The following is a 233,220-nucleotide window of genomic DNA, read 5'->3' on the forward strand; positions in this document are numbered from 1 at the left end:
TACTTTTGAGTCACAAGTCTATCTGTGAAGACCTAAAATATTCTGCATATGCAGTACTGAAAGAACGTACACCAGTTCCCAAATACTTCTTTACTGGTTTTCAAATACAAGGACTTTTTAATATAAGGCATTTCAAAAACCTTCACCCAAGATCCATGTTATTTTAGGTTTGGATGCCTGGAAAATGTCTAATGGCAAAAAGCTGCTAGGAATCAGTAACAGTTCCAAATGGATTTTATGTTTTGTCATAATGACATCTAGGTACATTTGGAACAAAGAATTATTACATTTATGCATGAGCTACCTCGTTTCTGCAGTTTTAAGCCTACAGTGGAAGCGCATATGCTTTTAAGGACCCTCTATTTTGTTCCAGCAGCTCACAGGAGAGCCCTAAATAGGGCCCATCTAAGTCACTGCACATCCCTGGGCCAGCACTTCTCAAACTTTCATGTGCTCACAAATCATCTGGGGACCCTGTTAAAATGCAGATTATAGTCCATCAGTGTTCTCTGTGCTGCTGTTTCAGAGAAGCCACTGCAGCTATTGATAGGCCAAGGCTGTCTCCCATCAGGCAAGCCCTGAAACTAGAAACTGGAAAAAATAATGGGGCCAGCCTGAGATTCTGCATTTCCAGCAGGCTCCCAGGTGCCGCTGCTGCTGCCACTGTCCATAAACACACTTTGAGTGGCATGGCCCTAACGCTATGACCAACCCAGAGTCAGCCCAGACTCTCACCTGCCTGCCTGTCCCCTTGACCATGTCTCCCCCACTCATCAAGTCATGCACCCTCTTGCCACCATTTTTCCTCCAGAGCGAATATAGGTGTGTGTACGACTGTGTCCCCCAAAAAGGCAACTCTCGTCTCTTGGGATTCATTGATTCTCCTTTCATTCTCATTGGCTTACAGACCATACTTTGTTACGAAGCCAATTAAGATCTCTGCTGTGATTGGCTCATTGCTATTTCCTAGTTGTTCGTGTTGATATTGGTGTGTTTTAACTGTAATCTCTTTGAGAGTAAGGACAACGTAGCAGATAATCTCCACAGCAACCGATATTTTTCCAGTAAATAAGTCAGGTGTTGTTACTTCCCATTTTGCTGGTATATAAACTGTCTGGATGAAAAAAAAAATCTATGCATCCTGGAAATTAGTGTAATTAATACAGTATATAAATGAGAGAATTATACAGACTTATTAATCATCAAATATTTATTTCACAAAAATGGTAGGTGCCATTTATTGTGCATTTATTAAGAGCCAGACACTAGGCTAAGTGCCTTGTTTACAGTATTTCATTTACTTGTCACAAAGACTCCAGGAGGGGAGACTCCAAAGCCCAGACTCAACCATCACACGGTGCTGCCTCATAAAGTGTGCTTCTCATTAAGTGCCTACTATGCACCAAACTCGGTTCAAATCTGGCAGAAGATTACAGAACCAGGCACCTGCCTCCCCTAGCCCCACTGTCCAGGCAGTAGCAGGCACAAATAATGAGGCTGCAATATAACAAGGATAATAACGTAGGTCAATGCAACATGCCACGAGAGGAAAGACACAGTCATCTGGGAATATCAGGAAAGGCCTAAGAACTAACATTTAAATGAAATCTTAAAAAACCATGGGAGAGACCCGAGCAGAAAAAGGAAGAAGAACACAAAAAGTGATGAGAATACACCTGCAAACCATGAGGATTTCAAAGATCATGGTGAGACTATGGAGCTCCAGAAGCCTGGCACGGCTGGAACCAACATTACACATGGCAACATTAGAGGTTCCAGCTGTGGACGTGGGGATGGCTAAGCAAGGGAGAAGTGGCCTCAGAATCACCGGGGAAGCTTTCTCAAACTCCACACCCCCCAGGAATGTGTCATATCTCCCTTCCCCATCACCCAAAAGCTTCCCAGAATCTCTTGGAGAAAAGAATTGGGGCATAGAGAGTTCGACAAGCTTCCTTGATGATTCAGATACAGCTAACATGAGTTAGCTGAACATCAGTTAACATGAGTTAACAGCTGAAGAGGTACAATGAGCTCAGACTCTGGGGCTTTATCCTCTAGGCAGTGGAGGCAAGAGAGCTTTATAAACAGGGAAATGACAGAATCTGATCTATTTTTAAAAGATACACAGTATGGATTGGAATGAAGAAAAACTGGAGACGGGAACAGGAGGCTACAGAATAGCAATAATAAAGATAATAATAGCTCATACTTATTGATGTCTCAGGCACAGTTCTAATTTAATAGTGTAATCAACAGATTTGAAAGCCTGATCTGAAGCAATGACAGGAGGAATGGAGAGAAGGAACTGATTCCAGGGAGATCTCTAATTGGGCAGGATATGTGCCTAGTATTTAAGAGACTAGTATTTTGCCACCGGGTATCAGCCTGCAGTCTCGGGCTGTCCTAACCCTTGTCTCTTTCCTTCTCATCACTTTATCATAAAATAGACACTTTAGGCATGTCCTGATATGCGTAAGTTTAGAGACAGGGAAATTCTCCAGGGTCAGAGAAGTTTTAGTTTAGTTAAAACTACAAGCCAGGTGCTGTGGCTCATGCCTGTAATCCCAGCATTCTTGGAGGCCAAGGAAGGCAGATTGCTTAAGCTCAGTTCAAGACCAGCCTGGGCAACATGGCAAAACCCTTTCTCCATAAAAAATACAAAAATTAGCCAGGCATGAGGATGTGTGCCTGTGGTTCCAGCTACTCGAGAGGCTGAGGTGAGAGGATAACTTGAGCTGAGGTGGTCGAGGCTGCAGTGAGCCATGATCGCACCACTGCACTCTAGCCTGAGCAACAGCGCAAAACCCAGTCGGAAAAAAAAAAAATCCACGTAAGTTTTAAAAAAAGGTGAAAAAATTGTCCGGAGTCAGCAGCAGTTTGACTGCTATGGCCTTGGCCATAAAATGGTGCAGGAGTAAGAGGTTCTTCTGCTTTCACAGCCAAGAGCCTCATATATTTCTGTTTGCTGAGTGTAGGCAGTAGAAGGCTGAGGTCCCCTATGCTGCTATCTCAGAGAGGCCAATGCACCTACTGACAGGCCAAAGCTACCTCTCAGCAGGGCAGCCCTGGAAATAGAAAATAGTATGACTTAGGGTTGAATTGAGTAAAAGAGTAACTGACAACAATAAGTTCAGGGAGAATCAAAACGCTTCTATAATGCTAATGCTCGTTGTTCCCTACCAATCAATGGATTTCTGTACAAATTCATTCATCACTCACTTATTGAGTGGCTGCTGTGTGACAGGCAAAACATTCATGGCTGGTACAAGGAAATACAGAAAAAAAAATTAAGGAAAAGAAAACGAAACTGTGAAAGGTACTAAGTTTCATTGCCCCAAGACATCTATTATTAGGGTCTTAAATTTTCTCAGACTGCTAGACAGACTTCACAGTAAAGGCAAAGCAGAGAAAACAAGGGACATCAAGGTCACACCTTGACTGCTCACCAAAAAGCACGTGTCCCTGACTATGGACCATTCTGTTAGTCGAGATGAAGTAGGTTACACTGTAGGAACAGAAGACATATCTCACTTGTTAAAATAACAGCAGTTTATGTCTATCTAGCACTGCCTGTCTATAAAGAATTGGCTGGGGCTTTCTGGACCCAGGTTGACAAGAGGATGTAACTGTGGCAGAAGGAAAGGAGATCCCTGGAGAAGTTTTTTTTTTTTTTTTTAGTTATTTATTTGTGGCAAATAAACATTCCATCCCACAAGTGATACACATCACTTCCAATCACAACATATTGTCCAGAACTGGTTAGGTGGCCCCACTCAAATATACAAAGCCAGGAAGTACACCTACCATGCACCAGAATATATGATGAAGCATTACCTATGACAACCACAGACAGTTGGCAGAGCTGGCTGTATCTTATATAGTACATTCTACATATGTACTCGGAGGTAGAATGGAAATAATCCCAAAGATCAAGCTCGTGCATCAGCCTTGATCAGACAAGCTAACATATTTATTGTCAACAGAAAAACTAAAATTGTTGCTGAATTCTGGTCCTGGAGCAATGGTGTGCTATTGGAAGACGCAGTGATAAAGAAGAGGGATGGTTCTGTAATAACACACGAAAATGGGCTTAAAGTGATTAAAAAGTAACACCCCAGAGCTACTCCTTACCTACTGCTGTCAGGAGGCTCTTTAATGGTATTACACAGGAAGAGTTATGGGATTTTCACAAATGGGAAGATCCATTAAGCTCTATTCTAACCAAGAACAATACAGATTTAATTCTCTCTCTCTCTTTCTCTCTCTCTCTCTCCCCCTTTCTCTCTCTCTCTCTCTCTCTCTCACACACACACACACACACACACACACACCATACTCACAGCTCACAAAAGTCAACTTCCCCAAAGTAATTTTCTGACCTCAGGAGAAAACAAACACAAAATACTCCGTTAGAAAGACAGAGAATTACTAGCATTTTTCAAAGCCATCAGAAAGAACTGAAATCTGTTACAGAAGTCTCTTGACATTGAGAAACACTAAAACATAGTATAAGGGTTGTGATGCAGCATCCCCTGATTGATCAGGCTTCTGAAGACAAAGGCATCATGTACACCCAGTTAGGACCAAAACTATTCCCCAAATCACAATGGCTAAAGATAATTGAGCTCTGATTCCATACTGAAGAAGAACTACAGCCTAATCTCAGAATGAATTGCCCATCCTTTACCATCTATGCTAAATACTTATGTACATATATTTAGAATTTCTAATTGCCCCAGCCTAGATAGGTAGTGACTCTTGAAGTATACATCTTTGCCTGCTTTGTTATATATTTTAGCTTGTTTTGTCTCCCTCACAACAACCTGTGAAGTAGCTGTTATCTTAGTTTACAGATTAAAATTCTGAACTTTGGGGAAGTTGCGTAGCTTGCTCAAAGTCCAACATCTCAAAGGACTAGATCCCAGGGAGATGCCCTTCACTTTCCATTCCCTCAGGCTTCCTGTTTTGAGGAGAACCAGTCTATTGTAAAGGAGAAAGTTCATAATGATTATTCATCTTTAGACCTGGGTGTAAATCTAGCTCCAAGTCTTCGAGTTGCAGTTTCCTCAACTAAAAAACAGAGATAAGCTTCTCATCATATGGCTTTTATGAGGAATAAATATGATTACATATTTGGCTTAGGACAGGCCTGGTACATGGTAATTGCTCAATAACTGTTGACTATCATCATCATCATCATCTAGGTTCTATATCCTATAAAGACAGGAGGCATTTAACTGTAGCAAAGCTTACACTCAACCCCTTAATTAGTTTTGTTTTATATTTCTCTAAAGTCTTAGTGGACAGTAAGGTGCCAGGGCAGGATGACTGAGGAAGAAACCCTGCTCTTTCAGGAGCAATTTTGAGGTCCTTATGCTGGGCCCCTAGCATCATCACCATAACTAAAATTTGATATCTTAATGCATAAACGGCAGTATTCCAAGCCCTTTCTATATACTAATTCATTTAATCATCACTCACAATAACCCTATGTGACAGATTATACTAATATCTCTATTTTACAAAGAAGGAAGTTGAGGCCAAGAGATTTTAAATCACTTGCCTGACTCCACAGACCTGGAAAGTGGTAAATATTTAAACCCAAGAAGGTTGACTTTTAAAGCCTGTGCTCTACCCACTAAGCTACGTTGTGCCTTTGTGTGATACTAATTAGGTATATAGTCATATTTGAGGCAATAACAATACAGGATGTCTTATATGTGTAAAAGAGAAGACTAAACCTCTCAAATCATTGCTGCACAATGCACTGAAGTACAGAAAGCATCAGTTGTGAGAACAGCAGAAATGGTCAAGAAGTCAATAGAGCAGAGCCCCAAACAATGACCCTGAGAAAGCATGCCAGGGACACAAGTTGATATGCAACCAGAAGGAAGGGAGCTCCTTTGTTTAAAGAAAGTAAATAGACCAGGAACAACCCTAAGAGGCAGGGTCCACCCACACAGGAACAGACTTAGGGGGACCAGGTACAGTGCTCACTGGTGATGGCGCTAGTGCTCACTGGTCCCATCGGCACTGCTAAGACAAAGTGCAGACAGTCACTCTCAGGAGCATCACTTCTGGGTCACATCAGTGAAGAGGCTGAAAACCGACTCCTGACTTGGCCTCTGATTTCTTGTTTGGGTTTGGCAAGCTGACAGCCTTCTTTGTATGTATTAGAGTAGGTCAGTAAGGATGAACCCAATGTTCATATTCCCAGGCAGATTCAGGTCAGAAAGAAAGAATGAAAGTGACCATGATCATCACTTTCAGTCATGTCACACTGGGCGTGGCAGGGCTATGGATGCACTTTGTGAACCACCCCCTTGGGTGTTGAGTGTGCTGGTGCTGACTTCACGGCATTTGATATTGAGGATGTCTACCATTCAATAAACTTAAAACAGAAAGAAACTGATGTCAACTCCTTCCTCCACCTCAGAGGAATGCTCCCAAGTACCTCCAGTCTTATCATATTCTCTAGTTCTAGACCGCTTTGCAAAGATGACTGGAAGTCCTTGGCTATAAATTTCAAATCCTAAAAGAGCTTTTGCCATGAGACAGATGGAAAAATGCATTTTTGGCAAGATTTTAACCCACTCAAATGTAGTGATTTTTCTCCAAATTGAATCTTAGAATTTCAAGCTGCATTTAGTGCTGGCAAAATGCAACTTCCTGGTTCAGGATATCTAATAATGCTAATAGTTACTGAGTGAGATGTGGGCAAATGAGACTAATATATAGACATAACTTCCCTTGAAATAATCTCAGAAGTGAAAGCCCAAGGGAAAACAGGCTCATAATGAGGCAAAATGGATTTTTGCTAAACACAAAAATAGTACAGGACATATTGTGAAACCCCAAAGGACAGCTTTACTGCCTCTATCGATCAATGGTTTGCCCTTTCTATTCTCCCTTTCCAAAGGATCTCCAGAGCAGAATGAAGGGATAGATGTGCAAGTACAGTGATGGGTGAAGGTGAGGAATGGGAGGAGGAAGCCACCCGGAGAGCAGGATGACCCCACTCACAGGAGCCTTCACGAAGTCTTTTCTCTAACAGCAGGGCTCTCTGTTTAAGAGTTAAGAACAGCTCCTCTGCACTGGAATGGAACACCGTCATGTGTTCTTATAAAGCAGAGAAATGCCAAAAAAGGATTCATATTCCATCATCAATTCCCCTTCTCTTCGAAGGGGTGAATTTCTCATACTCGAGTATTTTACAGCTTCTAGCTTCTCTGAGACTAATAATGAACTAAATGACCAACATTTAGTTCATTATTTTTCCCACCCATCTATGTTTTGGGGTGCATTGTTTGAAACCCCTCAAATCCAATTCCCAAGGCCCCTAACCTCCCACTCCCCATAGCATTCTCAGACTAATAGCCACAAAGGGCATGTGTGAATAAATACACAAGATCACCTTGGGTATTATACCTCTTGAACACTGCCCCTTGCTAGATGTACATCTTGGGAAAATAACCTCAGAGACTTGAGCTGCTCCAAGCAACCTGGCACAAACATTGAGGTTTGAAACGAGACTAAGAAATACCCCAGACTCTGTAAGTATTATTAAATGTTATAAGCACCCCTGCTAGAGAACAAGTATAGAAAGGAATATGAGCCTACAAATATTCCAGAGGTAGACAAACCATGTATGTATATCACGTATATTTTAAAACAAAAAAATAGTACACTGGTTTTAGGTCAAAAGGCAGATGAACTAAAAGAAAATACACTCCTTCAGCAGCAATTCCTGCCACTGGATTACTCAAGACAGCTCCAGTTTGGATAATGAAAGATTATGCTTCTCCTTGGCTAACTTGAATCCTGCTGAAAACATGGAAATATCAATAATTACCCAAAAGATCGGCTCTCTTTTTGCTTCCCAAGAAAAAATTTAAAAAAAAAAAACAACTAAATAATATTGACCTTTGGTTCATAAAAGTAGAATTACTGGTTTTATTATTACTTTTCTTGGATATTTCTAGAATCCGGATTCCTTCCCCTGACTCTTTTAAAAATTCATCCCCCCTTCTTCGACCTGGAGCAGCTAGAAAGAGAAGACACCATGTGCCACTGGAGAGCGGGGAGAATTCCAGAGCTTTGTCTTCCATATGTGAAGCCAACACATCTGGTCATTCTCAGAAAATCATCTTATTTGAGTTGCTGGCCCAGCTTCTGCACAGGCTTTGGTGCTGGATTAGCTGTCCCTTTCAGAAATTAGCTAAATGGCTTGCCTAAGAAGTCGGGGGTTGAGTTTATTTTGAAATAGAAAAAACAACAGAAAAGTTCACTGGTCTACACATTTCTTCTTCTTCTTTTTATGTGGGTTACAAACACATTTTCTAATGAAATGATACATTTATTCTCCCAATAAACATTTCCTAATTCACATATTCAACATAATCTATTTATTAATATTGAAAGCCTACTAGATGTCAGCCATGGATGTTCATGCTAGGGACATGGACATGAACAAAGATGAAGATCTAGGCCTGTGGAAGTTTATGGGTTTAGGTGACACTCGTAGTATTAGCTATTATCTAACACCTCTCTTATGTCGCTTAATACATTGAAAATATAAAATACTGTAGGTAGAACAGAGAGAAAAGATTAGTTCTACAAGGGAGAAAACAGACTTTAGACAGAAGCTTGTGCCCAAAGCAGAACTTGAAATGTGACTCTACTGCTCTATTTTCAGTATGGGTACCCTTATATATTATATTATGGGCCCTATATATTGATGTGATGTCAGGGTGTTCCCTGGGTCTCTTCCCATCATCAACCTGTCCCTAAATAATCAAGTCTGCTCTCCTGATTTCAGTTCCCATTACAAATTCCACACTTCATCTGAGACCATTCTCTTGAATGAGAGAATCCTTTTCATGTTAGCCTTCACCTTGATGGCTCACAGGTCCCTTGAGTGCAATATGACCAACATTTAGTGCATTATATTTCACGTCCATCTATGTTTTGGATGCATTGCTTGAAACCCCTCAAATCCAATTCTCAAGTCACTTAATCCCCAACTCCCCATAGCATTCTCAGACTAATAGCCACAAAAAGCATGTGTGGATAAACACACAAGATCACCTTGGGCAATTTACCTCTTGAACACTGCCCCTTGCTAGATGTCCATCTTAGGAAAATAACTCTCTTTCTCAGTTGGTTCATATGTAGCATGGAAATAATCATATGCCTATCCCCTGAGGTTGTTTTGGGGATTGAGTTAATACATGCAAAATGCTTGGAACAGGGCCTAGTATCAATGGTAAAAATGAATGTTAACTACTATTATTATTCCAGCAACTCAGAATCTATGTCCCACTTACCACATTCTTCCACTCAGAACACCCATATATTGAACTTTTCCATGCATTTTCCAATGTGCCTCACACTATTCTAAGTTCTAGAGATACAGCAGTGAACCAATCAAAGACCTTGTGGTGCTTATATTTTAAAAGAGGAGAGACAGATAATAAAAATAAACAAATGCGTAATATAACATTAGATGGTATCAAAAGGTATAAAGACAAAAAACATGGTTTTGTAATAGTGACAGAGAAGGAGAGGTAAATTTTTATATGACAATTGGGGATGAGTAAGGAAGCTGTTAAAGAAGGAACTTTTGAGTTAAGACCTGAATGATGCAATCCAAACGTAAAAAGATCCGAAGAAGGGAGTCTCAACCTTGGCACTACTGACACTTTGGACCAGAGAGTTCTTTGTTGTGAGGGACCATCCTGTGCATTGTAGGATGTTTATCAGCAGCCTGACCTCTAACCACTAGATGCCAGTAGTGTCCCGGGAGTTATGACGAAATCTCCCTCACTGAATAGCAACACTAAAATGATAATTTAAGTGACAAAGACTGTTATCATTCTCGTCTCACTTCTTTTTTTTTTTTTTTTTTTTTTTTGAGACGGAGTCTCGCTCTGTCGCCCAGGCTGGAGTGCAGTGGCGCAATCTCGGCTCACTGCAAGCTCCGCCTCCCGGGTTCACCCCATTCTCCTGCCTCAGCCTCTCCGGGTAGCTGGGACTACAGGCGCCCGGCTAATTTTTTGTATTTTTAGTAGAGACGGGGTTTCACCGTGTTAGTCAGGATGGTCTCCATCTCCTGACCTCGTGGTCCGCCCGCCTCGGCCTCCCAAAGTGCTGGGATTACAGGAGTGAGCCACCGCGCCCAGCCGCGCCCGGCTAATTTTTTTTTTGTATTTTTAGTAGAGGTGGGGTTTCACCATGGTCTCGTAGAGACGGGGTTTCACCGTGGTCTCGATCTCCTGACCTCGCGATCCACCCACCTCGGCCTCCCAAAGTGCTGGGATTACAAGCGTGAGCCACCGCGCCCGGCCTCATCTCACTTCTTGACCCAACTGATCATGTTATATTTCTGGGTTACCAACTTGCTTTTCATTTCCTAATCAGCCAAGTCATTTCCCATGGCCATACCTTTGCTTATGCTGGCCTCTTGACCTTTGTAGAAGACCCTTCCCATCCCTCTTCAACTGAACAATTCCCCATCATCCTTTCATCAATTCAACTCAAAGTGCCATCAATTCAAAGTGTCTCATTGTCTAATTCATTTGTATTCAATGCCTATAACACACAGTAGGTGCTTGACACATACTCGGTGCTTAATAAATATTTATTGAATGAATTAACTACTTTGCCCTCAGGATTTTACAATTGTTTAGAGGCCACAAAATATATACACCTATAACTCTCAAATAATACTAAAGGTGACAAGTGATGTACATTCAATAACAACAAAGTGTTTATTTGAGTTCAGAATCAGGAAAAAATACTCTTCAATGAGTACTTTTCTTACGTTATACACGTAAAGACTGTTGCCGTCGAATTGTGACTCACCCTCCCCCAATACAGTCCTATAGTCATAGACCATGGTCATAATTTCACTAGTGATTAATAAAGCCCTTGCAGACCAGATGTGAGGATATTTGGTAGGTCACACTGATCATCACTCCTGCTGGAAAACCAATCTGCAGATACCAGTGGATTATTTCAATGATAAGAGTCCTACGAATGTAGAGAATGCAAACTGTATCTGAGTGAGGCCAATGCTAAAAGGTACCTTCCCATGCCTTTCTTACCCAGTCTTTAATATGTCACATCTGTTTTATTCCTATGCATGTGTGTCCCAGGCCTTCTTTGCCACAGCAGGGGCTGACATCAGACACTATGTACTAGTACGAATTTATCACTCATCCACAACCAGTGTCCATGCTCACACCTTATCAGTTGCTCCAGATTTTGAATATTCTTATTGGCTTCACCATTACTTGGCTACACACTATCAAATGACATTGTCTTACAGCATGAGAATCATATAGAAACCGTTTATTCCATTTGGTTACAAAGATGAGCTAACTGGGAATATTTTGAGAAGATGGCAGGCTACCAAGCTAAAAACCTTCTAAGACAAAATTGAAGAAAATATACCCAACCCAAAAGCAAACAAGCAAATCAGAGATTTAGCATTGCTCTGAAGTTGGTCCAAACTGCTCATCATGTGATTCCATTCCATAATAATTCTCTAAGTCAAAAGTTCAATAAGCATAAACTAATACTTAGGAGTCCAGAAACGTGTCATCAACCATACAAGTGCACTCCTCAGATGGCTCAAGTGGGCCATTAAGCTTTGTGTATCTGTACATTCATGAACTGAGCTCCTGTGACACCGTTTTTTGCACATATTCCCATCTCCCACAATTTTTTTTGTTTTGTTTTTTGAGACGGAGTTTTGCTACTTTTGCCCAGGCTGGAGTGCATGGCGCAATCTCAGCTCACTGCAAACTCCGCCTCCCAGGTTCAAGCCTCCCAAGTAGCTGGGATTCTCCTACCTCAGCCTCCCAAGTAGCTGGGATTATAGGCATGCGCCACCAGGCCCGGCTAATTTTTTGCGTTTTTGGTAGTGACGGGGTTTCACCATGTTGGTCAGCTGGTCTCGAACTCCAGACCTCAGGTGATCCACCTGACTCAGCCTCCCAAAGTGCTGGGATTACAGGCGTGAGCCACCACGCCTGGCCCTCCCACCATTTTTTGCCCGTATTTCCAACTCCCACCAGATTCTTACTCCATCTATGGATCAAAAACTCAGGGAAAACTCAGCATAAGTGTATTACACACAAATCAATACACAGATAACTTCTATTTCCATGTATGTTGATAGTTCATAAGACCATTAGAAACAACGTTAAACTTTAAAATAATGTTTTTCCCCTCAAATGACCTAAGCAACAGAAAAATCATTATCAAATAAAGCTTCTACAGAAAGCCCTCCCAACTGCACAGAAGTGGAAATTTCCATTTTACAGGTGATGATCCTAAGGCTCTTCGACAGATTAAGTGCTTTAGCCATGGTCAAAAGCATGATCAAAGGCTGAAACAAGACTTGCATATTTAAACTCCAGCTTAACTGGGAACCTGGTGCTCCACTCTCTGCTTGATGCTACCTCTTAATATAGCTATTGAGTACAGCCCACATTTAAACACCTACTCACAGACGTTACACCAGATAACACTCCTCAACGAAGCTGTGTTCCCAGACCCACAGCTTTGTACCCACACAGAAAATCCAAGAACTTCAGACTACAAGGGTTTTTTTATTTTTTTATTTTTTTTTTTTTTTGAGACAGAGTCTCGCTCTGTCACCCAGGCTGGAGTGCAGTGGCGCCATCTCAGCTCACTGCAAGCTCCACCTCCCAGGTTCATGCCACTCTCCTGCCTCATCCTCCTGAGTAGCTGGGACTACAGGCACCCGCCACCACGCCCGGCTAATTTTTTGTATTTTTAGTAGAGACAAGGTTTCACTGTGTTAGCCAGGATGGTCTTGATCTCCTGACCTTGTGATCCACCCGTCTCGGCCTCCCAAAGTGCTGGGATTACAGGCATGAGCCACCGCACCCGGCCAGACTACAAGGGATCTTAAATGATCATATGGCCCAGCCTACTCATTTAGCAAATGATCATGGTTCTCTTCTGCACAGCCCAGCACAACTCCCCATCCCCAAGAAGGTGAGATCCAAACTCATTGTATGGCAAGCACTCTTCATCATCTGACCTAGTCCACTGCCAGCCCCACAGCCTGCCAGTTCATCCTGCACATGCATGCTAGTGTCAACAAACAACTCGCCTTTTCTAGAATACACCATGTTTTTTCAAACCTCCATTACTATTCCTTGTCCCCCTACAGAATCAGTCTTCAACAACTAGTTCAAATGTCACTACCGCTGTAGGGCATTCTCTGACCCTCTCAGAGAGCATCGTTGCCCCTTCCTTCATCATCCCATGACACTTTCTGCATGCCTTCGACATAGTGCATTTCTCATCATGTGTAAGTCTATGTTATTTATATGTCCACCTTCTTCCACCAGAAGGTGAGTTCTGTGAGGACAGGGACTGCATTTTATTCATTTCGCTCATCCTTGCATCTAGGCTAGCACTCAGTGTGCTCCTTAAAAAGAAAAAATGAGATAAAGAGAAAAAAGATGAAGGATGCTAAAGTCAGAGAAATTAAGAGATTTGCTCAAGATCACCCAAACGAATCTCACAGGAGGAGGCCCCAATCAGCACACTTTGTCAGACAGACCAGGAGACATAAAGCCACTTAACTACCTACTGAACATTCCACATCCACCCACGGCCCTCCATTTTCTCTCCATTAGAACATAGTTTCTGACAACTGTGGCAGACAACTCTGCCACAGCTCTGGCAGAGACCCTTGCAGATGAAAATGATTGTGAGAGCGCTGCACCTTGCAGAAGCAGAGAAGCGCAGCTGGTGGGGGCACTCAGGTGAACAGTTTAATGCATAAGAGGCTCTTCCATGTAGAACAGGTGGGCAAATGCTGGGGGGAGATGGATGGGCTCTCTTGTTTCAACAGTTGCTACAGTAACCCCTCTTCCACCACCAAACCCCAACCTCATCACCTTCTAGCATACCAATCCCAAGGACAGTGTCTCTGGGGACTGTGGGTCTTCCTGGCTCTCTCTCCAGTGTCTGGGAAAATCCCGTGTCTGATCATGGCCTCTCCTGCTTCCAAGTAAATCCAGCCAGAAAAGCCAGCCAAGAAATTAGCCAGCTGGCAGCAACTCTGGAGGTGGGGCTGTGTGAGACCAGACCAGCCTCCCAGCAAGACGCAAGGGCCTCCCCCAGCCAGGCATCAGGCCTTGCTGAAGGGTGAGGAGTCTCCAGTCGGCCCCTCACCAACCTCCTCTGAAAACGTCAGAGCAACCCTCCCCTCCTCCCCTGGGGCCCAGCCCTAGAAGGAGAGAGCAGCTCCTCCCCAGCTGCCGCCAATTTGCACCTCATTAGCAACAGCCTCTCCCCGATGACGGTCCCTCAGAAATCCCAGACTGAGCACCTCGCTGGTGCTAAATGAACTCTGGGTGTTTGAGGAGAATGACATCTGAGCTGCTAGGAGAATGACAAGTCTCAGGGCTTCCCAGAAAACTGGGAGAACGCAGGCTACAGAGAAGAGCGTTGTTCCTGGAAGAAACCAATGGCTCCGGGTCAGTAGTTACTGACAATCAAAGGGGTATTTTGAAAGGAGTTGATGGCTGCAAGGTAAATGATGAGCTGAATGAATGCAACTTAATTGCTGCAGAATGCCACGGAAGTCACAGGGGGTGCCTCCTCTACTTGGAATGCTTGAAAAAAAGATGCAAAATTACCAATTCGCCCCTGGTCGCAGACAGATAATTGGGAAAGATGAAATATCTAAAAAACTCTTAAAAGTCCTTTGGAAGTAAGAGGAACTAAGAACAACATTGTTTAAAAATTCTGAAGAAATACACGAATACGTTAACTTTTCTATTGTTGTAAAGCAAAACAGAATAAGCAACTTCCAGGTCACTAATGGTGAGCTGGACACATACTTTTAGCCCAGCTCTCTCCAGAAACTCCCACTAAGATCAAAGTCAAGGAAATAAAAGACATACATCAGAAAAAAAAAAAAAAAAGAAAGAAAACAGGAGATGACAATAAAAGAGACAGATGACAACCTCTTTGGAAGCTGCGAAGTGAGCTGAATGCAGGCAGAGTAGAGAAATCTGGAAATTAAATGTGTTAAGGAGGAAGCAGCAAACAAAAAGAGGTGGGTTCACCCCACAGAGTTCCAGAAAAGCTCAGGAACTGGAGGCATCAGGTACTGCTGAAGGTGAGGGTGTGAGGAGGAGCCAAAAACAGGAAGAATCCTTTCTAGACAGTAATTAGACCCCCATTCTGAGGACCTCTGACTACTCCCATGTGCCACACACAGCTATGGGACTGGAGATTTAGTTTCTAAAAAAGCTACACCAGAGAGAACTAGAAAATACAACCACAGCTGGGTTTGAATGTGAGACCCTCTACTAAAAGCAGAGAGAGCAAATGAAAGTCTATCCACTGAATAATAGTAATTCAGCCTCAGGGCACGGTGGCTGACACCTGTAATCCCAGCACTTTGGGAGGCTGAGGAGGTTGGATCACCTGAGGTCAGGAGTTCGAGACCAGCCTGGCCAACATGGCGAAACCCTGTCTCTACTAAAAATACAAAAATTAGTCAGGCGTGGTGGCACATGCCTGTAATCCCAGCTACTCGGGAGGCTGAGGCAGGAGAATCACTTGAACCCAGGAGGTGAAGGTTGCAGTGAGCCGAGATCACTCCCCTGCACTCCAGCCTGGGGGACAGAGCAAGACTCTGTCTCCAAAATAATAATAATACTTATTATTATTCAGCCTCAGAAAAAAGACGTAAAACTCTTAAGGAAAGTGGAGGATTCTTCTCTGAGAAAACTAAACAGAAAATGCTAACGTTTAGGGTTTTTTCAATAAAACAAACCAGGACCCCACAGTGAAGCATAAGTCACAGACATGCACACCGAGCTTCCATTCAGCCTTTTGGGGCCTCTCTCTTAATTATTACTGGATCATCAGACATTTGAATAGCCTCCAACGTAAAAAGAAGCTATCAGCATGAAGAGAAGAAAATTTTTGAAGAAAACAGAGTTAATGTAGGGTGAATACAACATCCAAAAATTATTATTAATACCCTCAATGAATAAAAGAAGATATTAAAGCTATGTAATGAAAATAAAACAAAAAGGAACCTCAGAAAACAAGAAAGAGCTCATAGAAATAAAAAGTATGATCACAAAAAATTTAAAAATCCAGTGAAAGGATGGCAAACAAATGAGGAAATCTCCCAGAAAGAAGAATAAAAGGTAAAGGAGAACTTTAACGGAAAAAAAAAAAAAATCAGAGGAATCGTTCAGTAGATACATTACCTATTTAATATAAATTCCAGGAAAAAAGCAACTGGTAAATTGGGGAGGAGGAAAATATTCTCCCCCAACCCAAAAAAATAATACCAGAAAATTTCTTGGCATTAAGAGTTTTTAGAACGAAGAGATCTGAAAAGGTCCCAAAACCCATGAATATATGTACCTATATAAAGTACACCAGTTTTGAAATTCCTAAACAATATATATAAAGGGAAAAATGTTAAAAATAAACCAGAAAGAAAGAAAAAGATGTAAAGTTATTGAGAATTAGAATGGAATTTTTCTCAGCTGTGACTCTGTAAGCACAGCAGCAACAGAGAAATGCCTTCACAATTCTGAGGTAAAATTATTTCCCATCTAGAACTCCATAACCTGAAAAACTCTCAGTCAAGTGTGAAGGTAAAATGTATATATATTCTCAGCCATAAAAGGACTCTAAATATCTAACTCCCATGTACCCTCTGCAAAGAAGCTCCTGCGGATGTTTCACATCCTGAAAAACTTTTTCAACTTGGTCATCTAAAAATAGGAAGAGAGTTCCTGGGGAAAAAACCTCATTGAGGAGGCTGGTGTTGTTCTTCTCCTTCTTAAAATTGTTTGTTCCATCAAACAAGGCATAAGTCAGAAAAGGAGGTGCTTAAGAAATCTGGAAGTCAGAGGATCCGCCTGAGGAAAATGGCAGAAGGATGTCAAGGTATTGGAGAAGAACGGAAGCTGTGTAAAAACCAGTTCAGACAGGGCAAGATGATGGAAGGAACCAGAAGGGCTGTCTAGAAGAAAAACCATGAAACTGACTCATTATTTGATACGATTAAATGCAATAAAACATTTATTGTCCTATTAAGAACTTTGTGGAAGAATCATGAGTAAGTCCATATGAAAATAAGTTTTAAAATAAGACTAATAATACAAGAAAGAAAAGGTTTTCATAGCACACTGGGTGACTCGGCTATGGATAAGATTTACAAAGTCATGATAATATAAGCATTTATTAATGATTTAAATAAAATTGTTAAATGAGTGTATCGGAAGGATGGAAGAAGAGACACATAAGGGTGAGATAAAAAGAGAACTACTAAATCCTCACCTCAGAAGGGACAGTTAAGAAATATTACCAAACAGCACTCAGTGGCCAGTAGCATGTGATATATAAATACAAACGCAGAATCCAGAAGAAACAGTTAATATATCATAACAACACTGAAGAAATGAGAGTACGGGAGAGACCTTGAAAATGGAACTATTGACCAGGTGCGGCGGCTCACACCTATAATCCCAGCACTTTGGGAGGCCGAGGCAGGTGGATAACCTGAGGTCAGGAGTTCGAGACCAGCCTGACCAACATGGAGAAACCCCGTCTCTACTAAAAATACAAAATTAGCTGGGCATGGTGGCACATGCCTGTAATCCCAACTACTTGGGAGGCTGAGGCAGGAGAATCGCTTGAACCTGGGAGACAGAGGTTGCAGTGAGCCAAGACTGTGCCACTGCACTCCAGCCTGGGGGACAGAGTGAGACTCCATCTCAAAAAAAAAAAAAAAAAGAAAAAAAGAAAATGGAACTATTGGGTTTTATTTAAAGCCCTGTCGTTCTTTTTTACTTTTAAGTTCAGGGGTACATGTGCAGGTATGTTACACAGGCGGTTTGTTGTACAGATTATTTTCTCACCCAGGTATTAACCCTAGTGCCCACTATTTTTCCTGATCCTCTCCCTCCTCCCCGCCTCCACCCTCCAAAAGGCCCCAGTGTGTGCTATTCCCCTCTATATGTCCATGTGTTTTCATCATTTAGCTCCCAGTTATAAGTGAGAACATGCAGTATTTGGTTTTCTGTTCCTGTGTTAGTTTGCTAAGGATAATGGCCTCCAGCTTCATCCATATGCCTGCAAAGAACATGCTCTCATCCCTTTTTATGGCTGCATAGTACTCCATGGTATATATGCACCACATTTTCTTTATCCAGTCTATCATTTATGGAGATTTAGGTTGATTCCATGTCTTTGCTATTGTGAACAGTGCTTCAGTGAACATATGCATGCATGTGTCTTCATAATAGAATGATTTCTATTTCTCTAAGTATATGCCCAGTAATGGGATTGCTGGATTCAATGGTATTTCTTTGAGGAATTGCCACACTGACTTCCACAATAAAGCTCTGTAGTTCTAACTATGAGCTATGCCTTAAGTCTTGCTTATATATTACTTTGGTTAAATAAATATATATTTAACAATGAAACCCAAAAGCTGGCCAACCCTCAAATAACTGCATTTGCACATCTCCAAAACAATCTGTACCATTTTTAAACCTAGGCTCCAGAGCTGGTGTTAAGAAATTTCATTACCCTAAGAAGTTTGTAATGTCTTCACATTATCCCATGGCAGATGGCATACATGTGATGAAGCATGGTGGTGGTGACAGCAATATCTTACATGGCTATAAGGCTATAAAATTTACAATGTGCACACATTATTCCAATCAGCACCAACAGCCATGCTGGGAAATAGGTATCATTAGCCTCATTTTTCAGATGAGGACACTGGGGCTCAGAGAATGAGACCTATCTGAAGATTAGCAAGTGACATGAACAACGCCCATTTACACAGGCATGCACCCAACACACATACACACACACACATTTACACACACACACATTTACACACACACACACACGCACATACACACTCACACGCACATACACACACACACATACACACACACACTCAGTGGTAGGCAGTAGTATTTTCTAACATGGATGGACAGTGACACATTAACAGACTTGTTTTCTGAATTTGTTTATGTCTTTGTCAGTCTAGGGCAGTGAAAAGTAAACCTTTTCGAATGAAGGCTATCAAGAAAGAAAATTGTGGGACACGATTTTTTTCAGTTAAAACTGCCTCTATTAAGTAACAAGAAAAAAATACGAAGTTTTACATCTTTGAATTTAGTATTATTGACTAGAATTATGACCTTGCTTAGTAGTCTCCACATTATTAACAACTGGATTTAGTTGAAAAATCAAGTTTTTAACTTCTTAATCATGAAGTCCGTTTGTAGACTGTATCTCCAAGTCAGGCAGGTCATGTGGGCCTGTGGGCCCAAGACTGTTCATCACTCTGGGTGGCCTTAAACCAAGACTCTATTTTTTCCTGCCTGTTAATAATACTTTGATCTCAAAGTTGCTCTCTTTTCTATGTTTCTCTATTTTCCATGTATATGAGAAAAAAGATGATTTCTCCAAAATGCAGAGTGTGAGCCAGCTCTCAGGCATTGCAATGCATGTACAGAATGCAGAGAATAAGCCGGCCATTGTCCTCATCCTTCTGGAACAGGCCTGAAAGCCAGCAGTCAGAATTGGTCACACTGACTTTCCTCCACAATGTTGCACTCCATTTACTGAAGATTATGTCTGAAAAGAGTGTGTGGTTTGCGGCTAAAGGCAAATCTTTCTTAGCTGCAAAATTATCTGTATTTCTATTAACTGGTCCAGCCAATCTCTATTCATGTAACACTGTTAGACAGTAACACAGGCCTCTGACAGTGAACAATGTTTAAGCTGCTTGACTACTATTTTCTAATAAATTCAGAACACACATTTCTCCTATTACTTTGTTCAATGATTTCTAGGTATTGGAATCTGGGGGAAAAAACCTATCCACTTCATTTTTGTTTTTTAAAGTCCAATGATGTGATTTGGCAGGGGGAGGGGGGCGGCAGGGGCAGGCAAGTTTATCCAAACAGTTTAGAGGGAAAGTGCCTAGCTCAGAGGCAAGCCACGTTCCAGCATTTTCTGTGTATTTACCTGTATAGAACTTAGGACAATGTTATTTTGCTAAAGTAATAATGAATGGCATCAAATCTGAACATCATTTATTATATTCCTTTATGTAAAAATGAGTTTCACGTTCAAACTCTGTGGACATCTCAAATTCTCCTTACTCAATCTTTCACAAATCTGGAGACTAGAAATCTAGTCTCAACCTGAGACTAGAAACTCACCCTACTTCCTATTATTCCTAAGGCATGAGAAAAGCCTGGTTCTCAGCGACCATGGCCCCTGCAGAGAGAACAGGGGTCCCCCTTCCTTCTTCATGTGCTAGAGGAGGAAGAAAAGTTATTGTCCATACTGGAGTGTCTGGAGGCAGGGCAGGGTGGAGGTGTCACTTGCACAGGAATGACCTGCAGCTATAACAGCCACTCTGGATGCAGGGTAACCAGCAATGGCTTCAGAGAGAACAAGGACCTCCCCACAGCTGAGTACAGAGCATCACTTATAGGCTCAAAAACCTCCAATGGCTCCCTATTAACTACAAAATCCAAATTCTTCTGATGGCATTCAAAGTCCTCCATAATGAGCATTTAACTAACCTTCCCTGCCTTATCTTCCACTCTATCCTTATGCACAACCCAAACTACTTCATCACCATTCACATTGCTGCACAAATACGTCATACATTTCTACCACTGTGTCCTTTCTCATACAATTCCTGCTGCCTGGAACACTTTCCATACTCTCCCTCCTTGTGTCCCCATCTCCTCCTATTGAAATCCTACCAACCCTTTAAAGTCAGTGCTCCAAGAAAACTTCTCCCAAACAGAACTAACCTCTCCCACTTTTGTGTTCCTATCACCCAGATCCAGATACAATCATGTGCATCACGCTATGCCTGCTGCTTTACCTTTGTTCAAGTTGCTGATGTCTAAGAAGCACGGAATAGATATAACTTCTAGTAAAGGTCATTTATGTGTGGAATTCTAGGTTAGTGGAACCTGTTAAAGCCTTTCATTCCTTCAAATGTTCAAATGATCTACTTTGAGAGCTTTTCAGGAGAGATTAGAAGCAAATGGACTGTGTTCTAAAATTCTGTTTCTAGTTTGCCATTTAGAACCCTGAGTATGTTTTCTCCATTCAATCAATGACATGAACAAGTCCTTTAATTCCTCTCTCCACCTGGTTATCTTCTCTTCCTCCTTCAAGGCACATTTAACCATCACTTGCTGCAGATCCTCCACTCTCCACTCAGACACAAGTGCCCTCTCTCAGGGCTCCCCCATCCTGCCCGCTGACTGCCTGCTATCTTTGTATTTATCACCCTGTAGACAGGTCAATGTCTTGCTTCTCTCTATCACCAAGCCATAAATTCTTGATAACAGAGATTCTTATTTCTCTTTTATTTCTAACAGTTCACATAGCATTTGGCACATAGTGGACTTTTTTTTTATTTCTTTCTCCAATAAGTTATAAGCAACTTGAAACAACTTTAAGGTAAAAATCATGTATTATTCAATTTTGATTCCTCACCAAGGGCTTGAAATAGTGTCTTGCACATATAACAAATTAGTATTCCATATCTATTCTTACAACATAGGTAAGTTTTTATTGAGAGGACTCCTCATGCTATAAAACAGGTGAGAAAACCCCAATGTTCTCCCAGTGATGCTTTTTTTTTAAGTACTTTTTGCCAGCTTTCAATACCAAGACTTCAAAGAAAGCACTCAGTGCGTGGAAGAGCCTCAGAGACCATTGAGATGCATGTATTTCATTTCTCATCTTCTAAAGCTTCTCTCCTTTTTCATTTCTCATCATCCTCACGAATTATCTCAGTCCCTTCAGCAGAGAATGCACATTACTTGAGTTATTTTTAGAACACCCTTGTGTGCAATATTGGCAGTTCAAAGCACCAGATAGAATCCACACAAACACACACAGATTCTCCTGGGGCTTTTGCTCTGTCCTTGAAGCTCTTTTCACAGCTTCCTAAGGTCTCTCCCCTAGGAATCAGGGGAGCCACAGTAAAAGTATAAGTCCATGCATTTACTTCTATGCCTCCCTAGTGAATTTACAATAAATATTTATTGAACATGATGGGAACTGATGTTAAGAATATAAGGGCATAAAAAACAATTTCTGTGACACAGACATAACCTGAAGCTACATATCCACATTCTAAGTTCATATCCTTCATCCTGAATGATGCTCTTACCCAAATTTTAGGAATTAATTGCTGGAGAAGCAATAATGCTCTTCCCATAACCTTTATTCTACCTCCAAGTGCAGCTACCACAAGCTGAACTATTTTAGATGGCAAAACAGCCAGGCCGCCCAAAAGCTATAGAACACATTCTCTTACATCTAATGCTCAATATGTCTGGCAAAGCAGAGGAAGATGCAGTTTGCAAAGGAAAGAGAAGACAAACTCTCTGTCTTTACCCTTATCTTCAGTCACCACTGTGGTGAGGAGAGGAACACAGGAGAGGCAGGATGATGCGGAACACCAAAGAGGACTCTCCCCACATTTCCTGTCTACAGTTCTCTCTCCTTCCTAGTTATGCCCTGAAAGTACAACTTCTTAACTGGGGGAACTAGACTTCGTAATTCAAGAACTTCATCATTCAAGGTTATCATTCAAGGATGGCTGTCTAGAGGCTTCTGTAATTTTGATAAATTAGTATCTTGACCCTAATCCCACAACGCTGTGCTATTTAACAGAACTTTCCACAATGACAAAAATGTTCTGTGTCTGTGCTGTCCAGCACAGCAGCTACTAGCTACATATGGCCCTTATTTACTCAATGTGTGATTAGTGTGAAGGAGGAACCAGATTTCAAATTTAGTTAACTTAATTAGTTTTGGTAGGTCCACGGGATTAGTGCCCACTGTATTGAATGGCATAGCCTTTGTACTTAAAATAGTAAAATGCTGTTCTCTGGATAAAATAAGTAATTTTCTTGGCCACCAAATATAGTTTTAGCCAAAGTCCATGTGGATTTCTTCATTGGCTCTGTGTCAACTCACTGAAAGAAAGTTCGCCAAAACCTCTCAAATAGCTTAAGCCAGTTTTTGGAAGAGTTGGTCACAGGCATTTCTCCACTAGCAGCAGGGTCAAAAGGAGGACGATGCAGGCATAAGTCTGAAAAATAGAGATAATAGTAAATAGAACTTAAGAGAGAGCTCGCCCCTTCCTATTTAGGAAAAATGAGAGAAAGAGAGGGAAGGAGGGACAGATGGATGGACAGAGGAAGGGATGAATGTGGAACATTCTAGAAGGGCTTGGCATCTGAAATAAGTAGGAAACAAGCCAAGTAAACACTTAGCCAAGCTAAAATGGCCAGTCTTAAGTGAAATGGCTGCAACATAAGCAAAACTTTGGAAATATTATCAGCAATTTGTTAAACCGGCAGTCTGGATGTTCAAGTTTTGGACTTTTGGAATGAGTTTCACAGCAATTGGTCCACACCCATACTAATCCATATCCACAACCAACAGCCACAGCAAGCTAATGAAGTCCCCAAAGCTATGCCTATGGTATGTAGGTGTATCCTGCACCAGAGGATCCAAAGGAGGAGCAGATGGGGACAGAAACCCAGCCTCAGTGCCCCCCACCACAGGAGAGGTCCTAGCTGGAGCTGACTGTGCTCTGGAGTGCAAGAGAACTTTTGTAAATTCATGCATCCCAGACTTGAAACCTGTTTCTAATTTGAACAAAGGCACCATATGTGCTAATGGTGACCTTGGTTGAACCACATTTTTAATTTAGTGCTGCATTTTTATGAAGAAAGCCATGGATAACCCAGTATGCTGTCAAATTAGAAAGAGCCAGAAAAGTGAAGTTGATTGAAAACCACTTTTGGATAAGGGATAGAATGAAAGTGGAGATGGTGCAGTCTAAAGAAACAAGAGCTAAAGAGGCATGTGGTATTTGACTTCAAATATTCGAAGACCTGTTATACAGAAAAGGAAAGGGTATTATCCTGAATGTCCTCCAGAAGTACAATGTAATATTAAGTAGGTAAAAAAATTAAGGAGTGAGTTTCAGACTCAACACGAAGACAGCAGAATGTAATGGGAAAAAATAGGGGCTTTGGGTGACTTAGAACTGAGTCTGAATCCAATTAATTGACTCCATCAATTAATAGCCCTTTGACTTAAATTATTTCCCCTCTGTGAGACACAGTTTTCTCATCTGTACAATAGTGATTACTCAGAGTTGTTGTGAGAATTAAACAAGAAAATGACAAAAAGGAGGCAACAAAGTTCCTAACACATACTAAGTATTCACTAAATGATAATATATTCATTTTTCCTATAACAAAAACTCTCTAACAATTAGAATTGACCAATGGTGTAACTATCCCCCTAATGTATCCAAGAGCTCTCTGGCACTGAGGACATTCACAAGCAGAGGCTGGTGGGCCATTTGCCAATGACATTTTATCTGTTAGACCTTTTGTAAACCACCTAGTTAACTTAACCAAAAAGGAATTTTATCGGGAAGATGTTGGATAGTTCACAATGAATAGAAAGACTGATGATCTGTATTAGTCTGTTTTCATGCTGCTGATAAAACATACCCAGGACTGGGAAGAAAAACAGGTTTACTGGACTTACAGTTCCAAGTGATTGGGGATGCCTCACAATCATGGCAGAAGGCAAGGAGGAACTAGTCACAACTTACATGGATGGTAGCAGGCAAAAAGAGAGCTTGTGTAGGGAAACTCCCCCTTATAAGACCATCAGATCTCGTGAGACTTATTTACTATTATGAGAAAAGCATAGGAAAGACCCGTCCCATAATTCAATTACCTCCCATGGGCTCATTCCACAACATGTGGGAGTTATGAGAGTACAATTCAAGATGAGATCTGGATGGGGACACAGAGCCAAACGATATCATTCCACCACTGGCCCCTGCCAAATCTCATGTCCTCACATTTCAAAACCAACTGTGCCTTCCCAAGAGTCCCTCCAAAGTCCGAACTCATTTCAGCATTAACTCAAAAGTCCACAGTCCAAAGTCTCATCTGAAACAAAGCAAGTCCCTTCTGCCTATGAGCCTGTAAAATCAAAAGTAAGCTAGTTACCTCCTAGGTACAATGGGGATACAGACGTTGGGTAAATACAGCCATTCCAAATGGGAGAGACTGGCCAAAACAGAGGGGCAACAGGCCCCATGCAAGTCTGAAATTCAACTGGGCAGTCAAATCTTAAAGCTCAAAATGATCACCTTTGACTCCATGTCTCACATTCAGGTCATGCTGATACAAGAGATGGGTTCCCATGGTCTTGGGCAGCTCTACCCTTGTGGCTTCACAGGGTATAGCCCCCCTCCTGGCTACTTCCACAGGCTGGCATCGAGTGTCTGTGGCTTTTCCAGGTGCACGGTGCAAGCTGTCAGTGGAACTACCATTCTGGGATCTGGAGGACAGTGGCCCTCTTCTCACAGCTCCACTAGGTGGTGCCCCAGGAGGGACTCTGTTTGGGGGCTCTAACCTCACATTTCCCTTCTGCACTGCCCTAGCAGAGGTTCTCCACAAGGGCCCTGCCCCTGTAGTGAACTTCTGCCTGGGCATCCAGCCATTTCCGTATGTCCTCCGAAATCAAGGTGGAGGTTCCCAAACTTCAATTCTTGACTTCCATGCACCTGCAGGCTCAACAGCATGTGGAAGTTTCCAAGGCTTAAGGCTTGAACCCTCTGAAGCAATAACTCGAGCTATACCTTGGCCCCTTTTGGCCGTGGCTGGAGTGGCTGGGACACAAGGCACCAAGTCCATAGGCTGCACAGAGCAAGAGGTCCCTGGGCTCAGCCCATGAAACCATTTTTTCCTCCTAGGCCTCTGGGCCTGTGATGGGAGGGACAGCCATAAAGACCTCTGACAAGCCCTGGAGACATTTTCACCATTGTCTTGGTGATTAACATTCAGCTCTTCATTACTTATGCAAATTTCTACAGCCAGCTTGAATAATGGGATTTTCTTTTCCATTGCATTGTCAGGCTGCAAATTTTCTGACCTTTTATGCTCAGCTTCCCCTATAAAACTGAATGCCTTTAACAGCATCCAAGTTACCTCTTGATTGCTTTGCTGCTTACAAATTTCTTTTACCAGATACCATAAATCATCTCTCTCAAGTTCAAAGTTCCACAAATCTCTAGGGCAGGGGCAAAATGCCACCAGTCTTTGCTAAAACAAAGCAAGAGTCACCTTTGCTCCAGTTTCCAACAAGTTCCTCATCTCCACCTCAGCCTGGATCTTATTGTTCATATCACTATCAGTATTTTTGTCAAAGCCATTCAACAAGTCTCTAGGAAGTTCCAAACTTTCCCACATTTTCCTGTCTTCTCTGAGCCCTCCAAACTGTTTCAACCTCTGCCTGTTACCCAGTTCCAAAGTTGCTTCCACATTTTCAGGTATCTTTTCAGCAGCACCCCACTCCTGGTACAAATTTACTGTATTAGCCTGTTTTCATGCTGCTGATAAAGACATACCCGAGGCCGGGCGCGGTGGCTCATGCTTGTAATCCCAGCACTTTGGGAGGCCGAGGCGGGCGGATCACGAGGTCGGGAGATCGAGACCACAGTGAAACCCCGTCTCTACTAAAAAATACAAAAAAAAAAATTAGCCGGGCGTGGTGGCGGGCGCCTGTAGTCCCAGCTACTCGGAGAGGCTGAGGCAGGAGAATGGCATGAACCCAGGAGGCGGAGCTTGCAGTGAGCCGAGATTGCGCCACTGCACTCCAGCCTGGGCGACAGAGCGAGACTCCGTCTCAAAAAAAAAAAAAAAGACATACCCGAGACTGGGTAATTTACAGAAGAAAGAGGTTTATTAGACTTACAGTTCCCCATGGCTGGGGAGACCTCACAATCATGGTGAAGTCAAGGAGGAACAAATCACGTCTTACGTGGACGGCAGCAGGCAAAGAGATGGCTTGTGCAGGGAAACTCACCCTGACAAAACCATCAGATCTCATGAGACTTATTCACTATCATGAGATCATCAGGGGAAAGATGCATCCTCACACTTCAATTACCTCCCACTGGGTCCCTCCTACAACACATGGGAATTATGACAGTACAATTCAAGATGAGATTTGGGTGGGGACACAAAGCCAAACCATATCACAACCCATGCTTGGAATAAAGACAGGAACCAGAGCATCAGGAATTGTCCTACCAGGGCACTGCCAGTGGATATGAGCAAATTGGCAATCCCTTTGACAATCCTTTAAGAGTCCAAGTCCAAGAGAGTCTGGTCATCCAAGCTCAAGTCATACACTTGCCCTAAGGTGCTATCAGGGTGGTGAGAGGAAGCCCCCCTACAACAGCTTCCAAAGGCCTCATTGGTTACCATGGTGGAGAGCCAGGCACCTTGATGTACAGCCCCCCAAGGCTACACACAAGAGGACAAAGGTCATTCCTAAAAGGAAAAACAGGGTTTTGGATGCATATAGGAATATAGCGCAGAATAATGCTTAAGTGCACTAGACAGGGGGTTCTCAAATTCAAACCCTGGCTCCACCGTTGGCTGATGGTGAGGCCCTGACATATTATTTCATTATCCTGTGCCTCAGTTTCCTTTTCTGTAAAGCTATGTATAGTAAAAGCATCTACCTTATAAAGTTGTGATAAGAATTAACTGAAACCATATATGTAAAGCACTTCACAGTTCTTGGCAAGTAGGACCTCATATTAATGTTGAAGGTATATCATCAAGCACCTCCCAGATACGCTTTTTCTGAGAGACTCTTAGGATCTTGCACTTCTATGGGTTTTAGGCCAGGCCAGGAAGTCAATGTTTTAGATCTCTCCTCCCCAGCCTTTCTTGTCTTGATTTCACCATCTATATATTGGGTTCGTATAACACAGGTGCTTTTGCTAAAGCTGTTTTGAGTCATTGTAAAAGTGCATGATGAAACATATACAAGAGACATTAATTGTTCGAGAGATGCTAAAACCAACCATACTAATGAACCCAGCACCGCAGTGGGAATAACCATTCACCATTTGTGAATTCATCCGTGTATTACTTCTTCTGAGTCTGAATTTTAGTTCCTGGAAAAGGTACTTTGCCTTAAATGGAAGGGCAACTTACTGGAAATTAAAGACAAGCTTCCAAGCATACCAGCTGCTCCTGGAAAGGGGCATTTTCTCTCAAATATCTTGAGTAGTGAAATGGTGAGGAGCAGTATTATGCAGCACACTCTTAGAAAACAACAAAGTTTGCTCCCTTAACAACTCCATGAAGCAATTCTCTGAAGAAAATACATTTGTATAGATACACATAAGTTCCACAATAGTTTGGCAAATTACAACAGAGATGGCAGAAATGCCTTAAAAGGCAGGGCCAAGGGCTTCCAGGCTTCCACACACAGATCAATCCACCTACAAAATTAATAGTGATAGTGCAATCAAAAAATATAGCACCTGACAGCTTTATATATTGACATCGCCCCTTCACACACATACCCATTGGGACATTAAGTATACGTCCTCCTCTGCACTCAGATCCTTCTGATAAACTGAGCTCCATGAATTATGCTTGTCTTGTACCGTATTTTCTATCTTCATTTTGAAGAGCTTTCAGCTGCCAGCAAAAGCTCAATACAATGAAATCCTGGCACCATCCAACCCCTTGGCTGCAACAACAAAATTTTGTTCTATACCATATTATTTCAATACCCTTAGAATTCTAAATTACCCAGAGTATTCCATTGAGATGGTACTGGTGAATGTCAAATATAGCCTCAAAACGTACCTGTTTGTCAGCAGTATTTTCTGGAGACTTCCAAATCCTTCAAACTGCGGGTAGCCTGAACCTGCTGCCCCTGTGAACCGCGTGTGGCTCACGGAAGTCTGGTTATTAGGTAATCAGCTATACTGAATTTTCTCCATATGTTCAACAAATATGTTGAGGTGGCTATTTCTTCCCCTAAAAATCACTGAGCCACAGAAGCATATGCTTTCTGGAGACCTGAAGTGCAATTGCTATAAAAATGAAATACTATTCTTGGAATACCTATGCCATTACTTGAACTGGGTCTCCTTTACAATGAAATGGCTGCTGCTTAGCAACTAATGCAAAGAAAGAGCCTGACTCTATCTCTACCTTTTTTTTTTCCTTTTTCCCCAGTAAGAGGAGTGTTAAACATATACCATCACACTTGCAGCTTCATGTTTTCATGTGTACAGGAAGGGTAATGACAATGGCAATGAGGTCATCCTCGTCGTCAATGCAATATGGATTTAGAATGCCAGCTAGTGATTGATTCCAACTTTGTCCATTGTGATTAACCAGTGAGATTAATTCAAGTAAGTAAAATTAATGAGAGGGAAATGGTGCTATCTTTCCATAGATTCATGTGTGGAAACAGCATCCTGCAGTGAAAAGAGTATGAGACTTCAGATCCGAAAACCAACCTGAACCTGGCAATGTCCCTTATGGCACGTGGCCTTGGGAAAGTTGCTTAGCTACTGTGACTGTTTCCTTAAATGTACAATGGCTATGAAAACAATACGGGGTTGCCTAAGATTGTTTTGTGAGTAAAGTTAGATTAATTATGTGAAAGGAGTTTATAAATGGTAAGCTGTGAAAGCACCACACACATTTTTATTATTATTAAGGACCTAAATTTAGTCAGTATAACAGTTTAAGAAATCTCCAGAAATTTGTCTTTAAAAAAAATCCCTTAGACTTTGTTATAAGTAATTCAATGCTGGCTCATAGAAAGCTTCTGTTTTAATCTTTAAATAGCTTGGGCACTTATTTTTGAAGTAGAGGTTTATTTTCCTAAGAAATTCTGAAAGTTTTCTTCAAATGAGAAAGAATGACTCAGGTTTTCAAAATGTTCCTTTGGAACTTTCTAGGTGTTTCTAACTGCACTCGTGAACATACTTATGAATTCTGAAAGATGTTGTTATGGAAAAACTCATATTGCAAAGACTTGCAGCTCAAACAGGTCCTCGAGCTAAAGGTAAAAGATTAGACTCTTCTAAGAATATCTTTTGTAAAAATCAAATGGGGCTGACTACGCCATTTCAGACATGTAAAGTGCACAGAAGTTAACCCTAGCTTCTTCACTGGACCCCAATCCATGGTACCATCACCTTCCTTCAAGTTCCACTGTGATTACAACAAATCACAAGGTCTTGTACTGTAGAATTTAAAAGGAGCAGTACCAGTCTATAATCCCTGCAATCATTTCTTGGCCCCAGGAAACTGGATTTATTCCCGTCTTGTGCAATGGAAAATTCATATAGTTTTTACAAAAAAACACCATGGAAAGCTCAATCTTGGCCTCCCTACAATTGACAGTAGCACATGATTATTCACAGAGCTAAGTTTTATGCTTAGACATAAAAAGAATGTTCATCCACTCAGCCAATCAACCTTTGTCAAGGCCTTTCTCTATGTCTTGTGTGAGGTCTGGCTGGGCCCATGAAGATGAAACACATGGGTCTCTCTCCTCAAGACAGTTCGGTCTAATAAACCACTAGATTGTGAAAATATGGCTATTTGCACACAGAGAGGGTAATGGGAAAGGGTGAAAAGAGGACAAGAAAAGCTGCAATCGGGAAGTAATAAGCAATATGCAAATATGGGCACAGATCTTAACTCTGCCACTCAGCTATGTGACTTGCAGGCAAGCTGCTTAAACTCTAAGCCTCAATGTCCTTCTCTGTAAAATGGAAATAATAATAGTCCCTACTTAATTGACAGTCCAGTGAAATCCCAAATGTAAAATATTTAGCAGCTCTTGACACAGTGTAAGCATTTGGCAAAATCAGTAACTTATAATGATTAATATTCATAGGTAGGGAGGTAAGTTAATCATTGCAGTCAGTATTCGAACCAAGAAAAGCTTTTTCCTTCTCTGAGCTGCACTTACAAAAAGCTTGGAAGTGCATGGATTGCCTTTGCTGCCTCTGGGAATGGCCTTCAGAGGCCACTGGGAAGGACAAGAGGAGTGATGTCTGTGGCTTCCTGGGATACTGTGAGAAAAGGCAGGGTGGGCTGGTGTTTATGTCCTCCCAAAAGTCACATGTTGAAATTATCACCCCCAATGTGATGGTTCTAGAAGGTGGGGCCACTGGGGGTGATTCAGTCACGAGGGTGGGGCGCTAATGAATGGGATGAGTGCCCCTCTAGAAAGAGGCCCCCAGGAGCCTCACTACCTCCACCCTGTGAGGACACCATGAGAAGAGAGCTGTCTGCAGCCCCAAAGAGGGTCCTCCCCAGAACCTGACCATGTTGGTGCCCTGATCTCAGACTTCCAACCTCCAGAACGATGAGAAAGAAATGTCTGTTGTTTAGAAGCCGCCCAGTCTATGGGACTTTTTTACAGCAGCCCAAGCTGATGAAGACGGCCATGAAAACCAAGGCACCCCGAGGTTGTGCGCTGTCAGGGAAGCCCATGCTTGGCGGCTTCCTATGTAACTTCAGATGCTGAGGACGGTGCTTCAATTGCAGAGGAAAAGAAACATGCCACACCTTAGTCTTTGCATTGAGAGGGGGCCAATTTAAAAGGGAGAAACTTTTTTTTTTTTTTAGATGGAGTCTCACTCTGTCGCCAGGCTGGAGTGCAGTGGCTTGATCTCGGCTCACTGCAACCTCTGCCTCCCGGGTTCAAGCAATTCCCCTGCCTCAGCCTCCCAAGTAGCTGGGACTACAAGTGTGCACCACCATGGTCACCCAGCTAATTTTTCTCGTATTTTAGTAAAGACGGGGTTTCGCCATGTTGGCCAGGATGGTCTTGATCTCCTGACCTTGTGATCTGCCCGCCTCAGTCTCCCAAAGTGCTGAGATTACAGGCTCTTCCTTCAAAACTCTTAAAGAGAATGCTTTCAGTCTGAAAGAGATCATCTCAAACTCTGACACATCCATAAGGACAATGATGAGATCTCAGGCCTTTCAGCCTGAGGAATGTTCCAGAAGTTTGTCTCTAAATGATACATGGAGCCCTTTCTGACCGCTTCCACATAAGCTTATGTAAAGCTCTTTTTATCTTTCAACAAATTGCTTTCAAGTTTTTTTTTAAAAAAAAGCAAAAATGTATTTTCCTTACAAGCCTGACATCTTTCTCATGTACAAAGGAATGACACATTTTTAAAATGTACTTTGGTCCTTTCAAGGAATCTATTTTCTGGCTATTTCCTGAAAGACTACATGATACACAAAAGCAGTCCAACTGTCTTATCTTTGCCTTTTTTAAGGGAAAAAAAAATGAATTCACCTCCTCAACATTCATTTCACAGTCCTGAGCAGTTTTATTTGTCCAACAAATATTTAATAACCATCTACATCTTTTAAAATATATTCTGCTGTTTGGCCTGGTTCAAATAACTGATGGAACATCCCAGAAGGCTGCACCTTCCATTTCTGAAATAATCCAGGGCAGGTAGCATCTGCGAAGCTTCTTTCTGTGATTGCCAGGGCATGCCAGCCGGCCATTGTCTGTATGTACAAAGCAGACATCATCAAGACAGGCCAGAAGAGAAATAACCTCTGTCCTGGAATCACAGGGGACAACTCTATTTCTAGTACCTCGGTCTTTATCAGCTTATCCATTCCTGACACTGTGAAGCTCTGAGACCCCTCTCACCCAACCCTCCACGGCTGGCTTCCTGCTCTCAGATGACCAGCTGGGAGTTTGGGTTGCTGCTACCTGATTCCTCTGCACACTGACTGTGTCTGTCTCCTCCGACCTCTGCCTTCTGTCTGCTCCAATTTCCAAAGCACTAAGAAGCAGCTTTCTCCCCTTCACATCCCCTCGTAACAATGAGTTGTGTTTTAATAAGTTATGAAAGCAAAAGCACATATTCTATACTTTAAAGAATGCCAAAACCTGTCAGTTAAATTTCTTAAGTCTATGTCTATCTCATTTTCATATTACCTGAATAATTTTATCACCAGCTGCTGACATTTGATGATGTTCTGTATTTTGAAGAATAATATACAAATCTGTTCCTTAACTGGACTTAAGTATAGATAATACCACTTTAACAAACACACATATAGCATGTACTTTGTGACTCATTTAAATGTCAAATAATTCTACAGGATGAGTACTACTATCATTACCGTTTTTGTAGATAGGGAAATTAAGACACAGAGAGGTTAAGTAATTTGTGCAGGCACACAGCAGGCAGAGGTGGAGCTTTGGACCCAGGTAGCAGGGCTCTTCACCACTACTCTCCTCTACCGCTCAAGTAATTGAAAGTTAAGAAAAATGAAATTTAATTGTGGTTTAAATCTTACTGTTTTGAATGTTGTTCCCAACATCAAACAAAAGCCAGGCTATAAATATTACAGCTTAAACCAGAATTGGTTCTTTTATCAGAACATTATTTATGAGTCTGGAAATCTAAAGGCAAATTTCCATTTCAGCAAAACTCAGGTTGGATGCAAGAATGACAGAAGCCCCTTTTAGAAAGCTGTTGCCTTTAAAAAAAAAAAAAATGCTGTTTGCTTTATTTCAAAGGCTCACAAAACTCAGGGCTGGAAGGAAAGAATATTAACATTCATATGCAAAGATCTTTCTTCCCACCTCTACCCAATCACAGCCCCCTCCTTCAGCTAATACGCACACACAAGATGATTTAATTTTCTCTAAAGTAACCCAAGCAGTGCTCATCCCTCCTCTCCCTAAACACTGTGGGTGTCAGGACACTCGTGAGCCATTCTTCAAGTGCTCTGTATGGTACATGAATAAAAAGTAGCTGGTGCTTTTCTGAAGATTTTATTAAGTGGGTTAAAAACAAAGCAAAAGCTTAGAGTCACTAAGCGGACTAATGCATTCTTCCTAAAATAACTTTTTCACCAAAGTCAATCAGACGAGCTGGAAGGAAAGAGGGAGTGAAGTAATACAGAACAGAGGTGGCTGGAGTGACCTCCGGCTGGCTGGACAATGGTCAGGACTCCAGGAATGCTGGGTAGCCCTTTTTCTGCATTTTTACATTTTAATCACTGAAGGAAAAGTCAACAGAAATTTCCCTGAGGAGAAAATCAATGCTGCCCCTTGGAAAGGGATGAGACAGACAGAAAGAGAACCGGAGAGCTAATTAGTGCTACTCAGAAGGCAAATTAAGGCCTTTTCTTTGACAAGCTGCAAATAGCTGGTTAAGTAAGAGTTTCTGCCACCCCTCTCCAGCCTCCAACAGCTGCCTAAATGGCTGATGCAGGTACGCAAACAGGAAGCTGTAAACAGTAACACAGTCCTGGGCTGCTGGACAAAGTGTAAATAAGAAAAAGGCAGAGGTTCCTTTAGTAGAAAAGAAACTCGCAATTGAGATGAACCAAGAATGAATAACAGTAGTAATTTATTTTAAAATGCCAATGAAATGTATTTATTCAATAAATACTTATCCAACACCTACCAAGCAAGAAGAATCAGAGTCATCGATTCAAATGATCAGGTGCAAGTTCTGTCTTCAAAGGAGCTAACAACTTAGTTTGGGGAATGGTAATAAGTACACAAGTTAACTCTGTGCAGGACACTATGCCATGTCCTTTAAATAAAGTAACTCATTTAATCTTCCTAACAAACCTGTAAGTTAGGTATTACTACTATCTCATTTTAGAAACACATTGGCTGAGCCTCCAAAGAGTTACATAGCTTGTCTGAGATTAGCAGAAAGATGCCAAGTTCAAACCCTAGTCTAAGTCCCAGACCAGAAAATGACACTTCAGTCCTAACGAAGTTATTTGAAAGTGCCATGTGAGGACAGGGGAGGACCAGCCACCCATCACCCCAAGTGGACGCTTTTGAGCTCATGCCAATCGAGGAGTTTTCCTGGTGAACAAGCCAGCAATGAGTTGTGGAAGCATTATGGGCAAACAGACTTAGCTTGGTATTTTTATTTCTCCAATTATCTGCACTGTTTGTTGTGCCTCGAAATAGGTTTCAGTCAGTTCCAACAGTTAGAAATTAGCCCATTTTTATAGGTATTTTGAGCAAATTAAATTTTAATGAAGAAAAGTTTTATGGCTTAGATTTCATTTTACTTCTGACCTTTCTTTCAAAGTTATCCACTGTAAGAAAAGCTCACATGCCATCATTTATTTGCAGTAACTACTGTCCCAATACTACAGTTACAGGGCCTTAGGAAAAAGAATTAGTCTCCACAGGATCAGTGTTACCAATGCATACTCATGGAAGAAAGCAAATGTCACAGCCCAATGTGTAGGCAATAATTCTTCCAGATGCTTCTGGTCTCACAGTGCACTCAACTTCAAGGATACCTTGAGGTTGTGTAGGGAACACGTTCTCAGATCCCAGGCCAGACGAACATACGGGGTGTAGACAGCCTGGGCTCTCACTGGGAACCCTCATTTCCTCAGATTAGAAAGTGCAGTGTTGGAAAGAGCTAGCTCTAATCTAATTTAATTTGGCCCCATGAGGCAATGCTATTGTTTGTTGCCACAGCAGAATTGAACACCAGCAAAGACCTCTCTTCAACTTCCCTATCCCTGGATTCCACAGGACCCAATAGTGTCAATCTCCCAGGTAAAAATCAAGCCTCTAAAAGATCACTTAGAGCAGAATAAGTACTCTGGACAGTGGTTGAATTGAAATCTTGCCCAGTGTGTATCCTGAGGAAGTAACAGTCAGTACGTAATTACTGAGAAAGGAATTAAATTAGAACCAAGATCTTAATCTGATCCTAAAGCCTTTAAAAATCTAACAGATGTGCAAAACACGGATAAAAACAAAATAAAATGGATTTACAAAACAGGATGCTACATACTGATATTCAGGAGAAGAAAAGTTCCCCCATACACTATTGATTACAATGCAAGGAAGACCAATATCCATTTTATCCTACGTGGCTTCCGACTCCTCAAATATCTTTCTTGTAATAACACAACCTTACTTTGTGGGACAAAACACACACAAAAATTACATTCTAATCATCAACCTATAAAGAATAATAGATCATTTTTTTACATGGTTGCCCAAACTAAGGCGTTTAATACTCCTTGCTCCTGTTTCTATCTCATACCAAAAACTTCCTTTAAGAAAGGTTTAGTATTACCAGCATGGCTTATGAGTAGAGAAACTAAATCATAGGCATCAACATCTCATAAGTAATCGTCTGCCCAGACCTACTGACAAGCAAAATTGTACTTTATCACTCATTCTGTGCTGCCCAAAGAGGTACCGATGGGCCAGCTCTTCATTGGACCTACGTTCGCCTACACAACCCTGTGTAAATTTTTTTTAAAGGCATATAAACCTCTAACATGGATATCTTCATAGCAGGTGCATGTAGGTGGTTTTGTTCTCAGAAGCAAAACTGCTATATTTGCAATCATGAATTTATATTCATTTATATTTCTGAGATAGTAGAAGAGTTCCCTAAAATTATATAGGCAAAGGGCCACAATCCAAAAAAAGGTATGCAATAATATATAATAATAATAATATGTAATGACCTGTCGTGTATTACAGATGAGGGGGAAGATAACTCACACTGCGCACACGCATGCACAACACACATATGCACACATGGAGAGAGAGCTCAAACCTAAAATAAACGTTTAGGGAAGCAGCGGGATGCGGTCTAAAGAGAAAGTCCTTTGGAGTCATCTGTGTTTTAAATGCTGCCTCCTGCCCAAGCTCTATGCCTCAAGTTCATTTTCAATAAAATGGAAATAGTCATAGTCACATCACAGGACTGTCACGAAGATTAATTAAGACAGAATATACAATAAGGCTTAGCCCAGTGCCTGTTGCATAGAAGACAGTAAACATCAGCTACCTTCTCCTTCCCCTCCCTTATCTGTTTCTGAAGTCTTTTTTTTATTGTACTGACTTATATGGGAATTCTTAAGCAGTTTAAAAAAAAACAGTTCCTACACATTATATAGTCATTTACACATATGTATCTGTTGCAGCACCATAATTTGCAAAGAAAAACGAAGTAGTAATTTTAAAAGAAAAGTACCAGCTCACTGGCACTGCCTTTTCAAACCTTCAGCTTTACAGTCGACAGAGACTATTTGCTCTAGGGGTGCAGATTCTGAAATAAAGGAAAAAATTCTCATGGGAAAAATGGTTCTCAAAAAAAGCCAACAAAGAATAGATAATGAGGGGAAATCTAGAGTATAGAAAGGAGTTTATTTTACTTAACAAAGTAAAAGTCAAGCAAAATGAATAATCTGCCTCCAGAAATGGTTATTTAAAGGCTTTTTGTAAAGGGCTCTGGTTCCTAAAAAGACAGGAGTCACTGCATATGCCCACCCACTCCTCATTTATTTTTAAACCCTAGCTTATATGTTCCTTAGCAACAGAAGGAGCAGATGAGACCCCCCTACACACACACACACACACACACACACACACACACACACACACCCTCTCTCCCAAAGCCCCCTTCTTTTTGCCTGTCAAGTTTCATTCCAAAAATATCCATGTTCTTCAAAAGATATTTTTTGCCTACCTGCAAATCTCCACTCCTCCACCTCAAATGATCCCCCTTACACAAGCAGCCATGCTCCATACCCTAACTGAGTCCTTTCACTCAGACTCCATTCTGTGAGGTCTTCCTGCCTCCTCTCCATAAGCTCCCACCAGACACTGTCCTCAGGTGCCCCCAGAAGGGAGGTGGTGTGGTCCTCACCGAGGAGCCGACCCTTAGCTCCTGACCAACCTGCTCTTTTTTTACACAGCCTTCATCCATCCCACAGTAAAACAGCCAGCCCAGCTGCAGGAGTCCAGCACCAATGGCTGCCATGATGAGTGGGCAGGCCATTCACCATGACTCCAAAACAAATAAGCAACAGTGATCAAAATGGAGACACTTTCCTGTCACCCAGGGGCAAACATGCTCAGATGGAAGCACCTCCTTTTCACCATCTTTCCTCTGACTTTGAGACTCACTGGCCTGGTTTGGATGGGGAGGGTTTATGAGTTCAAAGAGAAATTGTTTAGTCTTGGGGGCAAAATAGGGTGGCAATCCCCATATATTAGTCTGCATAAACATCGCCTGAGGAGCATGTTAAAAATTCTCACCCACAGACAGTTTGATTCTGTAAGTCTAGAGTGGTGAGCACTTTTAACCAGCCACCTGAGGTGACACTGATGCAGGAATTGGAGACTGTAAAGCCTTATTTAAAAGGAAATGATGTTCATGAAGTAGAATCCACCTCTATGTAAGGATTGCAAAGCAGACGCAATGTTATTATTCTTCTATAGAATCATGCTGCGTCTATGTCCATGTCTATGCTTGTGTGTGTACACACTTACACGTGCATGTGTGAGCATGCAACTCAGAAAGCCAAAACCCCACACAACATACATTTTGAAAAACGAGGCTCAGAGAATGACCCCCGCCAAGAGGCAAGCTGAAATGATTTCCCTTGCAAACTCTGGCTTTGTCTTCCTACCCAGTGAGGACTCTGATGAATACCAATAAGCCAGGAGCAGCCTACACTGTGCTTCATGTAATCACCACCCCCTTCCAACTCACAGCTCCTAAATTAGGCTGAATGTAGTCCCTGTTCCCCCAGGGGACAGACAGGCCATCATAACTAGGAAGTAGAACTGCCAGTCAGTTCTACCTCCCTAGAGCTACCCCCTCCCCACCATCTATTTTGAGAAACCAAAGTATAAAAAGAAAGATCCATTTGGACCTGATCTGTGTGAGTAACTAAGAGAACAGCTCAGGTGGGGAACTCCCTCAGCGCAGCGAACAAAATGCATGCGAGGAACGCAGAAGCAGCAACCTCACCAGGAAGGCGTTTTAGGAGTTAGCAGAAGTCAACACTTAGACACAGAGCACATGCCCTAGTGACTGTGGCCTCCAGGCCAGGCGATGTCTGTGGGGATCCCAATGATTCACACACCTGCCCCCATAAATAAAACACACCCTCCCAAACCCACACACCTCTGTCATCTGCGTTTGCTTACATAACAGCACATGGTGTGACAGGCTTAATACTTTCTACGGGTTTTGGGAAGGGAACACTAACTCAGAAAGAGTAGGGTTATAAGAATGTTTTCACTGACCCCTTTTCCAGAAACCCTCTGAGCTCCAGCAAGTGTACATCTTTGTAAGCCTATGCTTGCATATCACCTCGACCTTTAACATCGACAAGCAGTAGGGTTAGTATCAACAACTCTTCAAACCTGTCAATATCTTTATTCTTGCCTGCGGAAGGGAGTGGGGAGAGAGACCTTAATAAATCCTAATTCCTCGTTGTTGGATTCTAATACAATGTGGAGGTATCTTTTATCCTAATTTAAAGGCCATTGATCCCACACTGTCCTTGTCTTACACATACACTCATCCTCAGGTGCAAATATGGCCCCAACTCTCACCTTCACCCCTAGCTTGCCAGCGGGCTCCCCACATCCTCCTCCAGCCAGGAGAGAGGCAAGGAGCACGCAGGCATGGAACCCCCATAACCAATGGCGCATCTACAGACATAAACCCACTCTTCCTTCATGGGGGATTTCGAGGCAGGTCCAACTTCCATAAGGTTTTCTCTCCAGTATAGTGCTATCCTTTTCTGCCTGTCGGAGTGATCTCAGCTGTCAAGTTAGTGCCAAAGGTTCATCCAGCGAAATCTGGAAGGTGGGGGAAGGGTGGTTGAAGATGACACCTGCTTAGGGGCAACTTTGACGACTTCTCTTAAGAAAACTAAGCGTCACTGAGTCTGCAACCCTTTCTCTCTCTCTCTCTCTCTCTTTCACACACACACACACACACACACACACACACACACACACAAACCCACACACAGAGAGACAAAATTTCTGTTGTTCTGACCTTAGGGACCCAGTGCTTCTCTCCTGCCACAGGGGAAAGCAGGCGTTGCTGCCCTCCAGCCTGGAATGATAGGATGGGGAGAAGACAGACATCCCCGGGAGGAGAGGGGGAAAGGGGGAAGGAGAGGCGTGGAAATAGAGAGGTGCCCAACTCCGCGGAAGCGCCCCTTGCTGGGGGAAGAGTGGGTCTCCCGCCGCGGCGCACCTGTCTCGGCTGCCGGCTCCCCGCGCCTACCTGTACGAGACCTGCTTCCGGAAAGTTAAGTTCCTCAGCTTCTCCTCCAGCGCCTCGTCCTTCTCCTTCTGGCCGGCGGCCGCGGGCTCGTCCAGGGCAGCGGCCCCCGCCGCCGCGGCTGCCCCTGCGCCCCGCGGGTCCGCGCCGCCCTCGGCGCCCAGGCAGCAGCTCCCGGCGCCGCTTCCGCTGCTGCTGCTGCCGCCCGTCGCCGCTTTCTCCTCTCCCGCCGAGGAGCTGGGGTTCATGGCGCCCGCTCCGGCTGCCGCGGAGGGAGCGCAGGCGGCGCGGCTGCAGAGGCCGGGCGGGCTGGCGGCGCTGGCGGCGGCGGCGGCGGCTGCAGGAGCGCGGGCAGGTCCGCGCGCCGCTGGCAGGGGCAGCAAATGGCAGCCCCTTCCCGCAGCATCCATCCGCGGCTGCACCGCACCGGGGCATTGTGGGAAACTCCGCTCACTCCCCCGCCCCGGCCAATCAGAGGCCGCCGCTCCCCGCCTCCCGCGCCCTCCCGCTCCGGCCCGCGCCCTCCAGCCCCGCTGGCCTCTTCCTAAATCCCGAGCGAAAGCCCAAGCTGAACCTAAACTCTGCCCGGAGGCGACGGGCTGCAGCGGAGGGGGAGGGAGAGGAGGACAGGCTGCGCCCCCGGGCTGGGGACGCCAGGGCAGGGACAGCGAGCATCCGTAAGGAGAGCGTCCGGGGAACTCGAGTGGCCGCGCCCTGGGTCCTGCACCGCTAGGCTGGGACCAGGACCGGCGGGCGCCAACCTTGGTCCTGAGCCCAGCTGCCGACGCTGGGTCAGCACCCTCTCCACCGCCGCCCTCCAGTGAGCAGACCTGGGGCCAGGCAGCAGACCCTGGGCGCGGGAAGGTAGCGGGAGCTGCATTTAGGGGAGGCGGGAGGTAGCAGGAGCGCCGCCGGTAGGAACCTTGGAGTGAATTCGTCTGCGGGTGCCAAGTCGAAGCGCCGACCTCCTGTCTCAGGACTGGGGCCGGGACCCCTGCGTCCCCGAACTGCGTCCCCGCCTTGCTCCTCGCCCGGTGCCTTCCTTAGGCGCAGCAGACCCTCGCTAAACAGCGGTTAATTCGATGGAATCGCATCACAGGGCCCTCGGTGAAGCAGAAAGGCGGAGGAAATCCAGGGGGCAGAAGTGAGGGCCGGAGCGCCTGGCGCCGCTGCGTTGTTCGGATAAGGAGAAGAGGCATCCCGGAAGGGGCTTCAAACCACTTAGGACGGACTGCTGAAACGAATCCAAGCTTTTGGTGTCTGCAGAATTTAACTGTCTGCCTCAACCCCAGTTTTTGTTTCTAAGATTATCGAAAACTGTGCGGTTTGAGTGATGTGCTACAAAGTGTTTAAAACAGATTGTTTCCCAAATTAGGGGTTTCCACACAAGAAATCGCTGCTGTCGGCAAACACAGGAACTATCTGTGGTTAAGACAAGGTGGTGTTCGTAACCAAACTATAAACCTACGTGTACGTGGTGGTAAGAGAACCAGACCAATGAACAGTTTCAGGTTGGCGTGGTGTGCCCGTGAACAAAGAATTGTAATACTGGCAAAAATCTAAATTGCTTTCTTTCCCTTTATTTTCTCATCACTAAAATTAGGAAAATGAACAGATATGTCAAATCTTTTCTAACACCCATGTTCTGTAATTCTCCTCGTATGTACCTTATAATAAGACAAAGGTAAAGACATTTCCGTGTGCAGCGAGGAAAAGTATTAATAAAAATTAAAACAGCTAGCAAGTACGAAGCCCTCCTTTTTATACGGTAAGTGCTGTATAAGCACTTACCTCATCCACCTCTATGTTTTCACAGCACCTCTCAAGGGTTTGGACGCGTGCGAGTGCGAGTACAAACTGGCAAAGCCAGGAGTCAAGCTAGGCTGCTCAGTGGCCTTTGTGCTTCACCCCGGTTTAATGCACCCGTCTTCAGAAGGGACATCGTGTATTAGGTGCTTCAACACAAGATCCATGAATATCTCGTACATCCCTAAAATCAAGCAAATGTCATCTGAACCCAATTACTGAGACAGCCCCCTCACTACTCCCACTTACTTTCAGCCGTATCTTCCCCAATCCAATCTCAAGTGTGGGCCCCAAGATACTTCTGCTTTTTCACGCCTCCACTTAAAAATCTTTTGATGTCATATTGCCATTAGGGTAAAGTTCAAACAACTCAACTGATTTTGAGGGCTACATTGGTGGGTGGTGGAGTACTGCCCACTTTCCCTTCATACTGTCATGACAGTGAGGTTCTGAACTGTTCTTTGTGCAAACCCCACACGCTCTCTGCTCTCTCCATTCCCATTTTTGCACGTGTGAGTCTGCTGTCCCCTCTTCTTTGCTTCTCCTATTCCTAAGATTTGCCAAGCCAACTACTCTACACCTCCATCGGATTTTAGTTTACATGTCTCTCCCCATGTTTCTCCCCACTAGAAGCCTCCATTGATGATCCCTTGCTAGACTGTGATGGACGTACCTCCCATAGCTCCCATTGCACCATTGTACTAAACTTGGACCACTGCAACTGTCATGTGTCTATTTATCCCACATGTATATAAAGGCTATATGTTATCACTATATCTTCAGTAATAATAAACAGGTAACATAATTGCATAAGTGTGTATATCATAGACCATCATGAAGTGTTTATTGACTGAGAAAAGAAATATACATCGTTGTGAACATAATGAAAAGACGTCATTTTTCAGAACAAACAGTTTGATAATAGATGGTATTGATGAGGGGGGTATGAAAACAAATGCTTCCTCAAATTGTTGATGTATTTTAACTAGTAAAATCTCTCTGATGGTAAATTTTACAGTATCTACCCATTTTTGAAATGCATGACCTAATTAATCAAGCAATTTCACTTCTAAAAATTCTTCCTCTGATATGCTTGTAGGTATAGACAAAGAATTTAAGAGTGAAAACAACCAAAATTGTTATTCATCCAAACAATGGAATTCTCTGGAACTGTCAAGATACATAAGGCAAGTTAATATTCAGTAACATAAAACAATCTCAAATATATAATGTTAACAAAAAAAGAAAAACAATGCTCAGAGTATTTAGTAGTATGCTATCATTTATGGAGAAAAGATCTATAGAGATATAATATTTCTGGAAAGATACATAAGAAAATGGTCACAGTGAAGCGGAGTTGAATGGCTCTAGCTAGAGTCTTGAGGTTTTGCCTGATTCAATAAGTACATACCAACAGAATGTCTCCCAGCCTATCAGAAAAGCCAGCTGGACCTGTCACGTGTGTATTTGTATGTTTAAATAGTGTATTAATGGGTTGCTGATCAGATGAATATTGGGTTTTTTAAAAAACAGCCATTGAACTTTAACTCTAACTTAAGACAGAGCGACATTTGGGAAGCACAAATAATTCCAGCAAAAGACAAATGAATTCTGTTGTGGGGTGGCCTCCTGAGAAGTTACTTAAAATATTAGTCATTCTCTTAGACAATTTATTTTCCTTTCTATTTTTCAATGATCGCCAAGTAACCTTGTAATTATTCATCCTGCTTCTTAGTTTCCTTGACACTAAAAAGTGGATTCCTTGAAAATGGGTCAAAAGCATTCTAATCACAAAAATAAATTGACATTCTGCTTTGAAACTGCATTGCATGTGATTTTGAGTAACATAAGTACATAACCAAGAAAAAGAGCATCTCTGGGTATATTGAAACATCAGTGTCTGGACCTGGAAATATAATCTCAGACCTCAGATGGACAATATTTCCATGACTGGGCCCAAAGCCGTGCCCCATTTGGTGAGCTTCTTAATTCACCTTTCTATTATTAATTACTGTTCAACCTAAAACAGGTATCATCCTAGTCTTAAATATCAAACTTGAGTCTCCTAACTGTTAAGCTTGATAAAAGGGCTTCAATGTGAAGTTTGAAAGAAAGAAGAAAAAAAATTTAAGTCTAGATAAGACTGCAAGACCAGATAATAATGAGAACACTATATTTAACATTTTAAAATGTATGTAGTTTTCAGGAATTTCAGGAATTTCCCAGAAATAACACAAAATCATGTTTTTTTAAAAAGCAAGTGACACATTTAAATATGCATATGCACACATTGGAGACCTCAGTTATGTACAAAACCAGGGAAAGATAACAGAGCTTTTGGAAATGTTGTCACTGAGGAACAAAAGAAAAAGAAGTTTCCAGGATTAAGCTTGCATGTATCATGTTGCACAGAAATGATAACTGAGCTCCCTTGTCAAAGCCTGCAAGGCCCTACTTGGTCTCTCCTGTGCCTCCTCCATCCCTGCAGTCCCTCACCTTCTCACTCAGCTCTCCTAACATCCCATTTCTCATACATGCTGTATTAGTCCATTTTCACACTGCTATAAAGAACTCTCCAAGATGGGGTAATTTACAAAGGAAAGAGACTTAATTGACTTATAGTTCCGCATGGCTGGGGAACCCTTAGGAAACTTACAATCGTGGCGGAAGGTGATGGGAAAGCAAAGACCTTCTTCACATGGCCGTAGGAGAGAGAAAGCAGAGAGTGAAGGGGGAAGAGCCCCTCATAAAACCATCAGATCTCAGGAGAACTCACTCACTATCATGAAAACAGCATGGGGAACCACCTCCATGATCTAATCACCTCCCACCAGGTCCCTCCCTCGACATATGGGGATTACAGTTCGAGATGAGATTTGGGTGGGGACACAGAGCCAAACCATATCACATGCTAAGCTTATTCCTGCCTGCCCATAAAGCTCTACCTCAAAGGTTCCCAAACTTTCTCAGTTCACACCACCCTTACTGAATGTCTCAGTAATTATTTTTCCTGGCACTTGTAGGCTGAGATTTATGAAGACGAACCTAACACTTATGTTTATTAAGTATTCAGGTGCTAACAATTCAATAAACATTTACTTCTTGACAACATTAGTAGCTATTTGAAAAAAACATAAATTGAAAGAAAAAATGTTTGTACTTCATTTGTAAGCAGCCACAATCACTTACCAATGGGATAGTAATGGGCATGACACAACCTCTCAAATCTTAGTATCATATTAGACACCACCACCTTCATTTCCTGTTCCACACTAATTTTCATGTGGTATTGCTCCTTAATACCACATGAAATTGCAACCACCAAAACCCAGCTTTGCAAACATAATGATGTCACTGAAAGAATGTAGTGTAATCTAGTGTTGAAAGTGTCAACTACATTGAGTCAGTAGTATGCATGGTGTCTAACAAATGTCAAGTATCTCTGAGTTTCTTTCAAAATTTTAATATATCCTGTGATGCCCCTGTGAATGTACTGCAGAAACCTGAGCACCTCCATGAACCTAAGCACAGTTCCTGAACTATGGTTCATATTTTTGCATTGTGTTAGTTTTTGTCCGAGTTTCCTAGAAAACAGATCCTGAGGCAAAACTTACAAGCCAAGACTTTATGTGAAGTTGTAATTCCAGGACTCAAGAATGAAGGAAAAAGAGAATCAAAGCTGAAAAGGAGGGGAAAGTAAATTCAAGGCGGTGAGTTATGAATGACTACAGCATCACAAAACAACATACCTGCTTTCTTGGTCACCAGCACTTCTTCCAGACAGGACCTACGTCATTATATCCAGAAACATTCTGTCCACAGGAGAGAGTGGAGATTCTCTGTCAATGTCTTCCTGTCTCCTGTTGAAACTGGTTGAAGTTTGTCCCTTAGAGAAGTAATTAATCCACTCTCACCTCCAGGTTCTGTTACTGGCTCTTTATGGCAACTGCTAGGCAACCCAGATGCCCCAGTGATTGGAGGAACCTCTGAGGATTCACTGATTGCACCTGAGCACCAAACTTGTGAGTCTCCTTCTAATGCAATCTCAGTGGAATCCAGTCACTGGGGGAGGCTGAGGTCACTGGCACAGTTGGGATATGAGGCACTGGCAATGGCAACGGTGGCTTGGGCTGGCCATTGAGCAAGCAAAGACACAAGGGTGTGAGAGAATAGATGGAGGCCAGACATTCTGGGGACATAAGTTGTGTCTTATATACTCCGATTCTTCTTATCATTCAGGTCTTACTTCTCATGTTATCTCATCAGAGAAGCCTCTCGCTCCCTAAACTGCCCTTCTCAGCCATTAGCTGACATATAACTGTGTCTGTGTTAAACTGTTCCTGTATTAAACCTAGAGTCGAAGATTGTCAGACTTATATCATGGCCATAAAAAATATGAAGCTACAGTGGGAGCTTGCTGAATTAGTATGGAGAAAAATATTTTAGGTTCTATTGATAGGAATTGATTTCAACAGGCAGTGTCTAAGCTAGATTTAACTAAAAATAGAACTATTATATTGCTAGGAGGGAAGAGGTCTTTAGATTACCCAGTCCAGCCCCCTCTCATGCATGGTGCTCCCACAGCATCTCTTCATGTGATTTTTTTTTAGACTTAAACAATTGAAGTTACAGAAGAGTCACTACTTTCTAAGACAACCTAGTCATTTTCAACAGGCTCTGTCATAAAGTGCATTCCATTTTTTTATCATTATTCCTCATTCAAACTGCTGGCGTACCAAAAAACACATATGTAATTTACAATGATTCTGTATTTGAGCAGCTGGTTTGTGGGGGGCAAACTGAGGAATTAGCTTGCATTCCTGCTAAATTTCCTCTTGCTGTGTTCTGACTCTCACTCTCTCATGCAAAAGTCTTCGGGATCCAGAGTCTGTTGCTCATTGCATTCACTATTTTTCTTGGTTATTTATCAAGAGCAGGCCTGATCTGCAGCAAACTCAATGAAGTCACCAATAAATTTCCTCCCAAAAAGGATAAGGTTGGCATCAGAATGTGCAATGCACTCCTAGAAACCTTAATTCATTCTGACAGTCATTTGTTTTACAGGCAGTTAGTAAATGTCTACTTGTAATTGTAATATACTGTTCAAGGTACCAGTAATTCAGTGAGGAAAAACTAAAGACCCTGCTCTTTTGGTGCTAAACATTCCAATGTTCCACTAATTAATAACTTTTGTGTATAGTTATTAAAATCCATATTAAAACATTCAGCTGGACTCTCATTGAATCTGCATTCCTGTATTTATGCGCAAAGTTTGGTTGGCAAACTATGCCTAATATTCTTTTTATTGCATTTCCCTAAGGTATCAAACAAGAAATGCTATCAAGGAAAATGATGCTAATCTAATATGACTTTTTAATTAATCCATTTAGATTTGCAGGGAACATATATTTGCTGTTTCAGCATATTACAAACACTTTTTGAGCCCCTTCTGTATGAACATTCTGCTAATGCTAAGGATTCAAAGATGGATATAATTAGATAACTTCCCTGAAAGAGATTACCATTTAATTGTAATAAATGAAAACCATTTTCTTTCGTCTTCACTTCTTTTTACGTAGAGTAATGAAAGTCAAGTGGCAAACACCTTGACCTTTTAACTTAAAAACCATTCACATTCCCTTTCTCCATCTTCCTAGAATATAGAGATGTACAAGATGAAATGCTTTCTTTTCCACTGCCCTTAAGTGAAGTAAGTGTGACTATGTGACCTGGTTCTGAACAAGGAGATCAAAGCCAACATAATCAAATGGAGCTTCTTCTGGAGATGTGTTTCATTAGTACAGAAAAATAATATGCCCTCTCAGTCCTTTGCCCTTTTCCTTCTTCATGCTTAGAGAGGAGCTCAATGCCCACAAGTATAATAACCATCTTGCAACCATGAAGATGAAAACCATTCACTAAGCATGGAAGAGTCAGAAAATGTAACAGGCCTTAGTCCTTGATGACTTCTTTGAGCAGTTGCCAGCCGACTACAGTCCACCTACTGCTAGACTTTTTATTACGTAAGGAAATTAAACTCTGATCTGTATAAGCCACTGTTGAGTGGATTTATTTTTTTCTTTACTTGCAGCCAAATGCATTCTTATAACATGGCACAAATAAATTCAGAAAAATATTTAATATATTGATGGAAATATTCATAATAATCTATATAAAATAAGATATTTGGACTACATTGTCCCTAAAATTATACTTTTATGGATAATTTCCAAACTTAACTATAAAATTAGCAATATTACTCTTTAATCAGATAATCTCACTTCTAGAAATGAATCTTAAGAAAGAAAACCCAAATAAAGAAGATTCCGAGTAAAGAAAGATATTTGTTATAGAATTGTTTATAATGTTAAATAAAAGAAAGTCACTTAACTGGTCAACAATAGGAAAATAATTAAGTAAATTTTTCAATGTCCAGTGAAGGAACCTTATGCAGACCTCCAAAATAATAGTTATGGGTCTGAGTAGAAATAATACAAATTGCTGATGATGTGCTAAATGAAAACACTAGGATATAAAATTAAGTGATACCATCCTTGAAACTATATAGAATATGAATAAACAAAAGGAACACAAAACAGGAAATGAGTTGACTTTAAAGATAACTCTTAATTTTTAAATTATTTATAGTGTTACACTTGTAAGACATTTTAAATGATAAATATTATTTTATTAAATACTGTATTCTTTTAAAATATATCTTCTCTTGTGCCTCTACCAGGGACAGAGGTATTATAAACCTATGGTTTAGAACACTGGAAAAAATCTAAACAGAGCTGTAGATTTAAACAAACGACATAAAACATTTTAATTCAGTATATAGATGTAAAATTGGGAACGCTCATAAAGATTAGAATGGTTCCACTCAAGAATGAACATGAAATGTAAAGTTAAATAAGGTAAAGAAATTTGGTTATGGTTTTGTTTTCCTTGAGTGTCATGGACAATGAAGTTATTTTAGTAATTAAGGTTGTCTTTTGCACAAATAAAACTGGCAATAATAAGATGTCAGAGCCAGAGCTGTAAGGGATGCTGGAGATTATCTGTCATCACCTTTCACTCACAAATGAAGAAACAGACCTTGAGAAGATAAATGACTCACCCAAGGTCACATAAGTAGTCAGTGGAGAAGGAGCAATAAAGTTCAGGTCTTTTTCAATGTTATTCATCCCCCAGAATAAACACTCATTAAATAAGCATTCATTAAGTAGCTAGCTATTCTATGCTAGCTGTATTTGGACACTGTGGATATATGGGACACTGTGTTTGGCACTCTACACAAAGATAAGTTGGGGACATATCCTACCCTTAAAGGATCAGGGTTTTGTGGGGTGAACATTAGGGTAATAATTATAAGACACATTGATATAAGTACTTGCATTCTGCTAAGTTCCAAGTGCCTTGGGGCATGACCTTGAAGGACATAACATTTGGTGTCTGAGAAGTCTCAGGAAAGAAATGACTTTTGCCTTACCTCTAAAGGTTTGAGTGAAATTTTACCACCCAGAAAGAGCACATTGCAAAAGCACAGAAAAATGAAAAACTCGGGTGTTCTATAGAATGTGGAATACATTGATATGGCACAAATTTGGAATGGGAGTAGGTGGCAAGGAAGAAGGGGAGGTAGATAAGGCTACAGCGGGGCAAGTTACAGACACTTGGAGAGATTCTTCTATTCTGAGGATCTTGAACTTTGTGGACTAGGAAGATAAAATACATGGATTATTCCTAGGCAGGAAAAATGGTATAATCATATAAGTTTCAGAAATGTATCAAGATGTGGAGGACAAAGCTGGACAGGAAGAAGCAGGAAGACAAGTTATGAGGCTATTGAGGTAGTCTGTGCGAGATATACTAAGGACCTGATATAAGGAAGTGACAGTGGGCTAGGAAAGGGAATAAATATTTGAAAGATATTTCTGAGGTATAACTTCTAAAATTTTAACAAATTGGTTGTAAATAGGGAAATGGTGGAACAAGAGTTAAATCCAACCATCCTGAAGTAGTTTAATCAATAAGTAGCTCTAGAAATTTTAGGCAAATTTAAATAACACAAAAACCCTAATAGAATTTAATTTGTTCCTATCTGTATGTCATAAAGTGATGCTCAAAACTTCCATAACTAGCACATCAAATCTCTTGGTAATCAAATGCAAGTTTTACAACGGAGATCTTGAATTAAGAATATATATCACACTCACCAAGACTGAATCAGGAACACATAGAAATATGAATCAGATCTATAACTAGTAATGAGACTGAATTATTAATCAACTGTCAAACAAAGGAAAGCCCAGGACCAAATGGGTTTCACTGGTGGATTCTGCTAAACATTTAAAGAAGAATTAACACTAATTATCCTCAGACTCTTCCGGAAAATTAAAGAGTTCCAAACTCATTCTATAAGGCCAGCATTAATCTTATACCAAACCCAGACAAAAACACTTCAAGAAAACTATAAATTAATATCCCTGATGAATATTGACACAAAATCCTCAACAAAATGCTACCAAACAGAATTCAACAGCATATTAAAAAGATTCTACACAATGACTATGTGAGATTTATTTCTGGAATGCAAGGATGATTCAACACATGAAAATCAATCAATGTAATATATCACATTAACAAATCAATCAATGTAGTATATCACATTAACAAAATGAAGGGGAAAAAAAACTTGGTCGTCTCAACTGATATAAAAAAGAACCTGACAAAATTCAACAACCTTGAATAATACAATAAAATAACTCAATAAACTAAGGATAGATGGAAACTACCCTAACATAATAAAAGCCATATATGAAAAATTCACAGCTCACATCATACTCAATGGTGAAAGACTGAAAGCTCTTCCTCTAATATCAGAAACAAAACAATGATGCCCACTTTTGCCATTTCTATTCAACACAGTCCTAGAAGCTCAAGCCAGCGATATTAGGGAAGAAAAATCAGTAAAAGGCTACACACTGAAAGAAAGAGGTAAATTATCTCTGTCTGCAGACATAATCTTAAGTGTAGAACGCTTTGAAGATTTCACCAATTATTTTTTTAAAAAACTACTAGAACTAACAAATTCAGCAAAGCTGCAGGATACAAACTCAACACGAGAAAATCAGGTGTGTTTCTATACACTAACAATGAACAATCCAAAAAAATAATAATAAGCCAATTCCATTTACAGTAGCATCAAAAAGAATAAAATACTTAGGAGTAACTTAACCAAGGTGGTCAAAAAATTGTATATTGAAAACTACAAAACAATGTTTAAGGAAATAAAAGAAGACACAAATAAATGGAAATATATTCTTGTTTATTAGTTAAAAGACTTAATATTGTTAAGATGTCAATACTACCCAAAGCAATCTACAGATTTATGCAATTCCTATCAAAATATCGGTGGCATTTTTTGCAGAAATAGAAAAATCCATTTTCAGATTCATCTGAAATCACAGGGGACCCTGAATAGCCAAAACAATCTTCAAAAAAAAGAACAAAGATGGAGGTTTTACATTTCCTGATTTCAAAACTTATTAAAATGCTATATTAATCAAAACTATGTGGTACTGGCATAAAGACATGCATATAGACCAATGGAATAGAATAAGAGAGCTCAGAAATTAGCTCTCATACCTAGGGTCAAATGATTTTCGGCAAGAGTGTCAAGACTGTTCAATGGGGAAACAGTGTCTCCTCAACAAATGATGCTGGGAAAATTGGACATCCATACGCAAAAGAATGAATTTGGACCTCTATCTTACACCATATACAAAAATTAAGTCAAAATGGATCAAAGATCTAAACTGAAGACCTAAAACTATACAATGCTTACCAGAAAATATAGAGGAAAACTGTATGATATTGAATTTGGCAAAAATTTCCTGGACATGACACCAAAAACACAGGCAAGAAAAGTAGACAAATTGAAATATATCAAAATTTAAAACTTTTGTGCATCAGAGGACACAAGCAACAGAGTAAAAAGGCAAACTATGGAATTAAAGAGAATATTTGTAAATACATATGATAAGGAATTAATATCCAGAATATATTAAGAACTCCTACAACTGAACAACAAAAAAAACCCTGATTTAAAAATGGAAAAAAATCTGAACAGACATTTCTCAAGTGATATATAAATGGATATAAATGGCCAACAAGCATATGAAAAGATATTCAACATTGTTAATCATTAGAGAAATGCAAATCAAAACCAACAATGAGATATCACTCACACCCATTAGAATGAAGAAGAAAGAAAAAAAAGATGGAGGGAAGGAAGGAAGCAAGGAAGGAAGAAAAAAAAAGAAAGAAAGAAGGAAAGAAAGAAAGGCAAAGAAGAGTTGATAAAGATAAGGAGAAATTGGAACTTCAGTGCACGGTTGGGAATGTAAAATGGTGCAGACACAAGGAAAAGAGTGTGGCAGTTTCTATATGATCCGACAATTCCACTGTTGCATATATATGCAAAATAATTGAAGGCAAGATTTCAAAGAGATAGTTACATACTCATATTCATAGCAGCACTATTCACAAAAGCCAAGAGGTAAAACCAACCCAAGTGTCGGTTAATGGATGAACAGATAAGCAAAATGCGATCTATTCATACAATGCAATATTAATTGGCCTACAAAGGAAGAAAACTCTGACACATTCTACAACTTGGATGAATTTTGAAAATATTATGCTAAGTGAAATAAGCCAGTCACAAAGAGACAAATACTGTATGATTCCACTTAGATATCTAGGGTTGTCAGATTCTTAGAAATGGAAAGTGGAATGGTGATTGCCAGGCACCAGGGAAAGGTGAAACAAACAGTTGTTATTTAATGGGTACAGAGTTTCTGTTTTGCAAATGAAAAAGTTCTGGAGATTGGTTGTACAGCAATGTGCATATACTTAATACTCCTGAATTATATAATTAGAAATTGTTACAATGGTAAATTTTATATATTTTCTTAACCACAATAGAATTTTTGAAAAAAGAATACTAGTGGTGGAAAACCTCTGAAAGAAGGGTAAAAGACTATGTTATGGGCAACAATGAAAATAAATTTACGCTGAGGCCACAAATTATTGAAATTCATCTCTGACTTTAAGTCTCAGACCATGCGCAAGGAAAATAAATTCTCTTAAGAAGATAGGCCCAAATGACTAAGAGTCATGTAGAAGCAATTTGCAAAGCAAGGAAAGAAATAATTGCTTGATGGAGTCATCTACACTGCGATGCCAATCCCTGCACCACTTTTCGTTGGAGCTTGCCCTCCCCTCTTCATTAATCAAAGGTAATACAGAATTACAGGATGGAATTACTTGCCAAAGAGTTTTCCATTTTCTGTCCCTGAGATGATGCTGATTGGAGTGAGAAAAGTTTTCTGAGGACAAATGCTCATGCTCTTAGGACCAGAGTTTGCTTGTAGCAAAAGCAGAATGCTTAGAGGTGTGCTTTTGTTATTATTATTCTCAGTGGCTCTGGTGAGCCCAGTGCAATCAGCCATACTCATCCAGGCCAATTCACCATTAGGAAGCCCCACATGAAAACATTTACATTTCCCATTTTGTTTCAAGCGAGTCAGGTCTTTAACTGGATTGTGGTAATTGAAACTTCCTGTTACAACACTGCTTCTGCTGCCCAAAGGACTCAAAAGCAGCTCTTGTTACATTTATTTGAACTTTTATTTCATTCATACTTTATACCTCTGGTTCTCAATCTTCAGTCCTATAGCGAACTCTAGAAAAGGAAAAAGAAATTCTTACAGACTCTCAGAGATTCATTTAAATTCTTTTTTTGTTTTGTTTTGTTTATTTTATTTATTTATTTTTTTTTTTGAGACAGAGTCTCGCTCTGTTGCCCAGGCTGGAGTGCAGTGGCACGATCTCGGCTCACTGCAAGCTCCCCCTCCCGGGTTCACGCCATTCTCCTGCCTCAGCCTGCCGAGTAGCTGGGACTACAGGTGCCCGCCACCACGCCCGGCTAATTTTTTGCATTTTTAGTAGCGACGGGGTTTCACTGTGTTAGCCAGGATGGTCTCGATCTCCTGACCTCATGATCTGCCCGCCTCGGCCTCCCAAAGTGCTGGGATTACAGGCGTGAGCCACCGTGCCCAGCCCATTTAAATTCTTTTAATGATAATTTTAATCAAGTATGTTTTACAAAAATAAGCCTAAAAGTCACAATGCTAATTATATAATAATGAAAACCAAATAATATTCAAATACAATGTGAGTATATAACCCAAACACTCAAAATCCTAATATTAATGTTGTATAATAGTGTTGTTTTTCCTTGAATTGTATCACCACCTTCACCTGTTTGCACCAGAGCAGGTTCTTTTTAGATAGGTGCTGTGAGAACACTCAGTTGTCCAGTCATATTTCTATGCTGCAATTACAGTGGAGCCTCTGCTCACACAGGCTGTCATGATGCCATTTGGCCTTTCTTAGCACAAAGGCAGAATTTACATAATAATTCCATTTCTATCCTTTAGTCATTAGCCCACAGTCACAAAACAGTGCTATTTGGTGATCAGTGCAAATGGGGCCCCTGAAATCAGAGAGCAATTTTTATCGAAGGAATAGTCTAAGTGATACAGAATACATCTCTACTGTATTAATTTTTAAATGACCATATAAATTAAAACAAAAATTTTAATTTTGAAGAGAAATAGCAGAGGTTCTTGGGATTGGTTGAGGAACACTACTCTATACCACGCTGCCCTTACTATCTATTTAATACTTAAATACAGCATTTCATTATTTTCTATTCGTCTCTGCCAGTTAGAGTGTCAGCTCCTTGAGAGCAAGAAGCCTTATGGTTCTATTGCTTCCCCGACAGCACCCAATAACGCTCTGCCCAGGATAGTAAATTATCAGTAATCAATTGATTGCTTGCTTCAGAGGTTGCTGAATTCAATGACTGATTAAGGCTTCCTGAGTGTTAATACTTCGGAGTCTGTACCAGTCAGTTCATTGGTTTAGAGAAGACATTATTATCGTAGATTACAGAAAATGGGTTCAGGCCAAATATGAGCCATTTTGAGACATGAAGGGAGGTTCTCCCGGCTCACCACAAGTAGTGCTGCATTTGCCTGCCACCTGCATTCAGATCATAACCCCTGAGCACTCACACCTCCTACTGGAGCCCTGAGCTAGAGAATGGAGATGGCCAGGTGTGGTGGTGCACGCCTATAATCCCAGCTTCTGGGGAGGCTGAGGCATGAGAATCACTTGAACCTGGGAGGCAGAGGTTGCAGTGAGCTGAGATTGCGCCATTGCACTCCAGCCGGAGTGACAGAGTGAGACTCCATCTCAAAATAAATAAATTAAATTAAATTAAATTAAATTAAATTAAATTAAATTTTAAAAATTAGAATAAAACAAAGCAAATACAGGAAAACCTAAACCAAACGTGCCGTAGTCAACGACCTGTCTCAGAAGGACTTGGTCGTGGAAAGGATGCTGATGAGAATTTAGAGCCCTGGCTGCTCTATTTTCATCAACAAGAAGTTGTGTGGCTTCAAGCAGGTCATCTAACTTTTCTAATATTTAGTTCTTTTATTTATAAAATGAAAGTTGAAAGAGAGGTTCTCCAAGATTCTTTCTTGCTCCAAGAATCTAATAAATATGAATGAGGGAACTGGAGACTAGAGGCCGACTCCACCTTATCGTGTATTTTGTTGCCCTAAACATCCTGGGAGAGGCCCTTACTACTAAACTGCTCCGTTTTTTCCTCCTGAGAAACAAACAAAAGTCTCTCTCTCTTTCTCTATGTTCTCCCTCCTTCTCTTATTCCTCCCTTTTCTCTCCAGGTTGTGACTACCAAAAAGGAAGAAAGGCAATGGTATCAGGAGCACTTTCACAGGGAGTAACAACAGGACTTCTTAAAGATACCATTGCGTTCCCCTGCTCTCAGGAATAGATATGGATCCTTCTGATGCTTTTCCATCACAGAAAGTAAATTCACGAGTGTGCTTGCCAATCTGAACATTGAACTACTTCCAAATGATTGCTTCATCAAAGCTAATGGATAACTGTAGTCTGACAGTCAAGAGCTCATTGATGTATTTCCTGCTCCATCACTCAATAAACATTAAATAACAATAACAGAAAAGACACTATTAAAATAGCTCTGTCTGAATTCGTTGAGAGGGAAGAAAGTAGGAAGGAAGAGGAGGGAAGACATTACGCAGAAAGTTGTAACTCACATAAAAGGAGATGTGTTTGTTCCTCACAGCACTGGAGCTGCCAAAATGACTTCGCGTTTTGCTTCGTATCTGTGAATGCTGACTGAGTTTTGAATGCTACTCTGACATTTGCTGATGTGGAAGCCTCTGACCTCTTGTAGGAACATGTAATCACGTGGAACACAGTGGCTTCCCTGAGCTGCTCAAATCATTATTACTTTTTTAAAAAGGATATGGAGAGATTTAAGAGAGTTCAGAGACAAGTAATGAAGAGTACTGAAAAAAATTAAAATGGGGAAAAGGAAAGGAATGAGAGACATTTTTTGAGTTTGAAAAGAAAAAAGCTAATGGCTGACTTAATTACTATCTTATGGGAATGTCAGTAGATGTGTTATGGGACAAAGCAAAAGAAAATAAACTTTCTGCATCCTCTAAGAAATTTTTTAATTCAGAATTTCTTTTGATTCCAGAAACTCTAATTTGTTCTTCAAGCAAACATCTTTTCTTGATCCCCAATTACATTTTAAATAACACTGTGTTCAGTTCTTTCATTAGTTCTGCTTCCATAGAAAGCACCTAATCTGATTGTTTCACCTGAGCTCCCCTTTTCTAATATCTCTGCCTCCTAATATAGCTTGTGATGTTTCTTTGCCTGCGTGGGCCAACCAGCCTGTGATATCCAAAGTACCAGTGCAGTCAGACTGTTGGGCTTCCCAGGCAGATGTGGATAGTCAAGAAGTGAAGGTAAGGAAGGTGTCATTCCTCTCTTCAGTGGGTCTGCAGCAAAAAGTCTGGTCAAGAGGGGAGACCTCCAAATATCCCTCTGCTGCTAAGAATTCCTGCCAGATTAAGCACAGACAAGCAGCCTCTCTTCCAGTTGGCAAAGCTCTTCAGCCTTGCTCTGAAAAGGTCCACTAGCTCAGCTAGCTGATTGCTGAAGGCACCCACACAGATGGTGGTGTTTGTCTCAGGGCCTTGACTAAAACGCATGCCTCCTTTGCAGCTTTCAGTACCAGGATCATCCTTTCTGGTGTGGCTATCTGGACTGTCCACCAAGTTCCTAGTCTGGGTATCATCTTATATTAACTGTCCACCAAGTTCCAAGGTTTGGCCACAGTTATTTCAGTGGTCCAGTGGCTCATGCAAAAAGTAGAAAAACTGGGGGGCCTAAAATCTGTGCTCAACTTGTGAGGTCCCCAAATCATTCAGGGCATTAATTGAAACTAACATCAGAAAAAAAAATCATAATTGGTTTTGAGGAATTCTTGGAACCTCTAGTGAATTCACTGGTTTCTCTCTCATTCTCTGTTCCACCCACAATTTTACTGACCCATTTTTATTTCCTGGTACTTGTCTTCTGCCACATACCTGTCTATTCAACTAACCATTTTTACATGTCAAAAAAATCCACAAATTCATTTCCTCCTTCCTACCTGCCTAATTTTTTTTGCACATGCATATCCATTAAGCTGGACGGGAATGCTTACATGAGTCAAAATGTGAGTGAATGTCTCAGCAGAAGCATGTCATAAATACTGATGCCTGAACTTTACCCCAGAATAAATTATTTAGAATCTTTTGGAATGGGGCCCAGGCATCAACGTTTTGGTAAAAACATTCCGGATAATTCTAACGTATAGCCAGGTCTGAAAACCTTTGATATGAAAGCTTGTTGGTTTCTTCTGGCCCCAACACTCTGGGCATTAGTCATGAAGTGTTGGGTACCTCACAAAATAGCACTGGGCCTGGCTCAGTGGCTCATGCCTGTAATCCCAGCACTTTAGGAGGCCAAAACAGGTGGATCACTTGAGGTCAGGAGTTCGAGATCAGCCTGGCGAACATGTTGAAACCTCACCTCTATAAAAAATGCAAAAATTAGCCAAGCATGGCGGTGTGCTCCTGTAGTCCTAGCTACTAGGGAGGCTGAGATGGGAGAATCACTTGAACCCAGGAGGCGGAGGTTACAGTGAGCCGTGATCGTGTCTCTGCACTCCAGCCTGGGTGATAGAGTGAGACTCTGTCTCAAAAAAATAAAAATAAATAAATAATTGAACAAATAATAAAGTAGCATGGTTCCCCAAGGCCCTTGCAGTATAAATAATGGGTGTTAAAGTAGTTTCTAGAGGGGAGAGATTTCTGTGCAGTGGGTTGGGTCATTTGTAAAAGTTTTGTGGTATTAGTGGGATTCATAGAAAGTTTTAAATTATAGGTAAATCCATGAAGAATTTCTATCTAGAAATCTTACACACACAATAATAATTATAACTAACACTTATGTCATGAATACTATGTGCCAATTATTAATATATTACTTATATTCACTTACTCTAAACTCACAATAACCCTGTAAAGTAGGTATCATTTTTATTACTATTTTACACATGAAGGAACTGAAGCAGAGAAATGATAAGACTTTCCTAAGATCATAAAGGTAGTACATTGCAAAGTCAGAATTTTGAGCTTTAGGCATCTGGCTCCAGGATCTGTGCTTTAAAAACTCTAGAATAGTAGTATGTCTCTAGGTCAGAATTCCACTGTGGAACCACTTCATTCATCTATGATTCCTTACACTGATCTAAACATTTTCTCTTTTCCATCTCTATCTATGACTTCTACTCTTGCTTTTGAAGTCAAATCTGTTCCTTCTAAAGAAGGACTCTTATATATCTAGGATTTTAGAATGTTAGGGTTAGAAAAGGCTTCATAAATCAACCAGCATTACCTCTCCCTTTTAGGAGTGTTTCCAGTTTACTCAGCCTCCTTATGATTGTGTCTAGTCTGCTGTGATACAGGTTGCAGTCTCTGGAATAAGATGCTGAATTTGAGTCTGGGGTATAAAAAGTTGATTGAGGATTCAAATCTATGGAAGGAAAGAGAAAGAAGCAAGATTTGGCAGAGAGTCAGACTGAAATAGAGTCCTAACAAACCTTGGCCAATCCAGTAGAGACATCTGAAGTGAAGATTTCCTAGCAGACACCTTGTTCTGCACAGGGAAGAAACAGTCAGGATCTTTATATCCTCTCATTGCTCAGAAACAGGATATTAGCTTTTCCAGTGACCTTTAGAAAGGCAACTTGTGTCTTCTAAAGAAGATCCTGAAGGAACTGACAGCCTGTCAGTTGACCGACTGTACTCCTTGCAGTTCAATAGATTTAAAGCAATAGCTCCCAGGGAAACAAATATGAAAGTTAAGAGATATTACTGATAGAATGAGGTCTGTAATAAGAACAATCAGAGTTATATAAGTGTAACAGAAGGAAAGGTAAAGAGTCATATTAGAAAAGAGAATGGCAGAGGACTTCCAAAATTGATGAAATATACCAATCCTCAGATTAAGGAAATGCAATGAATCTCAAGTTTGATAGGTTAATGAACACATCATTGAGTCCATTATTAGACAAAGAAAAGATTATAAGGAAGCCAGAGAAAATGCCAGATTAACTTCAGATAATCAAGAACTAGAAAAACTGACTTTTCAACAGCAAAATTGAAACCCTGAAGGCAATGCAATCAAAGCATTGAGTGAGAATACCTGTCAACTTACAGTTGTATACCCAGCAAAACTATCTTTTACGAACTGGGAAGAATAAAAGACAATTATAGACAAATTAAGGCTTAGAACAAGACCCTCACATAGCCCTTTTCCTATATAACACTTGGCACATATTTTAAAAATTCTCCTGCTGCCTCCTGATCTATAAGTAGCTTATTTGCCTGCAAGTTTAACATTTTTCCTGCCTTATCACCTTTTGAAATCTGTGAGGCAGCCAGCTAGCTGAGAAGACTTTGACATTTTCCGTACCCTGGGTAATGCAACTGTACATTTTATTTTGGCTTTCAGTGTCACAACAATATTGTCCATTATGATTTTTTAAAAATTCAGTCTTCATCTCATGAATCCACAAATACAGGCACTTTTAAAACTTTTTTTTCTGTAGCTTCATCACTCACTATAGATGATATTTTAACACTTTCCAGAGTGGCCTCACAAGTAGATTGGCATTTCCTGTACCTTTTTCTGGATGTATCATACTCTTGATTCATTAGCATTGAACTCATGGCCAGCAGCATGCTAACTCATGCCTGAGGGAAGCTTCTCTAACAGATGTATTTTCTCCATAAGGTACACTGTAGCCATTTTGCACTTAGAAACACTAGACAACACTTCAGCACTATGCCTGGAAACCATCTGAAATAACAAAATCTCCAACAAAAGGCACAAAATTGGGGAAAATGTGGCAACTAAATAAACTATGAAAAGGATATTTGCTTACAATTATAAGAGCTAAAACAAAAAGCCAAGGTATCACCTTGTTTAACCTCAGCTGGGAACATGCGTGTCAGGCAACTCAATTTTTTTTGCCACTCTGTTCATGCCCATGAGTTTCAATGATGGCACTGCCAGTATTGATTTTAGGGTTATAAATATGTTTTAATGACTATACGAGATCACAAATAAGGTATCTGTGAATAATGAGGGTCAACTGTACAACTAAAATATTGCACAGAAATTGCATGAAAATGGGAGAGCTGCTCAGTATTAAAGCATTCTAAGACCCTTAAGCTATTCAGGGAGAGGAGATATACTGATTAATTCTAGATGTTTAAGTAGAATATGCATTAAAATGATAAAAATCATGTTTTTCAAAAGAACAGAAAGAGTGGGTTTTACTTTAAATAAAAATGACAACCACCAGATGTCATTTTATGCCCATCAAACTGGCAAGAATTAAAATCCAACAACAAACATTGGTGTGCGTTTTAGGAAATAGGAACCCATATTGCTGGTGAAAGTGTAAATGGATACAACCATTTTGATAAGAGTTTGTCAACACCTAAGAAAGTTCATTATGTGCATTTTAAAATGTGGTACGCAGAACAGGATGAAATACCACATATGGGAATCGATTAATTCAAGGTGGGGCCACATTCTTGCTTCCAATGACTTGAGACAGATTCTAACTTTGCTGTCACTTGAGGGCAGTCACATTCCAACATGTCAACACAAACTTCCAGATACATTACCAAGCCAGAGCTTCCTCAATCTGTTATTGGGAAGGTAAGGTTTTGGACCTAAATATAGAGATTCCCCACACTCTGCGTCTATCTGCTACCACCCACTTTACCCCCAGTTTTGGCTGCATAGCTGCTGTAATCAGGCATCCAGGAAAGGATGAGGGAATGTGAGATGTGCCAGGGAGTCCTAATGGAAGGGCTCTTTCTGCCATGTTATCATTTCTCCCATTTACCCCAGGATATGTTCAGCTTCTCATCCATTTTTGATCCCAGCTTGAAAATTGTTTTTTAAAATTTTAACAAAAGTTTTAGCTCTTAATTGTTAGTAACATTTGCTCTTTTAGACATGCAGAGCTACTTTACTCTCATTTGTGCAAAAACTCAGTTACCTCTAGAGCAATGAAAACAGCATCCAAGACTACTGCTGGCTTAGTAATGTCCAAGGGAGATGGAGTTTGAGCAGGGGATACTCACTCACTGCTTGTCCTTGGTGTTCCACATTGATTACATCAACTAGGAAATGGTAAAAGCCAGTGTTGAATCATCTTGAAAATTCTTGGAGATTCTTTAATGGAGGCAATCAAAATAGAACAGAGTTTAGGCCACCAGAGACAAAAGAGAGCAAAAGTGAAGTATGGGACAAAGATAGGATTAAATAAATTATATGCTGAATGATTAGACTGACTCCCCCTTGCTCCATTGCTCACTGTGATCCCAGAATACCTGCAACTTCCCCAGTTAAGACATGAAACATTCTCCTCTTGAAAAACTAAATGGCTCCAGGTACTCATATACTACCCTTTGAGAACCCTAAAAAAAGTTAACTTATCATCCTATCCCCTTACAGAGAGTTCAATCAGTTCATTAATACTTTTTTTTTTTTTGAGAATTTTGAGCCTTTTTATTGTGACCATCAGAAAGACATAAATTTTACACTGTGACCCAGAACACCACTCACACATACACATACAGGACTGAAATGAAAGTTACATGAAACAGTATTAACCTCTTTTAGATGCATTCTGGTATTTCTATTTACTCTGTGTAATTCCAGGCCATCCCATCCCATCCCATTCCATCTCATTTCATTTTGTTTCTCTTTTTCAAATTGTTGTTCAAACATACTAAATTGATTTCTCAACCTTTTGACCCTCAATTTAAAAAATACTAAGCTAAAAGAATAAAAAAATCCACTTACCCTGACACAAATTTAAGACAATTAGTCATTGTGCATCATTAATGTTATTTGATACATGTGAATGGACAGCAATATCCATCTATCCAGATCTTTGAGGAAGGCTGATAATACAAAATAAAGAGACCAAAACAAACAAGCAAATAGGGAAATAAAATTAAAACAAAGCAGGAATCGGCAGGTGCGGTGGCTCACGCCTGTAGTCTCGGCACTTTGGGAGGCCGAGGCGGGAGGATCACTAAGTCAGGAGATAGTGATCATCCTGGCTAACATGGTGAAACCCCATCTCTACTAAAAATACAAAACAATTATCCAGGCGTGGTGGCGGGGGCCTGTAGTCCCAGCTACTTGGGAGGCTGAGGTGGGAGAATGGCATGAACCTGAGAGGCGAAGCTTGTAGTGAGCCGAGATCATACCACTGCACTCCAGCCCAGTTGACAGAGCAAGACTCTGTCTCAAAAAAAAAAAAAAAAAAACAAAACAACAACAACAAAAAAACAAAGCAGGAATCAGAAAAGTCTTAATATATCATAATTAATACACTTAGGTAAAAGACATTGCTTCTAAAATTCAGAACAGAGGGCTAGAAACAGGAAAAACTGTAGAAAGAAAAAAGCCTTGAAATTAAAAACAAATGAAGAACAAAATTTTAATTAAAAAACTGGAAGTTAAAGTAGAAGAAATTATAATCTAAAAAAGAAAAAGAATAGATAGAAAATCAGGAGAAAATATAAGAAATATAAGGGCTCAATTCAGTCATTCTAAAAATAAGGAAAGGAAATTAATCAAAGAAATTATTCGAAAATGTTCCCAGAAAAGACACAAGTCTTCAGAATGAGAGATCCAACACAGCAAACGAAAAAGACCCTCCAGAAGGCAGATCATCATTTTGCAACAACAGAAACAGAGAAAAAAATAATAAGAAACAAGGATCAAAATAGCATTGTACTTCTCCATGACAGCATTGCAAGATAGAAAATTAAAGGGCAATTCCTTTAAAATTCTGAAGAAAGATTTTTCTCAGCCAAATATGCTAGACCCAGCCAAACTATCAACTATGTAAGAAAGAATAAGATATTATGAGCCTTGCAAAAATCAAGTAATTTACCACCAATGAAGCTTTTTGTAGACAGCTAATATAGAATGTACTCCAGCTAAACAAGGGAAGCAACCAAGAAAAGACAAGACATGTGATCCAGGACACAGGGACTCCAACAGAGCAAAATGGGAAAGGGTTTCCCCACTACCATTGTGAAGGGGAATCCTAGAATTAACAGTTGTAAAATCAGACTACAAAGCAAATGGATTAAACCAGGTGATTAGAGGCCTCTTGGAGGAGTTTCTGCCTCAAAAAGAAAAGAAAAAAAAAGAATGTTGATTATCTAATTCATTTAACTATCAAGAACATATAATAATAAGCACTAAAACTTTTGACATAGCTGGTATATATTTACTATATTATTTATATAATATAATAAATATATAAGTGAGTTTTCAAAAATAATCATTTCTATATATTAAATATGAGCCATATACACACTAACCAAATGGAAAAATGAGGCAACTATTAATCCCAGGGAAGATGCAAATTTATACAAGGGAGGCAACTTAATTCTAGTAAAATAATACATCGCTCAGCAGAAAACAACATTTATGTCATTATATTAATGTAAACACACTATTGGGAAAATGAGGACAGAGAAATGTGTGTGTGGGGGGGGGGGGTCAAATTTTTATGTACCATGATAAGAAGCTAATAGTAATGTCTAAAATTGATATATCAACTGTTAGCAGCATAAACACATTACTTAGAAATATAGAGATTAATGTGAAAAGAAATTGAAATTGGTTACTTCCAAGCAGTAGGACTTGTGGATGGAAAAGAGATAAAACAATGTACCTCTATTTTTCAATAAGAGCTTTTTAATTCTCTAATATTTTAAGCTATGTACAATGTCACCACAATAATGTTTTTCATTTAGTTGTATTACAGGAAAATTTTGTCACTGGTCCCAATAGCATTGTTTCTACTCAGTATTTTCCCTGATTATTCCGTAAATGGCACTCTCTAATGCTGACTATCTCTACAGCATCTGTCCTAATTCACCATACATCCCCCAGTCAAGTCTTGCCCCTGGAGTGCGGTTGCATGAAATTATTTGTGCAATAGCAAAAATACCATCTAAACTGTATTTTCTGTGTTCAGTTACTATCTCAACCCATGATAAAAAGCTGTATCAACCACTGAAAGCTGAATTTAAACAATAAATAACCAAAGAAAGTAAACACTATGGGGATTGAGGATCCCTTTCCTGTCCCAGAGATCTCTAAATACTGTGTGGGTTGCTTTACATTTAGAATTTTCCTTTTCAAGGAGATACTGTCTTTGAACTAGCCCAGGCACATAGAAGCTCTCATGTACCCATTAGGAAGCTGAACTTGCCATCTGTTTTGCAGTGATACTGGGGAGGACATTAGTTATAAACTGGCAGCCTCAATTCCCAAATTCTTTTCACTTAAGAAACATTAAACATTTTGAAACAGACTTCTCAGAGAACAGTACAACAGCCTCTCTGGCAGCTTTTATGGTATTCCTCAATGGATATTTTTGTCCCTCCATCTAAAAACAACAGCATAGAGGGAGGAGGAGAACACATGGGCTCCTCATGGGGCCAGAACTCGTCTTTAAAATTGCCAAACTATCTAGCAACAGCTGTGACCAATGGAACACAACATCAACTTGTGCAACCTGCTCAGCCCCGTCAAATGATGAGGGATCACGTGGAATCAGACTCTCAAGACGGTGACGTGGACTAGTTTGCAGGAAATGACTGAGATGAACCACTTTCCTTCTTCTTCCCTCTCTGTAGAGACAGACACCTTCGGGTGCATCTCAAATCCGGGGTTACAACTCAGTCCTGAGGATGCTAAGAAAAAAGAGCATGGCACTGGCACCTTGCAAAGTAGGTTCACTTTATGGATAAATGAAACTCCATGGGAAGGTCATGGATGACTTGCACAGCGAGTGTTCCCTGCCCAGATGAGGCATGGCTAATGGAAATGGCACAAGGATGGAAGTCAGGACAGCTGATTCCCGATCTGCTCTGCACTCGTTCACTGTGTGACCTAATGTGGAGCCAGTCACATCTCTATGGCCTCTATTTCTCAGCTGAGCAACAGGGACAGCAGTGACTGCTCCACCCTCCCCATGGAAGATCAGCCAGTCCAGCAGAGAACATGTAGACAGACTTGCTGTAAGGCACAAGGTCCTAGACAAGTGACATCATTAGGATTTTTTTAGTATACTTGTGTTTCTCTTTTCAGCATGTTTATAATAAAAAAAGGAAACAGCAACCCTGAATTCCCGGTGTTATATAATAAATTATAATAATTTATATAAAATAATATAGCATTCAGACAATACAAATGTTGCTGTAGATTAATACTGATTCTCATAGAATGATTTTATGATACACTGTTTGGTGGAGAAAAATAAGTCATAAAACCAATGGGTCCAAAACGATTTTGTTTTTATAAAAAAACTAAATATGTAAATACTCATTTATATTCATATTCACATTTTTATTGGGAGTCTGGAAATACGCACCAATGTATACATGTGAGTTATCTATGGGTGAAGGAATTGTTTTATGCATATGCATGTAGTTTATCTATTTGATGTCATTTTTGAGATTAATGAATATTCATCTTTGAGAATAGGAAGACCAGACCGGACCACAAACTTCAATTTTTCTTTCAGGCAGTGAGAAGAGAGGTCTCCAACGTGCAGATTACCCCACACCTCATAGCTGAGCTGCCTTCCTCCTCAGGCCTCTGAGGGTGAAACTAACTGTCCTCCCCACCTCTTAGTTCCATCACTGACACAGGATCCTTGCTTTTATTCCTTCTCGCTGCTCCCCAAAATTTAGCCACCACCTAAACAAGAGGCAGTGAATTCAGATGACAGAAGGACCAGGGAAGTACCATGAATGAGTGAAGCAGCTTGGGTGTGGGGAAAATGTGGCCACCAGAAATGACAGTGCCATCCTGGGGGCCGACACCTTTCAGCTCTTGAAGTTGCTGTGTCTCTCAGTCTTTCAAGAGAAGATGGAAATCTGGAGTTTTATGAAAATCCTTTGAATGTGGAAAAGTTAACCTATACTTTTTAAATGACCTACAACCTTGTGGAATGTAGTTCGAAGAATGTGGACTTGGTGTCAACCCAGGACTCAACCTCTCATCTGCAGCTGATTTGTTGGATGGTCTTGAGTAAGTTTCTTACTCTTTTTGAACTCCGGTTTCCTCAACTGTAAAAGGTGGTATGTGTATCCCCACAATGATTTTGGAGGAACTAAATATCATAGATAATTCATGAAAACTGGCCTGGTGCAGTGGCTCATGCCTATAATCCCAACACTTCGGCAGGCTGAGGTGGGAAGATCACTTGAACCCAGGAGTTCGAGGTAATTCATGAGAACTTCCTGGTACATGGTAGGCACTCAGTAAGTGTCTCCTTTTCCAGGCCAGCAAGTTAATGGTATAACTAGCGCAAGAACCCATACACCTCTATCTTCTGAGTCCCACTTGTTTCTTCCCCCCACTGTATCCAGGGGTTCCCTTGCCTCTATGGCACTCATTCTCAGAGATATCTAGTATGACTTAACTTGGAACCTGAGCATAGGACTAGGGTTTTAGACAATGCTTTCTCTTCCCATGAACAAGCCACACTACTCCCTAGAGATCTCACTTTTCCTCTCCAGAACAAAAGTGGCAACCAGTGTGCAAAGAGATAATAGATCTGTAGTCCCTCCAACTAAATCACAGCAGGCCCATCTGTGAAACCCCAGATGCCCATGAGTCTGGGATCAGCCTCTCATGTGATATTCATTGTAAAATGTAGGTTTTATGGTATGATTATTCGGGTATGGTGAGGCCAGCAGATTTTTATGGTACGATTATTTGGGGATGGTGAGGTCATCGAAAAGAAAAGACAGCTTGTTACTCACAGTCCCCAAGAGGAGAGGGGATGTCATGCAAGACCACCTGGAGAAGCACCAGGGCGGCTCAAGAAGCAGGAGGAATGAAGGGGAAATGTGAGCAAGGGCTTTTATTGTGGTTTATGCAGGAAAAGACAGGCAACACAGGGTACACAGGTTTTGGATTGGCTAGTTTGAATAATTTCAGTAGGCTGCGGGGTTACAGACTGTCTCTAGTTGTCTGGTACCTGGCCCTAGGGTACCTCAGGCAGGGGGAGAGTGGCCCAGAGTATGAGAGGCCACAGAGGAGGTGGCTGGGCTATGGGCTACAGGTCAGTTTGTATATGAAAGGCATGCTCCTAAGCTAGGAATGGGCTAGCCCTGGCATGGGCGGTCCCTCCAGGGTCAGCAAGGCCCTAGATGTCAAAGCATTAGAAATTCAGGGCTGGGCGCAGTGGCTCACGCCTGTAATCCCAGCACTTTAGGAGGCCGAGGTGGGTGGATCACGAGGTCAGGAGATCAAGACCACAGTGAAACCCCGTCTCTACTAAAAATACAAAAAATTAGCAGGGCGTGGTGGTGGGCGCCTGTAATCCCAGCTACTCGGGAGGCTGAGGCAGGAGAATGGCGTGAACCCGGGAGGTGGAGCTTGCAGTGAGCCGAGATTGCGCCACTGCGCTCCAGCCTGGGCGACAGAGCGAGACTCCATCTCAAAAAAAAAAAAAAAGAAATTCAGAAAATGGAAAGGCATGATTAATACAGAACATTCTCAAATCAGTGAGTATTTGCCCTCTCCACACACCACTGAAAAGACATCAGCATATTGGGGGCATGAGGGCTTCAGAAATAGGCTCCCCATAAAAGAAAGAGTGGGGAATGATAATCAAAGCCTCTGAAGGGAAAGTCCCCCTTGTGTAACAACAGAAGGTCAAGGTGCTCTGAAGAGGACAAGATAGAGCAGATTAATGTACCCTCAAGGCCAGGGCAGGGTTGGGCATGCTGCTAAGGAAAAAAAACACAAAACAAACAAAAAAATCCCATGTTTTGTTTTTTTTTTCCAAGTAAGCACAGTCCCTGGCCTTAGTCTCTAACAAACATCCCAAGTCAGTCTGAGACTAAACGAAGCCCCCACTCTCTGAGTGAAGAAAGCTACCTTTGGATTCAGACATTGAAATGGAATGAAGATTACTCTGCTTGAGTGCATTGACCTTTATCAACCATTTCATCAGAATTTCTGGAGCTTGAATCTGTTAGCCATCCTCTGCAACTGTTCGTAGGAAGAAGGATCATTCCTTTCTGGCTCAAGTCCAAAGGATCTTTCTCAAGCAACCAGAGCTGGGGAAAGCAAAATCAAATCCACAGACATTTAAAATCTAGTTAGGGAATAGTTAGAGGAGACAACAAAAATAACAGTCATGCTGCAGAAGTCTCTAGAGGATACTGTTTTTCTTCCCGTGGCTGCCTGAAAAAACAATTACATTCTCAATATTCCTCCAACTAAGGCTTGGATTCAGTCCTATATAACATACCGATTGCTGGTTTGAGGCTCTTCTTTCAGGCCAAGTAGATATCCAGGAAAGAATGGTTCGGCACACATACACAAACCCATGCTCATAAAAAAAAACATGCTTTTCAAATTAGTACCAAGATTGTAAAGACTGGTCAACATCTTACTATTTAAGAAAAAATATTTATTTGCAAGAAATGGAAATACAAAAGCATAACAATTTCAATTTTTTTTTTCCCAAACTAAGTACAAGTGTCCTACAAAGCTTTTTTTTTTTTTTTTTTTTTGGTATTTACTTAGCTATGATAAAGAATAAAAAGTCATTTAAAAAACGCGATAGAACAGATGACAGACTCACAACGTATTTAGATTTAAACACTGCTGGTCTACGTAACCTGTTATAAAAGAGAGCAAAACCTAACTGTCAGCATAGACATTAAAGCTCACCGTTGATTATAGCCCAGGGTCTGCTAAGCATTGTTTAAAAAGGGTCACTCACAGTTTTGTCAAAGAGTGCTGGTGTTCTCTATGAACTCATAAAGTGTTTTATCTGAAAAGGCGATTTTCTAAGTAGTGTAAGCCATGGGTACATGGTGCAAAAAGTTCATGTTCTCACTCAGCTGGTGAGCAAAGGATGGGAGCAGAGAACAGAGCTAAAACCCCTGGTTTTCCTTTCCCCAGATGTAAAGCCTGCTAGCTGGAACTCACAGAAGATTGGAACAAAAAGATAGGAGATGGACACCTGGGGGACTGCTCCAGCCCGAAGGGAAGCGATGAGCATCGCACAGCAGGGCCATTGCAGGGGACAGATGCTGTAATTCCTGCCCAGAGAACTTGAAAGCTTACAGTGTGCTCACGGGAAGGAATCGGCTCAGCTAGTCCAGAAATTGTTGCATTTCCCATATTACTTATTTCTTTATTCATCCTGTGATAAAGAGTAACCCTTGTTTTCTGTATCTATAAAACTGAAAGACTTAAAACTTACTTAGCACAGCACCCAACACCCTAGTAAATGCTCAAGAAATATTATTCCCCTTCCTTCTAGAAACCAAGGCTAAATAAAACATTCCTGAATTTTATGTTGTCCAAAATAACAAAACAAAACAACACCTAGTTTTTTCCTGTGGTAAGTGCTGACCCTTTGACCACAAAGGCATGGAACATTAATCTTCAAATGGGCCAGTTTCCTCTGCACTGAGAAATGTTCCGCTATGGGGATTTATAATACCTTTAATCCTGGCTGGTTGTTTTTTTGATGTGATTGCACTCCTGCAAACTGGGATCTTCCTAATGGACATAACCCTATTTCTTTTCTCCTGATGTGCAAATCTGATAGTGGCTTTTAGAAAACCACTTTTGAGCCTTTAGAAAAAAATTCTGTCCCCCACATCCACCTCAATCTAATAATAAAAGAATATATACAAAATCTCCCAGTGACGAGGGATTCCTCAGTCATCCTGAATTTATATATAAGGCACATTTAAGGCACAAATGAGCATGTAAGGGAGGAATGTGCGTGTGTGTGTGTGTGTGTGTGTGTGTGTGTGTGTGTGTGTCAGAGAAAGAAGGGAGAAAGAAGTATAAGCATTTGGGTCTTTTGAATAACTACTATTAATGTTTCCTCAATCCCTTCTATTCCCCAATATTCCCTAGGGCCTCAGGCAACACTCTTCCTTATGAAACTGAAAAGTCTTAGGAGTAACTGAATGAATGAGTGAACGAACGAAACATCTAAGTCTTGTCTCCGGATCCTTCACAGCCCTCACGTCACCACCACCTACTCTCCTGTAACTGCCCTCCCAGCAGGGCCTATCCCAGCATGTGTCTATGGATAGTCTCAGCTGAAGGTGGCCAAATAAAATGACTCTCAAGAGGCACTACCTGCCCATGGCTTCACAGGTCCAGCCAGCCCAGCAAGCAGAAGTGCTGGTGTCTTTAACCCAGGTTTCTTAAGGACTGGCTTCAACAGAACCAACTGTAGTGACTTGGGGCAGACGACGGGGAGGATGAAGGTCTTCTAGTGCATCTCTGCCCTCTCCGTGTTGGCAAGGTCGGCATGAATGGGCCATTATTCAACTGGGGGTGGGATGTCTCCATTTCTGGACTGTGCTCAAATTCACACCTCGTGTGACATGTGTGCAAAGGAGCTGGCCTGGAGAGGCCTCTGATTCTGCCTCGACGCTTTGGCTGGGTCTGAGGACATGGGAGGGAGGAGCCATAAAATGCTGGAGAACAATTTTAATAAAACACTTATGAAAAAATGCTGGACACTGACTCACTGCCAGAACAAAGAAGAGCCAATTCAACATCCCAACTTTATGGGCACGTAAGAGTCACAAGCTGAACCGAGAGATTTAGGAAGAAAAAAAAAAAACATGGTAATTGTAAGGGGTCTGTGAATAAGTTGAACTAAAAGCCGCTTTCACAATCTACAAATTAGGCCTCCAAATCAAAATCATTTATATTAACCAAAAGGTTATCTAATTTTGCCCATATTGGTGTCAAATCTCATCCCCACTCCCTGCCAAAAAAGAGCAACCTAGTTCAGCTGTCGGATTTTTATATAACACTCTCTTTATGTGAGCTAGACTCCAGAGTCCTCACACTTCACAGAAATTCTTTCTTAAAACTGGCAGTGCAGCCTTTCATTTACAATATCCCTTTTTAAGTGCAAAGTCGAGAGCTGTGAAAAGAACCACAGTGGGGGGTCTGGGTTACTCAGGTCTTATCCAGTGAAAAATTAGTTCTCTGAATCTTTGCGAAACATCTCCTTCACTGGTGCAATCTAAGAAAGGGAAATGGGAAATCTGTTTACATGATGAAAAATATAATTAAGAGATTGACTCTTTATGGCTTATGGCCGCTCTGACAGACTCGTATTTCTCAAAACTTACATTCAGAAGACAATGTCTGCCACTATTTGAAATCTTTAGAGCTAACCATAAGTTAATGACTAGTCTAAGAGGCCACTTGGTGGGGAAAACAAATCCACTGATATTCTGGTCTTAATCCCTGAACAGAAAATGTGCACATATCCATTAATTATTTGGAACCAATCTAGTGCTATACAACTCTTCTGTGTCCTCTTGACCCCATTTTGTCCTCCTAAAGGGACAACTGTTAGTTCCTTTAACCCACTCAAGCAAGGAGTGGAGGGCAGAGGTTTATCTAAAAGAGCAGTGATGTTGGTTCTTGGAGCCCCCTTAAAAGGGCCATCTGAGCTCATCTGAGCTCTCTGCCTAATGTCCCATTTTCTACATAGATTCCGTTTTGGAAGGACAGTTTCCCAGAGAAAGAGTCCTGCTGTTTGGAGGTCTAGAGAGAGTGATGTCAAGCAAGGGGAGTAAGGGAGAAAATAAAATCCTCAAAGCACTAAGGACGGGGGCTAGAAGTTTCCTTTATCTTCTCCCTCCTCATTTAGAAGAGCACGTTTTCTACTCTACATCTGGGAGCCTTGAAAACCCAGTCTGGTTCAGTTGCAGCAGGTACATGGGCTGGCTCATTCTCTCACTTCTGCCCTTAAATTTGAAACCTTTCCTTCCTCATTGCCCAAATGCTACTTGAGTAAATCTTACCTTTTGCCTTCTTTGGGCCCTACAGGCTGCCTATGCCTGATAATGACCTGACAGTTTAAAAGAGAGGGATGGGTCAGTGGAGGCCCATGGTTACCAGACACCAGCCAGGCCCAACAGGATCTGGGCTGCAGACAGTGGAGCAGAGGGAAGCAGAAGCAGAACCTGCTAGCAACCCTCCTCCTGCACAGCCCAGACAGTCTCCGCCCTGGCTAATGTGAGGGACAACAAGAACCCTCCAGACAACAGGGCTGCCAGGACTATGGGGGCCGGATCCAGCTTCCACTCACAGTGAGAAGATGAACTTGGCCGCTTTCCAGGCTGGAACCGTCTCCAGCATAGCAAAGAGAGGGGAATCACTCACAGGGAGCCCCAAATGGGCCTAGACAGACAAGGCAGGGACCGGCTTATGAGGTATGACGACAAATGTTAATAACATCCAATCCTGTACCTGATATGGAATGGAAGCCAGGGTGTGGGCTTAATCCCTCTAAGTACAGGCTCCAATAACAATGCAGATGATGTGTGTGGCGGTGGGGGGGGAGAGAAGGAGAGACAGAGAGAGAGAGAGAGAAATAGAGAGAGAGAGAGAGAGAGAGAGAAAGAGAGAGAGAGAGAGAAGCCAAAACCAAAAGCATTTCAGCTGCTAATAAAAATAAAATACAAACTCTATGCATATTTCCTACACAAAATCTTTCCCAAGCTCGGAAAAAACACTTGAGGGTTTTCTACATTACACAATAAAAAGGCAATTTCCACTTCTTATTTATATGAAAGAGGAAAGATTTTTTTAAACTACAAAAGTTACTTTTAACCATAAAAAAAAAAACTAAAAAACTAAAAGTAGGTTGGGGGTTAGGTTGTATCTCTTTGGGCGAGCTGCAAAGTAGCCAAACCTGACTATCAAAGGTGAGAATGTGGATACACAAATGTCACCTACCCCACTGAGCTTTGTTGAGGCAGGGGACGAGGAGGACAAAGTGGAAGTGTGGAGGGAGGAGGGGGCCAGGCAGGTGTGGAAAGCCAGCAAGGTTGTCTGAAATGTCTGTTGTCAGGAACAGGGCTTCCCTTCTCTGTCATGAAAACAGGATAGAAAAAGCTTGTGGCCAGGGAGCCCCGGGCCTGAGTGAGGCATTGTGCCATCTCTCGCTCTGAGCTCATCCTAGAGGCGGACACATACATGCTCAAGGGAACTTCTTTTTCAATGGTAATTATTCCAGTTAAAAGAAAAAACAAAGGAAAGGAAACAACATTGTCTGGAAAGACAGGGGATCCTAGAGCCTAGGGTGCCCTCCTAGCTCTGAAGGCTTGCAGAAAACTCGGCTAGCTTGAAAGGAGGCATTGATCTCTTCAGTGTGGTTGCTAGCAGGAAGCCTCGGCAAGCTAATAAATACTATTTACAAGTGGGGAGGAGAAGCCGGGGAGGCAGAACTATGGATGTGTGGGGAACCAGGTTGTGGGAGGTCCTAAAAGCGACAAGATGGGGCAGGTTTGCCTGGAGTAGAAAAGCCTGATCCCCTCAGGCATTGCACTTGCGGCCTGAGAATATGAACGAGAGCCCTCGCCTGCCAGTGCTGGTGCAGGAGACGAGACGATCCAGCGAGGGCTCCCGGGGGCAGAGTGGGCGGAGGGCTGCTGTCGGGGTGTTCACACCAGAGACCCCAGTGCGAGCAAGGGAGGACATGGGTCAGTGCTTTGCCAAATACCAACAGGCATCATGGCATTTTTGTGGCCAGAGTCTGGGGTCTTGACTGAACAAGAGCCATCTCGTCTCCAAAGTGGGGGGTTACACTTCACAGGTGCATATTAGGCAGTATCTTTTTGGCACTATTGGTGGAAACAAGCCTGCTTGTCCCACCTCCAACCCCTAAAATAATTTCCTATGGCAGTAAGAGAAAGGAAGGGAGGGATGCAGGCTCCCTTCTGCACAGGAGGAACATGGACCAGGGGGAGATGCTCTCTCACTGCAGGGAAGTCCCAGGCTGGCCTCCCATCTGAAGCCACTAATGCTTGCCCATGTCTTCATGAAGATCCAGTGGCAAAGAGGAAAAGCTGATGACAAAGGTGGTTTGGGGATGTAAAAGTAGAGTTAAGGGAAAGGCAGGGGGTGCAGGCAGCCTCTTTAGAAAGTGGTGTTCACTCTTCTGTCGAGTTCTACAACTTTTAGTGTTTCATTCCCCTCCAGTTTGGTGCTGACCCTGTGAAGGCATTAAAAGGAAAAAGAAGTATTAGTCACCAGCTGTTAGCTACAATTCTCATGCTTTGTAGCGTGATACAGTCATTCAGGGGTTGCAACTTGGTGAGACGGCCTGGGCATGTTTCTTGTCTTTTTCTCTCCTGGTAGCAATTCTCTGTTTCCAAAGTCCCCTGCTACCAGCCTCTCCACTAGTCCACATTCTTACCTTTATCTACACCCAAGGCATCTCAACCCTACTAAGGATAATCATGGTGGCTTGATATTGATCTGTCATGAGATGCACTAAATTATTCTATTTACTCAGGATGTTTAGCCCTATGCTAAACTCAGGCAAGGAGAAAATAAAATGATAAGAGCTGATCCTTGGCCTAGAAGAGCTAATAATCCAGATAAAGATTTTTAACAATGAGCTAATTTGAAATAATAATAAATCCATAACAGAAAATAAATACATTATTAAACTGTGTAACAACCTGGAAAATCTCTAGGCATTCAGAGGAGGGCTAGGAGGCTTTGTTATCTAGGAGATATCACAGAAAAAATGGGATTTGAAGGGGGCCCTGAACAGCTTAGCTGAGAGGAGATAAACTGTCCAGAGCCAAGTCAGCAGGCAGCTGGGTCTTCTAGAGATCCCAGCGGTGACTACATTGGGAAGTTTCTCTATGACGGGAATAATAATGATGCCTTACCACCTGGGACAGTTAAAAGGATTTGTATGATACTGTTTCAGTGGTCCTCATCCAAAAATCTAAAATCTAAAATGCTCCAAAATCTAGAAATGTTTGAGCATTGACATGACGCTCAAAGGAAATGCTCACTGAAGCATTTTGGATTTTTGGATTAGGGATGCTTAACTGTTAAGTATAATGCAAATATTCCAACATCGGAAATCTATAACACTTCTGGTCCCAGGCATTTCAGATAAGGGATACTCAACCTGCCTCACATCTGTAAAGTGCTTAAAATAGTAAGTGCTAGTAAATGTTAAATATGTATGTATGATGTACACACATAAAAGTACTTCATTATAAACCTTCCCCTGCAGAATTAGGGGATGAAAGCTGAAGAATCTGAAACAAAATCTTTCCCATTTACATCGGAATGGCCTCATTTCTGGGAGGCACAGGAGCAGAGTTCAGCTAAATCACCAACCATGTCACACGTAACCAGGAGTATGCATGCAGGCCCAGGGACCTCCCCTATCGCAGTAACAATACCTTGCAGTCACATAAGCCTTTATGCTTACAAAGGGATTTTTCCCAGAAACTGAGAAACAACTCATGTAGAATTGGAGCCAAACAGAGGTTGTTTTCAATATGGAAATGCGTGCCCAGTGCCTCTTAAATCGTACCCCTCAACATACATCTACAAGTATAAAACTATAATATGTATAGTTTTAATTAACACGTGTATTTACATATAAATCATAAACATATATTGACATATAGCACAATATATATCTACTCCCCAGTTGAAGCCATAGAACATGTCTTAAAGTTGGATTTGCACAGTAAACACACTGTGGTTTCCTGGGCTGTGCATTCACTCATGTGGCTTGGAAGGGAGGATGGAGACAGTGGGGGAAGGGCTTGAATCCCTTCCCCCACTTCTTGGTGCCACCACACCAGCTCTCCGCTGATGCAGCAGACATATGGGAGCTCATGCTGGCTTTTTTCCCCATATCTGCTCAGGGCAACTGTTGGCCAGCAACAGACTCTCTGCAGTCCCAGGTCCTGGAAATAGGTCCTGAGAGAGCTGAGGGACTGAACCAGGCCTGTGGAGAGTCTCAACCTCACATCCCAGGTTGCTGACTCATAACCCACCATCAGTGCACTAGAGGAGTTGGCTCTGTGTCTCTATGACTCACAGGTGCTGCTGCAGCTCCAAAAGCACTGACTTCTCCAGGCTGGTCTCATTCGAGATAATGAAATGGGGAAGATCCACATCCGGCCTGGACTCCAGCCCTGACACCCTGAGCAGGGAGGAACCTCTATCCCAGCCCCCCAGCTCCCCAGCCGAGCCCGGGCTGGACGGCTCCTCTGGGGGAGAATGTTCCTCGTAGATCAGCAGGTTTCTGGATCTCACTGAGGACAGAGCAGAATAACAAGGTGTTAGCAAAAGACCACAGGGGTCCAACACATCCCCTCACTCCAGGTGCTCAGCGCTGGTAGCAGATGACAATGTGTGAGTTCTCGTTGCCCAGAACCATGGGTGCCAACAGGATTTGGCTTTCTATAAAGACTTTAGAGCTTCGGAGTTTGTGCATTGAAAAATTATACCAATTATACAGGGCTGGAAGAACAATAGAAAAGCAAATAAACACAAGGCAAACTACCACCCCCACTGCTTTGAAAATATAAAACTCCCCCCCTTACCACCCATAAGCATCTAGGGAAAATGATTCATGGAGAATGGGAGTGGAATATTTGGAGATGTCCAGACCCAGATAAAAGAAGCAGCATTCCCAGTGAGTAGGTCTGGCAGGGGGATGAGGTACAGGGCATTTCATTTAGAAAGTGAAGAGAAGACACAAAGCCAAAGCCATAAATCAAAGGATAGAGACAATCTCCTTTGTTTTATAGGACAGTCACACAGCTAGATGGCTCTGTAGCAATTTTCCATGACATAGAAACTATGCTTCTAATTAAATTTAGAGAGACAGTTCCTTGGGGGGAAAAATTCTCAACAGGCCACTGAAATTATTTAATTGGAATGCTAGCACTTCTGTCATACCTGGCAGAGATACACCTGCCTGGTGAAGACCACAGATGTTTCAAAATGACAAAATTTTCCCTATCCCAAATCCAATACAGTAGTCCTCCCTTGTCCATGGGGAATACGTTTCAAGACCCCCAGTGGATGGCTGAAACCGAAGATAGAACTGAACCCTATATATATGGTATAAGGTATATATGTATAGGAAAAACCATATAGGGTTTATATATGGGCATATAGCATGTAGGGTTCATATGCCTTTTACTATACATATGTACTTATGATAAAGTTTGATTTAGAAATTAGGCCCAGTAAGAAATAAACAATAATAATAAAATAGAACAATTCTAACCATATCTTCTAATAAAAGTCACATGAATGTGGCCTCTCTCAAAATTTCTTATGGTGGTGTACTCAGCTATTTTCAGATAACTGCAGGTATTTTCATTGACTGCGGGTAATGTTTCTTATAGCGTATTCAGCTATTTTAAGGTAACTGCAGGTATTTTTATTGGCTACAGGTAGCGTTTCTTATTATAGTGTATTCAGCTATTTTAAGGTAACTGCAGGTATGTGCACTGGCTACAGGTAACTGAAACCTTAGAATGCAAAACCTCAGAAAAGGGGGACTGCTGTACCGCCTAACCCCACGCTCATTCCTATAGGTGTAGGTGTGAATTTGTGTGTGTATTCCTTACTTACCATCCCCTTATTTCTAGGTGAGAACACCATACGCTTCTTATCTGACACCTGAGTCCCCATATTCTTCTCTAGATCTTGGGCATAAGGTTTTGGAAGGCAAGCTGATTCTTTTTGTTTGTTTGTTTGAGATGGAGTCTTGCTCTGTCGCCCAGGCTGGGGTGCAGTGGCACAATCTCGGCTCACCGCAGCCTCCTCCTCCCGGGTTCACGCCACTCTCCTGCCTCAGCCTCCCAAGTAGCTGGGACTATAGGTGCAGGCACCACCATGCCCAGCTAATTTTTGTATTTTTAGTAGAGATGGGGTTTCAGCATATTGGCCAGGCTGGTCTTGACCTCCTCACCTTGCTGATTCTTTTTTTTTTTTTTGTCTAGATGGAGTCTCGCTCTGTTGTCCAGGCTGGAGTGCAGTGGTGCAATCTTGGCTCACTGCAAGCTCCACCTCCCAGGTTCACACCATTCTCCTGCCTCAGCCTCCCCAGTAGCTGGGACTACAGGTGCCTGCCACCACGCCTGGCTAATTTTTTTGTGTTTTTTAGTAGCGACGGGGTTTCATCATGTTAGCCAGGATAGTCTCAATCTCCTGACCTCGTGATCTGCCCACCTCGGCCTCCCAAAGTGCTGGGGTTACAGGCGTGAGCCACCGCACCTGGCCCTGACCTTGCTGTTTATTTAATTTCACTTTACAAGCCCTTACTATATACATTACATTACTCATACAATTCCACTCAGTGAAGGCAGAAACACAGCAGTTCTCTAAAAACATCACAGAAAGCGACAGACTCTTTCCCTCATCTACTTCCCTCTCCCTTATCAGAACTCAAAAATTAGATGTCAGAATGGATCAGGGAACGCAGTCCAGAACAGCAGTTTGCAAACTGTGCTCTGTCAAGCTCTGGAGAATTCCCAGTGACGCCTCAGTCCAGTGGATGAGGGAACCCAGGGGAACCCCCACTTACCTCTTCAAAGGGAGAAGCTCCACTTTTACCACTTTTTAAACACTGGACTTTCACAGAAGATTCCTTTTGGAAGGCTGAGAAACCCAGCTCTAGGGAAATCAAACAAGACCCTGCCCAAGTTGCCACGTGCTGTCTTACCCACGGAGGCTGTGTAGGGCTCCTGCAGGGAATGCTGGCTGGGCAGAGCCATCTTGGTGGCAGAAGGATAGGGCCCGTAGCCTTGAAAGAAGCTGCCGAATGCAACGGCAAAGCACAGCACCACAACCTGTGGGAGAGAAAGAGGGGAGAGAGAACATGAGGGGCTGTGGACTCCGGGCTCTGGACAGCACAGCTTTAAACCCAGGGACACAGACTCTCCTCTTCAGGCCAGTGGACTGCACCCACGGGTCACATCACCAGGGTGCCTCACCGAGGAACAGCCTCAGAGTGGAGTTCCTCCACGTGGTTTCTCCTACAGCACGGCACTGGGCCTTGGCAAGCGGAGGGAGAGGGGAGACAGGGCCCAGGCCAGGGTTGGTCACTGTGCTACCCTGCTGGGAAGCTCACCATGAGGCAGGTGCCAGTCTGCGTGCCAGCTAACTTGCAGGTTCGAGAAACCTTGCCCATCACCAAAGTCTGAAGCTTCTGGAGTTGCTGAAGGAGAGTCCTGCCAATGATAACAACAGCCGTGAGGGGAGTCTGACAGAGAAGAGATGCTTCTTGATCTCTCCATGTGACCCAGGAAGGTCGCCGTGCCTTTGTGCCTGCATTTCAACAGAGCCCCAAGGGACAGTTTCCTCTGGAAGAAGAAACAAACACCAGTACCTCCCAGCACTATCGTCACAGAGCTCACTGGGGCTCAGAATCAGCCTTCACACTTGAAAGTCCTGTTCTTGCACTGCCCTGACTTAGAGGTAGCTGCCTCCACATTACCCCTGACAGGCTATGGCTTGTTTCTCGGCGATTGAGAACAAAGGAAAAGGAACACTGATTGGATGGTAGCTAAAGTCACAATGGTTGTGTCTTTCCTAAATTCCTATGCTGAAACCCAGTCCTCTATGTGATGGTATTAGGATGCAGCACCTTTGGGAGATGATTAAGTCATAAATGGAGCCCTCATTGGTGGGATTCGTGCCCTTATAAGGAGCTGAAAAGACTAGAGTGCTTCCCTTCCACTATGAGAGGACACAGCAAGAAGCTGCTTTCTGTGAACCAGAAAGCAGGCCCTCGCCCAACACTGACTCTCCCAACACTTTTATCTTGGACTTCCCAGCCTCCAGAACTGTAAAAGATCAATTTCTGTTGTTTATAAGTGACCCCTTTTTTGACATTTTGTTATAGCAACCTGAACAGACTAAGAAAATGTTGATTAAAAGAAGAACTCATTTAACCAAGAGATGAGGAACACTGACAAAAACATAAAAAAAAGGGACAAAGGCAAAGAGAAGGAAAAATAAAAATTGACCAGTAGAGAACAACAGAAGGAGTGGCCAGAGGTGGGGGGCTGTGACTGGAAATGCCAACACAGAGTAACAGGCATTCACAGGCAGGTTAGAAGAGAGAGAGAAAGAAAGAAGGAGAGGAAAAGCAAGAACGGCTCTGTTTAAGGCAGAGAGGCAAACAGCCACCTGCAGCTCAAGCCTCTGGTTCTTAAAGGCTCACAGCACCTCCAGAGTCAGAAACGAAGCCAACATATGAAAGAACAAAGATGCCTGCTCAACTGGACCCTCACGCCCAGAGTCAGAGGTCTTTAAAACCATCCTTTGAAACAGATTCTCCAGGAAAAAGACAAGAGAGCAAGAGCAGAAAAAAAAAAGGAGACATTTTATCCCTAAAATTGGACAACAGTGCCTCTCCTTACAAGGCAAAGTTTGAGGGATAAGAACAGTCTTATATACTCTGCTCTGTGTGACATCAGCACACAGAAAGAGCAGATGGTAAAATTCTTTGCAAATTCTGAACACTGCAAGGCGTAGAAAAGGATCTGACAACACACCCTCCTGAGTTAGAGCACCCGGGAAGAGTTCCCTGTGAGTGGTGTAAAGAGTTGAAGCTCCTCCTCATCCTCATCCCCCACCCCCAAACCCAGTGCATATGGCAAAGTGGAAAGATTTTATGAGCAGATGCTTTCTCTTGGGTCTCAAGGATTCTCAGAAAATGTGTGCTGTGATGTAACAATGTTAGACAGCCACATAAGTTCACTGGAAAACATCATCAAATCATTTGTTCACAGAATGCTGTGGGCTTTCGCAGATAACTTGCTTCTCATCACAGTCTACCCCCAAATAGCATTCAGGTGCTAGAAAGACAAGCAGATTTTTCCTGGGCTTACACTTCGCCCCCAGCTAGTACCAGTGAAACAAGTTCTCCCAATTTAAGCAAATTAAGGACAGGTTGGCCACAAGAATGGTTTTGCTTTCAGCAGTTTAAATGGCTAGGAGTGGTGGGTGAATTGGAGCAGCCCTCAGCACACGGAGTAGATGCTTTCTGGACTCAAAACTCCTTTGTGGGCCAGGCGCGGTGGCTCATGCCTGTAATCCCAACACTTTGGGAGGCCGGGGTGGCCAGATCATGAGGTCAGGAGTTCGAGACCAGCCTGGCCAACATAGTGAAACTCCCCCCATCTCTACTAGACATACAAAAAATTAACTGGGCACGGTGGCGGGCGTCTGTAATCCCAGTTACTCGGGAGGCTGAGGCAGGAGAATCGCTTGAACCCAGGAGGCAGAGATTGTAGTGAGCTGGGATTGCACCATTGCACTCCAGCCCAAGCAACAGTGCGAGACTCCATCTCAAAAAAAAAAAAAACTTCTATGCAGTTCCATCTACATGACATTTTCCCCAGGTATAGTGATTTTAATTTAAGCAACACAAAATCATTCATTCTATTAGTTAATATCACTAATTTAAGTTCTATTTAATGTGAAGATCTTTTTTTGTACTTAATCGTACATTTTTGTTTGTTTCTGGTTATATAGAAGTATGATTGAATGTAGTTTAGACCTGGTTTATATTTAAATGTATTCAGGTACAATTTTTGTTTATTTTTCTTTTTTTTTTCTGGAGATAAAGTCTTGCTCTGTCGCACAGGCTGGAGTGCAGTGGTGTGATCACAGCTCACTGCAGCCTCAACCTCCTGGGCTTGAGCAATCCTCCTGCCTCAGCCTCCTGAGTAGCTAGGAGGGAATACAAGTGTGAGTCATCATGCCCAGCTAAGTTTTCTTTATGTTTTGTAGAGACAGGGTCTCTCACTTTGTTGCCCAGCTCGTCTGGAACTTCTGAGCTCAAAGGATCCTCTCACCTCTGCCTCCCAAAGTGCTGGAATTAAAGGCATGAGCCACTTGCACCCAGCACCATTTTCTTTAAAAGCATTTTGTATGTTTACTTAATGCTGAGAAATACTCAACAGTATAATGACTTTAAATTCTACTTAAAGAAAGTTTGCAACTAAATGGTTCTATGATGCAGCGCCTTTCCTTCCTCATGAAACTTTTTCTCTGTTCTGCCAGGACTTCCCCAGAAAATTCCCTTCCTACCCAACAGCACAGCTGCCTTTTCCTTCTGCACAGCCACTTCCTGAGTGTGCATTCATTCTCACAGCGAGATTTCACTGGCCGTAGCATATATTTGACTGTCTACCACCTGTAATGCCAGCCCCAGAGCCCTTGCTGGGTTCTCCCTGCTGAGATTTCTTCAAGTCCTTGGGCAAATTTACAGGTAAGCCCACAGATAAGACCACATGGCTCAAACCCTTTCCTCTTATTGCCAACCGCTCTCTATGGTAGGAATGGGTCTCTCCTTCCTGCTAAGTTATGAAAAGTGGTCTCCTGTTCCCCTGGCCTGCTCAAGAGCTACTTCTGTAAGTGACGACTCCCACTTTTCCTGGGCACCTCAGTTTTCCACTGGGCACTCCTGCAGCCTGTAAGCTGGTGGCCGCAAGGTGCTGAAGTTTAGCTATGCTCTGGGCATGAGGGGGTAACGTTTCTCCATCCAGGCTTCAGTTAGTACCTTTCCAGATGGTACCAAAGCATGTTACTTTTGCTCCAAAGTCTTAAGCTGTTTTGAAAGGGGAATGACCACTTCCATTTTTTACCAACAATCCCTATTGACCAGCAGCCAGCCCGTACTTCCTCCCTGCCCATCCCCTACCCCTTGCCTGGTCCTTAGAGCATGAATAGCTTAAAAAAAAAAAAAAAATCCACACAATACTTGGAATCAGTCCTCCCTTCCAATTTCTGGTTGAGATCTCTGGGCCCTGTACCCCTTTCCCTAGGATGAACAGTTTCCTAGGAGGCTCCCCAGTGCCTCCTGAAAACAGACTTTCAGCAGGCCAGATATACCTAAAGCCCACTGAAAGAATATCTTAGGCTCAAATTGGAATCCCCCTTTCCCCAGTTACAGGTGTAAAGTGCTACAAGTTGGGAAGAAGGACCCTTTAAGAAGGGCTGGAGAGAGCAGGGAGGGCTGGTGTTTCCTGACTGCACAGCACTTTGCTTGGCATTCACGGACACATCCTTTCCCAACTCAAGATGACTATATTCTGAATCCACTGCAAATGAAAATGGTTGTTTAATAGTCCCTGATTTCTAACAGTTTATAAGCTAACTCTTTAAGATGAGCAAACATGTAGTTTAAAACACACATTTTTAGTTTGAAATGTTGGTGGAAAGCGCGACAGTGACTAATAATATGCTGTTTGCCATTGCTTCTCCTACTGGTGCTGGAGAAAGTAAACGGAACTGATGGTAGAAATGACAACATGTGCAAGGCCCCATCAATCAGCAACACTGAGGCATTTCACGCAGTCATCCCCAGAATCCAAACAGACTTCTATGATCCAATAAAGTTCGGGAAATTCATACACATCCATACAACAGAAACACTCCTTTTCATCATAAAAAAAGAAAATGAACAATGACAGAGTACTGAGTGCCTACTACTTGAGTTCCAAGAACTACATACACTAAAATACTATGCAATCATCTCAAAGTCATGTAGCTAATAAGTAGAGGACCTAAGATGTAAACCAAAACCTATCTGACCCCATAGCTTGTGTACATTCCAACATGGTACAGCATGGTACCCTAATCAATAACCTACTAAAATTAATAATAAAGCATGTCTTAGTTAAGTAGATTTTTCTTAACTCCAGTAACATTAATATTATATTGACACCAGCCCAACTGAGATATGTCCGCCATTAAATATGAAAATATTACTATTAAAAGAGACTAAACCATAGATGGAAGAGCCACAATAAAACCCATTCCGATGGCAAGGAGATGCATACTAACAAAATTTCAGTAACAGTGACACAAAAACCATCAGGGCAAATAAATATTGTGTGGTATTTTCTCTGGATACATCAAAGATAAAATGCAGATAATAGATAAAAGAATCAAGGGTACTCCTTGCCTAGTTAAGGTGTCAAGAAGTCAAGCCTGGGCTTTATTTAGAAAAATGGAAAATATAAAACGTGTCCCTCTGTGAAATACCAAAAAAGCTGATGAGATGGCTTTAGAATTGCTAAGCTGATGCATATATATCAGGAGGATTGGCTCTGAAGGCAAAGACACCTGAGTTTCAATCAGAGGACGACTGCTATGTACCTTTAATCAAGTTAAGTTCTGAGTTTAGGCAGCTACTCAGATGAATTCCCTTGACCACATCAGCTAATGGAATAATGAGACAATGCTCCCTCCCAGGGTAACTCTCGGTTTGCTGAAGCAAATACATCTTTGAAGAGTGCCTGCTGTCTCTTTTCACTGATGACAGATGAGGCCAGTCCTTTTTACGGGAAAGCCTGTGACCTCATAACTGATATGTTGGTTTGAGATGATGTGGCACTTTCTCTGATGTCACTGATGACAGATGAGGCCAGTCCTTTTTGTGGGAAAGCCTGTGACCTCATAACTGATACATTGGTTTGAGATGATGTGGCACTTTCTCTGATGTCACTGAGACAGATGTCACTGCCTGCAGCAATGGGAGGTTGGATGACAGCCCCCACCCTACTTGTGTGAAGGGCTGGGTGGAGAAAAGGCAGCCAGCAGATGAAATGGAAAAGTTATTTTTAAACTGCAGCTATAAAAAGTCAACCGCAGGACAGATCCAATGGTGCCTATGAAGCTCAGTATAAACTTCCTCTTTATTATTGTATTTTAAATCATCAGCGATCATGGCTAATTATGGTCTTAATGAATTCTTGGGCTTCCGGGAACAAAATCTTAATTTAGAGAAAGGAATACTCTTAGCATACGTTTATCTGGGCCAACAGATTTTTCACAATTTGTTAAATTGGAGTGTCCAACACTTGATTGAAAATGTGGATTTTGTCCTGTGGTGAGATGTAAAAATAAACTCAGTGGCTATCCTCATGCAGTTCCTTGCAAAAGAGCAGTGGAAAGCAGCTGCCAGCCTTGCCCAAAATAAACCATCACCCTGTATCTTGGGAGGCATATCAAAGGAAATTGGGCAAAACATTCAAAAGAATCCAAGAGTGGGAGACACAATCTTACAATAACTGGGAAATGCATCAACAGTCTCATGTTTTCTTTGTCTTTGGTTTAATTTTGCTTTTTGTGTGTGTTTCCTTATTTACAAAAGAAAGAATGAGAACAGTCATACAGTTATTGAATGTTGGACTTTGAACATTCAGGAACCTAATTTCCCACTGGAGTCAGAAACCAGGACCAGGAAAACAAAAGTGGTGGTTCCCAATTATTTGGTGTGTTGGGAGCTTCAACTTAGGCCCTCTCTGTAGACATACTTTCTTTTTTTTTTTTTTGAGACAGAGTTTCGCTCTTGTTGCCCAGGCTGGAGTGCAGTGGTGTGATCCCGGCTCACTGCAACCTCCGCCTCCCAGGTTCAAGCAATTCTCCTGCCTCAGTCTCCCGAGTAGCTGGGATTACAGGCATGTGCCACCACGCCTGGCTAATTTTTTTTGTATTTTTAGTAGAGATGGGGTTTCACCATGTTGGTCAGGCTGGTCTTGAACTCCTGACCTCAGGTGATCCACCCGCCTCGGCCTCCCAAAGTGCTGGGATTACCGGCGTGAGCCACCGCGCCCAGCCAGACATACTTTCATCAAATCTTATAACACATCTTAGAAATGGAACTCTCCAGGAAGTGGTGTGTGTGCACATATGTATGTGTGTAAACTATTCCCTGGGTAAATCAGCCTCCTTCAGAGATGAAGGAACTTTTTCACAGCCTTATGGAAGCACCTAGAGCAGTCATTTCCAAATTCCAAATCATGAACCATTTGTAGGTTTGTGAAATCAATTGGGTTGTGACTGGTATATGTTTTTAATGAAATGGAATCAAATAGAATACACAACATCAGAGGGCATTGTAAACCGTAAAGAACTATCGATTTGTGAAGCATTCATATTAGTGAGATGTATGATGTATACGTACAAGTTCATGTGGTATGTCTGGTGTGCCATTTATACTGCATAAAATGTAAAATAATTGTACAATCAAAAAAGCATCAGTGTTACTTATCTAGTGAACACAATTAAAAAAAAAAAAAGAAAAAAGAAAAGAAAACTTGGCCAGGCACAGTAGCTCATGCCTGTAATCCCAGTACTTTGGGAGGCTGATGTGAGCAGATCACTTGAGATCAGGAGTTCGAGACCAGCTGGCCAACATGGCAAAACCCTGTCTCTACTAAAATATAAAAATTAGCCAGGTGTGGTGGTGTGTGCCTGTAATCCCAGCTACCTGGGAGTCTGAGGAACAAGAATTGCCTGAATCCGGAAGGCAGAGGTTGCAGTGGGCCAAGATCACACCACTGCACTCCAGCCTGGGTGACAGAGTGAGACTCCATCTCAATAAAACAAAACTCAAGTGACGATCAGGTGGCCTCATGATGGAAGAGATGAGTATCCATGTCCTTCTGAGGCAAAATCCCCCTGAATCCCTTCCCACCCCACCTGAGTCACATCTAGAGTTAGTGCCTGGGAGGTTCTGCGGTGAGGAGCGGGTGTCCAACAGCTGAAATCTCTACCTCAAAGTCCTGGGATCGAGGGCAGGGAGGTGGTGGGATACAATGTTAATAATTGTAAGTTCTACACATTTCATAAGGATATTTAAGGAAAATCATGAACAATCTCAAAGACATTTAAATACTAAAGTGTGTCATACACAAAAGACAACCACATCAGCTCAAACTCCTAAACCTTGACTAAATACCTATATGTTTATGGCCTTTTACTTAAGTTCTGAAGGTTGTTCATGGGGCTCTGGCCTAAATGAAAAAAAAAAAAAAGCGTATAATTTTCTCCTTTTTCTTCTTGTGTTAATTGTTACATTACAAGAGCCTTCTTCATTTTGTAGGAACCAGAGGGCATTTCTGAAATGCTCTATTACCTACTGGCCCAGGAACAAAAACTGAGGCTGTGGAATTTTGAACTTTACACTAAATTACACTAAAATGCCTTTCTAATCTCTCTGGGGAACTTAGTTTAGTACCCAATAATCCTTTGAAGTTCGAAATATTTCCACATGAAAAGAAAGTTCATACTCTTCATGCAACCAGAAGTTAGAGATAATGGAGAAATGAAAAGTGACTTAAAACCAAGGTAAACGTGTACAGTAGAGTAACTTGGGTCATTTATCAGTCCTCAAATAGCTTCTTTGTGTGCAGCTGGGAGTGGGTTCAGCCAGTTATTGTCAGTCTAAGAGAGAAGAGATGAACCCACACACAGAAAACCGCAATAGTGTGTAGGGAACAAATACACAAAATTAGTGCAAACAGACACAGCTGTGTGGGCTAAACAAACAGACCAGGAGAGCCAGAATCCAGTCAAAACCCAGTAGACTTGGCTGGAAAGACCTTTAGTAGGAATCATATAGAGATTTTCAAGAACAAGAAAAGTAGAGTTAGAGAGAAAGACTATAGCTAAGAGGGAGATCAAAGAGAAAGATTAAGGAATTCCTATTTCTGATATCAATAGAGGCAAGCATGTCCCTTACTTCTGTGAGGTCTGAGGAAAGTGTACAAATGAAGTCCACATGCCACACATCTTAAGGTTTCTCCAAACCAAGCAGCCCAACACCTGCTCCTTCCGACTTCCTCTATGGCCAGGTTTGAACTAGAATTCTTGGACTTCCAGGGCTGCTTGCCAAAACGTGGTAGTATAAGCAGAATTACTCCAGGCCTCAGCCTGCTCCACACCGTTGGAGAGAGGCAGTCTCTTGGGTCTTCTTGTGTTCCTACACATTCTGCTGTGGATGCCAAGATGGAAAGGCTCTCACTGCTCTTTTATGATGGGCCACCTCTCAAGGTTGTTATGAAGCTGGTAACCTGGACAGATGAGGTAATGTCTCTCCCTGGGCAAGAAGCAGGCTTACTGATTGCTTGCTATAAAAGCAGTGGATTCTCCAAGCTCAGGCTTCCTTAGCTGTGACACAATCCCCACTGAGAGCACAGCATCCACTCAGATCTGTCCTGGCACCTGGGGGCAAGGAGAACTGATACATATATGCTGCTGCTCACACTGCCTGCTGAGCAATAGAATCCTTTGTCTCTGACCCAGGAATCTCATATCTTCTATAAATAAGGCTAAATTGAATCCCAGACCTGATATATTGTGAAGGATGTCATGCACACACCAGCCCTGGTTCAAACTCCACATGCAGCCCTCACAAAGAGCTGTCTCTGTCTACCCCATTGGCTTCAGGGGTGCCCACTGGTCACCAGGTTTGCCCTTCAGAGAACAGATTTGGAGTAGAAGTCCACATAGGCCCTGCAAATGAGCTAAGACCTTTGGACAGGGAATTTCAGGATCCTAGGTACCGGGGTAAGTTCTAGAGGGCTAGGGGGAGAGCTCCAGATGGACACATCTCCTTGGTCCTGCCATCTACACATCCCGTGGAGGGGGACATGGCTAAAGGAGAGCCAGCACAGGGCCCTCTAAAACACTGAGTCCAAATCAAGGGCCCTGTGTCCGGGTCTAAAGTCGGCTCTTGCTGGGGCAAGCTCCCTGAAGGAGCAAGAGGCACAGCAGCAAGAGAAACCAAAGTAAGGAGCAGATCAAAAATTAAGTGACCAAGTTCTCGTCCCCATTCTACCTCTAAATGTTTAGATGACTTTAACCCCACCAGGCCTGTTTCTCCTTCTGTAAAATAAGGTGATTAGCAGTTCAATACAATGATATCTAAGGTGTATCTCAAGTCTAAGCTCCTACGATTCTACAAATCCATGCTCAAGGAGAAAGGCTGTAGCTCGCAGCCCCTAAAGAAGCCTGAGAACAAAATAAGTAATAAATGGAGCAAACTGAGCCACAAATGCCTACAACTAATGGGCCGGGCAGGGTATGTGTATCACTCGTGCAGAAGAAAACTATACCAGTGGGAAAAAATGACAAGATTTCTCAGGGATGAGACCAGGGTGGGGCCATCCAGAGAGCTTGCAGCTTAGAGAGGTGCATTCACTTAGAAAAGCCGGAAGGATTTGCTAGCAGCCACACACGGGCACTGCTCAGACACCGGCAAGTGAAAATGTATTTCTTGATGGAGCACAGGAAGAAGGGCCCCCTGGGGAACCATCTCACTCCCATCTTACACATTTCCTGATAGCATGCAATTAGCGGATCACCTCAGCAAAGGAAGTGTGAAGGTGCTTTCACACCACTTCAGCTCTGCTCCCAGAGGCTCCCAGAGAAAAACTGAAGAAAGATGAAGAGGACTTCCTCATCTCCTCTCCCGGCCCTGTGCTCTTCCACTTTCCATAGCTCAGATAAAATATCTTTTCATCTAGAAATCAGTAATAGGTTAGATGGCTGCTGCTGAGTCCAGTACAAAAAAAAAAAAAAAAAAAAGAAAGAAAACCATACTCAGGATTGACTCACAATCCCAGCATAAATTTTCATCTGGGTAGATGGGAAAGTCTCCTGTGGGGTATTGTATAGGAGCAGAAAAAAGTAAAGAGGTACCATTTTCTTTCATTTGGTCAATGATGAAACAGCCACTCCCCTCCCTGCCATGCCATGCATACGAACAATGGCCCCCAAGGCCTCTCCACCCCCCATTTCTGGTGACCCAGGATCCTGTTCACTTATCAAAGTTGTTCTACTTCCATCCAGCTGCCTCTGAAGGATGATAAAATGAGAAGCATCAACAGGAACACACACACAGGTGTGCATTCCCCAGCCCAGGCCTGCACACCGCTCAAACACTGGTCACCTGCATGGGGTGATGTGAGTAAAGGGTCCCAACGTCTTCCCTTGCCCAGCACCCCAGTCACCAGCTCCCCACACTGGCTCTAGGGCAGGGCATTGCCAATGCTTACATCAGTCATTTTGGTTACTGTGGTGTTCTCTGAGTACCACAGAGGCCCTTGGCAGAAAACAAAGAGAAAGGGGGAAGAGCAGTTAGAGGAACTCTAGGTCCATTCCCCCTGTTTGAGCGAAGCAGCGCTGCTTTTATCTATTTCCCTCTCAAGCCAAAGTACACGAAAAGCTACTGGTTTTGTTTGTTTTGAGATGGAGTTTTCCTCTTGTTGCCCAGGCTAGAGTGCAATGGCGTGATCTCGGCTTACTGTAACCTCCGCCTCCCAGGTTCAAGTGATTCTCCCGCCTCAGCCTCTTGAGTAGCTGGGATTACAGGTACACACCACCACGCCCAGCTAATTTTGTATTTTTAGTACATACGGGGTTTCTCTATGTTGATCGGGCTGGTCTTGAACTCCCAACCTCAGGTGATTCACCAGCCACGGCCTCCCAAAATGCTGGGATTACAGGCGTGAGCCACCGCACCAGGTCTTAAAAGCTACTGGTCTTAAATATCATGACCTTAGGAGGTCTCCGCTACAATTATCTGTGGGAAGATCACAGATGAATCCATTGCCAGCCATTACTACCATAAAAGTGTTGTCCATGAGGAGAGGTGAGTCTTGAAGAAGGAGAAGAAATGGGAGAAGAAGGCACACACAGCCACTGCGCTCCTGAGACTCGAGGGAAGGCACAGAGTACAGGGAAGGAGGCCAAGGGGAAGAGGAACATCAGCAAACTTGTCCTGCTTTGTAAGTAAAATAAGCCAGACAAAGACAAATACGTATGGTATCACTTACATCTAAAGAAAAATTTAAGTCAAACTCACAGAAACAAGAGAATAGAAAGGTGGTCACCGGCTGCTGAGAGTGGGAGAACTGGTCAAAGAATATAAACTTTCAGTCATAAGGTACATACATTCTGAGGATCTACTGTACAGCATGGTGACTGTAATTAAAAATGCCATATTATATACCAGAAATGTGCTAAGAGAGTAGCTCCTAAGCATTGGCCCCAAAAAGAAAAAGAGAAAAGAAGGTAATTACGTGGAGTGATGGGTGTGTTAATTAGCCTGATTGTGATAAACATTTCACAATATACACATACATCAAATCGTTACACTGTATACTGTAAAAATATGCAATTTTGTCAATTATACCTTAATAACGCTGACAACAAAACACAGAAACAAAAAACTTTCCCCGCTTTAACAGGTGGCTAAGCTAGCCCTGGTCACATTCAGTAACAGCAGACTGTCAGGGAAGGCTCAGATCCCAATAGCATGAAGTAGATTATTATTATTATTATTTGAGACGGAGTCTCACTCTGTCACCCAGGCTGGAGTGCAATGGCACAATCTCGGCTCACTGCAACCTCTGCCTCCTGGGTTCAAGCGATTCTCCTGCCTCAGCCTCTCGAGTAGCTGGGATTACAGGCGTCTGCCACCACGCCCAGATAATTTGTGTATTTTTAGTAGAGATGGGGTTTCACCATGCTGGTCAGGTGATCTCTGACCAACAGGTGACCCACCCGCCTCGGCCTCCCAAAGTGCTAGGATTACAGTCATGAGCCACTGCGCCTGATCAAGTAGATTATTTTTAATGGTGAGTCAAAGATCCTGTAGAAATGTATGAGAATATGTCCAGAGTTTTGTTATGTGGAAATAGTTCTTAACAAAGAAGTATGCACAATATAAATACGTACACGTAAGATATTCCAAAACATAAAGATACCTCTGAGTGAAAGGATTCTTTTTTTTCCCTAAACTATTTTAAAAGGAGCACATATTATGTATGCATCTTCCTTAAGTCTGAAACATATGATAAACAAGTAAAACTATATCAAACTAAAAAGTTTCTGCACAACAACAACAACAAAAATTAACAAAATGAAAAGGCAGCCCACGGATTGGGAGAAAACGTTTGCAAACCATATAAACCATGAGGGGTTAATATTAAATATATATAAGGAACTCATACAACTCAATAGCAAAAAAAAAAAAAAAAAATTTTAAAAATGGGCAAAGAACCTGAATAGACATATAGACATGTCTCTAAAGAAAACATAAAGATGGTCAACTGGTATATGAATAGGTGCTCGCTGACACTAGTCACCAGAGAAACGTAAATCAAAACCCTACGTGATATCACTTCATATCTGTTAGTACGATCATTATAAAAAAGACAAGGCGTGAAAAGTGTTGGCAAGGCTGTGGAGAAAAGGGAACCCTTCCACACTGTTGGTGGGAATGTAAATTAGTAAAACCATTATGTAAAACAGTGTAGAGGTTCCTCAAAATACTAAAAATAGAACTAGCATATAACCCAGCAATCCCTCTGCTGGTATATACCCAAAGACAATGAAATCGGCATCTCGTAGAGTTACGTGTGCACCCATGTTCCTTAATGATGAAGAGTCTTGTTTTAGAAAAATATTCTGCTAATAACTGGAGGAGAAATGATAGAATTCTATAAGGCTACTTTCAAACCCCTAATGTATTGATCTCTCTAGCCAATAAGTATACATTGTGGAGAACCAAATAACCAATTTTTATGTTCCTTCTGATGGAGACATGTCATGGAACCTATGAAGAATTCTTACCAAAAACCGAAACCAAACAAAGTAGAGTGTGTAGTGGGCGAAGGACTGTGCTAACGGACACCACAAGGACATTACAGGTAAACTAAGACCACGAAAGACTCTATAGGACAACTGACTCGGCCTTTACTAAATAACAGCAAAGACATGCAAGAGAACTTACAGACAAAAAGATATGTAATGGACATATCAAACAGTTTGATCACATGGACCTTATTTGGATATCTGATTCAAACAAGCAAATAAAAATAAAAATGTGGAGGGAGGGAGGGAGGAAGGAAGGGAGGGAGGGAGGGACGAAGGAAAGAAGGAAAGGAAGGAAGGAAGGAAGGAAGGAAGGAAGGAAGGAAGGAAGGGAGGAAGGGAGGAAGGAAGGAAGGAAGAAGCACCACAGTCCACCTGCAGAGGAGAGGAGAGACTTCCCAGGCAAGGTAGTGTGGTCGGTCCTTCTCCCTCACACACCCCGACTTCACCCCAGCGCATCCCTGCTGTGCCTCTGCTGCCCCCATGTGGCCGAGGGAAGGCCTGACACTGAGCCTGTAGAGGACGAAACCTTAACACAAACTCCAAGGAGGTCTTTGCTCTTCCCTTTTTCGCCAATTCTTGGCCAGGATTTGTCCCACCCACCCATGAACATGGGGCTGCTGCGGAAGCAAGTGCCAGGATGGGTGCCGGGAACGCCTATCTGCTCAGGATGCTAAAAACATGGATGCAGATGCTGGCTGGGGGAGCAGGATCCAGAGAACCAGAGCCGCCTCAGGCAATCCCCCCAGCGGAGAGGAAGTGGAGATAAAAACAGAGGAAGCCCCAGGAAACTAAGGGCCAAAGGCAAGCAGTGAAACCAGCTCCCTTGCCTCATGAGATCAAGGTAATGCCACGCTAAGTTGGTGGCGCTTCCCCGCTTTGGGCAGTCTGTCTTACAGAGCACTTGCGGTGAACTGCCCCTGACTGCTATCTGAGCACACATTCCCAGAAATGCAGAGAAAATTTCAGGGGGATCCCACTGACGGTAGTTTTAGCTTATGTCTCTATTAGCTGGCTTTTTGAGCAACAAACCATGAAGAATCAGGAAATGGGAATTAAATTCATTTGTTATTATCAAATAACATGCAAAGAGATTTAAACTGATCCCTTAATATTTGCACAATTGTTATTGGGCATTAACGCTGACCCTTAATCTGATTTCATTTTTGTTTACTCAGTAAGTCCATTTTTCTCTGCTTAATTTGTTGGATCTCCAACACTCAGGGTGACAGGACTCTCTGACTAAGAAATAATTGTCACAGCACAGGTACATATCATGTGTGCACATGAACACATATATTCTGGATGAAATTCCCCAAAAGCCAGTTTCTTAACCCTGAACTTTCACCCCTTTCTCTTGCATATGACCCAGGCATAAACCTCCATATACTCCTCCCATATCGAGGCTCCAGAGCCAGACCGCCTGGGTTCAAATGCAGCTTTAGCACGTACTGTGTGACCTTGGACAAATCACCTAAACTTTCCGAGTTTCAGTTACCTCCCCATATAGTGAGGATGATAGTAATGGCACCTCATAGGGCTAAATGAGTTCACAGCTGTGAAGTGCTTAAAATAGCACTTGGCACAGCAAGTGCTACAGGAATTTATCAACTTGGTACTGTTATAATTTTTGTGAAATGGGTTTGAAATGCAATTAACTAATAAACTAGCTAATTTTAAAAAACTAATTTAAAAAACAATGATTTTCAGCCGGGCACAGCGCCTCAGACCTGTAATCCCAGCATTTTGGGAGGCCAAGTGGGGGGCGGATCATGAGGTCAGGAGATTGAGACCATCCTGGCCAACATGGTGAAACCCCATCTCTACTAAAAAAAAATACAAAAATTAGCCGGGCGTGGTGGCGCGTGCCTGTAGTCCCAGCTGCTCGGGAGGCTGAGGCAGGAGAATCACTTGAACCCGGGAGGCAGAGCTTGCAGTGAGCCGATATCATGCCACTGCACTCCAGCCTGGGTGACAGAGCAAGACTCCGTCTCAAAAAAAAAGAAAGAAAAAAATACCAATGATTTTCTCTTTTTTTAAACTAGTAAGTATTATTTGCTACTAAAATTAGATTATAATGAAGTGGCCAGTGCCTCCTTGTTCACCTCTAAATTGTGATGTCATTTTCAGGAGAATCAGGCTTGTTGATCTTATTCTCCTCCAAGCCTCTTTTTTAACCCTCTAGTCATAGTCCTTGTCATGATCAGCTTCTTCTTCAATCCTATATCATTTAGGAAAAGTAAAGCATAGGCAGGTATGTGTACATGTATGTGCATATGAGTGTGTACATATGTGTATTGTGGATGTGAACATGACAGCATGTGTGCATATGTGTTTGTATGTGTGCAAGAGTAGCACGTGTGCATGCGTGTGTGCATATGTGTGTGTGTAGCAGGAGCGGGTGGGTGGAGTTTGGCCATGCTGAGCATCTCAGCACAACTGCACTTTCACTGTGACCTCCTCCACTTTTCTGCCATCCCTGGTTCTGGATTCTATCCTCTTCCTTCCCCACCTTCCACTGGCAGCGCAATCAGCTCTCAGTCCAGTGACACTTACCTATTAGTGTTCTCTAGAACCTCTACCTTCTTCCGAAGCTCCAAGTTCTCAGTTGAACAAGACTCCACTCTACAAAGGAAGGAGAAAGAAGAAAATTATTACCCATAGAGCAAACACTAAGCTAGGAGTTAGGGTGGAGGTAGGTGGGGATGAGGAAAAGGAGGGTTGGGGGGATCTGCCACTCCATGGAAGTGTGGGAAAGTATGGAAAGAAGGATGAAGACACTTAAGAAAAAAAAAAAAAAATAGGCAGGGCACGGTGGCTCACGCCTGTAATCTCAGCACTCTGGGAGGCTGAAGCGAGCGGATCACAAGGTCAGGAGATAGAGACCATCCTGGCCCACATGGTGAAACCCTGTCTCTACTAAAAATACAAAAATTAGCTGGGCGTGGTAGCACGTGCCTGTAATCCCAGCTACTCGGGAGGCTGAGGCAGGAGAATCACTTGAACCCAGGAGTCGGACGTTGCAGTGAGCCAAGATCACCACTGCACTCCAGCCTGGTGACAGAGCAAGATCTGTCTCAAAAAAAGAAAAAAAGAAAAATAGAAGGATCTGAGGCCGGGCGTAGTGGCTCATGTCTATAATCCCAGTACTTTTGGAGGCTGAGGCAGGCAGATCACTTGAGGTCAGGAGCTCAAGACTAGCCTGGCCAACATGGTGAAACCCCATCTCTACTAAAAATGCAAAAATTAGGTGGGCATGGTGGTGTGTGCCTGTAATCCAAGCTACTTGGGAGGCTGAGACAGAAGAATCACTTGAACCTGGGAGGCAGAGGTTGCAGTGAGCCAAGATCATGCCACAGCACCCCAGCCTGGGCCACAGAGCGAGACTCTGTCTCCAAAAAAAAAAAAAAAAGAGGGAGCTGAGTGACGAGTGCCTGAATAATGAAAGATGAATAGGGACAGTACAAAATATGACCCTCTTTTAGGGTGTTACAACCCTCTTTCCTCTCACCTCCTCCCTAGTGTTCTCAATACCCATCATACTTCTCCCTCTATACTACAGTAATCTGGATACTCCCGGCTACACTCTTACCAGGACTGATAAGAAGTGAAGAGACTTAAACAAACAGGACGAGAGCCCAGGACTAGGAATCCCGGTGCTGGGGCATGCATGCCCAAAAGAGACAGTAAAGAGATTTTCATAGAAACATCTTGACCCTGAATGCCCGTAGAAAATGGTGGGACAGCATGGGACTACAGTCTTCCCACGGTATTCAGGGGGGATTAGTTCCAGAACTCCCCACAGATACCAAAATCTCCAGATGCTCGAGTTCCTGATAAGAAATGGTGTAGTATTTGTATATAACCTTTATATATCCTCCAGTATATGTTAATCATCTCTAGGTTACTCATAATACCAAATGCAATGTAAATACTCTGTAAATATGTGTTACCTTGTATTTACAGTTGTATTATTTTTTATTGTTATAGTTTTTTTTTATTGAGTTGTTTGGTTTTGGTTTTTTGAGACACAGTCTCACTCTATCATCAAGGCTAGAGTGCAGTGGCACAATCACAGCTCACTGCAGCCTCAACTTCCTGGGCTCAAGTGATTCTCCCCTCTCAGCCTCCTGAGTAGCTGGGACCACAGATGTGCACCACCATGCCTGGCTAATTTTTTTTTATTTTTAGGGGGTCTGGCTATGTTGCCCAGGCTGACCTTGAACTCCTCAGCTCCAGCAATCCTCTCACCTTGGCCTCCCAAAGCACTGGGATTACAAGAGTGAGCCATGACACCCAGCCTATTGAGGTTTTTTTCTGAATATTTTAGACCCACAGTTGGTTGAATCTGAGGACGCTGAATCCCCAGATATGGAGAGCCGACTATACTTAATGCTGCATTACCAGTACTTAAGTCAGGTGATAGAAGCACTAAACTTTCAATAGTAACTTTGAGAAACAGCCAGGAACCACCAGCCATTCCTTTCCCCAGATCCACATGAAGTTCATTTCTGGGTCTGGGGCCTCATGCCCATCTTAAAAATATCTTGGTTTGTTAGCTAAAGAACTAACTTCTAGGGCTAAGACAAAACTGTATTTAATTCATCTTTTTCTAACAGCCCGCCTGATATTACAGACTTTTCAAAAGAACAAAGATTGTCTTCAAGTGTTTTTGCAAAAAAAAAAAAAAAAAAACATGAATTGTAGTGTCTGGAAAATAAAGGCCGCCAACCTGACATCTTTCTTTCCCTGTGTGCCCTCTCTAGAGCATGAGGGAGTGTGGCCAATGGGGGCTGATTAAGTAGCACTGCTCCTTTTGGCTAAAACAGGGCTTCTCCTGCTAGAAGTTCCAGGAATGTGCAGGAATGTTAATATTTGTATGTGTTTGAAAGGAAGTCTCTGAGGACTCCGGGGTCCTTGGCTGGCAGTGGTATGATTCAAACGCCTACTAAGGTACTTTTACTTCTTTCCTGCTTTATTATAGACGTCTCCTCCAAATAACCACTAGGTGGCAGGCAAACCACAGCTGATAAACCACCGGGTTTCCAAGGTGGCCAGAAAGAGGAATTGAACTGCTTCTCCCCGATTCTCCGCACACCCACATTTCTCTGTGCATACTGCCCGATGAACACAACAGTTTGCCAGCAGGCTTACTTTTTCTCCAGGCTGTCCATGTATTCTTTCTTCTTTCTCCTACTTTCCTGGGCAGAAATCTGAGAGAGAGGGGTGGGAGGAGAATGATTAATTTCCAGCTCTGTAAGTAAACCAGTTAAGACGGGAGGTGGTTAGCGTAGAAGTCACCAAAGCCCTGCTCACTTCTGCAAGCTGCTTGCCATTTGTTTAAGCTGCTGGTTCATCAACTAGTCTGTCCTCCCGGGTTTCCAGCTGCCAAACTCACACCTACTCTCCTACAAACCAGGCCACCAGTAAAATGGACACTGAGTGGCCAGGAGTGGTGGCTCACGCCTGTAATCCCAACACTTTGGGAGGCTGAGGTGGGCGGATCACTTGAGGTCAGGAGTTCGAGACCAGCCTGGCCAACATGGTGAAACCCCGTCTCCATTAAAAATACAAAAAAATGGCCGGGTGCAGTGGCTCACGCCTGTAATCCCAGCACTTTGGGAGGCCAAGGCTGGTAGATCACCTGAGGTCAGGAGTTCAAGACCAGCCTGGGCAACATGGTAAAACCCCGTCTCTACTAAAAATACAAAAATTAGCTGGGCACAGTGGTGTGTGCTTGTAATCCCAGCTACTAGGGAGGCTGAGGCAAGAGAATCACTTGAGCCCGGGAGGCAGAGGTTGCAGTGAGCTGAGATTGTGCCATTGCACTCCAGCCTAGGTGACAGAGAGAGACTCCATCTCAAAGTAAAAAACAAAAACCAAAAAAATTAGCCGGGCATGGTGGCGCACATCTGTGGTTCCAGCTGCTTGGGAGGCTGGGGTAGGAGAATCACTTGAACCTGGGAGGCAGAGGTTGCAGTGAGCCGAGATCATGCCACTACACTCCAGCCTGGGTGACAGAGTGAGACTCTATATCAAAAAAAAGCAAAAGAAAAAAACGGACACTGAGTGAAGAGCCAGGCCAGACCATGTGGCTCACAAACCATCAGTGTGGTCTCAGATAAATGAGTTTAACTCCTGGACCTCTGCTGGCTGAACTACATCTATAAAATAAGACAGCTGGCTTGGTCATACATCAACTTGCTGCTGGTTCCGCACATGGATAGAGTGACACTAAGCTCTTGTCTTCCTTCCCTCTTTGCCCCCTCCCTCCTGGCAGGCCTGTGCCTCATCCATCCTCCTGGTTTTCATCAGGCCTGCTCAGCACTGAGGGGCCCAGGGGTAGGAGACTACTGAGTCCAAATATAGACCAGCAAACTGCAGAAGTTTTGTAATCACAAAACCCTACCAAGAAAAAAAAATTAACCAAGCATTCGCAATGTATTTGTACCTTATATATATAAAATACATATATATGCTGTATTTTATATAGATACATATAGTACATATATATGTCTACCAGAGGAAACTACTGTATATATCGTACACCCAAAATTTAAAAGGCTGAGTTTAAAAAAAAACAAAAAAAAAACAAAAAAAAAACTAGATGGAAATTCTAATAGCTTCCTCCCACCCCTGAAATGTATCATCGTGGGCACCAAGGAGGTAGATACTGATCTGGGAGTCTGCTGGCCTCAAGAGGGATGGGATGGGCTGGAGGAAGAGAGGGGCACGTGGTGAGGGTGCTTCTCCCAGGGCTTAGGGAAGGGAAGGGCTGGGCCTTGGTCTCCACCATGGGATCGGGTAGTGCTGGCCATTGGGAAGGCAGGGAAGGGAATGCTGACTCGATTCTGCTCGTGTCTCTGCTCTAGAAGTGCCTAGGTTTGAAGGGCTCACCTTATTCTTGATCTTCCTCCGAATTTTCTTCAGGGCCTTCTCCTCTGATTTTGACAGGGGCAATTTGGTGGGGATGGGATAGCCCTCGGCGATCAGGGTCCTCTTCTCCTCCTCTGTCAGGACCAGAGGGCCTGATCCCTGCAGTTTCTGTGCAGACCAAGGAGCAGAAAAGGGTCAAAGAAAAAGAACTGGGACCACTGAAGAATCACCTCCCGATGGGGTGATGAGAATCTGTTACAATGTCTTACAGAAGGCTCTGACACAAGGATGCCCCATCTGCTTTGGGTGATAGATGGGTATTTTGAAGGGCATGGGAAGATGGGGAAGACACCCCCATGTGAGTGTTATAACCTAGGGATTATAATTCAAGGGAAAGAATACAGAAGCCTCCACCCATTATTTCCCGGGAAGCACCCCACTTGCTAAAACATGAAAAGAAAAAGCAGAGGAGTCATTTCCCACATCCCTAGAGATTTCCTGGCCTTGGAGTGATGAAGGATTCATTCGCAGCCCTGCTTTGTGCAAGAGTTCTGTTGTTCTCCTTCTGAAAATGCAATTTTATAAGGTGCTCTCTACACACCAGGAGTCACTTCTCTCCTCCACTTTTAGCTAAGGGTGCAGAGCACCCAGGGACACACCTGCAGACTCTTTCCACAGAAGCCTCTGGCTTCAGCAGTCTCAGAACGTCCATCAGCAATGAAGACAAGAATAGCAGCCCATCTCATGGAACCCACAGTAGAATGGCATGTTTATAATTAATCAAACAGAGTCCCTATTGCATTTTAGCTCCATACTAAATGCCATGAAGGACTCAAAACAAACCCTATCTCTCAAGTAGCTTGCGATCAAGACTGTGAGACTGAATTGATACCCATGAAAGGATAAGAGTAATTAAATGCTAAACTGTAATCTTAGGTGATATGGTTTGGCTCTGTGTCCCCACCCAAATCTCATTTTATAGCTCCCATAATTCCCACATGTTGTGGGAGGGACCCAGTGGGAGATGACTGAATTATGGAGTGAGTCTTTCCTGTGCTGCTCTTGTGAGAGTGAATGAATCTCACAAGATCTGATGGTTTTAAAAAACAGGAGTTGCACTGCACAAGCTCTCTCTTTGCCTGCTGCCATCCATGTAAGACATGACTTGCTCCTCCTTGCCTTCCACCATGATTGTGAGGCTTCCCTAGCCACATGGAACTGTAAGTCCAATTAAACCTCTTTCTCTTGTAAATTGCCCAATCTTGGGTATGTCTTTATCAGCAGCATGAAAATGGACTAATACATTAACTAAAGGTGTACTAAAAATTTGAAGTAAGAGAACACTGCTATGAGTTGTGTGATCAGGAAACATTTAGGGCAGGAGATGAGATTTGAATCAGGCCTCCTGAAAGAAAGGGGATGATTTACATAAGAGAGAGGAGTGCATTCTAAGCAAAAGGCAGTATTTTGAAAAGTCACTGAAGAAGCCATTCTGCCTAGTGTGGGTAAGGAGTTCTTGAAGCAGCGGAGGGCTGGATACCTGATAATGGGTAAAGGTGTCCGGGCTTGGTGCCAACAGGTAATAGGGAAACACAACATAGTTGTTGGGCAAGCATCTGACATGGGGAAGAGTTCCTCCATAAACATATAGAATGGACAGATCATAGTAGTACACACAGGTATATAGGATACAAGCTATTCTAGTAATCCAAGGAGTGAAGTCAGGTTCAAGTTGAAAAGGTGAAGAAAGAGTGGAAGGGTGAATTCCCTTGTCCTCAGTAACAGTGAAATATAAGAATGTGGTTACAGATCCAGAACTTTCAGGGACAGAATCAACACAAATTTTCAAAGTTATGTTAATTAATGGATGGATGGTACTTACAGAATTTTAAAACATCTCATTTCATTTAAATTTTCTAGTTGTGATATTGTAAATTCAAAATAGCTGATTATAATTTTTATAATTTCATAGAAATCAATTCACTCCTAGAACAATAAGAAGTTAATGATCTATTCTTCTTTATTATGGTGTCCTCATGTACGTGAGGGATGAACAAGGGGTCTTGATGTCTGATCTGAGTTTCTGGGTTAAGAGTCATACGACACACAGAAAAGGCTTAAACTGTTTTTGACCTTTAAGCATCAAAGAAATTAATCTCAGAGTAATTTTTAAGTTCACAAAAATTGCTTATTTAAAATATAAAAGGTATTTCCTATGACATAGGTCACAAGGACCATTAAATTAATGCAAATATTTATGATAGAACTTTGAGGAGAAAAACCCCAAATTTTTATTCCTCATGCCTATAGCTCTGTAAAATAAACATATGAATGAAAACTGGAAGTGTGCATGTGAAAAGGAAGAGAATTGTGGTAGTAAAAGGTGAGATGTGCGGGCAGTTCTTAGAAAGTGTTCTTTCGGGTTGACATCACTCTGCTTTCGCCATTAAACAGAAACTTCTTGACAAAAGTAAAAACCAAACAGCCTTGAGTGGTCCTGCTCTGGATACAGCCCCATGGGAATGAATGGAGAGGGTTCCCTTTGGTCCAGTAATGCCCGCTGCATACTTACATGAGGAGCCGTGAGGAGAGGGGAGCTGGAGAGGGCGGAGGGGGCCCGGGGTGCAGCTCTGGAGGGGCTGTGGGTCTGAGGCAGGCCGAAGGGGTGCAGGCGTGGGTTGGGACTCAGGCTGCCCTCTGAGTCACTGCCGTGACTGCTCGGGGGGGTGGGCGGCAAATGCAGGTGGTCCACTGGGGCTGCAAAAAAGGAAGCACATCTCATCCATCCCAGAGCCACAAATGAGGACACAACTGATTTGTGGCAGAGCGAACTAAAGTGCGAGGGGCCTCCATGAGCTGACCCGGACAGACCTCCAAGGTGCAGAGGGTGGATACGGGAGTCCTCCTTTTGTATGAAAAAGGAGAGAAAGAGGATATAGACCCACATTTGCTTACACTGACAAAAAGAAACACTGGAAGTGTATACAAGAAACCAATAAACGTGTGACCAGGGACCAGGCAAGGTGGCTCATGGCTGTAATCTCAGCATTTTGAGAGGCTGAGGTGGGCAGATCACCTGAGGTCAGGAGTTTGTGACCAGCCTGACCAACATGGCGAAACCCTGTCTCTACTAAAAATACAAAATTAGCCTGGTGTGGTGGCACATGCCTATAATCCCAGCTACTCAGGAGGCTGAGGCAGGAGAATCACTTGAACCCGAGAGGCAGAGATTGCAGTGAGCCGAGATCATGCTAAAATACAAAAAAAAATTAGCCGGGTGTGGTGGCGCACGCCTGTAGTCCCAGCTACTTGGGAGGCTGAGGCAGGAGAATTGTTTGAACCCAGGAGGCGGAGGTTGCAGTGAGCCAAGATCACACCACTGCCCTCCAGCCTGGGTGACAGAGCGAGAATCCATCTCGAAAAGCCGGAGTGGCTGCTTTGAGAAAAGCCGGTTTATTTCTGGAGCAATGTGCGTGGTCATGCCCATAGGCAAGACGCCAGGCATTCTTCATTCAGAAAACATGAAATCCATCTTCAGATACGGGAGTGAGCACGGGAAAAATAAGTGAGAGTGCAGTGGGGGGACTTTCTCCTCCAAAGTCTCCTTTGCCCTTCCTCAGGGAAGCACGACACCCTCTCTGCCAGGGCCTATGGAGCCTTGGTTAGCATCCATCAGGCATCTCCAGGGCAGCAGAGATGGGCTTCTGAAGGAGGAATCCAACCAGGCTTCAACGTGAATGAAAGCACTCTTGGGTCTCACTGTTCTTTCTAAACAGTGCACATTTCTGTTGTACCAGCCACTGCTACTGAGCCAAGGGAGGTAACTGCAGGTAAACACTTAACTCCTGGAGCCCCCAGGACAATGGAGTCCTCTGTATGGCAGCCCACGGTGGGCATGGCCCACACAGCTGGTTCTGCTCGGCCAGAGAACTAACTGCTGAAGGCCATGGGAAGCCTCAGCACATCACCTCCTCGTCCCTTCTTCCAATGGAGACCACCCAACATGCTATGGATGGGAAGGGCCCTCCTGAGACACAACAACTGACCCAAAAAAGATGACCTTACCCATAGCTGCCTGATATGGTTTGGCTTTGTCCCCACCCAAATCTCATCTTGAATTGTAGCTCCCATAATTCCCACATGTGGTGGGAGGGACCCAGTGGGAGATCACTGAATCATGGTTTCCCCCATACAGTTTCCCCCATACTGTTCTTGTGGTAGTGAATAAGCCTCATGAGATCTGATGGTTTTATAAGGGAAACCCCTTTTTGCTTGGTTCTCCTTTTCTCTCTTGCCTGCCGCCTTGTAAAATGTGCCTTTCGCTTTCCGCCATGATTGTGAGGCCTCCCTATCCACGTGGAACTGTGAGTCCATTAAACCTCTTTTTCTTCATAAATTGCCCAGTCTCGGGTACTTTATCAGCAGCATGAAAACAGACTAATACACTGCCCTCAGAGAGGATGAGCAGCAATCAGCATCTCTCTCCTGCAGGAATACCTGAATAGCCGAGGCCACAACAGGCAATGCCCCCTCAGCCAACCCTGGTCCCCCTGGCCCTGGCATACTTTTTTTCTTCTCTCTCTCTCATTGTGATTCCCTCTCTCCCATCCTTTCTTTCTCTTTCTGCCACATACAGCTTTTCTCTAGATGTTTCCTCTTTCCCTTTTTCTCTGCCAGTCTTGCCAAAGAGGTCCCTGGGCTTTTTAGTCTCTGTGGGCACTCTTAAAGCTAAAGAATATGCTGAAATAATCCTAGTTGCACTATTCCCACTACTCCTGCCACAGGTGCAGGCAGCCCAGGAAGAGAAAATATGCAGGTGCTTGGCTAAGAGGGAGGAGTCCTAAGGTTTCTCGAAAGCCATGAATATTATGGCACTTCATGGTTTAAAAAAATAAATAAATAAACGGGAAGCAGACGAACCTAATAGGGGCTCTGTGCTGTTACATTCCCAAGAACCAGCCTGGAGTACCTAGAGCCACCCTGTCCCTTTCACTTGGTAGGGGCCAAATTATTCTAATACTGTTCTCCCGTCCAAGCAGAGGGCAGCCCACAAAAGACAGAAAGAGAATGACAAGAAAAGCAAGTGAAGCAAGTAAAATCTTGTCCTTCCTACCTATTAAGAGCTACAGAGCTGGCCAGAGGCGCCTCAGGATCAGATTTCTAAATATCATTTGAAATGCCGCTTTTGGGTTACTGCAAGGTCTGGGGGACAACAAGCTACTTTGCGTAGAAACTGATGCAGTCAAGGATATTGAATTTCCTTATCTCAGTTTATCCAGGATAATGAGGAAGGGCTGTCCTTAACTTCATTCTTGAAACACTTCTCCTCCAATAACCCTGGATTCAGAAGCCACTATGGGATTCATTGTTATGGTGATGACACTTCTGAACCACATCACAGCATAAATTAAAAGAGTAAGATTTATTTGATAGTAATAACTGGTGTTATACAAATGAAAGCAATTACTTTGAAGCAGTATATAAAGCTGAAAGGCACTACTGTCTGTCACTCAGTGCAAAGACATAGTGTCTCAATATGGATTCTACCCAGTATTATTAACTTTAAAAATGTAATCCTTTCTTTATTGATAATAAAGGCAAATAAAGGGCCAACCCTGATTACATTGTTACAAACCAAATCCTGAGTTAGTTTCTAATGGAATGAAGATAGATGATATTTTCATGAGAAGTGCTCATATGTAAACATCCTCACATTTATATACCGTAGCAAATATACCTTTTCGGTGACAACTGTATAAGCCAATTTCTTATTGTTGACCACAGTAATGAACTGTACTTTGAAATTTGTACTGAAAGTACGAATGGGACTGGGTGAGGTGGCACATGCCTTTAATCCTAACACTTTGGGAGGCCACAATTGGAGGATCACTTGAGCTCAGGAGTTTCAGACCAGCCTGGGCAACATGGTGAAACCCTATCTCTACAAAAAATACACGATTTAGCTGGGCATGGTGGTGCATGCCTGTAGTCCCTGCTACTTGGGAGGCTGAGGTGGGAGAATCGCTTGAACACATGAGGTTGAGGTTGCCATGAGCCATGATGGCACTACTACACTCCAGCCTGAGCAACAGAGTAAGACCCTGTTTCACACACAAAAAATAAATAAATAAAAAGTATGAATGAAAAGGGAAGTGATGGCATGACTGAAAGCACAGAAGTGAGAAGAGCAGGATGTATGCAGGAGAATCTGCACATGCAAGGCAGAGAGAGCTTCATTAGACCTTATGAGGCTCAGGGGTCTGCATCCAGGATTCCTAACTATGGGCTTCACAGGAGAACAAAGAGGGAGAAACTCAGAAAGAAACTGACATAGAGAAAGATAAATATAGAAATATAACAACCTGGGCCAGGCGAGGTGGCTTATGCTTGTAATCCCAGGACTTCAGGAGGCTAAAGCGGGCGGATTGCCTAAGGCTGGGAGTTCAAGACTAGCCTGACCAATGTGGTGAAACCTCATCTCTACTAAAAATACCAAAATCAGCTGGGTGTGGTGGCGCACGCCTGTAATCCCAACTTCTCAGGAGGCTGAGGCACAAGAATCGCTTGAACCTGGGAGGCAGAGGTTGCAGTGAGCCAAGATGGTGCCACTGCACTCCAGCGTGGTAACAGAGTGAGACTCTGTCTCAAGAAACAAAACAAAACTATTACCACCTCAAGCATGTGTTAATTCTAAATGGATGGATGCCAAGAAGCCCAAAAATATGCACAATTGTGAACCATGAACATGACCAAATAGAGAGGGGGCTCCTTGCAATAGTTGTCATCCAAAGTCAATGTTTACAAACAATGAATTGGCCACATAATTAACTGTGAATTTACTTCACAAAGAGTTGAAACTAGAGTTGTTTGAAATAAGCAAGGTGCCTTTGTAGATGGTTGTTGATTTGCGGGGCTATGTAGGGTTCACACCTGGATGAATAAAGGCTGCAGTTCTCTTGTTCGATAGTGTTTGTGGTAGCAGTCCATAAAAGTTTTGAAAAATATCACCCTGGCTAGAAGTAAAAGTATGGTAACACTTAGCTGAAACTTAATCATGTGCATACATGGGAAAATAATATTTAGCTTGCAAAATTTTTATTTGGAAGCAAAATTTTTATTTTTTAAGAACAGAGCTATTTCATAAAGCCAGCTACATCTGTGGTACAAACTCATCCCAGCTCTCTCACCATATTCCCTCTCTGTAGACTCAGAGACCATATGCATAACCCAAAGGGACACAGGGAGGGCAGACAGACCTTCTTTAGGAGAGAAGTTTAGAAACTGATCCACTTCATGAGGCTCCAGCTTAATTTTAGGAATAATGGTCTGGCACGAGGAATCAACCTGGAGGAAGAATTTCAAACACAATTTTTAAAAACCAATCACAGCCTTGAAGACACACGCAGGAGAGCTATTTGTCACCTGTGTCTTCCTCTCGGGACAGCCTTGCCTATCCTGGAGAATAGCTGAGTGTAGGCAGCTTCCCTGACAGGGAGTCATTTTAGTTCTTAACCTTTTTCTCATCGCCAAACTTGGCATTACAGCTGACAGGACCCTCCAAACTTACTTGAGACCACCCTGGGTAACACAATGAGACACCATCTCCCCCAAAAATACAAAAATTAGCAAGTTGTGATGGCGTGCACCTAAGTAGTCCCAGCTACTTGGGAGGCTGAGGCAGGAGAATCACTTGAGCCCAGGAATTTGAGGCTGCAGCGAGCTGTGATCATACCATTGCACTCCAGCCTAGGTAACAGAGTGAGACCCTATCTCAAAAAAAAAAAAAAAAGAAAAAAGAAAAAGAAAAAGAAAAAACGCTCAGAACTCTAAAGTTGAAAGCCAAAGGCTCAAGCCCAAGACTGTATCAATATTCTTTTCTATGTTTTTATAGTACTATAAAGGCATTTTATTACAAAATATTCTGGTACTTTTTTTGTGTGGCATCATTCTGCTAACTTTATTCTTAATACACAGTTTGGGTAAAGTAAGAACCAAACAATGCTTCCACTCCCCCTATCCTCACGCCACTTTGGGGGCTTTAAAAAGCAACTTATATTGGTAAGGATTCCCAAGACTGCAGAATTTACTTGTAGAGCGTAACTGTACATTTGATCGCTGAAAGAAAATAAGAGGCCTTCTAAGAGGTGGTGACCTTAGCAGAATGAGGAGGGGCCAGGGGGTCTCTTATCCCAGTTCAGCCTCACACCAGCCTGGGAGTTTTCCCTGCCTGCAACGTAAAGCAGCCTGTAAATTACATATAGCCACAATGCACTTAAATTGAGTCAATCACCATGGAAAATGGGAACTAAATTTTAAAGAGTCACAGGCCTCCCCCAGCTTACCCTGGGGTAGGGACTGTGCACCAAGCCACATCCTTTCTCTTATATATAACTTTATTAATATTAATAATTAATGTTATAATACAATTAATATAATTATTAATAATTAATATTAACGATGTTATTAAGGCTTCCTAATGACTGATGGTATCTAATCATGAAATGCCTGGTAGGGAAAGGAGAAAAGTTATCTGGCCCATACACAGGAGCAAGGCCATGCCTCTGAGCTTTGCTAGTTACATACTTTACAATAAGTCAACTAGACCGGACGTGTGGCTCACACCTGTAATCCCAACACTTTGGGAGGCTGAGGTGGGCAGATCACTTGAGGTCAGGAGTTCGAGACCAGCGTGGCCAACATGGTAAAACCCCATCTCTACTAAAAATACAAAAATTAGCCAGGCATGGTGGCTGGCGCCTGCAATCCCAGCTACCCGGGAGGCTGAGGCACAAGAATCACTGAACCTGGGAGGCAGGGGTTGCAGTGAGCTGAGATCAAAAGGAATCCTAGCACACTTGCAGAGGCCTCCGTCTACAACCCTTCACATCACACAGATGGACTGACAAGGGAGTATGCAGTGACACTTTAATGAGTCTACTGATTCTGTGTTACCTTATTCCGAACAGGTAGACGCTATATATTTTTTCTTTGCTTCTTTTTTTTTGAGACGGAGTCTTGCTCTGTCACCCAAGCTGGAGAGCAGTGGCTCCTCTCAGCTCTCTGCAGCTTCCGCCTCCCAAAGTGCTGGGATTATAGGTGTGAGCCACCATGCCCAGCTGCAGATAGACACTCTATCCTGCTCACAAGAAATCTGACTTAAGGAATGTTAATGAAGTTGTTGCTTATAACCTGAGGCTTTGAACTTAAGGGAAGCTAAGACAGGCTTCCAACACTTGCAAGAAGATGTACAAATACGATGCTGGTCCATGGCCAGACACTGGAAATATCCAGAAAGAAGGTAGAGTAGAATTAAATTATACTTGCGGTAGGCATGGAATCTAGTAAGGAAAAAAATCCTGATTTCTTATGCTTTCCACAGGTAACACAATAATAGGTGTTATTATTACTATTACTATTATTATAATGTTATTAATATTGTTAATATTATTCATATTATCAATACGTGAGACATTCCTGACTTGAGTAAGGACAACTCAGCATCTCACTAGGAAAGTGAAATATTATACAGGAGTTCACATTCCCAGTAGCCATGCACTGTAAGCCATGGATTATGTCACCACCTCAGTCACTCCCTTTCCACTGCTTAAAAACCAGTGCCATAGAGAATTTTTTGTTACCATAGATATTTTCTGTGTTTTTTATTTTTTAACAGTAATCAAAGAGAGAATGAAATCAGCTTAGTTACTAATTTTTTCCAAACAATGGCTTTAAAGGAAGTTGGCACCAAATCAACATAGCCTTATTAAATGTATACATATGTATATACACACATAAAAAGTTGCATGTCCTTAAATGTACACAGCCACTAACTCCAAAAAGATTAAACACCTTATTGGAGAATGAGGATCTATCTGTATCTTTTAATCCAACCTGTTTACACAGAAGAAAATTGAGCATACCCCAGTACTCATTTCCAGAGGAGGTTCCTCCTTTTCAAACGGGGTGGAGATGGCTGTGATGGTCAGAGTGACAGATGGAACGAGTCCTGGGGGTGGTTCGTCTGTAATTGGCTCTGTCTTGATGGTTGTTGAAGGGAAGTCTGCAGACAGGTACCATTTCTCACTTTCCACCTCATCTGCAGGAAAAAGACAAGCACACATGTGAACTTGTTCAGAGCATCAGGCATAAGCAAAACAAGCAACCACTGGTCTTTCTCCCCAAAAAAGCTCAGTGAAGGATGATTGAAAGTGGAATAACAGAAAATGAAATATGTGAGAGAAAAGATTGATAGATATGAACAGCAAAGAAAGAATCTATACTTGTATTCGCTTGCATGTGAGTATGCCTCAAGAAACTCTGGAAGGAATCCATAGAAAAGAAAGAAACTTGGCTTCCTGAGAAAGGCAGGAAGAAACCTGGGTTGATGGGGAATAGAATAGGAGGGAGGATTTTGAATATGTAATGAGCTACTCTTTTTGGTTGTCAAGTCATGTAAATGTGTTATCTATACAAAAACAGAAGGCCGGGCACGGTGGCTCATGCCTGTAATCCCAGCACTTTGGGAGGCCGAGGCGGGCGGATCACAAAGTCAGGAGATCGAGACCATCCTGGCTAACACAGTGAAACCCCCTCTCTAACAAAAATACAAAAACAATAGCTGGGCGTGGTGGCGGATGCCTGTAGTCCCAGCTACTCAGGAGGCTGAGGCAGGAGAATGGCGTGAACCCGGGAGGCGGAGCTTGCAGTGAGCCGAGATCGCGCCACTGCACTCTAGCCTGGGTGACAGAGCAAGACTCCATCTCAAAAAAAAAAAAACAAAAAAAACAGATAAATAAGCACATTTAAAAACATGAAAGAAAGAAGCAGCCAGGCACAGTGGCTCATGCAAGTAATCCCAGCACTTTGGGATGCCGAGGCAAGAGAATTGCTTGAGCCCATGAGTTTAACACCAGCCTGGGCTACAATGCAAGACTCTGTCTCTACAAAAAAAAAAATTTTTAACTAGATAGGTGCGGTGGTGAGCATCTGTGGTCCCAGCTACTTGGGAGGCTGAGGCAGGAGGATTGCTTAAACCAGGAAGTCAAGGCTTCAGTGAGCTGTGATCACGTCATTGTACTCCAGAGCCTGGGCAACAGAGTGAGACCCTGTCAAGAAAGAGAGAGAAAGGGAAGGGAGGGGGAGCGGGAGCGAGAGAGAGCAAGAGTGAGAGTGACAGTGAGAGCGAGAGCTAGAGAGAGAGAGAAGCAAGCAAATGGTTGGTAACCAATGGGAAAAGATGAGAGAACATGGTGAGTAGGTCTCTCTCCTTCTCTCCAAAGGAAAGTTATTTGGTTTTTTGATATTTTTTTCTTCTCACTCCATTTTTTTGTTTGTTTTTGTTCTCTTCTGTTTTCACTGTGATCCCATCTAGGCCTTAAACCTAACTTAGACTTCCAGAGACTCTGCTCAGCCCTTTGGGAGACTTTGGTTTGTAATAACCATCTGCCCTTTGCTGAAATGGACTAAATACTCTTCCTGAGAAAACGGCTGCATCTTGGTGAGTCTGGGTCTTGTCTTGTCTTTCCTGATTATCACCAGGCCTGGTGATAGCTAACAACCGAGAGACAAGACAGAGTGCCTCTGCCACTTAATGCACATTCTTCTCAGAGCCTAAGAGAATAAGAATTTGTATTTCTTAACAAGTTACTTTGGAGCTAGCGCCTCAGCACTGCCTGGAAAAGCAGGGAGGAGGGAAGGAAAGGAAAAGACCAGAGGGCTGGAAACAGACAAGACAAAGCAAGCCAAAGGCCACATTCCTTAGCTGATACCAGTTTTACTAAAATGAGGCTAAAATAAAGCAAACACATGCTCCTTTGCTTTCTCAAAATGCTTACACACATACAGCACATTTCACATACTCAGTGACCCATTACTGTCAGGAGAGCAAAGTCATTCACATTATAAATTTATTTTATATTCAAGAATGTGACTCCAGTTTTCTTATGAAAAGGTACAATCATTTAGAACCACTAAGAAGAAGGGAAGGGCAGACACAGAAACTAAGAACTAAAAATCTACAATTATTAAAATTATGTTTCATAAGCAACTTCTTTAAAGCACAAAAAAAGGTTCATATTTGAGGAAAATAATTTCCCCCCTAAATCCAGTTTATAATTGATGAATTATCCCAGCCTCAATTTATTTCCCAAGGTGAAATAAAGACAGGACGGGCAGGCCTTCTGGTGGTGGAAGATGTTTTGCTTTCAGAGTGGGGCTGCTGAGTGCTATGGTGTGACGGGGATTTCCATCCTTCATGGGGTGTAGGCCACATCCTGGTGGAAGGGGAGGGCGGGGGAACAAAGGGCCCTCTGATGGCGGCCAGAGGAGGGAGACCACTCTGTACTGGACTCAGACTGTGCCCCAGCTCAGCCCAGAGATGAAGCAACCGGACCACCAGCCAAAAGATTCCATTGACTCTCCCCAAAGGAGCTTAGGAGCTAGAAGACACTGTCTGCTGCAAAGAATACCCACTTAGGACAGTCAGGGAAGGGCTGGAGAGACAGAGACAGCATAGATCCCATTTTTTCCATTCAGCAATGACATGGTGATGCTTTTGCTTTTTGTTTTGTTTTGTTTTGTTTTGAGAAATTCTTGCTCTGTCACCCAGGCTAGAGGGCAGTGGCGCCATCTCGGCTCGCTGCAAACTCCGCCTCCCGGATTCAAGCGACTCTCCTGTCAGCCTTCCGAGTAGCTGGAATTACAGGAGCACGCCATGACGCCCAGCTAATTTTTGTATTTTTAGTAGAGACGGGGTTTTGCCATGTTGGCCAGGCTGGTCTTGAACTCCTGACCTCAGGTGATCGGCCTCCCAAAGTGCCGGGATTACAGGCGTGAGCCACCATGCACAGCCATGCTTTTGCTTTTTGAAGTCAACACTTAAAGCCTGCCCACACTGAGCAATATTTATCCCTGGCAGAGGCTGGAAGAAAGAAGGTAAGATGAAATACAGCCTCAGTACAGGCTGAAATGGACGGTAAGGAGGCATCCCTGAGAAAAAAGTCGCACACAATTACCAGGAAATTGTGAGATAAGGCCAGATCCCTTGACTGTGCAGTGAAGGCAACTGTGATGAAACTTAATTCACAAGGCGAACAAAAGAAGACGCAAAAGTAAAGAAAAAAAAGTGAATGCAAAAAGTTATAAGACAAAATGAAGATGGGTGATAGAATCAGTTCTTCCAATCTAGCGAGGCCATTCTCAAAGTGTGCACATTCGTAAAACAAGTCAAGACCATTTATATTCTTAATGCCCAGTGTCCTATAGCCCTCTTTACAAACGTACAGATATCATCAGTGCTGCCTCAGGGAATGGAAACCACAGGGCAAGCGATGGTACTTGAACTATAAAAGGAAACCTTCTCTCTCAAGGACAAATGTAGATTTCCAAGAGAGAAGCCCAAGGAAGCAGCCTCTCCTCCCCTGAGCTTTTTTGAGGACAAACAACTGGCGTTGCTTTCATGCTTCCACTCCAATACAGCAATTTAGTCCTTGATCCTGAAAGATGCTTCGGAGTTATAAAGAGATTTAAGGCCATCAAGCTCAAAGATATCTTTTTTTTTTTTTTTTTGAGATGGAGTCTTGTTCCGTCACCCAGGCTGGAGTGCAGTGGCACAATCTTGGCTCACTGCAAACTCCACCTCCTGGATTCAAGCGATTCTCCTGCCTCAGCCTCCCAAGTAGCTGAGAGTACAGGCGTGTGCCACCAAACCTGGCTAAGTTTTGTATTTTCAGTAGAGATGGGGTTTCACCATGTTGGCTATGCTGGTCTCGAACTCCTGACCTCAGGTGACCCATCCACCTCGGCCTCCCAAAGTGCTGGAATTACAGGTGTAAGCCACCACGCCCAGCCTATCATTTCTGGATGAGGAAAATGACACCTGGGCCTAGGTCACATGGCAAATTAGTGGCAGAACCCAGATCTCTGCACTCTGGCCAGTAATCTTCCCATTAACAAGAAAACTTTCTATATGGATAAAGATTATGCATAAATAATGCTCACTAGGGCATTGTTTATGATGACAAAACACTGAAAATCACCAAAACATTAAAAAGCAAGAGAAAGGTTAAGTCAATTATGGTGCATCCATACAATGGAATATTTATGCAGACATTAATATTACATGTATACAGCCTTTTTAATTACAAAGAAAACACTTATAATGAAATATTAAGACAAAAACTCTAGATATAAATTTATATACTATTAAAGAAGAAAGTTATAGAAAAGAATCAAAAGAAATACGCCAAATAGTAAGTGTCTCTGGATAATCGTTCAGAACATGCATGACTTTTTCTTTAAATTTTATAGTACTTCTAGATTTCCAATCTTGGGACACTATTGTCTTTGGATGAATACACAGGGACATGGCCTGCTCCACTTCATGGCTTAGGATGGTAATTATTGGGTAGAGGTTGTAACTGCCCATGGGGCCATTTAGAAGCCCTTGACTCAGTAAGAGTCAATGAGTCCCTTATTATGTAAATAAGTTGCATTCCTGGCTCCAGGTCTTCCTCCTCCCTCCATCCATGTCTTTTGCCTTAGAATTTTGCAGTGACCTCCCACCGTGGGCTGATCCCCACCCACAGCTTGGACCTGTGGCTTGATGTACCACTGGTATGTGAGCTTTTTAATACAAGCGGAGTTTTGGAATGTGCTTGCAGGATGGAACTAATGTTGCTGTAGTTTTGCCATCAGCGTGAGAAGAATGAGCTAGGATAATCTAGTGATCTCAGAAGGATGACAGCCACATAGAACAGTCACCCCCAGAGGAGCTTAGTCAAGACCAGCCAACTATCAGCTGACCTTTAGAGATGCCAGTGAATCTAGCTGAAACTAGCAGAACCGCTCTGCTGACCCCCACACAGAAACAGACAGGTGGATTATGATAATAAATGACTGAGTGACTGAGTTTGGGGGTGGTCTGTTATGCCGCAACAGAGCTAGCTGATACAATATAGCCGAATGTATGAAAAATAAACCCATTAGAATCTATTACAATGAAATTACTAAATTCATTTCCAAAAGAATTCCTCTAAACCATCAACTATGGATCATATCAATAAATGTTTGTAGATTGGCTGATCAGACCTACTAGTTACATCATAAAATATGAAATGACTTCACATGAAGAAAGTCAGCCAGTAAGTAGTTTGGTGAGAACAGCATTCCAGTGGTAGCTGAAATGAAAGAAAACAGCTTTCATTCTGAACTACTGGAGGTTGGCTTGTACTCTCTTACTCAATGGAAATAAATATCAAATCACAGAAAACAAAATGACAAACGTAATCTATGAAGTGAGGGTTAAGGAAGGACAGAGTAGAGGAGAAGGAGCAGAATGTGTATCATAATGTGTCTCCATGTCCTTATTTTTGTAGTTTTACTTTATTGGCAAAAAGATCAGTAGGGCCACCCTGGCTTAGAACTGGAATTATCCTTGGATGTCTTAGTTATTGGCTAAACTACAAACATAAGAGTCAGTAGACACTCCACACCCTCTAATTTCTAAAACTTGAAGCTGAGATACCGAGTGGAAAAAATAAAAATGTTCTTTCTGCATTGTGTTTATACGTCTTTTAAGTGTCATTTCAGACGAAAAACATCCCTGGTAAAGTTTAGCAGTCCACAGTGTGGAGAGTAAGAAGAACAAACTCTGTATCAGCTGATTTAAACAGCTTCCTGTCAAAGGTCAAACTGGCACATTTCCTCAGCTTCACCACTTAGCTATCAGCAAGAAAATAAAAACAAACCACTGATCGTGGTGAGAAGCAAGTCCTTTACATCCAAAGACAAAATGGAGCAGCCATGAGCAATGGGGCTAGATGCCAAGTTATCAAATCATCAAGATAGGCAAATCATCAAAGAGACTGAAAAAAACATGAACTCAAAGCCAAGGTAATAGCAACATCAAAATGCAGATCTTCCATCATTTCCATATGTGCCACGTAGACAAGTGCATTGAATGGATACTGATTCCTAGGAAAGAAAAAAAAAAAAACCCTAAATTGGGAGTTGGCATTATCTTGATAGATAATGAAAGGAAAATAAACATTCACGACCCCAATCCACTATGCCAAAGGGAAAAATCAAGCTGAAAGCTGAGTCATCCAAGAAACTGCCTTTCCTTTTATTCCTAAGCACAGTTATATATGAAAGACCTCCACAGGTAGGCACTCTATGTTCACCTTTTTCTTTTCTTTTCTTTTCTTGCTCTGTCACTGCGGCCTTGACCGCCCAAGCCCAAGCAATCCTGCCGCCTCAGCCTCCCAAGAAGTTGGGACTACAGGCATGCATCACCCCACCCAGCTAATTTTTTTTTTTTTTTTTTTTTCGGTAGAGATGAGGTCTCACTGTGTTGCTGCCCAGGCTGGTCTCAAACTCCTGGGCTCCAGTAATCCTCCTGCCTCAGCGACCCGAAGTGCTGGAATCACAGTCATGAGCACCCAGCTCAACATTCATCTTATCTTATGAAAAGTGTTGATTTACTGAGCACGGGATGAATGCATAATGGACTATTCCCCTACCTGCTCCTTTTCTCTCTTGCAACATATGGATTACCATACCCTCCCTCTTTTCCATTCAGCCACTTTTCCTTTAAATACTGAAGTCCTCAAAGTCATCTTTGAAGACAGGCACAGACCACAGATTTTTTTCTGTGATTCTGTGTTTATTTGTTCTGGCTATGTCTTTAACCTTGGCAAAATAAACTCCTAAATTGATTGAGACCTGTATCAGATACTTTTTGGTTTACAATATATATATATACACACACACTATATGTATATACATGTGAACATAGAGAGAATGGGCATTTATTCTTAAAGAGAAATCAGATGACGTACTACCACTTACATGAGAAAAACACATACGCAGTTGGTCCTTGAACAACACAGGTTTGAACCATGCGGGTCCACTCACAAGCAGATTTTTTTCAAATAAACATGGATTGAAAATACAGTGTTCATAGGATGCAAAACCCAAGTACGGGGAGGGCTGACCATACATCCATTTACTATTTATGTAACATATCCAAAGTGAAAAGAAAATTTTATAAATTAAATAAATATGCCTCGTCTAAATCCTTTAGCATTTCATTTGTTTGCCCTTTGAAATTTTTCAAAGGAGTTGGCAAATCCTGACCAATTTTTTTTTATGTAAAAATCTCTTAAAGGAAAAACATAATGGCTGGGCTCTGGAAGCTGGGGAAAGGGGCAAGAATTCAGTTAAATGTGTCAGAATCATATTAAACTACAGCCCACTACATGCTCCAATGGAAGTTAGAGGCCTATCTCCCCCTGGCCCTGTTCCTGAGTAACTTAACCCTGAAATAACTTTCAGTATTGAACGGCATGAAGAGGTGGTGATAATAGTAAAAACAGAAGATATTTACTACATCTTTTTTCTTCAGTGAAGAAGTTATGACTCTCATGTATGAATATCCAAAGCAACTGTAACCGCTGGATTAATGGGAACATTGCTTTCTTACACTAATCTAGCACTGCAATGGCTAGGCAGAGAAGTCATTATTTTACTTTTTTCAAAAAAATAAAAAGGGGAAACATCATTATTGTTTTTATCTGTTTAGAAAAAAGTAAAAGGTAACACCAAAAAAGCGGAGGAATAGCAAAATAGCGTGTATTACAAACCCAAGCTTCAGATGGAAGAGGTCAACTGTTCCTCTGCCTGTCCTCCCCAGTCACTGTCAGGTTCTCTCTTTGGCCGTGCATGACGGAGGACCCGGTGACTCTCTCAGTAGATACACACACCTTCCTCTTCTACCCCTGAGTCTCGCTACTCTACGATGATTCACTGATGTTCTTGTCATCAGCTCACACTACATGTGATGAAGACACCACAATGCACCTCATTTCTGTGATTTTCAAGTCTCACTTCTATGGACCATGTCAACATCAAGATCTCTTCAACACTGCAAAGCAAAAACCTAAGTCATCTCTGACTCACCTCTGCCCCTTCCTCAGCATATTCGATCCTGTGCTTTTCCTGCTGCAGGTTTCATCAAATCATTTCAAAACCCATTTTTTCTTTGCCATCATGTTATATACCTTTCCACTTCCCCCTGGATAACTATATCTGTGCACACCTTCCCTGTTCTCACATGGCAGCCATGAGATCTTCTGTGTTTCGTCTAAGCTCCAAAAAACGTCATCCTATGTTTCTCAGTCCCTGCTTCCCATCAGGCAGAGATAAAACCCTAGTCCTTGCCCTCCTCCCGGCTATCCCACTTAACCCCATGTGACTTTGCTCCAGCAATATCTGCTCACCTTTACCTCACAGACTACTGTGTTCATTCCCACCTGAGAACACAGCTCCATAAATTTAAGGTATCCATAGTGAACCAGCCTACCCAGCCATCCCTTGCCACCGAGAGCCCTACTAAATTCATCAGGAGGAAGATCATTCTTATCCATGCTCCTGGCCCACCCTCTGTAGACCTGGGACAGCCATAGTTACGGTGCTCTGTTCCACCCTTGACTACATTTGTGATGCAAAGGTAGTATTAGACCACTTCTGTATTAGCCTATTTTATGCTAAGGTCTGTTGATAGTCTATATAATCTTTAGCTCTGTTCTTGTATCACCTTAGAGGATAGGGGCCATGTCTGGTTCTCTCTGAACAGCCCTCATCCAGCATTACAATTTCTTCTCTAGGAAGAACACCAAAATTAAAGGACAATGCAAATGCATACGTAGCATCCCAACTGAATTACACAAAGGAACATGACTGAAATATAGTAACTCATAAAGACAACCTCCATGTGGTGAGGTACAAGACTTGGTCATTCAAATATAAGCTTTTGTTTCTCAAAGCATAAAAGTATCACAAATATTTTGCTGGGATGCTTCTGCTTTTCTCTCTTAACCTCATTACATGTTTTTTTTCTTTCTCCTTCTTCCTTTTTTTTTTTTTTTTTGGTGTTTTCTTGTTGTTGTTGCCTTTTTTGTAGAACAGAAAACCCTGCTTAGCATCTGGTTCACAGCCTTAATCACAGGGAGAAATGGCTGAGCTGGATGTAGGATGTCTTTCTGATGGTTTTGAAGGCTGCACCTACATTTCTAGGGTTGGCTCCTGTGGTTGCTGGGCCACGTGAAGTTCCTTAGCTCTAGTGTTTCAGAAGTCTACAAAGTCCCCCTGAGACAGATGATTCCTGTGGAATCTTAGAACAGTTATTTTTAACTTTTTTTGGTCACAAACTCTTTTGAGAATCTAAGAAATGATCTAATAACTCTCAAAAAATTAACAAATGTAGATAGCCCACATTTTTGTATACAGTTTTAGGGGTCCACTGTCCATCTGAAGTCCGTGATAGAATGATAGGATAAGAACATCTGCATGTGCCCTTTTGAGTTACCCTGGGGTTCAGGTGGAGGATGGAGGGAGGAAGGGAAAGTTAGGAGGAAAAGGGCAAAGGAGGAAGAGGGAAAAAGAAGAGTTCTAGTGGGAAGGAGAAGGAGAGAGGGGAAGCAGGAGGCAGAGGGAGAAAAAATAAGAAAAACTCTAATAAATTAGGAGGGAGCTTCCACTTAACTGTGTGTCATTACTCTTTTTCCAGACTTAGAAGCAACCGCAGAAAAACTGCATTTAATGTAAGTACAATTGGACAGGGAGAGCTGAATCACTGGCTTTCCCAGGTATAATGAAACACTAATTTCCCATCCATCACTGAACACAAGGACTCCTAGTTTTGCTTAAGCTATTATCACCATGGAGCAGATAAAGAATATAAAATGTAATGTATATAGCTGTCTATACATGCTACATATTTATGTGTTGCCTAAAAATAACCATCCTTCTCCATCAGGGTGGTTATCTGCTCTAACAGAGCACTTGGATTTGGAAGGAATACTTGTGGATTGATTGCCCCACCCTACAGATCGCCACCTTAAGGCGGATGCAAACTGGGGTTCACATGAATAAAATAATTCTGTTCCCAAACATCTGCCCATCCACACAACTCAGAAAAATAGATCCAGACAAAGCTTTGCTGAACAAGTTCCCCATCCACTCACCCACACTGCCTCACTCTGATTTCACACATCTTAAATGACTAGTATCCCGTGTTTGTTGTCTCAGAAAAGTGCTTTTGCTGGCCTAGGAAAGTGACTTTTACTCAGATAAGACACTGATACTTCAAAAAAGCTGAACTGTGGATCTGAAACCCTTTGTAAAATATATCTGACCCACTGTACCTGTTCTCAGCAAATTACCAGCATGGCCTGTCACAGCCTAAGAGCTATAAATAGAACAAAGCCCCAGCTGGGGGAACTGAATGGTGAATGCTTTGGCCTCACAATTAAAGGGCATCTCATGCCATGTAGAATGGCGATCATTAAAAAGTCTGGAAACAACAGATGCTGGTGAGGATGCAGAGAAACAGGAACACTTTTACACTGTTGGTGGGAGTGTAAATTAGTTCAACCATTGTGGAAGACAGAGTGGCAATTCCTTAAGGATCTAGAACCAGAAATACCATTTGACTCAGCAATCCCATTACTGGGTATATACCCAAAGGATTATAAATCATTCTACTATAAAGACACATGCACATGTATGTTTACTGCAGCACTATTCACAATAGCAAAGACTTGGAACCAACCCAAATGCCCACCAATGATAGACTGGATTAAGGAAATGTAACACATATACACCATGGAATACTATACAGCCATAAAAAAATAATGAGTTCACGTCCTTTGCGGGGACACGGATGACGCTGGAAACTACCATCCTCAGCAAACTAACACATGAACAGAAAAGGACCCGCATGTTCTCACTCATAAGTGGGAGTTGAACAATGAGAACACATGGACACAGGGAGGGGAACATCACACATCAGGGCTTGTCAGGGGGTGAGGGGCAAGGGGAGGGACAGCGTTAGGACAAATCCCTAAATTATGGGTTGACAGGTGCAGCCACCTTCAAAAGATGCTGCCATATGTACAGTGGTATAAGAACAAGAGGTGAACACTAACATCAAGAAGGTCAAGTTAGTGAGTATTCCTCACCAGGTCATCCTCCTGTAAAGAAGAAGGCATATGCTGGACTGGGAATAGGAAATTGAGTTTTTAAAATTTAAAGTACTAAAATAGCTGGCTATCCCTCTAGGAAAACAAAACATAGAAAATTAAATTTAAAGCTGGGCATGGTGGCTCATGCCTATAATCCTAGCACTTGGGGAGGCTGTGGAGGAAAGACCACTTCAGCCCAGGAGTTCAAAACCAGCCTGGGCAACATAGTAAGATCCCCATTTCTACAAAAAAATAAAAATAAAAAAATTAGCCAGGTATGGTGGCACATGCCTGTAGTCCCAGCCACTTGGGAGGCTGAGGCTGAATGACTACATGAGAGCCCAGGAGGTCAAGGCTACAGTGAGCTGAGACCATACCACTGCACTCTAGCCTGGATGACACAGTGAGACCCTGTCTAAAAAAGAAAGAAGGAAAGAAGGAAGTGAAGAAGGAAGGAAAGGGAGGAAGGAGAGAAAATAAAGAAAGAAGGAAGGAAGGGAGGGAATGGAAAGGAAAGAAGAGGAGAGGAGAGGACAGGACAGGACAGGACAGGAAAGGACAGGAAAGAGGAAGGAAGGAAGGAAGGAAGGAAGGAAGGAAGGAAGGAAGGAAGGAAGGGGGGGAGGGGAAGGGAGGCAGGGAGGGAGTGACAGGGAGGGAAGGAGGAAGGGAGAGAGAAAGAAGAAAGAAAAGAAAGAGAGAAGGAAGGAAGGAGGAAGGAAGGGAGGGAAAGGAAGGGAGGGAAGGGAAGGAGGAAGGGAGAGAGAAAAGGAAGAAGAAAGAAAAGAAAAGAAAATTACACTTAAAAGATATATATGCCTTGGAGAGTTTGGAACAAGATACAGCTTTTACCAATTAAGGGCTGCAGAGTAATGGTCAAAACATCTTAACATCCCCAAGGCCAGAAAAACTAGACCTTCAACAAATACCACACTCATGGCACTGATGACGGGCATGAAAGGGTAATCAACAAGAAAGTCTAGGAATGTCCACTAAGATCTGGGGTGGGGGACATGAGGTCAATAGAACATGATGGAATTGGGTTAAGAGGAAGCCCAAGAAGCTTCTATAGAGGAATGGTTCTTTCTCAGAAAAAAAAAAAAAAAAAAAAATGGCATGACCTCTTGAAACAATGGACTTACTGTACTGGCAGGAATGACCAGCCAGATAGGCTGGCCTGATTTGCAAAAGGCTGCTCTGCTGCTGAAGCCACAGGGTGAAAGAGAGTAATGACCATCCTTCAGTTATAGCAAGTTCCCAGAGAAATGGGTCCTGCGCCTCTTTGCTTTTCCCCACAGCCCAAGCACAAGGCCTTACACACTGTGGGTATCTCACTAACGAAGGTGCTGACACCCTCTTTAATGTAATACACACTCCACACCCTCAAGAGCTCAGAACCAAAGGCACTAAGGTCCAGGTCTTCCTCCTCCTCTGAGTTTACCGTCATTGAAGCTGTCACTGGTGGTAATGTGGGTGAAGGGCGACTGGGCCCGAGGCTCCTCGCACAGGGAGTAGCTGTGCTCAGCCTGGATGAGAGGCGCCGGGGACGTCGGGGAAGGTTCCACCTCCATTGACACACTCTTCTCTGAGAGGAAAGGGTCATTCAGGAGCTGACCCAAGACGTTCTGGGAAAACTCATCCAGAAGTTCTGAGAAGTGCTACAAGAAACAAAGGAGGAAGAACTCAGTTTCTCTTAACCATGATGTGATAGTTACCCTACGCACATACCAAATACCTCATCCACTGCTTGATATGAAGTCCCTTCTTCACACACAATGTCCAGTTAGCTCGTGCTGTGTAGCAAACCACCCCAATGTTTAGTGGCTGAAGGTAACCATAATATTAATATATTACTTCTCACTCCTCAGTGGATTGGGCTGGGTGGGTGAGCTGATTTCATCTGGGTTCCCTGACACAGCACATTAGTGGGAAGGCTGGCTAGGAGTGCGCTGGGTTGGGACCCCTGGACACCTGGGCCTCTTTCTGAAAAGGAAAGATCAGGCTGGGCTTCCTCCCATGATGGCAGAAATCTTCCATGAGGGAGAAGAACCAAAGCTGAGTGGCCCCAGACATCACATACCATTACACCCTCCACATTCTTTTGGTCAAGGCAAAGGACAAGGTCAGCTCACACCCGTGGGGCAGGAAAACAGACTCCACTGCTTGATGAGAGGAAGGGCAGAGTCACAATGCAGACGAGTGTGGATGGTGCGGGGGCATGATTCACTGGGGGTCCTTGCTGTCGTGGCCTACCACATTTTGCATTGATAATATCAGTATGTTTAAATAAGCGATCCTCTATTTCTATAGCATAAAGGTGCAGTTTACACTAACATCCCATGCTCAAAAACAATAGAGGTGGCTTCTCTCTAGTCTCCCCATGGGCTGGACTTTGTTCCTCTCTGGTTTTTCCTTAATATGCTCCCACCCTTCATCTCTATTACCATGAATTTTCCAGCCCCCGCCACGTTTGGACATAATATAGGACTAGCCCATATAAATTCCCTGGGATTCCCATATCCCCTGTCACACTGTCCCACTCTAAAGGAGCTGCAGCTCCGTCCACTCTCCCTTTTTTTTCTTTTTTTTTAGACGGAGTCTGGCTGTCGCCCAGGCTGGAATGCAGTGGCGCGATCTCGGCTCACTGTAGGCTCCACCCCCCGGGGTTCACGCCATTCTCCTGCCTCAGCCTCCCAAGTAGCTGGGACTACAGGCACCCGCCACCTCGCCCGGCTAATTTTTTGTATTTTTAATAGAGACGGGGTTTCACCGTGTTAGCCAGGATGGTCTCGATCTCCTGACCTCGTGATCTGCCCGCCTCGGCCTCCCAAAGTGCTGGGATTACAGGCGTGAGCCACCGCACCCAGCCCACTCTCCCTCCTCCATAGGTCTATATTCATGGTATGAGGATGTTCGGAGCAGGGTTTCTCAACCTGGCACTAATAACATTTTGGACTGGATAATTCTTTGTGAAGGGCAGGGGTGGGGCACTGTTTTGTGCATTGTAGGATATTTAACAGCATTCCCGGCCTCCACCTACTAGATGCCGGTAGCACTCCCCTAGTTGTGAAAACAAAAATATTTCCAGACACTGCCCAGATGTCTGTAGGTGAAAAAGTCACCCCTGGTTTAGAATCACTGCTATTGATTATATTAGAAATAATAATAATAATATAAAATAGGGCCAGGCACGGTGGCTCATGCCTATAATCCCAGCACCTTGGGAGGCCAAGGTGGGCGGATCACAAGGTCAGGAGTTTGAGACCAGCCTGGCCAACATAGTGAAACCCTGTCTCTACTAAATATACAAAAAAAAAAAAAAATTAGCTGGGTGTGGTGGCAGGCGCCTATAATCCCAGCTACTGGGGAGGCTGAGGCAGGAGAATTGCTTGAACCCAGGAGGTGCAGCTTGCAGTGAGCCAAGATCGAGCCACTGCACTCCAGCCAAGGCAACAGTGCGAGACTCCATCTCAAAATTAATTAATTAATTAATTAAAATAAAATAATTTTTTTTTTTGAGACGGAGTCCCGCTCTGTCACCCAGGCTGGAGTGCAATGGCGCGATCTCCACTGCAAGCTCCGCCTCCCAGGTTCATGCCATTCTCCTGTCTCAGCTTCCTGAGTAGCTGGGACTACAGGCACCCACCACCATGCCTGGCTAATTTTTTTTTTGTATTTTTAGTACAGACAGGCTTTCACCATGTTAGCCAGGATGGTCTCAATCTCCTGACCTTGTGATCTGCCTGTCTTGGCCTCCCAAAGTGCTGGGATTACAGGCGTGAGCTACCGTGCCTGGCCAATAAAATGAAATTTTAAAGCCCACTTTGGCACCAGCTATTAGAGATTTCTGCCTTCTTAACATTCTCTGAATCATAGACCAATGGGTGTCATCCTTACCGATTAAACTTTAGGGACACTTCTAGTATAGAAAGGAAGTTAAGAAAGCAGACACAGCAATAAGAGAATGATTGCAAATAATGAGGCTTGGGGTAGGCAATACAATTCTTGGGATTCACACGGACACCTAAGTCTCACCACTAAACTGAAGTGTCAATGAAGGCGTTATGAAAATGAACACCAGAAGGGAAGGTGGGAGATGTCCCTAGAGCTGGAGCTCTAAGATCAGGGTAGTTGTAGAACAGGATGCTTCCTTTAATAAAGAAGAAAAGCGAACAGCAGAGAGGAAGCCTCTGCAGGCTTGGTCCCTAAAGAGTTAGAACGGTGAAATTCACTGACATCACAAACACGGGACACAGCATTTCATCAGGACAGAATGCAGGGAAGCTACAGAACTTGGGCATATCCGAACAGGCATGATTGTCTACGAGCACAAGAGAGAGGGTCAGGGAGAGAGCTCTCTGAGTACAAATACGTTTCAAACTGGAAGGTCCTTAGGAGTATTTAAGGCCACATGCCAACTGCCTGCATCACAATTACCAGGGAAGTTTGGGTTAGTCATTTCATAATGAAATATTTTAAGTATTCAGAAAGATTATACATATCATGAACAATTATGTAGTCATTCCTTTAAAAAAAAAACAACAAAAAACTGGGCTGGGCAAGGTGGCTCATTGAGCCCAGGAATTCTAAACCAGCCTGGGCAACACAGTGAGATGCAGTCTCTACAAAAAATACAAAAATTAGCCAGGCATGGTAGTGCACGCCTGTAGTCCTAGCTACTCAGGAGGGTGAGGCAGGAGGACTCCTTGAGCCCAGGAGGTCAAGACTATAGTGAACCATGATTGTACCACTGCACTCCTGCCCAGGCGATGGAGTGAGAACCTGTCTTTAAAGAAAAGGCCAAGCGCGGTGGCTCACGCCTATAATCCCAGCACTTTGGGAGGCTGAGATGGGTGGATCATGAGGTCAGGAGATCGAGACCATCCTGGCTAACATGGTGAAACCCTATCTCTGCTAAAATACAAAAAATTAGCCAGGTGTGGTGGCAGGCGCCTGTAGTCCCAGCTACTCAGGAGGCTGAGGCAGCAGAATGGGGTGAACCTGGGAGGCGGAGCTTGCAGTGAGCCAGGATCACGCCACTGCACTCCAGCTTGGGTGACGGAGCGAGACTCCGTCTCAAAAAAAAAAAAAAAAAAATTGGCCAGGCTTGCTTGGTGGCTCATGTCTGTAATCCCAGAACTTTGGGAGGCTGAGGAAGGCAGATCACTTGAGGTCAGGAGTTCGAGGCTGGCCTGGCCAACATGGTGAAACTCCATTTCTACTAAAAATACAAAACTTAGCTGGGGATGGTGGTGCACACCTATAGTCCAAGCTACTCAGGAGGCTGAGGCAGGAGAATCACTAGAACCTAGAAGGCAGAGGTTGCAGTGAGCCAAGATCATGCTACTGCACTCCAGCCTGGGTAAGAGTGAGACTCTGTCTTAAAAATAAATAAATAAATAAATACAATTAAAAAAATTTAAATACAAAATTTAAAAATCTTATTTTTACATGGTTGCTGCTGTAATCTTTTTTTGCTTTTACTTTCTTTTCCTCAAGAAATAAAACATGAAGGACTGTTAAAGCTCCCATCCATTCCCTTCATCTCTCTCAAAGTTAACCATTAGCCAGACTTAGTGTTTATCTTTCCCATCCAGGTCTTTATCCTTTTACTACATATGCATGTATCCATTACACATAGGATTCTTTAAAATGTTAAGTAAATGGTACCATATCTCACATATCCTCTGCAATTTTCTTTTATCAAAAAAATTTTTTTAGGTTTATTCATGTTTATACATGTAGCCCTATTTCATTGATTTAAACATCTGAATCCTATTCCATTGTATTTCTCCATTTCCTCTTGAGGAACTCTTACATTTTTATTGTATGTAATATTGTAAAAAATATTCCTTAACATGAAGGGAACTTTAAAAAACACAGAAGTTTTGTTTTCAGAATGTGGTTTAAAGGCATAAATAAATAAAAACATACAAGTTTGATGATCCACCCTCACAGACTTTGACCTAGTAGGTTAAACACATCTGTATTAAAACTACCACTTAGGCCAGGTGCGGTGGCTCACACCTGTGATCCCCACACTTTGGGAGGCAGAGGTAGGCAAATGGCTTGAGCCTAGGAGTTCAAGGCCAGCCTGGGCAACATGGCAAGACCCCATCTCTACAAAAAATAAACAACAACAACAACAACACACGACCAGTCCTTCTATGCTCACCTCAGTTTCTCAATCACTGGCTTCATTTCCACTCAACAGTCCTCTCCCTACGCCACTTTATAGTTAAGTCCCTAGAAACTTACAAAGCTCCTAGAAGTTCAAATATGCCCAAGGTAAGAGGAAGATTCAAGGATTTTGCAGCTACTGTGTGTTAAACTTCAGACAGACACTGGGGATACAAAATAATAAGTAAGAAACTAGAAAATGCCCATGCCCTACCAGAGTTTACCACTTAGGTCAGTGCTCAAAGTTTTATGTGCAGATAAATTACCTGGGGCTCCTAAGCCATCGCTTCTGATTCACAGGTCTAAGCAGGCCAGAGATTCTGCATTTTTAATCAGCACCCAGGTAATGCTGTGACTCCACAGACCACACTCTGGGCAGCAAGGAGCAGAACAGTGGCAAGGCTAAGATTAGAACCAGACTTCCTGATTATACAATAATCTAAGTCAGCATCTGATTGCCTAAGTAGCTCCCCAAGGACAAATCTCCTGGTTGCCTGATGGTGATTATTCTGCAACTGTTTGACAGAAATCCTTTCAAGACAAAACTAAGGTAACAAAAAGAGAAAATAAATAACAGAATGTAACATGCAAATGCAAGAGGTAAACCCACAGTCCCTGCATTTCCAAGCCACAGTTTTGTTCCCTGAACTACAACGTCAAGTTCCGATCTGCTGTGCTGGCCACCAAAGCTCTGGAATCCCATTCTATCCCGAGGCAAGGCTGTCTTTGATTGGCCAGGCTTTCCCATGGAAGTTGCCCAGGTTGGCGCGCTCTGCTGACACTCTGTTTTCTTTCTTCTGAGCAGCACTAATGAATGTTTTCATGAACATCCCCTGGATAACCAATAATAAACATTCTCTAACTCTGCTAACTTTCCCTGAACTCCCCCTACTTTGGATTATGCAGTAATTCTCATGTTACAAACCATTTAGCACTAATGATAGACAGTTTTGAAGCATTCACAGTTGTTATCAAGTGTGTTATCATAATCTCCCCTCTAGAAAAGGATCCTCCTCAGAAGTCTAACTGTGCCTAAACACCCACCCACACCCAGGAATTTAGCAAAGTGGTGAGCTCTCAGTAGGTTCAGGGAGATCCTTGTGATGGAAAAGAAACCGGTTCCAACCAGATGCTATGACTCAGCCCAGCAAATTAGCTCCAGCTGGGTCTCCGTGGCAGCGGTGGGCTCCAAGACTGAGCAGACAGGTCAACATCCCATTGCTGGTGCCGGGATCGGGCCAGAGTGGGCCCATCTTTAATGCCAGCCAGTTGGAGAGGGGCCTTATGGTCCCGAAGGCCAAAAACCAGAGAAAGGAGCAAAGTGAGCCTCAAAGAGGAAGCCTTTCTGGATCCTGCAAACGCTTTAGCAAAGTACTACCCCTGTGAACCCAAGGGTTATAGGATTTTAGTTTAATTCCTTCAAAGGCAATGGCATAACAACATTTTACCATTCTGTCTAATATTTGAATCAAACTTTATTTGTAATTTCATAGCCTTTTCCTCACTCAATACTCATGACGATCCTGTCAACTGGCTTTTAGTCCATTGTCCAAGATCTCTGTCCTCTACTGAGAGACCTTGAACTAGGGTACTCATGCCAAATTGACTGAATTTTTTCCTTATTGTTTCTCCTAGGAAACAGATATTTGAGCCTCGCAATACAACCGTATGGAGAGGTTCTAACAAGAGTAAAACCATGATGGTGATGATCATGGATGATGATGTCAGGATTAGGTGCTAGACTTGTCTGATGGACTAAGTACTTGACATATTCGATTTTCAGAAAATGAAAACATGTCCCCATTTACAGATGAGAAAACTGGGGCTCAGGATAATTAGCTATTTTGCCTTGAGACGCACAGCTGATGAAAGGTAAAACTGACATTCCATCCCATGTTCAGCCAGTTCCAAATCCCAGGCACTTTCTACTACAGCATGCTGCCTCATTTGCGTCAGCCTCTAAAGCTAGATAAAGATAGGCTCACAGACGGTCATCTGCTATGAACACATGGTCTCCTGCACTAAACCTGTAGAAACATGCCAAGAGTTTGTTAGAAGGAGAGGCCCCTGGTATCACTTGCTGTGATACATCAGCAATAAGGATGGAGATGGTTATTCGGCCTTAATGCATGTTTCTGCCAAAGGGTTCAAGCAACATCACAGAATCTCTGAGTTGGAAGAAATATCCTAACAGGATCGAACCCCCGCCTCACAATATAAATGTTCTTCACCCAGCTCAGAGAATACACATGGCAACTTCCCTTAAAAATTTGTGTCAAGTTTTATCTCCTCCATTTGTGTCAGGTTTTATCTCCCCATTATCTAAATATTCTGCATTAAACATCCTCTAACTATCCCATAGAGTTTTGTCTCCCTTTATTCTTATAAACACAACACCTTCGTTCCAATCCTAATAGTCACAGTATGGCACTGTGGCAATATAGCTTTGGAGTCAGTCAGCCCTAAATTTGCATCCTGGCTGTGCAAGCCTGAGCCAGATATTTCCATACTCCAAACCTCGGTTTATGAGGTTAACAATAATGCCAGTAAAGTGAAATTAACAATAGTTCCAGCCTTGTGTCATGAGAATTAAACTAAATAATGCATGTAATACACCTAACACTCCACTGCATAGCAATCTTTTAAAAAGCTCTTTTAAAAAACTAACATAATTAAAATAATAAAATGTTAGCATTTTCTACTTGCACACCAGCTTCTCACATTGTTCTTCCTAGAATATGCTTTCATTTTCATCTTTACCAATCAGGAAACTACCTAAGACGGAACAAATGTACTTCTTTTAGAAAGTCATCCCTAGACAGATACACCTTGAATTGATCTTTCATTTCCCTAAACAAGTAACGCCCTTTAAGTATCTCTTAATTTGACACATTTTTCCTTTTCTTTGATGTTCCTTTCATTGCCAAGTTACTTAAATATCTTATCACTAGGCCTTCCAAACTCTACGGCCCAGATGTAAACCGTTTACCCACCCCTCTCTCTGGACCTAGCCCAGATCAGAGATCATAGATCGTAGATAGTTGCTGCATTCAACAACTATCTCATTTGCATCTACTATCATTCTATAACATCCTAACGAAATAGAAGATAAATCCAAATTAGGGCTAGATCTCCCAACAGTTATAAATAAGTGCCTTCGAACATTTAAAATGTATATCCAAATTTACAAATCAGATAAATTAGGAGAAATTTTTATCCTTATAAGAATTACTTATTTTATAAAAAATTACCTTGGCTCTGAAGCATTTACGCTTTGAGTTTTCAGGTCACTAATGAACTGCCAAAGTAGCTTGCAAGGAAGGAGTGGTTTATGATCTGGGCCACCTCCTGCTACTAACAACTGCCCTAAGATCGGAGGTCACGAGGGTGAGGAAAGGGGAACAAAGTGGAAGGAAAAGGAAGGATTCATAATTCTTTAGTTCAAACAACTGGCTGCATAAAGCTACCAACTTGTCTTCTGTACAGTACTCTCCACTGAGGTTCGCCCACTCAACAAATACAGTGGGAGCATGGGCAGAAAGATGAATAAAGGTCAGTCTTATAAAGACAGGATTGTCCCAAGGTGCAAAATCAGTTAGCCAGAATGTATGTCCTGTGCCCCACTGTCCAGAGAACTTGTAGAGCGTGTTCTAAAGCAGTTTTGCCATCCCATAGTCAGCCCAACAGGCCTCTTTTGTGCACAGGATAACAGAAGAGCGCTGCATCGGACCAGTTAGGGACAGGAGTTCTAGTCCCAGCCTTGCACTTCAATGGTGGTCAGTCTGCCTCTTCTAGACTCAGTTACCTTACCTGTAAACCTCTGTGTGTGTGTGTGTGTGTGTGTGTGCGCGTGTGAGTGTCAGCGTTATGTGTACTGGGGATGGGGGTGGGCCTTAAACCTGATCAGTAGTTTGTCACCTTTTTTTAACTCTTGGACCCTTTTGGGAATCTAATGAATGCTCCTGCCTGAGAATCTAATGCTCCTTTTGGGAATCTAATGACAGTCCTGCCTGAGAAATGCTCACAGCCACATACACACAAACACAGCCCAGCATTTCAGGAGGCTGACCCGCCCCTGAAGTCTGTCTGCAGACGGCAGGGGGATTCCATGGATCCCGGGTTAAACCCTGCCAGCAGAGAAAGTAGTAATAACACAGGGATATTTATAAGTCATTGCTAACAACCTATTCAGCTCTACTACCCTATCATTTTCTAAAATGTTGCAGGCAACATAAAATGGAGCTACGAAGGTTTTTCAACTTGGGAAAAGGAGGACAGAGAACACTCTCTTTCTGCCTCACGGGTTTGTTTAGATTTGCCCCTGTAATGCCAGCCCATGGGCAGTGAAGCAGGTGGGCAAGGCAGGTAATAGGATTCAGAAAGCAGAACCTGGGCTGGCAGCAAGAGGCCCAAGGCCTGCCTGGGTCCATCTGAGCTCCCCAAGCATCCAATTCCCAGCCCTGCCCTCTGGGAAACAGGGATGCTTTGCAGCCAGTCTCTGGCTGAAAAGATAGTTCTCCCGCAGGCAGGAAAAGAAGCCTTTGTACTTAAAAATCGTGGCTAGGAGCCTTACCTAGAGCACAGAATGCCTCCCAAAGACTGGAGCCATAGAAGTAGGGAGTGTGGCAGGAGCAAGCCAATCCTCTCCATAAATGATTCAGAGGACACACCTCAAATTCACATTAGAAACCAAGGCCTCCTTCCAGCAAAACATAGTTGGACCGTATTGCTCAGGCAGGGGGGAGCTGCCCTGGGCTCCTGGCATCCCCTAGGCCACCCTCTCTCCTCCCCTTGCAGAGAGAGAAGGGACCTGCCTTCAAAACCAGTGCACTTTGAGTGGCTCTCACACAAGTACCCTGCACACAACACACAGAAAAGAGCCAGATGCCAACCAGGAGGAAAAAGGTGACTTTGTCAAAGTCCCAAGAAAAAAAATGGCTCACAAATCAAACCCCATTACAGTGAAATTTCAAGGATACCCAATTCTTTTCTAGTACAAAAATGTAGGTACATTACATATTTAATTTTTAAAAAATGGGGGCTGAGCTTGGAACTCTATTACACCAGAGGTTTGGAGGTTTGTGGTGGGGGTTATTTTGGGGAGGGTGTTTTGTTCTGAAATGATATTTGCTTTACTGAAATTTCACTAGCAGTAACAAAAGCTGTGTTTTAAAGAGCCTTATTACCAAAAACAAAATAAAAATAAATAAATAAATATATATACACCTTGCTTGGTGGTATCCAGATGAACCTTTTTTTTTGTAAATGAAGTATGTGAAATAGATTAAGCAATAAAGGCATTGAGAGATGATATTTAAAGGAAACCTACTATAAATCCATTGGTAGGGCATATTCAATATTTTGTAAAAGGACTCACCCTGGGAGAAGGAGGAATAAACAGGTGGACCACAGACGATTTTTAGGGCAGTGGAATTCTGACATGGATACTATAATGGTGGAGACACGTCTTTACACATTTGTCCAAATCTATAGAATGTACAAGAGTGAACCCTAATGTGAACTATGGACTTTGAGTGATAACAATGTATCAATGTATCTACCATCATGTCTACCAATATGATGGTAGATGTTGACAATGGGGGAGGCTATGAATGTGTGGGGCAGAGGGCATATGGGAAATCTTTGTAACTTCTGTTCGATTTTGCTCTGAACCTCAAACTGCTCTCAGAAATGGGCTTTTTGTTTGTTTGTTTTTTGAGACAGAGTCTCGCTCTGTCGCCCAGGCTGGGATACAGTGGCGCGCGCTCAGCTCACTGCAACCTCCACCTCCCGGGTTCAAGCGATTCTCTTGCCTCAGCCTCCTGAGTAGCTGGGATTACAGGTTCCCGCCACCACACCCGGCTAATTTTTGTATTTTTAGTAGAGACGGGGTTTCACCATGTTGGTCAGGCTGGTCTCAAACTCCTGACCTTGTGATCCGCCCACCTCGGCCACCCAAAGTGCTGGGATTACAGGTGTGAGCCACTGCGCCCAGCCAGAAATGGTTTATTTTTTAAAACTAATTCCTAATGTATATATTAAGTAAAAATGAATTTTTACATATGATATTTGCTTCAAGGGTCATGCACCATACTAATTCCTTTCAAACTACATAATTTTTCATTATTAAAACAAGTAATGATCCACTTTCCCAAATGCATGCCAATCCTGAATGGCCTATAGCAGTTATTAGAATTTGATGTGGAAAAAAAATCCACTGTTTCATTTTAAGAGCATCTGCCCACATTACAAATAAATCAATTAATGAGATGAAGGGAGAAATACCCCACAGGTGGCTCCTGATAACAAAGGAGAGCTGCGAGATTCAGAATTAGCTAGCACACAAAAATTCAATCTGCCTACTTCTTGGCTTATTTACACATATAGCTGCAAATACTCCCAAAATGCACTTCTTCATTCTTTCTGAACCCAAATTAGCCTGTAGCCTAGTAGGGCCTGTCCTTCCATGGCCCAAGAATATCCAACAAGTACCAAAAGGAATAAAAATAATGTGAAGAAAATTTAATAATAATAGCACCTTCCATGTTCAATGCATAGTATTTACATATGACAAAACACTTGCACACCATGACTGTATCTGATCCTCACAAGACGGAGAATTATCCCGAGGGTGGAGACAGTGGGGCAGCCTGGAGTAGGGCAGGACCCTTTTTTGCTCCCCCTTTCCCAGGCACATTCGGCATAGTCCCTGCTGCCTCTCAATCACTAACACAGAGAACTTGGAGCTCAGATTTCTAATTGTTCCCCAAAAATGCTTTTTGAATTGTAACTTGGGCCTGAGAGAAGGGCAATCTCCTCATGTCAATGGAGGAAATCCTCAGGATCCTTTTAGAGCAGACAGAGCTGTTCCAGAAATACCCATATCAGGTAGAGAAGTCCTCTGATATGCTTCAAGAAACTCAAACCATTCCCGAGTCCTCTTGCCCCTTCCTTCTGCCACAACAGACAGCTGAATCTCACCAACAAGTGAAAGACCATCAAAGCCATGATCAAGTCAACTGTTCAAGGCTGAGGCAGTACAGAACCTGTGATTCTGTTCTCGTCATCCGTAGTGGGGAAGCCACAGAGACTGGGATGCTGAGAGCAGCTGCCATCAGGACCACCAATTCTTCCCTCTCCCTTTTCTCCACTTCTATCCCCGAGTCTAGACTCTACCCCGGCAATATTGGACGGCAGTGCTGGAGGCCCAGCAGGGCTTTTTGCCTCATCTATCCCACATGCCAAGGCCAAAAAATGTTTGCTTTTAACCCTCCCACACTTAAGAGCCTCCTGCATAACTCAATCTATGTCCAAATTCCCCACAGTGAGAGTTAAAGTAGATTTAAATTTCTTACTACCCAGTTAAATTCTCTAGATACTCTTCCTAATTGGTGTTGTTGATATCCCTCCTTCTGTCCCTTATCCTTCAATTTGCAGTTTTCAACCCTTTTACATGCTCATTATATATGAAAATTTGGAGGGTTTTTTGGTCAGACTGTTCTAATGAGGTCTCTTGCCCTCTCTGCAGTCATAAGCTTCTCCTCTCTGGTATCTTCCACTCTCTTAAACAGAAGGCATCCCCATTCCCTCTCCCATAGTACACACTTTCCATCTCCAACATTTCAGTCTCTACCTCACCAGGGGACACCCAGGGCATTCCCTCATATCCTTCAGTGAAGGCACAAGCTAAGGTATTTATTATTCCTACACTCTTGCATCTTACCCTAAAAGAATACAATCTGGTACTTTGCCATTCATTCCAGAAAAAATTTGGATTACAGCAGGCTCCAAATCACAGACTAGTGAAGCTTGAGAAAACACTGGATGTCATCTGGCCTGACCTGGTCACTCTAATTTGAGAAAACTGAGGTCCAAAATGGCACATGAAATCAAAGAGTTGAGAACTGAAATCTATACTACAGACTCTTTAACAAGAGAAACGGTGACCGGACATAAAGATCACCAAATGGGTGACTGAAAAGGGTTCCACAGACGACCCCCACAGAATTCTCTGAACAGAACGTGCATGTTGCAATGGAACAATTCCGTCTCCAAGTCAAGATCCAATGCCAAAAACATCAGGTATGAAACACTAACGGGCGATGAAGTTTGTGGGAAAAAATGAACGGTATGCATGCTTCCTAGAAACCTATGCTTTATTTATGAGCCAAATATGTCATAAGCATTACTGAGATAATCTCATCCCTAGAGGGCCACACTGGGGAAAAGGGAAAGTGCTTGAGAGGTACAAAGTACTGTTTGTGTTGTTTAAATGCTCAGGCATGACTCTGCCAGGAGGTACCCCTCCACCCCAAGATAAGAGCTAAGGGTATCCCGCAGGTCAGCAAATGGGAGACCAGGAAGGTTCTGGCTTCTAGCCACTTTGGCTCCTGCTCTGTGAGACCTCACATGTATGCCCCACCTCTCTGGAATGACACGTGTTGAGACATACCAAGGGATCTTAGCCTTTGGAACCCTTGTGTTATACACTGGACTCATGAGACAGAAGGCATATAGTCTACATCAGCTCTGTAGATCCTAGCAATAACCTTGGGTCAAATCACTCGTTCTCTCTACACCACTAGAAAATGAGAAATCCAATCTGCCTTTCAAAACTGTAGTGAAGATAAAAATGAATTCATCGATACAAGTCTAATCCAGATACAAGATGGTGCTATGGTAAGTGAAAACTGGCTAAGAAAACCATGTGCAGGCTATGAACACGAAAGTGACTTCCCAGACATCCACAGAGTTCTTATCTCCATCGTGGCCAGCCAGTTAGCAACCGCAGTTACTGGGAGCGCAGCAGCCATTGGCTGTCCGCTCCTGCATGTTCCTTCCTCTCATGAACCTCAACCAGCTGAGGCAATGAACCCTCTTCTATCTCTAAGTGCTACCAGAATCCAAGAGCTTTGAGGCCTGCTCAGGACAGACTATCCTGGAGCAATGGGAAGTAAAGCGCCCCAGTTGGCTTTCTGTTGTCCCACATTGCTAGCCCCAGCCAGGTTATTCATTCCAATCACATTTCTAGAAACAAGAGGGATCAGAAAGGCAAGCTCCAGTATTTTAAATGAAGAACCTGAAGTTAAGGTACACTAAACCACTACCCCAAAGAAGCAGAGTTTGATGTCTCTCTATTCATTTACAAGAGTTACTTTTGCATAATAAGAGCTTAATAAATGTTAGCTGTTTTATTGTTGTTTGTATTACGTGCCTCGCTAAAACTGGGACAAAATTATTAAGTATTTCTCTGACTTAATCAGTCTATTAACACCATAAAAAATGATGAGGGTCATAAAACATCATTTTTCTTTAGTGAACTCGGTAGATTCTAGTTGCCCATTTGCTTACCAGGGGGCTCATTTTCAGTTCATCAATTCATAATTGATTGATTGATCTTCCTTTCCCCTTTTGGAAAACTAGGCCCATATCTCCAGTCTCAAAGCATCTCTCTCATTTCCTGCAATTTCTCCACAGATCACCAGCCACACTGTGCTCACATCCATAGGCTTCTTTAGTGTCCTTCCATCTTAACCAGCAATTATAATTTTTAGGCAAACCTCTCATTCAAACTTTTATGAAGGAACTGTTTAAAGCTGAACTGCACTATCAAGTTCCCGCTTTGGTGGCACTGCCGAAAACCAGATGAATATTTTCAGGTTCTCAAATCTTCCTCTGGAAGTGGGGTCCAGGTTCTCCTAAAAGTATCCCTCTAAACCCTTCTGCCCTCAGGCGGATCTCCCCTGTCATTGGGATCTCCCCTGTCATTGAGCTACAGTCCTGTCATACTTTTTGGAATAGAAAGGAACCATTCTAAATGAATAGGGAAACATCAAACTCTGCTTCTTTTGGGATAGTGGTAGTGGTTTAGTGTACCTTAACTTCAGGTTCTTTTTTTTTTTTTTTTTTTTTTTGAGACGGACGGAGTCTCGCTCTTTCACCCAGGCTGGAGTGCAGTGGCGCGATCTCGGCTCACTGCAGGCTCCGCCTCCCGGGTTCACACCATTCTCCTGCCTCGGCCTCCCGCGTAGCTGGGACTACAGGCGCCTGCCACCTCGCCCAGCTAATTTTTTGTATTTTTAGTAGAGACGGGGTTTGCTTCAGTTCTTCAACTTGGTAGAGTTGAAGAATTTCTAAGAAGGAAAAACAAAACAAAACAAAACATGAGGCCATAATATTCTCTTTCTAAGAAAGACCATAAATAGAATCTAGTGATCTCAGCAGGTTATTATGAGAACAAGCAAACAGAGATATTCTGCAGTCCTACTGGAAAACACATGCAACCACCATATGTTAAAAGTTATTCCCAAACAGTTTGAGGATTTTTCTCCCAAAAGACGAGGTAGAGCAATGCTTCTGAATATTTGTTCATGATTGAACAATGGTGGATAGTTGCTTATTGGATCATGAATAGGACACATTTGCCTTCTAGTCACAAAAGATTATTTTATTTTGTTACCTATAAAGCCAATGGTATCAGAAAGTACACAAGGTTTGAATGTAATAATGATGCAATACCTCGGGGTGGGGGAGATATTCTAGAAAGAAAGTCAGCACAGCTTCATTCAGAAGTAAGAAGTCAAAGGGGTAGTTGCTGGCATAGCAGAAAGAATGCCTTGTTTGGAATCAAAACGCTTGGGTTTTAGACCTAGCTCTGTCACTACTTGGTTCTGTGACCTTGGACAAGTCACTGAACCGCTCTGGGTCTCTTTTCTTAGGAAATAAAATAAGAGGTGGGACCAGGCAGTCTCCCAGGCCCCCTGCAGCTCTGGTATTCTGAGACCAACTATGACGTAGGTAGCTTCTGCTTCCACTCACACCTAAAGGAGTAAAACAGCCTGAAAATAAATCTTCAGCCTGAGTCAATGTTCCCTGCAACTCCCCCTCTCTGGCCTTTTCTGAGACTCTTTCGGCAAAGAATGGGTTCCCTTGAGGATGGCTGAGCTAACAGCTGGGCAGTACTGGGTGATTTCTGCCCTTTCAACAGCTGGTCTCTGAGACAAACAACCAGACAGGCTTTATCAGAAAAAATGACTCAACTTGTGGAGACCAAGCATAGACGGAGAGCAGTATCAGACTTAAAACTACTGTACTACTTTCCCCTGAACCAAACCTCTTTCCATCTACCCATATCTTCCAGCCTCAGTTATGCAGAACCTCCATGAGAAACAGGGGAGGGAAATGGCACTAGACCATTTCTAGGAAGCCTAGAAAAAAATTCAGGGTCATAGCTTCATGTTTTCTGCCCTATTCCTCAGAAGAAACTAACAATTTCTGAAGTGGTTAGAGAGGTTCAACCAGGCCATGCTGATATTGTCGATAAGATGTTTCTTCATTAATCAGGATTTTCCTGTACATTCCAGGGTCCCTGGGCACTCAGTGCTGGTAACATCCCCCTTTCCCATTATAACAACAACCCAAAATGCTGCCATGTATTTCCAAAAGTTAAAAAAGGAGCTTTCAAAATGTAGACACAACTAAGAGGGATCCATAACGTTGATTTAGGTTCTTTCCATGGGTCTGTTTTCAGCATTCATGCAAAATGCAGCACTGTGTCAAAAACTTCTCTTTGTGACGGTCTCTGGCATGAAATTGTATTCTCTTCACTGTCTAAAGACCCACCAATATCCAAGCGCCCCTTTCCCCATTAATCTGAATACTCTGCACATTTGCAAAGTCTGGGTGTCTAATAGGTTAAACCTCTAACTTTTGAAGTTTGGGCTTTAAACTGATCTTTTGCTTACCTTTGTTTAAACAGATTTTTTCCACCAGGAGCCCATTTAGAAGGGAAAGGGAAAGAAAAATAGCAATTCACAAAGCTGTACACAGAGTCCGTGTGTGGAACCAAGGTGCAGCTGAACCACCTCTCTGCCTCATGATGTCTGCAAACGCGCAGTAAAATTAAGAAATTGTGCCAATGCTAATATTCCCAGTCTCAACAAAGTGGTTTGTTTATTAGGTCTTCTAGTTCACAAAAGAGGTATTTAAAAACTCTGCATGTAGCCTTGGGAACCGACCACGGAAAAAGTAAACCTAAAGCACAAGTTTTGCCTTTGCAAGCAGCAAGCACTGAATCAATGAACATTAGACCATTTGAGTAAAGGCAACAAGATCACAATCAGAAAGAACAGCTTACTGATCAAAGGTAGATATCCCTGAATTATGATCCATCAATCTGTGAAATTTAAAATAGCCCACATAAGAGTATTTAAATAAATTAAGGTATATCTAAGTGGCTGTGAAAACAAACTGCTACTGTAGAAAACTATCTGTTAATATACAGAAATGTCCACATCATATATCTAAATGAAAAATATATTGTGAAAACTGAATTCCTTAATTTATAATTGTCTTTATATATTTATGTTACATACTTTATATATCAATGTATTTTTATCTATTTCATAAATGTATAATCAAATTTATAATTTTAGAATTCATAACTTTTATTTTTTTATTATTATTTTTTTTTGAGACAGAGTCTTGCTCTGTTGGCCAGGCTGGAGTGCAGTGGCATGATCTCGACTCACTGCAACCTGTTCCTCGGGCTCAAGCAATTCTCCTGCCTCAGCCTCCTGAGTAGCTGGGCTTATGGGCATGTGCCACCATGCCTGGCTAATTTTTGTATTTTTAGTAGAGATGGGGTTTCACCATGTCGGCCAGGCTGGTCTCGAGCTTCTGACCTCAGGTAATCCGCCTGCCTTGGCTTCCCAAAGTGCTGGGATTACAGGCGTGAGCCACCACACCCAGCCGAATTTATAACCTTTAATTGAAAGTAGAAATTATCTATAAGTGCTAGAATACAAAAATATATGCACAGCCTTATAGCAAAATGTTGATGCACTTCTGTGTAGTGTTAACAGGGTTTTTTTATTCTTCTTATCTATATTTCTGACAACGAAGACCTCTAGTTTACAATGGGAGGAAAAAAGCATTTGCTTTTTCAAAACAGACTCTGTTTAACTGAATTAAGTGAGAACTGGTTTCAATAGTCCTCAAGGAACAAAAACCAGGGAGGACAACTGACTAGAGACAGCATTTTCTGCCCAAAAGATAGATATTCTATATTTTATGATGTTAAAAAATAAACAAACAAACCCATTGGCAGGCACAGGCCTAAAAGACAGACTTTTCTGTAGGACAATAATAACCCAAATCACAGATACTTTTTCCTCTGACACTTTAAATGTTACATAGACAGAAATCTGCTCTCTAATTTTTGCCCTCCATGTTGACAGCAATCTGGACTAAGAAGAACTGGGCCTTTCTCCAACAAGCATGGCTACCTACATGTGAACACGCAGGTTTTGTATTAGAACTTCAAACGCTGAAAAGGAGCTCCTCTTTATTCACTGGCCTCCTCATGAGGGTGGGCTCCGAAATGACTCCTAACAAACTGCCCTATCGAAATGCTTTTTCTTTCATAAATCCAAATTTCCACCCTGAGCCGCTACAATTAAGCTTTTATCTTTAGATTGTATTTAGTGGCCGTTTCTGTTCTCTCATGACTTGAGCCACCAGCCACAAATACTTAAAATAATATTTTTGATCCTGCTCTCCAAATGCACCCTCCCCCAAATTACAGTCTGTTAAATCCCTCTGCTTTTATGGAAAGAATAAACAGGCACTGGCCACACACTCCCTCCTGCCCACTGTAATAGGCTGAAATTCTAAGATGACTCCCAAGATTCCTGCTCCCTGCTGTAACATGCTCGGTATAACCCCCTTCCCTTGAGTGTGGCCTGTGCAACATGTGATTATGACAGATGGCAGTCCTGTGAGTGCTGGGTTACAATGGTGAAGGCAATTTTGTTGGTGTCATGAAGGTCCCAATTCAGTTGACTCTGAGTTCATCAAAACGGAGATTATCCTGAGTGGGTCTGATCTAATAAGGTGATCCCTTTAAAAGAAGGTCTAGAAATGAGAAAAATTTTCCTCCTGCTGGCCTGGAAGAGGCAAACCACTAGAAGATGTACAAACACAGAAAAAACAAAAAACAACAAAAAAAACCCTGAATTCTGTCTACAACCATATGATCCTGAAAGAGGACCTTGAGCCTCAAATGAGACTGCAGCTCCAGCTGACACCTAACTGCAGGTTGGTGAGCCACTGAGGACAGGACCAAGCTAAGCCATGCCCAGACTCCTGACCCATGGAAAACGTGAGATAATAAATGTGGTTGTTTTAAGCCACTATGTTTGTGGTAATTTGTTAGGTGTAGTGCTATGGATTGAACTGAGTCCTGCCAAAATCCAAATGTTGAAGCCCTAGCGCTCTCTCTCTCTCTCTCTCTCTCTTCCCTCCACTCTACCCAGTAAGGACACAGCAAGAAGGTGGCTGTTTACAAGCCAGGAAGAGAGCCCTCACCAGAAACCAACCATGCTGGCACCCTGATCTCAGACTTCCCAGCCTCCAGAATAATGAGACATACATTTCTGCACCCAGTTGTGGTATTTTGTTATGGCAGCCACACCCGATCAATACCCGTAGCAAGAGAAAATTAATATACCCACTGACTGGCTACATCTCTGTCCACTCCCTCACCTACACCCTCGCTTCTCTGTGTCTACTATCTGAAGACATTCATGAGGAGGAAAAATGAATCCTGAAGAGAAACACAAGAGCTGGAGAACCTGTGACACTTTCAGTCAGCCTCAAACTGGGGGTGTGGCCCTGGCTTGTGCCCTCCTGGGCTCCCCTGAGCCTCTCCACACCTGTGTCTTGATCCCGCCATTTGCCCCTCTTGGCTCACTCCTTTAGAAAAGGAAGTCAGACTAAGATGGCGCCTGTGACTTCATACCTGGGCTCCCAGATCACAGGTCAGTTGTTCTGCCTTGGCCTAAGTTTAGGTAAATCTCTTTATTCCTGATGGTCTAGCCAAGACCAAGTTGAGTTTTTTAAAGAAACTTTTACAGGAAAACTGAGGGGAGGGAGGAAGAAGAATTTTTGAAATGCTCAAAGTAGACACATTTATATAAGACACATTTCTTAACTGAAGACCAGTAACAGCCTGGCTTGGCTGGTGTCATGCCTGGAATATCCACCTCTACATCCACTTCCTTCCCCTGCCCTGTCTTTGCAGGAGGTTTATAACTGTGCCAGGCCTCCTCCGGCCTGACCTTCATTTGAGTTGGCTCCCTCACTAGCCTGGAGCCTCAGGCCCTGCCACTCTGCAGCTACCCCACCAAGTCCTCCTGCTCTGTCTGGCTCCCTGGATGAATAAGGTACTTCCATACCTGACCTCAACAATTCCTCACCTGGATCTAATATTGAGGACCTCACAAGACAGTGCTTTCCCATGACTCCCTGTCTCCAGGCCTCTTTGCTCTTGTGTCTACCACCTTGGCTTCAATTCAGCTAAGATATATTCAGAATTTATAAGGTGTCAGTCAATTGTGCTAAATTCTGGAGATGCACACATGCTGTCTTGCAGCTCAAAGCCTACTAGGACTACCTAAAACATGCTCACTAGTTCATTATTGAAGCTGGTATTACACCATGCTGAAACTCAATTCACGATTAAACTTTTTCTCAACTACTGCCTAAGCTTCATCTTGCTAGTAGCCAGGGGGACATTATGGTAGGAACCAAAACTTACCCGTAGCTTCTCCATTTCCTCCAACTCTCCAACTCTATAAAGTTGGAATAAAACAAATGTATTGGAATTTTGGTGTCTCAGTTCCATGTCCCTACCAAATTTCTCACTATTAGACTGTTTACTTATTTGCAGAAAGCCACTGCAAGTTAACAGTAGGAAACAGGATACTGATTTACCTTGGCCAAGGTAAATATTAGCATTTAAGAGGATCATCTTGGCTATTCAAAAGTGTGCTGGGCTCACCATAAGACTTCTCTAGTTTCAATTTTCCTACTGAATCCACAGCATGAGTATTAGTACATAACTGAAGAATAGCCTCATGAAAACGAATTGACCATTCCTATCCAGTTATCTGTTATAGACTGCAAGCTCCAAGAAGGTATATCAGACGAATTTTGTTGTCCTTGTTCTGTGACCTGCACAACATAATGAATAACTGGCCATTCAAATGAGTTTCAGTGATGACGATGAAAACCAGCAGGATCATCAGTTTTGTGACTATCCCAGGCTTAAGGATGGCTGTCTGTTACCAACTTACACACAGGAGTCATCAGAAATATAATCGGCCGGGCGCGGTGGCTCACGCTGGTAATCCCAGCACTTTGGGAGGCCGAGGCGGGCGGATCACAAGGTCAGGAGATCGAGACCACGGTGAAACCCCGTCTCTACTAAAAATCCAAAAAAAAAAAAAAAAGAAATATAAAAGACATTCACACAAGAATGGAACAAAGTTCCAAACATGTTTACATGAAGTTGTCCCTCTTCCTAGTTGAGAAATAAGTCTATACCTCACATCAGGGTACAGAGATCACTGGTCTCATGGCAATCTCAAAGGCCAAGTCAGCCCAAAGAAGTATCATTTTCTCTTAGGCAAATGCCAGCTATCAAAGTGCAAAAGGAAATAGCCACTTGGGCCTGGAGTTCAGCATTCAAACTGCTGACCCCATTATCTCTGCCATAGTGAGGCTGATACTGACCTGTGACGGGCAATCTAGCAGTTGGGATTCACTTGCTAACTTCCCACAGACGTTTAAAAAAGGATGTGTCAGAAACTGTGTCGTTGTAAGGTGTAAGCCAGATCTCAAAACACACTTTATAAAGGACTCACATATTCTCATTTAATTGCAAAATTATCAGGAGAGAAGGAATCTTTTTGTTTCTCCAGTAATTCAAAGGCTTGGGGAAGACTTCCCTAGTTTCAAGATCCTTCTGTGCAAGTTACTTCCTTATATTTCGCTTTTCCCATGGATTAAATGGACACCAGTGTTGCACTAGCCTCTTCCCACACCCCTTTGTCCTGGGTCTGTTATATTCAGCAAACCTCTTCTATGGCTTTATTCAACAGCTAACACAGACATAAAGCTTGTCAACACCCCAATCAAGGTTAGAAAAAAAATCTAAGGGATATTTCATGAATGTTTACTTTGGAACATTTGTGTTTCTCACACCAAGGAAAAATAACATGTTTTGGAAGAATAAAATTAAATAGTGACATTTGCTTAGACACTCATGGATGCAAAACCCAATCCACACTGGTTATTTGATAATGGTGTTATTGAGAGTGATCACCTCCAGGCCGAGTTGCTGGGAAACAAAGGTCACTGTCAAGATGACTCACTGATTTTCTCTAAGGATCTATTGATAAGCTCCTTGTCAACAGAGGAACTGTCAGAAGTATAATAAGGAAAGTGGCTAAGTATATTATTTTATGTAATCTTCACAACAGACATATGAGTGGGGTCATAATTATCCCCATTAGACCAATGAGAAAATGCAAGCTCAGAGAGGCTTTACAACTTACCCAAAGTTGCACAGCTGAGGAAGGGGTAGAACTAGGAAATCAAAAGCAGTTCCTCTGACTAGAAAAGCCACACTCTTTCCAATACACCATATGCTTCTTGATCTTCGATGGTGAAAATGTGGATGGTTTTGCCGTGGATTTGTGGGTACAGTGGATGAGGGGTACAGTGTTTTCCAATGGGATAGCTATTCTCACCAAACAGGCAATGGTCAAAGAAAGGATCAAGACTCACACCCTGGATTTCTCCAGAGGGCAAAACGTCTGATAGTCATTTCAGGTAAGGTCAGGTATGATTACCATCAGTTCACATTTGTCTTTTTTGGGGGAAACTGGACTACATCAAAGAAGCTCACAAATGCTAAAGCCCCTCATAAATGTAAGGTGATATTATCACCACTGTTCCCTACTGAGACACAAAGGGCTGTTTCTCCCCTACCCCATGCTTCTGAGCTACTCCGTAGTAGTGCTTTTTTCAGGATTTGGTTCATTTGGGGTGGGGAGTGAGGAGGTATTACGAAGGCTCCACAAACACCAGAGTATAGCAGTGTGTCTGTGTATGCATCCGAAGGTGAGCCATTTATGATTCAGTTTCATAGTAAAACAAAAAAAAGGACATATCAGAAACTGTGTCATTGTAAGGTGTAAGCTAAATCTCAAAACACACTTTATAAAGGACTCACATATTCTCATTTAATTACAATATTATCAGGAGAAAGGGAACCTTTTTATTTCTCCACTCCAGTAATTCAAAGGCTTGGGGAGGCTTTCCCTAGTTTCAAGATCCCTAGTTTCATGGTACAGCCATGGTACAGTGTGAAGAATAATACACTGATCCTCACTATTCACAGATTACATATTTATGAACTGTGTCTAATTGATAAAATGTATTTGTAACCTCAAAAATCAATACTTGTGGCACTTTCATGGTCATTTGAGAATCCGCGTAGAGTGGCAAAAAATTTGAGTCACTGACATGCACGTGCCCAGCTAAGGTTGAAAAAGGTCACACTCTGCCTTCTTGCTCTAGCTCTCAGGCTATTACTCAGGTTCCTTTTCATGGTCTATTTAGTGCCATGTTTTTCATATCTTTGTGCTTTTTGTTGGTGACGTTGCTGTCTAAAACACCTCCCAAGCACAGTGCTGAAGTGCTATCTATTGTCCTAAGTACAAGACGGCTGTGATGTGCCTCACAGAAAAAAATCCACGTGTTCGATAAGCTTTGTTCAGGTATGGGTGATAGCACTCTTGGCTGTAGTTCAACGTTAATAAGCCAACATTATATTAATACATTAAGTACTTTGTCTTTAAATAGAAGCACACATAAAACAAGGTTATATACTGATTAGTGATAAAAATGTAATCAGACACCCGCAGGAACCTAATCCTCTATTTCCCTTAGCAGCAAAGGTTTAGTATTTGCTAGTTCATTGTTCACAATGACTTAACAGACCGTAACCACTGCAAATAACAAGAATTGACTGTACTTATTAAGTATTGGGGAAATGTCTGTCATGCATTCAAAGGGCAATGTATTAACTATCTAAAATCATATACATGAAAAAGACTGTATGAAATACACAAAACAGGCCACACGTGGTGCTCATGCCTGTAATCCCTGCACTCTGGGAGGTGAGGCAGAAGGACTGCTTGAACCCAGGAGTTTGAGACCAGTCTGGGCAACATAGGGAGACTCTGCCTCTACCAAAAAAAATGTTTTAATTAGCTAGGCGTAGTGGCACACAGCTGCAGTCCCAGGTACTTAGGAGGCTGAGGTGGGAGGATCGCTTAAGCCCAGGAGGTGGAGGCTCTAGTGAGTCAGGATCACGCCACTGTACTATAACCTGGGTGACAGAGCAAGACCTAGTCTTCGAAAAAAAAAAAAAAAAGAAAGAAAAAGAAAAAGAAATATACAAAATAGATAATAGGGCTGTTAGGATAGTGGGAACATAAGAGATTTTTCTTTTCTTATTTCTCTAACTTCAGTAATATGTTATTTTTGTAATTTAAAAATAAAATTTCAAACACAAATTTACTCCCATCCATTAATATCTCTGAGAAAAATCCACAAGTCCTTATTGTCAAGTATATGACTAATACCCTGTTCGGCAGCCCTACAAAAAGGTAATTAAAACCATCTGGAGGCCTGGTGAGGTTTGATTTACTTTTCTGGGAAACTTGGAAAAGATCTTCCTAGTATGGACCTGATTTATCATCTGACTTTGAAGGTTCTCGTTGTGTTTGATTTCTATTAACTATCTCTTCCACATACTCAGCCTCCTTCCCAGCCTCCCCATGGCTGAGAGGATATCCTCGCCTAGCCCTCAGGTTCTCAGCCTTTCAACTCAAATGTCACCTTAGAAAAGCAGTGTCCATGACCCCTACCGTAGCCACAGGTCCCATTTTGTCATCTTCACTGCATTTGCCAGTATGTGAAATTAGCTTATTGATTTATCTGTTCCAGTTTTTATTATCTGGCCCCTGCTTTCCCGCCTTTGCACTAGAATATACAGGGACTGTCTGTCTTGCTCAGTGTTTGACAGCCACCCTACCTACCCCACCCCCACTCTACCACATCTGGAAGGAAGTGCTCGGTATTTGCTGACTTACTAAGTTTTTCCTGATTCCTCTTTCTCCTTTGACCCCAAATCCAGATATAATCACTTATTTACCTATCTATCCTATTCCAGGAGGAGTTTAAGAATAACTGTTTTTGTTTTTGTTTTTTAAGACGGGGTCTCACTCTCTCACTCTTGTCAACCAGGCTGGAGTACAGTGGCGTGATCTTGGCTCACTACAACCTCCGCCTCCCGGGTTCCAGCGATTCTCCTGCCTCAGCCTCTAACATAGTTGGGATTACAGGCACCTGCCACCACGCCTGGCTAATTTTTGTATTTTTTGTAGAAACAGGGTTTCACCATGTTGGCCAGGCTGGTCTCGATCTCGTGACCTCAAGTGATCTGCCTGCCTCGACCTCCCAAAGTACTGGGATGACAGGCATGAGCCACTGTGCCCAGCCAGTTTAAGAATATTTCAATCACCTGGTAAGACCTTTTAATGTAAACTCCTTGATGTCTCTTGACTTCATCCTGATTTATTTCCTGGGAAAAAAGAGAGCTCAGGGTTAGAGAGTTTGTTCCCTCTAAGTCACTGTAGTTGATGTTAAGCGGGATTAGCTCCCGGTGGTGTTTCACTGAAAACCTGCTTACCGCTTAGTTGATTAACTGCTACTCCACATAACACATTCCTTCTTTATGACCAAATTACCGCCAGAGCCTTCTAACTTCTCTGCACCCACTCCCGTCTAGCTGAGGCCCGAGGAATGGATGGATAAATAACAGTATCTGAGACCTGCTGTTGGTTTATGTTAAATGTTCTTTAAAAAGTGTCAACCATCCCCAACACACGGCTCTCCTGAAAGGGAAAGGTATGCGGGTTTGCAGAGGAGGGGAGAGTTGGGTGGGTGATAACCACCTCAGAATGTGACTATAGAGAAATCATTTCATCTCTGTTGGAAAGTCCTTGTTTCATTTGCATTGTGTTTTAAGGCTGGGAAGGGGTAGAAACTGAGCTCTTTCTAACGCCAAGCCTTCATCAGAAAGCAGCTGTAATATAGAAAAATGCTTTACCTAATCCTGTTTTCATGATGGTTTCCAGGCAACCACTTGATGCAAACTAGTTTGTAAATAGCTGGCAGCTAGATAACCAAGAGAAAAAGGGGCACTTAAAACAGACGGTCAAACAAAGATCTGCAGAAGGGAAAGGCATCATCATGGGTTTTTCACACAGCCCAGTAAGATCACAAGGTCCTGTAACCTCTCCAGGAGGAAAAAGCAGCAGGGGTGTGTGAGCTGTAAACCTGGAAGAATAAACAGCACTCTCCTGATGAATCATAAGGAAAGAGAAATTCTTCGTGTCATTCTTCACAGAGGAGACAAGATCAAAATCTTGAGAGGCTACCTCTCTGCATGGGTTTCTGTCTGGTATTCTGAAGTTCCACAAACATAAGTAGAGTCCTGCCCTTTGACCTTGAGATACAGGTTGTACCTGTCCTGTCTATGCATGAGGGATAACTGAAATGACAACTGAAATTGTGAAATGACCCACAGCATTTAATGATCACCGGGAACAAAAGTGTAGGATCTTAGTGCTTGTTTACATTTGGCTTGAATTGTGTATTATTTTTCCTGAAAAAGAAAGACTAGTAATCCTAGGGACGTAATCCACAGCTTACAAATACTTCTGCTCTTGCAGGTGGCAACAGCAGATAGCTACCCAGAAGTAGGGGTGGACCCAGGCAGGGGTCAGGGGGCTAGGGGCCATCTCAGAGGTGCCTGTTTGCTCCCTGTTCTAACTGTAATGGCCACAGCTTTCTATTTTCAGAAAACTTTCAGCAAAAAGGAAAGAACCGCAAAGAAATCGTCAGGAGCACTGCAGGCAGCACACATTTAAGCTCTATAAAGGCAGCTCATGCTTGCGTCCAAACTATCCTAGGAGCACTCCTACTTTTTAAAATGAATAACTTTGTGTTGCCAAACTCCCCAGGTCCACCACATGTCAAGTTTATCTGTAACAGCAGCCTAAAGAGTTTGGAATGCTCATGGAATTGTCTGGCCATGAGAGAGGAGGCAAGAGGAGAAGAGGAAGGCATGGAGGCTAGAAAGTAAGAAGTCCAGCTGCCCCAGTTGCCTCAGACTTTTCTGGTTGTAAAGTTCCACATCCTGGGATACCTCTCAGTCCCAGAGAAGCTGGAACAACTGCCCAACCTACAAAGGAATAGAAAGAAGACTACAAACGTTGCCTAAGCACAAGTGTAATTAGTCACTCAAGACTCCCAGTGACTGAGAACCCAGACCCAAGAAACCAGGCCCTATAACTGCCAGAGTCTGGGTTCTTATTTAACATAAAACTCTAAAGTTCCCTGGACAGAGCCACTGGTAGAGACACCATTCCCCCACCACGTTAACCTACATTTAAAAGTAAATAATGAATGGCCATGGTAAACCAATCACTCTCCTGACCCCTAATTCTCACCAGGCTGACCTTCCGTAAGTGGTTACAGATACGCCACTACTCCATCATTAGAAACTCCCGGAAATCCTTGCCCAATTCCATCTTCAATGAGTACAGTAAGAACCCATCCAACAGGTATAGGAAAAGCACGTGTTCACAGACAGCTTCCCTAAGGAGCAAGCAGCAAAGCCCTGGTGGATTGAAGCTGGTCGCATCCTGGTTTGGTAAGCACCACAGGATGGGGGAGGGTGAAGATGGCAGTCTTAGGATTAGTTCTTCAGCACGGTCACCTCACTCCTCTCCCCTTAATCCCCACAAGCCAAACATACATGTCCGGTTCAAAAATACTCATGGAGTCTAGCAATATGTGTGAGGGCACCTGGCATTTTCACTTCTAATTTGTGATTAAATTTCTATTCTAATTGGAAAATAATCTGAAACAAACATAACTCAGAAAATAATTTAACAGGTACTCCTGAAATCCACCACCTAGACTTTTCAAATGTAAATCAGCGATCTTGCCCTCAAATTTTTGAAAAAGAACTGAAATATTACCAATAAAACTAAAACCCACCTCAAAGAGGCAGATCTGAGCACCATCATCTCCTTTTTATAAAGGCAGAAACTGAAGCTCGGAAAGATTAATATGCCTCGTGTTCCATTATTGGAACACTACACATGCGGGAGTTATTTATATCCTACTGCTCAAGGTCATCGCCAAGGTCTGATGTTTCATTCATGCAAAAATTCAAAAAATTACAACCTAAGGCATAAATGGGTTAAATAACTTCCCCCAGGATGTATGGGGACAGTCATTGGACACATTCAAGTCCTAGTCTTCCTTGCTGCAAGTAAAATTTCTCTCACTGGGTACCTTTCAATCCACTTGAAATCACTCATACTTTGATGTTTAAAACACCAGCTAAGGCACTTAATTTCAGGTCTCAGATTTTGCTGCCACTTGTGTTACTAGGCACCAGGTATTTGGTGGCAAGACGGAACCATCAGTTTGCCTCAGGAATGTAAGACTTTGAATTAGAGAAGACCCAAAGGCCTTCTAATTATTTATAAACAGTTGTTTCCCACTTACGAGTGGAAATAAAATTAAAAAGCACAAACTGAGTGAGATGAATAAGCTATAAGGAGTAGAATACAATTTCAATCTAATTGAACATTTTCATTATAGACCATTTTCAAATAAGTGTTTAGTCAATTCACTTTAGAGAGCATCTCAGGTCAGTGTCTGGTTTAAATTCCAACTACCACCCTTGCCAGAAGAAAATCGTTTCGCAGTGTTAACAGTGGACAGTAATACCCGGGTTTCCTCCCCAGTGCAAGTTTCCAGTAACAGAATTAATTTTGAAGTCAATTTCCTCTAAATCAAATCTGAGCTCTCTCTTATTCAAAAAAGCTCCTAAGCCCACCTGAGCTGCTTTCAAACTGCCATTGCGCTCTCTACCTTCCATCTTTTGGGTCCTGGCAATCCTTCACACGGACAGCCATGCTGAATATTTCTCGAGAAGCCAGCAGCCCAGGTAAGCCATATTGAAACAGCACAATTTAACAATGATAGTTATTTTACTTTAACTTGTATTTCACAATCCAGGTTCTGAATTCTTTGAGTTGGGCAAAGATTTGCGATTGCTAGCATACAGCATAAGGCCCCACCTAAAAGAGTTAGACCATTCAGACAGGTGAAACAACATTCCGCACAGAGCTAGGTGAATCTGTTCACCTTTTTCTAGAAAAAGGGATTTGTCACTTACAGGAAAGTAGGCAAATTCAATTAACCCAGTAGTGAAGAGCTACTTTTAGAGCCGAACAGCATTTCCTTTTGTCAAACAGAGGCCTTTTAGAAAAGCAGTGTGTGTGGATTTAATCCAATGCCCCCCACCCCCCAGTGTACATTAAAATTCATAAAATGTTTTGTCTTTTCTTCTTCTTCCTCTCCACTCCACTCGGTTCCCACTCTGCTCTAGTCAGATGTAATGATGACATGGAGTTCCCTGAACACAGCGCTCATCACTTCTCCCCATCTTGAACACAGGTTCCTACAGCCTGGAATTCCACTTCCCTCCCTTCTCCACCTGGAAAACTGCTACCTCCACGATCTAGCCTTTTTCCACTTACCCAGGAAATCATGTCACTAGGCACCCAAAGTGTACCCAAAGACTCATACATTTCCTTCTCTTAACACATTTACCACTTACTTTTTGCCTTTTTTTTTTTTTTTAACCTATTTCTCTCTCTTCAAGGATGTGACTACAGGAATCTACAATGCCTAGACATCACAGAAGCCAAATAAACACTTGAGAAATCCATTAACGTCACAACCTCATTCCTTTCCCCACCGTCTGTATAGCATCCTGACTGTCCACAGGGGTGCCTAATTATACAACCCCAAGTCCTCCTTCACCCTGGAATCTCCACTGGGCCCAGACTACTTCGCATCAGAAAAAAATACAGTAACTCCAAACTCAACAACTAGGCCCAGCCCCTCAACTAGTAAAGAACTCTTACACTTGAGAAGATGGATAATTTTTCTTGATTTTTAGAAAGTGAAGAATATTTTAATAACCCAGATAATTCCTACTCCTTCCATACAATTCACGGGCTTCATAAGTTTTCTTCAAAGAATGCATCTGTAAGAAAGAAGACTGGCTGTATAAGAAGAGTGGTAAATGCAATGACATTTGTCTCTTTCCTCTGCCTAAGTATTAATTCATCAATAAGCAAAAACACTTCAGATGCCTTCTTACTAATTTTTGCTGTATCACAGAATGGAAGACTGTTTGTTCCCAAGGGAATAAAGGCTGCAATATAGGACCTCCTCCCAGAAGGCAGGAACATTGGGTCTGGCGTGTTCTGTCCTAGGCTTGGCCCACTGAAGTCCCAGGAGCTATTCAACTGAATCAGTCACTTTCTAGTTTTCTCCTAAATCCAGGTCATCACTGTTCCTAATTTCCATGGTCGCCAAGGGAAACAGGCAGCTCCCTGACTCATGCAATTCCCTGGGGTCAGTCCTCAGTGGGAAGAGAGTAGAGTTTACAGGCCAGAAGTCAATTCAAACAGTTCACATTACCAAGGCACACACGCCCAAGGCTATGCATAACAAACTTGATGGCCCAACACAAGTTAGAACTCAGGTAAAATTCATGTTAAAAAAGAACCCCTTAAGTTTGTGACTTGGAGACAAGCCACTGAGATCCTAAGTCTACTGTCTTGGGAGAAATATTGGAATTTATTTTCCCTCAAAGTGATCAGAAAATAAACCTTTGGCCAGGCACAGTGGTTCACACCTATAATCCCAACACCCTGGGAGGCCAGGGCAGGAGGATCACTTGAGCTCAGGAGTTCGAGACCAGACTGGGCAACATAGTGAGACCCTGCCTGTTTAAAAAAAAAAAAAAAGAAAGAAAGAAAAGAAATCCTTGGCTGCTTCAAACAAGCCAAACAGCTTGAGATATCTGATGGGTGATAAGAGTTTTAAAAAGCTGTATTTGAGGAACTCACTTATCTGCTTGGCATTTGGTACAATGCAATGTTTAAATGTTTTAAGAAATCCAGTGAGTTAAGGCCAGGCCCTTTCTCCCATGTCTCACTTTCTGCATCAAAGACAATGAATAAGCTGCTCTTGATCCAGGGCCACCTGAAGAGCCTCTAGTGAGGTCACCAGCTGACACTTCCTCATTCTGCCTGACCACTGCTTAGACACAGGTGAGTGGATCTGGTCAGGATTAAATCCAAGGAAGGTTCAGTGCAGTCAGGGTCAATCCTCTGGCGCCAACACTTTACACACTTGAGATCTGTCTGCAACATAAGGGATGTAAAAACTTAAGTACTTCTTTTCAGTCTTCAAAATGGCAAGTCATTTTTTAAGAGACGAACATTAAAGCAAAAGTTACTACAGTATGTGCGTATGTCTGCCTCATGTCTGAGAAGGAACCTATTGACTCCAAGAGACCAGAATTGACTTGTTAGTGAGGACTGTAGGGTCCCCACCTAAGGAGGATTGTGAAAATGGCCTCAATGCTTGGCAGGTCCTCCCATGAAGAGGTGATGTCTATTTCTCTGCTCTTTGATTCTGCAATGGCATTTCGAGTTGCTTTGGCCAACACAGTGAAGTAAAGTATAACTGTCCAAGTTCTGAAACTGGGCCCCAAGGGTCTTTGGCACTTCCAGTCTCCCTCCCGGAACCTTGAGCTGCCATCTGAACAAGACAGGACTAGTCTCTGGGTAATGAGTGACCCCCAAGGTCCATATTCCCCACCATTCCCTTTTTCTGTCACCCCAGCTGATCACCACCCATCCCCTAGAAGCAGAGCTGGCTGACCAGCACCTGACCACAGACTCATAGGTGAACCCAGCTGAGACCAGCAGAAGAAAAGTCCATCTGAGCCCAGTCCAAATTGCTGATTCAGAGAATTGCAGGCTAAATAAATGATGGTGGTTTTAAGCCACTAAGTTGTATGGTGATTTGTTATGCAGCAAAACCTCAAACACCATTCCCAAAAACGTTTTGGGAGAGAAGACATGACCATATGTTGAAAAGACATTCAACTCTGTGAAGACAGGGAGGCCAATCAATGATTTCTCAAATATTCTACAAACTAGGGTGAAAGAAAGCATGATGAGAATCAAAGTATAATAACCAAATTAAATTATCCTAAGTAAACTGCATCCTTTGCCATCCGGCGAGGAAAGTACGTGCAATATTTAGAAAATGTAAGGTAACGTAATTACTGGTTCACCAGTACAACAGAAAGTTGAGTGATAAAATACTTATTTACCTCAGTAACTTTTCACTTTCACTCTCTTCTCTTTATTTCTCAGAGGTCTACTTTCCATGTTCCCATTCCCTAGTTTTTAGAATTCTCATTGCTTCATATCCCCATTGTAGTCCTCTAGCAAAAACAGAAGCAGCAGTAGCTTCCACTAATGGAGGCACTTTACTAGATACTTTTAACATCTAGCAAAAAATATATAATTCTCATTACATAGTGAATTATCATAACTAAACCATTAAATAAGTAGTAACTAGACCCATTTTATAGGGCAGTAAACCAAGGCTCAGAGAGGTTAAGTAACTTGCCAAGAACATGTGGTTTGCATGTGCTGGAGCCAAAATTTAAACCACCATCTGTCTAGTTACATAGCTCATGAATTTTCCATTATCTAACACTGCCTCTGAGGAATAAGTGCTAAGTTCATAACATAGACTGCCCGTGAGAATGCAAGCTTAAAATACAGTGACTATAAGTAAATGCAAAATAAATACATATGTGTGTGTTTATACATATACACATGCACACACACACAGGGGTGGGGGTGGAGAGAGAAAATAAAAGACAGAAAGAAGTAATGGTGAAAACTGAAATTCCATCAAAAGAGTTAGAATATTAGTGATTTTGTCCAAAGCCTTTCCAAGGCTTAGAGAGAGAATCAGGAATATATAACAGTTACGGTCAGTGGCATATTAGCCTGGAAGTATCTAATAAAAGACAGCATTGGATCAATTACCTCTGGCTCTAAAGCATACACCTGTAAAGACATCCACAGGGGAACCATCTGAAATTCAATTAATTAATTGTGCATATTTTGAACAGTTTTGCCATAATACAACCACTACAGAAGCATGTGTTTTATTTCATTTAAATTAACAAATAAACATAATCTTATTTACCAATTATTTTAAACTTAAAACTAAATTATTTCCTTTTTTTTTTTTTTTTTTTTTTTTTTGAGACGGAGTTTCACTCTTGTTGCCCAGGCTGGAGTGCAATGGCACGATCTCAGCTCACTGCAACCTCCACCTCCCGGGTTCAAGCGATTCTCCTACCTCAGCCTCCCGAGTAGCTGGGATTAGAGGTGCATGCCACCACACCCAGCTAATTTTTTGTATTGTTAGTAGAGACGGGGTTTCACTACGTTGGCCAGGCTGGTCTTGAACTCCTGACCTCAGGCGATCCACCCACCTTGGCCTCCCAATAATTATTTCTTTCACTCAGAAAGAAATGTGGGCTTAAAAAGCCAATCTATTATTTTAGGAAGAAGCTTAAATTGTTAAATGTTTATATTCTGCATTAAATTTACTTCCTTCCTCCAAATTATAAACTGGGGGGTGGGGGGTGGGGGAGATGAGAACATTAAAATTTTTCATTTGTCCCCAATTTTCTCAATGTAAATGAATTTGCTCAGTGTCTTTGCAATCAATCCCACATATAATTAAGTGGCAGTTTGGAGGAAAGTGTGTATGTCTCTGAATTGAAATTGGAGAAGGAACATCATGGGGGCCCTCCCCCTGCACAGTCAAAGCACGAGCTGAGTCAGGCTCTCTTTCCTTGAGTCAGCTGTTGCTCCCCACACCCAGGCAACCCAAACGTGGAAGAATCTCAGGCTTTCTCCTACTTCACCCTCTCAGGCAGAGGCCCTTTATCCCACCTTTGTTTCATCACAGGATACAGACAGAATGCGTCTTCTGTGGATCCAATCTCTAGGCCTCAACTCTTCCTGTCATTTTGGGGGTCCCTCCCCTGTGGCATCTCTTGTCCTCCCCTCCCCATTTCTATGCCAAACAGTCCTCTATCTTTCTCTCAGGTACCTGTGGTCCCTAGGAAACAAAAGCTTTCCTTTTCCCACCTGGGGGCACACCTCACAAAACTCTGATCGTCACCTTGGTCACTCCGCTCTAAGCTCTGTCCTTGGCAATTCTTCCATTCATCCTTTGCTGCTTCCTGAAAGACCTCTAGCCTACCCCAGGCCTCTCCTCCATGATCTCATGACCCATGCCCTCTTCATGTCCAATGTTCAGTCTCTCCGTGGCAGGCCCCCTCACTTTTCTGAACCATGGGAACTTCTAGGAAGTTCTTCTAGGAACTCACACTGCTCCCCCGTGTCTCCATGAACCCAGCCTCCACTTCCTCTCCTAGCATCCCCTGCACCTCCACGCGCCTGCTTTGCTCTTCCCCATCTGCGACCCCACCAAAGTCAGGACCAATGTCAGGAAACACTTGTAGAACAAGGGGGAAGACTCAGTGAATGTTCACATTGAAATGGACCCTGGTGGTTTTTAAGCTCAAACCCAGGGACACTAAACTCATGAAGCAGCACAGACTATTGCTTTGGCGACTTGAATTCTAAAGCTGCCATACACTGAACTAAAAGCTCTCTCTTGGTACACTTCACTAGATGGCCATGGCTCTGACTTTGGAACTGTTCCCTTTAAGCATTGGAAGGCTGTCATCAAGAAGGACCCTGAGTATGTATTCCCAGATCTTGTCCCTCCTCTACTCAAATCCTGAATCTCATCAGGATGAACAGCGGGTTTCTAGGCCCCCTTTCTCTGCCCTCTCACCTTGAGCTTCTTCCTGCACCATCCTCTTTTCCCTTCCCTGAGGGCTCTCTGCTGCAGACACACTTGCCTCTCCCAGCTCTAGCACACACCCTGGGGAACCACTTTTCCCAGCCATCTGGGCTGATTGCACCTTCACTGCCCTCAGACTCAAATACCACAACATCAGGCAGGACTCCCCACCACCCTGTGTAAGCCAGTCACAGCCTCCCACCTCCCACCAGCATTCTCTTACCCCATTGTGGTTTATTGTTCTCCATAACATGAATCACTCCCTAAGAAATTACATGTATGTTTGTTTCCGATCTCTTGCACTACATGAGTTCCATGGGGGCCGAGCGTTTTTCTACTTGATTCACTGCTACAACAGCACCCAGAACACAGTACCTGGCACAAAGTGGGTGCAGTGCTCTGTACACATACATCAATAAATGAATTCCCACTCCTTTCCATCCTCGCACTCATCCCCCAGCACACACAAACCTCTTTGCTTTCTCTCTGCATTCACTGGCTTGCATATCCAGCTTTCCTAAACAGCAAGGTGATTTTGGATACTGATCTGACATCTGACATCCCAGCAGTCCCTCTCAGCTTTGGGGCCCTTGGATCTTCATAAAGATGTCTCCCTCCTTCTTCATCTCACTCACACCAGCCCCCCTCCTTCACGTTCCTTCCGGATCCCAAGCCTGCAACGCAACGCCCGGAAAGTCTAGATAAGGGTTATGGTCTATGTCATCCTCAGATATGCTGATAAAAAGGCTGAGCAAACAGAGCACATTTAAAGATCCCTCTCTCCAGAGGCTCTAAGCCAGAATTTACCTGCTCTTCAGGACCTCTTGGCAAGTCCATGTTCCCACTTAGTCAGCACTGCTTTCTTCCTATTCACAAAGGATCTGTTTAATAACCAGCTCTACCAGTTTTCCAGGTATTAATGTCAAGCTTTTCCCTTTTCAAAAACTAGTACGGTATTCACTTCTTTCTAGTTTTCAGGCACCTCATACTTGACTTTGTTAGTCCTTAAACTGATTTCTAATTCATGCCATTTTATATTTATCCTAAGGTAAACATCAATCTTTCTATCTTCTGGATACATTATTTTAAATTCTGAGTGAAATGTCTCTAGTCACTCTGTGGTATCATGATCCACCCCTCCCATCTTTGTTTTTATTGTTCATTTTTACTGGAACAAATTTAAATGTTTTTCTAACTTCCTCCTTCACGAACTGTATTTATATTAGAGTCTCTGGCCATGGAGTTTACCTAATTTTCCCCCAGGATCTTTTGAAATCTTGAAATCCTCCTCCCTAAATTGCCGAAGCGGCGATAATTATGTCCAGGGATAATTATGTCAAGCCAAACTTGATTTGTTTTTATAAGCTTAAAAATAGCTATTGCTCGCCGGGCGCGGTGGCTCACGCTTGTAATCCCAGCACTTTGGGAGGCCGAGGCGGGCGGATCACGAGGTCAGGAGATCGAGACCACGGTGAAACCCCGTCTCTACTAAAAATACAAAAAAATTAGCTGGGTGTGGTGGCGGGCGCCTGTAGTCCCAGCTACTCAGAGAGGCTGAGGCAGGAGAATGGCGTGAACCCGGGAGGTGGAGCTTGCAGTGAGCCGAGATCGCGCCACTGCACTCCAGCCTGGGTGACAGAGCGAGACTCTGTCTCAAAAAAATAATAATAATAGTTATTGCCCTTTTTATTTTGGTGATTAAAAAAACAACTTATTTTGTTCAATGTTAGGATAGTATTTGACATATCTGTTGAAGAAAGAAAGAAAAAACAGAAATGAACAAATGATGACAACACCAAAGTAAGAATGTATCACAATCTGTTTTCAGCTGAAATAAATTCCTAGAAGATCCTTTATCCCTTTTAAGATGGCCATGTTAAAGAAACCCTTGTGGCCAGGCGCGATGGCTCACGCCTGTAATCCCAGCACTTTGGGAGGTCGAGGCGGGTGGATCACCTGAGGTGAGGAGTTCGTAGACCAGCCTGGCCAACATGGTGAAACCCTGTCTCTACTAAAAATACAAAAATTAGCCAGGTGTGGTGGCAGGAGCCTGCAATCCCAGCTACTCGGGAGGCTAAGGCAGGAGAATCACTTGAACCTGGGAGACAGAGGTTGCAATGAGCCAAGATCACGCCATCGCACTCCAGCCTGGGGGACAAGAGCAAGACTTCGTCTCAAAACAAACAAAACAAAACAAAACAAACAAACAAACAAACAAACAAAACCCTTGCTTAACCCACCAGCATGTCTCTGGCTCCCAAAACACTTGTCACTACCAAATCAATTATGTGTTTCGACAGGGGAATGTTTTCCTCAGTGTTTAGCCTTTTGAGCACTCAGCATCTAGACTAAAGCACCCAACGCTATTGACCCATCAAATACAAAAATGGTAATCCATCTAGAAAAACCAGATCATTCAGTTAAAGGCTTTCTTTGTGCCCCCTGCACTCCCACAAAGATGGGGAGGGGACAAGCGTGATATGCAAGGTAAACTGATATTGAACTATCTAGATAGACTGCTTTCAAATTCTTCAATTTCTACCATTCTTTTCAAATTATAGAGAATCATAATCCAGTAGTGATATGGTTCGGCTGTGTCCCACCCAAATCTCACCTTGAATTGTAGCTCCCATAATTCCCACATGTTGTGGGAGGGACCTGGAAGGAGATAATTGAATGATGGAGGCGGTTTCCCCCATACTGTTCTCATGGTAGTGAATACGTCTCACGAGATCTGACGGTTTTATAAGGGGAAATCTCTTTTGCTTGGCTCTCAATTATCTCTTGTCTGCCACCACGTAAGACGTGCCTTTTGCCTTCTGCCAACCACGTGGAATTGTGAGTCCATGAAACCTCTTTTTCTCTATAAATTACCCAGACTCAGGTATGTCTTTATCAGCAGCGTGAGAACAGACTAATACAAGTAGTGACTAAACTCTAGTTATACTACAGAGATTGTCCAATAGAGGAAACAAAATAGATAAAGAAACTGCCCATAAGGTAACATTCTAGATTCAGCTATCTCTAAAGCCAGAGTTACAGCAAGGGACAGGATAGTGCTCAAACTGTTGCCAACTCCAGTAATTACTGCTTCCTCAGATTACTTACAGTTTTTCTATAAACAAAAATTTAGTCTGTCTCCTGTCCTTCAAACATGCAGTATCAACACACATGAGCACAAATATATTTACACTTGTTGAGGAAAACGTGGCCAAAAAGACAGAAACGTGAACTTTTGCTAGTTTAAGCATTCCATTTTTTCCCTTAGGATAATTAAATCAAATCAATGACAAAAGCCCCTTGATTGTGAGGCTTTGCAATCTACATCTGAAATATCAGAATATTGTTAATATTAAAATGTTAAGAAAACCCACAGGTGAGTAGACCAATGCAATTGGTTCTTCTGGAATATTTCCTCAAGTTATTTCACAAAGAACCCTGGTCTCTGGAAGCACTGATTAAAGTTTCAGGGAAGTGACACAGCCCATGTTATAAGCAAGGAGATAGAAAGCCCTGGGTTCTCCAGCCAAACACTGCAACTATCTGCAAAGCTCTCTCTTCTATGGTAAAGTGAGTTGACCAGGGTGATGTCCACTCAAAATCCCACTCCACTTAAAACTATGGGATTCTATGCCTGAGGAGGGGCAAAACAAAGTGCTATTATTTATGCTAAAATGGGCAACTGGGAGAAACACCTACTGAATCTAGCCTCGTCTAGAGCAGGAATGCTTAAACCTGAGGGTGTATCACAATCACCTGGAGAGTTTATTAAAACACAGATGGGTGCATCTCACCCTAGAGTTTCTAATTCAGTGGGTCTGCAGTGGGGCCCAAGAATATATCTTTCTAACAAGTTCTCGTATGCTTTGCACACTCTGAGAACCACTGGTCTCCAAGGAAGGAATCTGATGTTCACTGATGGCATCAAAGACTTAGGGGAACAGAAGTTGGGAGGGGCATCGAGACAGAGGAGCCAAAGAAGATACAGATCAGAGACAGGAGGTGCAAACATGTGAAAAGTCATGAAATTCTTCCAGAAAGTGGAAAAATAAGGGCTAGTTGCATCTTCTTAAATTATATCCTACTATGTCTTACTGCATAATTTGTAAAATAGATTATATGTTACTTGTTTATATACTTTAAAAAATTATGTCCAATAAGTTTGGATGGTAATGTGATGCACTTTCAGAAAGCAGGTTAAAAAAAGCAAATTCAGTCAACAAAGAAAACTGTTAATACACTGGTGCTCCCTCCAGTGGCTCGGGGAGAAGGAGGAGCGCTATCCTTGATATGGAATTGGAATATTTAAGAAGTGTATGTTGATCCTAGCCACGACTCAGATAGAAGGAAAGCTCAGAATAAGTTAATCTTTTGGATAAAAGAAGAAGACTACCTCACTTTTGACTACAGATAGCTCAATTTGGAGATTTTACAGAGAACAAGAAATAACATATTTTGCCTCATTTTCATGCCTCTCAAATAAAAATAATAAGGAAATTATAAAAATAAAAATTGTAGGTAGAAAGGAAGGACCTATGCCATATGAGAGTTCATCAAAGCTCCCCCGCAGTGGCTTACTGACAAGCTGCTAGAACTGTGCTTCTGAATCCTGTCTCTGTCTCCATATAATACGCAGGAGCCGTATACTCCTCAAGGTAACACTCTCATTACATATGGATTCTCAAGTGTCTGGGAATGAGGGCATGGAAGGAGGGTTTTATGAACTGAAAGTGTGTCTCCCTAAAATTCATATATTGAATCCCTAACCCCAATGTGATAGTATTTGGAGATGGGGCCTCTGGGAGGTTTACGTGAGGTCATGAGGTGGGGTTCCCATGAAGGGATTAGTGCCCTTATAAGAACAGCCCAGAGAGCTTGCTCTCTTCTCCCTTTCTTCTCTCTCTCTCAGTCTTCTCTCTTTCTCCCTTCCTCTCCTTCCCCCTCCTCTTTGCCCTGTGAGGACACAGAAAGAAGGCAGCTGTCTGCAAGTCAGGAAGCGGGCGCTCACCAGAGCTCAACTATGCTGGCACACTGATCTCAGACTTTCAGTCTCCAGAGCTGTAAGAAATAAACGTCTGCTGTTTAAGCCAGCCAGTCTATGGTACTTTGTTAAGGCAGCCTGAGCAGACCAAGGCAAAAGGGGAGTGAATCTCGATCAGCCCAGCAGTTTGGACTCTGAGCTCGTAATCAGGACATCATTATCTACCTAGAGACAATTTACCTAACTTTGGGCCAAGGACTCAGGAAGAAAAGAGCCTCTGGAATGTTATCATGGTGACCACACTACTAGCAGATGTAAAAGGAGAACAAACACTAGGCTTAGCTTGAGTCCCAGCCCTCCTCCCACAGTCAATCCCCAACCCTAACTTCTCCCTAATGCTAACCCAAAACAAGAGATACTCCAGATGACTCAGCCACAAGTGCCCTTGCTATTGATTTGAACTTGATTGGACAGTTTGGTTCTGGCTCTTCGATTCTCTCCCAGACACCAAGCCCCATGCCGTTGAACTGGAGTGTTCCTGTGGCCCCTGCTCCTGATGACTGGAAACTGACTCACGAGTTTCCCTCCCAGGAACAGGAAGCCTGCCCTACACTGCATTCCTAAGATCCTTCTAACCACTGGCAGCTCAGCCTCATGTTGGCCACCTGCATGAACTTCCAACCATCACCTCCCCTCGCTGTGACACCCCATCCACTTGCTGGGACACCATGTAAATACCTAACAGCTACTGTTGACTGAGCACCACCGTGTGCCAGGATCTCTGCTTTAATACGCATTATCCCTAATCCTCAACACAATGCTGCAAGGTAGGTTATACTCTTCCCATTTGTGGTTGAAGCACACAAGACTTAGAGAGTTAAATAACTTTCCCAAGATCACACAGCCAGTCAGTAAAAGCTTGCTATTTTCACCTTTCTGTCTGACTTTAAAGTCTATTTTCTTTCCAATACAACACACTGTCGTTTCTACCCCATTTTGGCACACCCCATCCCTTCCTTGTCCTCCACAGCTGATGTTGCCCTGGACTGGAGCTGGCTACTCTTTCTTTTTTTTTTAATTATACTTTAAGTTCTAGGGTACATGTGCACAACGTGCAGGTTTGTTACACAGGTATACATGTGCCATGTGGGTTTGCTGCACCCATCAACTTGTCATTTACATTAGGTATTTCTCCTAACGCTATCCCTCCCCGAGCCCCAGACTCCCCAACAGGCCCCAGTATGTGATGTTCCCCTCCCTCTGTCCACGTGTTCTCAATGTTCAACTCACTCATGAGTGAGAACATGCAGTGTTTGGTTTTCTGTCCTTGTGATATTTTACTGAGAATTATGGTTTCCAGCTTCATGCATGTCCCTGCAAAGGACATGAACTCATCCTTCTTTATGGCTGCATAGTATTCCATGGTGTATATGTGCCACATTTCCTTAATCCAGTCTATCATTGATGGACATTTGGGTTGGTTCCAAGTCTTTGCTACTGTGAGTAGTGGAGCTGGCCACTCTTGTATCCTCTCAGCCTCACACTGTTTCAAGCCAGCTGAACCTCCTCCAATGCGGGGGTACAGCTGGATCAGTCCCCAGTATACCACCAGCTCAGGCCCACCACCAAGTCTCTATCCCAACCCATAAATGAATCCAATTTGGTGGCTCCTACCTGCAACCACATTGATTTCCAACTTCCAATTACAGCACATAAGAACAAGTCTTGTGTGTGTCCTAGGGGGTCAGAGAAAAGAAGGAAGAAAGGTGAGAAGGGGCAAAAAGAAATTGAGAGAGAAAAAAGAGAAAGGAAGGAGAAGAATAGGGTCAAGGAAAAAAGTGGATCAGAGAAGAGAGAAGGAACGAAGAAGACGTGGTGCCCCGTAAAACAGCATGTGTCAAGTGAGGACACTGTGGGGCTGCTTAGTCAGGAGAGGCAGAGAGCTCAAATCTGGAACTCCAGCAAGATCCCTGGTCTCCCAGTTAAGCCAAAGAAAACTGTTCCTAGTCTGAGAAGAGAATGTGCATGATGATATCAAGATTACAAATCATAAAAGCAAAGTTTGCTTTTTGATAAACTGGATCAGAAAAAGAGGTGGCTATAAAGGACATTTTGGGGACAACTAGGGCAATTTGAACATGAATGCCTTAGATAATAGCAGTGTATTAATGTAAAATTTTTTTGAGCATTATGATTTTCTTTCTTTTTTTTTTTTTTTTGAGACAGAGTCTTGCTCTGTCGCCCAGCCTGGAGTGCAGTGGCATGAACTCGGCTCACTGTAAGCTCCGCCTCCCGGGTTCACGCCATTCTCCTGCCTCAGCCTCCTGAGTAGCTGGGACTACAGGCGCCCGCCATCACACCCGGCTAATTTTTTTTAATATTTTTTAGTAGAGACGGGATTTCACCATGTTAGCCAGGATGGTCTCGATCTCCTGACCTCATGATCCGCCCGCCTCGGCCTCCCAAACTGCTGGGATTGCAGGCGTGAGCCACCGTGCCCGGCCTGTGATTTTCATTGAGGTTGTTTAGCAGAATGTTTTTTTTCCCAAAGATACCAGCTAAAATATTTAGAGATGAAATGTCATAATGTCTCAACTAACTTTCAAGGGTCATCAAATACACACACACATACACACATACACCTACACACACACATACACACACACACACACAACATATACATATGCAGAAAGACAGAAAAATAAGTTAATATGGTAAAATATTAGCAACTGATGGACTTAGTCAAATGATATATGTCTTGACTGTATTATTTTTACAACTTTTCTCAGGTTTGAACTTTTTCAAAATAAAAAAGAAAAGAAATTACAAAATAGCTACAACCTAAGAAACAAATGTTTCCCAGATGCCCAGGGTATTTTAATTTGCATAATAAGTTCTTCCAGCTGACTTGAAAGCACTGTTCTGGGGGGTTAGAAGATCATCCAGCTCTGGAGTCAGGGTGCCTACACTGGAATACCATCTAAAGAGCAAGTTTCTTAACCTCTTCAAGCCTCAGTCTCCTCATCTGTAAAATGGCGCCCAAAACGGTATTGAATACAAAGGGTTGATTATGAGAGTTAAATGTAATAAGTCACAGAAGTTATTATTATTATTGATATGAGAAAAGACAGGATGTATAGTACTATCCTCACTTAAACTGCCCAAATAGAATTCCAAAGAATAAGCTGACCAGTTTGTTTTAGAACTTTTTTTCTTTGAGACAGAGTCTCGCTGTCGCCCAGGCTGGAGTGCAGTGGCGCGACCTCGGCTCACTGCAGGCTCCGCCCCCCGGGGTTCACGCCATTCTCCTGCCTCAGCCTCCCGGGCCCAGCCTCTTTTTCTTTCTTCCTCTTACATAAAACACAGAGAAGCAATTTCAGAAAGATGGCGTGTGCCAAAAACCACCGATATTGGAATCAATCCAGACATCATATCTTTTAATGAGAGAATGGGGTGACATTTCTCTACCAAATGAAGTTCCTTATAAACTCTGTTTCTTAACTTTACGTTCAGGGTGAATCACTTGCACTGAAGAAACGGCAACTGTAAGAAGGAGAAATGGGTCTTCTTCGATAAGCTGGACAGTTCACAGAAGGGGGTGGGTGGGGTGGGCAGGGTCCAGGTGGGAAACCTAATCTTCAAAACAGATTCCTTCTTTTGGCAGGAAAAGCTCAGGTCAAGGAACTGAAGAGCTGGCTTCTTCCTTCCCCACAGTAACTGCCTTGATGACTGGGAGTGTGGCCCAGACAGAGCACATTTCATAGGGCTGGAGAGTGGGCATGGGGCCAGCAACCGTTAAACACACTTTTGTATCCTCCAGTAAAAAGAATGTCTGGAACCAACAGCATGTGCCTTGTTCTAAGAACAGATTTCTCCTCCAGCTATTTCTCCAGCTTATAGAAGAAGTGTTTATGCAGTGTACACCTACCTACACTACGGTTACTTTATAGCTGGGTGCCTCAGTGTGAGATACTTAAGAATATCCATATTTTTAAAAAGCTTGGAGAATGGCATGCTTCCAACATCAGTATGAACCTAGTCCCTAAATTAAGTTAGCACACATATTAAGAAATACACACAAACTTAAAGAAAAAACAAAATCAAGTCTACACAGAGTTTAAAGGTACCTACTTATTTCCAGAGTCAGAATTATGTTTAAAAAAACATTCTGCTAAACAACCTCAATGAAAATCACAGGCCGGGCACGGTGGCTCACACCTGTAATCCCAGCACTTTGGGAGGCCGAGAAGGGCGGACCACGAGGTCAGGAGATGGAGACCATCCTGACTAACACGATGAAACCCCGTCTCTACTAAAAATACAAAAAATTAGCCGGGTGTGGTGGTGGGTGCCTGTAGTCCCAGCTACTCGGGAGGCTGAGGCAGGAGAATGGTGTGAACCCAGGAGGCGGAGCTTGCAGTGAACCGAGATCCCGCCACTGCACTCCAGCCTGGGAAACAGAGCAAGACTCCATCTCAAAAAAAAAAAAAAAAAAAAAAAATTGGTCGGGGGAGACATACAAGTTGTTATGAAGGACACTAAGGCACACTGCAGACACGGCAGAACTCGATCTTTTTGCGGCTATGCTGTGATGTGTGAGTGCACACAAAACACCGGTCCTTACTCTCTGCAACCCTAATCCTCTGAATCTCTTTCCCCATTGTAAAGAACCTTATCATAAGTTCTAATTATTAACTTCTCTGGAAGGCCCAAAAAAAAAAAAAAAAAAAAAAGCCATGGACTGTTTCTAATGTATATTCTTGCTCTTTCCATTTTTCTAAAACTATTAGTTAAACATTAAGCCAACCTATTTAAAAGAGGCAAAAATGGGAAATAACCTAAAATCCTAATAACTGGATGTCACTTAAGAACCTACAAAACATACACTCAATGAATAATACACGGCCATTAAAAAGTGATAGATAGGCTGCTCTGTCTATGGAGTAGCCATTCTTTCATTTATTCACTTCCTTAAAAAAAAAAGTAATGGCTAAGTATTAAAATAGGAAAATGTCCAGTATTAAATACAAAAGAGCATGGCACAATACTTACATGAATATGTTTTATTAATAGCTATGTAAAAGAAGTATTCATAAAAAAAATCTGAACTCTAACACAAGAGAAATGAACAGCAGTTTGGGGAGTGCATAATGAGCTTTTGAGAGATGTCTTGGCTGGGCGCAGTGGCTCATGCCTGTAATCCCAACACTTTGGGAGGCCTATAATCCCAGCACTTTAGGAAGCTGAGGCGGGCAGATCACAAGGTCAGGAGTTCGAGACCAGCCTGGCCAACATGGTGAAACCCTGTCTTTACTAAAAATACAAAAATTAGCCGGGAGTGGGGTACACCCCTATAATCCCAGCTACTTGGGAGGCTGAGGCAGGAGAATTGCTTGAACTCAGGAGGCGGAGGTTGCCGTGAGCCAAGATCATGCCACTGCATTCCAGCCTGGGTGACAGAGCAAGACTCCATCTCAAACAAAACAAAAAAAAAAAAAGAGAGAGATGTCTTTTTTGCTTGTTTTTTAGTTTCTTTAATGAGGTAATACTCCTTTTGTAATGAACAATAAGAACAGTATTTTTTTCTTGATAAGTAAAAGGAAGCCAGGTTTGGTGGCTCACATCTATAATCCCAGCTAATTGGAAGGCCTAGGTGGGAGGATAGTTTGAGGCCAGGAGTTTGAGACCAGCCTGAGCAACACAGTGAGATCCCTGTCTCTAAAAAATATATATATATATAAAAGAAAAAGAATAAACCTAGGATAAAGGTTGATTCCTTATTTTAAATTCCACAGTCACCTAAGGGAACTAAACTCTAAGGCATCTCTGACATTCATGAATAAATACATTGTGGATCAACCCAGGGATCATTTTCATACCAGCAAGGCCCCAGATGGACACCCTGGTAACAAAGTCCTCTTGCTTGGGGGAATGTCCCCAAATCCCTATATAGGAAAGAAGCTTCAGGGCCTCTATGAAAATATTTACACATGAGAGGACACACACACACACACCCCAAATCCACATGAGAAACTGAAGAAATAGCGTATCATGAAAAACTAAAATGGTTTGAAATTCTTCAACTAACGATGACCTTAATCATAGAAATCCCTATTCCAACTTGTTTGCCTTGTATGGAAGACTTGGGTCCTAAGGGGAATCCATACACTCATGGTGAGGGTGTGCTAAAGTTGATCAAATTTAACTAAATAGGTTTAGTACTGCACCAAGGAACACAGTTTCCCAGACAATGGCCCACCAGTGCCTATTCTCTTTGAACACAATGGAGAGGCACATGACCCTCGGGAGCTAGAGGAAAGCTCACCTAGAGTGAGTTGGATTCTACTGTGTTCTTCGGTGGGAGCAAGCAGCAAAAAGGTAACAAGAGATGTCCTAAAGTCAAGAAGGCAGCAGCATAGGGCCCATCTGACACGAGATCAGTTAGTAAGCCCAGATACTTAATATGATGGATCTGAGACACTAATGCCTAATGCCACAAGGCAAAAAAGTGAGACTGCCAAGAGGGACCTTAGTCAGCCACAGCTTTACAACTCAGTCTTCAAATCCTCCTCTTACAAACCTCCTGGCATTGTTTAATCAATTATTCAGACAGGGCTTCTGATGAATGGCTCCCCCATTCATATTCACAGTTAAATTCTCCAGTAGTTAGTTAACTATGCACGTTTTCACAAGATTTCCAACAACCTGAAAACATTTTATGAGCTGGCATTGCACGTTCTGGGGAGTATTTCCAAACCAATAACTGCTCATCATTGTCTCTGCTGAAGTGAATCTGGAAAGAGCCAAGACTGAGAAACGATGACACAGGGAAACTATCAGAAGCAGAAATATCCATATTATAAAATTAGGAATAAAATAATGCCAAGAATCTGCTCTTTAAAAAAAAAATCAACCTCCTTGTGTAAAACGAAAATGAATAAAAATAGTTGTCCTACCTACCCCATTGGTTTCATTCATTGAACAAATATTCCTGAGAGCTGGGTACTGAGGTACAATGGTGATGAAAAGCAAATAGACCCTTGCTCTATTGGAACTTACAATAATGGGAGAGAAAAGGTGAAACAATCAAAATAATGAATCAAAAATGTGAAATACTATAATCCCTCTGAAATAAAGGAATACAGATCTCTAAAAGCAGGAAGAGTTTCCTTAAGGTTTGAGCACAATCTGAAAGCTAAGCACCAGGCAAAGGGAAAAGGATGAAAAGAGTGTTCCAACAAGGACCAACCGGCATGTACAAAGGCCCCATGGCAGGAGGAAATGTATTTAAAGATCTTAAAAAGGGGAAGGGGACTCATGGATGGAGGACGGATTGTCAGGGAAGAGCTATAAGGGTCACACCATAGAGGGAGGTGTAGGCCTTATTAGGAATTGTGTTTTTATCATAACAGCAATATAAAGCCATTGATGGGTTTAAGGAATGACAGTGACATAATCAGATTTGCATTTTGAAAAGATTTCTCTTAAACTTGGGGATGATAGGAAAGAGAGAGAAGGGAGAACAGATATGAGAAAAGTTGTTAATAGGCTACTGCAATAGTCCTGGCAAAAGACAGGGATAGCTCAGTTCTAATGAGGTGACCAAGGAGATGGAAAGAAGTGAATAGAGTCAAGCTATTCAAGAGGGAAGAGCCACAGGACTGAGTGACAGATGGGATACAAGTTAGGAGAGAAAGAACGATATCAAGGATAGCTCCTAGGTGCCTGGCCTGCCCCAGTGAATGTTTGACTGCACCATTTGCTGGAGATAGGGAACAGGTTTGGGGTAGAGCCTGTGAAAGCTGAGGAACCTTTGAGATAGTCCAGTGGAGAGACAAGCTGGCAACTAGATAATCAGGTATTAGAGACAGATCCAGGCTAAAGATATAAATTATGGGCCCATCATGATAGAGATACCAACTGGAGTGTTGCCCAAGAAAAAGTTACAGAATGAGAAGAGATGACATTTCAGCATCAAGCCTTGAAATACTCAGACCTTTTAGAAAGTTCCATGAATCAAGGAAGATAAGGCATATGAATATCTTTTATAAACCATAAAGCATTATAAAAATATTAGTTACTCTAAAAGATGAAAGGGCATGGAAATTAATATTTCTCTGACATTAAAAGCTATAGATCAAACTCAACAAGGCCATCAGTTGTATAGAACTCAGGAGGAGTTTAATCCATATCAAAGCTCCAAAAGTCCAGGAGAACAGATTGAATTTGCTGTTCAAGAGGCTCTCAGAAGGGGACTTAGGGTTACTCATAACCAGCAGGCTATTTCTTCTTGCAGAACCCACAGATGAGTCCCATATTTGGGCCTCTGCAATCAGTTGGCTGCAGCTCCCAGGCAGGCTGACACACACTGCAACCTCACATCTGCAGGACTCTCGCCCCTTCTCTCTTTTTTAAAGGGCCTTTGTCCTTTGTTCCCCAGCCTCACAGGCAGGACAGAACAGCCTTTGCTTCTGTACTTCTTAAAAGCATTAGAAAGGGACTTCATTCTGCACACTTCGGGGAGGACCAGGACCCATGACTCCATGGGAAGTAAAACACAAGTAGCACACGACATACTTCTCCTAGACGCTCTCTGCGTCTTCCAGCACCTCAACATCCAATTGTAAAATAGCAAGAAAGATTCAGTTAGAGCCCAAAACTAAATTTAAAAATTAAAAAAGAAAAGAAGTCAATAAATTAAACAGCAGGAAAGAGAGAGACAATCAAGCTTTGCATAAAACAGCTTTTATTTTTCTTTTAGGAAAACGGTTTTAAACTATATTCATTCTCTGGAATTCAAAGTAGATTCGCCCTTAAAAGGTTGACCTTAGAATCATTCCATCCAGCTGCATAAATCCAATACAATTCAGCTCAGGCCACTGGGAAAGACACTGAGTGGGAGGCTGAGCCAGATGACCCTCAGTGTTTCTCTGCTCCAAGAGTCTGATCCCGTAAGTAAGAACCAGATGTTCCGCAGACATCATCTCCAATTAGGGAATCAGCATCTTTCAAAAACAGCTCTTTCTCTTTGCTAATAATGTGGCCCAATGGCCCTCAGAACTCTGATTAACCAAGTATTGGGTTCAACATGGATATTTTATCAGCCAGGAGTCTGCTCTTACTTACTTTCTCAGTTGGACCTCCTTGGGGTCCCTTTCCTAAATATATGGCCACCCAGCCACCAGGCATGTGCCAAAATCTGCTTACTCAACACCCTTTACCCAGAGAACTAATGTAGTCCCTCTCCACTTACCTCCACACTCAAGCCTTGGGTGGCATCAGCCCCAAATTTCCTGCCCTAAGCACCTCAATGCAGTGGCCACTCGCTAATTTATCCTTTAGTCCAGTGATCCTCAAACCTGGCTGCATATTACAATCTTCTGGAGAAGTGGTTATGTTTGTTTTTTCCCAGCATTCTAATTTAAAATATGCAAATCAGAGCAAAGTTGAAAGAATTTTATAATGAATACCATATGCCTACTGCCTAAATAACACCATTAATATTTCATTGTTCCTGCTTATCACAAACCTACCTGTTGATATATTCATCCATCACCCCACTTTATTTTTTATGCATTACAGAGTAAATTGCAGACCTCAGTATAAATACAAATCCAATCTGGAGACTATTTTAAAAAATCTTATGCCCCATCTCCAGAAATTTTAATTTAGTCAGTTTTGAGTGGGCCTCAGGCATTAGTATTTTTTTAAAATCTCCCCAAGTAATTCAAATGTGCAACCAAAGGGATAGGGGAGAATGCTTCTGCCTCCCATGAGCCCTGCCCAGAGAGAGTGTGAGAGGCCAGTGGGTGGAGCCTGAGGAACACCATAAGCTATACAGGCTACGCAGCCAGCAGCCTGCCATCTTCTTGCACGTACACACTCACACACAACACCAACCATTGACAAATGAAGCAAAGGCCAAGGAATGGGGTGGGAGGTGGAAAGAGAAAATTCCCTTTATTCCTTTAGAAATGAGGCTGCAGAAGGGGAAATTCAGGTCTAAAGACAGACACCCCCTGAGCTTCCACACTTAAACACGGCCCCTGCCCCTGTACCTCCCACCATCCTTCCCAGGTTCCTCCCCCGTTATTCTGCCTCCCAACCACAGTGGAAGTCTGCATGGAAATAGGGTTGTAGGGCTTCTCAAAATCTAGCAAAAGGAAGAAAGTGGGATTAGCAATAAACCCTGCCTAGATTTTCTAGTCCAGACAGTCCAAAACCAAAGTGCCGAGGTGGCAGAAGCTACCGGTTAGCAGTATCTCCATGTCTGTCCTCTAAGAGACCCAAAGCACACAAGTGAAATGGTTATGCAACAACACAACGATTATAAAATAAGACTGTGGGGACAGTTAATACTTACAAGGGTTTGGAAAAAGGAATGACAAATAGTGACTCAGGAAAGAATCTTGGTATAATCCACTGGGCATCTAACTACATCATTAGTAGCCATTTCCAACAAACCTTGAAAATTAATTTCATTTTGAAGGCAATAAATGATAGATAGATAGATAGATAGATAGATAGATAGATAGATAGAGAGACAGACAGACAGATAGACAGACAGACAGATAACCATACGTAACCACAAATCTTGTTTTGTTTAAAAAGAAATGTAGGGCTGGGCATGGTGGCTCATGCCTGTAAGCCCAGCACTCTGGGAGGCTGAGGCAGGCGGATCCCTTGAAGTCAGGAGTTCGAGGCCAGCCTGGTCAACATGGTGAAACCTTGACTCTACTAAAAATAGAAAAATTGGCTGGGTGTGGTGGCGCACACCTGTAGTCCCAGTTACTCGGGAGGCTGAGGCATGAGAATCGCTTGAACCTGGGAGGTGGAGGTTGCAGTGAACCAAGATCATGCCACTGCACTTCAGCCTGGGCAAGAAAGTGAGACTAAGAAAGAAAAGGAAAGGAAAGGGAGGGGAGGGGAGGAGAGGGGAGGGGAGGGGAGGGGAGGGGAGGGGAGGGAAGGGAAGGAAGGTAGAAGCAGTTTCCAACAGTGCCTTACAGTTCAAACTTGATGCCTTACAATTAGCCTTTTCTGAAGAGATTCCTCACAATCTTAGTCATCATATCAGCTTTGTGAAATCAATAGGCGTTATCATTTCACCTTACAAATGAAGCAGAAGAGACCAAGATAAATAAAAACAAATCAGAGACCATGGCGCACAGGGAGCCCAAAAATGCAAGTATCCTGACTTCTGGACAACTTTACAGAGATATACTCTCTATACAGAGATATACAGAGATAACTCTCTATATATCTCTCTAGAGATTATGTGTCATATATAAAGCAAGAGATTTTACACACATATAAAATCTGTATTTCTAACATCTTTTGAAGTCAGATCATCTACAAACACTGGGTCCAAATTCCTATATGCTAAGGGTCTGTTGGAGCTGAGTGGCAGCTGCTTCCTTTAAGCAGGTCCTGAACTTTCCTATTCCCTCCATCCCTCCTCCTCCCTATGATGTCTCTGACCAGCTTCACTCCTTCACGTGCCTGACTCCTGAGCTCAAATCAACCGAGACGGCAGGTGGTTCTGGAAGGTGGCAATGGCAGGCCTGGTACGATGTAAAGGTTAGGAAGTCATGTCATACTGTTTTCAAATAATGGTGAGTGGGAAAAGAACGTAAGACACTGGTCAGGCAGCGACACAGGGGTCAAGAAGTTGAGTGACTCAGTGTGCTGTCATTCCCCCTGGGTGAATGAGAAGAAGGGGGGCTGTCCTGACTAGGGCAGTAAGTGATGCAGCTGAGGCAGGCAGCTGAGTCCCCACTAAGTTTGTGTTCTTCCAACTCCTAGCCCACTGCAGCACTGGGCACAGAGTGCTGCTCAGGAAACATCTGTGGAAGACAGCCGTGGATGAAAACCTCAAGGAGAAACACACACTCATTTCACCAACTGCCTGTGAGGGCCTAGAGAGTGGCCCCATGCATGGTGGGATGAGGCGAAGGTCTGATGGCATCTCAGAGATGTGATCTGAGAACTTGGAAGCTGTGGGACAAAACTCAAGACTCACAACGAGAGCGGTAAATGATGCTACTCTGGGAAAAAGAAATTTCAAAATAGTTGCATCTTAAGTAATTGACCATATCTGCCCGGTGTGCCCTACTGACAGAGGAACTAGCGTCAAGTCTGAGCTCAGTAGGGGAAAGATCTGTGTTGAAAAACAAGCATGTTCAGGACACACAGGGAGGGAAGAACACGAGTGCTTTGTGTCTGTCATCTCTGTTCTAATTGATCCCAGCTCTAGCATATTGTACCCATTTTCTTTCATGAAACTTTTCCTTTTAGCCTGATTTTCCTGTTCCTACCCTCCAGGGTCAGGATGGCAGGCTCTGCCAGGCTGACCAAATAAAGCACAGCAAGGGCGGGTCATCAGGCCAAGACATCAAAAAGCACAGGCTGCAACTGGTCCTACCAGTCCTTATTTTAATATAAGAACGATGCCGGCCGGGTGCAGTGGCTTACACCTTAATCCCAGCACTTTGGGAGGCCGAGGCGGGAGGATCACGAGGTCAGGAGATCGAGACCATCCTGGCTAACATGGTGAAACCCCATCTCTACTAAAAATACAAAAAAATTAACCAGGCATGGTGGTGGGCGCCTGTAGTCCCAGCTACTCGGGAGGCTGAGGCAGGAGAATGGCATGAACCCGAGAGGCAGAGCTTGCAGTGAGCCGAGATCGCGCCATTGCACTCTGGCCTGGGCGACAGAGTGAGACTCCGTCTCAAAAACAACAACAACAACAACAAAGAACACTGCCTGGCTCTTTCGATCTCTGGCCTTGAGACATGCTGGGACTTCTGAGTGGACAGGTATAAAAGGGATCAGTCAGAAATGGAGACAGCAGGGAGCCTAACTCAGATGTAGAACGGATCCCCAAGAAGGGATCCTGGGGAGGCCACATCAGTTTCTTGGGCTCCATCTAGCTTGATCTGGCATCAGTACCTGGTGCGTGCGGATGATGGGTGAATCCAATCAGCCTCACGGGAGGGGCAGCAGAATATTCTAGCCAGCAGTTCTCAAATTTTACATGCACATGGATCATCTGGGGATCTTCAGATTATAATTCAGAAAGTCTAGAGTAGGGCCTCAGATTCTGAATTTGTGACAAAATCCCAGGAGATGAATGTTGCCAGATCATGGACCATGCTTTGAGTAGTCATACTCCAAGCCAGCGGTTCTCACCTTGGTTTCACTTTGGAATCACTAGGAGAGCTTTTAAAATGCCTGATGCCCAGGCCTCATCCCAGAACCAATTAAATCAGAATCTCTTGGGCTGGGACCCAGGCATCAAAGTTGTTTAAGCTCCCAGGTAAGTGTGATGTGCAGCCAAGACTGAGACTCTTTGCTCTAGACCATGGGGATGGGCAGAGAAGGAGCTTCATCATTCCAGTGGGTTCACCTGGCCTGGGGCAGCTCAGGGGAGTGGTCACCCAGGCTGAGTTGTGCAAGTGACCACAGGCTCAGTTAAAAAGGTTCCAAACTGGTGGGGGGCAACCCCAGGCCTGGACAAACACAACCAGAGAAAGGGGAAGAGAAGACTTGCTGGTGCCCAGGGCTTACCCCAAGCATTGCAGACACCTGTAAAAAGCAGGCCTACTTTCAGACTTCCCCAACCAGTGGCCCAGGCTCCTAAAATACATGACATGGGATTTCTCCGTACAGGCTCCAAAGCTGCTAGAGCTATAGGCTGAAGGTCCTCAGGATTTCAACTGAGAGGGAGGAGGTGGGAAAGGTAAACTAGGAAACAATTTTCTACTGGCCATCAACAAAATTCCTCATTAATTTCTAAGAGTGACCAGCCCCTCTCTTTGCCTCTCCTGCTCTTTATTGATGCACTGGCCCCTGTTCCACCACAATGTGACCCCCCTTTGTCGCCAGCTACTCCATACATTTAGAAAGTCAATTCTGCAATTTCCAAATGCCAGACAGAAATCCCCTCCAAAGACCCTTAATGATGCACACCAATAATGCGACACCCTCCAGAATGCCAAGATCTGCCGAGGACCCCAAATCCTTGCAATAAAGCAGGAGAACCTGAGACAAGATCCCAAGCCCTGAGTTCAGGTCCTCACACCTGTCAGGACTGAGCAAAGCTCTAGGAACACTGGCAGAGTTAAAGCCCAGAGGAGGAGGGGAAGGCCTGCATGAATGAAAGAAAGAGGAGAGCAAAGGAGACAAAAAGGGAAAGAGAAGGAGAGAAAGGAGAGGAGGAAAAGGGAGCCTGGGTGGAGAATAGGAAGGTGGAGCATGGCAAAGGCCTCCAGCATTCTTTGGGGACTGGTCAGGGGTAGCAGTGACCTAGCCTGAGGATAAACCCAGATTCTATGAGGGCCTGTGCTTTTAAAATGGATTCATGTTTACCAGGTTTTAAAAAGGACTGAAGTGACTTAGAGAAAACATATCAAATGAGGTCAAATAAAATTCAACATGGGTGTAGAGAAGGATTAGTCATGTGGGAGAACCAGGAAGTAGAGAACGAGAAAAAATAATAAGTATAGGGCTAGAAAACAGTCCAGACTCCACAGAAATTAACTAGGAAAAAAGTCACAGACAAAAAATATATACCCATGAGTCCCAGCCCTGCTCTTGAGATCAGTTAGCCGGGCAGGCAGTGGTTTAGCTCAAGGAGGGATGAATGAATGTGGGGGCCAGAGCCCTCCATTTAGAGGCAGAAAAGCCAGCTTCTGCTGTTGCCTGCTTTGAGTCCAAATCTTGAGAATACTCTGAAATGTCTTTAATAAGCACAGTGGTTTTTCTGGTTTATGATGTAAGACAGCCACTCGTTTCATGTATTCTCCAAAAATAAAGTTTGCTCCAAAAATAAAAAGTAAAAGAACTCAACAAAGGGTTAGGTTCCGAGTACAGAGGCACAGGGCAGCTTTTGGGGGAAGAGCTCTCTCTCTCTTTAGTTCTTGGGCAGTAAGCTCACCTGCCAGCAGTCAGGGTCTAATTAGTGCCCAGCAGCAAGAGGGAGCAGAGCTTCTCTGGAATGCTCCAGGGGGATGGGGCTGCACAATGAGGTGGGGGGTCCTGGCCCGTGCACACGCGATGCTGGTGGTGGACACCACTGTGCACAGACCTGTTCCTTCTCAGCCTCTACTTTAGAGGTACAGTCTCTGGGACAGTAGCTTTTACCACTGTTAGGTCAGCAAACCTTTTGAAAACGCGATGAAAGATGCACATATGCACTGCACATACGATATCCTGAAGAGCATTTCCAGAAGTTCCCAGACCCTCTTGAGGCCATAAACTCAGCTTAAAAACCTTCAGTCTGTAGGTTTTCAACTCCCACAGGTTTCTTTCAGTAGAAAACACACTGCTCTGGTCACCGCCATGAGTCCTTGGGAACCTTATGAAACTCTAGTGAACCCTCAGTGCTATGGGTTGAATTGTGTTCCCTGCTGATGTGATTTGGCTGTGTCCCCACCCAAATCTCATCTTGAATTGTAGCTCCCACAGTTCCCATGTGTCATGGAAGGGACCCGGTGGGAAGTCATTGAATCATGGGGGTGGGTCTTTCCTGTATCGTTCTCGTGATAGTGAGTAAGTCTCACAAGATCTGATGGTTTTATAAAAAGGAGTTCCCTTGCACAAGCTCTCTCTTGCCTGCCACCATGTAAGATGTGCCTTTCGCCTTCCACCAAGATCGTGAGGCCTCCCCAGCCATGTGGAACTGTGAGTCAATTAAACCTCTTTCCTTTATAAATTACCCAGTCCCAGGTATGTCTTTATTAGCAGCATGAGAACGGACTAATACACCTGCAAATTCATATGCTGAAGCCCTAACCTCCAATGTGACAGTATCTGGAGACTGGGCCCGAGGGTTAAACGGGCTGAAAGGATGTTGCCCTCATGGTGGGATTAGCAACTTCACTGGAAGAGGACATAGCAAAAAGGAAGAAAGATGCTATCTCTACAACAGGAGGACATAGTGAGAAGGTGGCCATCTGCAAGCCAGGAAGAGAGCCCTAACCAGGAACAGAATTAGCCAGCACCTTGATCCTGAACTTCCCAGTCTCCAGAACTATAAGAAATGAATACCTGTTATTTAAGTCATCCATCTGTAGTATTTTGTTATAGCAGCCTGAGCAGACTAATACACCCAGATACTCTCAATGCCAAAATACAGTCTACCTGTTCCCATGTGTGCCATAAGAGCCTCTGAAACACTAGTCCCCTCATTTCTGCTTCCTCCACCAACCACATGGCCCTATGACAAGGCGGTGAATGCCTTCCAGAGGACTATCTACCACACAGCCCCAGGACTGGGGAGACTGGCTGGGCCCTCGAAGAAGGAATCTTAAACAGGAGAAGCACGGGCAGAAATGCAACATCAGAGCTACCAGGCAGTGGGGAAGGGAAGAGAGGATGGAGACTGAAACTTCAGAGGAAACGTTGGTACAGAGCTAGTGGTCTTTTAGACGTGTTCCAATAAATCTGGCTAACTTAATACTCCCTCTACATCCATCAAGGAGGCCATAAGCACTGTTGACTCAGGCTGTTCTTCTAAAGAAAACACAGCAGGCTTCAGGCAGGTGTTGTTAAATTGCTCCAACCAGGCAAAGCTGCTGACTCTCAATTAGTATTTTTACACACCATTGTGAGCCACCAAATAACAGACCTTTACAAATCCCTGGTCAAAGCCAACTCCTCCAAGCCACCTTCCCGGCCTGGCCACTCCGTTTGCTATGGCCTTTCTTCACTGTTCGCATACCTCTCTGCTTTACCTCTCCCCTGTGGTTGTTCCATCCGCCCTACTAGGCCTTCACTCCTCATGGGCAGGGACTGAGTCTTGTATGGCTTTTTCATTCCAGAAGGCTGGATTCCAGGTTCTGCACTCAGGGGCGGCCCAGTCATTATTGTTGGCCAGCTGCTTTTCCTGAGAAAGCACAATCAGGCCTTTTGATTCCCATCCACACACTGCCTGCTCCCTGCCACTCTGCTCTCCAGTGAAGGAACTTCTCAGCCCACTCACATTCCAGGCACAGTTTGGGGATTAGGTGATGAGCAGCCACACCCAGAAGTGCCAAAAAGTGCCACTGAGGTTTTTGGCACGCTGAACAGAAGTAGAAGGAAATAAAGTAGCTCCTTTATCTGTGAGATGCAGGCGTCATTCTCAGCCATCTCACAGGTCCCAACCAGACCTTGGATTCTATAAATTTGGGAAAATGTTATTTTGGGATGTGGTGGACACTGCTGCTTGACCACTCAATAGCCATCCTACCTGTCCTCCTTACCATCAGACACCAATTTTATTCAGGGTGGCAAGTATTAAGCTAGCACACTCACACCTTCCTGCCCTCTTTTGCAGCTAGGGATGGCCGGTGAAACCTAAGGGGAATTCTGCTGGAGGCCTCAGAGAAAGCCCTGGCTTGTCCTAATATAGGTACTACCCTTTCTGCTTTGCCCTGCCACTTTCTTCCACCAGTGAGGCTGATGTTAGGCTGGAAGTGAAGCAGTCATCTTGTAGTCATGAGGACAAAGGTGACAAACAGCCTCACAGGAGGGGCCCCATTGGCCCTGATCAAGCACTACACTAGCCCTGGAGGGCCTAGCTCAGGACTGCTTGGTTCACGAGATAAATAGGCCCTTACGTGTTTAAATTACCAAATGCTCAAGCCAAGTGACAGATAAGCTTGTCATCTTCACACTTTTATTCTTGTTATTTTGTTGCTGCTGCAGCTTTTTATTTGGTTTTTCTAAAAGCAAACTTGGGTCAAGTAATAGTTCCTCAAAAAACGCTATGGGGAAAAAAAAATCTACCTACCAGGATATTTTTCTTTCAGTTGGCAAATACCAAATAATAAACTTCTCCATGAAAGGAGTCTGCGTTTCATGAAAGATCAAAGGTCTCAAAGTCTCCCAAACTGCAAACTCTTTTACAGTAACGTAGCCCAATAGAGAAGAACCATCAGGTAGCTCATTAAAGCTTGTCAGCTTCAATAGCTAAGATTTTCTTTCTTTCTCATTGAACTCCATTATCAGCAATGAGTTTTGTGGGAAGTTGGGGGTTTTGTTTGTTTTCTTTTGCTTTTACTTAAAATAAAAATGTGCAACTTAACTTCCAAGAGAGATTGAGATTTGGGCACAGTTTTCGATCAGCTCCCTCTTCAAAGACCTACTGAAATTGCCAAAACAATAATAAGACATTATGGAAAGGCGGAAGGGGGCCCTTCACACGCCAGAATCTTCATATAACCTCTGTTTGATAAAATGCTGGTTGGCCCAGATAAAAGGAAGGCACGGGAGAGCAACTTAGAACCTGATTCTCAAGAAAGCAGGACTCAGAGAGGTTCTCTCGCTCAACAATATGTACATCAACTGCTTGGGAACAGCCAAGGCTAGATGCAGTTCAGGCCAGGGGTCGGAGGGAGGATGTGGCTTAAACGCCTTTGCTGCAGCGTATCAACAGCACTCCAAAGGTGCTCTGCCAGGAAGCCCCAGGCCTCACGGATGGAAAGCCCTTCAGCTTGTCCCTGACACTGCAGGCAGCAGCCCTACCAGGGCTGCTCAGTGGCATCCTGCTGTCCCTTACTCACTTTCCTGCTGTTAACAGACCCCTAAACAGGTCACAATCAGCCCCAGAAAAACTATTTTCATTAGGAAAAAATGACGTAAGTGACCTCAATGTCCAGTGATAGATGGTGTTTCAGGAAATGGCAGGCGCACGGAACAAGCCGTCCCCTTCTTGTCTTCCCTCTTGTAACTTAAAGAGTGCCAACACCTGCTGCCAACCCACCCCCTCAAAACTGACACAAACATTTCAGTTCCTCAGAAGCAGGTGCCTGAAAATTTGAAGTGTTAATTCAGTCATGCAAATCAATACCAGGCATGGAACCTAAGAGGATTCAGGTAAGAATTGAAGAAATATTTCGGGTCTTTTTCCCTAAATACCTTTTCACAATCAGGCCACAATTCAGAGGTCTTATTCTATTTACTCATTTTCTCCATGAGTTCAGAATGCAGCAAAAGTTTTCTTCCTAGGCCTCTCAGGAATTATTGGAGCAAAAAATAAATAAATAAATAAAGGAAAGGAACCTAATATCACCCATCTAATGGCCACATACCAGACATGGTGACACTTTACTTATGTCGTGTCATTTATCTTCCTCCACCACGGCATTGTGAAACAGTCTCAGAAAGGTGCTTACAGTAGGGACAGCCAGAACCAGACTGTAAGCCTAGACTCATTCATTTGTTCATCCAGTCATTCACCAAACATTTTACTGGACGCCTACCATGCGCTCAGCACTGTTCTGTTAGCTGGGGATAAACAGCAGTGAATAAAACAAAGTCTCTGTTTTCATGGTGTTTCCACTTTGTTAGAGGAGAAAACAGACAAGCACACTTATCAGGGCTTCCCAACAGGTATGCCAGGGAGTGCCCCAGCTCCATGGGACTGGGAAGGAGGGCAAGTTGGCAGCAGAGGCTGGAGCGACTGCACCCCTGAGATGGATTCCACGCACTATGATTAGCCTCATCCGTTACTTTGACACACAGCACCATGTGGATATCACCATTTTCCATGAGTGCCATGACAGCAGGGCTCGGGGACACTAAAGAAATCATTTGCCAGTGGTGATAAGGGCTATGAAGTCGTGCTGACTGCAAAATCCCTGCTCCTCCTACCAACTGCCTTTTCCAGTAGTTGAGCAATCTGCAGACAAGAGGACATTCCAAATCCCACCACGGAAACTGAGAAGGTAGGAATAAGAAGCTGAAACTTCCTCATGCTCCATCTACCCAGCCATCCCACCCTCATTTCAGTGTCCTCCTACAAGTCTGTATTTCAGTCAAAAGGAAACACCGGGTTTCAATGTGCCTCATGTTCCTCAGCTTGTAAACACAGCTGAGAAACCAAATGGTTTTTTGGCAGCTATGTTTCTGCCCCTCTCTTACCACACAAGAAAACGTGTCTGTGAAGACTGCCTTAGAACATGATGCTCCAAGCCCAAGGGCGGCCCCACTGCACCATGCAGATAACATCATAGCTGTGCTGCAGCTGTTCGCCTGCAGCTGGTTTGGGCCTTGGCCTCCTCAGCCCACTGCCCCAGCTCTCCCAGCGGCTCCAACGTGGGTCTTGGGCTGCAGGAGAGCCTGGAGAGAAAGCTTGCAAACCCAGAGTGGAACCAGAAAAACAATTCCTGGCAGTGCCTCAGAAATGAATACCATTTGGGGGTAGGAAGTAAAAAGTCAAAACTACAAAGATCGGAGTCAGGTTCTTTGGTTACAAAAAAATATATACTGCTCCCTCACTAGATCCCATCTCTTTCCAAAGGATAACATCTACTGCCTGAGTCATCTGTAAATGGAAAGAGGGAGGGAAATGCCGCACCATAGTTTGACTTTTTAATGGTACTGAAATCTACAGGTCTGTGCCTAGTCGTTTGAATAAGTTTTTAGTAGCAAAAAAAAACAAAAAACAGGATACAGTCTTCGGTGTTCAAGGCTTTTGTGGCCAATCTGGCTTCTTTGCTGGACTACAAAGGGAGGCTTATCTGTGACTAATCTCTAAAAATTAAGTTTAAATCAAAAGCTGCCACAGGTGACCCCAGCTTATGAATCCCATATGCCAAAAGTCTGTAATAGCAGGATGTTGATGGTGGGACAGGTTTTGTGTGCTGGGGGGACAAGAGGTCTATGGGAACTTTTTGTATTTCTGCTCAATTTTGCTGTGAACATAGAACTGCTCTAAAATGCTTTCTGTTTTTGGAGAGACGGGATCTGGCTCTGTTGCCCAGGGTGGTGTACAGTGGCACAATCATGGCTCACTGCAGCCTCAACCTCCTGGGCTCAGGCGATCCTCCCACCCCGGCCTCCTGCAAGTGGCTGGGACTATAGGCGTAAGCCACCACACCTTTCGCCACCTTTTTTAAAAGTTTGTAACACGGGTGGTTCAAACTCACAAGACATTTTGTTATTGACATAATGTGATAAAAAGTCATCTGTTTCCCAGTCAGGCCTCAGAAACCCATTTAATTCACCACACAGCTAAACTGTGGAGTGAATCCTAAACTCTGTGTCTCCTTCAAAGAGCCTGCTCTGCTCTGGGCTGTGGAGGGTGGCCCTTTCCTCCCTGTGCAGTCTGAGGCAGAATTCTCCTTCCTCTGCACCCACCTCTGTCCTCAGTACTCACGTGCCAGACCTCAGGCCCAGCTGAAGGGCTTCCTCCTCCCACCCCTGTTCCTCATGCCCCCAGGAGGCCTGAGGGCCATGACAGGAACAGAGATTCAGTGAAACAGAGAGCAAGGGCAGAACCCAGAATCCAGCCAAGGCACATGGGAGGCACAAGAGGGGAGCAGGGATGTGTCTGGCCAGAGCACCTTTGCAGGTCCTGAAACCTGGGCATTGCTAGCAGCTGCTCATTTTCTTTGAAGCTACAATTATTTACTTAATGTTCCTTCTGCAGGCTCATATTCTTATTACAAAGCGATTTGTCCTCACCTGTCCTTATTATTATGTCATACAAAAATGGAACCAATTAGGGCTTGTTTCTATGTTTCTACCACTTGAATGTTGTTGATGCCTCTGTGATCAAACTCATTTTCGGCATTCAGTGGATCCACCTGATACTTCCTTAGTGGAAGAGTCAGAAGAATAAAGAGAGGAAAAGACTCACCTTGGAGTCATGTGGTGAATCCCAACACTCTTGAACAGGTATAATGAGTACAAAGCCTATCCTTTTGCCAAGCCCCAAAACTAAGAACTGCAAATGACACAGTCACAAAACAGACACATGCACAAACTCCATCCAGCCGATAGGAAGGACATCCAGAGATAGATGGACTTATCTGGAGAGAAGAATGACGAAAGGACCCTCAGAGGCCAGGCTCAGTGGCTCACGCCTGCAATCCCAGCACTTTGAGAGGTGGAGGGGGCAGGATGGCTTGAGATCAGGAGTTCAAGATCAGCCTGGGCAACATAGCAAGAAAGCAAGAGAAAGAGAGACAGAAGGAAGGAAGGAAGGAAGGAAGGAAGGAAGGAAGGAAGGAAGGAAGGAAGGAAGGAAGGGAGGAAGGGAGGGAAGGAAAAGAAAGAAAGAAAAAAGAAAAGAAAGAAAGAAAGGACCCTCATAAAACTACACAAGCACCAATGAACCAGTGATGGTCTCCAATGCCAATTCTGAGGACTGATATTAATCTTTTTCCAAAAAAATCAAAAGAGGCAGCGCTGTGTTCTACACTTTGTCCATTTACTCTGAGTTCCTGGCCTTCTGCAGTTCGTGCTCTCACCTGGAAACCAGGCCTCTCCTTCCCAGCAGAATGCCACATCCCGTGCACACAGGTCTGCTACAGAGAAGACCTGAGGCTGCAGAGACACAGACACCACCCTGAGCTAACATGCTAGTAAGTCCTCAGGGGACTCGGCGGTCAGCTGAATAGCACACTCAACCCTTATTTGTACTGACCACTCTGTAGCGACTCTCCCCTATTTTGGAGCCTATGATGGAATTTTCCTGGCTTTTCTCCACATTTTTTTTTTGTTTTTTTTTTTTTTTTGATGATTCTTTCTGGGTTCTATCTGTAGGGTCTTCTCCCTGGCCAATCCTTCCGGTGCCCCCAGGGCTCCACACTCAGCCCTTCTCTCACACTCTTCCCTCTCACTCTAACCTTTCTGGACTATCTTATATGGATTATTGGCTTCACTAATCCCTCACCAGGATCCTAACACCCAAATCTACATCTCCAGTCCAGACTTTTCTCCAGAACTCCAGACCCAAGTTTCCAAATGCCCTTTAGGTGTCGCTCCTGTGAATGTTCTGCAAGTACATCAGAATTACTGTGCCTGAAAGTGAACTCATTATCTTCCCCGCCAAACTCATCCTCCTCCAAATATTCCCATTCGAGGTCAATGGCAACACCGTCAACTCAGCCTGCCAAGCCAGAAAACAAGAAGTCTCCCATAGTCCTCATGCCCTGTAATCACATCTCCAGTCTAGCCTCCCCTATCCTCTCTTGAATTCATCTACTCCTCCCTGTTGGGTTCAGGCCCTCATGGCATCTTGTTCTACTTCATGGATGAAATAGCCAGCCAGAAGATCAACTTGCCACTGTCAATTCTGCCATCCAGTCCATCCTTTCTAAAATACATGTCTGCTCCTGTCCGGTCTCTCTTGTTAAAAGCCTCCCACCTTCCTGCTTACAAAAGAATGTCCAAGTCATTTGCCAAGCACACAAACCTCTCATGATCTTGTGGTATCTCCCAAGACTCCCCATAGAGCACTCTACTCTCAAACTACATAAAATGAATTGGGATTCCCAGGATCAGTCATGACTTTTTACACGTTCCTATTCTGTACCTGCTGTTCCCACTGCCTGGTGAACTCCTATGTATACTTCAGCACCCATTGCAAATATCACTTGCTCCTCCATGAAGTGTTCCCCAACTCTTCACTCCTTTCAGATTTGTCATTCCATCCACTTTGCTACAGAAATACTTTGAACACAGCTCTCCTGCAAAACATGTATCAGGCATTTAATGACTTATAATTTAATGACGCATCTTCCTTCCTACTCTACTTGGAAAGCCACAGGTCAAGAATGTTTACCCCCTGCCTAGAACAGGCACATGCTTAGACAAGCAGCTTGTTAAGTTCCTCAAATTGGAGGAAGGGCCAGCTATGTGAGAGGTTTCCCCAGGATGCATGCAGACAGGATGCGAGGGGAAGGAAGGAGTTGATGGCTGAACCTTTAAAACTCTATGATTGGTAACCTTGGATTTAAATTTCGGTTTAACACAATTGGCCACTGAGAAAGCATTTTCATCACAAATCCTATTTCCTCCAAGTTTTCTAAAAACCTCACCCTATCAGTTTGAATCCTGCAAGCTCTTTCTCAGCCAAAAGGAATTTCCCTTTAAACAAAAACTATTCAGACATTTCCAAGTTATGAAATGTGAAAAACCAGGATTTTCCACTCAGACAACTAGGAAACTGTTTGCAGATTTTTTTACCCCAGACTCCTTTTATTTGCCAAGGAGTCTGAAGGGACGTTTTTTTCTAATGTTAAAAAAAGTTTCCTACCTCTGGGTCTCTCTGTTTTTCCATTCTTTATTTTGTCTGGGTTTCACTTAAACAAAGTTTTAAGTCAGAAAACAGACTACAAAATGCAAAACTACACCTGCCAATTGAATTGCCCAAATGAAATACACAATCAACTGAATGCTGCTGGTGCTACTGTCATCGTGGCTGTTGTTGTTTTAAATAGTTTTTTAGTTTTTTTTTTTTTTGGAGACGGAGTCTCACTCTGTTGGCCAGGCTAGAGTGCAGTGGCACGATCTCGGCTCACTGCAAGCTTTGCCTCCCGGGTTCATGCCATTCTCCTGCCTCAGCCTCCCGAGTAGCTGGAACTACAGGTGCCCACCACCACACCTGGCTAATTTTTTTGTATTTTTAGTAGAGACGGGATTTCACCGTGTTAGCCAGGATGGTCTCAATCTCCTGACCTCATGATCCACCCACCTCAGCCTCCCAAACTGCTGGGATTACAGGCGTGAGCCACTGTGCCCGGCCTTAAATAGCTTATTTTTTAAAGATTCTTCAGTGGTAGGGGCGTAACACATGTAATGCCATTGGGATTTTGATATCATGTAATAAAAATGTAGAATTTACAAAGTGATCACTAAAGATGTGAAGTAAATTGTACCGTGATGAGTTCATAGATCAGAAGGCACGGCTGAGCGCAGTGGCTCATGCCTGTAATCCCAGCATTTTAGGAGGCCAAGGCAGGTGGATCACTTGAGGCTAGGAGTTTGAGACCAGCCTGGCCAACACAGCGAAACTCTTTGTCTCTACTAAAAATACAAACAATTCGCCAGGCGTGGTGGTGGGCACCTGTAATCCCAGCTACTCGGGAGGCTGAGGCACAAGAATTGCTTGATCCCGGGACATAAAGGTTGCAGTGAGCCAAGATCACGCCATTGCCCTCCAGCCTGGGCAACCGAGCGAGACTCTGCCTCAAAAAAAAAAAAAAAAAAAAAAAGCTTTATCCTCCAAAGAAAAACTCTCTTCCAAGAACTACCATTAATAATTCTAACAAGAATCAGGCATTAAAATATGGATGGTTCAGAATAACCCATCTCAATTCTTTAAAAAAAAATCCCCAAAGCTCTTCATAATATCAGTAAAGTTCACGTAAATAGATTACACCTACATCAGAATAGAGCAACTCAAAAGCAGGCAATACAACCCACAGCAGCTGTACATACAAGAGGAAAATATGGTACATGATCTAAGAAGTTATGTCTCACTTTTGAAATGACCTTCCACACAGTTGAAAAGATTAGACCTACCCCCACAGGATGCCACAGAGGGTTTCCCAAGCCAAAGTACAAGCAAAAGTCTAGGCAAAACACAGCCTGCCTCTAATGAGTGACACGGACTGTAGAAGCAGCTGAATCCCAGGAATGACCCATGAGCTCCTCTTGGGTTTATACTGCAAGAGAGCTGAGTCACTAAACATTCCCTGAGATAAATGGGCGCAGCGATAAGAGGGATCAACGTCCCAGCTCTTCTTTGAAACACATCAAGAAACACATGAAAATTCAAGGGTTACCCAGCCAGAGCTGTTCTGCGGCTCAGGTGGACCTAGCAGGCTTGAGTCAAACTCCAAAGATCTGCTTTTCATCAAAAGACAAATGACAAGTATAAAAAACTGAGAACCAGCTGCACTGAAGTTTACAGTGCAGCCCAGGGCAACATACAGAGAGAAGAGAAGGCCAAGTACCAAATACTCACATTTAACAGGTGGTATGGAAGCCAGAAAAGGAGGAAGAACTAAGCTTGCCAGCGTGTCATGGAAGCCAAAGCAAAAACGAGTTATGAGACAATCCTGTGGTCAGTATTGCCAAATATTCCCATGAGGCCCTGCAGGTAAGGACAGAGAAAAGACTATTGGATTTAGCAGCCAGGGAGAGGTTGAGCAGTAGGACCCAGGGGGCAGAAGATACAGGGTAGAGACTAAGGAAATGGAGGCCATGGCTGGTGACCACGTACTTGAGAAAATCTGGCAGTAAACAAGAGAAAAGAAATGAGTAAGAGGGAGCATCTGGCAAACATGTGTTCAAGGCAGAGGCCTGTGTTTACAGCAGAAGGTAGGAGCTGGAGAGGAGAGGAAATAAAGATGCATGAGAGAGAATAATGACAGGCTCTCTCCACTTTCTGAATGATGTCAGACTCCTAAGGTTGGGACACCTCGTTCTCAAAGAGAAGACATTTGACTTAGGGGATAGGTTGGAAAAGTACTTCTATTATGGGTCAGGCAGTGACATGCAAAGAAACTGAAATCCAAATAGGTGAAGTAATGTACCCAAGGTCACCAGAGAGCCTGTGTCCCTCAACAGCAAAATGGCCTGCCTTGAGAGCCCACCCTTTCCACCACGCCGTCAACTCCACTCCCACGGGAAACAGGGACTGTCACTCAATCACCCCACGCCCATCTTGTTCTCTAATCAAAATAAGAAAAGATATTGACACTGAATTACCCAAGTCACTATTATACTGAATTTTCACATTTGCAAAACCATTTACAAGAATCCAGAGTTTATTTGTTTGTTTGCTCATTTATTTATTTATTTTGAGACAGGGTCTCACTCTGTTGCCCAGTCCGGAGTGTAATGGCGTGATCACAGCTCACTGTAAACTCAACCTCCTGGGCTCAAGCGATCCTCCCGCCTCAGCCTCTGAAAGTGCTGGGATTACAAGCATGGGCCACCACGTCCTGCCCAGAGTTTTAAAAATATATAAAAACAGGCCAAAGCCACCCAGCTTATCCATTTTCCAGGACTGCTTCACTCAACTATGCATCAAGCACTTACGATTCTCTGGGCATCCTGCACTTGACTAAGGACCTGAGAGTACAGAAGAGACAGTCATGTCTCCTGTCCTCAAGGAACTTGTGCTGAGCAAATCTCTCTACGGGTCTATGTCTCACATTCCCCATAGATAAAATGGCCCATCTTCTCCCATGTGCCTCATGAATAACCTACACAATTCGATTCAAGGAAAAATCAAGATCCCTTAGCACTTCATTTAGAAGGGCCAGAGAGCATCTACTGAGCACGGAAAAGGAGAAATAGGCTCAAGGTGGATCCAGAGACAGTGGGTCTCATCATTTCCTTTCCATCCTGATTCCACAGGGGCAGAAAACAAGGGCAGCACTCCCTCATTCGTAAGATCACTCACTTGGGACAATTCAGATGCCCTGCAACCATAGGCCTCAACCCTACCAAATGCCCAGCTAAGGCTTAAGGCTTGCCCCAAGAGAGTCACCAGACAGCGTAGAGCCATGTCAGGCTGAGGCCGGCAGTTTTAGCTGCAGACAGGCACGTGTGGCCTCATCAATATTTGAACAGCCATATGCAACTGGAAAAATAGCGTTCCTCCTGGCTCCCACCCCTCCCTAGCCTTTCCCTGCACTTTCAAGAGGCTATTTCTACATCTATAGTCTTCTTTCACTGGGCATTGGTAGCACAGCTAAATAATGTTCTTAGAACTTTGCTGGGCCGGACGTGATAGCTCATGCCTGTAATCCTAGCACTTTGGGAGGCCGAGGCAGAGGATCCCTTGAGCCCAGGAGTTCAAGACCAGCCTAGGCAACATAAGGAGACTCTGTCTCTATTTAAAAACGAAAAACAAAAGAACTCTGCGAGTGGCACAGTACTTGGGTTTACTGTTTTGCGCCCAGGGCAAATTACTGTGAATTTTAAATTTTCTAGTTGCTAGCCCATGTTCATGAGAAAAGAAACATATCTTTTGACTAAGGAAAGAATTGTTAACTCAGACTATTTTACTAATGATCCCAATGGTCATGCTGGTTGAGTCTCCATCCCCATATGATTAATCTAAACTGATAATATAAATCCCATTCTCCTTTCCAGCCATTGGCTTAAGAATGGTCATATGACCCAATCCTTACCAATAAAGCTTTAAGAAAAATTGGCTAGTGGGCTACTAAGAAAAATTTCTTCCATTCTAAAAAAGGGACACAAGAAAGAGACAACTTCTCTTCTTCCTGTGGATGTTGTCATTTTGAATGTAACACCTGTAACTCCTATGTCCGTCACACATCCAGCCTGAGGATGAAAGCTGCACATGGGCAGAACCAAGGTCCATGGGGACACTGAGGAACTGCTGAATCAGCCAAACAAGGAGCTCTATTTCTTTTTTTTTCTCTTTTTTTATTTTTTATTTTTGAGACAGAATCTCAGTCCGTCACCGAGGCTGGAGTGCAGTGGCATGATCTCGGCTCACTGCAACCTCCACCCCCTAGGTTCAAGCGATTCTCCTGCCTCAGCCTCCCGAGTAGCTGGGATTACAGGCGCCCGCCACCACGCCTGGCTAATTTTTGTATTTTTAGTAGAGACAGGGTTTCACCATCTTGGCCAGGCTGCTGTTGAACTCCTGACTTTGTGATCCACCTGCCTTGGACTCCCAAAGTGCTGGGATTACAGGCATCAGCCACCGCACCCGGCCAGGGGCTCTATTTCAAAACCTCTTGCAACACGAGATAATTTACTTACCGTATGAGCCGATCTGAATTCATTCTCAGTTACTTCTAGCTGCAAGCACTGTAATTAATTCAATTATTAATCTAGATGCTATACCTTATAACTCTTTCCAAAGCAATGTCACATCACAGATCCCTGTTTCCCATGAACACTATAACTAGGGATCATTCGAGAAGAAGGGCAAATATAAAACTCTGTACTGCCCTCTCATCTTTCAGGACTGTGCCTATGTCTACCACCTCCCAACCAATGTTACTATCATGAGAACAATTTCAGACACAATAAAATAATCTGTCAAAGATTTTTTGCTAAGCCAAGGGAAATCCTTTAGATCATAGACAAATTAGCAACATATAAACAAGGCTGCCTTATGAATAAGAGCCACATTATGAAATAATAGAGGGGCAGTGAGGGTTCCTCTCCCATTCCCCAAATATTCCCCCACTACTACCTGGCTTTCGCCCTAGGTTCTCCAAGTAGAGATTCATCCTTTTGACCTGAAGTAATTATTGTTAAATATAAATGCCCATTTAGGGGTAACATGTTAAATCTTACTAACACTAAAATTTCTAGTGTAAGCTTATCAAATCTTTCCTGACAGCAAAATTTGAAGAGAAGAAATTGGAAAGAGAACATTACAGTGAACATTTGATGTCTGAGAAAGGAGGGGAACACAAAAGGGGTGAGAATGTTGAAAGGTACCACAAGGGTCTGCAAAAATTATACTTACTTCCCAATTCTGTCTCCTGTTAGAACTCATTACATTTATTCAGCTTGTGGAGGTCATGTGACCATAAGTAATAACATTCTCAGCCAGTGAGGACCCGGGTCCCCCTTCAGAACCTGGCCTGGGGCCAACCCTAGGAGTTGACTCCAAAGTGGAACATCAAACCAAAAGCTTCAACATCGCATTGAAATCATATCACTCTCCGGGCCAGGCAGGAGGAAGAGGAAACCACACCGTCTGTGAGATCCGCCAACTCCTTTTCAGCACTCAGTAAGACATGGAAGCCAGATGGCCTTTCCATCTGGACACCAGGCAGGTCAAATATTCCCCCAACTCCCTACCTACCACTGTCTGGGACCAGTAGTTTCACTTGAAGAACCAACCAGATATAAAACTGTAGTAGCATAACCACCAACTGATTTTACAAATAACTTGGCTTTATAGGAATTCTGCATTTTAAACAAGCAGAACTTCTGTTGTTACTTTCACAAAGACTTAGTTTTTATTATACACTTTTTTAAAAGGATATAATCATGGCGAAAATTGCAAAAATTGTTTTATTTTCCAGATGGCTAAACTGAGATAGAAGAAAGGAGAACATTATCAAGATCTTGATGTTTATCATAGGCAAACGCCCTGCCAACCTCTCCCCCTAAGGTCTCTTTCCACAGGGCCTTCCCACTTCCCCTGTTCTTCATCCAAGGCCTCCACTGACCTTGAGTGATGTTGAGTTTCTATATAGTACTGAAGCTCCCTTTTTCCCCCAAGAACACTTGGTTGAAAATTACCTCTAGTCCAGTTTTACATGGTGCCTATAAGTTGTATTTCTTCCATTTTCTAGACATAGTCAAGAGGTAAAAATCTGAATAGTACCAACAGGTATAGTGTGTAGACATGCTTCCCTTCATCTCTTGACTTCCACTTCCCCAAGCCGCTTTCCCAAAAATTATCCATTTCTTGAGCATCCTTCCAGATACAGTTTATATATATATAAAATACATTTTAAAATTTATAGATTATTTTGCTCTTTAAATTGCAAAAGGGGGCTGAGCACAGTGGCTCACACCTGTAATCCCAGCACTTTGGGAGGCCAAGGCAAGAGGGTCCCTTAAACCCAGGAGTTGGGAGACCAGCCCTGGGCAACATACTGAGATCTCGTTTCTACCAAAAAAAAGAAAAAAAAAAAAATAGCCAGGCATGGTGGCACACACTGATACTCCCAGCTACTCTGGAGGCTGAGGTGGGAGGATCACTTGAGCCTGGAAGGTTAAGCCTGCAGTGAGCCATGACTGAGCAACTGCACTCTAGTCTGGGTGCAGACTAGAATAAAATGAAATATAAATTACAAAAGCACAGATAATTCCCAGAAAGTAATTTTCAGAGAATCTTACAGGAATACAATACAAATGGCAGAAATGTCCAACATACAGGCAGGTTTGGGGAAAGAGGCAAGGTTTCTTCTCATGGTGGTACCAAACCCCAAGAGATATTCTCCTGATTTTTAGATCTGCCACCTTTTCTGAACCAATTTTAGCCTGTATTCCATCTTGAAGCAACAGCTTTCCTAAAATCAGTACTCACTGAATTAAAATAACATTTCATCATCTGTATGGAAACAATTTTTTAAGCTTCAAGAGGAAGCCCAGAGCTTTACCAATTCAGGATCTAATGATCAATCCATCTTTGCCCTATCCATATGCTTCATTATTTTGTAGACTTTGAATCTGTCTGCCTTTGTCCTTGTAGACCAAGATGTCTTCATAACTAACCAAATGAAAAAAAAACATTGCTCCTAATGGTTAACAGAAGGCTCCTGAGAAACATTATAATCTCAGCCTTGGGTAACTTGAACATTCTAAATTGTTTAAATCAAGTATGTGACAGGTTTGCTAAAACAAAGCATTGGCAATCATGCATGTAGTAACTAAATCCCTAGTAAGAGCAACAAAAGTGATCTCACTAGGAAGGCTTGGTGGCTGCCACTGTCAGCCTCGTTTAAACATTAGCTGCTTTCAGGCTCAGCAGTTCCTATATTCCAATCATTCTCTCCCAACCTCTATGACAGTTCCTTTTCTTTAAGTCAGGATTCTTCACCCAGACAGCCTGATAGGCAAGTACTTGTAGGCAGGCAGACATGGGTTTGAATCCTGGTTCTATCACTAAATAGCTGTGGGAACTGAGCCAAGTGGCTTAAACTCACTAAGCCTCATTTTTCTTATACGTAAAATAAAAGTAATAAAAACGGCTCATTTCATTGGGTCATTACAAGGGTTAAATGGCATAATTTTTGTAAAGCACTAGACACAATGTCTTTCAGCAGGACCAGCTATGTGATTTGTGAAACCCAGTGCAAAATGAAAATGTAAGGTCCCCTGTTCAAAAAGAATTAAGATTTTCAAGATGGTGACAGCACAGCATCAAACCAAGTGTGGACCCCGCGGCCCTGCATGGGTGGCAGGCCATGTGGTCAGCCCTGCCTTTCGGATGATAAACACTCAATAGATGGTAGCTGTCATCATCTCTTACCACCCTCACAACTCGTATTTGCACCTTACCCTCCCCTCAGGCTCTCTTCAACTTGGAAAGTTTTACTAAATCATTCCCAAAACAGGCACTGGTGTCTCAGAAGCACCCAGAGTTTATAAGACAAATAACTCACCAAAATGGGTAATCTAAAATACATGATATTAACACAGGCTCATGAAAATGCACACCTACCTTAGGCCTTTGCTCTAGTTTTTCATCCTGCTGAGCTAACACTCTTACCTCCTTCCAATCTTTGTTCAGATCCATTTTCTCTGGGAAGCTTGCTCTGATCACTCAGTTCAATCCCATAGTTTGCTCTTCTTCCACCTTGTATTGTCTATCCCCCTCACCTTGTTCTACTTACACGGTTTCCATAGCACTTATTTCATCCAACATAATCACTTCTTTATTATGTTTATTATGTTCCCCTACACACACTCACACACACATACACACACACACACACACACACAAATATGAGCTTCTAGAGGTCAGGGATTTTTGTCTGCTTTTGTTCACTCATGTTTCCAAGTGCTTTATATATTCCACAAATATTAATTGAAAGAACGAATATCTCTCTGACTCAATGAATAATCAGGCCATCCTTTTTCTACATAAAGATTCAGCTAGAGTAACAAACAGTTCTGCCCCTGGATATCTAACAGAGTTCAGGAAACAGATGGGAAAGTTATCTCCCCACCTCTCCCAAACGTCCCTTAGTTTGAGAGAAATATAACCCAATCATCTGTGCTGCTAAACCAATACCTCTTTCAACAGTAATTCATATGCACAGTTTGTTGCACTGACTTGCAGCAATGATGAGCAGCATTTTATAGGAATGAGCTGTTCACAACAGACATGTACTTAAGTGGAGGACATAATAAGCATTTTTTAAAAATAGAATTAAAAGAAAAATAATCACACATTCCTATTTTATCACAATGACAGAAAAACTGGGCTGTTAATATCAAAGCAAATGTAAGGCCTCTACTCCCTGAAACTGTGCATAAGGTGTTAGTTAGAGCCAGTCCAAGCGGTTCTTCCCTGAGTGAATGCCACAGTCACAGGTAGCATCTCGCACCCTTCCCTGTGAACTCACAAACGCAAGCTACAGGGCCAAGGAACAGCAAGGTAGATAGATGCCTGTGCGTAATTCATCCCACCAACTGAAAGACAATCCCCTAGCTGTGGCATTGCAGCTGCTGGATGAGACACTGTTACAGCCAAAGAATACTTCAAGAACAAAAGAGAAGGGCTGCCCCTCTGCATATGGATAAAATGTAGCCTGTCAGTAGAAACTCCTGGAGCACCCAATCATCAAAAGATATTTGAAGACCAACATATTCCAAGTTCTTTACTGAGGACAGGAAGCACATCTGGGACCCCAACCCCCGTGCTGCCCACACGGTGTCCCCAGGACAGGCTCAGCAAGCAAAGCCCAGAAGATCACACTGAACATCTGGCTTTTGCCCCAGCATGAACTACCACTCCCTCTCAGCCCTGCACTCTGCATTTTTTTTAAACAAGCCACTCTCAGCCACCACAAATACTTCGGTGGGAATCAGCAGGGAGGCCCTCATTCCTTGTCCCAAAATAACGTCAGCCAGAGGCAAAGGCCAAAGAGGTGGAGCCTGCAGGCCATTTTGCAAAAGTTTCAAATATCTTGGTACCGACCCCATTAAAAAAGCCTGAAGGGGAAGCAGACAAGCCTCCAGTGGTTTTCTCATTAGTGTCCCCCCTCACCCCAGCCCCACCCCCATTACAAACATCTGCATGGATAAGAATCAAACAAAGAGATCTTGCATAAAGTCCTATGATCAGTGCTGGCTATTGAAAACAAAATTTCATTTTGCAAACTTAATACCAAAAAGTTGACATTAAAAACTTTAAAAGAAATGTGCGTGCTCTGGGACAGTTGAATCCCCAAAGAGATCTCTGAGGCATTAGTATAAGACTGAACAAGCAACTGGTGAGCTGTCCCACCTTCCCCAGAGCCTTTCTTAAATATGCAACTGTCTCAGATTTTCCATACGCCTCTGCTGGTTTTTCCTCTGAAGAGGGAGGAAGGAGACTTCTTGGTCGTACAGTTTAAGAAGGCAAATAAAGCCGCCTTTCTCCTTAACGTAGAGGACCCCTTTCAACACACACACACACACACACACACACACACACACACACACACGTGTACTTTTTAAAATATAAATATGAAAGAAGAGGAAGGGAGGGAGAGAGGAAGACAGAATACGAGACGGATGAAAAGGAAATGCTACTTAATCTTGTCCAGTTTTTGAAAACCTCAAAAAAAAAAAATCAATAGCAAACTAGGCGGAGACATGTTATTCTCAAAATACACACTCCCTCTCCCGCATTACAGTACTGTTAACAACAGCAAATGATATTACAGATGGAAAAAGCCTCAGGGAAAAAAAGCATGAATTGTTAAAGGAATACAAAGCGGCATTACTCTCATGAGAAATGCAAAGGGGCCAGCTGCCCGCCTTCATCTGCTCAGACATTAAAGTACACCTCGCCCAGGACCTCTTGATTCTGACCATGCCCTGCCCCAAACCCTGCCTTCCCGGGTCCCAGGACTCCAGCTGCTCCTCGCGTGACAACACTTCCCCGCTTTGAAAGCCCTCCTGCCCCGCCCGCCGGGTCCTCACCGTGTGGTACATGAGGGCCTCGCCGTCCCCGGGCTCTGACAGCTCGCTCAGCTTGCGGTCCCACTGCAGCACGCCCTGCTCCCCGCTCTCCAGCACCTCCATGGCGGTGCGGGCCGCGCTGGGCCGAGGATGCTAAGCGCAGGAGGGGACGCGCAGAGCTGCCTCGGACCGGCGAGGTTCCTCTCTCTCCGCGTGTGCGTGCGTGTGTGCGCGCGCGTGTGTGTAGTTTTGCACTTGGAAAGCAAACGTCTGCTCCTCTGCCGGAGAGAGGATGGCCAAGCGCTCCCGTCCGGTGTCCTCGGAGATCCGAGAATCCCCAGGGACACGAGCCGGACCAAAGGCTGCCGGGGCTAAAGCGGGATGTGCATCCAAAATGAAGGCAGAAGACCCGCTCTCATCCCAGGAAAATCTCTTAGCCGCAAGCCCACTTGCCACTACCGCTCCAGACACAAACTTTGAGACACCCCAGGGCTCCTCGGCTCTGCTCCAGGACCCAGCTGCGGCCCCACCTCCCTCCAAGGCTTGACCAATCGGATATTCGCCTTGCCCAGAAGACCCAATCAGAAGTCTCACTCTCGGCATTGTCCCGCCCCCAAAGGCAGAGGCCTCGGGAAGTCTCCGCCCACGCCTTGGAATGTAGCCGGGGAGAGTCTGTGACGTCACCGAGGAACTCCTCCTGTCTGAGCGCGGCTCGCTGACGGCTGTCGCCTACAGCGGACCAATAGAAGACTTGGGTCCGGAAGTGATGGACTGGAGGCTTGACTAATGTGAAAGGGACGTCTGAAAGGTACAGCCAATGAAATAGCGACAAGAATACATTTTGTAAAAGAGGGAGGGTGAGCTCAGTCCTCTTGCAGAGAATCCTCAGAAATTAGCCAGCGCGCCGACAGGGGGCGCGAGAGTTGTTGCGCGGGGTCTTAATTATTTTCAAGTACTTTAGTTCATTTGAATCTCTCGGAATTTTTTTAATGGATTACATATTATACAAAAATACAAATATTCCTCATGCACATGCATTTATATTAGTGCAGCTCTAGCAAACTGTCATTGTTCTTCACCTTTTTCGCCCATTTTCTGTTGGGTTCTTGTATTTTTTATGGACTTCACTTATTGTATTTTTTTCTTTCATCTGCTTGATAAGAGTCAATGGCATGCTTTTCCGGGTCCTACAGAAGTGAGCCCAGTCCTTGAATTCATAGAACTTTTATCTCAGAGGAGTCAGGCAATAAACAAAGAAATAAACATTTAAATTCAGAAAGTGGAAATTGCTATAAAGAAAAATAAACGCAGGAAAACAGGATGCGTCAAGATCGATGCTATTTTACGTGTTGATCAGGGAAGTTCTTCCTAAAGGAAATGAGATTTCGAGAGAAGCTGGTGTTCCCGTGACTGCTGGGAGGGGCCAGTGTGGCTGCAGCAGCGGTGCTTGGCAGGGAGGGGTGAGAAAGGCCGGAAAGGTGAGCCAGGGCCAGAGCACCAGGCCGATTCTTCTTCCTCCTTTTTAATTCCAAAAAAAAAAAAAAAAAAAGAAGCCCTTAAAAATATAGTTTACCTATCTTAAATATAAAAGTAGGTCTTTGCCAGTTAGCTCTAGAAGTTTCTTACAATGGCACATTCAGGTATTAGCTATTGTGTTGTCTCCTTGGCAAGTATTTTTTGGCGGGTGGGGACAAATGTCTTTGAACTCTATGTTGTCTTTAAAGCAGCAGTTTATCATATTAACTATTCCATTTGTCTGGTCCTATCTTCTGGGGGTCTTCTGAGATTTTTTTTTTTTTTTTTTTTTTTGAGACAGAGTCTCACTCAGTCACCCAGGCTAGAGTGCAGTGGCACAATCTCAGTTCACTGCAGCCTCCACCTCTTGGGCTCAAGCAGTTCTCCTGCCTCAGCCTCCCGTGTAGCTCGGACCGCAGATGTGCACCACCACACTCGGCTAATTTTTAAATTTTTTGTAGAGGCAAGAGCTCACTTTGTTGCCCAGGCTGGCCTCAAACTTCTGGGCTCAAGCAATCCTCTCTCCTGAGTCTCTCAGAGTGCTGAGATTTAAGGCATGAGCCACCACGCCCAGCTTTTGAGATTATTTTAATGCTTAAATAGAAGCTCAGTTTATGGGCACACACCTTCCTTATATAATAGTTTTCTCGTTTTTCTCTTAGGTTCTTGGCTTTTCTTTTCCAGCCTGGTATCCACTTCACCACATTCTTTCCATAGATCGCTCTTTCCATGTTTAAAGTCCTTTCTTATTTTTTTAATCTGGCACTCCATGTACAATGGGATTACATCCACATAAACCCATCATAAATTGAAAATATCATAAGTCAAAAATGCATCTAATATACCTAACCTATCAAACATTAGAGCTTAGCCTAGCCTACCCTAGATGTGCTCAGAACACTTATATGAGCCTACAGTTGGACCAAATCATCTGGCAACACAGTACTGGTTATTTACTGTCATGATTGTGTGGCTGACTGGGAGCTATGGCTCCCTTGCACCTGGAGAGAATACAATATCGCGTATTGCTAGCCTGGGAAAAGATCAAAATTCAAAACTCAAAGTACAGCTTCTACTGAATGCATATCTCTTTCACACCATCATAAAGTCAGGAAATCATAAGTCATAAGTCAGGAACCATCTGTACATCTTCCTTAATGTAGGAATACAAACATTTATCTGTGAAGCATTTCTGCTTTTGACAAAGTCTAATCCTGCTTATACCCCACGTAGTAGCCAGTTTCCAAGATGGCATCTAGTGATCCCACTTCCTGGTGCTCACGCTCTTGTGTAATTCCCTCCTCTTGAGTCTGGGCCAGACCTGAGGACTTTATTCTAACAGAAAGAATATGCCAAAAGCGAAAAGATGTCAAAAAGATCATGGCTCCTGACTTGCTTGTTTCCTCTTCCTCTCTTGCTTGCCTGCTTTAAGAGAAGCCAGCTGCCATGCCATGAACTGCAATGTGAATAGGCCAATGTAGCAAGGATGTGTCCAGCCAACAGCCAGTGAGGATCTGAGGCCCTCAGACCAACAGCCCATGAGCAACTGAATTTTGCTAGTAACCATGTAAGTGAACACAGAAGTGGATCCTTCCCCAGGCGAGCCTTCATATGTCCACAGACCCAGTCAAGACTTTGACTGCAGCCTTGTGAGAGCCCCTAAGCCAGAGGACCCAGCTAAGCCACGCTCAACTTCCTGACCTGTCAGGTAATAAATGTATGTTGTTTTAAGCCCCTAGGTTTTTCCTTTGTAAAATATGTATTATGATCATCTAAATGGTTTGGTTAAACTTACCCGTACTCTAATAATAGCATCACAATCCCTCGTGGTGGGTTTCTCCAGCCTCCTTTGTTTCGTATATACTTCTCTGTTAAATGTACACACAACTTCTTACCAGCCTGTCTTCCTGTTTTGCATTTTGAAAATGAAATTCTTTCCCTTTACATCTCCTTCTTAGAACTTAGCAATGTAGTTGACTCTCCTTCCAGCTGCTCGCTGGCATCCTTGTTCTGCTGTCTGTTAATAATAGATTCATGGCACTTGCATGACTGGAAGTCATACTTTCCCAAAATGAAAATCAGATACATTAGCCAACAAGACATTTCTCTGATTTTTTTCTGATATTATTTGCTATCTTTCCATGTGTCAATCTATTTACAAATTTGTTCTATGTGCTTTCTATACCTTCATCTCAATTATTAAGATAAATCGTATCTAGAATTGGGCACTTGACAGATCCCCCACATCATGAAAATAGAATCCACCTTCCAAGTTCTCATGGCCCCATTCATCAGCATGCTTTTTATTTGACTACTCAATAAAAATTAATCTATTGAATTTTCCTTTTTTGTGTCCTGTACTTTTTCAGTTTATCCACAGGGATAACTGTTAAGTACCTGCTAAGCTCTAGACACCATTGTGTATACATTTTTCCAGGTTTAAAACTCTGTTAAAAAAAGAAATGGGGCCAGGCACGGTGTCTCATTCCTGTAATCCCAGCACTTTGGGAGGCCGAGTTGGGAGGACTCTTTGATGTCAGGAGTTTGAGACCAGCCTGGACACTATAGCAAGCTATCTCTACAAAAAATTTTAAAACTTAGCTGGATGTGGTGGCACACGCTTGTAGTCCTGGTTATTTGGGAGGCTGAGGCAGGAGGATGGTTTGAGCTGAGGAGGTCAAAGTTGCAGCAAGCTATAATTACCCCACTGCACTCCAGCCTGAGAAAGTCTGCCTAAGCCAACGTGAAAAGGCTGTGCAAACGCATCCATGGTGCCATATCCTGACACCCGCACATGACACAAGCTGTGAAGACTTGGTCTTCTCAAGTGAAATTGTTGGCCAAAGAATGTGTGTGGGGTAGACAGCAGTTGGCTTATCAAGGTCTCCCTCACCGAGTGGTGAGGATTATGTGAAGGGGAGAGGAAGACATACTCTATTGGTTTCCCAAGGCTGCCATCACAAAGTACAACAGCCTGGGAGGCTCCAAACAACAGCAATGACTCTCCAAGGTGTATGTCACCCTCTAATGTTCTCTGCCTCCTCTCTTTCCTTTGTACCTGTCCATTCAAGAGCTCATCTCAGCCCTTCCCCAACCAACACACTGAGTTCTCCAAGTACAGCCCCCTTGCCATCCTTACTGAAGCCATTTGGGATTACTCAATCAGAGTTGCATTTCTCAGATCATCTCATTCCTCTCGGGCAGTTTTTTTTTTTAAATAATACAACAAACCATGGAATCTTGCCCATTTCATCTCTGACGTTGTTTTTTTGTTTGTTTGTTTGTTTTTTGAGACGGAGTCTCGCTCTGTTGCCCAGGCTGGAGAGCAGTGGCGCGATCTCGGCTCACTGCAAGCTCCGCCTCCCGGGTTCATGCCATTCTCTTGCCTCAGCCTCCCGAGTAGCTGGGACTACAGGCGCCCGCCACCGTGCCTGGCTAATTTTTTGTATTTTTAGTAGAGACAGGGTTTCACCGTGGTCTCGATCTCCTGACCTCCTGATCCACCCGCCTCGGCCTCCCAAAGTGCTGGGATTACAGGCATGAGCCACTGCACCCGGCCTGACGTTGTTTTAATAAATTCTGAAGATGTATTTATTTTACTCCTCCACGCTCTTGACTTTCTACCATCTGTTGAGATTTTTCTTTTTATTTTAACGTGTTCTATCATTCTATTCCAGTTTGGAATGGGAGCAAACTTTTACTACCCTCTGGACTTCCTTTGTTTAATTCTTCCTGTTCTAACAGTATTCAGTATAATAGAAATTTCCCAGCTTTGAGGATTTTCTTTCAATGTCTATTTCTTATTTATTTATTTATTTGGAGACAGGGTCTCGCTCTATAACCTAGGCTGGTATGCAGTGGTGTGATCATGGCTCACTGCAGCCTCAACCTCCCAGGCTCAAGTGAACCTCCCACCTCAGCCTCCTGAGCAGCTGGGACTACAGGTGTATGCCACCACGTCCAGCTAATTTTTTATTTTGTATAGAGACGGGTTTTCTGCTTCGTTGCCCAGGCTGGTCTCGAACTCCTGGGCTCAAGCTGTCCTCCCACCTCAGCTTCCCAAAGTGCTGGGATTACAGGCATGAGCCATTGCACCTGGCCTCTTTAGTGTATATAGAACAAACAGGAGAGAAGATGTCTGCAAGAATCTAATACCTTCCTAGGGAATCCAGGAAATCAGGATAAGCCTCAGGAATGTGAAATAAATTGGTAATGAGAACTCTGAGTACTGGGATAAAGAGTCAGACAGAGGAGGGGAGAAGGAGAGCTGCTCCCCACAGCTGAGAAGTCCACCTGGGGTAGAAAATGAGCTGAAAAGGGACGGCACAGGTGCCTTGGCTTCAGTTGGCTTCAGATTGCTTATTGATAAAGAATAGCCCCTGATGGGGGTGCTGGATAGAACCGTTCGGCCTGAAGCCAAGGAAACACGTCTCTCTGCCTCTCGGTTTCTGAAAGGGGGGAGCAGGGGGGGACTCTGAAAACCTAGAAAGCAGGCTACCCTTGGAAACAGACCTCTTCCCATCTTGGCAAATTCAGAAATGGCCAAAGTCCCCAGGACAACAGGAAGAGCTACAGGTACGAGCAGCCAGAATCACATACGTTGGTCCTTCTCCACCTCTGCTGACCTCAGGAGATCTTGAACTCCACCGTCCCAGGGCCACCCCTTGGCTTCACAATTACATGCTGAATTTATACTCGTACTAACTTGCCACTGTGTGGAGGCTGCTAATACACTACAGCTTCTTTAAAGATTGTAGAAAATTTGAAAATAAAACTTTATTATATTAAACCCCTACCTTACAACTTATATGAAAAAAAGCTTCAGATGGACTAAGGATATTAGCGTAAAATAAAACAAAGCCATCCAGAGAAACCAGAGATAAAATACTTTTATAATTTTGGTGTGACCAAGGTCTAGGCATAATGTAAAAGGCAGAAAATATATAGGAAAAAATTAATTTATACATAAGTATATATGTCTGTGTGTCTATGTATGCACACACATAGCTATACAGAGATATACATCTGACCTGTAATTAAATAAATAAGATTAAAATGTTATACATGTTGCTGTTCACATGAGTCATTTTGCAGTGAAGGTTTTTTTTTTCCATTGTTTATCTGCTCATGGCCATCCTATCCCAAGAACACAGTGGTAACCACCTTGTACATATTGTTCCATACTTCCTTTATGCTCATATAATCATATACAAATACACAGAGACAGAGAGAAGTTCGGTCATTGTTTTATTATGCACATTTCTCTGCAGTTTGCTCTTATCACTTAATAAGATATCTTGAAAATCCCCCATCCTCCAGTGTGGATTTAATGCATTCTTGTTAGCAGCTGACTGGAAAAGGATGAAGCATTTTTCATGTTGATAAACAGGTTTTACTTCTAGAAACATCAATTGTATGACACGGGGATCATATGCTTTGCACGTCTGAATTTCCTGGTATGTGACCTTCTCCCAGTGATAGAAGATCAGGCTCAGGGTGTTGAATTTTTTTTTTTTTTTTTGAGACAGAGTCTGGCTGTGTTGTCCAGGCTGGAGTGCAGTGGCGCCATTTCAGCTCACTGCAACCTCCACCTACTGGATTCAAGCAATTCTCCTGCCTCAGCCTCCTGAGTAGCTGGGATTACAGGCGTATGTCACCAGGCCTGGCTAACTTTTGTATTTTTAGTACAGACAAGGTTTCACCATGTTGGTCAGGCTGGTCTAGAACTCCTGACCTCATGATCCACCTGCCTCGGTCTCCCAAAGTGCTGGGATTACAGGCGTGAGCCACCGCGCATGGCCTCGGGGTGTTGCATTTGACAGCCTAAGGGCACACCCAGTGCCCAAGGAGCGGGGCTAGGAGGGCAGGAGAGGAACAGAGAAAGGGATCAGGCATGAAATGGTGTGAAGGGCCTGCGGGAGGGTTAGACAGGCCGCAGGGATAGAGAGGCTAAAGGATTGACACTGCTTTGCCACAATTTTTCCTCCGACTCCTGTAGGGCGCTTCCCTTAGGACATTGTTGGCACCGTGTCACAAGAGAGGTTGGTGGAGGCAAGAGGTTCCTTAAAGGAGGACGGAGGACACAGCCAGAAACGAAACAGCCCTTTAGTTGAACTAGAAAGGACCGGAACTTCAATTTCAGCCGTTTTGGTCACTTCTCCAACACTGCCACCAAGTGGCTATAGGGGAACAATGCAACTAGCAAACCCAAAGGGAAAGATTGCAAGAGCTGGGCAGTCATAAAATAAAACCACCATGGCTGGCTGATTTTTTGTATTTTTAATAGCGACAGAATCTCATTATGTTGCCCAGGCTGGTTTCGAGCTCCTGGGCTCAAGCGAACCTCCAGCCTCAGACTCCCAAAGTACTGGATTACAGGTGTGAGCCGCCACTCCTGGCCCCAGCAGTGGTAAAATAAAACCACATCTCACGTTCCAGATTAATTTGCAACCCTCAGGTGGAGAGAGAGAACATTTCCATCAACCCAAAGAGTGCCCTCATGCTGTCTGCTAGTCAGTGCTCCTCCAGAGGTCATTGCCTTTCTGGCTTCCATAGATCAGATTTGCCTGGTCTTGAGCATGATGCAAATAGAATTTTACTGCATATACTCCTTGTCTGACTCACGCGTCTGTGAGATGGGTCCATACTGTTGCATGTACAGCCTATTCTCATTATTTGCAGTAGCTCTGTTCTATAAAATCATCACAGACACTGAACCATTGCTCATAGGGAAAATAGGGGTTAGGTTCCTGGGAGACTCTGCTCATGACAATTTCATTAAGCAATCAGTACATCTAAAGAAACAAATGTATCAATCTATGTTTAACGTGTATCAACTGATAAATATGCAGAAACAAAATAAAAGCAACCTGGTTTTATGTGTGTTTCTGTTTAAAGACACCTTGTTAAATATATATTGGTGATTCATTAACATTGAACTCATGGCCAACGGCACTGTAATTCATGACTGAACAAAACTTATCCATGTGTATTTTACCTAAAAAACACATCACAGCCAGCCTTCTTGCACTTAGGAACATTAGACAGCACTTTACCCTTATGCTTGGGGCCATTTCTTTTTTTTTTTTTTTTTTTTTTTTTTTGGATAGAGTCTCACTCTGTCACCCAGGCTGCAGTGCAGTGGCACAATCTCAGCTCCCTGCAAGCTCCGCCTCCCGGGTTCACGCCATTCTCCTGCCTCAGCCTCCTGAGTAGCTGGGACTACAGGCACCCACCACCATACCCGGATGATTTTTTTGTATTTTTAGTAGAGACGGGGTTTCACCGTGTTAGCCAGGATGGTCTCCATCTGCTAACCTCGTGATCTGCCCGCCTCAGCCTCTCAAAGTGCTGGGATTACAGGCATGAGCCACCGCGCCCGGCCACTTGGGGCCATTTTAAACAGCGAAATCACCAACAAAGCACCACAAAAATGAATTTAATGCTATGTTTAGCACTAAATTGACCACAAAAATGACACCTGTTTTACCGTATGATAGCCAGAACACGAAGGCAGAACTTGGTCTTGTTTGACCTCACTGGGATAACTCAAATTTTGGGTGCAGTGGGGCACACCAGGAGATTCAAATTTCTCACTGTTCTATGCAGGTCCAAAATATGGATCATAAGAATACCATGAGTATTTTAGGGTTACAAATAAATATTAGCAAGTAGACAAAGTCTCAAATACAGAATCCATAAATAAAGATCAACTGTATCTGTACTTTGGTCTGTGGAGTTTGTTGTTGTTGTTGTTGTTGTTGTTGTTGTTGTGACAGGCTGTCACTGTGTCACCGAGACTGGAGTGCAGTGGCAGGATCATGGCTCACTGCAGCCTCAACCTCCCCAGCTCAAGCAATCCTCCCACTTCAGCCTCCCAAGTAGGTGGGACTACAGGCACACACCACCATGCCAGTTTTTCCGATGGGCTATGAGCTCTATAAAGTCAATCTCAATTCCTCAAAGCAGTCTTCTCATATCTGAAAATATGCCATTCCAGTCAAAGCCTTGGTAAAATACCCAGTGTCTCCACTTGTGACCTGTTACTAAACAAAAACAAAAACAGATTCTTATTGAACCTATGCCCAATAACTGTGTTGCCATAAATTAAGAATACTCAAATAGTTTCCAAATCCTGGAGCAATCAGGTACAGAGAAATTTTACTCACAAGAGTATACTCAATTGTTAAAAGCTATAAATAACTCAAAAAAAGTTTTCAGCTGGGCACAGTCGTTCATGCCTGTAATCCTAGTACTTTGGGAGGTTAAGGTGGGAGAGTAGCTTGAGCCTAGGAGTTCAAGACCAGCCAGGGAAACATAATGAGACCTCATCTCTACAAATAATAATACAAAAAATTATCTCAGTGTGGTGGTGCACACCTGTAGTCCCAGCTACTCAAGAGGCTGAGGTAGGAGGATTGCTTGAACCTGTGCAGTCAAGGTTTCTGTGAGCTGAGATCATGCCACTGCACTCCAGCCTGGGCAACAGAGCAAGAACCCATCCCCCAAAAAAGGAAAAGAAAAAAAGTTTTCTTGACTCTGAAAAACAAAACAAAAAAGTATCAGCAATGTTTCAAACAAAAAAGGTATAAAAAATTATTTCAGTTATATATTAGTTCAGTCCCATGTAATTAACCTTTGTTCTGTCCAAGATTGGGCCAGCAATCCTCATGAACATGTCAGCTCTTCAATGAAAGATCTGGCAATTTTCTCTCTCGTCCAATGACACAGCCCCAAACTTAGAAACCTGTATTCAAGAGCACCCATCAGAGTCCTCTCCATGAACTTCCCTAAAGAAGAAGTAACTTTTGAACTGTAGCTGATCATAAACTACTTTTTGAGAAGAATCAAAGTAAAACAAGAACTGTGCATGGATGATAGAAGTCTTAGGACAGGCCAGGTGCAGTGGCTCATACCTGTAATCGCAGCATTTTAGGAGGCTGAGCAGGTGGATCACTTGAGTCCAGGAGCTCAAGACCAGCCTGGACAACACAGGGAGACCCTATCTGTACAACAAATAAAGTAATTAGCTGGGTGTGGTGGCATGAGCCTGTAGTCCCAACTACGGGGGTGCTGAGGTGGGTGGATCACTTGAGCCTGGGAAGCAGAGGTTGCTCAGCAAGCCGAGACCATGCCACTGCACTTCAGCCTGGGTGACACAGTGAGACTCCTATCTAAAAAAAAAAAAAAAAAAACCAACAGTCATGGTTAAAGATACAATTGACAAGAAAATTTGCTTATTTCTGTGACATGCAATTTACATCAGAATCATAATTATTACTGATAATATAATATATACTAAGACATATCAGGATTACAGGAATCTCATATGATTTTGGAACATATACTAATATTTATTTAACTCAAAGTTAAATAAACATTTGATATTTGACAATGCTTCCTTTATGATTTTAACACACCAAATAAGACAAATAAGTCCAAAATCTCTTTTGGACTTCAGGGGACCTAATATCTAAAAAAGTTAATAAGGTCAAAAGGACTAAATTTCAAACTTGAAATTTTGATTTTGGAAAGTTTGTCAAACATCAAAAGTTTAAAACACTTGAGATCACAAAATAGTCACAGGTTATTCATTTAGCCAAGAGTGATAACAAATATTTCCAAAAAGAAAAAAAAAATCTTTACTCTTTGATAGAGAGGAGACTCAGTCTCCCAAACAATAAGACCTAATAAAAACAGCGTGCAGCCAACTGAATCTGTCTCTTTTCTTTCCTCTTTTTTTTGTAGTTTACTCAAAAAGTAGGCAAACATATTTTACTGTCTCTTAATTATTATATGAAAATCTTGTTTAAAAGAGAAAACCAAATTTTGCCTTTGCATAGTATATTATTAACATTGAAGTTAATTTTTGATAAAAATCTTATAAACAAATCCATTCAATCTCAATCACTTTGACCATTTAGAATTTTCTAGTCAAGAACAGATTGGTGCTCTAAGAAAACCCTTTTATTCCAACACAGGGTTTCTGACTCTGGCCCTGCATCAGTGTGCTCTTGATATTAATGTTTAATTTACAGAAAAACTAAATAATACCCTTTAAATTGTAGCCAACTTGATCACGCAAAAAATTCCTTTCATAAGATCAATTAACCACAAATCTTACTTAAAGCTTCAGTTTTATCCTATCATTTTATCTTAGGACAAAAATTTACTTTCCCAATTTTCTATATCCATTTCATTTTATCTATCATTTTTCCTTCCATTTAAAACAACTTAAAAACCTCCAAGCTAGGAAAAATCACTTTCCCTTAAAAAACAACACTACATTTCTCTGACCTTTTACCAAAAACACATCCTCCTTTCCTTATATACTTTACATATAGAATTTTTCTCTTCTATCTAGTGGTTTTAATTACATATATTAATTACAATGTTAACTCTTCATAATTTTTAAACAAAAAACCTAGGAGGTAAGCAATTTAAGTTATGTATCAGATGTGTAGCCCAGGACAAAAGGTGAGAGCTGCAGATAATACATGACCCTTCCCACCACAGCGAGGAGGCATAGTTGGGCCAGAGAGAACTCCACATGTCCCCAGGCCTTATCATGCTATTTTTTAGAGCCTAGAATCTAAAGGTGCTAAGACTGGCAAGTCAAACAAGCATCAAAAATATTCCAGAAGCAGTTTATAACCTTAAAACCTCTAGCAAAGATAGCATCTGACCTACCTAATTCAGATCAAATGTCTACATTAAATCCTGAAGATGTTTCTATTTTATTTCACCAATGATTATAAAATTATCTTTATTTACTAAAGATTATTAAAGTCATGTGAACGAAAAGACATTTGAGTTAAAGTTTCTGTTTTTTTGATAAAGTACCTGATTTAAGCACTTTTTTTCTTTAAGTCAATTAATTGGAGCTCTATTATATATTTTGGTAGTGAAACATCATACACATGACACAGATACACAGATAGAAGCAGATCTTATAGGTTTACACAAGTCTCATTAGCCAGTTTTTAAATAGCTTTTTTTCCCCCATACACTCTTCCAATTGCCTATTTTATTGCCCTAGGAAATTATTATCTAGGTAACCCTATATTTGTCTTTATAAAGGAACATTCTTAGGTGAAATGAGATAGAAAATGTATATTTCAAAAGCACAGAGCTAAGACATTAGTCCTATATATTGTACCATCATTTGCTCAAACCAAGGAAAAAATGGTATAAGTAAAAGTTCAGTTAAGATGGCCAGGAAAAGCTTGCCTGCTTGCTTGCTCTTTCTTTCTCTCTGCTTCTCTGTCTCTCTCTCCCTCTCTTTCTTTTTGTATTAGTCTGTTTTCACACTGCTGTAAAGAAATACCTGAGACTGGGTAATTTATAAAGGAAAGAAGTTTAATTGACTCACAGTTCTTTATGGTTGGCAGGCCTCAGGAAACTTACAATTATGGTGGAAAGGGAAGCAGGCAGGTCTCACATGGCAGCAGGTGAGAGGGACAGAAAAGAGAGAAGGAAGAACTTCCAAACACTTATAAGACCGTCAGATCTCATGAGAACTCACTCACTGTCACGAGAACAGCATGGAGGAAACTGCCCCCATCATCCAATCACCTCCCTTTCTCGACACATGGGGACTACCGGTCCCTTCCTCAGCACATGGAAATTACAATTCGAGATGAGATTTGGGTGGGGACAGAGAGCAAAACCGTATCACTTTTCATTTTTGAGACAGGGTCTGACTGTGTCACCCAGGCTGGAATGCAGTGGTGTGATCATGGTTCACTGCAGCCTTGACCTCCCAGGCTCAAGCAATCCTCCTGCTTCAGCTTCCCAAGTAGCTGGAACTGTAACCAACCATCCCCATTTTTCTAAGAGATAATTTATTTTTTCTATCTTCTTTCTTCTCTCCTCCTTTTCCCACTTTCTAGTTAGTCCTTTAGAAATGCAAATATAGCCTTTAACCTCCCCTTCACCAGACATTCCCTACAGGGTAAGTTCATTTAACTATCTGCTTAGGAGCTCCAGAAAGGAAATCTCACCCACCAGGAGGTTACCTTGAGAGATAACAGTCAATTTACAACCCAAAGTACACACGCCCACAAAGACACAGGCAGTCACCACCTTGACCACCTAGTAGATAAGATACCAAGCTAACATGTAGATGCCGCACTTGCTTCCTTCCCCCGACCCCATGTGCCGTTCATGTTAAGCCCCCTTTAAAAGTGCTCACTTTCTGCTCCAAAAGCAAAGTGATACCCTTAGGCAGGAAGCCTGTACTTGTTCCCTTCAGCTAGCTTTGGAATAATTTAAAAAAAAAAAAAAAAAAAAAAAAAAAAAACTTTCTTTATACCAGAACTCACTCTTGTTAATTGGACTCTGCAAGCAGCAAATAGCTGAACCTGCATTTCAGTTACAATTTTGGTGGCCCATATAGGGAAAGTGCTGCATGCTCTGGGTGAGTCTGTGCCTGACAGCTGGGTTTTGCTACCGGGCAAGGTTTGGGGTCACCTGTGAGCACCAGCTGCTCATCGCTAGCAGATCTCATGACAGGAACATTCGGGAACTTCTCATGACAGGAACATTAGGGAACTTCTCATGACAGGAACATTAGGGAACTTCTCAGCAGCTGCCAAAACTGCTTTTGTTTTGGGGGAGCCTCCCTTTCGCCTCACAGCACATCTGCTGCCTTCAACTCTCCGCTGGTACAAAGAAAGTGACCTCTGTAAAACCCAGCAAACTTTGGAAGTGGCTGAGTTAGCTGGAAGTGCACCTGATCACCCTCTGCTTCTTTTGGGGTGTCACTGGGGCCTTGTTCTACCTAAGACTTGGCTACTCGTGACATCATTTGAGTATTTTAGGTGTTTCTCTTTGTAAGTGCAGCACCATGGGAGCTTTGCTGGGCCTATGGAACCATTTGGACCTGGGGAGGGGCATTCAGGATCTCCTTGATTGCAGATTCAGCCTCCTTGATTGGAGACTCATTTGGAAGTATGCTGTTTGTTTGCATGTACTTTGTGAATGGGCCCTGATTTCTTTCTTCACTCTCTACCTCCAATCTCACTCTTCTAACTATCTTCAGAGAGCCACCTACAGCCTTAGTCCTCTCAACTGCAGGCTCCCCTAGCTCCCTATGACTGGAAACAGCTCATCTTGACCAGTGACTTGTGAAGGTGGGAGGGTCCCATCCCATATCATGTGGACCTGGGGTGCTGAGGCTCTCCTGAATGGGAGATAAACAAGGGTGATGGGAGTATCAACCCTGTGCCGTGTAGTAGCTGGAAGCTTGCGAGCTCCCTTTCTATCACTTTAGTCAGAGTCTCGCTCTGTCACCCAGGCTGGAGTGCAGTGGCGCGATCTCGGCTCACTGCAAGCTCCGCCTCCCGGGTTCACGCCATTCTCCTGCCTCAGCCTCTCCGAGTAGCTGGGACTACAGGCGCCCGCCACCACGCCCGGCTAATTTTTTGTATTTTTAGTAGAGACCGGGTTTCACCATGGTCTCGATCTCCTGACCTCGTGATCCGCCCGCCTCGGTCTCCTAAAGTGCTGGGATTACAAGCGTGAGCCACCGCGCCCGGCCTTACTGTTTCTTCTTTTTATTTCCTTTTCCTGTTTCTCATGCCCTGCTTGTAAAACCTGGTTCCTATGCAGAGGCTGGCCAGACTATATCTTCCTCTATTTTCTTTTCTGCCTGCCTGCTTTAAATCTGCTGTTACTTTACTGGTGTTAAGATAAAAACCACCATTTGGATTCAACTGTTTTTTAATAAACTGATGAGTTTACATTGATATCTCTCGGCTAGAGTTCAAAAATAAAAGCTATAGGATCTTTGTTTATATGAGTGTGTATATGTGTGTTTATGTGTACACACATGTATTTTGTTATATGTTGCTGCTACAAGGTACCAAGTTGACTTAAAGTTAAGGAGTACTCATGAGACTTAAGGAAAATCTTGAATAAATAAGCTGGCTTTAAAATTATTGGTAAAATAATATTAGAAATACCTTATGAACTGTCAATATACATTTTTGTTCAGATTTATTGATCAAGTGGTTTCATATTTATCTCTGCCAGATATTATAAGGCATCAAAATTTGGCATAAAAGTTAAAAAACTATAAACCTAGCCCAAAAAAGAATGATCTTTCTGTAATTTTTGATAAATAGGACATTTAATTGTTGTTTAATAGAAACAGCTAAATCTTCTAAGTCAGCAGTCCCCAACATTTTTGGCACCAGGGACTGGTTTCGTGGAAGACAATTTTTCCGTGGACCCTGGGAAGAGGGTAATGATTTGGGGATGATTCAAGCACATTGCATACATTGTGCACTATTATTATTACATTGTATATGAAATGAAATAATTCTATAACACACCACAATATAGATTCAGTGGGAGCCCTGAGCTTGTTTTCCTGTAACTAGACTGTCCCATTTGGGGATGATGGAAGATAGTGACAGATCATTAGGCATTAGAGTCTTATAAGAAGCACACACCCTAGATCCCTCACATGCACAGTTCACAAAAGGGTACATACTCCTATGAGAATCTAATGCCACTGCTGATCTGACAGGAGGCGGAGCTCAGGCAGTAATGCAAGCAATGGGGAGTGGCTGTAAATACAGATGAAGTTTCACTCGCTTGCCTGCGGCTTACCTCCTGGTGTGCAGTCTGGCTCCTAACAGGCTATGGACTGGTCCATGGCCTGAGGGTTGGGGACCCCTGTTCTAAGTTGTCAACAAAATGTCCATGTGTTTGACTATAAGGTTCTTAAATAAACACCTGATGTTCACAAGCTTTAAAAGTGGTTAATAGAGAAATAACTTTAAATAATGACCACCTTTGTATCATAACCTAGTTTTCAGAAGTAATCTAAATAAATGGTTAAAAATGAGAAAATGGAGTACCTATAAATGAGACAAATGCTTAGAAAAAATAAACTTTTTGTATAATTTAAAATCTTAAATCTTTTTTTTTTTTTGAGACAGGGCCTTGCTCTGTCACCCAGGCTGGTGTGCAGTAGTGTGATCTCTGTTCACTGCAACATCTGTTTCCCAAGCTCAAGTGATTCTTCTGCCTCAGCCTCCGAGTAGCTGAGACCACAGGCGCATACTGCCATACCCCGCTTTTCTGTGTGTTTTTGGAAGAGACAAGGTCTTGCCATGTTGCCCAGTCTAGTCTCGAACTCCTGAGCTCAAGCAATCTGTCTGCCTTGGCCTCCCAAAGTGCTGGGATGACAGGCGTGAGCCACCACGCCTACCCCTTTTTGGATGCTTGTTGAATATTTAGATCATTTCCACTTAAGAAAGTTTTATTATATGGGAAATATGTTCCAAAATTGTGAACTATAAAATGCTAATATTGCATCTATAAAATGCTAATATCTGACAGGCAGTTCAGGATTTATTGCTTCCCAGGTTTATATAAAATGTGCCAAAGAAGATGTGTTCTTATTGAGAAAAAGAATACTTTCATCTAATTCAAAAGTTATCTAAAAGTTAATTCAAATTATGGATTTGAAAAGGTTATTACATCCATGTAACTTTCTGTATTACCTTTAAAGTACTTCTGCTGTTAAGTTATAGGGCTTTGACTCCTTAGCTCTAAAAAGGACACATGATAATGTCATGTCTAGCCTTAATTCTCTTGAATAGTTAAAATCCTTTGCAAGCTCAACAGTAACTGCTCCAGACTCCTGGAAAAAGCAATAGCAATCACCTTGTGCTAACTCAGCAGCTAAGGCTTTGCTCTTTCACGTTGGCAGTCTAGGTTCAACTCTTGCCTTTGGAAGTAAGTCCTTTCTAGTTGATAGTCATGGGACTTACCATTTGTTGATTCTTTTCCCCCTCCATGGACAGCTTCTGGTTTCCTGTCTTGAATTATCTTTTCTCTGAGCTACTCTACTGGGAATTCTAGATCTTGTGAAAACTGCTTGCCATCTTTTTGGAGATACCTCATACATCCATGGTTAAGTTGTAACCTTAATTAAAGCTTATTGGTTTCACTTGGGAGAATATCTTTGGAAAACAAAAAACAAACAAACAAACAAACAAAAACCTAAAGGCCAGAGGTGTCAGCTGTTTTTCCCACCTGGAATCTGGTAATAAGAGATTTTAAAAGATTTTCGTTTTTTTTTTTTTTTTAGAAAAAAAAAGCTCTATCATTAAAAGTCAGCCTAACTAAATGCTGATATATATTATATACATATTGTATAAGTATATATAACATACAATCATATAATATAACATATATAATTTTTATATATTTTTATGATACAATAATTTATATATGATAGATATATTCATATATTCAGTCAACTGAACTCTGTCTGCCTTCATGCTACCCTCAATGCTCACATCAGAGGGCCTAAGGTAATTTCTGATAGCCTGGGACTCCTTGGGAGAAACAGAGAAGGCACTACAGACACTGTTTCAGGGGAAACCTCTGTTTTCCTCATGGAACTCCAAGAATTGTGAGTAGAAAGATCCCTATCAAAATCTTAAGGCTCTGTTCTGTTTTGCATTATGTTACCTGAACTTTTTGACTTTTAGGGGCATCAGAAATTACTCTGCATTACAGTAGAACTTTTAGCCTTGGTGTGTAATAGCTAGGTAACAAATATATTTTTAGGGATGGCTAATGGCAGTTGCTTACAGTGAGTGGGCATTACTACAGGCTGGTACTTCTTTCTTCTTGCATTTAAATGAGAAGAAAAACATGCTCTATTGGCAGCTAAAAGGCATGGAATGGGGGATGGGCCGATTATAAAATGGGCTGATTGGCTTTGGTTTGCCCGTCAGCCTCTGGAGAATGTCCTTCAAGTGAAATGCACCAGTGAAACCATTGTACTGTCTTTTCCTGTGTCATTTCCTTCAATTTTGGGGGACTCAGGATTCGATGTAAAAATGGAATCCTTGGTTTTTGGAAATCTGTTCTGCTTTCCAGTGATGCCTGTTTTTCACACGATTAAATGTTAGGCCCTAGAAACTCCATGCTTTCTCGGCCCTGTTCCTCAAAGGGCTCCACCCTGAAGCCAGTAATCCAATGAAGAAACTTAAAATCTGGCAAATGAAAAGTCTTCAAACTACCAGATCATCTTCTGTCTGTCTGTGTATTTATATGTATTGTGTATATGAAGTTAATATAAAAGAGCTCTAATTATTTGACTTAAAGAAAAACAAGTGCTTAAATCAAATATTTTGTCAGTAGAATAGGCACTTTAATGCCTTTTAGTTCACGTGACTTTAGTAATCTTTGGTAAATAAATATAGTTTTCAAGATTATTGGTAAAATGAAAGATGTCTTCAAAATTTATACATTTGGTCTAAATTAGGCAGATCAGATACTGTCTGTTAGATGCTTTAATGTCATAAACTGCTTCTATGACATTTTTTTTTCTTTTGTGACAGAGTTTCACTCTTGTTGCCCAGGATGGAGTGCAATGGGCATGATCTTGGCTCACCACAGCCTCCACCTCCCGGCTTCGAGTGAATCTCCTGCCTCAGCCTCCCAAGTAGCTGGGATTACAGGCATGTGCCACCACGCCTGGCTAATTTTGTAGTTTTAGTGAAGACAGGGTTTCTCCATCTTGGTCAGGCTGGCCTCGAACTCTGACCTCAGGTGATCTGCCTGCCTCAGCCTCCCAAAGTGCTGGGATGACAGGCGTGAGCCACCACGCCCCGCCGACATTTTTGATAATCATTTGACTTGTCCGCTTTACAGGTAACAGATTTTAGAAAGGATTTAGGCTGGGAAGAGTCAGACACTGTCTGCAGCTCTGTCTTACTCCTGAGCTCTACAATCCCTTACACGGTTACTTACTTACTTACTTACCAGGTCTTTTGCCAAAAATAAAAGTTGCAAAGAGTTAACACTATGACATGTACTTGAAACTACTAGAGAAACAGTTTAACACACAAGGTGTATAAGGAAAGTAGAGCGTACTTTTGGTAAGAGGTTATAAGAAGGCATGGAAGTATGGCCTTTGTTAAAGGGAACGGTTAGGGGTTTTATTGGTTTTATTTTTCTTGAGACAGTATCTCGCTTTGTTACCCAGGCTGGAGTGCAGTGGCATGATCACAGCTCACCGCAGTCTCGATCTCCCCGGCTCAAGCCATCCTCCAACCTCAGCTCCATGTGCAACTAGGACTACAGACGTGTGCCACCACATCTGGCTAATTTTTTAAAATTTTTTGTAGAGATGAGGTCTCCCTATGTTGCCCAGGCTTGTCTCGAACTCCTAGCCTCAAGCAATCCTCCCACCTTGGCCTCCCAAATTGCTGGGATTACAGGTGTGAGCCACTGTACCTGGCCAATGTAATTTTGTCTAATTCAGAAGTTTTTAAGGATTGTCCTAACCTAAAAGAGTAACGGGGAAAAACTGAAGGTTTAAACAAGCTGTAAATTGTGAAAGATTGATCTTATAAAGGAAGTTCTGTGGGTATGAGCAAGTTGGCTAAAATTAGAAGGATATTTTTCAATTCTTCTGTAAATTCAATATTAAAATAAAGCCACACCTAATTCAGGGCCAGAATCTGGGCCCGTGTGTCTGGATAACAGGGTATTCCTGGAGCATTGATTTGTTCTTTAACAAAATATTGTAAAGGATTATAAAAGGTTTATGGGAATTTTACCTTATGGTCAGCTAATTAAAATTGGATAGATTCGTTTATAAGGTTTAACGAAGCTTTTTTTTTTTTTTTTGACAGTGTCTCCCTCTGTCACCCAGGATGCAGTGCAGTGGTACAATCTTGGATCACTGCAATCTCCACCTCCTGAGCTCAAGCAATCCTCCCACCTCAGCCTCCCGAGTAGCTGGAACTAAAAGCACAAAACACCACGCCCACCTAATTTTCGTATTTTTTGGTGGAGATGGGACTTCACCATGTTTGCCCAGACTGGTCTCAAACTCCTGAGCTCAAGAAATCCACCCACCTCAATCTCCCAAAGTGCTGGGATTACAGACATGAGCCACCCCACTGGGCCTCCTTTTTTTTTTTCTTTGAGACAGGGTCTTCCTCTGTTGCCTAGGCTAAGTGAAGTGGTGAAATCACAGCTCACTGCAACTTCAACCACCCAGGCTTAGGTGATCCTCCCACCTCAGCCTCCCAAGTAGCTGGGACCACAGGCATGCACTACCATGGTTGGCTACTTTTTTTGTATTTTTTCTATTTCATCATGTTGCCCAGGCTGGTCTTGAACTCCTGGGTTCAAGCAATCCACACCTCAGCCTCCCAAAGTGCTGAGATTACAGGTGTGAGCCACCACCCCTGGCCTTTTATGAAGAATAGTACACTAATGCAAAGATGCAATTTGGCTTTCTCTTTTGAACAAGATTTTCATGTAATTACTAAAAGATAATGAAAGTTTTTTTTTTGTTTGTTTTGTTTTGTTTGTTTGGTTTGCCTTTTAAATAAACAACCAAAAAAAAAAGACAGAGAAGGGAGAAAGAGAAAAGTCAGATTCGTGTTGGCCTCATGCTGTCTTTATTGGGTCTCGTGTGGAAAGTTGAGTTTACCCTCTATCAACAAGTAACATTTTTGCTTTTTAAAAATTTCTGAGCTGCCACCACAGCTACCGCAGCCTTTGGGAGCCTAGAAAAGGGGAAGGAGAACAGTGAATGACTCAGTCCCCTGATGGCAGTGGTGGTTGTGGCCAGGGAGGCATGATGACAAGGTGGGGGCGCTGCTGCTGCGAGGAGCAGGCAATGGTGGGGTGGCGTGGCGGGGGTGGCGGTGGGGGTGGGGACAGGGCGGGGTTTTGGGGGGTGGCACATGAATAAAAAGAAAAAGAATCACCAAAAGCAGGGAAAAGTGGAAAAAGTTTAAAAGAAGGACAAGACACAGTAAGATCAGAGCAAATTTCTTTCAGAAAAAATAGCCTTGTTGCAGTCCTATCTACAGTATCTGCTAAAATAAATGTACCAATCTCTCAGCCCACAGTGAAGAAAGACAAAAACAGCAAAATTCGTCAAGGTTTAGCACAAGCAATAACAAAGAACTTCAAACACTACCATCTTTAAATGATGTTCCTCCTGCTGATCAAGAGACACTTTTTATTTGGAAGTTACATCAGTGTTGTGTCCTCTTTGACTTTGCTTCTGATCCACGAAATGACCTAAAGTGGAAGGAAGAACAATGAGCTACTTTAAGTGAAATGGAAGAATTTATCGCCCATCATTGGAATAGGGTCACAGAGCCTGTTTACCCAGAAGTAGTCCATATGTTTGAAGTTGACATGTTTCAAACATTACCACCTTCTATCGTCCAGGAGCTGAATTTGGCCCAGAGAAAAACAAACCAATGTTAGAAGCAACCTGGCCCCATTTACAGCTTGTTTATGAATTTTTCTTCAGATTTTTAGAGGCTGGGCACGGTGGTTCACACCTGTAATCCCAGCACTTTGGGAGGCCAATGCGGGTGGATCACAAGGTCAGGAGATTGAGACCATCCTGGCTAACACGGTGAAACCCTGTCTCTACTAAAAATACAAAAAATTAGCCGGGCATGGTGGTGGGCACCTGTAGTCCCAGCTACTCAGGAGGCTGAGACAGGAGAATGGCGTGAACCAGGGAGGCAGAGCTTGCAGTGAGCCGAGATCACGCCACTGCAATCCAGCCTGGGCGACAGAGCGAGCGAGACTCCATCTCAAAAAAAAAAAAAAAAAAAAAAAGAGTTTTAGAGTCTCCAGATTTCTAACCTAATACAGCAAAGAAATATATTGATCAGAAGTTTGTATTGCAGCTTTTAGAGTGCTTTGACAGTGAAGATCCTCAGGGAAGAGTTTTTTGTTGTTGTTTAGTTTTTTGTTTGTTTGTTTTGAGACAGAGTTTTGCTCTCTCACCCAGGCTGGAATGCAGTGGCACAATTATGGTTCACTGACTGCAACCTCCGCTTCCAGGTTAAAGCAATTCTCCCACCTCAGCCTCCTGAGTAACTGAGACTACAGGCACGTGCCACCACACCTGGCTAATTTTTGTATTTTTTTTTATAGAGACGGGATTTCGCCATGTTGCTCAGGCTGGTCTTGAGCACTTGGCCTCAAGTGATCCACCCACCTCACTCTCCCAAAGTGCTGAGATTACAGGTGTAAGCCAGATACCTGGCCTGGGAGAGAGCTTTTCCTAAAACCAGCCTTTGCAGAATCTATGGGAAATTCTTAGGCTTGAGAGCTTATATCAGAAAACAGATAAATAATATATTTTATAGGTTTATTTATGAAACAGAGCATCATGATGGCATAGCCGAGTTACTAGATATATTGGGAAATATGATTAATGGATTTTTTTTACCACTAAAAGAAGATTTTCTTATTCAAGGTGCTATACCTTTGCACAAAGTGAAATCTCTCAGTGTCTACCATCCCCAGCTGGCATATTGTGTAGTACAGTTTTTAGAAAAGGATAGCACCCTCACTGTATCAATGGTGATGGCACTTCTCAAATATGGGCCAGAGTCTTACAGTCCAAAAGAAGTAATTTTCTTAAACAAATTAGAAGAAATTTTAGATATAATTGAACCATTGGAATTTGGAAGATCACGGAGCCTCTCTTCTGGCAGCTAGCCAAATGTGTCTCCAGCTCACACTTCCAGGTGGCAGAGCAGGCACTCTGTTACTGGAATAATGAATACATTATGAGCTTGATCAGTAACAGCACAGCAAAGATTCTGCTGATCATGTTTCCATACTTGTACTGCAATTCAAAGACCCATTGGAACAGGACAATACATGGCTTGATATCCAACACACTGAAGCTCTTCATACAGATGACACAAAAGCTATTTAATGACTGTACCTAACTGCTCAAAGCAGAGAAACTGAAAGAGAAGCTAAAAATGAAAGAACAGGAAGAAGCATTGGTTAAAATAGAAAATCTAACCAAAGCCAATCACCAGGTACTAAAAAAGAGAGTAACATGAAAATGTCCAGGGTGTTACTTGAATGTTTTCATAAGATAGGAATATATCTTCATCCTGAGAAGGAGGGATATCATTTTGGCTAAATAAATGACTTATAGTGACCTGGGATTCTATTTTGTAATAGCAAGTGTTTAAACCTTTGATATTTGACAAACTTTCCAAAGTCAAATTCTAAATTAAGATTTTTCTTTGATCTGGCTAACCCTTTTAGATATTAGGTACCCTAAAGTCCAAAAGAGACATACTTGGCTTATTTGGCATACTAAAACCATATGAAAAATATTGCCAAATATAAAATGGTGTTTAAACTTTCTTTGGGTTATATTCATATAAATATATTATTAGCATGTGTTCCAAAATTGTATAGGATTCCCATAATTCTGTTATGTCCTATAATTCTGATATGTCTATATATTATCAGTAACAATTATAATTGTTATGTTAGATTGTTTTGTTCCATAAGGTGATCAGACTTTAACCATAGCTATTCTGAGACTTTAGCCCCTCACTCAGCCTGGGCAGCCCCTCCCCTGATCCTGCCATGAGCAGCCCCCTTGCCCTAGTACTCTTCAGGCCCCGGTGGCCTGGCGTTCACTTTGCAGGCCTGAGTGGCGGTGAGCGGAGTTATTTGTTCGGCTGGGGGAGAGAGTTGGCAATCCCCAGAGGAAAGGGAGCCTCAAACCCCTCTGTATGCAGTTGCCAATTGTTATTTCACTCTGATTCTTTTCATAGGCAGTTTTATAATCAGCTATAGGACTCTGAAAGTTGCCCTGGAATCTAGGTTTCTGATAACTTTGAAAATTGTGACATTAGAATAGAGGGAAAAACTTCCAGGGCCGGGCGCGGTGGCTCAGGCTTGTAATCCCAGCACTTTGGGAGGCCGAGGCGGGTGGATCACGAGGTCAGGAGATTGAGACCACGGTGAAACCCCGTCTACCGGGCCGGTGGTGGGCCCTGTATCCCACTACGGAAAGGCTGAGGCAGGAGAAGGCATGAACCGGAGGCGGACTACATGACCGAAATTTCCAAGACTCCCATAGAGAGTTAATGTGTTCATAAATGTCAAGCAGGACAGGAGTTAATTACATAGACTGAACTAATGGAAGACCAAAATAGTCTTTTTACGACTTTTTGTTTGAAACATTGCTAATTGTTTTGTTTTACAGAGTTCAGAAAACCTTTCATCTTTTGTACTGTTTGCAGCTTTTAGCAACTGGGTAAAGTACACTCTTGAGAGCAAAATTTAGAGGGCATTTCTTTCTGTCTACCTGGTTTCCTCAGAATTTGAAAACTATTTGTAAGTGTACTTAATTTATGGCAGTATAGTTGTTTGCACAAGTTCAGTAAGAATCTTTTTTCTTTTGTAACAAGACACCATTGGAGACCCTGGTTATTTTACCAAGGCTTTGACTAGAGTGGCATACTTTCAGGTATAAACAGACTGCTTTAAGGAATCACAGTTGACTTACAGAGCCAATAAAAGCCCCTTGGGAAAACTGGCCTCATACCTTGTCTACACGGTCCTTGTATAGAGTTCCTCACCTGTGGTAAGTAAAGAATGTCACCTGACAGGTCCAGGAGCCCCAAATTATCTTGGGGCCTTAAGGAGAGGAATTCCCCCAACTCGTACAGGTATTTGCAGGTACAGATAAATCCATGACTGGGCTCAAGGCTTTAAAAATCTAATCTGAGATTCCTTATGGAATAAAGGAATCAAACACTACCAGCAAAGTCAATTTTAGAAAGAGTCTATGTGGCAAGTAATTATTCTTGCTATACTTTATGCAAATGTTCAGGCCACACATAAGACTGAAATTTATTATGCAAATAAATTGGTTCTACAATGACTTGTCTTTAGTAAAAATAACTAGAGAGAAAAAATATGTTTTAGAAAAACACCATAGTACACCTGTTGTTAGAGTCTAGTTGTGTTCACCGTTTGTGAGTTTTTATTTTCAGCTATTTGGACTGAACCCTGAATTCCATCCCAGCTTCAAGCCCCAAATTATTGCTTGCAAATTTTTCTGACTTGGAATCAATGAAATTACTACTACATCATTCCTTGTAATATAGATGAGAAAGACGTGTCAGACTACCACAGCCTTCCTCCTCTGTAACTGAAGATGCTTTGAGTCTAACATCTGAATAAATTGTGCTCAGTGTTAACCTTTGTTTTTCTACTGTCTCCATAGAAATGCCTCTTATTAACAATCTGTTTGCCTTCATCACATGTAGAGGCCTAGCCCATCTGCAATGCCACTTCCTGGATGGGACGCAGATATTTAACTAAACTGATCCATTCTCAAGAACTAGACAGTACTTATGACAATGTTCATGAGTATTCATAGCTCTTCCTGTAACCTGTTAAATACATATTTAGCCAACCTGTCATTATATCCAGTTATGATGGGCACTGGGCAACCTGTATGATAATTAAGACTAACTGCTGTGTATACATCCCAGTAAATTTGGGAAATGTCTCAGATAGCCCTGCAAGATACATACCAACAAATCAAAGCTTTGTCTGACTCCACATTGTCACTAGACCAATGATTATTGTCCTGACTCAGGTCAGTACCATCCCGGTAGCAAAAGCTGGCTGTAACATTGGCCCTGATTTCAAGGATAGGCATATCCCTCTGTTATGGAGTTTACTGCTGCTGCACTCTCCATATATATGGGAATGCAAGACGGGCTTTCCCCAGAGACTTTCCAGACCTTGCACCATAATGGTCCAACAAATATCATCTGTAAAGTCCAGGTATTCGTGAATATTTCGAAATCCAAACAGATCAATTCCATACCAACACCCAATAACTACACCGTCTTTCAGCAGGAAGTAGCTAGAATAAATACAGTACCCCAATTTCACAGAGATGGAAGGGAACTTGGTAGTGGGGAATTGTAACCAAGTACTCCCATTTTCCTAAGCAATAGTTTATTTTTTTCTCTCTCTCTCTTCTTTTCTTTTTCCTCCTTTCCCCACTTTTTACTTAGTCCTTTAGAAATGCAGATTTCTAAATTTTAATAGCCTTTTACCTCCCCTTCACCAGACATTCCCTACAGAGCAAATTCACCTAACTATATGCTTAGGAGCTCCAGAAAGGAAATCTCACCCACCAGCAGGTTGCCTCGAGAGATAACAGTCAATTTACAACCCAAAGTATTCCTGCCCATGGAGACACCAGCAGTCACCAGCTTGATCACCTGGTAGATACGGCACTAAGCTAACATGCCGACCCCTCACCTGCTCACTTCCCCCCACCCTTTGTGCAATTAATGCTAAGCCCCCTTTAAAAGTGCTTCCTTTCTGATACAAAAGAAAAGTGGTACCCTTAGGCAGGAAGCGTTATAACTTCTTCCCCTAAGCTAGCTTCGGAATAAAATATCACTTTCTTTATACCAGATCTCACTCTTATTAAATGGACTCTGTTGGCAGTGAGCAGCTGAGCCTCCATTTTGGTTATAAGACTACAGGGCATGCCACCATGCCAAGCTAATTTTTAAATTTTTTTGGTAGAGGTGGGGTCTCACTATGTTGCCCAGGGTGGTCTCAAACACCTGGCTTCATGTGACTCTCCCACCTTGACCTCCCAAAGTGCTGGGATTACAGATGTGAGCCACTGGGCTCTGCCTCTATTTTGGCTTTTTAACTTAGCTTATTCCCTATGTAGATAACTGGTTTTCAGTAAGGAAAGGGCCAGGAAAGCATGCACCTTTAATATTTAAATATGCAACAAGTAGGCAAAGCTGGAAGGCAGAACACAGATGCCCCAAAATCAAGGATCCCATTTTACATTGAATCTTGGGTCCCCAAAAAGAGAGGAATACAATGGAATTTGAAAGTGCAAAGCTTTTACAATATACTCTGCTGCAGCAACATTCTCCCAAGATTGGTGGACAACTCAACACTAATCAGCCCACTGTGTGATCAGCACATCCCCCATAGGAGTCTTATCCCTTACTGGGGAGTGGGGGTATTTACATAGTTTTAAATACCCAAAAGCACCTTTTCCCCTCCAAATGTGCCACAAAATAAGTAGCACCTTGGAGTAATAACCACTCACTATAAGTAACTACCACTAGGCATCTCTAAGAGTGTATCTCTTACTTAACTATTACACACACCAAGGTTATTTTTGCACAATGCAAAGCAATTTCCGGTACCCCAAAAAGCCAAAAAGACCACATAACACTACACAGAAAGAACAGTTTTTAGATCTGAAAGGACTATGTCCATTTACAACTTGGGATTCCCTGAGAAAAAAACGCAGTTGCTCCCAAAAAGGAGTCTGTGGCACCTTTTTCTGTTTTTCTTAAGGGTTCTCGGGCTATTAGAATTTACAGTATATGAAGAAGAGGGTGAAATAAAACTAACTTGAAGAACAATTTTTAAGAAAAGGAAGTGAACATAGAAACCAAACACATGAGTTCTTTAAAAAGGTTTCAGTCATCTGAAAAAAAAATTCCCAAAAATAGAATCAAAAAAAGGGAAGAAAACTATAAGGCCTTTTAAATACACACACACACACACACACACACACACACACACGTATGTGTATATATATATATATATATGTGTGTGTGTGTCTATATTTATATAGAGAGAGTGAGACGGAGAGAGAGAACACCTGAATATCAGCTTTTAATTAAGCTGATTTTTTAGCCACAGAGCTCTTTAAAAAAACAATTCTTTCAAGTCTCCTGTTACCAGATTTTAGCCAGGACAACAGCTGATATTTTTGGCTTTTGAGTTTCTTTACCAAAGGTATCTTTCTAAGGGTCTCAATTCAAAACTACGACTTAATCATGGGTGCACGAGTTTTCTCCAAAGAGGTGGCAAACAATTTTTACACGATCCAGAATCACCCTAGAGATAGCTCAGAGAAAGGAAAACGCAGGACGAGAAATCGGAAACTGTCCATGGAAGGAAAAAGGGTCAATAAATGGCAAAAGTCACACAAATATCAAACCAGAAAAGACTAATTCCCTGGCTGGGTATTGAACCCATGCAGCATTAGTCAAATGGGAGAACCTTAGCTACTGTACTACGGCATGGGGTGGTGTGTTAGCCTGTATTTGCATTGCTGTAAAGAAATACCTGAGGCTGGGTCATTTATGAAGAAAAGAGGTTTGATTGGCTCGTGGCTCTGCGGGCTTTAAAGGAAGCATGCTGCTGGCATCTATTTCTGATGAGGCCTCAGGAAATTTACAATGATGATAGAAGGTGATAGGGAGCCAGCATGTCACATGCCAAGAGTGAGTGAGAGAGAGAGAGAAAGAAGAGAGATCCTAGACTCTTTTAAACAACTAGATCTTGCATGAACTAAGAACTCACTTATCACCAAGGGAATGGTGCTAAACTCTTCATGAGGGATCTGCTCCTATAATCCAATCACCACCCGCGCAGGTCCCACCTCCAACACTGAGAATCACATTCAAGGTGAGACTTGGAGGGGACAAACATCCAAACCATATCAGGTGGTCTCCACTGATCTTCCTGGAAGGAATCTAGAGCAGGCAGTTTTGAACTTGCAAAAGATTTTAACTTTCAGGTCAAAATTTTTTTTTCACTCTTTTAATTTTATCAATTCTTTTTTTTTTTTTTTTCTTTTTTTGAGTTGGAGTCTCGCTCTGTCACCCAGGCTGGAGTGCAGTGGCGTGATCTCGGCTCACTGCAAGCTCCGCCTCCCAGGTTCACGCCATTCTCCTGCCTCAGCCTCCCTGAGTAGCTGGGACTACAGGGGCCTGCCACCACGCCCGGCTAATTTTTTGTATTTTTTTTCAGTAGAGACGGGGTTTCACCGTGGTCTCGATCTCCTGACCTCGTGATCCGCCCGCCTCGGCCTCCCAAAGTGCTGGGATTACAAGCCTGAGCCACCGTGCCTGGCCTATCAAGAGAATTTCTAAGGCTAGCCATGATACTAGTCTATGTCCTTTTAAAATTTTTGATTTTCCCATTAATTATTTAGAATAAGAAATGTATAAAATCTTTTTTATTTTCAGTGGTGTACTTAGTTCCAATAGTAACTCAATGCAAAAGCCTCTTGAAAGCCCAGGTAGTAATTTTCCAGGTTTTTTTCTACATAAGCAAGAGGTATTCCTGGGGAGGGCATCGAGGAGGCAATCCCCATGATCATTAAAAACCTACTCTCAGAGGCCGGGCACGGTGGCTCACGCTTGTAATCCCAGCACTTTGGGAGGCCGAGGCAAGCGGATCACGAGGTCAGGAGATCGAGACCATGGTGAAACCCCGTCTCTACTAAAAATACAAAATTTAGCCGGGCGTGGTGGTGGGCGCCTGTAGTCCCAGCTACTCGGAGAGGCTGAGGCAGGAGAACGGCGTGGACCCGGGAGGCGGAGCTTGCAGTGAGCCGAGATCGCGCCACTGCACTCCAGCCTGGGTGACAGAGCGAGACTCTGTCTCAAAAAAAAAAAAAAATTACTCTCAGAAATAGACTTAAAATAACAAAAGACAATGGGAAAGGAGAATAAATACTTGGGGCCCTAATTCATTATGCCAAAAGAAAAAAAATTATCCTGAAAGCTGAGTCATGTAAGACATTGCCTTGCCTTTTGTTCCTAAGCAGATAGCTGCAGATAAAAGGTTAATCATCTCCACAGGCTACTTTATGTTCGCTTGTTCTCTATGTTCACTATGTTCTCTATGTTTATCTTATGTAAAGTGCTGATTTACTGATCATGAGATAAATATATAATTGTATACATACATTGAAAACATAAATTCCCCTACCTGCTGCTTTTCTCTTGCAACATGTGGATTACCGTACCCTCCCTCTTTCCCCTCCAGCCCACTTTTCCCCTTTAAAAACTGAAGCCCTCAAAATCACAGCTAGAGAAAGGCACAGACCACAGACTGTTTCTGTGATTCCATGTTTATTTCTTCCAAGGATGTCCTTAACCTTGGCAAAATAAACTTCTAAATTGATTGAGACCTGTCTCAGATACTTTTTGGTTTACACAACAGAAGCCCCATAGAGACGGGACCTTTTAAGACAAAACTCCCCTAAGAGCTTGACACACTTGAGATGAAGAGTGTGCTGCTTAAAATATTACATCTTGGACTCGCTGTCCTTTCAGACTGGTCCCCTGATATGAACCCAAAAATTCATGCCCTCTTCCTGGACACAGTGTAATGCCTGTAATCCCAGCACTTTGGGAGGCTGAGGCAGGATCCAGTCACCTCCCATCAGGCCCCACCTCCAACATTGAGCCCAAGAGTTCGAGACCAGCCTGGACAACATAATGAAATACCATCTCTACACAAAATCAAAAAAATTAGCCAGGCATTGTGGCACGTGCCCGTAGTCCAAACTACTTGGGGAGCTGAGGTGGAAGGATCACTGGAGCCAATGAGATCAAAGCTGTAGGGAGTCATGATCATACCAATGCACTCCAGCCTGGATGACAGAATGAGATCTTGTGTCAAAAATAAAAGTTAAAATTTAAAAAAAAAATTCATGCAGTCCAGATGGCAGAGACCAAGAGAGGGTACCCCCATCTAGTCACAAGGTCAAGCTCTCAAGGCCATAAAACAAGATGAGAGGGGACTCTCATCTGATTTTTATTTCTGGGACCTACGCAAAGTTTGTCTTTACAGATGCCAACATAGAACCGTGAAAACTGATGTCTGCAGGGCCTTGAACAATGGGTTTAAAGGGGTTCTATGCTCATGTTCTCCCCTACGGTACCCCTCTTTATGACAGAACAACACAGAAAGAAAAAGACAAAGGAAAAAAGCAACAAAAAAAAGCTATTTTTGAGAGGGAAGTGGGTCAAACAGTATGACTATTCATACCACAAGTACCAAGTGTACACCAGAGTCACTACAACCCAAGACTCGTCACACAAATTCTTTTTTCCCATTGATCACTGGTTGTAGAGGAGACAACCAGTGATTTGTACCATCTCATCAGCTGGAGTGCACAGAGGGAGAGAGGCCCCCTGGCCAGTAAGAAATTATTACCCCTTTGCTTCCGGGTTCCGGGTAAAGGAATCCTTTACCCAGGTTCCTGGGTTCTCTTCAGTGCAGCTTCCAGGACAGAAGCATAGCTTTGACCATCCTGCTCACACTGCCATATTGTGGAGGCTATGGCCATTCACCCACTAAAGGTTCATTGAAAAATCACTGGCATGAAGCAGACTGATTAAGAGGAGAAAAGACATACAAATTAATTCAATGTGTCTACACAGGAGCCTTCAGAATGAAGACCCAACTTCCCAGTGAGTAACAGAAACTTTTTGAGTTATAGAAACTTATATATTATCTTGAAGTTATACAAAGAATAGGGGCTTGTACCCTGGTAATATAGATTATGGGAGCAGGTAGAAGAGGAATTCCATTGACGGGCAATAAATAATTGATAAGGAGAATGATTGGATTGGGGAGCAGAGATCAACTTGCAAATCATTTTCTTTGGAATTTAAATGAAGCTTGGAGAGAGTCATTATACCGTCTTCTCAGGTATGGTCACGTCTGGGTCTTCTTTTCTGCAATTGATAATGAGATAACAGGGAGCGGAAGAAAGAACAACTGTCCTCCTTGCTGGGTCCCGATCCTGGGCAGATAAAGCAACTTCAGCTTCTTTGGGAGAGGCAGTGGAGGATAGCGGAAGGTCAAAGAGACCTTGAGGCTTTTTCAGTTCAGCAAGTCAAAATGCCATACTTGAAGGTATTGGTTTCTGAGCCCCAAACAGCTTCATATTTTTACTGTTCACTTTTAAATATATGATCTGTGAAAGGAAAGTAGAAAGTTGGGACCCCAGCTCACTCTTCTAAAAGAAAAAAAAATTAACCTGAAAACTGAGTCATGCAAGAAGCTACTTTCCATTTTGCTACTAAGCAGCAAGCTACAGAAAAGTTAAATATCTCCACAACTAGCTATTCTGTGGTCGCCTTATGGTATAGTGAGCACAGGATGAATACATAATTGACTACTCCCCTACGTACTTTTTTTCTCTTACAACATGTGGATTCAGTACTGTGACCATATCCTCCCTCTTTCTCCTCCAGCCTGCTTTTCCCCTTTAAGTACTGAAGCCCTCAAAAATGATCTTTGGAGAAAGAAACAGGCCTGTCTCCCAGGCACACATCCTTCACTTTGGCAAAATAAACTTCTAATCAATTGAGACCTCTCTTAAATACTTTTTGGTTTATAAAGTGGAGGTGTCACTTACCTTTGACAAATCTCCTATTGGTGCTTGGTACCAGCTTGAATGAATATCTTTATTGCTCAAACCAATAGGACATTTTGCTGAGGTCTGGGAGCTACTCTCTTCCAGAGGATCCTTGATCTCCCCAAATTTAGTTGCGATCTAAGGTTTATTTCGCAGTACAACTCCTTTTTCTGGAGTGTTACTCACTTCCAACAGGAAGGCCAGCTTTTTTGCTTCCATGACGATGGAGAGCAGGCCACTCATTCCTGGAGTTTCAGCTCACTTCCAACAGGGAATGAATGTTTGAGATTTTTCCTGCTTCTAAGATGGTAGAGAGCAGTCTTCAGCCTGGGCCCCATTCCTAGATAAGTAGCTGAATTTGGGTTTTGTCTTGGAAATTCTCCTTAATGACCAAAGTTAACATTAACAACCAGCTATCTTAATTTTTCCTTACCATTCGAGCATTCAGTTATTGTATAAATTATGCAATTGCTTGTTTTGCTAACTGTTTTTTGTTTGTTTCTGTTTTTGTTGTTGTTTTGATCTTTTTCCATTGGGTTTGACCAACTCTACCCAACTTGATCAAGTCCGAAAAAAAGTTCCAAATTATGGGGAACAAAACCTCTGAATTGGCTAAATTCCCATAGTCGGGCGGGGCCGGGGTGGGGGGGAACGGCCAGCAAAAAAAAAATTTTTTTTACTACTTGAGGGACTGTATTTGCATAACTAGGTCACCTTTTGCTAGCCAAGCCAAACTGATAGAGCAATGACTTCACATTGTAATCAGTAGCTAAGATTCTACCCTTTTTTTCACCATGGCAGCCTGGGTTGGTTCCTAAATCAGGTACTCTCTGGCTTGACGTTTCTGTTACTTTTGAAATATTAGTAGTTTGTCCCAGCTAAAAAATGGTATTGAGATTTAAAAGGATTTTTTAAGAGCTCAAAGGTTAAAAGTCAGCTAAAAGCTAATATTCAAGATGTAAATGTGTCTCTGTGTGCGTTTTCATATTTATATATTACCTATATAATATGTAATTCATATTTATATATCTATAATATAAAATTCATAATAGAATATGTATAATGTATATATACATTTAAAAGGCCTTTATGTTTTCTTTCTCTCTAGGATCTTGTTTTTTGAGAAAAAGGTTTTTTTCTTCTTAGTTGACTGAATTATGTTTTCTCCATTTACTTCTACCTGTCTGTCCTTCCTCTTGCCTCCCTCTGCTGCATGAGGGAACTAAAATAATTTCTTTTTTTTTTTCGAGATGGAGTCTTGCTATAGTTGCCCAGGCTGGAGTGCAATGGTGCGATCTCAGCTCACTGCAACCTCTACTTCCTGGGTTCAAGCAGTTCTCCTGCCTCAGCCTCCCAAGTAGCTGGGATTACAAGTGCCTGCCACCACACCTGGCCAATTTCTTTGTATTTTTAGTAGAAACAGGGTTTCACCACGTTGGCCAGGCTGGTCTCGAACTCCTGACTGCCTTGGCCTTCCAAAGTGTTGGGATTACAGGCGTTAGCCACCGTGCCCAGCCAAACTAAAATAATTTCTAACAGCCTGGGCTTCCTTGAAGAAAACAGAAGGTGCTAGACTCCTTTTTGGGGCAAAACCTCTGTTTTTTTAATGACCTCAAGAGTTTAAACAGACAAAGTCCTCTCATATCATAATCTGCTTGCCTTTGTATTGTGTTACCTGAAATTTTTTCTTTTTTTTGAGACAGAGTCTCACTCTGTTGCTTAGGATGGAGTGCAACGGCACGATCTTGGCTCACTGCAACCTCCTCCTTCCGGGTTCAAGCAATTCTCCCACCTCACCCTCCTGAATAGCAGGGATTACAGGCATGCACTGCCACACCCAGCTAATTTTTTTTTTTTTTTTTTTTTGAGACAGAGTCTCGCTCTGTTGCCCAGCTGGAGTGCAGCGGCGCAATGCCTCCTGGGTTCAGGCCATTCTCCTGCCTCAGCCTCTCGGAGTAGCTGGGACTACAGGCACCCGCCACCACGCCCCGCTAATTTTTTTGTATTTTTAGACATGATTATCTCAATAGATGCAGAAAAGGCCTTCGACAAAATTCAACAGCTCTTCATGCTAAAAACTCTCAATAAGCTGGGTATTGATAGAACATATCTCAAAATAATAAGGGTTGTTTATGACAAACCCACAGCCAATATCATACTGAATGGGCAAAAACTGGAAGCATTCCCTTTGAAAACTGGCACAAGACAATAATGCCCTCTCTCACCACTCCTATTCAACATAGTGTTGGAAGTTCTGGCCAAGGCAATCAGGCAACAGAAAGAAATAAAGGGTATTCAATTAGGAAAAGAGGAAGTCAAATTGTCTCTGTTTGCAGATGACATGATTGTATATTTAGAAAACCCCATTGTCTCAGCCCCAAATCTCCTTAAGCTGATAAGCAACTTCAGCAAAGTCTCAGGATACAAAATCAATGTGCAAAAATCACAAGCATTCCTATACACCAATAACAGACAAACAGAGAGCCAAATCATGAGTGAACTCCCATTCACAATTGCTACAAAGAGAATAAAATACCAAGGAACCTAACTTACAAGGGATGTGAAGGACCTCTTCAAGGAGAATTACAAACCAGTGCTCAACGAAATAAAAGAGGACACAAACAAATGCAAGAACATTCCACGCTCATGGATATGAAGAATCAATATCGTGAAAATGGTCATACTGCCCATGGTAATTTATAGATTCAATGCCATCCCCATCAAGCTACCAATGACTTTCTTCACAGAATTGGAAAAAACTACGTTAAAGTTCATATGGAACCAAAAAAGAGCCCGCATTGCCAAGACAATCCTAAGCAAAAACAACAAAGCTGGAGGCATCACTATACCTGACTTCAAACTATACTACAAGACTACAGTAACCAAAACAGCATGGTACTGGTACAAAAGCAGAGAGAGAGACCAATGGAACAGAATAGAGGTGTCAGAAATAACATGACACATCTACAACCATCTGATCTTTGACAAACCTGACAAAAACAAGAAATGGGGAAAGGATTCCCTATTTAATAAATGGTGCTGGGAAAACTGGCTAGCCATATGTAGAAACCTGAAACTGGATCCCTTCCTTATACCTTATACAAAAATTCATTCGAGATGGATTAAAGACTTAAATGTTAGACCTAAAACCATAAAAACCCTAGAAGAAAACCTAGGCAATACCATTCAGGACACAGGCATGGCAAGGACTTCATGACTAAAACACCAAAAGCAATGGCAACAAAAGCCAAAATAGACAAATGGGATCTAATTAAACTAAAGAGCTTCTGCACAGCAAAAGAAACTGCCATCAGAGTGAACAGGCAACCTACAGAATGGGAGAAAATTTTTACAATCTACCCATCTGACAAAGGGCTAATATCCAGAATCTACAAAGAACTTAAACAAATTTACAAGAAAAAAACAAACAACCCATCAAGAACTGGGCAAAGGATATGAACAGATGCTTCTCAAAAGAAGACATTTATGCAGCCAAAACACACATGAAAAAATGCTCATCATCACTGGCCATCAGAGAAATGCAAATCAAAACCACAATGAGATACCATCTCACACCAGTTAGAATGGCAATCATTAAAAAGTCAGGAAACAACAGGTGCTGGAGAGGATGTGGAGAAATAGGAACACTTTTACACTGTTGGTGGGACTGTAAACTAGTTCAACCATTGTGGAAGACAGTGTTCTAGATTCCTCAAGGATCTAGAACTAGAAATACCATTTGACCCAGCCATCCCATTACTGGGTATATACCCAAAGGATTATAAATCATGCTGCTATAAAGACACATGCACACGTATGTTTATTGCAGCACTATTCACAATAGTAAAGACTTGGAACCAACCAAATGTCCATCAATGATAGACTGTATTAAGAAAATGTTGCACATATACACCATGGAATACTATGCAGCCATAAAAAAGGATGAGTTCGTGTCCTTTGTAGGGACATGGATGAAGCTGGAAACCATCATTCTGAGCAAGCTATCACAAGGACAGAAAACCAAACACCGCATGTTCTCACTTATTGGTGGGAATTGAACAATGAGAACACTTGGACACAGGGCAGGGAACATCACATACTGGGGCCTGTCATGGGTTGGGGGACAGGGGAAGGGATAGCATTAGGAGAAATAAGTATAATTTAAAAAAAAAGTATGTGTTCCAAAATATGTACTTTTGTGTGATATTCCTGTGATTCTGATATGTCTTAGTGTATGTATTAGTACTAATTATGATTATTATGTAAAATTGTTGTATGCCACAGAAGTAACCAAATTTCTTTGTCAATTGTATCTTTAACCATAGCTGTTCTAAGATTTTTGTCATTCATAATTGTTGTTTTACTCTGCTACTTTCATAAGGCAGTTTATAATCGCTATAGAACTCTGAGGAGTACTCTTAAATATAGATTTCTGATAACTTTAGATTGTTCCATTGAAATAAAGAGGAAAACTTACAGGACTTTCATGGAGAGCTGATGAATTCATGAGGTTTGCTAATCCAATATCAGGAAGAACAGGAGTTAATTGCATGGGCTGAACTAATAGAAAACTAAAATAATGTTTTTTGATTTTTTGTTTAAAACATTTGCTTAT

General features: G+C 42.7%; 2 protein-coding genes, 1 long non-coding RNA gene and 1 pseudogene across 5 annotated transcripts in view; 2 read left to right on the plus strand and 2 right to left on the minus strand.

Annotated features, from left to right (window-relative positions):
* Positions 1–40,461, minus strand: part of DGKI (diacylglycerol kinase iota) — a 475,885-nt gene extending 435,424 nt beyond the window's left edge. For all 3 annotated transcript variants that reach the window (XM_032761874.2, XM_058427069.1, XM_058427074.1), the window contains exon 1: positions 40,055–40,461. In XM_032761874.2, the coding sequence (XP_032617765.1) occupies positions 40,055–40,461 (407 nt within the window). The remainder of the gene's footprint in view (positions 1–40,054) is intronic.
* A 28,580-nt stretch (positions 40,462–69,041) lies between these two features.
* CREB3L2 (cAMP responsive element binding protein 3 like 2) lies at positions 69,042–196,533 on the minus strand. The gene is made up of 12 exons (XM_032761875.2): positions 196,037–196,533; positions 122,111–122,327; positions 109,567–109,742; positions 106,903–106,990; positions 102,219–102,403; positions 99,668–99,814; positions 97,925–97,983; positions 95,327–95,395; positions 79,440–79,539; positions 79,032–79,158; positions 76,389–76,605; positions 69,042–74,522 (listed from the first exon to the last, which is right to left on the minus strand). Exons 1-12 carry the CDS (start codon positions 196,136–196,138, stop codon positions 74,447–74,449), a joined length of 1,563 nt encoding a protein of 520 aa, XP_032617766.1. The 5' UTR covers positions 196,139–196,533; the 3' UTR covers positions 69,042–74,446.
* Positions 196,534–196,715: 182 nt separating this feature from the next.
* LOC131383012 (uncharacterized) lies at positions 196,716–216,561 on the plus strand. The gene is made up of 3 exons (XR_009212672.1): positions 196,716–196,823; positions 198,963–199,238; positions 216,199–216,561. It is a non-coding gene; the product is annotated as an uncharacterized LOC131383012 (long non-coding RNA).
* Positions 216,562–217,289: 728 nt separating this feature from the next.
* LOC116811909 (serine/threonine-protein phosphatase 2A 56 kDa regulatory subunit gamma isoform-like) lies at positions 217,290–219,408 on the plus strand (annotated as a pseudogene).
* Positions 219,409–233,220: the final 13,812 nt, after the last annotated feature.

Source organism: Hylobates moloch, unplaced genomic scaffold (assembly GCF_009828535.3).
Source record: "Hylobates moloch isolate HMO894 unplaced genomic scaffold, HMol_V3 SCAFFOLD_1, whole genome shotgun sequence".
NCBI classification, from domain to species: Eukaryota; Metazoa; Chordata; class Mammalia; order Primates; family Hylobatidae; genus Hylobates; species Hylobates moloch.

Coding starts and splice junctions, on each gene's coding strand:
- CREB3L2 (XM_032761875.2), bottom strand. CDS start 196,138: ATGGAGGTGCTGGAGAGCGGGGAGCAGGGCGTGCTGCAGTGGGACCGC. Junction 99,815..102,218: donor CTCTCCTCACGGCTCCTCAT/GTAAGTATGCAG, acceptor TGGTCTGCACAG/AAACTGCAGGGATCAGGCCC. Junction 79,159..79,439: donor AGACTGGCACCTGCCTCATG/GTGAGCTTCCCA, acceptor TCTCTCCCACAG/GTTGTGGTGCTGTGCTTTGC.